The 274,524-nt window shown below is 48.9% G+C and overlaps 14 protein-coding genes and 1 long non-coding RNA gene across 36 annotated transcripts in view; 8 read left to right on the forward strand and 7 right to left on the reverse strand.

Moving 5' to 3' along the window:
* Nucleotides 1–16,582: 16,582 nt before the first annotated feature.
* IRF1 (interferon regulatory factor 1) lies at nt 16,583–25,205 on the reverse strand. Of its 6 annotated transcripts, none has more exons than XR_003988138.1 (11): nt 25,114–25,195; nt 24,102–24,193; nt 23,098–23,197; nt 22,065–22,241; nt 21,706–21,755; nt 21,425–21,563; nt 21,185–21,313; nt 20,075–20,121; nt 18,868–19,003; nt 17,149–17,627; nt 16,583–16,794 (listed from the first exon to the last, which is right to left on the reverse strand). XR_003988138.1 is itself a non-coding variant. In XM_008495510.2 (10 exons), exons 2-10 carry the CDS (start codon nt 24,186–24,188, stop codon nt 17,530–17,532), a joined length of 960 nt encoding a protein of 319 aa, XP_008493732.1. In that variant the 5' UTR covers nt 24,189–24,193; nt 25,114–25,205; the 3' UTR covers nt 16,583–17,529. The 6 variants fall into 6 exon arrangements, 3 of the variants coding, with proteins under 3 accessions (XP_008493732.1, XP_030315284.1, XP_030315283.1); XR_003988137.1 differs by having other exon boundaries at nt 16,583–16,884; nt 17,004–17,627; XR_003988136.1 differs by having other exon boundaries at nt 16,583–16,942; nt 17,004–17,627.
* A 22,086-nt stretch (nt 25,206–47,291) lies between these two features.
* Nucleotides 47,292–65,169, forward strand: RAD50 (RAD50 double strand break repair protein). The gene is made up of 26 exons (XM_030458985.1): nt 47,292–47,350; nt 48,367–48,563; nt 48,958–49,041; nt 49,290–49,441; nt 50,041–50,226; nt 50,369–50,573; nt 50,998–51,126; nt 51,545–51,710; nt 52,539–52,732; nt 53,030–53,236; nt 53,444–53,626; nt 53,812–53,969; nt 54,628–54,803; nt 55,595–55,832; nt 57,032–57,221; nt 57,463–57,589; nt 57,806–57,999; nt 58,342–58,452; nt 58,683–58,775; nt 58,868–58,981; nt 59,470–59,597; nt 60,377–60,601; nt 62,530–62,615; nt 63,071–63,213; nt 64,282–64,415; nt 64,715–65,169. Exons 2-26 carry the CDS (start codon nt 48,435–48,437, stop codon nt 64,899–64,901), a joined length of 3,939 nt encoding a protein of 1,312 aa, XP_030314845.1. The 5' UTR covers nt 47,292–47,350; nt 48,367–48,434; the 3' UTR covers nt 64,902–65,169.
* A 14,018-nt stretch (nt 65,170–79,187) lies between these two features.
* On the reverse strand, nt 79,188–96,596 carry KIF3A (kinesin family member 3A). 3 transcript variants are annotated; one of them, XM_030459196.1, is made up of 19 exons: nt 96,571–96,596; nt 94,950–95,232; nt 93,616–93,760; nt 93,184–93,268; nt 92,636–92,741; nt 92,139–92,278; nt 91,060–91,257; nt 90,251–90,425; nt 89,293–89,394; nt 87,720–87,791; nt 86,008–86,016; nt 84,341–84,497; nt 83,875–84,055; nt 83,554–83,664; nt 82,198–82,323; nt 80,685–80,738; nt 80,494–80,562; nt 80,209–80,333; nt 79,188–79,721 (listed from the first exon to the last, which is right to left on the reverse strand). In XM_030459196.1, exons 1-19 carry the CDS (start codon nt 96,574–96,576, stop codon nt 79,673–79,675), a joined length of 2,193 nt encoding a protein of 730 aa, XP_030315056.1. In that variant the 5' UTR covers nt 96,577–96,596; the 3' UTR covers nt 79,188–79,672. The 3 variants fall into 3 exon arrangements, with proteins under 3 accessions (XP_030315056.1, XP_030315054.1, XP_030315055.1); XM_030459194.1 differs by lacking the exon at nt 87,720–87,791; XM_030459195.1 differs by lacking the exons at nt 86,008–86,016; nt 87,720–87,791.
* A 337-nt stretch (nt 96,597–96,933) lies between these two features.
* On the forward strand, nt 96,934–98,818 carry LOC115599055. The gene is made up of 3 exons (XR_003988112.1): nt 96,934–97,164; nt 97,458–97,540; nt 97,842–98,818. It is a non-coding gene; the product is annotated as an uncharacterized LOC115599055 (long non-coding RNA).
* Nucleotides 98,819–99,012: 194 nt separating this feature from the next.
* SEPTIN8 (septin 8) lies at nt 99,013–128,335 on the reverse strand. Of its 3 annotated transcripts, none has more exons than XM_008495460.2 (10): nt 128,200–128,282; nt 116,610–116,724; nt 115,563–115,758; nt 114,656–114,842; nt 110,645–110,806; nt 110,049–110,145; nt 109,036–109,204; nt 108,673–108,805; nt 107,728–107,918; nt 99,013–99,175 (listed from the first exon to the last, which is right to left on the reverse strand). In XM_008495460.2, exons 1-10 carry the CDS (start codon nt 128,227–128,229, stop codon nt 99,013–99,015), a joined length of 1,443 nt encoding a protein of 480 aa, XP_008493682.1. In that variant the 5' UTR covers nt 128,230–128,282. The 3 variants fall into 3 exon arrangements, with proteins under 3 accessions (XP_008493682.1, XP_030314893.1, XP_008493683.1); XM_030459033.1 differs by lacking the exon at nt 99,013–99,175 and adding an exon at nt 103,826–106,346 and having other exon boundaries at nt 114,656–114,836; nt 128,200–128,335; XM_008495461.2 differs by lacking the exon at nt 99,013–99,175 and adding an exon at nt 105,698–106,346.
* On the forward strand, nt 128,276–136,501 carry SOWAHA (sosondowah ankyrin repeat domain family member A). The gene is given in 4 exon segments (XM_008495507.2): nt 128,276–128,427; nt 134,579–135,890; nt 135,893–136,193; nt 136,196–136,501. Coding segments are annotated over 4 exon segments (1,872 nt in total). The 3' UTR covers nt 136,303–136,501.
* Nucleotides 136,502–142,822: 6,321 nt separating this feature from the next.
* On the reverse strand, nt 142,823–168,986 carry SHROOM1 (shroom family member 1). 5 transcript variants are annotated; one of them, XM_030459128.1, is made up of 8 exons: nt 168,869–168,986; nt 164,586–164,676; nt 148,570–151,385; nt 147,625–147,695; nt 146,416–146,979; nt 145,890–146,040; nt 145,231–145,503; nt 142,823–143,612 (listed from the first exon to the last, which is right to left on the reverse strand). In XM_030459128.1, the coding sequence occupies exons 3-8, from the start codon at nt 151,276–151,278 to the stop codon at nt 143,358–143,360; spliced, it is 4,023 nt and encodes a 1,340-aa protein (XP_030314988.1). In that variant the 5' UTR covers nt 151,279–151,385; nt 164,586–164,676; nt 168,869–168,986; the 3' UTR covers nt 142,823–143,357. The 5 variants fall into 5 exon arrangements, with proteins under 5 accessions (XP_030314988.1, XP_030314989.1, XP_030314993.1 ...); XM_030459129.1 differs by having other exon boundaries at nt 168,865–168,986; XM_030459133.1 differs by lacking the exon at nt 164,586–164,676.
* Nucleotides 168,987–173,878: 4,892 nt separating this feature from the next.
* GDF9 (growth differentiation factor 9) lies at nt 173,879–175,381 on the forward strand. Its single transcript, XM_008495459.2, has 2 exons — nt 173,879–174,308; nt 174,426–175,381. Exons 1-2 carry the CDS (start codon nt 173,879–173,881, stop codon nt 175,379–175,381), a joined length of 1,386 nt encoding a protein of 461 aa, XP_008493681.1.
* Nucleotides 175,382–177,198: 1,817 nt separating this feature from the next.
* On the forward strand, nt 177,199–178,399 carry LOC103529941 (cytochrome b-c1 complex subunit 8). Its single transcript, XM_008495458.2, has 2 exons — nt 177,199–177,413; nt 178,170–178,399. The coding sequence occupies exons 1-2, from the start codon at nt 177,260–177,262 to the stop codon at nt 178,262–178,264; spliced, it is 249 nt and encodes an 82-aa protein (XP_008493680.1). The 5' UTR covers nt 177,199–177,259; the 3' UTR covers nt 178,265–178,399.
* A 4,452-nt stretch (nt 178,400–182,851) lies between these two features.
* LEAP2 (liver enriched antimicrobial peptide 2) lies at nt 182,852–184,600 on the forward strand. The gene is made up of 3 exons (XM_008495505.2): nt 182,852–182,997; nt 183,430–183,569; nt 184,315–184,600. The coding sequence occupies exons 1-3, from the start codon at nt 182,941–182,943 to the stop codon at nt 184,349–184,351; spliced, it is 234 nt and encodes a 77-aa protein (XP_008493727.1). The 5' UTR covers nt 182,852–182,940; the 3' UTR covers nt 184,352–184,600.
* A 456-nt stretch (nt 184,601–185,056) lies between these two features.
* AFF4 (AF4/FMR2 family member 4) lies at nt 185,057–229,477 on the reverse strand. 2 transcript variants are annotated; one of them, XM_030459334.1, is made up of 23 exons: nt 229,106–229,477; nt 214,274–214,400; nt 212,111–212,902; nt 210,975–211,019; nt 210,355–210,441; nt 205,802–205,838; nt 203,736–203,784; nt 202,797–202,817; nt 202,238–202,292; nt 201,313–201,350; nt 200,833–200,995; nt 199,411–200,328; nt 197,675–197,763; nt 195,846–196,083; nt 194,328–194,425; nt 193,647–193,710; nt 193,359–193,495; nt 192,874–192,945; nt 192,450–192,543; nt 191,819–191,862; nt 191,134–191,354; nt 190,452–190,566; nt 185,057–185,084 (listed from the first exon to the last, which is right to left on the reverse strand). In XM_030459334.1, the coding sequence occupies exons 2-23, from the start codon at nt 214,394–214,396 to the stop codon at nt 185,072–185,074; spliced, it is 3,513 nt and encodes a 1,170-aa protein (XP_030315194.1). In that variant the 5' UTR covers nt 214,397–214,400; nt 229,106–229,477; the 3' UTR covers nt 185,057–185,071. The 2 variants fall into 2 exon arrangements, with proteins under 2 accessions (XP_030315194.1, XP_030315195.1); XM_030459335.1 differs by lacking the exon at nt 185,057–185,084 and having other exon boundaries at nt 185,679–190,566.
* A 3,109-nt stretch (nt 229,478–232,586) lies between these two features.
* ZCCHC10 (zinc finger CCHC-type containing 10) lies at nt 232,587–239,906 on the reverse strand. 2 transcript variants are annotated; one of them, XM_030459177.1, is made up of 5 exons: nt 239,854–239,906; nt 238,283–238,358; nt 237,990–238,151; nt 235,132–235,173; nt 232,587–233,233 (listed from the first exon to the last, which is right to left on the reverse strand). In XM_030459177.1, exons 2-5 carry the CDS (start codon nt 238,321–238,323, stop codon nt 232,954–232,956), a joined length of 525 nt encoding a protein of 174 aa, XP_030315037.1. In that variant the 5' UTR covers nt 238,324–238,358; nt 239,854–239,906; the 3' UTR covers nt 232,587–232,953. The 2 variants fall into 2 exon arrangements, with proteins under 2 accessions (XP_030315037.1, XP_030315035.1); XM_030459175.1 differs by lacking the exon at nt 238,283–238,358 and having other exon boundaries at nt 239,854–239,900.
* Nucleotides 239,907–245,684: 5,778 nt separating this feature from the next.
* On the forward strand, nt 245,685–262,450 carry HSPA4 (heat shock protein family A (Hsp70) member 4). Of its 3 annotated transcripts, none has more exons than XM_030458830.1 (19): nt 245,685–246,182; nt 249,375–249,432; nt 251,009–251,149; nt 251,800–251,922; nt 252,323–252,422; nt 252,623–252,756; nt 254,050–254,294; nt 254,592–254,668; nt 254,942–255,093; nt 255,612–255,718; nt 256,025–256,158; nt 256,622–256,803; nt 257,243–257,332; nt 257,839–257,991; nt 258,474–258,599; nt 259,722–259,829; nt 260,070–260,189; nt 260,512–260,673; nt 261,382–262,450. In XM_030458830.1, the coding sequence occupies exons 1-19, from the start codon at nt 246,076–246,078 to the stop codon at nt 261,556–261,558; spliced, it is 2,496 nt and encodes an 831-aa protein (XP_030314690.1). In that variant the 5' UTR covers nt 245,685–246,075; the 3' UTR covers nt 261,559–262,450. The 3 variants fall into 3 exon arrangements, with proteins under 3 accessions (XP_030314690.1, XP_030314692.1, XP_030314691.1); XM_030458832.1 differs by having other exon boundaries at nt 251,073–251,149; XM_030458831.1 differs by lacking the exon at nt 251,009–251,149 and having other exon boundaries at nt 245,853–246,182.
* Nucleotides 262,451–263,181: 731 nt separating this feature from the next.
* Nucleotides 263,182–270,526, forward strand: RNF14 (ring finger protein 14). 4 transcript variants are annotated; one of them, XM_030458802.1, is made up of 9 exons: nt 263,182–263,297; nt 264,052–264,205; nt 264,676–264,838; nt 265,308–265,459; nt 265,802–266,299; nt 267,247–267,475; nt 268,297–268,469; nt 268,958–269,088; nt 269,827–270,526. In XM_030458802.1, the coding sequence occupies exons 3-9, from the start codon at nt 264,685–264,687 to the stop codon at nt 269,885–269,887; spliced, it is 1,398 nt and encodes a 465-aa protein (XP_030314662.1). In that variant the 5' UTR covers nt 263,182–263,297; nt 264,052–264,205; nt 264,676–264,684; the 3' UTR covers nt 269,888–270,526. The 4 variants fall into 4 exon arrangements, with proteins under 4 accessions (XP_030314662.1, XP_030314663.1, XP_030314664.1 ...); XM_030458803.1 differs by having other exon boundaries at nt 263,197–263,297; nt 264,010–264,205; XM_030458804.1 differs by lacking the exon at nt 264,052–264,205 and having other exon boundaries at nt 263,208–263,297.
* Nucleotides 270,527–271,867: 1,341 nt separating this feature from the next.
* Nucleotides 271,868–274,524, reverse strand: part of GNPDA1 (glucosamine-6-phosphate deaminase 1) — a 4,945-nt gene continuing 2,288 nt past the window's right edge. For both annotated transcript variants that reach the window (XM_030458807.1, XM_008495454.2), the window contains 3 exons: nt 274,153–274,337; nt 273,407–273,581; nt 271,868–272,927 (listed from right to left, as the gene is read on the reverse strand). In XM_030458807.1, the coding sequence (XP_030314667.1) occupies nt 272,830–272,927; nt 273,407–273,581; nt 274,153–274,337 (458 nt within the window). In that variant the 3' untranslated portion in view covers nt 271,868–272,829. The remainder of the gene's footprint in view (nt 272,928–273,406; nt 273,582–274,152; nt 274,338–274,524) is intronic.

Raw genomic sequence — 274,524 nt, forward strand, 5'->3', positions numbered from 1 at the left:
CTCGTTTGGTAGATAAAGTGGTGAGAAATCCTCCTCCATCCTTGCTACCTCTGTCCCCGGGGTCCCTGCACCCCCAGGCACTGAGTTTTCGGGTGCTGGGAGCTCCATCGCTGGAACTCGGACTTTGTGGTGTCAAATTCCAGGGGTTTTTGTTCCCTGTCTGTGCTCCCAGGGATTCTGGTGTCTCCCTCAGGGAGCAGTGAGCTGAGGCTGCTGCCCAGCCCTCGGGTGATGGGCTTGGAATTCCCAATCCCTTAGAGCTCTGCCAGCTGGAGTTGTTGGAGCTGGGAATGTCCCACCCTGGAAAAACCCTCGGTTTTTCCTTTCCTTTCCTTTCCTTTCCTTTCCTTTCCTTTCCTTTCCTTTCCTTTCCTTTCCTTTCCTTTCCTTTCCTTTCCTTTCCTTTCCTTTCCTTTCCCTTTTTCCCTTTTTCCCTTTTTCCCTTTTTCCCTTTTTCCCTTTTTCCCTTTTTCCCTTTTTCCCTTTTTCCCTTTTTCTTTCCCTTTTCCTTTCCTCCCTTGTTTATTCCAATCCAGCCAAGAGAGGGAGGAGGGAATTTCTGACCCTTGGCTCCCAGGTTCTTGCTGAGCTCCTCTCCAGAGCTATCTTCAGCTCCCAGGGCCCTTTTCTTATCTTGTCCTTATCTTTCCCTTTCCCTTTTCCAGCCAAGCCCCAGACCTGACAGTTTTCCCCACTCCCTTTTGCTGCTTCACCTTTTGCTGCCTCCCAACCCCCAGGTTTCTGCTTTTTTGCCCCCAAAATGCCCATTTTGGATGTCACCCTCTAGGTGGCTTTGCAAGGCACATCCCTCCTGGGCTCTCCAGGCAGGAGCAGGGCTTAGGAGGTGAAATCTTCCCAAGGATGCTCCAGGTTCTTTGTGCTGCAGGACCAGGAAGGTCTCCTGTCCCCTTGGTGCCACCTTCCTCAGAACCTCCAGGGCCCAAAAGAACCATTTGCCTGAGACCTCCTTGATCCCAGCATCTGGGGAAAAAAAGGGAAAAACCCAACTCCTGGGGTTCTTTAGGATTTCCTGGCCATTCCCCACTGAGCAGGAAGGAGGCTGAAGGGTGTCCTGGTGCCTCAGCTGCTCTGGAGCCCCACGTGGGGCTGGGGGAGCTGGGGCTGCTCTGGGCTGGGGGGTTCCCCACTGGGGGGATGTGATGAGCCCCCCTGCTTGTCCCCAGCCCCAGAGCTGTGGATGAAGGTGTTTTTGGGGTGAATCAGCTGGGAGGTGGGTGGGGGAGGTGGAGGGAGAGCTGCTGCTTCCCCTGGGGACTGCAGAGGGCAGTGGCAGCCCTGAGAAGGTTGGGTGGCCCTGGGTGCTGGTTGGAGGGGGGGGGAAATCTTCCTCAGAGCTGCTCCTGGGACTGTGCTGCTTGTGGGATGGGTTGGGAAAGAACTTCAAAACCATCACATCCAACCCTGCTGGTCCTGCATCCCTGGGCTTTGTCCTTCTGCTCAGAGGGCAGTGGTCCCTCTGGTGATGGGGGTGCTGCTGGGGGGTCCCTCTGGTGATGGGGGTGCTGCTGAGGGGTCCCTCTGGTGATGGGAATGCTGCTGGGGGTCCCTCTGGTGATGGGGATGCTGCTGGGGGGTCCCTCTGGTGATGGGGGTGCTGCTGGGGGTCACTGGTGTCCCTGGGGGACTTTGGGAGCCACCTGCAGTGCCCCCTCCCCTCCTCTCTTCTCTTTCCATCCCCCTGGGGGACTTCCAGAGCCATTTCCCATGGGAAGGGCTCCTTAAAATCCATCCAGGGAGGCCCCAAGGTCCTCAGGCCTTGGAGACACCCACCAGCCCCTGACACTTTAGGTCCCTTCCAAGCCAAATCTTTCCAGGACTTGGAGCTGAGGTCACTTGATGTCCCCTGGGGAGCAGGGAAGGGTGATGCCAGCTCCAGCCACCAGGCAGAGGTTTTTATTCCACGTGTTTTATTTCCCTGGGGCAAAGTTCCTCTGCCTGCTCCTTTCCTGGGCTCAGCTCCAGCAGGGGCTGGACCAGGGCTGCACCCTGAGGACCTGAAACAACATTTTGTGTGCCCAGGTAGGGCAGCAAGAAGAGATGAGAGAGAGCATCAGGGCTGGTTTATCCAGCCAAACCCTCAGGAGAAGCTGGAGCTGAGGCAGAGGAGCAGGACCATGGCTCAGGACCCATCCTGCTTCATTCCCCCTTTCCCCAAGGTGAGCAAGTTCTTGCATCTGGATCTTTTTTTTTTTTTTTTTTTTTTTTTTTGGCATCTTTCCTTGTCAGGGAAGAAGCTGGTGGCCAAAGAAAGAGGTGAGGAAGGGTGGGATGGGGGCTGCAGCCCCACTATGCAAAGCCCCTTCTGGAGAGGACCCAAAGAGCATTGGGTGACAGGGCTGCTCCTCCTGCATCCTCTGCCCCGGAGCTCCTGGTTAATAAAAACCCAGGAGATAACCAGCAGGAGATGATAACCAGCAGGAGATAACCAACCAGCAGCAACCCAGGAGGACCCTTCCCAGGTGAGGAGCTGCCTTGCAAAGAGGTTGAGGTGGAGTTGGCCCAAAGGTCCCATGCAGGGGGAAGCAGCTCCTGGGTCCTGTGATGGGCAGGGGATGCTCCTGCACCTCCCCCTGGATTATTTGGGGGGTCAAAAAGTGCCCTGCAAGGCACCTGCAAAGCTGCTACTGCTGGTTTGTGCCCTGCAGCTGGGACTGGTTGGACTGGTTTTGATGGGAAACCATTAGGAACTTCCCCCAGACCTTGCTTGTCCTTCTGCTCCCTGCAGCAAGGAAAAACCAAGCTGGGCTCTGGGGTTTATTCCCAACCTGGATGATGGGGTCAAGGGGAATGATCCACAGGACCTGGAGCCCCTGGTTTATTCCTCAGGACCCAAATCCCCTGGGGAGCTCTGGCCTTGGGGAGCATCCCCTGGGACCTCCAGGCACAATTTGAAGTCAACACTTTGGAGTTTCTCACCTGGGAAATTAATTTTTAATTTTTTTTTTAATTATTTATTATCCTTTGCAGAGGGGTTTGAGAGATGAACCAACCTTTCCCTGACCTCCCCTCCTTCCAAAGGGGTTGGAGCAAACCCCTGGTTGCACCCAGGAGCTCCCAGCTCCCAATCTCACCCCACAGCTTTCCAACTTCCCCTTTTTTTACTTTTTTTTTCCTTCAGAAGGAAAACATCCCCTAAGTGGTTTTGGTTTTTTTTTTTTTCCTTCCTGCTAAGCAAATAATTTAGATTTTTGAGACTTAGCCCATTTTAAATGAGGTTTTCAGCAGCTGGCTGGAGGCTCCAGCAGAGCCAGGCATGGGACCTTGCTGGGAGGAATTCCTTCCTTAGCTATTTGGGGTTTTTTTGGGGTGAATTTGCAGAGACTGGAGGCTGCTGTCTGCTTGTCAGCATAAAAAAAAAAATCCAGACAGTTTTAGACAACAAAAAAACCCCAACTATCTGTGCTGAAGTGCTGAGTTCCCCCTCCTGACCTCCTCTGTCCTGCTTTGTCTCAAACCAAGAGCACACATGGAGCAAGAGGTGAAAAAGGGTGAAAAAGCCTCCTCAGTGTTCAGCACCAGGAATTGCCTTTGGTTTAGCCACAAACCTGCTTGGGAATTTTGTTCCTTTTGCCTGGGAATCACAAAAGGGCAAAGAAATCAAAAATATCCCTGGTGGCTAATGTGATTTTTTTAGTTGAAGTCCCCCAGCTGGATCAGGGGTCATTTTGGGGTTGGATTCCTTCTCCCCCTTCCCCCTCTGCCCTGCTTCCCTTTCCAGGCCATTTGAGGGATTTTTTTGGTTGGTTAAAGGTTGTAATGTTGGCATGTTGGGTTTGGAGACAGCTTCCTGATGGGGTCTGGTTTCCTGCTGGGGTTTCTGAGGACAAAGGGAAGGGCAGGGACAGCCCTGGGCACCCAGGGAGTGGAAACTCTCCTTGGCTGGTCTTGGAAGGGAGGTTGGTCCTGGAAGGTTGGTCTTGGAAAGTTGGACTTGGAAAGTTGGTCTTGGAAGGTTGGTTGGTCCTGGAAGGAGGTTGGTGTTGGAAGGTTGGTCTTGGAAAGTTGGTTGGTCTTGGAAGTTTGGTCTTGCAAAATTGGTCTTGGAAGAGAGTTAGGCCTTGGAAGGATGGTTGGTCTTGGAAGGATGGTCTTAGAAGGATGGTCTTGGAAGGATGGTCTTGGAAAGTTGGTCTTGGAAGGGAGTTTGGTCTTGGAAGGAGGTTGGTCTTGAAAGGTTGGACTTGGAAAGTTGGTCTTGGAAGGTTGGTTGGTCTTGGAAAGACGTTGGTCTTGGAAGGTTGGTATTGGAAGGTTGGTCTTGGAAAGTTGGTCTTGGAAGGGAGTTTGGTCTTGGAAAGGAGTTTGCTCTTGGAAGGATGGTTGGTCTTGGAAAGTTGTTCCTGGAAGGAAAGTTGGCCTTGGAAAGGTGGTCTTGGAAGGTTGGTCTTGGAAGAGAGGTTGGTCTTGGAAGGAAGAGTCATCTTGGAAGGTTGGTTTTAGAAGGGAGTTTGGTCTTGGTTTTCCCTGCTGAGGAAATGGGGTAAGAAAAGATGGAAGGAGCTGTGTCCTGAGTTGGTTTTTATCTCTATCCCTGCAAATCTTCCCAGACCACAGGGATGAGAGAGGAATTAACCTGGAACTAAAGACCCTGGGAGTAAATCCTGGGCTTTAAAGGAGCAAACCCAGCCATGGTAAGGAGCACCCATGGGTGCTTCAAGCTGCCAGGAGTGTCCCTGGGGGCAGGGATGGGGTGGGAGGGCCCCAGCTGGGATGTGCTGAGCAAACCTTGAGTCATCAGGGCTGAAAAACCCCAGAAACCTGGGGTGAAACAGCAGCAGGGGGGAGGCTGAGGCTGGGGGAGGTTTTGGGGCCGGTTTGGATTAAATAAAAAACAAAACAACAAAAAAAACCCAAAGTGACTGATCCCAAACTGGAGTCCAAGTGCAGACTTCTCTCCTCCACCCCCTCCTTGCCAGCACAATTCCAAAACAAAACTTGGAATTGTCTGAGAGAAAGCTGAGCCATTGGAAATGAAAAGCATTGCTTGAGGGAACTTCCCAGGAAAGGAAACCAAAGCTGGAAGCAATCTGCTTCATCCAAATCCCAGTCAGGAGTTTTGTTTTTCCTTAAAAACAGAGAAAGAGAAGAAGAACTGCAGCCTGGTGGCAACCTGAACTTGTGTGCAGAGAGAGCTGCCTGGTGGGGAAATGTCCTGCCAGGAAATCCAGAACTCCAGAACTCCATCACTCCAGGCAGCCCCTGGGCTCTGGGGTTCTGTCCTGGCCAAACACTTCCCAGATTTCTCTGGATCATTTGGTTTAATTATAAAACTTCATTGGTTTAACTCATCCCCTGCCAGGCAGGGGGATGGGATATAGAGCTTTGGCACTGGGATCTCCAGCAGGGTCACAACAAACTGGGAAAACATCAAATCTGGTGAGTTTTGGTTCAATAAAACCAACAGGTTGGGGGAAAAATCTCAGTTCCTGCTCTGTAGGTGATGGGAGCAGGGAACAGAGAGAGGGGAAAAAGAAATAGTGGTGGTTTTCCTGATTCTGATCTGCTTCACACCTCCAGCATCTTCCTGCTGCTGTTCCTCTGGTGCCCTCCAGTAAATTATTGATTGGTTGCTGTGGATTAAATTCTCTGGAATTCCTTGGGTCGGGTGGCCTGGAGGTTTCCATGCTCTGGGATTTGCTTGTTTTCCTTGCTAGAATGATCAAACCTTGCTGAAGGGGGTGATCAGATATTCCTGAGCTGAAACTTCCTCCAGAAACTCCCAACTGGTGAGGCCAGGTGGGAAAAACTGGGATGGGTTTGACCAGGAGGAGCAGCAAAGGGCAATGAGCTGCTGCCCATCACCTCCAGAGGGGACAAAAAGGGGACAGGGAATTTCTGGGATAGGCTGGAAAATTCCTGAGGAGGTTGTGCTGAGCCTGGGAAGTGCCTGGGAAAAGGGGGGGATGGGAATTTCCTCCCTGCAGAAGTTGGAAGCTTTTGACATCCTTGAGAAACGGGAGCAAAGCCAGAAGGGAAGCAGGAAAAGGAGGTGCTGGGGCAGCACGTGGGGCTGTGGGCAGGATGCTCAGCACCACCACTTCCTCCACCTCCCCCTCAGCTCTGCAGCTCAGAACTTTGCCAAGATTTCAGCAGGATCAAGCCCAGGATCTGGAAAATCCTAAGAGATCCTTTGGGATCATCCAGCCCAACCATCACCTCCTGCTCGACCCCAAACCATGTCCCCCAAACCCCACCAGGAGGAGGGGAACCCAACCCCAGGGGTCAAGCTGGAAGGAAAGCCAAGGTTGACTTCAGGCCCTGATTTTTTGTCCTTTTTTGTCCAGGAATCCCCCAAATTTTTGTCCTTTTAGGTCTGAAGGGGCTGAGCTGGGTCTGCAGAGAGAGGTTTGGGTGGGATTGTAGTGAATAAGTGGGGTCCCCTCCTCTTCCCCCACCCCAAAGCAAGACAAGTGGGGCAAGTGATGGCTGCTGGGGGATGTAGGAAGAGTGAAAAACGGTGAGTTTAGAGTGAAAAATAAAATAAAATAATAAAAAAAAAGGTGCTTGGAGGAAGTGATGAAACAAAACCAAAAAAGAAAAAAAGAAATTCACCCCCAACATCTCTGTGAACTCGGTGGCTGAAAATAACTTAAAAAAACCCCAAAACCCCAAAAAGGTGATGAGCAAAGGTCCAGAGAGGCTTCTGCTGAAGATGAGGAGCAGGGGGGGTGAGGAAGGTGAGGACAGGTCCCCTGGGGAGGGCTGAGTTCTCAGATCACCCCTTGGAGCAGCAGCTTGGAGGTTTGGGTTTGGGTTCAGAAGGTGAATGTGGGGCCAAAGAACCCAAAAACCTGAGAAAAATAAAAAAAAAGAAGAAAAAAATCTAGTGAAGCAAACAAAAAACCTCCCCAGGAAATGTGGCCATGTGCCTGAGACTCAACCTTTTCAGATTCTGGGTGTTTTCATCTCCTCTCCTGCATCCCTGCAGGGTGTGAAGGATGCTGGGGGAGTTTTTCAGGTAGGAAGCTGGAAATCCCAATTTCCCCCCTTTTTTTTTTTTCACTCCCCCTTTCCAAAGGTTCCCAGGTTTCCCCTGAGCCCCATCCTGGGGTTCATCACCCACTGGGGTGTCCCCAACCTGGGGATCTCTCCCTTGGGAAGGGTCCCCTGGGAGATGCTCAGCTCCTGGCTGAAGGACCGAGTTACACCAAGGTGTAAATCAGTGGGGGGGGGGGGGCTGGGGGCTGGCTGAGGGTTTTGGCCCCAAAAATGAGGTCAGGAGGTGGAAAAAAAAATGACTTTGAAGCTTCCTGTGAGCTCAGGTGGAGAAAAAAAATGCAATAATTTGGCTGATTTCAAGGCTGGTGGGGCTGGTTGGGTTGTGGGGGGGTTTTGATCTAAACACAAGGAATAATAAGTTAATAAACACAAGTGAGAGGTTTTATTTTGTTTTGAGGTTTCTCTGGGGTGATCCAAGCAAAATCCCAAGTTGGAGGAAAGTCCCTTTGGATCTCAGTCCAGAGACAAGAGGTGATGGGAAAGCTCCAACCAGCTCAGGTTCCAGCATCTGCTTGGCCTCTGGGAGGCAAACCCTGCTCCATGATCCCATCCTTTCCTTCCTGCTCCATGATCCCATCCTTTCTCCTCCATGATCCCACCCTTTCTGCTCCATTATCCTATCCTTTCTGCTCCATGATCCCATCCTTCCTGCTCCATGAACCTGTCCTTTCCTTCCTGCTCCATGATCCCATCCTTTGTCCTCCATGATCCCAGCCTTCCTGCTCCATGATCCTGTCCTTCCTACTCCATGATCCCATCCTTTCCTTCCTGCTCCATGATCCCATCCTTTCTGCTCCATGATCCCAACCTTCCTGCTCCATGATCCCATCCTTCCTGCTCCATGAACCTGTCCTCTCCTTCCTGCTCCATGATCCCATCCTTCCTGCTCCATGATCCCATCCTTCCTGCTCCATGAACCTGTCCTCTCCTTCCTGCTCCATGATCCCATCCTTCCTGCTCCATGATCCCATCCTTTCTCCTCCATGATCCCAACCTTTCTGCTCCATGATCCCACCCTTCCTGCTCCATGATCCCAACCTTTCTGCTCCATTATCCCATCCTTCCTGCTCCATGATCCCACCCTTCCTGCTCCATGATCCCAACCTTTCTGCTCCATGATCCCATCCTTCCTGCTCCATGATCCCATCCTCCAGCTGAGACAGCCCCAAAATTTTATTTCTTTTATGTGCCAAGTGCTGGGATGGAGAATTGGGGCAACTTGGGGTTATTTTTTGGGAGCCCATGGCTTGGGTTTTTGCCATCCAGGTCTTTGCATCCCAACCTTCCCTCCACCTCCTGGCAGCTCTTCTCCAAAGGATCAGGTTTCCATGGGGTTTCCATGAGTTTTCCATGAGTTTTCCATGGGTTTTCCTTGACTTTTCCTTGACTTTTCCATGGGTTTTCCATGGGTTTCCATGGCTCCCTGCAGCAGAACTGAGCCATGTACCATGACTAAAGGAGGAGTCCCCATCCCATGGGAGGTTGAGCCAAGGATGGGGGGTTGGATCCTGGGGTTTTTTTTCCCCCTTTAGCAATTCCCTCATTTTAATCCCTGAATTCTCCTGGAGGTGATTAAAAACAAACAAAAAAAGGACAATATTGGGCCCTTTTTTCTGTAGTGATGGAGTGGTTTTCCCAGGGGGAAGAGGGATGGGGTTGGGATTTTGCTTCTTCCTTTTGGCCTCTCCTGGGCTCCCAGCTCTTTATTTTTAGGGCATTTCCCAAAGAATTGGATGAATTTCCAGGGAAGCAGCTTCTGGCTGCCCTCATGGCTCTGACCTTCCCAAGGGCATCTCTGGTTTCAGTGGGAAAAACTTCAAAAAAAAAAGGAAAAAAGGAAAAAAAAAAAAGGAAAAAAGGAAACTCCTCAGAGGTTCCTCTGCCTGACACAAAACAGAGCCCAAGGTGGGGACCAAACCCATCCCAGCTCCTCAGGAGCTCCCTGGATTCCTTGGAAATTTGCCTTTGGAATGGGTGGGAAATGCAGAGTTTCATTCCTCCAGGTCAGCAGCACCAAGATGGAAAGAGCTGCAAGGATTTCTTCACCATTTACCCTGCTGGGGTTCTCAGGTTTTGGGGTTTGTTTTTTTTTTTCTGCAGGTTTGAAAGAGAGTTTGATCTCCCTTCACTGAGGAGATATCATAAATATAATAGATATGATAAATATATAATAAATATAATAATAAATAATAATATAATAAATCTAATAAATCTGATCATAATAAAGAAATCTATTGCAATAAATATATTCTCCTAAATAAAAATATAAATAAATAATAATAAAATCTAATGCTGGACAATTTATTCTTGAGGAAGGGTTTGGTAAGTGGTGGTTGAGGTGAGGTGAGGTGAGGTGAGGGCATGCCCAGGGCATGGAGAGAGGGGGAAATACTTCATTTATTGGGGAGGGATGGGGGGGCTTGGATGTGATGCTCTGAGGGGTCTTTTTGCCAACCATGACAATCCTGTGACTGTTCCCAGCTCCTCCCAGTATCTCCCAGTCCTCCCAGCATTTCCCAGCATCTCCCAGCACCACCCAGTCCTCCCAGCATCTCCCAGCTCCTCCCAGTATCTCCCAGTCCTTCCAGTATCTCCCAGCATCTCCCAGTCCTCCCAGTATCTCCCAGTCCTTCCAGTATCTCCCAGCATCTCCCAGTCCTCCCAGCATCTCTCGGCTCCTCCCAGTATCTCCCAGTCCTCCCAGTCCTCCCAGCACCTCCCAGCACCTCCCAGCACCTCCCAGTATCTCCCAGTCCTTCCAGTATCTCCCCAGTATCTCCCAGCATCTCCCAGTCCTCCCAGTCCTCCCAGCATCTCCCAGTCCTCCCAGCATCTCCCAGCTCCTCCCAGTATCTCCCAGTCCTTCCAGTATCTCCCAGCATCTCCCAGCTCCTCCCAGTATCTCCCAGTCCTTCCAGTATCTCCCAGCATCTCCCAGTATCTCCCAGTCCTTCCAGTATCTCCCAGCATCTCCCAGTATCTCCCAGTATCTCCCAGCCCTGTGCTTTCCTCCTCACCCCCAGGAGGTGCCTGTATGGACCTGGCCCAACCCCTTCTCCTTTCCCAGCAGCAGTTTGGGCCTCACTTCCCCTTTCCCCACCTCACTTCTCCCCCTGTCCCTGCTGCCCCTCAGCCCAGGGCAGAATTTTGGTCACTCTGAAGGAAATCTCTTCATTCCCTTTACACATTTATCACCCTTTCTACAACTTCTTTACATTTTTTTCCCCCTCCTTGACCACCAAAGCAAGAGGGAGGTGTTGCCCCCATGGACAGACTATTTCCTCTTCCCTTCCCCTGCCTTTCCCCCTCCTCTTTATTTTTATTTTTTTTTTCCACCTTTCTCTTCCAACCACAATTCTGGGACCACTTTGAGCATCCCTGGACACCCCCCCCCCCAGCTCCAAAACTCCTCTTGGCAGCTCCCTCTGTGCAGGGCAAGGTGAGGATGGAAATTTGGGACCTCAGAGCACCCAGGGGACTGTCCCCAAAACCCCCAAAACCCCTTTGACCTTTGCAGCTTTTCCTTCCCAAGCCTGAAGGAAAAGGGAATAGTGAGGGGAGTTCCTGGGGGGGCATTTCTCTGCCTTGGGGTTGCCCCCAGCCTCTTCTTCTTCCCCTTCCTAAAGGGTTGTGTTCTCATTTGCATCCTGTAATTAGCAGCTGGAGCTCTTTAGGGGCTTTGCAGGGAGGGGATTTAGCAGGGATGGAGCCAGGGGGTTCAGTGGCACCTTGGGTCCTCCTCATCCCCTCCTTGGCTCCTCAGCTCCAGGTACTCTGAGCATGATTTGGATTTTTTTTTTCTGGCTTTTCCTAATTTTTAGAAGGTTCTGGGAGATGAAAATAGGGCTGGAATCTCCATGGGGGGAGGAGGAGGGGAAGTGCTCTGGTAGCCTGGGCTTGGAGAAGGAGCCCCCAGGTGAATTCAGGGGGATAAAAGTAATTCAGGGGGTTGAAAAATAAAGGCTGGGAAGCCCCAGGATCTGGGGGTGAACATCTCCTGGGGGTCCTGGTGCTTCTTTGACGTGCAGCTTGGTGGCTTCTTTGGAGTCTGGGGATTTTGGGGGGCATTTTGCACCTTTCTGCTGGAAACTGAGCTCCTTGCCAGCTCTGTTTCCAGCCCAGCACCTGGGATGCTCCTGGTGCTGCTGATTGTTGGTGGGAGCTTGGTGGATGCCAGGCAGCAGGAGATGCAAGCCCAGGAGGTTGATTCCTTCATCTGGTGCAGCTTGTGCTGGGATTTTGGGAGCCCAGCTGGCAGGGGAACACCAGGACAAGTGGTGGTGGCTTTGTCACCACTCCAGGTGGCACCAGGACCTTGCTGCAGGGTGGGGACAGGAGCTGCGTGCAGGGAAAAGGTTGCAAGCAGTGGTGGCAAGGCAGCTCATCCTGGTTACACCCCGGGGAAATAGATCCTCAAATAAATAAATAAAATCTCTCCTAAAAGCCCTGGAGGTTGGGACCAGGCCAGCCACGTCCACCCTCTGCTTCCTCCAGCAATCAACTTGGCGAAAACAAAGTTGTTCCTGCCTGGGCTTGGCTTCTCAATAAACTGTTTTGTTTTCTCTCCAAAGACTTTGGGGGGGGGGAGTGAAATCTTGACAGGATTTTGCTCCTGACAAACCCAACCCCCAGCTAACAGAGGAACCACCTCCTGGGCTCCTCTTCTCTCCCAGCCAACCTCCTGCTTCCCACTTGGAACCTGGGTCAGCATCCCCACCCTTCATCCTCCCTGCAGAATCCCACCCACTCCTTTGGTTGTGTGTGTCCCCCACCCCAGAAAAAGACAATATTATACTCCTCTTTGCTTGGAAAGGAGGAAAACCTCCATCCATCTGCTTGCTGATTGCTTGGAGCTCCTCAGACCAAGCCCCCCCCCTGCTCCTCTGGGTGAAACCTGCCTGGAACCACTCCCTGGCTTTGTGTTTTTAACCATTGCTCCATGCAAACAGAGGAAGCAAAGTCCTCCCCTTCCCCTCAGGGTGTTGCCAGGGCACTGCTTGAAGCTGAGTTCCTCTGGCAGGTTCCCCAGAGGCTGCTGTCCCTCTCTGCTCCCTGCAGACTGGATTCCTGATTCCTGGGAATCTCCTGAGAACTCTTCTCCAATTCCTGTTCCATCCCTGCCTTCATCCCGACTTTGTTGCCCACCAGAAGAGGTCATTGATGGACCCCCCCTGGCCCCACTCCAGGATGGTTTTGGGGGGGTGGGTGATGAGATCTGCCTCCCCCCCTTGGTCCTCCTCATCATCCTCCCTCCCTTTGGTCTTCATCATCATCATCATCATCATCATCATCATCCCCTGCCTTGGTTCTCCTCCTCATCATCCTCCCCGTTTTGTCCTCATCCTCCCCCTTTGGTCCTCTTCATTATCCTCTCCCCTCCCCTCCTTTGGTCTTCATCATCCTCATCCTCCTCCTTTTGGTCCTCCTCATCCTCCTCCCCATTTTGTCCTCCTCATCATCCTCCCCCCTTGGTTCTCCTCATCATCCTCCCCCTTTTTTTCCACCTCCTCATCCTCCCCATTTTGTCCTCATCCTCCCCCTTTGGTCCTCTTCATTATGCCCCCTCCCCCTTTGGTCTTCATCATCATCCTCATCCTCCCCCTTTTTTCCTTCTCCTCATCCTCCTCCCCATTTTGTCCTCATCCTCTCCTTTGGTCCTCATCACCCCCTGGTCCCGTGGCTCCAGCTTCTCCTGCCTGCATCCCTCCTCCTCGTTCCTCCAGGGCTTTGGAAGGGATTTCCTCCCTGTGGTCAGCAAGGCAGGGAGGGGAATAAGCAAAGATCCTCTTAATCCTGGGGTTTGACACCTCTGGTTCCATCCAGTTGGTGACCCGGGGTGTTTGCCAGCAGGATGAGCAGGTTCCCAGGATTTGAGGGATTTGTGGCTGCCTTGGGTTCCTGTGGCCTTGGACCCCCCAGCTGGGTGGCAGGGGCTGCCAGGCTCCTGGCTGAGCTTGGAAAAGGGTGATGGGACCCCCTGCCCCTCCTGGGTGCTGGGACAGGGTGGGCACCCCCAGCCCAGCTGGGCAGAATTTGTATCCTGAGGTTATCAGAGATAAGAGCAAAGGTTGGAGGGAAGGAGGGTGGGGAAAGCTGGAGCTGCAGGCACCTTGGTTATTGCCTTGTTTGTTTGGCTGGGGGGGAGGGACTGGGAGGGGAACAGGGAGAAAAATATGGAAGGAGATGGAAAAAGGGAGGGGAAAAGGAGCTGTGAAGTGGGGAAGAGGGAATGGGTGGGCTGAGGTACTGGGTGTAGCCTCATCCATCCAAATATGACACTCCTGCCTTTCTAGGGAAGCTTCTTCCTCATCTGAAGGCTGAATTTGGGGTTGTTCAGCCTGGAGGAGGCTCTGAGGTGACCTTAGAGCAACCTCTCAATGTCTGAAGGGGCTTCATGGGGGGAGGGCTTTGGACAGAGAGGGGTAGGGAGAGAAGGGAAATGGGTTAAAACTTGGAGAGGGGAGATTGAGGCTGGACATGAGGAAGAAATTCTTTAATTTGGGGGTGGTGAGACCCTGGAACAGCTTTCCCAGAGAAGCTGTGGCTGCTCCATCCCTGTCCCAGCCCAGGTTGGATGGGGCTTGGAGGTGTCCCTATCCATAGGCTTGGAACTGGGTCACCTACAGGTCCCTCCCAACCCAACCCGTTCTGCTCCCAAACTCTAAAGGAGATTTTTTCCCTTTTTCCCTGGGCTCTCGGGAGCCTCCGGGAGAGGTTTCTGTCCCGCAGGAGTTTGTGTGGAGGCTCCTGGGGTGCAGAGGGAGCAGGAAGGCTCCAGGTGAGCTGCAGGGAGGCTGGGCTGCTATCGGAGCTGTAAATTCCTAATTCCTACCTTTGGTCGGAAGCCCCGCAGAGGGAAATCGTCTGACTGCCTGGAAATGCCTCCGGCTATCGGGCAGCGATCAGCACGGCAAATAAAGGCGAAACCCTGATGGCAGGCACGGGCAAAGCTCACCTGAGATGTCACCTCCCTGGGCCACCAGGAGCCAAGGAGCCCCAGGGCTGAGCTGCTCCCAGGTCGCTCCTAACGAGCCATTAAATGATGCGCGATGTGCAGAGAGGTCCGCGGGGGAGGAGATTGGGCTCTTTAGTTCTGGCAGGGTGTTTGGAGAAAGGAAAAATTCTTTCTTTAAGGGTTTTGGGCAGGGAAAGGTGCGGCTCGCAGGTCCGGGGTGTCCTGGGCTCTGCAGCCCCAAAACTTTTGGGTGGCAGGACCAAGAGCATCCTGTATCCCTGGAGGAGCGGAGTGGTGCCCCAGTTGCTGCTGGGCTGCCCAGTTTGGGGTTGTGAGACTGTTCCATGGAATGATTTGGGTTGGAAGGGACCTCTAAAGGGGCCCAAGCAGGGAGCTGGGACATCCTCACCTCAGAACCTCGCCGAGACTTCTGGAGCCTGCGCTGTTGTTTCCTGGAGATTTGTCCCCTTTACATCCCCGAGCTCTGAATTTGCCTTTAAATGAAGGGAAGGTTTGCAGGGAAGCTGCAGCCCAGAGGGATTTGAGCATCCCCGACCTCCTGCATCCCGACCTCCTGCATCCCGACCTCCTGCATCCCTGTCCTCCTGCATCCCTGTCCTCCTGCATCCCTGTCCTCCTGCATCCCTGTCCTCCTGCATCCCTGACCTCCTGCATCCCAATGCCCGTTGCCCGGGGGGATTGCTCTCTCTTTTGTTGCCTGCAAACCTTCCTCGCCCTCAGCCAAGGTTCCCAGCACCAGAAAGAGCCGCTTTGCCCATAAAACTTTCCCTTTTATTGCTCTGTCTGGGGACAGAGGTGACCTGAGCTCCTGGGCTGGGCTGGATGGAGCTCTGTGCAGGGTGAAGGTGGGAACAGCTCTTATCCCAAGGCAGGAAATCCTTGCTGGGATTGTGAGGAGCTTGATTAGGACAAGAAGGATCCCAGGTTAAGGTTTTAAAGCTGCTTTAATAGCATAGCAATTTTTAATTTTTTTTTTTTCCTGTCCCAAAGAGTCAGAAGCAAAGAACAAAATACCTGGAACTTGGCAGCTCGGAAGTGACCAGACAGAAATTCCAGCCCATCATCAGATTTGGCCACTTTTCCCTGGCCAAACCCCTCAGGTCTGGCTGGGCAGGTTCTGCTCTTCTCCTGTCCTCAAATCTTCACCAAATTCTTCTCTAGGGAAAACCTGAAGCACTGGTTGGTTTTTTGGGTTTTTTTGTTTGTTTTTTGGTTTTTTTGGAGGTTGGTTTGGGTTTTATTTCGTACCTGAGCATAACCCTGCAAAACTTTTAATGCATGAATGGGTAAATTAACCTCTCACCTTATTTTTAGCACTGTCAGCATCACAGGAAGTTTCCTTTCTCTCCCCCACCCCACACGTACCCAACTGGCAGTGGTTTCTAACCCAACCCCACTTCCTCTGCTTGTGTCCCAGGCCCTTCCTGGGGGATGGCTTTGCTCATGCACAGAATGCTCCTGCCCTACAGCTGGGGGAGGCTTTGGGTGGGACTGTGGGGGTTTGGTTGGGTGTTGGGGTTTTGGGGGGGTTTTTTGGTAGCTGGGATAGGAGGCAGCCCATGGCTGGGGGGTCCTGGATGGATGGATGGATGGATGGATGGATGCTACAGACATCCATCCATCCATCCATCCATCCATCCATCCATCCATCCACCCAGTACGATCATGTCAGCCCCTGCCCCTTCCCTGGAAGTCTGGGAATCAGATTTCCAGGGGAAAGCCAGGGAAATGCTCCCCCAGGACCTGGGCACCTGCTTTCCCTGCAGGCAAATCCCAGCTCTGGAGCTGGATCTGAGCTTCTGGGAACTGAAGCTGAGGGTAACATCCCGAGCAGGGATGTGGTGAGAAGGGGTCTCAAAGCAACCCTGATCCCAAAGAAGGGATGGGTTGGGTTGGAAGGGACCTTCAGAGACATCAGCAGAGGCATCTTCAGCTGGATCAGGTTGCTCAAACTTTATCCAACCCCAACACTTCCAGGGATGGGGCATCCCTGGGGAGGAGAGATGATGGCAGGGATCAACCAACCCCCCCCTGTGAGCCTGGGCTTCCCATCCCAGGAAGGTTCCATCCAGCAGCTGCACTGGGAAGAGGAAGGGAGGTAGGAAACATGAGCAGACTCTGATAAAGTCCCTGGGCTTCCATGACTCATGGAAAAAAATCCCCTCTGTCTCCCCATCCCCATCTGCTTGGGTGTTTTGAAGGCGTCTGGAATGCTCTCCCAGGAGGAAAAGTAAACATGCCATCTATAAAACATCTTTATTAAAACAAATATACAGGCCTTTATATACAAAAATAAAATGTACATGAAAATAACTCTCTTACAACTTAGTGATTTGCTTCCTAGACACAAGCTCCAACCTCTCCCCAGCACCCTGGGCATCCCAGGAGAAGACTCCGAGGGATCTGGAAGGCTGAAGGAAAAGCTCTGCCCCTTTTTTTTTCTTTTTCAGTGCAAACCCAGGGTTTCATGCAGCAGCTTTTTGGGGCTGGGGGAATCAGTGTGGTGAGGAGCAGGCACCAGCCCTGGGGGTTTGGACTACACCAAAGCAAAGCCTAAAAGGGAATTTTCACATTTTTATTGGTCTAAACTTTACTGATGCAGGGGGGGAGGGGTGGGATCTGAAAGGTGAAGAATTGGGGTGGAGGAAATCAAAGCAGAAGTGGGGGCTCTTAGTGCAATCTCTGTTCTAAGTGTCAGGACAGTGGGCAAGGAGATGATGCACAGGGAAGCAGCACCCAAACCTGCCAGGGAAAACTGGGTGCTCATCCATCCTCATCCCACTGGGATGCTTGGTGACCTCTTCATCCCATCGGAAAAGTTGGTGACAATCTCCTCATCCCATTGGGATGGTTGGCAACCTCTTCATCCCATGGGAAGAGCTGGTGACCTCCTCATCCCACTGGGATGGTTGGTGACTTCCTCATCCCACTGGGATGCTTGGCAACCTCTTCATCCCATTGGAAGAGTTGGTGACAACCTCCTCATCCCACTGGGATGGTTGGCAACCTCTTCATCCCCTTGGAAGAGCTGGTGACCTCTTCATCCCCCAAGGATTGTTGGCAACCTCTTCATCCCATGGGAAGAGCTGGTGACCCCCTCATCCCATCAGAGCAGTTGGTGACCTCCTCATCCCACTGGGATGCTTGGCAACCTCTTCATCCCACTGGAAGAGCTGGTGACCTCCTCCTCATCCCACTGGGATGCTTGGTGACCTCTTCCTAGGACACATGGAAGCCAGAGCCGTGGCCAGAGCCCATGGCACGTGGGGGACAATGTCCCAGGACAAGTCTCACCCCCCAGGCAATCCCAGGGTGAGTTCTGCAGCTGAACATTCCCAGTGCCAGCAGTCCTGTTACATATCAAACATTTTTATGGATTTGTAATCTCTTCCTCGTGGAGTTTTCCCCTCTAACCTTCCCAGGCCTACAGGTGGAATGGCAAACAGAAGCTCCTTGCTTCACTCCAGTCAGTAACCAATGATTTTTCCCATGCTTCCCAAGGTTCCTGCCAGGAGCTGGGGGAAGCTGGAGCTCTAGAAACCACAGGAGATGGCTTGGATGCCAGGTCTGGCAGTGTCCAGCCAGAAGTCCAGGCTGCTCTTCTGATCCAAGAGCCTGAGCTCCAGCTCTCCTAGAGAAAAGAAAGCAGGAATGAGCCCTCAGCCTCCTGCAGCAAGAGCAGAGCAGTGGCTGGATGAATTTATACAGAAAAAGAGAATGAAATGGGAAGATTCCTGAGCTGGGATTTGGCTACAATATTCCCGACTCTCTCTGCTCAGCAGTCCCATTCCACTCGTTGCTCATGGAAGTTCTTCCAGAACCCTCAGACAGATCTGGGCCAGGCTTTTCCTGGAGGCATCTTTCTCACTTTCCTTTTGGTGCCAACAGGTTCCTGACACAGAGGGGATCCCAGAGATGGAGAGGCTGAGGAGCTGGGATTGGGATTGTCCTGCCTGGAGAGGAGAAGACTCCAAGGGGACCTCAGAGATGCCCCCAATTCCTGAAGGGAACCTCCAGGAAGGCTGCAGAGGGACTTTTCATAAGGAATATCCAGGGGAAATGGTTTTAAACTGGAAGAGAAGAGGTTTAGATCCACGTGTGTTTCTGGGGGCCTGAGAGCTCCAGGGAAAAGCTGGGGACTGGGAAAGAGGAGCATGAAGGGGATGCCAGGGATGGAGAGGCTGAGGAGCTGGGAGGGTTCAGCCTGGAGAAGACTCCAAGGGGACCTCAGAGCTGCCTCCCAATTCCTGAAGGGAACCTCCAGAAGGCTGCAGAAGGACTTTTCATAAGGAATATCCAGGGGAAATGGTTTTAAACTGGAGGAGAAGAGGTTTAGATCCACGTGTGTTTCTGGGGGCCTGAGAGCTCCAGGGAAAAGCTGGGAACTGGGAAAATGGGGCATGAAGGGGATGCCAGGGATGGAGAGGCTGAGGGGCTGGGATTGGGATTGTCCAGCCTGGAGAGGAGAAGACTCTAAAGGGACCTCAGAGCTGCCTCTCAGTTCCTGAAGGGAACCTCCTGAGGGACTTCTCATAAGGAGTATCCAGGGGAAATGGTTTTAAACTGGAGGAGAAGAGGTTTAGACTGGAACTTGGGAATAAATTCTTCATTAGAGGATGGGGAGAGTCTGGAATGGAGAAGTTGTGGCTGTGCCCTCCCTGGAGGTGTTCAGGGTGAGGCTGGATGAGGCTCTGAGCATCCTGGGCTGGATGAGATGCTCCCAAGGTCCCTCCCACCCTCAGCCTCCTCCCTCCCTTCCCCCTCTGCCATCCCAGAAGTTGGAGATGTGCAAATTCCCCCCCCCCCCCATGGGTTTTCCTCCTTCCCAAGGCGTTTCCTGGTCTGCCCCATCCCAGGGGTCAGAGAGGTACCTGAGGTGGGGTCCATGTCCCTGTCCTGCTCCAGGCTGCTGTAGGGGGTGCCCAGGCTCAGGGTCCCCGACTCGTTGGTGAGGAAACCTTTATCCCCCACACTGATGGTGTGCCAGTCCTGGCTGTGCTCCAGCAGCTGGGGAAAGAAGAAAGGAGGTGGTTCAGAAACCCTTCCTGCTTTCCTTGGGGCAGCATTTGAGCCCTTGCTCTTCAGTAGAGGACAGGTAAGCCAAAAAAAAAATAACAATTTATATATTATACTATATTATATAATATATTTTATATATTTTATTCTCTATTTTTCTATTTTTATATTATTTATATAATATATATAAAATAAAAATAATATAAAAGAAATATAATATAGAGTGTATAATACATTATTCTAAATATACATTATATATATTATATATATTATATATTATAAATATATTATATTATTATAAATATATTATATTATATATAATATATATTACATAATATATAATATTATATACATTGCTTTATATAATATTATATATAAAATACATATATAATATATATAATATTATACATAATATATATACATAATATATAATATATACATAATAGATAATATATAATAATTACATATAACATATAATAAATTATATACATTATATATTATGTGTTATATATTATATAACATCTAATAATTATATATAATATATAATAATATATTATAATTATAATATTTCTACTAATCTATTATATATTTATTTTATATTATTTTTAAATTATATTTATATATATATATACTCTCTCTATATTATGTATATTATTAAGGTTGGAAAAAGCCCTCAAGATGAAGTCCAAGCACCTCCTGAAGCACCTGAACACTCCTTGAACACCTTCAGGGATGGGGATTCCACCCTGAGCTGTGTTCCCTGCTCTGCAGTTTCCCAGCACTCTGCTCAGGCCCAGGAAAACAAAAAAAAATAAAAAAAAAAATTAAAAGTTGATGCCAAACCAGGAGGGCTGAAGCTCCTCTGGTGGCCAACTCCCCATCTTATCAGGAGTGCTCAGAAGGAGGGTTTTTAGTAGTTTAGTAGAGGTTTTTTTTAATTTTTTATGTTTTTCAGGTTTCCTCCCAGACGAGTGCTCCTGGAGCTGCTCAGGGAGCTCCTTCCCTTGGTGCCAGCAGCACCTCAGCCTGACCTGGCTGTGAGCAGGAGGGGTTGGGTTTTACCTTCAAAATCTCTGGGTTCATTTCCTCTTCGTCTTCGTCTGTGACTGCTTTGTAAGTACGTGAAAAAACACCAAAAAAAAGAGAAAAAAAAAAAAAAAAGAGCCCTAGATGTCAGCTTCTGGGCCACACAACCCACTTCACATCCTCTTGTCACACAACAACCCAAACCCTTGACTTCCCCCTCCCCTCCCCATGACACCCAGGAGGGATTTTTCCCTTGGAAACCCTTTCTTTGGGATGCTCCTTGGGATGTCCCTCCCAGGAGTCCCCAGAGCCAGGACCAGGGGCTGGGCAGGAGGATTTGCACCCAAAGCCAGGAGCTCTCTGAGACCCCCATCCCTGCAGGACCCAACCCCAACCTCCTCATCCCAACCCCAGCAGGATTCCCCAGCCCTGGAATCTCCTCTCTCTCCTCTCCAGCCCATCACAGAGCCAAGGAGGTCAGAGTTCTCCCTCTGCTCCATGATGGAGACTTTTGGAGCAACAACTTCTCCTCCAGCCAGGACACTTTGGTAGCTCCAGCCCCCCAAACCCAGCAGCTCCAGGTTGGTTGGTATTTTTTTTTTTTTTTCCTACAACAAATTCTTGTTTCTCCTGATACCTCCACCCAGTCTTCCACCACCTGCCTGACCTCCATCCCACCTCCATCCCACCTTCCTCCCACCTCCATCCCCCTTCCATCCTGCTCCCTGACCCCCTTCCTTCCATCATCCCACCTTCATCCCACCTTCATCCTGCTTCCTGGGCTTCAACCTTCCTTCATCCCACGTTCTTCCTGGCCTCCATCCCACCTCCATCCTGCTTCCTGGCCTCCATCCCACCTCCATCCCACCCTCATCCTTCTTCCTGGCCTTCAACCTTTCTTCATCCCACCTTCTTCCTGGCTTCCATCCCACCTCCCTCCCACCTCCATCCTGCTTCCTGACCTCCTTCCTTCCATCATCCCACCTTCATCCTTCTTCCTGGCCTTCAACCTTTCTTCATCCCACCTTCTTCCTGGTCTCCATCCCACCACCCATCCCACCTCCATCCCACCCTCTTCCTGGCCTCCCCCATCCCTCCAGAAGAGCAGTGAAAGCCCCAAGCCAGGAAGAAACCCCCAACCCTCACCTTCAGAGGAGGATGCCAGGGGGGACACCTGCAGTGGGTAGGGGTCCTTGGTGCTGTCAGCCAGGATCAGCTCCAGGGGGGGTCTCCAGTCCCCCAGTGAGGTGCTCACCTGGCACAGGGATGATGGCTCTGCAGGAGGCAGCAGAAGGGGTTGGCCCCAGGGGGACACAGCCACCTCCTTTTGCTCCCCAAAAGGCACCTTGGGGCTGTCTGGGAGGGAGCAGGAAGGGGGATGCTCACCCAAGGTGATGGATGTGCTGCTCTCCACCTCCACCTCCTGCCCTGGGTAAGTGGAAATGGTGTAATCACTGTGGTCATCTGGCAGGGCAGGGCTGGTCAGGCTTTCTGCTGCCTCCTCCAACCTCGTGTCCTCCTGCAACTGCCAAAAGAAGGGGGAAAGAGAGGCCTGAGAACCTTCCCCTGTGGTCTGATTTAAAAAAGAAAAAAAAATTAAAAAAAAAAAATAAATTGAAGCATGAAAACCACCGAAACCTTGAGCTCCTCCAGCTCCAGACACAAACCTTTCTCTTGCTCCTGTTTCTGGCTTCTCTTGAAGACTTTGACTTCCTTTCTGAGGAGAAAAAAATAAAGAGGAAGGTGAGGCAGGGCTGCCCCACTCTCCCCAGGACCCCTTGAAACCCAGAAATTGGGATAAAAAAAAAGAGGAAAACAACCAGGGCTGCTGATGGAATCCCTCTGGTTGGAAAAGCCCTTTTAAACCCCCCAACTCCAACCCTTCCCCCAAGGCCACCACCAAGCCCTGTCCCTCAGCATCACCTCTCCAGGGATGGGGAAAGAAATCTTTCCCATCCCAGAATTTGAGAGGGGTGGAAGGGACCCTCCTGGGAATCACCAAATCCAGAGGCTGCTGAGATTTTACCCTTTTTCTGGTCCTTGGTCAGGGGGGGCAGCATCCTGTAGACCCTGACAGCACTGGAGCCTTTGTAGATGCTTTTATCCTTCACCTCTTCAATGTCTGGCAGGGAATTCATGGCACAGCGGAAGTTTGCCTTCCAGGTTTTGGGGTCAGGGTCTTTCTCCCCTTCTTTGTATCTCCCTAGAAAGATGGGGGCAAAGTTGGGGTTTTTACCTCTCTGGTTCAAAGGAAAAGAAAACAGTAAGTTGGTTTTCTCTGATTTTTTTTTTTTTTCTCTCTGGTGGATACGCTGGGGGGTTGTGGAGCCACCTTGGGGTGGAAGTGAGGGAAAAAAGTTAAAAAAAAAAAAAAAAAAATGCTTTGCTTGAGATGTGGTTGGACCTGGCAGGCAGCCAAGCACGTGCTCAGTGTCCTGTCCCCCTGTGGGATGGGGGAAAAAATTGGGGGTGGGAAGGAGAAATAAATTAGAGGTGAAACTTGTGGGTTGGAAGAGATGAAGGTGTTGTATTCAGGTGTTAACATGGTATTAAGGTGTTGAGAGGGAAAAACAGTTCAGCAGGGCAGAAAAGGCAGAGGAAATAATCATAATAACAGTGCTAATAACCATATTATTAATAATAACCATATTGTTAATAATAACCATATTAATAACAACATTATTAATAACCATATTATTAATAACAATATTATTAATAATATTAATAATAACAGATTATCCCAACCAAATGATGCCCATTGCTTGCTCCCCCCCATCCCCAAGCAGCCACCACTGCTCCTCATTCCAACCTCCCCCCCTTTTAATGGGGATGTCCTGGGGTCCCCAACACCCCTTTGGGTCCCCTTCCCACCCCCCTGGGTGCCCCCACCCTGTCCCCGGCAGGGTAAAACCCTCAGGGTGCTGCCAGCTCCTCCTCACCCCCAAAGACAGCAAATCAGAGGGAAGGGATTGAAGTCTGGAGGAACAGGGAAGGGACTGAACTCTGGGCAGCAGAGGGGGGGGCAGGTAGCCATGTGGCTCCTGCTGGTAGCCACACACCTGTATGGATGGCCCAGCTCCGGAAAAGGCAGGCATCCTTCTCCATGTCCCAGCCATGCTTGGCTGCATGCTTCCAGGGGATTTGAAATATCATTTTATCCTGCAGCAGAAAGGGGAATTAAAATTAAAAAAAAAATAAAATAAAATAACTAAAAAGTGGCATCCCAAGTGGGAAAAAAACCCAAACCAACAAATAAATTAAAAAATAAAGTGGCATCCACTTGCAAACGATGGGTTTTGACCCAAATGCTCTCAGGAGCAGCTGGGAAATGTTCCAACCCCTCTGCCCCATCCCCTGTCCCTTGCTCAGAGCACACGAAAGGTTTTTTAGGAGCCCTGGAACTGGAAAAGCCACACGGTGGAGGAGAAGCAATCAATAGTGTCAACTTTATCCCCGAATCCCAAGCTAGCAGTGTGACATCAGCCAGGGTGTTTCCCAAGTTAGCCTTTGGTTGGGAATCTCTCTTGGAAGATCCTGCAGGAATCCTTAGGACAACTGTCCTGGCTTCATCTCAGGATGGAGAGGGAAGGTTCTGAGACCTGGGATCATCAGCCCAGAGGTGGCAGGATGGGCTGCAGGTCCTGGGCTGGGTCATCCCCACCAAAGGGAGGGAAAAAAAGGGATTTTTTTTCAGGCTAAATGATAAAACTGGGAGTCTAGGAGCAGGAGAGGAGGTGAGTGCAGGAGGTAAAAGAGCCCTTGGTGTTCTCTTGGTTCTCCAGCATCTTCAGGCTGCTTTTATTTCCATTTAGCATTTTGACTTAATTTAAAATTCATTATGATAATTTTTCCAGGAAAAAAAAATATCTATAAAATGGAAGGACTCCATTCTGTACCCTCCTGTTCTGGAGAGAAAACCAGTTGGGTTTTTAAGCACAATATCCAGGTTTTCTCTCCGTTTTCCTTTCTTTATGATCTTGACTCAGGCTCAGTGTCATCTAAAAATGGTTAAAGGTAGAGAAGTCATCATAATAATGATAATGATGTTAATAACCCCCCTCACCTTGTTAATCCATATCAGTCCTGGGATTTGGTTGGAATTAATCTGCATTTCCAGCCAGGGCCTCATCCTCATCCTTGACACGGGCATGGTGTCTGGGGGGGGGAAATAACAGCTCAGAAATAACAAATCCCCCTTTTCCCCACCATCCTGTGGGGTCACCCCCCCATCCTGTGGGGTCACCCCTCCCTCCCCAGCCCTGCCGGGCTCCCCTCACCCACTTTTCCCTTTTTTCCCCTCTTTTTCAGGCTCTCCCGGAGGAGGGAGGAGTCGGAGCCTCCGGGAGCACCAAAGCTGGAGGGGTGAAACCTGGAGAAGGATGAAGGTAGGGGGGGAAAGGGGTTTGGGGGGGCCTGGGGGACCACCCAGACCCCACAACCCTGGGGAGCATCCAGACCCCCTCTGGGGGACACCCCCTGCCCGCACCCCCCAGTTTCCCCGTGGGAACGGCTGCGGGACCCCTCTCTCCGCCTTCTTAGAAGTTTACTATTAATTAAATTCTGCTTGATTAGGGGGGGCAGAGCCCACCCTGCTGCAGGTGACCCCATGAGCAGCCCCCTGACCCAAACCCGCCCGGAGCCGAGCCCGGAGCTGGGCCCTCCCAGCCCTTCCTCTCCAGCAATAATTTCCTGTTCGCGGTGCTTTGGGGGGGTTTGGGTTTGGTGGTTTTTTTTGGGTTCAAGAGAGCCCCGAGGGTTCTGCAACAAACCGGTCCGAACTCTTAGCACTGACCCACCGGGAGGAGGTATGGACCGGGGGCAGCCCCTCGGAGGGTTCGGCCTTGGGGTTCGGAACCGCTGGCAGAGCGGAGTCTCCCGAACCCGGGCATACCCGGTCCTGGGGAGTGGGGCGGAACCGCCACCCACCGGGCCACGAACCCCGCTCCCCCCATCCCCTCCGCAACAGCGAAACCGAGCAGAACCGAACCCCCCCGGGCTTTGCTCCTTCCGGGGCAAAGCTGCGAGACGGCACCGAACCGAAGAGCTCAGGATGCGCCGCGAACCCCCCACCTCACCTGCCTGGCCGGGTTGTGCGGAGATGAAGCGGTAAGAGAGCCGAACGGAACGGACCGGACCGGACCGATCCTTCCCCTCTGCCCGCCGCCCCGCCTCTGCCGCCCGCTGGCCGCGCCCTCGGGTATAACGCGGCGGGGCCCGGGATTCCCCGCCGCCCCGAACCCAGCCCGGTTCCGTCCAATCCCCGTGGCCGCTGGGGGCGGACGCGCTCCCCATTGGCTGCCTCCCGCAGCATCACTTCGGGGAAATCACGCAGTTAGAGCAGCAGCCGCACGGGGGGAGCCGCGGGACCGCCCCGGGGAGGGACGCGGGATCCGGCCCGGTTCGGGCTGACACCTCCCCCCCCCCCCTTCATGGGATGGGAAGTGGGGTCCCTGCCCGACCTGACCCCCCCCAATGGATCCAGCCCCCATCCCATAGAGGATTTAGGTTCTGTCCCCCAGGAGGGGTCCAGCTCCTGTCCCACCAAGGATCCAGAGCCTGTTCCCTAGGAGGGATCCAGCCCCCATCCCAAGGATCCAGCCCCCATCCCACCAAGAATCCGGCTCCTGTTCCACTGAGGATCCAGCTCCTCTCCCACCAAGGATCCAGCCCCCATCCCACCAAGGATCCGGCTACTGTTCCCTAGGAGGGATCCAGCCCCCATCCCAAGGATCCAGCCCCTGTCCCACTGAGGATCCAGCTCCTGTTCCCTAGGAGGGATCCAGCCCCTGTGCCACCAAGGGATCTACCCCTCTTCCCTTCTAGGATCCAGGGGGATCCATCCCTTCTGTTTGGATTCCGTGTCAGCACTGCAGCCGGGACAGGCAGGGGCAGTGGGAGGAAACTCAGGAGAAAGGGGAATTTTGTGAAGGCTGCGAGCCGGGCTCCGTCACCTCCTCTGTGCTGCAGCTTCCAGGGGTTGCCCAGTACCAGCCCAGTTCCTCCCAGTGGCCACGAGCAGGGGCAGAGGAGCGTGGAGCCGCATTCCCGGGCTGGATGCTCCTGAAACGCAGGGATGACGGAGTCCCCACCTCGGGATGCTCCCCCCCAGCCTCAGCTCACCTGCCCGGGGGTCCCAGGGACCAGACACTGCCTGGACCTGCTCCGGAGATGGTTTGAAAGGCACGGGATCCCTGGAGCTGTACCGCGGGTTCTTTGCTGTTCTTACCCGGGATAAACCCCAGGTTTGGTCTCTGCCCCCTTTGCTGGGGGGAAAGGGAAGGGGAGGAGCCGCAGAGATGCTCTGCTCCCACCCTGCTCCCTCCTCAGGGCTCGGGCGGTGACAGTGACAGTGACAGCTCAGGTGGCACCAGGCAGGGCCACGCAGGCATTTTTCCCAAACCTGAGGGTGTGTTTTCCCCCCTGGCCTGGGCTGATCCCAAAGGAATGTGTGTGTGGGGACAGGGGGGTGCAGGCTCTGGCGTTCTGCCCTCTCCTGCCCCTTGAGGATGGAGAGGGAGGAAGGGAAAGGGTTGGGAGGAAGTTCCTGGAACCTCGGGGGTTTCTCCCCAGTCCATTGGAGCTGGGAGAGGGGGAGCTCAGGTTTGCATCCGTTGCCTTCAATCCAGCAGAACATTCGAGCATTTTTAGTTATTCCCTTCTGTAGTTCTTTCCAGATGGGTTTGGGGTCACCTGCAGCTGGAAGAGAGGTGGGAAGATGGATGGGCAGGGAGGTTCTCACACATCTTCTTCTTGTTCTTCCCACCAAGCTTAAGGAAAAGCCCAAACTTGCATCCCAGGCAGAGGGCAAAGGTTCAGTCCTCAGCCTAAGGAAACGTGAGTAGGAAGAGGTGACATAAAAGTGACCTGAAAAGAAAAAAAATAAAAAATAAAATAGGTGGTGGAAGGCATTTGAGGTTCCAGGCCAAATGTCATCTACAAATACAGACACAGCACCTCTTGTGCAACCTAAATATTGACCAAAAAGATAATTCTGTCAGTCCTTTCAAGCTCCAGCCTCCCGGGGATTGTTTTTACCCCCTCAGCCTGCTTTGAGCAAAGGGAATCCTGAGCTTCCTGCTCTGCCAGCCCAGGGGGCGGGCACAGAAAGGGTTTGTAAATACTTCAGATGACAACAAAGTGAACAGTGATGTGTTTGATGGGTGATTCCAGGCCTCTCCCACCCTCACTGGCTGGTTTTGGGTTTGGTGAATTGACACCAAAGAAATATACCCAGAGCAGAAACATCGGGGGGGGGGGGGGGGGGGGGGGGGGGAAGGTCTCCAGCCCTCCCTCTCCCTCCCCCTGCTTTCTCCCCATCCAAATCCTCCTCTGTGCCACTGAGTTGCCCTTTCTGGCCCTCTCCTGCCCCCTCCTTACTTTCTGGGTGACTTTGGGCTTTCAAAACCTTCCCCTTCCCAAGCCTGATCCTTCCTTTCATTTCCCCCCCTCCACCCGTAACCCAGCAGCTCCCTGAGTGGAGCAAAAATACTTTTTTTTTTTTACTTTTTTTTTAGTTCCTATTTAAACTTCACCCCCACTTCTCTGAAAGTATCAGCAAGGAATAACCCAACGTACCCTGACAAGTCAATAAATGGTTGGCCCATAAAACCCTTTCTGCTCCACCCTCTTTAGCACCCAGCAGGAACTTCCATGGATGATTCCAACATCTCGGATGCTCTGCAGAACTCTGGGCCTGCTCTGGCTTTGCTGCAGAGACCTCCTTGGCCCTTTGGCTCTGAACACCCTCTCACATTCCCCTTTTTTTTTACATTTCCTCCAGGATTTGTCACTTCTCTGGGTTTTATGGTCCACCAAAACACGGAGAAACAGGTGGCTGAAATCTTTTTATCACTTTGACTGGGAGCTCCCAGTTCTGGGATATTATTTCACAATATTTTTAATTCAACACCAGGTCAAGTCCCCAAATGATGCTCCAGCGAGTGGGATTCATCATTCTGTGCTGGGCACCTCCCTGGCTTGCTCAGCATCACCCCAAAACAAGAGGTTTTCAGGTTGACTCTAGGCCGAGGGATGCTCAAACCCCCCCAACCCTGGCTGTCTCCTTGGGGACAAAGTGGCACAGGTCTCCTCATCCTTTTTTTTTTTTTTGGGTTGGGGGTGGGGAAAGAGCTTGAGAATGATGGCAAATATTCATGGTAGGCTTGCTTTGAAGGTTTTGGGGTTTTTTTTCCCCTCTTCAAGGCTCTTGAATCCAATCAGGGGAAAAGGTAGAGGGGAATCCCTGCTCCAGGACTGGGGATATGGAGACATAGGGATATGGGGACATGGGAAGGGGGGGAGATTGAGATGTGGGGAGCTGAGATGAGGAGATAGGGACATGGGGAGGTGAGAACTTGGGGTTCATTACTTGGGGTAATGAAGAGATGGGACATGGAGGCATGGGGAGATGGGGAGGTGGGAGATGGTGACATGGGAGGTGGGAGATGGGGAAGTGGGGGAGATGGGGATGGGGGGAGATAAGAAGAGGGGGAGATTGGGATGTGGGGAGCTGAGATGAGTTATGGACATGGGGAGGTTAGAGCTTGGGGTAATGAAGAGATGGGACATGGAGGCATGGGGAAGTGGGGAGGTGGGAGATGGGAACTGGGGAGGTGGGGACAGGGGCTGCCACAAATCTGCCTCTGTCAGCCAGGCCTGGGGGGCAGCAGAGGCTGAGGTCTGCATGGCTGGGTGGTATTTGGGTGGTATTTGGGTGGGGGGAGTGCAGAAGCACAGGATGGAGCAGGAGGTGGTGGAGGGGAAGAGCAGGAGCCTGGTGAGAGGGAGCCTCTTATCTGCTTCCTGCAGGGTGACCCCCCCATCCCCCCAGCACCCACCAGTCCTCCCAGCCCCAGCTCTGCCAGGGTTTGTTCCTCCTTTCTACCTCTTAGAAGAGAAAATTGCCCTCAATGCAGGGCCCTGCTCTTTCTCTCCCCTTTTTTGCCTTCCTCCCCTCTGCCCACCCAGCTCAGAATCACGGAATCAGGGAATGAGTTGGGTTGGAAGAGACCTCAGGGATCACCCAGTTCCAAACTGGGCCATGGGCAGGGACACCTCCCCCAGCCCAGGCTGCTCCATTGGTATTTATTGGTATTTATTGGTATTTATTGATATTTATTGGTATTTATTGGCCATCAACCTTGATGCCACCTGGGCTGGGAGAGGGATGGAGCAGCCACAACTTCCTTGGCCAGCCTGAGCCAAATGATCTTCAAGTCATTTAACACTGAATAATTATCATTTAATCTTCAAATTAAAATATTTCTTCCTCATGCCCAACCTTAACCAATTCTTTGTTGTTTGCTCTGAATTTCTTTGGGGGGTGAGTGACCAAAGGGGGTGACCCCACAAATGGGGACCCAACAAGTGTCCCAGCACCCTGCCACGTCCTGGCCTGGAGGGGTGGAGATGGAATCCCATCCCTATGGAATCCCCAGCTCCCAAGCCTGCAGAGAGGGGAGGGAATGCAAAGGGAAAAGCAGAGGGTGGCAGAGGCAGCTCTGGAGCTCTTTCCATTTCTTATAAACTCCTCCCTTACAGAAAGGAAGTTTGGCTGCAGGGGAATGAATGTCAGCAATGTTGACACCCTGCCCAGCTGATGTGAGGTAATGCAGAGGGAGAGCTCTGACCCCAGGGCTCCAACAAATAAATCCTGGGATGGGCCCCTGCCTGTTTCCTGGAATTGGGAAAACCCAACCTGAGGACCCAGCACCAGCTCTCTGCTCCCCACTGCAGGCAAGGGAAGCCCCAGCCTGAGCCCTACTGAGCTCCTCAGCTTGGTTGGGGTGGGGGGTGGGGGAAAGAAAATAACAATAAATAATAATAATAATAACAGGAAATTCCCAGAATTTGACTCCTGCCCCTGGACTTTCCCTGCTCTTTGTTTTTCCCAGGACAGCAGAGCTCACCCCAGCTCTTTGCTGAGTCCCCAGGAGCTGCAGGCACCTGGCAGCCGGGCTGATGAGTTTGCTTAATTAATTAAGTAATTAACTAACTAGTTAGGTCAAAGAGGCAGCCTGAGCCTCCCTGAACAGGGGTCAGGAGCCCAGGAGGGCACCCACAGCCTCACCATCACCATCACCATCACCATCACCATCACCATCACCATCACCATCACCATCACCATCACCATCACCATCACCATCATCACCATCACCACCTGAGGTTGGAGTTCACATTCCTGAAGTGCAGCTGGGGTTGAGACAGTAGGAAAAATAATAATAATTAAAAAAAAAGGTAAGTTGTGTGTTGCTGGTTCCTTGTTTTATTTCTGAGGTCTGAAGGAGCCCAGGAGCCACCTGAGGAGGAGGAGGGAACCCCAAGGGTGCTGGGGGTGCCTCCTTGCTGGGAAGGTTTTCCCATTCCTGGTCTGAAAGGAGAAGGTGCCAAAGCTCCCAGTTACAGGAAAAAGGACACAAAACCCCATCACAGGCCGAGCTTGGGGGGCTGGGGTCACCCCCACCTCCTGCTGCACCCTGGGGTTGCCCCCCAGCTGGACCTGGTGGCCAGAGCATCCATCAGCATGGAGACGGGGAATTTGGGAGCTCTCTCCTACTTTTTTTCTCCCCTTCTGCCCCTTTTTCCCTTCCTCCAGCCTCCTCTAATTTTATTTATTTATTTATTTCTCTTTTTCTCCTCTCTTCTTTTTTCTTTCTCTTTTTTTCTTCTTTTTTTCTTTCTCTCTTTTCTCCTTTTCTTCTTTCTTCCTTTCTCCTTTTTTTCCCTTTTTTTCCCTTTTTTTTTCTTTTTTTTTTTTCCTTTTTTTTTCTTTTTTCCTTTTTTTTTCCCCTTTTTCCTTTTTTTTTCCCCTTTTTTTTTTCCTTTTTTTTTCCCTTTTTTCTTCCCTTTTTTTCCCTCCCTCCCCTCTCCATCCCTCCCCATCTCCTTTTATTCCCACTCCCAGTTTCGCTTTCCTCCAGCTCCGCCGACTCGAGGCGGTTCCGGGAATCGGCGGGGACGCGGGGGAGGAGGTGACACCGGGAGAGAGGGGAGGGGGTGGGACCCAACCGGACCGAACCCCGGTCCGGGGAGGGGGTGGGAGGTTGGGAATGAGGCCAGGGAGAGGCCGTGAGTCAGGAGCAGGAATGCGCCGGGACTTCCAGCTGCCCCGACGGGAAAACCCCCCCGGTCCGGGAAAACCCCCCGGGCACCTGAGTACTGGGGGTGTCACCTCCCTGGGGGGGTGACCCGGGGACAAGGGGGGATCCCGGCACCGCCTCCATCCCCGGGAGAGCCAAAAAAACCCCAAATAACCCCAAACAGCACGGACTGGGGTTGGGGGGGGTTGGAGGAGGGGGGTAAGGGGGGGGCAGCGGTCCCCAAGCGGGTGACAATCTGGGGGTGTCCCTGCTCCCCAGGTGGCCCCAGGGTCCTGCTGGGAAGTCCCGAAGTCCCATCGCTTCCTGATGGGGGGGGGACGCTTCCAGTTCAACCCCAAATGTCCCTTTTTTGGGGGGGGGCATTGATCCAGGACAGCCCAAGGGCGGGATCGGGGACATCGGGGACATCGCAGCCTGGGGTGGGGGAGGTGTTGGGGTCCGAGTTTTGGGGAGGGGGCGCCATGAGAAGGAGGAAACCTTTGGCTGGGATGTGGGACAGATCCCATGGAAAAGTCCCTGATGCCCCATGCCTGGGGGGGGACCCTCAGCATCCTCCCGCTCCTGATCCTGGGGAACATTCCCGGGGGTCCCGGAACGAGAAACCCTGGCTGGGCTTTTTTCTCCTCAAAAACCCCACGGAGGAGGAAGAGGAAGAGGAGGATGAGCGCGTTTTGCATTTTTTGGTCGCTTGTTGCCACCTGCAGGCAGGGAGTGGCCTTGCTCTTCTTCCTCCTCCTCCTCCTCCTCCTCCTTCTCCTCCTCCTCCTCCTCCTCCTCCTTCTCCTCCTCCTCTTCTCCTCCTCCTCCTCCTCCTCCTCCTTCTCCTCCTCCTCCTTCTCCTCCTCCTCTTCTCCTCCTCACCATCCTCCTCCTCCTCCTCCCTCTGCAGGCTGGGTTGCAAGATTAAAAAAAAATAATTAAAATGGAATAATATCTAATTTTCATACTTTTCTATACTAGAAGCATATATATTGATCTACTATAAATCTATCATTTTATATATGATAAAATTAAATACATTTAAAAAAAACTTAAAATATAGAAAATCTCTATAAAAATGAAAATACATTTTAAAAATGCCTGGGTGCTGATGTGAGCAGAGCAGGTGGAAGAGGAGCAGGAGTGCTGACAGCCTGAGCCCAAAACCCATTAAAAAAAATAATTAAAAGAAAACGAATGAAATGAAAGGCTCAGGAATGCTGCTCCATGTCCTGAACCCCACCAGCCTGGTGGAGGGCATTTTTTTGGGGTGTTCTGGGGGATCAGGACAGCTCCAGGGCTTTCCTCTCCAGCTGAAACCATTTCCTACCTTGGCAATATTTATTTGGGGATTTCTGTGGCATGTCTGAGGGGCCTCTGCCTTTTCTGCTTTTAGGGGAATTTATTTCACATGAAGAACCTCAGCAGTTGGGTTGTTTGGGGTTTTTTTCCCCTCTGCTTGCAGTATTTTTATCCCCACTGCTTGGAATCCCTTGGGCCAGGTTGTAAGATCAGGAGGGGGGATGCTTGCTGAGATGCAGGGGGAGAATTTGAATTATTTAAAACAAAAAATCAAAATAAGGAGAGAGAGCAGTGAAGGTTTCTGAGGTCTCCAGGGCCCAGCAGCCCAGGTTCTAGCAGGGGATAAAGGAAAATACAGTGGAAAACCAGCTGAGTGGGGTTTGATTTGTGCATCATCAGGATTGTAGTTCCCTCAGTTAGTGGGGAAAATATAATAATAATAATAATAATTATAGTAATAATAATAAATATAATAATAATATAGTAGTAATAATAACAGTAATATGATGATGATGATGACCATAGCAACTTTAATCATCAGTTTTTACCTCCTTCAAGGATCCAAATCCTTCAGATCTGCTCTTGGCCATCAGAGATTTGCCCAAAAACCTGGATTTGCTCAAAGGGGGAAAAGAAAAAACCTTGGAAGAAATTTCTAGGGAGAGAAAGGCTGAGACAAACGTTTCTCCACTTTATTAAAGACAGGCAAAATCCAGAATAAATATCCTCTCCAAAGCTCACACCTCTATCCAGTGCAGGAGGATCCAGCAGGGCCACTGGGATGTCAAAAATCAAATTAAATTTCAAATTAAAAAAAAAAAAATGTCAAAACCAACCCCAACCCAACCCATTTGACCCCTCATTTCAATTTCCAGCCATTCTGGGAGCTTTTTCAGGCTTTTTTGAGGCTTTTTGAGGCTTTTCTGAGGAAGGTTTTCAGCTTCTGTAGGAATATTGTTGCTTTCCTCCTTTCTGTGTCACACTGGCCCTGGAAAGGCAATTAAGAAAGGGGAAATATTTAATTGGTGGTGTTTAAAAAGTGATATTTGATGGGTCAGGAAGTAGTTTTGGGGGTGATGTGGTTGGTCACACAGAGGGATCTTGATTTTATAAAGATTTTAGAAGTCTTTATATTTATTTTAGGGCTGGGGCAAGCTGAAGGTCGGAGGAAAGGAAGGGGAAAAATGTGAGAAAACAGCAGGATTTCTTCAACACGAGGAAAATTCTTGTCTCTGGGCTGAGACCTGAGGCATGGCTGATATTTGATCAGATTGTCTCAGCTCTCTCTCTGTTAGGGAAGAAGTGAAGCTCCTACCCCCTCTGCCCGGCTCGGGGTGAGCGCTGGCTTCAGCCTTTCCAACTTCTGGAAGAAAAGAGCAAAGTTTTGGGTGGCTGGGTGAGTTCTCAGCTCTTCCACTCCTGCAAAGATTGTGCTGACACAGCTGGAATCCTAGAGATGGGAGAGAGAGAGAAAGAGCAAAACTGAGACAGAAGAATTTGTGACCATGGGTTGGAGTTAAATTCATCAAACCCCCAAACCCTGAGTCCCAGCCAGCTGCCTGGGTGGCAAAAAAAAAATAAAAAATAAAAAATAAAAGTTTGTTCCTGGCTTTTGGGGCTCAGAGCTGCAAATGTCAGAGGCAGATTCACTCTGAGCACATTTATTTACTCTGCAGATGGAAAGCTGGCAAGATGCTGGTTCCTGGGGATGGGGGAGCAGGCTGAGGGCTCCCATCTGCTGCAGGCAGAGAGGATTCTGCTGCCTGGCCCCTGAAAGTTGGGGTAGGGGATGATGCTTTCTGCCCCAGCAGCTCAAGCTGCCTGCACACCAGAGAGGAAAAGGACCTGAAACTCCTCCAGACTTGAATTTTAATTCTAAATTTAATTTTCATTTTTGAGAGGTGGGGGCAATGCTCATGCTCTCCTCTCCAGGTCCTTTTTTTTCCTTTCCTCTAGGAAGCAAGAGCTGGGGTTTGGCTCCTAAACCTGATGGTCTGGGCATGGGAGCCAAAAGGAGGAGCAGCTGGAAGGGAAGAGGGATGATGGAGGAGAAAAGAAGGAGAGGATGTGACCAGGAGCAGCTGGGAGTGTCCCGGGAGAGAAAAATGAGGGGAAATGGATGAAGAACTCCTGGAGGTGATGCAGGGAGCAGCTGAAAGCCAGCCTGATGCTCATGAAGTCCTTGACCAGCAGCCTGGCCTCCTCTTAATCATTGCCTAATGAGGAATATGATTTTTTTTCCCATCACTTTGCTTGGGAAGCTGCTCCAAACCTTCCCTGTCCACGGAAAACCGCAGCGGGGCCGGGAATGCTTCATCATCTCCGTGTGGGAAGTGCAGGTGAGAGCAGAGCAGAGCTGGGAACGGGGCTGGGAAGGGGGGGAAGAAGCTGCCAGCACCTGGCACTGCTCATTTTGGGGCTGTTTGCATCCTGAAAAACCTCAGTTTGGTCCCAGGCTGAGGTTTGGGGTGGGTTTGAGCTCTTCCAGAGCTCCAGGGTTTGAGCTCTGCTCCAGAGAGAAGTGGAGATTCCTCCCATCTCCTGCAGAAGGAATGGGATGGATTTGCCACCAGAATAAAATAAAAGAAAATTAAATTAAATTAAATTTAAAACCCCACATCCCCCCTCTCCTGGACTGGATGAAGAGCTGGGGTTGTGTCCCCCCAGCACCCCCCATCCTGGTGCTCAGCAGGAAAATAAAACCTCAGCATCTGGAAGTCAGCCCGGAAAGAAAAGAGATTTTACACCCAGGGGCTGCAAGGGAAATCCATTGGGAATGTGAAATCAAGTGGGAAATGCCAAAAGGAGAGTTGGAACTTCAGGGCAAGTTGATGGGCAGGGGGGAACTGACCCTGCCTGGGGGGGATGCAGCTCCTGAGCCCCTGGGCAAGGCCCAAAAAAGCCATTTCTAAAAGCTGATAAAAGGCAAAAAAACCTAGGAAGAAATCATTCTGCAGGCAGAGAAGCAAGAGATGGGAGTCTGAGGTTTTTATCTGCTCTTTGCTGGAAAAGCTGGTTCAGAAAAGCCTTCCCTGTGTGTGCTCAGCAGAGAGAGACAAAAACACAGGGAAAAAAAGATTTCTTCCTGGGCTCCTGTCCTCTGGCAGCTTCTTTTTGACTCCACACGTGGTTGGGTTTGGTATCACTTTATTTATATCATCCTAGAGATCATTTTATTTGTATTGCTGTATTTGAATAACATTTTGTCTAACATTTTTATATCACTGTATGTTTGCATAGGAAAATACCAATATACACTCAATATCTTGTTTTGTAGTAATAGGGAGTTTAGTAGGAAAACATAGTCAAGTTTTATGTATTTATTAATATTGCTATTGTGTATTTATTGATATTTTATATAATTTTATATCTTGCAGCAGCAGCTGATATCCCCAACAGCATTTTCTAGCAGAAAGCAGCCATATGCAAAGCCATCATTTGCCCTGAAACAGATTATTTCAGCAGAATAACCAAAACTACCCCGATTTGCCCCGACTAAACTTATTTTTCTGCTTCAAGAAAGGACTTTTACTTACATCTACGTTGCCTGGAGTTTCAATCCTCAGACTCTGAAAAAAGAGCAGATCCATTACACCTCCCCATCCACCCCGCATCCCTGACACACGTTTTGTGGCCTTTCCAGGGAGCAAAAAGATTCCAGAGGGAGGGAATTCCGTGGATGGCAGAGAAGGGGAAGCTGAACCGACCTGCCTGTCCTTGGCCATCACATCCTGGATTTGCTGGAGGGAGGAGAGGAGCTCAGCCAGAGGAGCAGCAGCTGAGATGCTCCCAGCCAGGAGGAGGAGGTAGAGCTGGGGCCTCATCCTCCTGAGGGGCTTCAGGAACCTGGAAATACTCCTGGCCCACCCAACCCTCTGCCATTTTATAGCTTTCCCTGCAAGGAAATCACTGTTTAGGTTGATTTTTTTTTTAAACTGATTAAAAAAAAAATAAATTAGAGGCCGTGTGTTGGGACTTGCTGGCAGAGAAAAGTTCCAGTGAATTTGGTGTTTAGGTCTCCTTACCCAATCAGCATTTCTAGAGAAGGAGGTAATAGTGACCCCAGGATGTGGCCTTTCCATTTGCTAGCCCAGAATGACCCAAAGCAGGAGGGAGCTCTTGGCATTTCCCTGGAAACCTCTCAGCTCCTGGTGGGACAGGGGAAGTGATGCCAGAACCACCAAAAGCCCAACTCCCACCTGGGGACCCTGGAAAGAGGGAAGGGCAGGGTTTGGTGGGAAGGGGTGGTCAAAAAACCCAACAAAGAGGTCAAAAAACCCAACAAAGGGGTCAAAAAACCCAACAAAGGGGTCAGAAAGGTTCTCCCAAGGTCAAAAAGGTTCCATCCTGAGGGATGGAGTGGGTGCTGGGTGGTCCCAGGATGGGGAGAGATAGGGGATGTGGGATCTGTGTTGTTCCAGCCCCCCAGGCCAGGGCTGGGGAGAGGATTTTGTCCCCCCGTGGCCAGGGGAAGGCCACCAGGTGGGTGTGGGGCTGTGGTCTTCATCCATTGAGGAAGCTGTGGCTAGTTAGTTGCCCCAAGTGGCCAGCTCAGTGACTCCTGTGTCCTCCTTCCCTGCCATCCTTTCCCATGGCTTTCCATGCCCATTTTCCAGCAGTTCCATCCCTTCCTTCCTGCCAGGATCCTGCCAGGGCAGTGGCTGTGGTGGCACTTGGTCCAGCCTTGTCCCTAGACCTGCTAGCCACACGGGGTGGCCAGGTAGCCCAGGGCCAGCTGAACCAGAGCCTCAGCATCCCAATACTTGGGAGCAGGGGAGGCAGAAGCCAGGGGTGGTCGTGTGGGTTGGCCCTAAGCTGCCAGCTGGGTGCTGCCCCCACTACCCCATCCCTCCCAGGAATAATTCCTTTTTTTCCTGCTTTTCTGGAGATCTTTCCCCCCAGGCAGGTCCAAGGAGCCTTCCAGGAGCCTGATCCTTGGCATCTCCCTGGAGATCCCACCCCCAGGATTGGGTTTGACCCCACCACTGGAGACCTCCATGGACAACTTGCATCCCAGCTTCTTCAGGTCCTCCAGGTTGGTTGGGAAATTCCTGTTTTCCCCCTTTTTCCTCAGCCCATGGTTGGTCCATCCCCTCCTGCAGAGGCTCCCAGCACAGACATCACATCTGTTTCCAGTTCTGCTCCTGGCCAGCACATCCACCTACAGCTTTTATGACCCAGACCTTTCCTTCTCCCCTTTCTCTTGGTATTTTTGGCCACTTCTGCAAGATCCCAGCAGTGTCCCATTCCTGGGGGAGTGTCATTTTTTATTTTGTTTTTTCCCCCCTCCACAAACTTTGGGTTTTTTTGTGACAAGCAGACAATTCCCAGTTCCCAAGAACTCCAAGCTATTTTTGGTGCCAGTAGCACACCCAGCTGACCTTTCAGCAGGGCTTAGGCCAGGATTCCTCCTCCACCACTGCCTGACCATTCTGTCTTCTTGTGCCATTTACCCAAATCATCAGAATTTGCAATGCAACAGGGTTGGGTTTTCCTCCTTTGTTTTCTTTTTTCCTCTTCTGCTTGAGACAGCAGAACTGCTCCAGTGTTGGCTTTTCTCTCCATGCTGCCTTGGTGTCCCTCTTCACATTTCCAACCTCCCCTTGCTTATTCTTCAGATGGTTTGGGTTGGTTTTGGGGTTTTTTTTTGGCAGGGCAAGGGAAGCAGCAAGTTCTGACCCCCCCCAGGGTGTAATTCAGTGCCTGGTGGGAAGCCTGGCAGTGCCCAGGGGTGGTGGGAAGGAGCACAGAGGAACTAGCAAGCTGTTACCTGCTGTGTCACCTCCACATCTTGCTTGTTTTGCTGGTCCCATGAGCTGGAAGCTGCAAGGCTTGGCAGCAGCTGCTGCTGCTCTTTCATCTCAATAAGGTTGGGATGCTCAGATGAGGGATCTTTGCCCTTCCAGTGGATGTGGTGCAGCAGCTCCTGCTCCTCTCAGGCTCCAGGAAAATGGAAATTGCTCTCAAAGCAGGGAGCAGACTGCTTTTCCTAAGGAAACCTTCTCCTGAAGGCAGCAGGGGATGCTGGAAGCCACCCGTGCTCCTCCAGCAGAGGAAATAGCCTTTTCTCATTTGCTGTCAGAAAATTAAAGATTCTGACATTTGTTGGAAGTGGGTGCAGCAGAGCACATCCCTGGATCTGCTCCTGATCTGTGTGCTTTTAGTTTCACCCCCATGGATTTATTCAGGCCTTGACATCCACTCTAATTCTTCTAGTACACAAACAGTAGAATTCATATGTTTAAATTGTTTTATTCACTATGCTTTTGAGCACGAGGCCTCTGAACAAATATAAAAGCTCTCTATAAATAAAATAAATATGCTAAAACCTGCAATGAGACATAAATATCTGATAATGCACCTATGGAACACTCATGTCAACGCTGTGCTGTCTCTCCAGCTTTGCAGTCTTCCATCAGGGCCAGCTCTAGTGTTGGGAAAAGACATCTCCACCTTGCAGGGTTGCCACCACCACCCTCCAGCAGAGCTCCTAACACTTCTCATGGAACTTTTGGAAAAATCTCCTGTAGGACTTCAGGGCGCTGCGCCGGGGCTTCCAGGCTGTGGGGCAGGAACCACCTTCCTCAGGTTTCTAAAATAGGAAAATGGGCTCATTCCCTGTGTTTTTAAAACAAGGGGGGCAGCCCCTTCAGAGGAATGTCACGTTTTTACCTGCCAAATCCCTAGAAATCCCTGATGAGGAACTTACTCTGGGTGCTTTCTTTAAAGCTGATGTTATGTGGCCCACGGTTTTCTCCATCAGAGAGATGCGGGTCCTGGTTTGCTCATCCTTGATGTGATCTTTCAGCCACTGCATGGCCTTGTTAAGGTGACAGGGAACATGGCTGCACTGAAAAAATATATATTTCAAACAGCAAAGTTACATTCTGCCAAATGAGTCCCATTTTACCTTCTGTTTAACTCAATAATTAACCCCGTGGACAGCAGAAACCAAAATTACCCATTGCCTGCTCTGTGGCAGTACAAGGAGGGAAGGGGCACTTGCCTCTCTTTTCTGGGATTGGAGAAAAAGTTGCAAAAGAAGTGTAAAAGTGCAATAAAACCCCTTGGGGCTGCAGTTTTGTCAAAATCAAACTGAGATTAGATCTGCTAGTTGCTTTTCACACCTACTGCCCCCCTGCAGAAGGACAGAAGCACCAGGCTCTTCTGCCTGGAAAGTGCTTATCTTCACCTTGAACTTCAAAGTTGCAAACTCTAAATATATTTTTTTGTTGTTGTTTTTTTTTTCCTCTGTAGAGAAGGCCTCCCAACAAGAGGCTGCCTCTCAGTTCTTTTTCATGAACCCTTTCTGTTTGTTTGCAGTTCACAGAGCCGGAGCAATGGGCAGACCACACGCTGCAAACCACTGATCATCAAAAGCTCTGTGTGTGTGTGTGATAAAACTTCTCGTGGCTGCAGATTGCTTCAACAAACTCCACTGTGCTCTGTAACACTCAGCTCCTCTGCTTGCCAGGAGGTAAGAGCAGCTCAGCTTTCCCACTACTAACCACACTCATCACCTCCTGCTCCGAACGGCAGCGGGGCACAGGCAGGGTCTGCACCTTGCAAAGTGATGTTAAGAACAGCCTCAGTATCAAGAGCTCTGCCAGAGCTCCTGAGCTTGCCCTCAGTAGCAAAACCAAGCCTCAGGGATCCTGGCCTCAGAATTAGTTTTTAATTTTCATAACTTTTTGCATACGAGGGACCCGATTGAATTTGAGGGAATTACTCCTGAAGGTATCCTGAGCACCTCTGTGTTCCCTTTAGGTGAGATTCAGCCTTTTGTAGCAGCTTAACTCTCACTTTCTCTCAAAATCTGCTACAAACCCTTTTAAAGGATTAACAACATTTAATATTAATAAAGAAGCTTTAAAAGTCTTACCCGAAACTTCTTAACAGGGACTGGGAGAAAGACCTAAAATATTGAGGAAAAAAAAAAAAGTGTTAGAAGGTATTTCTCTTCTAAGTGCCTGACACATTGTTAAGCATCTCTAACTACCTATCACCCTCATCAGGTTTTTTCTATTTCTGAACTTCCTTTGGGGAAACAATTGCAGCCCCAGCTTCTGAGAAGAGGTTGCCACGCAGTGCCTGCAGCACCCCGACTTTAACAAACAAAACACAGGACATGCAAACCAGAGCTGAAACTCAGCCCAGGCTCCACTTCAGAACTTCCACCCAAACGGCAGAAAACAAAGAAGACAAGACAATTACCCACCTTCTTGCTTGCCAGAGCCACCAGGTCCTTGAAGTTGTCTTGAAATTCTTCTGTGGCGCTGCCCGTTGAGCCAGAGAAGCAGCAAATCAAGAAGAAGAGAGAGAGTGACAGCATTTTCCCCCCCAGGAAAGCCAGGTTTGATTTATGCCTTTTTTAATACCACGTGCTGCCTATTTATACTCATGTGCCCCTTGAATATTAAATGGAAGGGAAAGTTTTCTCATCTAGGAAAAGGCATGAGAAGATGGGGTGAATTGTTCTGGGTGCTGTGGGATGCCTCAGTGGGGACAGGTTGGGGGTTTCCTTCCCTCTGACATCAAATAAGGGGAAAACACCTTTGCAGATAAGAGGTGCCACATTCTTACACGATACCAAAAACTCATCAGAGGAAATAGGAGCATCCTTGTACAACACACATCTCTGTGGTTCTGTTCTTTCACTTTGCACCACGTCATCAGATAGCTGGAGAGCTGCAAACCCTCAGTAGTTCTTACATGCCACTGGGTGATGGGACATCCACTGGTCAAGAGGGTTTTCTAAGCAAAAACTGCAGGTCTGGGTGCAGTAAAATAATAGGAAATTTCTTAGACACACACAGACCCTCAGAGCACCAAAGCACTTGGACTTCTTTAGCTTTCCTCTTGCCGCTCGCTGAAATTCAGCGTCTACTCCACAGCACGGGCTTAATTAGCAAGCACCAAAAGTTAATTAAAGCACAATAGGCATGAAAAGTAGAAATGGCATCAAGTAAGAACCTTGTTTCAATCTAAAGAAGTCCTTCAACGTTAGTGGAAAAACCCAATGGACTGAGAACCACCGAGGTGCCTACAAACGGTCAAACTACTTTCAGATGCCTGGCAAGGCACTTGTGAGAGGGGTAAGAGTCACCCTGTAAAAGGTTACAATTTTCCAGCAAAAATCAGAGAGGTCACTCAACAATGTGAGAAAAGTCATCTGGTTTTCCATAGTTATCTGCTTGAGGGTCACAGAAAGAAAGAAGACCTTGTAAGCAGCAAAGAACGACTTTCTCAGCACGTGATTGTACACACGGGTTGCTTTAGGGCTTGTTGAAGACACTGCTAACCTAACTTTTCAATACATCTTTTTAAAACTAAAACACCTATTCCTGGCCTAAAATTCAGCAAGAGAATTATTACTATAGATTAAAAAAACCCACAACAACCCAACATTTTAATCCTGACTGAAACAGCTGTTGGAAAAGCTTTGAACACGAGGGACATAGAGTTGTCAGAACACATCCAAAGGGGCCACCAGCTGAAACTGTGTGGATCCTGGAGGAATAATACAACATTTACCTGCATTCCTGGATGGAAATCAGCAGAGAAATCAGGCTACTTGGACAGCCAGGACGCTGAGTAAGGTGGGCTCTTGCCTGAGCTGGTAAGGCCACTCTTCCCTGGAGTCAGGAGGGATAAAAAGCATCTCTGGTCAACTTCAGATCTTCTGAAAGGTTCCCCTTTCCTTCAGTGTGGACAGAAGGCAAGCATTTTGCCATATTTCTCAAATAGTGGTAGTTTGACTAAAAATATAGCAGTATAGATCTTGGCATGTCTAGCATAGACTGTGTATTTTAGTACATTTAACATAATTAAAGGGGAAAGTGCTTCTTCTTTCTCTACTGGTCAATAATCTCATCTTTCCAGCATCTGAATCACCAAGAATGTCTCAGCCATTTTGGAAATCATGACAATTTTTTTCCCCCAGATCAACTGTACACCTGCCTTGGGAGAGAAAGAAGGTGCAAATGATTTTTAATACCAGGAAACTTCTGTCCATCATCCACGGAGAGAACCAGGGCAGTTCTTTGTCTCCCCACACAACAAGAGAGGCAGAATCTGAACAGAGGAGCTGTGACACTATGGGAGGTATGTGGGAGTGGAATGGAAAAACCTCTCTGAAGGCAACATAGGATAAGTGTCCCCCTGTGCACCCCACTGGGGCAGGAACAAGGAGATCAATATTTAAGGTTTATCCCCAGCTGAGTGCAAACATTTTGCCTGTCAGATTTTGCCTCGTTCCTTTTCCCGTAGGGCTGAGTGAAATCAGAACTGAGAGTTGATGGGAATTGGAAAAAAAAAAAAATTAAAATCAGGTAAGTGATGATATTGTAGTGGTTAGAAAAGCGTTAGGGGAGGATGGGCAGTTGGGGGGAAAATACTGACACGAGATTCTGTGAGATATGTGGTGTGGTGAGTGAAGAGACGAGGTGGACGGTGAAGAAATGAGAAGGACAAAATGATTTGGCTGGGGTAGCAGCTCTGGAGGAGCCAGCTGAGCATGGGGATTATTCCCCCAGGCCTGGCTCAACAGAGTTTGCAAGTCAGAGGAGGATAAAATCTACCCCTCCAACTCCCCATACAGTGATGCATTAAGTTGGACATAAAAAGCAACCTGGAGTGAAGGTTGCCTCTGCTGGGGGCTGGCCTTTTGAACAAGATTGGAAAGAAACATATGGTCAAGACAGAAATTATGATAATTCTATTAAAGGAATGGCAGAATAAGACAAAACTTAACCTTGACTGCTGTGGCTGGATCATGCCAGAGTGACCAGATATCCTTGTCTGAGGGGAGTTCATCCGAGAAGAAGACAGAGACCCTGGGTTTAGTAAAGCCCAGTGACAAACAAGAACATATTGGTTAATCTGGGGAAGATTAAGTAAGGCAGATGAGTAGTTTACTGGGCTAGGAGTCATGTTGAAATGGTAAACTATTAGGCAGAAGAAGTAAACTAATGAACATAGTCTCTGTCCCACTGTGATTAACAAGGTCACTGAGCAGCTGAGTAAAGAACTCAGACAGTGGGAGAGCCTGGCCTGATGATTCTGGGAAAAATGAAGGCTGAGAATGGGTGCAGTCTATAAAAGGGTCTGGGAGGTAAGAGCAGGAAGAAAAAATCTTGGATGCAGGACAATGTTGAGATAAATTCAAACAGGGAACACTCCAGCCACCAGATATTTGGGCTGGAAATACAAAAGCTTGTAACTGTGGGTTGTTCTTCTACCCAGTGTTCCAGCCAGCTTTATAAAGGATCATTAATCAGTTTCTAGAAGGGATGAAAGGAAAGGACACGTTGCAAGAGACTGGAAAGAGTGACTCAGGTTGTCCCTCCTGCTCCTCAGCCTCCCATGTTTATACTTTGATCCTCACAGATCTGGATGTGCCGCAAGGCCGACAGCTGTGCTGAGAGTCACCTGGAGGAGATCCAGCAAAAGTGAAGACATCGTTCCCTCTGAACAATCCCACAGTGAATAAACACTTCTTTAGAGAGCAGATTTCCCATTGGTAGGAAAGCAGAGTGTGTGTCAGAGAAGCAACACCCATAACTAAGTCTCTCCATCAATAACTTCTGGGGAATACCGCAGGGGTCGGACTGAGTGCAGAGCCCAACTGTGGTGTCTCCATCATCCAACAGCAATGGAAAACCATTCCCATGGAAAAGGCACCAGCAGCAGACTGGTGGGATTGTCTGGGCAACCTTGAGGAGGCAGCTACAGGGCAGGAGACACTGGATAAGTGGGGAATAATCTAGTATCACCTATATACAGCTGTACATACAGGAGCTGTACCTGCTTCTGAAAGGTAGGTATGACTTTGAGCTTGGACTTGGGCTATATTCTGCCTGCCTGCTGTGCCAGCAACATCTCTGTGAAGATAGATCTAGTATCTCAAACCTCTTCTGGTTTCAAGACCTGCAGTGGCCATAGCTCATGTTCTCTGATCGTTTTTCACCCTTGTAAAAAATAGAATTATAACCACGGAGAAAGCTAAAGTGAGAGCCTGGCCCTGCACTTTGTCATGGAGGAACTCCTGGGCTCCAGGAGTAGTATAAAAAAAGTCCTAGAGAAGGGAGGAAGGGGCAGCCTTCTGCCTTTTTTTGTCCTGGTTGGATTTGTTTCTAACTGGAAGATGAACAGGGACCACGGAGCAAAGAAGAAGAGTTGATTGTGGCAATGGATGTGGGAAGAGGAGTCTGTGGGCCCTAGAAAGAAAGGAGCAGCCAAAGGCAGAGATCCATTTCCCTGCCCCCAATCATCTGGAAGCTTCCTGCAGTCCTCAAAACTGCCTCAAAACTCTGGTATTCCTTTCCAGTCCCTTTGTAGACCTCAAAGCATCTACAAAGTGTTGAGTAGCTTCTGATCCAATGGCACTACCTCTGAGATGGCTGGAGTCCACAGACCATGTCACCTGGATCTGCTGTTGTGCAGCTCCTGACACACTCTGACATCCCTATAGCATTCTCTTAGGTGACTTCTTAATGTGTTTTTGGTGTGTGTGTGATCATTATTAGCAATGTTTTTCAATGACCTAAAATTGTGAGAGATCTGACTTCTCATTATGGAAACAACGTTCAGGTGCACGAGTCCAGGTTTGGCTTAGATTGTGGGATTTTCCTAGCAGCCAGGATTTTTCCTCAAATACTTTTCCAGGACAGACTGGAATGTTGAAAAAAAATTAATAAGATATGCTAAGATCATAAATGTCAGAAAATCAGCAGTGTTAAGGGTTGAAGTTTTCATGGGTACAGGAGAAAGGACAGATGATGATTGAGGACTTAACCAGAAGCAGATGAAGTTGTCTGGGTTCCAGGGCAAGTCGTTGTTTCCCCTTTCACTGTTTACCTCAGAGTAAGAAATAACTTACACATTCTGAAGTGATTTCAAGTTCTACTTCCTCAGTGTAAGTGAGGAACAACTCTTGCAGGAAGGTTGCTGTCATTTTATCCAGTCGTGGGCATCCATACTGCTACTTCTTTCCCTATTTTTCATATGGATTTGAAGGAAACTCTCCCCCTAAATTACATTTAAATGAAGGAACCCTAAAATCAGGTAAGTAACCACACTTTATCTTTTTCCTGCACCACATACAAGATCGAGGCGGAATTTCTGAAGTTGGTTTTCTAGATTTCTTACTAAGGAAGGTGAATTACCAGGTCACATCAGACTTGTCAAACCATTTCCTGACTTTCCTCTGTGGCTGCAAGAGGGGGAGGCAGCACACTGGCACTGCCAACAGCATCATGGTTGAACCACTGCTCACCCACAGCCCCCAAAATCTGGTGGAACTCCTCCAGCACGTACTTACTAACAGAGTTACTACCAGGGCTGGTGTTGCTACAGGTGGCTGGGGCAGCTCCGAGGATCCCTGATGGAATCACCACGGAATCTGCAGAGCTGGAAGGGACCTGTGAGCATCATCAAGTCCCAAATCTGGCTTGGTGTGGGACCCCAAGAATGACACCGTGGGTCTGAGTGTGTCTCAGGTGTTGGTGCTGGCTCTGATTCAGCACCACGTCACAGGCAGGATGAGAGGGACATCAAAGCAGCTTTGGAAAGGAAGCACCGAGCTGGATTGCTGGGGGGAGGTCTTTAAAAGCTGTTCAGCACCCCAACCAAACGCTCCCCCCACAACTTAAGGACCCCCAGGTCTGCTCTTCACCTCTTGAGACTGCTGGAAAAAAGGTCTTGGGGTTTTTTTTCTGCTCGATGACAGAGCTGGGAGGTTTCTCTTCAAACACCATGACCCCTCTGCCCCCAGAAGCTGGGACCAGCTGGAGTTTTGCACTGTCCCAGCACCAAGGGGGGCACCAGGCTGGAAACCCTCTATTAGAACCCTCTGGAATTATTATTTTCCAATTGTTTTGTCTTTGTAATAAAAGTGCTGATGGCTCTTCGGCATGGGCGGGTGTTGGGAATTGCTGGGTGTCACTGGTGGTCTCCTGGGATGGGGGGAAGAGGCTGGGGATAAGGAGAGGGTCCATGGGGATGAGGAGAGGAGCCATAGGGATGAGAGGGGAAGGAAGGGCCATGGGGATGAGGAAAGGGTTTTGGGAGAAAAGAGAGGGGATGAGGAGAGGGTCCATGGGGATGGGGAGAAGAGCTATAGGGTTAAGGGGAAGGGCCATGGGGATTAGGAGAGGGTTTGGGGAGAAAAGAGAGGGGATGAGGAGAGGGTCCATGGGGATGGGGAGAGGGGTTTGGGCGAAAAGAGAGGGGAGGTTGAGGAGAGGGTCCACAGGGATGAGGAGAAGGGCCATAGGGATGAGGAGAGGGGTTTGGGGGAGAAGAAAAAGAGGGGAGGATGAGGAAAGGGTCCATGGGGTTGAGGAGAAGAGCCATAGGGTTAAGGGGAAGGGCCATGGCGATTAGGAGAGGGTTTGGGGAGAAAAGAGAGGGGATGAGGAGACGGGTTTGGGAGTGGAGAAAAAGAGGGGAGGATGAGGAGAGGGTCCATGGGACGCCAAGAGAGGCCATGGGGATGAGGATATGGGTTTGGGGGACAAGGAGAAAGGCTGGAGGATGAGGAGAGGGGCTTGGGAGATGGTAAGAAGGGCCATGGGATGAGGAAATGGGCTTGGGGGATGCGGAGAGGGGCTGTAAGCTGAGGCCAGGAGGCTCTGGATGAGGAAGGAGGTTGCGGGGCAATGAGGAGAGCTGGAGCAGGGTCTGCTCATCGCTGCCCGCCTTCCCCGCTCCCCGGCACGTCCCGCGGCAGAAACGGAGAAGCGAAGGGCAGCGGCTGAAGGATCAGAAAGCGGCCACGGCCGAACACGACTCCGGGGCGGTCCCCGCTATCCCCGGGGCGGTTCGGGGCGGGTACCGGGGCGGAGCGGGTGCCGGTTCGGGGCGGGTACCGGGGCGGAGCGGCGGGCGCGGTGGCTGCCGGGGAGCGCGGGGTTGCGGCGGCGAACCGGAGGTGATGGGGCCGGGGAGAGGGGTGGCAGCGGGGTCGTGGGGGTGTAAGAAGGGCACCCCCGCCATCGCCTTTCCTTGGAAAATATCCACCCCCGGTGCTGCTGCGTGGGGCTCCGGGAGGGAAGTTCCCGCTGCATCCCCCGGTAGCTGCTGGGTGTTCCTAGGAAATGCCCCGGTCCTGGATGAGGAGAACTTTGAGGGAGGAAGGGGAGAACCCCAAGGGGAGAACCCTGAGGGGAGAAGGGGAGAAACTCGAGGGGAGAACCCCGATGGGCGAAGGGGAGAACCCTGAGGGGAGATGGGGAGAACCTGAGGGAAGGGGAGAACTTTGAGGGGAGAACCCTGAAGGGAGAAGGGGAGAACCCTAAAGGGAGATGGGGAGAACCCTGAGGGGAGAAGGGGAAATCCCTGAGGGGAAATGGGGAGCAGGGAACAGTCCTGAGGGGATGGGGAAGCCTGAGAGGAGTTGGGGTGAGCTCTGAGGGGTGCAGGGCAGAGGACGTCAAGCGAGGCTCGTTCAGCCGTGTCAAACAGATGAGAAACACACTCTGCTTCTTTCTGATGGTTTTCAGCATCCTGAGGGTGACCATCCAGCTCCCAGCCTTGCCTAAGACCTTGGAGCTGTTGGCTCTGAAGGCTCCGGGGGTGTTTTGTCCCTCCTGATGTCAGGAAGGTGTCCCTGGGGGTGTCAGTGTCAGCCTGGGGGTAGCAGGGGTGATGCTGGGGGTTGCAGTGGGTTTTGAAAAGGAATAATGTCATCTGTGGCTTTGTTTTTGGGGTGTTCACAAAGCACGTGTGTGGGTTTGGGGCTGGGGAATGAAATGTGTTTTTTCTTGCTTTTTTTTTATTTTGGTTTTGGTTTTGATTTAATGATAAGGAGCTGGAGTTGGTTTGCTTCTCCTTCAGGTGCTCTGTGCTACAACTGCAGGGCTTTTAGCTGTGCTTTTAAAGATGCTCCTCACTTCTTGGGCTTGTGCTGTCAGCTGTCAGTGACACCCTGTGAGTTTTGCCTTCTAGATTTCTCCCGAAGCTTTATTGATAACGTTTTGGCTTCCTGACCTTGGAAAAGGAGGAGTTGTGCAGAAATGTCTAAGATTGAGAAAATGAGTATCCTTGGAGTGAGGAGTTTTGGGGTGGAGGATAAAGACAAGCAGATCATCACTTTCTTCAGTCCATTAACTATTTTGGTGGGACCAAACGGTGCAGGAAAAACGGTAAGGCTTGCTCCATGAGGGATTTTTCACTGTAAAATAGCCCTGAAAGGCCTCAAAATATGGATCACGGCTGACAGAAAGGCATTAGTAGTATTGCAAAAAATTTGCTGTTTATTGTGAGTGTTGTGGGGTTTACCATTATTTCTCTGCTGGGTTTTCAGAGGGTATGTGCTGATTGGTATATGATGCAGGAAATGGATTCAGATCCTGTTTAAAACTGGTTCTGCAATGTACCACGACCTCATGATTCTCAAAAATAAGATTTTACATCTGATTTGTTTCTCCTTGCATATTTAACACCTTTCCAAATCCTTGGGCTGTTGCTGTGGTTTTGCCTGTAGTCCATCTTGTTTACTCTGAATGGACATAATAACTTTTGTTTCTGTTTTCTTAGACTATCATTGAATGTCTTAAATACATATCCACTGGAGATTTTCCTCCTGGCACCAAAGGAAACTCATTTGTTCACGATCCAAAGGTAAAAGTTGTTGTGTCTAGATTTAATGTTTGCTTATTCCTTAGCCAGATATTTAACTGCACACGGGGTTGTGATGAAAACAGGGATGCTGGAGATGCAGACAGAAATGAGCTGACCCTGTTTTCTCAGGACACACAGAGAGGTGGGGGAGATTAGAACATTACCCAGAGCTGGGAAGACACGAGCTTGTTTGGATGTTGAGAAGAATTTGCCTTATTCAGGTATTTTTTTTTTTATTTCTCCTAAAGGTTGCCAACGAAACAGATGTTAGAGCTCAGATTCGGTTGCAGTTCAGAGATGTAAATGGAGAGCTCCTTGCAGTCCAGAGATCCATGGTCTGTACCCAGAAAGGCAAGAAAACAGAATTTAAAACACTTGAAGGTGTCATTACAAGAACCAAGTAAGGTTTTTTCCTTGCTTTCTCTTGATTGTTTTGGGGCTTGTGCATTTTTATGTATAAGAGAAAACTTTATAGTGTATTCCTTGAAGTAGCTGCCACTGCTCTTAAGTGAAAGCTGGTATGTAGTTGACTTAGAAGTCCTAAACTTGATAGCCACTACTTTAAGAATGACTTATTCCTATTAATTTGCATTTATTTGAAAATTATGATGAGTGTGATGTGATTTGAAGGTAGCATTGTGTGGAGTACATAGGTTTCCCTTCCTTTAGCACCATTTTCAGTTTCAGATCACTCTTGGTGCATGTTTTACTCTGGTCTCTATTATTTAAGAAGTGCATTCACTTCATTCAGAGTCATTTTTTCTCCCTTTGGTGGTTCTGTGTAGATATAAAATCTTCAGCAATCTAAACTACAGCTATTTACAGTGCTAAATTAATGTGCTAAACGTGGCAATTACGTGATTTAAAAAATGCTACCCCTTAGGTTTTGAGCTGGTACCTTGCAGTGAGACTATTCTGTTAAAAATGCAGCTTTCTTTTCAAAAAGACTTTGCTGGTGACTTCTCCAGGGGTTTTGTTTCTCTGGGTTTTGTTTCACAGGCACGGGGAGAAGGTCAGCCTGAGCTCCAAGTGTGCAGAGATCGATCGGGAGATGATCAGTGCCCTCGGGGTATCCAAGTCAGTGCTTAACAATGTCATTTTCTGCCACCAAGAGGAATCCAACTGGCCACTCAGTGAAGGGAAGGCCCTGAAGCAGAAGTTTGATGAGATCTTCTCAGCCACGAGGTCTTTCTTTTTTTTACTGTAATTATATAAAGACTTATGTAAGAACTGTGCCTTCTCTCCAACAGAAGCATTGGTGAGGAGATCCAGGATACTGTTTCATACCTCAGGGTTGCTGATGGGCTCTGAAATTCTCTTTTGAAAGGTACATTAAAGCACTGGAAACTCTCCGTCAGGTACGGATGAAGCAAAGCCTGAAAGTCAAGGAGTGCCAGACAGAGCTGAAATACCTAAAACAGAATAAAGAGAAAGCACAGGAGATCCAGGATCAGCTGAGCAACAGGGAGGCTCAGCTGGCTGCTTCCAAGGAGAATGTTAAATCCATTGAGGGTCAGCTCGAGCCTCTGAAGGTAATCTGGATGACAGTGATGTTAAGGCTTTAATTCAAAGCAATACATAAGTACCAAAGGGCACAGAATGTGAAAATTGGATGGATTTCTTGATGAAAATCTTACAGTTTTACCTTGTGTCATCTAATCCTCTGCTCTGAAGCAGATCCAAGCCTGGCAGATGCTGGTCTAGGCTGTAAACAGTCTCTGGAGGTCAAGAACTCAGAAATTCCTGTAGCAGCATTGGGTAGCTCAGTTTAAAAATGGCTTTCTCACATGTAGCTGATAACTAAGCCTGTAACTAAACTAAAACTTAAACTCTCCCTGTTTAAAAAAAAAATCTAAAGCTGGAAGTTTGATATTTAGGCTGTGTTGTATAGAAAAAAATTGATCATGGGCTTGGTAAGCTGGTGGAATGTTTTACTGAGGGTTCCTTTCTTTGCAGAGCAATCTGGAAGCAGTTGAACTGAAACTCACCAAAGTGATGAGGTTGGACAATGAGGTGAAAGCCCTGGAGAGCAGGAGGAGGCAGATGGAGACAGATAATCAAGACTTGCAGCAGAAGATGGAAAAGGTTGCCTGTTAAATCCTGTGCTGCCATCCTTTCTGCTGAGGAGTCACTCTGCAGACTGGTTTTTATGTTATGCACCCCTGGAGCTTTGTTGTTTCTTGATCTTAAAATGCAAAATAATCATCAGTCCTCTGCTGTGATTGTGTCGAGGCCTTTAAAGCTATTTTGAGAAATGGCAAGACATCCTTTGGTGGTAAAAATTGAGCTGATTTGTGTTCATCAGCCTGAGAAAGAGGTTTTCCAGTTTTGCTGGTAGGATTTATAATTTTTCTCCGTGTTTGTCTTGGTGTAGAAATCCCCTGTGAGAGGGGTTTCTCTCTCACTTACTGCATTCTGGTAACAGCAATCCTTTTTTTTCCAAACATCATTAATTGCTGTGTAAATGTAGTTAACACAGAATGTTTTTGTGTTTGGTGCACAGGTTTTTCAAGGAACAGATGAACAGCTGAGGGATAGGTATGAGAACCACCAGAGGACAGTGAAGGAGAAGGAGAAGAGATTATCAGATTGTAAACGTGAATTAGACAGAGCCACTAAAGAGTGCCAGAGATTTAACAGTGAGAAATCAGAACTGCTTGTTGAACGAGGTATTTTAGACTTCAGCTCTGTATTTATCTTTTAACTGGAGATGGAACTGCTGGTGGGAATTGAAGGGGTTTGAGTGGGACAAAACCCCTACAATCATTCTGTGGTTCTACAGAAACGTGGCTGAGTTTGGGGTCAGCTGCACAGGGTGGTGTGAGACTCCCAGTCGTGTGCAGCCTTCTGTTTCTGATGTTCCCCTCTTGTTTGGAGCTGTAATTACAACCTGCAGTACCTTTATAATATAAAATATTATAAAAATACTCAAACTAGTTCATTTCTGGTGGTACAGAACAGGAGCAGCCTGGCAGCTTGCAACAGAGTTGTTTTCACTGCCTGAGCTTGTGCTTTCTTGAGGTGATAAAAGGTCTGCTGAGCAGATGGGATGGGATAAATGAGTTTTAATCAGGAAAAACGTGGCAGCTGAATGCTCAGCACTTGCAGTGTCTCAGGTGGGGCTGGGACAGAGGGCTGTAAAATCAGATTCTTTAAAGTCTTGTTTGTATTTTAAAGGACTTTAGGAATTTCAGTTGAAATACAGAATACCTCTTCCATAAAATGTGTTTGGGCTTTGGTTTATATTTACCAGAAGAAGACTTTTAGGAGGCTTTCTTCCAAATTCTTTATTTGCTTACTAAAACCTTAGTGACCTGTAATAACAAACTCTCAAGCTAAAGTTTGTTTTTTATTCTGGAGCTTTGCCTTTTTTTTAGAAACACTTCAGTTTCAAAGCCTTTAAGGAAAGAGTTGCAGCTGACTTTGAACTGTGAACCCCAAGTGTATCTTGCTACAGTTTTTGAGCCTCTCCCTGAGGTTTTTTTTTCCTTGTGCAGGTCGTCTACAGCTGCAAGCAGATCGACACCAGGAGCACATCACCTCCAGGGATGCTCTAATCCAGTCCCTGGCAGCACAGCTGGAGCTGGATGGTTTTGAGAGAGCACCTTTTACTGAAAGACACATTGCCAGTTTCCACAGGCTGCTGAAAGAGAAACAGGAGAGAGATGCAGAAGCTGCAAACCATTTAATGGTGAGAGTTTTGGGGGTTTGTAGGAGCCAAGCACTGAGGAACACTTAAGAGTGGGCAACTGGTTTAAAAATAAGGAGCTTTTCGTTGAGCTCACCTTCAAACTGGAGCTGCTGCCAGGGTGCAGCTGCACTGAAACATTTCAGCAGCAATTGTTTGACAATTTTCTAAGTATTCTGCTGTCTTCTGTTAGAGTGGTGAATATTTGCAAGGTAGGGTGAAGAAGTTTTATTTAAATGTTGTTTTGCTGTGGGGGAAATAGCAAGAAGCTGTAAATTTATTACTGGTGGCTTCTTCCAGAGAGATTTTGAACGCAAAGAAGCAATGAAACAGAAGGAGATAGATGAAATAAGAGACAAGAAAACAGGATTAGAAAGCACCATTGACCTGAAGTCAGGCATTCAAAGTAAGAAGCAAGAGGAGCTGAAGAATGTAAGACATGAACTGCAGCAGCTGGAGGGGTTTTCAGACAGAGTTCTGGAGCTGGAGCAAGAGATTGCCAAGACAGTAAGTTCTGTAACTGAAACATTTGTGCAAGTTTGAAACCAAAACTGAGCCAGAAAAATATGCCCTGTCATTCTCCTAACAGGTAATGACACTGCTGCCTGGCAGCTTGAGAGGTTTATTGCTGTTTCCTTTTAGTTAGAACTTTATTGGTTCTTTATTGAAGTGTTCTGAGCTTTTTATTTGATTTTTTTTTTTTTTTTGGTTTAGGAACATGAGCTGGAGAAGGCCAAGAGGAGCAGCAATGTAGAAGCACTGGAGCTGGAAGTGCAGACTTTGCAAACTGAGAAAATCAACCTGGACAAAGCTCTGAGGAAGCTGGATCAGGAGATGGAGCAGCTGAATCTCCACACCATGACAATTACCCAGATGGAGATGCTGAAGAAAGACAAAGTAATTTCTCTCTTCTCATCTCATTAGAAAAAGGGCAAGAAATGAACACAGTTCCTTCAAGTTATTTGTATTTTTGAGGTGTTTACTGGTGTTCTCTCTGACTTCAGAGGAGCTCCATGGACACACTGAGTGACAGAAACTTGGAGAGTGAAAAAAACCAATTAAAAATGTTTCATTTCCCCCAGGAAGGCAAAGAAGAGCAGATCAGGAAAGTAAAATCCAGACATTCTGAGGAACTGACATCACTGCTGGGATACTTCCCCAATAAAAACCAACTTGAAGACTGGCTTCATGGTAAAAACAGGAAGATTAATCAGACAAGGGATAATCTTGCTGACCTGAAGTAGGTATTGATTTAATTGGTTCTGTCTCCATAAATATTTATGTAATTTATTGATATGTTGGCAGGTTTAATAAGGAGTTCAAGTAAAAAAAGTCTGTTAAGCATGTTATTTATTTAGGTATCTGCACAAGCAGAGAAAACAAGTAGATAGCTAATTATGGTTTTGGAGCAGCCTTATATTAACCAGTTTGTTAGAAAGAGAAGGTCACATCAGCACACTGTGCTGTGATACACATTAAACTTCACCCAAAAAACAAAAAAAAAAGCCAATAATTTAAGAATATTGGTTAATTCAAAGTATGGAACAGTAGGAGAAGGATTCTGACATCCTTTGCTTGAGAGGTTCAATAATACCTCCTCAACAATAACTGCAGCAGGGGGAAAAAAGTTGATATTGTAATATTCTGGAGCTTTTTGTGTGGCTTTGTCTTTAGAAACTGATTTCTCATCATTAAGCCTCTAGAGGGACTAAAATGAAACACTTAATGCTGCTCTTAATTTAATAAAAGATATTGGATGCTATGGATTTTCTGAGCAGTCTTTAAGAGCTGGTGAGGGAGCTCTGCAAGGTCAGTTTCATGAGGAACATCCCACATTTTTTCCTTGAAACACTTGGAAATCCTCTGTAATAAAAGAGCTGCTGCATCTGCTGTTCCAGCAAACGCCTGGCCTCTGTGGAATATCACAAAACTTATGTCACCAACGAGCTGAGAAAGAAAGAAGAGCTGGTGTCACTGAATGAGGAAAAGCTCTCTGATGTCTGTGGGAGCCAGGATTTTGATGGTGATCTGAAGAGACTTCAGGATGACATTGAAAAAAGCTCCAAGCAGCGAGGTGAGTGATGTGCAGCTTCCTCTGAAACTCGTCCTGAAGCTGAGCCACAGGCCCCAAGGCAGGGATTTGCTTGCTCAGGGTGAGGAGTCCACCCAGAAACTGGCTGAAGGGAGATGGTTGCAGACTCTCACTATGGAAAAGCATTTTTTCCTTCTCTTCCCTATCATTTCTGTCCATCCTGACCTCCTCAAAGCTCAGGAGATGTTGGGATCTGCCAAGCACCTTCCCAGGTGGGAAGACAACCCCAGAGGCAGCTGTTGGGTGTGGGTTTGGGACCTCAGGGCCTCCTGTCCCATGGGAGAAAGTAATTTTGGGAAGAATTCCTTACTTCCAGGGTTCATTACAGAGGGATGAGCATGGTTTAGTAGAAGAGGATCATTCAGGTGGGAGAGAACTCAAGGAGATGATGAATTCAGAGCAGGTGCCTTTCAGTTTTCTGCCTTTCTGACCTTAGGGGTTGGGATTTTGCCTGGTTTATGGTCAGCACTTCCCTGCTTGGAGGATCTTAGGGTTGGAATTCTGTCTGGTTTATGGTCCACACTTCCCTGCTTGAGGGGATCTTAGGGGTTGGGATTCTGTCTGGTTTATGGTCAGCACTTCCCTGCTTGAGGGGATCTTAGGGGTTGGGATTCTGTCTGGTTTATGGTCAACACTTCCCTGCTTGAGAGGATCTTAGGGGTTGGGATTCTGTCTGCTTTATGGTCCACACTTCCCTGCTTGAGGTCAGATTATGCAGATTTTATGTTTTTTCCATAAAACCTTTTTTTTTTTTTTGGTTCCTTTGAAACCAGCTGTGCTTGCTGGAGCCACTGCAGTCTATTCCCAGTTCATCACCCAGCTGACAGAGGAGGAGCCCTCGTGCTGCCCAGTTTGCCAAAGGCTTTTCCAAACTGAGGCTGAGCTGCAGGATGTGATCAGTGACCTCCAGTCCAAGCTGCGCCTTGCTCCAGACAAACTGAAGTCAACAGAGGCTGAGCTGAAGAGAAAAGAGAAAAAAAGGGATGAGATGATGAGCCTGAAACCACTTCGGTGCTGTACTTCAGCTGGCTTGGCCCAAGCTGCTTCCTTCCAAATTCCTGGCCTGTTAATTAATAAAAATTAGGCAGACATCAACAATTAGTTCATTAATTCGAAAAATCTCATCAGTGAGATAAAGGTTTTGCTTGCATTTGCTCTCTGCTTTCAACTCTTTTATATCTGGGGGGTTTCTGGTCCTTTGAGGCTTTCTGTGAGAAGCAGAAAAAGCAGTTATATTCTTATTTTGCTGCTTGTTGCTGACACTGTACAGACGTGGTTCCTCTCCTTGGCTTTTGTTGTTGTGATTTTAAGTGGTCAGGCTCTTGCTACTGAAGTATTTTCATAAAGATGCCCCTGAAAAATGCCAAAATGGGAGTTGTTTGGACAGAATGGGAACTGAACCTCTATCAGCACTTTGTAATATCTTGATTTTTGTCTCCTTTAACACAAGCTTTTGTTCCTGGTATTTTTGGATGAATTACAATGCATTTGGTACATATTGTGTCCTAGAAAGACACTCTGGGTTTTATAGTGGATTCCCAAAGCCATTTATGCTTCCCTGAGGTCTGCTCATCTGCAACTCCATCATTGGGGAATGCATCTCTCTCTCAGACTGATAACCTTCCCTTTTCCTGTTGCCTCCTTCCAGAACATAACCAAACATCTCCAACCCTAAAGAGTGTCTGTCAGAGCTTTTTTTTTCCATTTCTTACTGAATTAAAGTGTTTAAACTCAGAGTCTGCAGGTGTCCTGGCAGTAGGGGAAATCTCAAAGTTGCAGAAAGCTGTTAGGGAGAAAATGTGGAGAATTGGGGCTTCCTTCACAAGAGGGCACTCTTGGACAGGGGATTTGGGCCCTCTCAGCACCACTTGGCTGCCATCAAGTTAAAAACCAGAAGAAATTTTATTTCCTTGTTTATTTCCTTGTTTGCTTCATCCCATTGTCTAAAATGAGGGATCTGTGTTTGGTATATAACCTGATGTAATTATTTAATTTGTCTTTAGATACTGATTTCTCCTCATTAAGCCTCTGGGGGGGATCAAAATGAAACACTTTATGCTGTTCTTAATTCAAGAAAAAAATATAGGAGCAAGGTTATTTTGGCTAAATTAACCCTTCCACTCCTAAACCCTGTCACAGGCTTTGTGGTCTTGAACTCGTGCCTGCAGCTTTGGACCAAGGAAATCTGACAGATTTCTGTTTTATTTAAGGGAAACTGTGGTGGAACTCCAAGACAGGGACATCCCAGACCTGAGGAACAAGATCCAGAATGCCAGCAGGGACTTGGCAGGCCTGAAGGGTGAGATAGAAGAGCAGGAATCACTCCTGCAGGCAGCTTTGTCTGAGGAGAAAGGTGCCAAGGCATGTTTGCAAGATATCACTCTAATGGAAAGGTACCAGGTAGGCTGGGCTTCATTTCTTTTAATATATAATATATTTAATATATTAAAATAATACAATATTTAATATATAAGCTGACACTTGCTTAAATATGTAATTATTCAGCAGTAGGACGAAACTTGGGGGTCTTCAGGCTTCTCAAGAAAAGTCAAAATACTTGAGAAGCCAGCATAGCACAGGTGATCTGGGTAATAATATGTCTTAAAACACAATAATAGTAGTGTTTTCCTCACACTTTCAGGCTGATATCAGGGATGTTGAACGAAAAATTGCTCAGCAGGAGGCTAAGCTGCTGGGGGTGGATTTAAGTAGGACTGTTCTACAAGTAAGCCATGAAAAACAAGAGAAAAAACACCTGTGGGATACAGGTAGGTCATGGAAAACTCTGCTATTTCATTGTTTTCCAGTGAAAAGGATGTTGGGAACATGCTGCCATGAAAACAGTAATTTCTCCTTGGTTAATATTCTGAAATAAGTGGATTTATTTTAAGTCCTTTTTTTTTTTGGTTCTCTGGGGTTGGAGCTGCCTGAGTTGAGACTTAAAAGTTTCCTAAGGAAAACACTGAGTTTGTTTTCACCTGCAGTTACTGGGAAAATTGAATTAAATCAAAAACTGAAGCAGGATCAGCAGAATCAGATCCAGCAGCTGAAGAGTTCACTCAATGAGCTGAAGGAGGAGAAGCTGCAGATTTCCAGCAGCATGCAGCGTCGCCAGCAGCTGGAGGAGCAGACAGTGGAATTAACCACAGAAGTTCTCTCCTTAAGCAGAGAGATCAAGGTAGGAAATACTATGAATTGTTAACTCAGTTTTGAGGTTAAAAAAAGGGGAAAAATACCCCCCCAGTCTTACTATGTTTAACATTGCCTGTAATCCTAGCAAATAAGGTGTAATTTAAAATGTTTTGTCCTGGTTTCTCACTGCTCATCTTTGGGAATTTCCAGAGCTTTATTAATTCATATTTTCACTTGTACTTTTTATCAACACACCCACTCAAAAAAAACCAAAGCAAACTTTTTTTTCTTTTACTTTTTTTTTTAATTTATTTTTTTACCACTGGAAAAATCATTGATCTTTAGCAGAATGGGAAAATAAAAGGGATTTTCTTCATCTGCTTCCTAGGAAGCAAAGGAGCAGGTATTTCCTTTGGATGCAACTTTAGAAAAACTGCAGCAGGAGAAGGAGGATCTAGTGACTAAAAAGGCTGCAAGCAACAAAGAAACACAAGACAAGGTTTGTTTGCTGTTGGCAGAGCTGGGGGGTAGGACTGGGTGGGAATTGTTTTGGTGGGAAGTCAGGGACATGGGATCACTTTTAGGGAAGAAAAGGAATTTAACCAATCAGGAGGTGAACTCAGCTGTAATTAACCTTTGACAAAAGCCTTGTCAAAAGGCTGCTAGGGACATTTGGCAATATTCAGTGGCACATGAGACTGCATTTCATTTGAAATACTTTCCCTGCAGATAAATGGCATAAAAGAGAAAGTTAAAGACATAAACAAGTATGTGAAAGAAATTGAAAACTATATTCAGCAAGGGAAAGAAGAGTATAAAAAGGTAAGCTAAAAAAAACCCCAAAACACAGTTAATCAAAAGCTGGCATTAAAAGCACTCCTGCCTTTCAACCTAAACCCATTTTATTCCTTCAGCAAAAGGAATCTGAGCTGGAGGAGGTGAATTCTCAGTTAGCCACCTGTGAGAGACAGAAGGAAAAGATAAGCAGAGAGATGGAAATGATTCGACAGGATATTGACACCCAAAAGGTAGAGGGGTTGTTTTACAGGGAATTATGTTTTGTGTGGCTGAGGGGATTTCTGGGTCTGGTTTAAATCTGCCTTGTAATGGTGCAGAGTTTGTCTCCTCCTGATTTGATTAGAAGAGCTGCTGTTCCTGCAGTAGGCTGGAAAAGGCTTGGGATTTGTGTATGCAGAAGTAGATGCATTTAAAAAAAAAAAATCTTTCATTTTTTGGCACAGCAGCCAGCACCTTCCAAAGTATTTTTGTGTGGCACTACCTGCCTTCCAAAGTAAGCTCCCAAGTTGGTTCCTCCAGGTTTGTTTTGTCATGTACTCCAAATTCTTGTGTGTATATTTCATTCTTTAGGATGTCTTAAAGACACTTCTTGTCCCACCAGGAGAAATGAAATGTGAAGAGGTTTGAGACATTAATCTTGGCACACAGGTTCACTCCTGTGTGTGCCTCTGTGCCAAGCCTGGGACCTGATGAATTTCCTTGCTCTCTGTGGGGACAGATACAGGAGAGGTGGCTGGAGGATAATCTCACACTGAGGAAAAGGAAGGAAGAGCTGAAAGGGGTGGAAGACAAAATCAAACACTTGCTGAAGGAAATGGGAGAGATGGAAGTTCCACAAATGAAAAAGTGAGTGCTTGCAGAACAGAGGAGTTCAGTGAAGGCCTGAGTGGCACAGTCACTGTTCTACTGGCTCCTGAACCACCTTTCTCCCCATTCACATTGACCATTTCCTCCTTCAGACTCCTCTTTGCATAAGATCCCCACGACAGCAATAAAAATGTGAATTTTTGTGGTGCTTTTAGCTAGAAGTACAGATCTCTGCATCCCCCTCTCCAATCTGATCCAGGTTTTACATGACTTCCACTCTTAGCTCCACATTTAAGAAATACTTCTTGTTTCTGGGTCAGAATGTTTACTTTTCATTATCAGCCTGCTTACTTAGTTCTCAGCAGCAAATTTTATCTTTGTTTCTGGAGTTTCTAAAGCAAACACTTCAAGGAATGAGGCCTGTGCTGGTTCTGATGTGTGAACCATTTTTCTAGAACCTTTTTCTAGCAGCATTTTTCTGGAGGTTACCCAACTAATGGCTCTGACTTTGCTCAGTCTCCTAATTTAATTCCACCCGTGAAATGGCTTCTTTTTCTGTTTCCACATGAAGCACTTCAGCATTTGAAGGTGTTAACTTGCCACTCCCACTCAGAATGTTGATTTGAATGTGTTTTTTAACAAACTTTGAAGTATTTTTATTCCAATACTGGTTCCATTTCAGTGACTGTAATCTGCACCGTCACGGACTTCATGGGTGAAAAAATAATGAGTGCTGTCTCTGAGAAACTCAGAGCCCTGGCTTAAAAACTGTGAGATGATAAATGCTCAGGATTTTTGTGTCGTTTGTGGCTTCACAGTGAAAGGAAAATCTTGGAGGAGAAGATTGAATCCCTGAAAAGAAACCACCACGTGGCACTCGGCCGGCAGCGGGGGTTTGAGGAAGAGATCCTTAGGTTTAAAAAGGAACTGAGGGACTCCCAGTTCAGAGATGCAGAAGAAAAATACAGGGAGATGATGATTGTGATGAGAACAACAGAGCTGGCCAACAAAGATCTGGACCTTTATTACAAGGCTCTTGATAAGTAAGTGTTGGGTGAGCAGTTCTGGAATGGTTTAGGTGGTGGGATTATTGTTGTTATTAATTACTGGTGTCCTTGCACTTTGGTGGGCAGTGGGGAAGGATCTTGGAATCAGTGGATGTTTGAGGAAATATGAAATAAAAAGGTAAATTAAATATTAGGAAAGGGAGAGAAGGAAAGAGAGAAAAAGAAAGAGAAGGAAAGAGAAAAGGAAAGAAAAGGAAAGAGAGAGAAGGAAAGAGGGAAGGAGAGAGAGAGAGAAGGAAAGAGAGAAGGAAAGAGAAGGAAAGAGAAAAGGAAAGAAAAGGAAAGAGCAAAGGAGAGAAGGAAAGAGAGAAAAGGAAAGAAAGAAAAGGAAAGAGAAGGAAAGAGCAAAGGAGAGAAGGAAAGAGAGAAAAGGAAAGAAAGAAAAGGAAAGAGCAAAGGAGAGAAGGAAAGAGAAAAGAAAGAAAAGGAAAGAGAAAAGGAAAGAGAGAAAAGGAAAGGGAGAGAAGGAAAAGAAGAAACAAACATTTTGGCCACTGTATGCATGCAAAATACACCCATGTCTTGGCCACAGTAGGGAATTTTGGTTCCCTGTAGTAAAAGGGGTCAAGGAGTGCTGGAAGAAGGAGCACAGTGTGGTTGAGGGTCAAGAGGAGAAAATAAAGAGATCAGAAACTTCCAAGTTAAGAAGACAGATCCCACTCATTCTTAAAGTCAGTGGCCTAGAGGAACCCTGTCACTGATGAAATAAATAAGTTTAATATTGGAATGGAAGCTAATCCAAAATTTAGTTGGTAAGAACTGTTCAGAGCATGTCTGGTTCTTCCCTGATGGCTTAAATGCAAATAGACTCCAAGGATTTCCCTTTTAGAAGTGAGAATCTCTTTGTGTGGTATCAGATCCTCTATTGTTTCTATTTAAGGCAAAACAGGAAACCAGGCTTGTAAATTTCAAGAAAAATAGACAAGGATCATTTATTGGTAATCTCTGCAAAATCAGTGAGACAAAATGCTAACTCTAATGGTCAGAGATTGAAACCTCTCTCTGGAGATGGCAAAACCAACACTTTGGGTGTTCTGGGCTATCTGTTGATCTTTATTGAGTTAATATTTAGAGGTTTGTGGTAAATATTGATGAGGAAGGCATTCTTTAGTTTAAGGCAGTGGTTGTGAACACTTTCATCTCTCATTAGGGCTGAGGCTTCAGTGTTCCCCAGAACAGGGGGGAATAATTCCTGGAAGAGAGGAAGCAGGAAAAGTACATGCAAAAGTTCCTCTAAAAAATTCTCTTTTATTTCCACCCCATTTTCTTGAAAGCAGACATGGTCATCAGCTGAGCAACCATTTCTGCCCTTCCAGAGGACTTTTTCTCTCTAAAAAGCCAGGTTAGAACTGTGCTTCCTGGAATGATTTCCTGAGGAATCACTTCTTCCTGAGCTGATGTAGGTCCATTAACCAGGGAAGTTCAACTTAGTCAGGCCACCCCATGGCACTCTTGGTGTCACTGAGAAAACAAACCTCCCAGAAATGATAAATCTCTTAAAAAAAAAAAGGTAAAGTTGGTTCTTCAGACTTTGTGGGAGTCAGATGACACAAGGGAGTGTGTCTTACCTGTAGGGAGTTACCCATGGAGCATTAACTACAATTACTACAAGTTTAATTAGTGTTTAATAACTCCCCTTACCTGTAGGGAGTTATGCATGGAGCATTAACTCTAATTACTGCATCCCAGAAATGGTGAATCTCTTAAAAAAAAGGCAAAGTTGGTTCTTGAGACTCTTTGTGGGAGTCAGATGACACAAGGGAGTGTGTCTTACCTGTAGGGAGTTATCCATGGAGCATTAACTCCAATTACTACAAGTTTATTAGTAGTATTTAGGGGATGGAAGCCCTAAAGCTCCAGGGCAGCACCTTTAACACCCTGCACTTTCTGTCACTGTTCTGCAGGGCAATAATGACATTTCACAGCATGAAGATGGAAGAGATCAATAAAATAATCCGTGACCTTTGGAGAAGCACCTACAGAGGGCAAGGTAGGAAATTCCCAGTTTTTCTCTGTTTCTGGTTTGGCCCTTGGGTACTGAGCACTGCTGGAAAGTGTTCCAAAGGTTGGGAATCCAGGATCTGAAAACAGTTGGCTCCATGCTAAAGGCTCCAGCTGCTGGCCACCACTCTGGGCTCCTTTGTTACACGTTAGGTAATTAAATTACTTAAATTAAGCCATTCACAGAATATTGAGGATCAGTCATTTTTAACAGGTATTTAGTTACAGGATCAATAAAGGGAATTTTCCCTTTTCTGTGGTTTCCTTGAGCTGGGGGAACTGCATGAGTTCATTCCTTCAGTTTTGGAAAAAGAAATGTCAGAGATTTGGGAGCTCTGGAGGAAAGTTCTGATGGTTACCTCATGTTCACCTGGGCTCCCCTGAATCCTGTGATGTTTTCAGAGGTTTTTAGCAATGCAAAAACTGTCTCCTTCCCTCTTCCAGACATTGAATACATAGAAATCCGTTCTGATGCAGATGAGAATGTCTCAGCCTCTGACAAGAGAAGAAGCTACAACTACAGAGTAGTGATGGTCAAGGGAGACACAGCCCTGGATATGCGGGGAAGATGCAGTGCTGGCCAAAAGGTAACAGCACTTCTTTTTACCAAAAAGATTCTGAAATGGAGTCAGGTGAGGGGGAGAGGCACTTTTTTCCTCAGGGTGCTTTGATCAGGTGGCTCCAGCTCCCATTCCCAACTCTGCCCAACTTCCCTGGTGGTTACAAACTGCTGATTCCCTCCCCCTCCAGAGCCATCCCCAGAGTTCCAGCAGAGTTCCTCTGGCATCCAGGCCTTTTCCAGGAGTGGATCAAAGGGACACCCTGTATTTTTAAGTGCTTACAGAAGGAAAATCACCATGAGCAGCTGAACACTGCCATGGCAGCTGCTGTCCAGCCAGTTCCCTGCAGAGTGGAGATGAAAATTTGTCCTAACCAGCAAAAATCGTGTCCCTGCAGCAGGCTGGGATGTTACATGAGAGCCCTATGTAAACGAGAGTGAAACTCCTTCACAGTTTCTTAGCTGATGTTCTGAGAAGTGTTTGCTGATGAGCTCTGCTGCCAGCAGCTCTGATCACTGGAAAGTCTTTTTGGCGGCGCAGTTTCCGTCGTGTGTGCACTGCCATTTTCACCAGCTCAGGAGATCTAATAATAGTGTGGCCCTCTGGGACTCTCCTGTGTCACAACAGTGACATGTCAGGTGCCAGTAAAGCCCTCTGCCTTCAGGGTTAGTGAAGTAGTCAGGGGGTGAGTAACTCAAACGGAGTGCTGCTCGTGCAAAATTGGGGCTGGAACAGAGCTTGGGGCAATGCAGTGTTGGGGCATTTTCACCTTGGGTTGGGATCCTTACTTGGGTTGGGATCCTTACTTGGGTTGGGATCCTTACTTCCAGTGTCTCCTGAATTTGAGGATTCCACTTCCCTGGGGTTTTTCCACCAGTACTCTGTAGGATGGATCTTTCAACCCAAAGGTGAACTTTTAATGTAGCTTTTCAGCTCCTGATGAGTTAGTGACCTTCTGTCAGCTGCCACCACATTGCTACATAAACTTCAGCCACAGTTTGTAATGGTGTTACAAGCAGCATGTTGCTTTTAGGTCCTCTGTGAAACAAAGAGTAAGATTTTGATGGGTTTTTGTTATTTTTTTTCCCCCTTTAGGTTCTTGCTTCTCTCATTATTCGCCTTGCTCTGGCAGAAACTTTCTGTCTCAACTGTGGCATCTTGGCACTGGATGAGCCCACCACCAACCTGGATCGAGAGAACATCGAGTCCCTTGCACATGCCCTGGTGGAGTGAGTGAAGCTGAGAGATGGATAATTCTCAAAGATGAATATTCCCTCTGGAATGCAAATATATGCAAATATTGTCCATCCAGTTTTGGGTTCCCTAAGCAGGAAAAACGTCTCTTAAACAACTGGGGGATTCTTTTTTTTAATGTGGGTGAAAAGAGGTGCTCATCTGCCTTGTGCTGCTTGCCTCTCTCTGTTCTTTGCTGGCCACAGCTGAGTGGTTTTGTCGGGTTCATTCCTGTCCCCCCAGGAGGTGATTTTTGGGGGGCCATGCCCTGAGTCCCCTCTCTCTCTCTCTGCAGGATCATCAAGAGCCGCTCGCAGCAGCGGAACTTCCAGCTTCTGGTGATCACCCATGATGAGGATTTTGTGGAGCTCCTGGGTCGGTCTGAGTATGTGGAAACCTTCTACAGGATAAAGAAGAACATTGACCAGTGCTCTGAGATCATGAAATGCAGTGTCAGGTCCCTAGGCTCCTATGTTCATTAGCATTTCCATTAATTCTGGTTAATTCCAGCCTGGCTGAGGGGACAGAGCTGGAAGTTCAGTCCCTTGGTGGCACACAGCTCTGCAGGTTTGTAACAATTCCAGCTAGAAACTGAAACTGAAGCCTTGAAAACTTCATTTCTTTCTTCCTATCCCTGGGCCTCCACTGGAGGATCAGCACGAGTTGGGAGGAATTTAAATGAATACAGCCAGTTCCCTTTTTTCAGATGTATTTTACCTTTTCCAAGTGAAAATAAAGTGGTGGTGATGCTCTGTGTGTGTGTCCTGGCAGGCAGAGCTTTGTGTGTGCTTTGGCAGAGCTGCAACCCTGGTGGGGATGGGACAGGGCTTGGAGGGAGCTGTGTCCCTCGGGGCCAAGCAGGTTTGTTACCTGCACAGAAGCCACAGGGAACTTCTCCTGCTTTCTCTACAAGGTGACCTAAGTCTGGCTGTTCAAAAGACAGAATCCTCACAAAGTAGCAGGGTTTTCTTCAGGAGGAAGTGAGTGAGCAGATGACAGAAGCATCTTTTACCCAAGTTCTCATTGCTCAGCATCCTTTACCTCTCTGTGTCATCTTCTGATTCCATCAGATACCATCAAGTTCTGTGAAAATGATACAGAACCTCCAGGAGGTAACTGGGGCTGCTGCTGAGTCACCTGCACCAGGCAGAGTTTTTCCTCCAGCTCTTTTCCAAGGGAATGGGGAATAACCAGGGAAGGGGGAATTTCCAAGTGCAGAGGAGCTGAATCCTCACCAGTCCTGAGGAGCCAGAGGTTCCCCAGCTTCTGAAGGCATCAAAGCCCTGAGCTCAGCACTTGAATTTCCACGTTTGCTGCAAGTCCCTGGACCCAGGCAGGGGGAAACCCCTGGGAGATGGGTGAGGGCTTGGGGCTTGCCAGGAATTCCAGGCTCTCCCCCTGAAAAAAAGGAATTTACACCAAGAAGCAGTTTACAGCAAGCTGGGGGGAGAGGAGGCAAAAGGAAAATGCTGCTCACAGGCATTACTTCTGCAGTTTTCAAGCAGAGGCTTCACTGACTCGAGTTCTACTTCCTGAAGGGGAATTTTGGGTGAAGATCTTATCAACAGCAAAAGAAGAAGCAAAAAAAAAAACCCCAAAAACCTGAATTTTCAGCTTTTCCTGTGCTTACCTGGTTGGTTCAGCATGACACACACATCCCAGCTCAGGAGGAAGCAACTCCCCAACCCTCAGCAATTCTCTGCTTTTCTCCCCTTCCCTTTTTCCCCCAAGAGAAAGCCAAACTCTGCAGCCCCTCTGGGAAGTCATTTGGGTGCATTTGGGGCTGAATCTCCAGCTGCCAAGTTGATCCTCACCCCACTCAGGGTGAAAAACGTGTTGCTTCATCCTGCAGGTGGAAGATTGGGGGTCAAGTACCCAGAGAACCACAGATTCCTGGTGGGCAAAGCCCTGCCTTGAAAATCAGGACTCATCAGCCCCTCCCTCAGCCATCCCATGGTTAAAGAGCCAAAAAAAAAAGCAAAATAATTTGCAATACCCTCACAGTGTGAGCACAGGGGGCTCAGGAGCCAAGAGCCAGGGGGGTGCCTGGGATGAGGAGTTCACAGCCCTGCAGGCACCTCCAAGAGCTGCCAGTGCCTCCCTTGGGAATGGTTGGGGCAGGTTAATGGTGAATTAATTAACAAATTAATGGTGAATTGACAAATTAATGGTGAATTAACAAGTTAATGGTGAATGAACGAATTAATGGTGAATTAAGAAGCTAATTAATGATGGTTAACAGGGGTGTCACAGCCCTTCCCAGGGGCTTGCAGCTGAAGGAGGCCTCCAGGAGGTGACCTCCCCACCACCTCCTTTTTTCCCTCCTTCATTAGGGATTTATTTGCACTTTTTTCTTTCCCTAGAAAGAACGAAAAAAAAGACAAATGGCCCTGAAGGCACCAGCTGGGGTTCCAGGTGGGATTAAATCAGCACTGGGAATCAAACACTTTGCTTTTTGGGTGCTTCCATCACTGTCACACAACCCCGAGACTGCTACAACCCCCCCCAAGTTACAACTCCAGAGAAGGTTCATTTTGGTCTTGGTTTGGGTTTTTTTTATTTCCTTAATCTGAATTAAAATAAACCCAAACCCCCTGACTTGGAGCACCCAGAACTTGCTGCTCCTCCCAGGAGCAACTGCTGCCTGAACTGCCCACTGTGCTGGAGGCAAAAAGCCCTAAAAAAAAATGGAAAATAAATTAAAAATTGAGAAGACAATTAAAACTACTTCATTAACCAGCCCAGTGAGTAAAAAGAAATTACCACTAGATAAGCAACTAAGCCCTGAGGAGATGTGGGCATCGTGCTGGTGTCTGCTGAGTGCAGACAATGCTGGCAAAAAAAAGAAAAAAAAAAAGCTCCAGAAGTTGACTGTCTCCATGCAACTTTGTCAGCATTTAAATGTCACCCTCGCTATCACTGCTCATCTATTTCAGTATGAATATTTGTTTACTAAACCCCCCTGCCCCGGGGCAGGCTGCCAGGAGCTGAGAAACCCTGGTGGGAAATGTGATGCACTTTGCAACTTCACCTCCAGCCTCCTCCCTGAAATCCCGGTTCTGTGGAAAAAAAAAAAAGGAAAAAAATAAAAAAGGAAAAACTCCCCAATTTGCTGTGGCTGGGACACCCCTGCCCCAGCTGAGAGGGACTCCAGCTCCAGGGGGTTGGTGCTGGCCCAGTAAAGGCTCTGGGACCCTCCCAGTTTGGCAGCTCCAGCACTGATTCCAGAGATACCTCATGTGCTGATGTGGCTGCTGACCCACATTTGGGGTGGGATTTTTTTGTTTTTTCCCCTTCGTGGTACCAAATGTTGTCTTGAACTTCTCCCCCACCTCCTCTGAAAGGGAGGAGCAGGCTGGGGGAGCCCCAAGGTGCTGCCCCATCCCTGGAAGTGTCCAAGGATGGGGTTTGGAGCATCCTGGGCTGTGGGAAGTGTCCCTGTCCATGGCAGGGTGGAACAAAATGATCTTTGGGATCCCAAACCAGGATAAATCCTGGGATAAATCGAGCCCTTCAAAAATGTCAGAAGAGCCCCAGGGGGGGTTGTATCTCCCCCCACTAAAGCACCCCCAGAAGGTTCTGGTGCTGAGCTCCACAGGATCAGCACATCCCAAACCATGGAGCATCCCCAGGGCTGGGGATGGTGCCTGGGTCTGAGCTGCCACAGCAGAACCTTCTCTGCACCTTCATTGCCAGACACCCCTGGGGTGCCCAGGGCTCCAACCTCCCTGTCCTGCTGCTCCCCACGGGGCTGGGATGGGGCTGAGCAACCAGCTGGGGCTTCAGGGCTGGGGAAAATAATATATATAAAATGAAAGAAAGGAAATGGAAAGGAAAAGGAAATAGGAAATGGAAAAGGAAAAAAAAAAGGAAAAAGGAAAAAGGGGAAGGGGAAGGGGAAGGGAAAAAGGGAAAGGGAAAGGGAAGGAAAGGAAAGGAAAGGGAAGGAAAGGAAAGGAAAGGAGGGAAGGGAAGGGAAGGGAAGGGAAGGGAAGGGAAGGGAAGGGAAGGGAAGGGAAGGGAAGGGAAGGGAAGGGAAGGGAAGGGAAGGGAAGGGAAGGGAAGGGAAGGAAAGGAAAGGAAAGGAAAGGAAAGGAAAGGAAAGGAAAGGAAAGGAAAGGAAAGGAAAGGAAAGGAAAGGAAAGGAAAGGAAAGGAAAGGAAAGGAAAGGAAAGGAAAGGAAAGGAAAGGAAAGGAAAGGAAAGGGAAAACCGAGAAGAAAAGAAAATATAAAATAAAAGCTGTGGTTTTGGAGACAGAAGAAAGCAAAATGTTTGCTTTGGGTTGTGCCCATCCCAAACCCTCCCCAAGGTGCTTGGGAATTGTTGCTGTTCTCCTCCTTTTCCCAGAGGAGCTGAGCAGCCCCTGGTCCTGCTGCTGGATCCTTCCAAAGAGTCCAGGGAGATGGGAAGGGAATGTTTGGAATGGGAAGGTCAGGCTGGGCAACACCTTGAGGGGAAAAAAAATAAATAAAACCCAACAGAGGTTGGAGTTGAAATGGTTTCCCATTTTCAAAGTGAATTTCATGATTTCCAGCAGGGGGTTGAGTCCCCTGATGGGGATGGGGGACAGGAGGGGGTTGTGGGACACCTTGGGTGGGGACAGGGACACCCAGAGCTGGTGGCACCAAGCTGGGCAGGGCAGGGGATGTGTCCCAGGGCTGAGCAGCTCCCCCAAAAACCCAAAATGCAAAAAACTCCCTTGAGCTGCTGCTTCCTTTCATGCAAGAGGATTCAGGGGTTTTTTTCTTTTTTTCTATTTTTTTTTCTTTTTTTGGGCTTTGCAGATGTTTAACAACATCTTGATAAAAAGTTCTGAGGTTTGGGTTTTTTTTTTTTTCCTTTCCCTTCAGCTCCAGCTTGGGCTACTTGAGCTGAGCTGAGCTGAGCTGGGGCTCCTTCCTGACAACCCCTTCAGCTGCTCCTCTCCTGCTGTCACCCCCAGGCTGGGACACTGTGGTCCCAGGGCCACCCTCAGGGATGAGATCCCCCCCACCAAGGGGAAAAATGGGAGATGGGTTGGGATGCCCTGGGAAGAAGTGGGGGGTACCAGGGGTGGTGGGGCTGGGGGGCACCTTCCAGTGGGGAAAAAAACCCCAAAAACCCCAAAAGTTTGCTCTGCTGTCACTTGGCCTCCTGGCTTTCTGAGCAGAGGGGTGACCCTGAGCCCCTGGAGGCTCCAACCAACCCTCCCAAAGTCCAGCAGAGATTTGCAGGGGTCACAGCATCCCCTGGGGGACATCCTCAGCCAGGGCACCCCCCCAGCCCAGACCTGGCTCTCCTCCCCATCCTGGGGACCAGGAAAGGCCCAGGAGATGCTGCCCTGGCTGTAAAACCATGGCTGGGCTTCACAGGAGCTTTTTGCTCCCCTTCCAGAGTCTCCCTGGGCAGCACCTTCCCAAAAAAGAGATCCTCACCCATCAGAGAGAAACTCAGCTTCTCCTGCTGGGCTCTCCATCAGTCCCTCAATCAATCCCTCAATCAATCAATCAATCAATCAGGGGATGCAGGGCAGATAAGGAGCCCTCATGGCAACTCCTCCTTGCACAACTTCCCCCCTGCTGCCCCAGCCCCACAGGAACACACCTATATTTGGGAGCCCATGGAGGTCCCCAGCCTCCTCCACCCTATAAAAACCCCGTGGGGTGCCCAGCAGCCCCAGAGAGGTCCTGGGCCAGGCAGAGGAGGAGGAGGAAGGGACAGGACAGGACAGGACAGGATGGTGGCCCAACTCCAGGTGGCTTTGGTTCTCCTCCCCCTGCTCCAGGTGGCTGCTCCAAGCCTCCTGCCCACAGCCTCTTCCAAAAGGAAACTCTCAGAGATCACCCGACAGATCCAGAAGCTCAACTCGGGAGCACAGGTAAGGAGCCTGCACCCTGAATCCTGCATCCCTGCACCCCTGCACCCAGCATCCTGCACCCTACACCCTGCACCCAGCATCCCTGCACCCAGCATCCTGCACCCTACGCCCTGCATCCTGCACCCAGCATCCCTGCGCCCATCATCCTGCATCCCTACATCCTACACCCTGCATCCCTGCACCCTGCATCCCTCACCCTACACCCAGCACCCTGCATCCCTGGATCCTCCACCCCTGGATCCTCCATCCCTCACCTAGCACCCTGCACCCAGCACCCTCCTGGATCTGCTCCTGGACCAGAGGAACATTACTGATGATGATGGGGATGATGGGGGGGATGATGATGGGGATAATGATGGGGGCGGTGGTGTCACCATCACTGCCACCAAAGGGAGTGGCACCCACCCAGGGCCCATTCCCCAGCAGCTCAGCCTCCTGCATCCCACCCCCAGCTCAGGGCTGAGCCCATTTCAGGTTGGATTTTGGGTGCCCAGAGGCTGCTGAGGGAAAAGTTTTCCACCCAAAGTTGGGCTTTTGGGCAAAACAATTCAAATCAAACTTCCCTGTCTCACGGGGTGACCAAGGTGGCCTGGCTGGGGTGGCCCTTACCCTGCAGTGGTCCCTAACCCCCAGGGCCCCCCCCCAGAGAGGTTTTTGTGGGTGCTGTGCCAAGCCAGGTCCCACTTTTCCAAGGGTTTGTTTGGGAGCAATGTGGGGAGCTCCTGGGGGTGCGTCCCTGCTGGAGAGGGAGCTGGAGCCCTGTGCTGGGGAGGGCTCAGCTCCTGGAGGAGAGGGTTGGGATGCTGGGGGTGAAGGGCTGGTGGGGATGCTCTGGTCCTGAGCCCTCTGCTTTGTGTCACCTCCCCAGGTCCCCTGCAATGACACCCGAGTGGCCAAGGTCCCCTTCAGGGATCCAAAGGTAAAAGGTGATGGGGAGGGGGAGGCAGGAAAAGTTTTTCTCACCCCCAGAAAGTCGGGGCAGAGCTTTGCTTCCACCCCCACCCAGAGTTGCTGCATCCCCAGCACCTCCCTCAGCACCCTGGGGCCACCCCTGGGGTTGGGGGGGGGATGAAAAGGGGGTTGGGAGCTGCTGGGAATTCTCCCAGCCAGGACTGGGGCAGCTGGAGAGGCAGCACAAGGCTGGACCAGCCCCTCCTTTCCCCCTCTGCCAGCTCCCAGAGCAGGAGCTGCTGTGCCAGGCTGCCACTGTCCTCACCAAGGTCACCAGGTGCTGGAGAACCTATGAGCCTCTTGTCACCAACCTCCAGAGCCTGCAGGGCAGGAGGGTGAGGACTGCAGCCCCCAAACAGCTCCCCAGCTCCTGACCCAGCCCTGTCCCCAGATGTGCCCATCTCCATCCCCAGATGTGCCCGTCTCCATCCCCAGATGTCCCCATCCCTTGATTCCCCTCACCCCCATCCCTGTCCCCAGATGTCCCCATCCCTATCCTCAGATGTCCCCATCCCTGTCCCTTGATGCCCCCCATCCCTGTCCCCAAATGTCCCCGTCCCTGTCCTCACATGCCCCCCATGCCCATCCCTTGATGTCCCTCATCCCCCTCTTCCATCTCCATCCCCAGATGTCTCCCATCCCTTGATTCCCCTCACCCCCATCCCTGTCCCCAGATGTCCCCCCCTCCCTATATTCAGATGTCCCCCATCTCCATCCCCAGATGTCCCCATCCCTGTCCCTTGATGCCCCCCACCCCTATCCCCAGATGTCCCTATCCCCAGATGTCCCGATTTCCATCCCCAGATGTCCCCATCCCTGTCCCCAGATGTCCCCATCCCTGCTCATGCTGCTCTCCCTGTCCCCTCCAACCAGTTCCCCCTTTTGCCCTCCCCCAGCGCTGCTCCTGTCCCAGGACACCCACATTTACCTCCGGAACTTCTTGCCAGGATTGGGGAATTTCACCCAGGGGGTGTACAGACGCCTGGTCACCTCCCCTGTCCCCTGAGGCCACCCCCACACCCCCCAGCCACCCCCTGCCCTCGGGGACCTTCCTGCTCTGCAGAGTGCTCCCTTTCCTCCTCATCATCCTCCTCCTTCCTCCCAAAGTGTCCCAGGAACCTCTCCAGGGCCATGGTGGGAAAAGTCCCCTTCCCTCCAGGTGTCTCCCAGCCTCCCCATCCCAGGGGCTCAGCCTCTCCAGGAGTGTTCCTGCCTGGATGCAGCTGCCCTGGGTGGCACTGGCTGGGATGGCACCCCCTGGGAGGGATGGGACAGGGAGGAGGGAGGGATGGGACCCCCTGGGATGGATGTCACCCCCTGGGATGGATGGGACAGCCAGGAGGGAGGGATGGGACCCCTAGGGATGGATGTCACCCCCTGGGATGGATGTCACCCCCTGGGAGGGATGGGACAGGGAGGAGGGAGGGATGGGACCCCCTGGGATGGATGTCACCCCCTGGGAGGGATGCAACCCCTGGGAGGGATGGGACAGCCAGGAGGGAGGGATGTCACCCCTAGGGATGGATGTCACCCCCTGGGATGGATGTCACCCCCTGGGATGGATGGGACAGCCAGGAGGGAGGGATGTCACCCCTAGGGATGGATGTCACCCCCTGGGAGGGATGGATGTGCCCCTTCCAAGGAGGGCTGTGACCCCCCCGGGATGGCTGTGACCCCCCCAGAGGAGCAGAGCATCCCTGCTGGACTGACTCACTCACCTCCTCCTGCAGCATCTCCCAACCCCCTCTCTGCTTCCTCTTCCTCCTCACCTGGGAGGTTTCCCCTTCAGCATCTTCTCTTCCTGAAGAGACCAAAATCTGGGCTGAAATGCTGCACTTTTGGCCAACCTGCTCCTCCAGGAACCCTCCCTGCCCAGGGCACCTCGAAGTTATTCCTTGTCCAGCCCAGCAGAGTCTGGGTTCTCCTTGGCATCTTCCTTCTACACTTCACCCATTATTATATTTTATTTAACATAACTTATTTTTATACTGCTCAAAGACCAAAAGTCTCTGGGCTGGCCAAAGCTTTGCTCTCCTTGGGCCCAAAAAAAACCAGAAAAAAAGGCAAAGCCAGGAGAGGGTTTTCCCTTTTTGGTTTTGTTTTTTACTCCTGTGGAACACGAATGATATCTGGAAATCCTGCTACCTCATTCCCAGGGATCTGGTCCTGCTTCCCCATCCCCCCCCCCCCCAAGAGCCCCGTGCTGGTCCCTAATTTATTTTTAATTCCCTTTTATTTAAAATCTTGGTGTTGTGACAGAGTTAATATATTCCATTTCTCCCAGCCCTGGGTGTCTTCCTTGTCTTTTGAGGGGGTTTCATTTCACTCCAAGGGGGCACTGGGGGGGCTGCAAAGTCTCTGAGGACTCAAAGCAATAAAAACTCCTGCCCCAAACCCCCCCTTGGTGCCCCCTGCTCTGGGCTCCTCTCACCCCCAGCAGGGGAGGAGGAGGGAAAAAAAAAAAAAAAATCAATATTTTGGGGGGTTCTGGACAGCCCAGACCCAAATCAAAGGGTTCTGCCCCCATTTCTGGGGTGCTGGAAAGGCAAAGGGGACACAAAGGATGCTCTGTAGGGCTGGGAAATAATGACAGGGGATGAAATGAAATGAGAGAGGGAAGAGGTGGCTGGATAAGGAGGAAAAAGGAAAAAAAATAAATAAAAAAGCCAAGATTTGGTCCTTTGGGGTCCTTGGAAGGTCAGGGGGAAACGTTTTGGGATAAGGAGGAGTTGGAGGGGAAGCTGTGTGGGAATCAACCCCAAACCCCCCCCCAGCTCCTGAGGGAAAGTTCCTAGGGAAAGGGGAGAAGAAGATTTGACTTTTTAAGGAATAAAAAAGAAAGGGAAAAAAAGGAAAAAAATTTTAAATAAGAAAAAAAAGGAAAAGAAAAAAGAAAGAGGAAAAAAAAAGAAAAAAGAAAAAAGAGAGAAAGGAAAAAAGAAAGGAAAAAAAGGAGAAAAAACAAAAAGAAAAAAAAAGGAAAAAAGAGAAAAGGAAAAAACAAGAAAAAAGAAAAGAAAAAGGAAAGAAGAAAGAAAAAAGAAGAGAAAAAGAAGAGAAAAACAAAAGAAAAAATAAAAGAAAAAAGAAGAGGATAAAGAAAAGGAAAAAAAGGATAGGAAAAAAAGAAAAAGAAAAGAAAAAGAGAAACAAAAAGAGAAAAGAAAAAAGAAAAAAGAAAAGAGAAACAAAAAGAAAAAAAAACAAAAGAAAAAAAAGGAAAAAAGAAAAAAAAAGAAAAGAAAAAAAAAAAAAAAAGAGGAAAAAAAGAGAAAAACAAAAAGAAAAAGACAAAAAGAAAAAAAAGAAAAGGAAAACCGAGCCCAAGCAGCTGTCCCCAGCAAGAGAAGCACCTTTGGAAAGTGCCAGTAAGGGGAAAAAAAAAAATATATATATACTAAAAAAGCAAGAGCCAAGCAAAATGCCAAGCAATCAACTTTTCCTGCGGGTTCAGCAACTTCAGGGCCACAAATCTCGGTGGCTGCTCCAGGAAAAAACCCCACAGAGCCCCAGGGGGAGCCCATGGGGGGGTGGGCAGGGGGCTCCTTCCCCCCCCCCAGCACCCTCCTCATCCTCCAGCAGAGCATCCGCCTGCTGAGCTCCTGCAGGACCCCCAGGTGGGTGCTGAGACCCCAAAAAAGGGGGGGGAAAAGGATGGGGGGGACAGAGAGAGGGTTGGGGCAGAGGATGCTGATGGTGCCTCCTCTCTGGGTCTTGCTGAAGGTTTCCTGGGCCAAGGTGAAGGGGACAGATGGTTTGGCAGGAGAAAAGGTAAGGAAAAAAAAAACATAAAAAAGAAATAATAATCCCAAATTAAAATGAATTCCTCCTCCTTTGGGAAAGCTGAGGAGGGATGGGATGGGATGGGATGGGATGGGATGGGATGGGATGGGATGGGATGGGATGGGAAAGGGGCAGGGGGAGGTTTGAAGCTTCTCCTGGAGGGGCAGAGCTGCTCCTGGGGGCAAAAAGAAATGAAACCCTCCAAAAATTAAACTCTCCAAAAATAGGACTGAGGTTTGGGGTGTTTGGGAAGGGAGGGAAGGGGGAACCTCCTTCCCCTTCGTTGTCACCTTTGTCACCTCCTTTCCCCCTTCCTTCCGTCCTTCCCCTTCTTCCCCTTCCCTCTTCCTTCCCCCTTCCCCTTTCCATTCCCTTCCTTTTCCCCTTCCCCTTTCCTTCCCTTCTCTTCCCCTTTCCTTCTCTTTCCCTTCCTTCCCTCTTCCCCCTTCCCTTTTTTCCCCTTCCCCCTTCCATTCCCCTTCCCCTTTCTCTTCCCCTGCTCCTTCCCCTCTTCCCCTTCACCTTTCCATTCCTCTACCCTTTCCCTTCCCCCTTCCCTTCCCTCTTCCACTTCCTTCCCCATTCCCCTTCTCTTCCCTTTCCCCCTTCCCTTCCCAATGTCCCCTTTGTCCCCTCCCTGCAGGTTCCCAGCAGGCAGCTCCCCCCTCTCCCACTTCCTTCAGGATTTCAGGAGACTCCTCCACCAAACAGTGAAAGAGCAGAGGCTGAAGTGAAGCCCACACTGTGCCTGGGGGTGGGGTTGTTGGGTTTGGGTTTGGTTTTCTTTTTAAGCTCTGGTGAAACTGTCAGTGGTTATTTATTATTTATCAGCATTCTTTAAATCAATCTGTTTGGGGATTAAAGGTGCTGGCACTGCCTGAAGGGGGCTGGGCCAGGAAGGGGAGAGGCAGAGAGGGGCAGGAGCTGAGGAATGGGGCAGATGGACACTGGGGAGAAGGGGACGGGGGGGGGAGAAGGGGACGGGGGGGGAGAAGGGGACGGGGGGGGAGAAGGGGATGGGGGGGAGAGAAGGGGATGGGGGGGAGAGAAGGGGATGGGGGGGGAGAAGGGGATGGGGGGGGGAGAAGGGATGGGGGGGGGAAGAAGGGAAATGGGGGGGGAAGAAGGGAAATGGGGGGGGAAGAAGGGAAATGGGGGGGGAAGAAGGGAAATGGGGGGGGAAGAAGGGGATGGGGGGGGGAGAAGGGGATGGGGGGGGGGGAGAAGGGGATGGGGGGGGGAAGAAGGGGATGGGGGGGGGGAGAAGGGGATGGGGGAGGAAGAAGGGGATGGGGGAGGAAGAAGGGGATGGGGGGAGGAAGAAGGGGATGGGGGGAGGAAGAAGGGGATGGGGGGGGAGAAGGGGATGGGGGGGGAGAAGGGGATAGGGGGAGAGAAGGGATGGGGGGGGAAGAAGGGGATGGGGGGAGGAAGAAGGGGATGGGGGGGGAAGAAGGGGATGGGGGGAGGAAGAAGGGGATGGGGGGGGAGAAGGGGATGGGGGGGGAGAAGGGGATAGGGGGGAGAGAAGGGGATGGGGGGGGGAGAAGGGGATGGGGCAGGGGATGGGAATTCTCTGTTCCTCCTGCTTGGGAAGCAGCAAGTGTGGGAAAGCAGGAGGCAGAGAGGCAGTGCTGACCCAGAGAGCTGAGCAGGGACAAGATCCTGAGGGACCCAGAGCTCTGGAGACAAAAAGGGCTTCAAAGACATCAAGTTAGAAATTGGTATTTTACTGTGTTTAAAACAAAAATAACCAAAAAGGAGTAACCCACCAGCTGAAGCTACAGAGCTGACTGACTGGTGGTGCTGGAGCTGCCAATCCATAGAATTTGTCCTGCTCTGGGATTCAGGATTCTTCCCAGGAGGAAGAGCCCAAGCAGCTGGGGAACAGAAGCAGAGCCAGAGGCAGCACCAGTCCTTCCAGTGGCTGAGGAGCTGCTCCTCCAGTGCTCGGGCTCAGCTCTGCCCTCCTCTTCCTCAAGGGCAGCTCAGAAGAGAGGAGCAAGAGGCTCCTCATCCCTCTGAGTTTCTCTGGAATGCTGGAAAACATCCCCTGGTCCTGTAACCTGCACCCCTGCCACAGGAGAGCTCAGCAGAGTCCCACAGCTGGGGGCATAAAGTCACCTGAGAACACACAGAGAGGTGGAACCAGGAATCTGAGTTTTATTCCATAGTCTGAACATGCTCCAGGGACACAATACTGATACACACAGTGCAAGGAGGAAGCCTGGCCATCAAATTAAGGAATAATCAGGAATAAAGAGTCAGAAAAGCAATAAATAGGGACACAAACGACACAAAGGGGTGAGCAGCTGCTCCTCTGCACAGGGCTGGCTAAGCAGGGCTGATGGGCAAGGTGACAACAGGACATGGGGCAGTGAAAGGCACTGAGGACCATCTGCCCTTCCTCTTCAGGGATCAGGAACCAGTTAACCTGAAATAATTCATCCACACAAGACTGGAACCACAAAAAGCATCAAAAAGTTGACTGGGAAGTGTTGTGGAATGAGGGGGGAATGAGGGGACTCTCCTGGCAGCAGGATGCAAAGCTGAGCACACAGAATCCACAGCTCCTGTGGGACTGTGGCTGCTGAGAAATGCTGACCTGGGATGAGGAGGGGTTAAAGCTCCTCAAGAAAACCCAAACCCCAAACTTTCTCCTGACTAAACCATGTCATGGACCCAGAAGCCATTCCCAGATTGCCCATGGGGTAAACCTGCAGGGCAGACTCCCTGCTTTGAAAGGAAAGTTGCCAGAACTTCCCCAAAAAAGGTGAAAGGAAACACAGCACCTTCCTGAGCACGAGAGGATTCCCCTTTATTTAAAGTCCTCTTGTAGGAATTTGTCCTCCAATCCCTCTAACAGGAGATTCCAACCTCTTCCTCCACGCTGCCACTTGTGAAGCTCTGCAAGCAATTCTCTAATAACTGTTTCTTCTTCCTGCTATCAATTTAGGTGACTTTCCCTTCCCCCAGAAACCAGCTGCCACGTCCTTGTAGGTCCCATTCCTGCACACCAGGTGTGAAAAGCAGGGAAAAGCTCAAAAAGTGGGGAGGAGCAGCCCTGGAAGTCCCTCCCCAGCAAAATGGGTCCAGTTTGCAGTGGCACAGCTCCTGTTAGGGGGTGACAGAGGAGATCCAAGGGCTCTCACCTTGAAACCCCTCCAAGCACCTGACCAGAAGAGGTTGGGAGTTGCAGATGTGGCACCTCAAGGACCTGTCTGGTCCTTCCTGACTCAGTTTCTCCAAATCACAGCCTCTAGGAACCACTGAGATCAGGGACAGCTGATGCCACCCCCTCTCTTGGGACCTCGCAGCTGATGGGTTCCAGCAGGAATTAGAGGAAAAAAGCCCAAGGAGTTGGATTCATCCTCCCCGTGCCCCAGGAGCAGTGTGTTAAAGTGATACGTGTCAGGTAGCAGCATAAATATAAAATAAATTTTAAAAAAAAAGAGCAGCCATGACAAAGAAATGGTGATCAGAGACCAGAATTTTTTTCCCCTCTCCATCAGAGCACAGCCAGAAAGCCAGGATGACACAGGGACACAAACAGCAGCAGCTACTGCAGGGATTGTTCTGAGAAAAATGGGCAATTTCTGCCTCTTTTAGCACAGAAAATCCAATTCACCCTTGGTTTAGAGCACTGGGCCAGTGTCTTTGCAGCCAGGGATGGGAAAACAGGGCCCCAGGCTGAAGCCAAGTCCTGGTGTTAAAGCACTCCCCTTAAATAATCTCTGCTTGTTACAAACCAATCCATACACTTAAAAAAACTCCAGCTCAGAAGCACTAAAAAGCAGCCAAAGCAATGCTGCAGCACAGCCTTGAAAAGGGGGGGAAAAAAACCCAACACCAACTCTCTTTGCTTTTCACCAAAAGCCTCAACCCCCCCAGTGCCACATCACAGGCAAAAAAAAAAATAAAAATAAAAGCACTAAGAGTTATTTTCTGTTGCACCTGAACCAAACATGGTCCCTTCAGAAGCCTCAAAGTGTTGTGCAGCCCCAAGGCAACAACTTCCCTGCTCTAGCAAGGCAGCAAAGGAAGGGGAAAGGACCCTGATGTGGCTGGTGTGCAACAAAAAAGCTTCCCAGGCACAGGGAGGAGGAGTTAAATAAGAGGTTAAATAAGAGGGTTTGATTAAATAAGAGGGTTTGGTTAAATAAGAGGGTTTGGTTAAATAAGAGGGTTTGGTTAAATAAGAGGGTTTGACACTCCTAAAAGTTTGCAGCAGCCACAGAGCAGTGGGATGGAGTGAGAGGTGGCCAGGGGTGTGCAGAGCAGGGCAGAAAGCAGAGGGAAATCAGGGTTTCCTCCCCTGTTTGGAGCAAACACAGCTAGCACTTCAAACAGACACCTAAAAACCTGATTTTTCACCCATTTCACCAAGGCTTGCCACCAACACCTTCACCACAGGGAACTTCACAGCCATCAGATGTACCACTTCCATCTTATGTTAATATAACATACAATGTACAGGCAACTAAGGAAAAAAAATACAGTATTTTTGTTTTTGTTGTTAAATAAAGCTCCATCCCAGCCAGGCATGGATTTTTTCCAGCCAGGTCAAGCTCTGCCATCTCTTGGATCCCATTTTCTGGCCCAATCTTAGAGACTCCTCCCAGATTATTTTTTTTTTATGGCCATTCTGAGCAGGTCACACCTACTGCAGCAGAGACTCAATGTCGGCTCCTGGCTTTGCTGAACGTTTTCTGTTTGGAGAACAGAAAGGAAAAGGGAAAAGAAACAAAAAACAGAACACCACACACACATCATTATGCTGTCTGGGACAGCCAGGGGTCAAGTCAAAACTACAACTGTTACTTTTCACAAGTATTTTGCCCAAAGCAACCAAAACAGCCAAGGAAAGCCAGGCAGAAGCCAGCACAACACTTTCCTGACACTGTGTGCAGGGTCAAGGGGGGGGAACTGAACCCCAGTGCTGCAAAAAGGGCAGCAGAAAAACACAGAAAATAAATAAAAGCCCCAGACAAACCTTTCTGGTTAGGATTTTAGTGTAGGCAAGAGCTTTCAGCTTGGTTTTGTCACACAGGGCAGCAGCAAAGCTGGATGCTGTGCCCAATTTGAGCATTCTGTCTTCTCATTAAGGAAATTTTTGAAGATTTCCAGCAAGCTTGCATGCACAAACTTCCCCTGGGTAAATCCCCCATGACCTAGAGAGACTCCAAAGCTCTTCACCTTCTCCCAGTCTTGGGCCTGGACCTTCCTTTGGAAGTTCTGGGCCTCTCCAGCTTCATCAGAGACTGCCTCAAGCTCTCCTCAGTGTAAGCTAAGTAAACGTGGGAAAGGTCCACTTCAAAGGGCTGGAAAAAGAAAAACCCCAAAAAACAACCCCAAAAAGACATCAGAACCATTTCCCACACTCCAAGGGTGCTTCTGTAACACTAGAAAGCCTCCTCATTCAGAAGGAAACCTCCAGTGGGCAGCAGCACTGAGCCCCATGCTCCAAAGTGAGTGACTCACATCTTTTTCTTTTTTATCCAAGACAGGTGTCTGCTTCCTCATGTTGTTTCCTGTGTATGCAACACACTTCTGAAAGGAAGGAAGGGGAAAAAACAAGGCTGTTAGTGTGTGCAGAGGGCAGAGGCAGCTTTATCAGTTTATTTCTGGGCTCTAAACTCCTCAAGAAGCTCCTGCTTGGTGTGCTGACCTACCAGCTGCCACTCTCCAATGTCTTCATTCCAGTGCACGTAGTTTTCAATCATTTCCTGGCAAGAAATCAGAGCAAGAATTGTTACAAAGCCACCAGAAAAACAATTGCTAATAAAGCCACCAGAAAAACAATTACTACAAATCCATCAGAACAATAATTACTACAAATCCATCACAACCATAATTACTACAAAGCCATCAGAACAAGACTTGTGCCAGACTTGCCCGATTTACCCTCCAAGGTGCATCTTCCCAACACACAGAGCAGAAAAGCTGCTCAAGAAGTGCTGACCACTTCAAGTCCTTGTTTGGTTCCAGCTCCTGCTCTAAAGCTCCATTTCCCCTCTGGAAGGAGGACAAAGCCATCCCAAACTCTCTGCTGGGAAGTCCCCACTAAAGCCAGAGGTTCCCACTGTGCCTGTGCCACCAGGACAGCAGCAAACTCAGACTGGAGAGTGGAAAAGATGGAAGGATTGAGGGAAAGAGGTTTGGTGTTTGGTGTTAAAGATCAGGGCTGAGCAGGAGGGCCATGAGGAAAAAGGGAGGAGTTGAGCCTTACCCCTTGGCATTAACATCAGCCATCTGCAAGGACAGCTGCAGCCACAGTGGGGGAAAAAACAAAAAAAAACCAAACAAAAAAAAGGTCTGGAACAGACCCAGAGGGTGAGCACACACTGAGCATGTTAAATGAGTATTAAAAAAGTATTAAAAAAAGTATTAAAAAAAGTATTAAAAAAAGTATTAAAAAAAGTATTAAAAAAAGTATTAAAAAAAGTATTAAAAAAAGTATTAAAAAAAGTATTAAAAAAAGTATTAAAAAAAGTATTAAAAAAAGTATTAAAAAAAGTATTAAAAAAAGTATTAAAAAAAGTATTAAAAAACCTACTAAAAAACCTACTAAAAAACCTACTAAAAAACCTACTAAAAAACCTACTAAAAAACCTACTAAAAAACCTACTAAAAAACCTACTAAAAAACCTACTAAAAAACCTACTAAAAAACCTACTAAAAAACCTACTAAAAAACCTACTAAAAAACCTACTAAAAAACCTACTAAAAAACCTACTAAAAACCTACTAAAAAACCCACTAAAAACCCACTAAAAAACCCACTAAAAAACCCACTAAAAACCCACTAAAAACCCACTAAAAAAACCTATTAAAACCTATTAAAAAACCTATTAAAAAACCTATTAAAAAACCTATTAAAAAACCTATTAAAAAACCTATTAAAAAACCTATTAAAAAACCTATTAAAAAACCTATTAAAAAAACTATTTACAACCTATTAAAATTATTAAAAATAATAATAATTATTAAAAATAATAAATAATAATTAAGTTAAAATTATTAAAAATAATAAATAATAATTAAGTTAAATAATTATTAAAAAAAACCAAACAGGAAATGACCCTGCAGGAGAACTGATCTGTCTCCATCCCTCTGCTTCCCACACCGATTCCAGAGGCATGGAACTGCAGCCCGGGGGTGTCTGGAGCTGCTGCTGTGCCCTCACCTGGTAGTCCTGGGGAATGAAGTTGTCGATGATGAGCATCTGGAGGCGCAGCTCCCGGCTCAGCTGCCGGATGTTCTCCAGCAAGCCCTCGATCTCCCTCTGGTGCTCCTGCTGCAGATCTGCCATCTGAGGAGAGAGACAGCCCCGAGGTCAGGGAGATCTGCTGCCCGGAGGGGGGGAGAGGGAGGGAACTCCTAGGAACTGCTGGGGATTTCCCTCGGGAAAAGAAACACCCCCAAAATAAAGAACACTGAAAAAAACAACCCTGGAAAATAAATAAACACCCCCCAAAAATAGGTAAAGCCCCCCCAAATAAACACCCTGAAAAATAAAGAACCCATGAAAAATAAACATCCTGGGGATAAAAACTGGAGGGGAAAAAAAACAAAAACGGGGAAAAAAAACAAGCCAGAAAAAAAAAAAAAGAAAAAAAAAAAAAAAAAAACAGGGGAAAAAAACAGGAGAAAAAAAACAGGAGAAAAAAAACAGGAGAAAAAAAACAGGAGAAAAAAAACAGGAGAAAAAAAACAGGAGAAAAAAAACAGGAGAAAAAAAACTGAAGAAAAAAAACTGAAGAAAAAAAACAGAAGAAAAAAAACTGGAAAAAAAAACTGGAAAAAAAAAACTGGAAAAAAAAAACTGGAAAAAAAAAACTGGAAAAAAAAAACTGGAAAAAAAAAACTGGAAAAAACACTGGAAAAAACACTGGAAAAAAACACTGGAAAAAAACTGGAAAAAAAAACTGGAAAAAAAAACTGGAAAAAAAACTGGAAAAAAACTGGAAAAAAACTGGAAAAAAAAAACCTGGAAAAAAAAACCTGGAAAAAAAAAACCTGGAAAAAAAAAAACCTGGAAAAAAACACCTTTCTGCACCAACCCAGAGCAGAGCAAAGAGAGTGCAAACAGCTCAGATCCCTGCAGAACTGCAAGGAAAAAAAGGAAATAAAACCTCTGCTTCCCCAGAGCTGGGATGGAGCAGGAAAACTCTGGGCAGGAGGTGCTGATCGAGGAGGGACAGGAGGGGGGAAAGGCCAGAGAGCACAGAGCAGAGGAGGAGCACAGGAGGAGAAACCACCTGGGGTTTGCTTCAGAAATAACCTGGTGGGGTTTTTTTCCTTGGGTTCTGGGTCTGTGTCTCACACCCACACCTCAGCTCTGCAACATCCTCCTGGGCAGCTCTGGCACCAGAATTAATTGGATTTTAGGATTTTGGATTTGGGGATTTTAATTAGATTAGAATCTAATTACAGCATCCAGACTGGTCAGAAAGCCATTTCTGGAGAGGTGGCACCTCTTCCAGCTCCAGGTTGTCCTTCCCAGCTCCAGTCCCTCCCAGGAGGGGCTCCAGGCACTGACCTCTGACTTGGCAGCCATCAGCATGGTCCAAACTTTCTTCAGCTTCTTGGTTTTGCCCTGTGCTTCCTCCTGGAGGCTGGTGTACTTCTCCTCGATGTCCAGACGTTCTTGCTGCAGTCACCACAGAGAGCCAGACATTAACACAACAAAAGGAACAGGAAGGGGACAAAGGACTTGGACCAAACATTGGTCCAGGGGCTGGAGGAGCAGCTCAGCCCCAAGGTGATGGCACTTGGGCCACCTGTGTGGGCTCTGAGGTGGCCCAGCTCCTGCAGTGCCCTGAGGACAGAGCCAGATGTCACCCCTGATGGTGTCACCCACCTCCTTCTCCTCCAGCTCCTTCCGAAGCTGCTCTGCTCTCTTCCTTCTTTCTTCCAGTTCCATGTTGGATTCTTCCAGGAGCTTCTCCTGTTCCTCTGCTTTTGCCAGCAAATCCACTCCTCCAACAATCACCTTCTTCTCCAGGGCAGAGAGTTTCTCCAGCAGGGACTGGTGCTCTTGTCTAGAGAGACAGACAAGTGACAAACTTCCTGCCCTAGAGTGCTCCCAGGGCAGCAGCTCCAGCTGAGTCTGACAGCCCAGACAGGATCCACAGGGCTGGAAAAACTTGTCCTGCTGCCAGGCTGGAGTTCCCTGAGCTCCCCTCTCCTGTCTCACAAGCACAACCAGCTCCAGCCTCTGCCAGGACACTCCTGTCCACATGGGGCAGGGCAATCCCAGCAGCTTTTCATAACCCCTGCTCCCAAAATGCCCCCAAAACCCCACAGAAACTGTTCAGAGTACTCACTGAGCTTTAAGCAAGTCTTTCTCCCTCTTCTCCAGTTCAGCTCTGGCTTTATTTCTTTCTTCTTCTTCCATATCAAGCTTTGTTTCAAGAGCTTTTCTCTCCTCCTCAATCTTTGCTTGCATCTCAATCATCTTATCAGGGGAAACTTTCTTTTTGCCTTTGGAAGAGAGAGGGAAATGAGGTGGTTCAGAGAAAAAATCAGACAGGACTTTCCCCAAGTTCAGATTCAACACTTGCATTTAAGAAAAATTCATTTAATTAGATTTAATTAGCTCTAAGCTGGGCACAACTCAGCCTTTCAAATCCCACCTCAACAATGACCAGTTCCTACTGAGCTGGATTGCTACAGATTTCCCAAAATCCCCCCGAAAAAAGGAAAAACCACCACCTGGAAAAGCACCACTGCCTGAAGAGAGGCCTGGGCTGGGAACTCAGCTGTTCCAGCTCTGCAGATGAGGCCAAATGGAGGAAAAAGACTGTTCTGAGCTGGAGGTACAAGAGCTGAACCACCAGGAGTTACATACCCAAATTTTAGATTAGCATCCCCACCACACCCCTCCTGCACTGATGGGGTTACCTGCTCCAAGGCAGCACATTAAGAACACAACACAATGAAAATACAGAGCAGGGGAACTCAGAACAGCCCTATGAAAAAAAAAAAACAAACCAAAACCCACAGATAATTGAACTTTTTGATGGGATTTGAGTGGCCACCCACAGGCTTTAAGGTACTGAGGTTTGTTGTCATTTATCAGTTGTGTCTTTACCATGCAACCCAGGTACACCCCAGAGAAGGTGAAGGAAGTGCTCAGAGCAACTTGGTGACCCCATCAGCCTGAAGGGTTGGTCCCAAACCCCTCTGGTTTGGAACAAACTGGGAGGCTGCTGCTGCTCTTGGAAGTCACTCTGCAAGTTTTGAGTCACTGTCATCCCAAGTGCCTCAGGCAGGAGAACACAGATCCTAGGAGGTTATTTGGATGTGAGCACCCAGGCTATGTGCAATTCCTCAAACCCACAAGTCTCCCATTTCCCTTGATTCACTAAAAGTGAATCATTTTCTTGTTTTCCTCTCCTCCAGACATAAAAATATATATATATACATATAATCCAGGTGCCAAGATACTAACAGAAGGCACTGTCTGTCCAGGGCCTGTTTATCACAGAGACAGAATGTACCCAGGCCAAATGTGCTCAAGAAATTTGTTGGTGAATAAAAGGCTTCCCTTCCCTTCCCTCTCCTTCCCTCCAGGCCTGATGGCATCCAGCTTGCTTGCTTTACACACAAGACCTCCAGCAGACAGAGAAAATGCTCTCTGCATTTGTAAATATGGCACACAAGAGGAGATGGGTGGCTCTGTGGCAAGGTGAGGACTAAAGCACTCCAGCAAGCAATGTCTTTTAGTTTCCAGCTGCTGAACTTATCCATCAGAACACAAGCACTTCTTTCTGGTGACAAAGTCTCTGACTCCTTAGTCTGAGCAAGAAGTTTTCTGAAAGTGCTCTACAGAGACCCCCATCCCAAGAGAGATGAGCCAGATAAAGGCTTCTTGCTGTGAATACACAGCCCTAAAGATTCTCAGAGCAAAAGGGGAACAGGGCCAAGCTGTCAGACACCTTCAGAAGCTCTGCAGCTGTATTAGAAGGAGGTGGAAATCATTATCACCAACCTGCTTGGTCTTGCATTAAGAGGAAGTAGAAAGCAAGTCGCAGAGAGGCAGCATATGCATGAAAAGAGGAAAGAAAAGGGTTAAGTTATTGCTTTGATCATTTTGGACAAAGAGCATCAGAACAAGCATTAAGTGTAAATCTTTCCAGAGCAGAAAACCCAGGATGGTCAATCCCCCCAAACCCCTCCAGTAGAGCAGACATCAATACATCATGATCTGATGCTCAAGCAGAGAGTTTCTGGACTTCAGAGAGCTTTGCATATCCAGGGAAATCAGCAGCTCACTCTTGCATTCTTCTGCCCATCCAGTGCAGTGCAGAACCTGAAGGGCCCATCACCAGCCTGCCACAAAGATCATGCCCTGAGAACAGTCAGTGGGGAGAGGTCTGCTTCAGGGAGAGACATCATGCTTCCCCCCCAAAAAAAAACCCAAAACCAACCAGCCAATTCTCTTCTGTTACCTGTAAAATATTAAGTCTACAGGAGACCCTTTGTAAATTTTAACCAAGTTTCCAAGCCAATTCTTTGCAAGATACAGGAGGGTTGCACACAGGGAGTCTCAGCACCAGATTTCTCTGTTTAATCCCATTATTTGTAGGTTAATTGGCAGCAACTGATGCTTCCACAGAGGTACAGAGCCAGGTTTGGTTATCCAAGCAAGCACAGCAAAAAAAAAACAACAAACAAAGGCAGGAGAGGAAAGGGATGATGAAAGACACCACATGCAAAAGGGCCACCTCTGAGGACAGTTAATATCCCAAACCACACAGAGCCACCCTCCTCCTCATCACCAAAAGCAAGTGCCCCAGCAGAGCTGTCTCCAAACCTGCAGGAGATGGCTGCATCCACCTGCTGCAGCTTGGTATTAACTGTCCTCAGCCATCCCAAATATTCAGGTTTCAAGCAAGCTTTGAAAGAGCAAGTCTGAAGCAAGCAGGTTTCCAAACCTACCACCCCAGGACTCCTGCCCAACGTGACCCTTCCTAACCTGCTGCCAGGCCCTGGGCTGGCACTCATCTCACTCTAAACGTTTGGTGATGAACTCTGCAGCAACAACCTGACCCCCCCTCACTGCTCCACCACATTCTCAATGCCCTGAGCCTCTGAACTAAGTCCCACAGTGACCCAGAACTTCCAAATCAAAGAGGGCAGTCAAAACTTCAACCAAGGACTTGGCTGGGGTTTGGCTTTTTAAGGATCTGCCAAAATGAAGCAAATCCCTCAAGTATTACTACATGTTCCTTGTAAATAATAAGCTTTGTGACTGCTCCATCCAGTTTCTCCACAACTAAATGTGAGCAGAGAGCTCAGTACAACACAGCACAACCCCCTCTCCCCTTATCAGTCCTTGTTAGCAACTCCCACAAAGTTTGCTGAGACTTTTCCCTGATATTCCAGAGGAAGCATTTAACACAGAAGCTGCAAAGTGGTTTGTTGGTTTTTTTTTAACCTGGTGTTTCTCAGGTGTCTTTAAGTCTTGGCCCAGGAGCTTTATAAATTGCTTCCTCTTCTCTCCCACCTGGCTGACATAGTGCACACTGACAACTGTTTGAAGCACAGAAACAGCAAAGGAAAAACATGCTTGGGCAGAGTCAAAAACTTTCAAGTTTCCTTATTCCAACAGACACAGCAGGGAAGAGTGCAGCAGTGCAGCATGGAGTGTGCAGATGATGGCAAGGCCAAAGCTGAAAGGACTTAAGAGCTCCCACTCACTAGTGAAGGACTTATCCAGAGGTTTCTCTATGACAGAGCATGTGGAGTCTGAACTACTGCTGCTGCTACTGCCTGGAAAACAGAAATGAGTCCCACAGAACAACCCAGAGAGGAAGAAACATGCAGATGGGCACAGTTAGTTCTGGAGGAGAGAAACCCAGAGGGGTCAGCAACCTGGTTCAGAAAAGGCCCCACTTCCCATCCAGAAGCATTTGGTAGGAGCCCTCCCCAGCCTCAGCTTGCAAAGCCACCACTTCCCAGCACAAAGGAACATGCTCAGAGGGACACTGGAGCTAAAACCCCTCTTTTCACCAGGCCTAACAGCTACAAACAACATGCCAAGGCAGCTGCCAGGTCAAGCAACACCAGCACAGGAGGCCAGCTCAGAGTGGAGGAGGCTGGGGGTATCTGCAGGAGGATCCAGGACTCCTTTCCAGGCTCATGGCCATGGCAAATCCACTTTTCCCTCTAAAAGGCAAAAATCAGCTTGCACAGGGGCAGTCACTGGGAGGACTCAGTCCTTATTCAGGGAGCTTCCCTGGAGTAGCCAGTTTGGAAGTTTAACTAAGCCAGTTGTTTGCCCTCTGCTCCTTTTTAAGTAACATTTTATAGGTGGCTTCCTCCTGGGAGGGGATTTGGTCAGGGCTCAGTCCTTGATTGAGACCTCCTTGCTTCAGGAAATGACAAATAGGTTAAAAACTGAGTTCTTACAACTAGGAAAGGCAAGATAAAGGTCATTTACGTCCCTGCTTGGACAGGTACCAAAATGAAGAGAGTGCAACTAAAGCAAGAATGCTGACAGGAACTTTCACAGAGGTGGGGGCTAGAAGGAAGTAGTGAAAGTGTGAAAATTCACTAGGGAGGCTGGAAACTGGGGTGGAGAACTTGGCTTGACTTCTCTGCTCCTCAGGAAGGAGTAGACAGGTTGTAAAGGCAGAGCATCCCCAGCACACAGTGAGCTGCAGCTGTAGGGTCAGCAACATCCCCTGGGGCTCAGATGTTACCCAGCAGCTTAACACTGCTGTGGGACAAAGGAAACTTCCCCATGGGAGTTCCAGAGTGCTCCCAAACAAGGATGAGGTTTCCTTCAGCTTGCACAGACACCCAAAGGTTCAAGTTTTACCCCTATCAACACAAAAAAACCAGGACACCAGAAAAGTCAGCTGCTGAGTACCCAGATGACAGAAGAATCCTCTGCCTAAACCTCAGCCCAAAGTCCCCTCCAACCATTCCCTCTGGTTAATAAAGCCCCCATCTGCCTACCACTGACCTTTGGGGTGTCTCCTTCCTCCCTTCCTCCCACCTCCCTGAGCAGGGGGAAGTTCCACACCACCAGGCACAAGCCATCCCCAGGGAGCCACCACAAGAGAGGACTGTCACCACCAGCAGGGTCACCCCAGTGGAAGCAGAGAGCAGGCAGGTTCAGAGCTGCACCCCAGAGCTTGGCTTCTAGGAGAGGCACTGGCAGGAGGGCAGCTCCACAGCTCCACTCTGGCTCTGGCCCCAGTTTGTGACTGGAGCTGCTGGGGAGGAGGAGTTGGGTGGCACTGACAGGAATCTCTTACTGCCTTACCCCGACGTTTCTTCCTCTTCTCTCCATCCTCTCCTATTTCCCCCTCCTCATCTTCCTCCTCCTCTTCAGAATCACTGCTCTCCGAGCCAGATATCTCTTCCCCTAGGAGAAAAAAAATTCCTTTTTGAAGTGGTTCCCTCCCCTTCCCCTCAGCTGCTGTGACAGAAGCCAGACCCAGCAGCAGGGAACTGCAGGGGTGAGGTCAGTGGGGATGGGAAAGCTCCAGTGGGTGCTTGTGGGAAACAAAGAATCCTGGCACTGCACCCCTCAGCCACCCAGGTTTTTCCAAGCAGGATTTGCCCAGATGTTCTCCTCCACCTCAAAAAGAGGAGGAAAGGGTCAAAGTTGACAGACTTGCTGTTTAATCTGACCCCTGGAGGTGCACAAGTGCTGATTGTTGTTGCCACTCCAAGCAGGATGCTCCCACGTTTGGAAATCAAACTGGATCAACCCCAACACCCTGGCAATGCAGCAAACACCATGCTCTTGGGTTTGGACCTCCATGTCCCAGATTTAAGAGACCATCCCCAGAGGGATGAAACAGCTACACCCAACCCTCAGGGGGCTCTGAAGGGGGCTCTTCCCTCTTCTTTCTGCTCCTCAAGAGGCCCCTTCCACGTAGTGTCACAAGGCCAGGAAGTCACAAGGCTTCAAGAAGTTTCTTGTTTCTCTACACACCCTTTGAAAGGTTCCAGCTCCACAAATGTGGTTGGTTTCTCTCCCAAAAAAAAACATCTCCTCCTCCTCCAACAGGGTAGGTGTTACCCACCCAGCTCAGTAGCCCAGGGCCACCACTCGCCCGGCCACCAGCGCCACCTGGTGGGCAGCGCCCATCCCGCGGGGCCGGGGGACAAGAAGGGGGACAAGAAGGGGGACAAGAAGGGGGACAAGAAGGGGGACAAGAAGGGGGACAAGAAGGGGGACAAGAAGGGGGACAGAGGGCCTGTCACTCACTCACCTTCCTCCAGTTTTTTCTTTAGCTCTTCGATTTCTTTCTGGAACTGCCTCAGCAAAGCATCCTTGGGGTCCTCGTTGATCCTGGCCTTGTTCTTGATGTTCTTGGCCCGGTTTGCATACCTGAGGGTGCTGATGGTCTCATCATAGTTGTAGTCTGCAGGGCCAATGTTGGCACACTAGGACACAGAGAGGAGCAAAGCACAGGAGCACGGGATCATTGGTGTAGGAAGGGACCTCTAAAAGTCATCAAATCCAAGCCCTGTGGCTGAGGGACAGTCAGAGCCCAGCACAGGGACTCACCCCCAGCTCTGCCACCCTCACACTGCTCCCCTTTTCCAAGCTGCTCCCACACCAAAGCTGCTTTGGGCTGCCCAAGTAAAATTTTATTTGATCTCAGACATTTGTGGGCATTCACACTGTCTTTAGGACCTCATCTGTACAGAGGAAGGAGGAAAGCTAAAAAAAAAAAAAAAAACAAACAGAAAATGTTCTGAAGTGCAAAGAGCTCTGAAATAAAGAGGTAAATGCCAGGCTGTTCTCCTGGCAAAGTCACAAATCTATCCAATAAATCTATAAATTTATCTATAGATTCAGCTTGAACACAAGAGGTAAACTTTTCTCCATGAGGACAATCAGGTGACACTTCCCAGGGGAAGTGGTGGTTTCCTCCACTTTGGAAAGCCTGAAGTCTCAGGGTGCTGAGACACCTCACATTATTCAGCACCACCACCAGAAGGGTTGGAGCAGATGACCCTGGAGGTCCTTCCCAAGCTGGCACCCTGTGATGTGATGAACCCCTGATCAGCTCACCATCATGGTCTTGGAGTTGCCCCCCAGGGAGTCCTGCAGGAGCCTGGTGAGTTTGGAGTTTCTGTAGGGGACGTGGGTGCTCTTGCCATCCACCAGGGCAGAGATGACATTCCCCAGGGTGGAGAGGGAGAGGTTGATCTTGGTGGCTTCCTTCAGGCGTTGCCCCGTGGCTCCTGTTTTTGCCTGCCTTTCAGAGCCCTGGGAAGGGAAAGCAGAAGTTACAGCAGGTCCCTGAAGCCACCTCCTTCCTCCAAGTAGGATCAGCAAACAGCTGAGCAGCTCAGCTGCTGGCAGAGAAGGGGCTCAAGTACCCCAGACATCACCCAAAGCAGAGAGATCTCCCTGAACCTCTCAGTGACAGCAATTCCAGGTTGCTCAAAGTAACACAGCTGGCAAAAGGGAGATTTTTTGGGTGCCCACAAACACAAATTCTGTGAGGAACAAGTCAGCAGTTATGAGGTGCCTCGGGGGGAGCTGCTGAACTCCAACATGTCACGGGAGAAAAGCAAGGCTGCAATTATTTGGAGGTTTCATAGAGGAATCTGAACACTTGTTGGGTGACAAGAGGTAACACACAGAGTGCCTCCAGTCTCCCCTTCCTTCCCTGCAGCTTCTCCAAGGAAAGATCAGAGGTTGGAAGGGACCTCAAGGATCACCTGGACCAACCCTTCTAATACCAGAGTTTATGTGAGATGCAAAAACTATGAAGATACTCCAGTGGGCTAGAGATGTGTTTGGCCAGCACAACGACATGGCTCAAAAATGAGTGAGGGAACCTGCAAGTGATGAACTGCATGGCCACAACCCTCAAAAAAACCCATAAAACAAACAAGAACACCCAAACCCACAACAAAATGGTGTTGCAAAGAGCCAGCTCTGCTGTCCAGAGAGCCCTTTCCAGTGCAGTTCATCCATTTAGTCATTGAGGGAGAAGACAGAGCCCTTTAGTAGCCCAGGTTACACACCAGGCTGAGGTGGGTGCTCCCCAAAAGCCAAGCATCCCCCAGCTCCAGCCAGGCCCCAGGGGCCAGCTGCTTTATTCCTGGGCTCAGTAGCCATGGCCAGTAGCCCCTACTCACAGCCAGGTCCACGAGGTGCAGCTTGCCCATGCGGACGTGCATGTTGCCATCCACCCCCTTCTCACTGCACTCGATGGTGATGGTGAAGATGGCGTGGGAACGGGAGCTGTGCTCGTTCATGTTGGTGGCACCCACAGAACCTGCCCCCAGAATCCATCAAAACAATAAAAAAATCAGTCAAAAAGTAAAATGAAAATAAATCAAAATCAATCAAATAAAATAAAAAGCCACCTCAGCTTCAGGAGGAAGCACCCACTCCCTCTTAACATTCTTCCAAAGAGGTTTAGCCCCAATTCTTCACCCAACCTGGTTTTTTTTTTTTCAGAAAAAGCCCTGAAAACAGCTGTATTGTGAGAAATCAGGGCACACCAAGCCCTGCCAAGAGCTCCAGTCAGAGCTGGAGGTCGTTCAGGAACTAATTCTGCCAGAAAACCTGAGCCACCTCCTCCACCTGTCCCTGAGGAGGGGACAGGACCCCCCTCAGCCAGGCTACGTACGGTTCTTGTGTCCCAGAGTCATGATCCTGTCCATGTCATCTGCATTGTTCACCACGTAGGCAGAAAGGTCTTTGATGTAAACCCCCACGTCAGGCCTCTCCTTAACCTAAGGGAGAAAGGGTTGGGAGGGATGGAGCATCCTCAGGAAACCCCCACAAGGAAATTCCAGAGGCACTGTACCAGATTTGCTCCCCCTGGTTCCAGCTCTGGCACTGGGAATCAGAGCAGACAAAGAATCAGGATTCCTCAGGGATAATTCCAGAGGTTTGCCCTCCTGGCAAAGAGGAACTTCAAACCTCAGCCTCCAGTTCCTAAAAAACAGCTGAGAGGCTGCTGGGTACCAGGAGTCAAAACTATCCTGGCTGGAACAGCCACTGAGCAGCTGGAAAAGCTCCAGGGATGGGAGCTGGGATATTTCCAGCTGCTCTATCTTAAGGAAACTGAGGAGCCCCAAACCTCCCCCTTCCCTTCCAAGTGCTCCTCTGCTCTGTAAAACAACCTTCCCTGTCTCCCAGAAAAAAAAATCCCAGAGGGAAGAGCAGGCTCACCTCTAATCTCTGGGTCTGGTCTTTTCCCAGCAGGTCCCTCACTTCCTCGTTGTAAATCTCCAGGTAAGAGACACGAACCAAAAACCTGGAGCCAAAGAGAGGGACTGGCTCAGCAAGTCCAAAAATAAAGCCCAGAGGGCACAGAAAACACAGGAAATTTAACATAATAATAAATAATAAATTAATCCTGCTGCCTCCACCAGAACTGCCACTGAGGCAGCTAGAGTTACCAATCCAGGCACCCAAACCAAAACCCAGGCACCAAAACCAAAGCCAGGCACCCAAAACCAAAACCCAGGCACCCAAACCAAAACCCAGGCACCCAAAACCAAAACCCAGGCACCCAAACCAAAACCCAGGCACCCAAAACCAAAACCCAGGCACCCAAAACCAAAACCCAGGCATATAAAAGGCAGGGGAGAAGCTGCTCACCTTGTGTCTCCCTCTGCCTTGGCAATGTGACCAAATATGTGGGCAAAGGAATTGGGAATGATGCCTCTGAGCTCAGGAACAGCTCGTACCCCTTCCATGGTGAAAGTTTTCCCTGTTCCAGTCTGCCCATATGCAAAAATAGTACCTGGAGGAGAAGAGGAGAGGTGGAAAACCTCTAAGAACAGCTTTACTTCACCCCTTCTCAGCCCCAGAGCACTGAGCACCTCTGGGTTTCTGAGGCTGGAGTTTCCCACTCTCTCCAGGAGCTGGAGAAGCACAGTGAGGAGGGCTGAGTCACTGCTTCCCTCACCTTGCAGGAAAAGTCAGCTTGTTTCATCTGTGCAGAGGGATTCATGGAGGGAGTGCTGCTCCACACACCAAGAGTAAAGGCAAGCCCAATTAGTAACACAGTTAATTAGAGGGAGATGACTGTACACCACCTGCAAACCACTGCTGGTGTTCTATGCCAGTGTGAGGCTTCTCCTGTGCAGCCCACAGCACCAGCCTGGTTCTGAACCAGCAGAAGCAGCTGCAATTGGACCAGGGAATCAGTCAGAATCCAGAAAACAACTGAAATCCCAGACTCTGCTACTCCAGACACACCCTGGTTCTGAAGCTGAGCCCAGCACTGCTTACAACTCCATTTTTCCAGAGTCAAACTCCCAGTACAGTTGGGAAAAGCAGAATTTTAACCAGCTGTTAGCACAGGAGCTCCTCAGGCATTTCACCAACCTTCCAAAAAAACTCTGTAAGCTCTTCTTGTTGTTGTTCACAGCACACTGTTAGGGAAAGCAGCTCTTTGCTTCCTGCCCAGCACCTGCCTCCCTTTGCAGCATCCATTTCCATGCATAACTGACACACAGACAAACCAGGGCCAGGTTCTTCACAGCTGCAGGAAGCAGGAGCCCAGCTGTGGGGCAGGGGGGCCCAGCTGTGGGGCAGGGCAGGGGCAGAAGTGCTGCCCCAGTCAGTTTAGCTTCAGCAGAGCTGAGGGGGTTAGAGGTGGAAGCCTGGCTGCATAGCTCACCTCCTTCCTGCAGGCCCATGGCAGTGAAATGGCACAGGGAGGAGCCTCAGAGTTCTGACAAGGAGATAAAAGTGTCCATCTTTTGCAGACAGAAAGACAGAGTAAGGACAGACAGGTAACTGACCTCACCTGGGGCTCCTTCCTCACCCATCCCCCCCAGTAACAACCCCAGAAGAACCACTGAGAACAGCCCAGTGAGAGGCTCAAACAGAAACAGCAGAGCTGGAGCCCTGAGGAGGGGAAACTCCCTTCAGGAAGGGACTCCAACACCAGAAGAACAGGAGATGGGATGCCCCACAGGACTCACCATTGTACCCTTCCAGCACTGAGTCAATGATAGGTCTGGCTGTTAAATTATAGACATCCAGCTGTTTGCTCTCTGGCCCAAACACTGTGTCAAAGGTAAATGTCTTTGGGGGCTCGTTGGAGGAGTCTGTCTTGTGAACAGTGATTGTTCCCCTCATCTCATCCACGCTGACTGCCATTTTGTAGCCCATTGTTTTCTCTCTTTCATTGAGAGGCCGGCACCGAACCACCACCTTGACATTGTCACAGCTCTCTGGCTTCTCCAGCTTCTCAGCCTTGTTGATCTGGAATTGTTGTTAAAAACAAAAGAAAAAACCCACAACTCACAGTGTTTTAACAGACCCAGGTCCTACAGCACAAACTCAAGTGCATACATACAGTCCCCGGGGACTTCAAACCAGAGCTGGTTTATAACTAAAGGAATAATGGTCAATTCTTTGCAAAAAAAATGATGGAGGAAAACTCAGGATCATCTCCTGGATCCTTCAGGAAGCAATTCCATGCTTGCAGGCAGCCTGGAAGCAGTTTGGTGGCAGCTGTACCCCCTTTCTCTGAGGGGAGCACTGGAAATGCTCTCACAGAAGCAGAAGAATCTCAGAGCTTGCAGATGACACAAGCAGAGCCCAGAGACCCCTCCCTGAAGGGAACCTGCTGCCAAGCCTCAGCAAACCTGCTGGATTTTAACAGTTTAGAAAAGTCAGTGCTGTGTGACAAAACCTCCCCAACTTCATTCTTCCTCAGATCAATCACAAATGGGAATTCTGAGGCACTGCTGACTAACCCGAGGTCATGGGCTGTTCCTGATTTAAAAAAACCCTAAACCCCAACTGATCCAGGAATGGCCAAGCCCTGGTGAGAAGCTTTTAGCTACAACCACAGGATGGTTGGGCTGGAAGGGACCTTTCAAGGCCGTTCAGCCCAACCCCTGCAATGAGCTCCTCAGCTCCATCCCTTTGCTCCAAGCCCCATCCAACCTCTCCCTGAAGGTTCCCAGGGATGTGGCTCCCAAAACCTCTCTGGGCAACCCGGGCCAGTGCCTCAGTGGACAGAAAACTCTGTTTTCTAACCTAAACTCCCCACCTTTCAGCTGGAAGCCATTACCCCTCATCCTACTCCAACAACCCAGCCCAAACCTTTGTCCCCATCTTTAGCAGCAACCTCGGGCACCAACAAACCCCCAAACCCCGTTCCCCATGGGTCTCATACGTGAGTTACCGACACCAGACCCGGTGAATCCCCCAGAGCCCCCCCGCTGCTCCCACCCCTTCCACCGCCTTCCCAAGGAGAAGCCCCGGGGCCCACCGGACCGAACCGGCTCGCTGCCCTGCGAAACACGGGAAGCCCAGAGGCCTTCCCCACCCCACCCACAGCCCAAGACGGGAAGGGGAGCGGCGGGGCCTGCGAAACCCCCCCCCCCCACACACGCACTCCCGAGGCTCCTGTCAGCCACGGCAGCACCGGGGCCGGGCCGTCACCCTCCAGCCGGCCAGCTCTCCCCCTCCTCCTCGAGCCTGGGTGCCGCCGCCCCTTCGGCAGCCACAAAGCCCCCCCAGAACCCCCCCCGCTGGCCTCCCGAAGCCCCGGGCGGCTCCGCCATCCCCTCCCTCCGCTCCGCTCCTCACCGGCATGGCGGCGGCGCGCGGGCACCGAGCGACAATGAGAGCCCCGCGCCTGCGCTCCGCCCCGCCCCGCGGCCCCAGCCAATCAGCGAGCGCTGCGGAGGAGGCGCAGCCAATGGGCGGGGAGAGCGAAGGAGGCAGCCGGCCCGCCCCTCGCCGCTATTGGTCACAAACCTCAGCCAATGGGAGCGGCGCGTTGGGCGGGGCGTTGCCATGGGAACGGCGCCGGGAGGCAGCCGGGGGGTGCGGGGAGATGGAGGCCTCGGGGGGACCGGGGATGCGGGGAATGGGATCGGGGGCTCCGGTGCTGGGGCTCAGAGACCCCCCTGGGGCTGGAGAGGCTCCGAGGGCACTGACAGAGCCCCGGGACTGACAGAGCCCCGGGGCTGACCCGGCTGCTGCGTTCTGAGAGGGCCCCGGGGTCCTGAGAGGCCTCTGGTGGCCCTGTCAGTGACAGGAAAATCCCTGTTCCCGCTTTTCCCAACATTTGGTGTGTTTCTCACTCCCCTCCCCCGTGTTCCTGCACACCCAAAATCCTGCTGCTGGCAGGTTGGGGGGGTGTTGTTCCTGGTTTTGCTCTGGAAAGCCAGGTCTGAGGTAACCAGAACCAAGCGAGGCTGGAAGTTTGTGGCTCTGGATTGTGGTTTTCCTCTGGGGATGTGGGTGATGGGAGCAGGAATGTGGAAAGGATGGATCTGAGGCTTCCAGGAGTCACCCAAGGGACAGCCAGGGCTGGGAATGAGAGGCCAGGGCTGAGCACCACTGGGCTGAGGCAGGAGAGGATATTATTAATGAGGGTATTTAAATATTTAAGTATAATACTAGGATAATATTAATAATAAGGATAATAAGGATAATATTAAGGATATTTTAAATATATTTTTTTTTAGGGATGTGTTTGCTCCTGGGCTGGTTGAGTTTCCTTCCCCTCTCCCTTAAACCTCTCTCCTCTCTTCAGAAGCCACAGCCACAGGTAAAATGAGTCAGATAAAATCAAGCAGCCCCATCTGACAGCACCCGGATCATCTCTCAGCAATCAAACTCCTCACAAACACCAGCCCAAAGCTTCTCAGAGCCTCTTCCTCCTCTGCCCTTCATTTGGGATCCCCCAAACCACCCTGCTTAGCACCTGGGGAGGTGCAGAAACCTGGCAGATCCCTTTGCAAGACAGAGGCACACAGACAGCACTGGGTAGGACTCTGGCATCTTTTTATTTCGTTGTTTTTTCATTTTTTTCCTTTTTTTTTTTTCCTTTTTTTCTGTTTTTTTTACAGGTGACCCCAGGGGCTCCTCAGTGCTGGGAACACTCCCCAGCTGGGATCTTACAGATGGGAAGAATTGGACTGGGAAAGCTCCAGTGGGATCTTTACAAGACTTGACACCAATGGGTTTCTCAAACACTACGTTTTGCAGGGTTTTGTCTTTTTTTTCTTTTTTTTTTTTTTCCCTTTAAGGAAACAATCAGACCCCAAACCACCAATGTGTGCACACAACCCCCACGTCCTCCTCAAGGTGCTTTGTCCTCAGCTCCCTGTAAGTCCTCTGAAGAACATCACAGGGCTTTATTTTTAATTTTTTTTTAATTCTCTACTATTTAAAACCTTTCTTTTTGCTCCCCCCCCCCAAAAAAAAACCAACTCCCCTCTTTCCAGGGTAACTAAAAAGGGAGGTTAAAAAGACTCTGGGAGCACACAGCTCCACACCCTTGGAGTTTCTTTAAATACACACTGCAAAAATATTTCTAACTCTTTCCCTTCTATTGATACTGTACATACAAAGCTGTCAGAGGTTTTTTTTTGCTACATTTCACTCACAGGTTTGCTGTTTTTTTGTCTCATCCCATTAATTCTTCACCCTCCTTTCAGACCACGAGCCCATCCCAACCTGGCACTTGGCTCCTTTTCCAGCTCTGTCTTCAAGAAAGGATTGTGTGCTAGTAAGGCAAAAACTCATGTGGCACAAACACATCCTGGATCCCTTTTTTTTTTTTATAATTATGTGCAAATAATAAGCCAGCTCAGGCTGCTGATTGTGAAAACTGCTTTTCTTAGGTGCTTCTTCCTCAGAAAACTCCGAGTGCACTCACTGGTACCTGAAGCTCCTGGCCCACAACCAGGAGAGCCCCAAAACTTCAGGAATCATTAGGAAACAGGGGAGCTTTTACATTCATTACAGACCCCAACAGTTCAATGGTTCAATGGCAAGTACAGACACAAAACCACACACTCACCAAAAAAAAAAATAAAATAAAATAAAGCAGGGAGGGAGGGGATCCCTTGAGGTTTGGGAGGAGAAGAAATCAGGCTGTCCTTCTGGTTGATAAGGAGAAAACATCCAAAGTTCACTGACCTCTGCTGGTTTATACATATATATATATATTTATATATATATACACCCTTTTCTCTTCTCTTCTCTGCAGTTCCATGCCCTGGTGATGCCCCAGCCTCAGATGAAGCCTTCTCTCCACGTGGCATTCTTCACCAAGCAGCTGCAGCACTGGATTGCTTGCCACCAACTGGTACAGCTCAGGGGCTCCACGTTGGCCTTGGTGATCATCACCTTGGAGCTGGAGAGACAAACTCCTGAGTGGTTTCCTGCCAGGACCGAGCTGGGAAAGAAAAATAAAATAAAATAAAATAAAATAAAAAAAGCACAGAGAGGAATCGACCCCATAGCTCCAGGACACCCAGGAATGGCTCAAAGGTGTGTGGGCAACTCACTGCAGAGGGGTTTAGAGGGACCTTTAGGGGTCCCTTCCAGCCCAGATCATTCCATGGTGACCAGCACTGCATTTTAGCAGCTTTCTGAGGAGCCTGTGTCCAGCCCTTGGGAAGAAAAGTGGGAATAAAACTGGAGGGGAGGGAGGTTCCCAGGTTGCTTGGCCCCAGACACATCCCCAGCCTCCCACTGGGACACAGCAAAAGCTTTTAAGTTTTTCCCAAGTTTTGCCCTTCTAAGGGCAGCTCCACTGCTGCAGGGTTCTAAGGACACCCGAGAGAGTGCTGGGGTCTTGGGTTTCTTTAGAGCTCTTCTCCAGCCCCAGAAAACACATGTCCCTTAGGAAACCAGACCCAGAAAGCTGAAGACCCAGCTTGTCACCAAACCATTTTGGGGTCTTGAGTGTCTCTGGGGTAACCCAGCTCCTCCTGACCCCCTGGGTGGGTGCCACCTCCTGCCCACCTCTTGTGTCCCAGGACAGGGATGTTCTGCACCAAGGTCAATCCTGTCCCTGCCCTCCCCCTGCTTACAGACTCACAGAAAAGGGACTGATTTACCAGAAACTCACCCCAAACCTCTGCATCTTTCAGGTGAACAGCACCAAACTCCTCCCCTGCAAAGAGCTTGCAGCCCCCCAGTGCTGATGGAGGGACTGGTGGAGAATGAAAGCCTTGGAAATGCAGAACCAGGAGCTGCCCCTGCCCAGGAGAGCTGGCAGAAGCTGCTGTGTTTTCCAGAGTACAAATACTTCTTTTTTTTTCCTTTTATGCCCTTCCCTAAAGCTCCAATCCTCAGCTTTTAGCATCACATCAATAAAGAGGAAGGGACTTGGTGGAGATCAGGGCTCTGAAGCCTGCAGGATGCTGCCAACTGCACCAGAGGGACCCAACCATCTCCCAGCTGATTTTTCCCAGGAAAAATCCCACTCAGACAGACTGAGCCTTTCACCCCCCTCACCCCACTGCTCTGCAGCTACCTGGCCCCATGGGGAGGCCCCAGGAGAAGCTTTCCAGGAAGGGAAAAGCCCTCACCAACCACCACCTCCTCTTTAGGGTTTGGGTTTTTTTGTTGTATTTTTAACAACAGGGCCAGAATTTTCAGGATTTTTATCCCCCTGTGAAGGTGTGACCCAACACCACCCCCCCTGCAAGTCCTGTTACAGGAGAGGAAAGGGTTTAGGGGGGAAAAAAGGGTTTGATTTTGGCAGAAAAGTGCCCTTAGAGCAAGGGCTGTGTTACCTCCTGGCAGGGCTCAGCAGCTCCCTCCTCTTCCTCAGCAGCCCCAATCCTATCACAGGGACCACACTGTGCTCATGGCAAACACAATTTAATCCAATCTGAGCAATTTGGGAAAAAAAGAAAAAAAACCCCAAACCAGCCCCACCCCACACCTAAACCCCCTTTGATTCCCAATTCACCTCCCCAGCTGGGAAGCTCATTGACAATTGCTGCACATGGGATGAAGGCTTTGCCAGAGGAATCAGATGGAGAACAACCAAAAGTTGCTCTTTTGCCTCCAAAACTTCCAGCTTTTTTTGCCTAAAGCTTTCAATCCAGAGCAGCAGGAAAAGGGGTTTGCAGGGCAGAGCAGGTGGGTACCATGCAGAGTCCTCCTCAGGTGGAGTTCAGCTCCAAGCTCCTGGGCTGCTCCTGATGATGATGCTGATGCTGATAATGATGCTGCTGATGCTGCTGATGCTGATGCTGCTGATGCACACATGGGATGGATGGGATGAGGATGGAATGAAGATCTTCCTGCTACAGGAGGCTCCAGACCTGCCCTGGCTGCCCAGGGTTGGGTCTTTTCTGTTACCAAGAGTTCCTTCCAAGTTCTGATGTTTACCAGAGTTTTCAGCAATTGTCCCCAACCCCCCAGCCTGGGGACATCCATCCTCCTGCCCCCCCTCCAGGGACTCTGGGGTGGGGATGGGCACATCCCAGCTCCTGTCCCACACCCAGACCTCGTCCCAGCACCCAGCACCAGGTGGAAGGGATGGGGGACAAACACCCACCAACCCCCCTCCTGCTATTCTGGGTTTCCAGACTGGTTTTCTGGCTGTCCCCATGGCCTCGGGGGGACTGGGGTTACTGGGGTGCCCAGGAGACATCCTGCTTCAAACTGGGAGAGACTGGGATAAGAGAGGAAAGGGGGTGAGTTTGGGCACAGCAGTTTGGTGTTGGGGGGCAGACACCCAGCACACAAAGGTGGTTTCAAGAGGTGTTGGTTAAAGCAGTCAGGTCTTTTTTGTTTGTTTTTTTTTTTTTATTATTCAACCCAACTTTGGTACAAGCAGAGGGTTCCTCAGGGGGCTTTACAGGTGGTTTGGGAGGTCAGAGCCTGGCTGCAGGCATCACACTTACTTTTTTATTTCCCTTTTTCCTTGAGCCAAGCATTGCTGGGACGGGAGGTCAGCCTGGCACAGAGACAGAACCCACAACCAGGAGCCCCAAGGCTCCAGCATTAAACCCTTTTTCCCCTCCCCAACCCCCCATTAACAATTAACCCTCAGTTGTCCTTAAAAATGCCTCCATTTTCCCCCACCACATCCCAGGAGGCTGTGGCAGAGCCTGGAGTAGCCCAGGGGGGTTGGGCAGGGAGCTGAAAGGCAACAAAACCCCAAAAAAATAGTTTGGGGAGGGGAAGGGTTGGTTATAAGACCTGTGAGTCGACAGGAAAAAATAAACAATAAAATTATTTCCAAGCCCTGTGAGAACCCAGCTGGGGGGTGAGGGATGTGAGGGATGTTAGGAGGTTCTGGGCTTCCATCCCAAAGGCAGAGGGAGCAGAAGAGCCAGGGCAAGGTCAGCCCCAAGCCCCCAAATCCCCCCCTAAGGCAGCCCAGCCCCTCACCTCTCTGCAAGGGGGAGCAGTGCTGGTTCCCAGCCCCAAAATGAGTGGTTTGGGTTAGTGGCAGCCATGCAGGAGGCTCAGTTAGGAATTTAGCTGCTGGCAAGGAGCTCAGGTGGGAACCTGGTCCAGGAACCTGGTCAGGAAAACTCCTTCCCCATCAAAAGATTCGGTGCCGCTCAGTCCTGGCTCTAGAACCTCTTCTGGGCAACACATTGCAAGCTTAAAGCACCAATTAATTTCTTCTGCAATGAGATGCTGGGGCCTTAATAAATCTTCTAATTAACAAATCTTGGTGGCGTTATGGAGCAGGCACTGGGAAGACTAAAAAAGCTACAGAGAGAACAGAAGAGAAGCAGAGTTGGAGTTGCAGTTCCTGACATGGAAAGGTGAAAGCAGAGACTGAGCCTGCACTGAAACCTTCACAACCTGATGGGAACCCAGCTCCTGGCTGGGCTGGGCAATGGGAGCCTGGATTTAAAGAGTTTTAAGGAGGAAGGAATGCTGAGAGGGAGGTGGGGACCAGCCCCAGCCCATCCCTCCCTGAGCATCCCTGAGCATCCCTCATCTCACTCATCTTCCCTGGGTTTGGGTTGTCTCCTGCTGGGATCACCCCCACGTCCTGAGGTTTGGGGTCCCCAGGCTTCAACCCTGGGAAATGCAGAACTTGGGACAGCCCCAGCCTGGCTGCTCTTCCCACACTTTGCATTCCCCATTCTCCTGGGAGCATCTCCAGGAGCTTTGCCCAAGTAGCAGCAAATGACCTGAACACCACTCCTGGGGAAAAAAAGATCCTTGTCCCTCTTTGTCCCCCTGAACCCCCAGGTCCCCACCTTTCCAGTGACCCCGCCTGCACTTCCCAAGTCACTTTCTGTGTCCCTGAATGGACCTTTCTCCTCTCTGCCCTCCTAGATTGGGCTCTAAAGACCTCAGGGATGGCACAGGCTGCAAAACATGTCACACAAACCCCGGGGCATCAACTCTGAAGCTCCCACTCAGGTTTTTCCTTCCAGAATTCCCCAGGCTCCAGCACCACAGCACCCAAAACAGCACCCAAAGCACCTGGACCCACAGCCCAGCCACCTCCTGAACCTTCCCAGAAAACCCCAGAACCTGCCAAGTGTCACCCACTGGGTTTTTGTCCTTGCACCTGGGACCAGTTCCATCCAGACCCCATAAATAAACCCAATAAACCCAAAGAAGCTCCAGGGACACCAAGAAGGAGCCTGCAGGGAAAGCTTCCAAAGAGCCCCAAAACCAGAGCTGTGCTCATATTTATTTTTTTTTTTCCAGGCTTGGTCTGAGCACCTGCTGTGCTCCTCCAGGAGATGCAAAGAGGTTTTGGGAGCTCCATCAGGGAGTTTTCACCCTCTGGATCTCCACTGCCTTCCCATCCCACCCCTACATCCTCTTTCTGGGCATCTTTAGTGCTGGTAGATCACCACATCCCACTCCCTTTGGGATGGCATTGGAATGAATGCCTTTGATTTTCTCCCCAGGTTACAGATGAGGTTGGTTCTTTTTTGGCATCCTGATTAGTTACTTGCTAATTAATCAGCTCATTTTCTTTCTGAGCACTCCCAACAGCCCCCAGACACCCCGTGAGCTTTCAGTCATCACACACCACGATTTCCATAGAGATCCAGAGGAGGAAACTGCTGCTAAATAAATGACACCACAAAAAAAACCTCAAAATACACGTGAGATTTAATGAAAGAAAAAAAAAATTACAAAGTGAGTGGAAGGATTTGAAAGTCAAAAAAAAAAAAAAAAAAGGAAACCAAAAAGAAATAATACAAAACAAACCCAACACATCTGGAAAATTAAATTAGAAAGCAGAGCACATACAGGAGATGGCAGCAAATGTTTAAATGATTTAAAAATGGATCATTTTTCCCAGTAATACAGAATACAGACCTTGTGGGGATAAATGTACAAACCAGCTGAAAGATGGGCAACTGAACAGCTTCTGCCAGCTTTCTGAAGGGTTTTTCTTTCACTTCCAGCCTACAAGCTGGAAATATTCAGGCTGGAGGAGGATTTAGCATCACCAGGCTTTTATAACTTAGTAAATAAAAAGAAATAAGGGAAAAAATCAAGTATTGGAGGGGAAAAAAAATCATTCTTTAGCCCCACTGGGGAGATGCTGCTGCTGCTACTGCTCTAAGGGGACTCTGAAGAGGAGGTCAATGTATGGATTAGAATCACAATTCAAATCTTGTTCCATCCATCCTGAATGTCTCCAGCAGGAAAAAAGCTGGACATTTGAAGGGGGTTTCCATGCTTTCATGGTGACCATCCTGACCTGTCACTAACCTGCTACTCTGGGAAAAACTAATTGATCTGTGATGAGCCAGAGGGGAATCAGCTGCTGGTGCAGCACGAGGTGGGGACTGGAAGAGCCACGTGTCTGCACACCCTCTGTCCCCAGCTTCATCCCAGCCTGGCCTTGAGAAGCAAACCAATGGTTTCTCATGAGCAAAAAAAATAATAATAATAAAAAGAAAAATCAATGCCAATCCTGCCCCTCCTTTTCAGGGGAGCTGAGAGGTCCTTGCACCAACACCGGGTTGGGTTTCGGCTCCGTTGCTCCAAGAACTCCACATCAACCTTCCCAGGGGTTGGTACTGAACCCCAAATCCCACCCAACCTGGGGGGCACAGCCTGGAAAATGGGAATGTTCAGCTTCCAGCAGGCTCCCAGTAAGGGAAGGGTTTTTTTTCCTCTCTGAAACCCATCCTGCCCATGGAGGTGCCCACGAGGTCTCCGTGAGCATCTTCCATGCACCCCTGGGATTTTCTGGATGCCCAATCCCAAAGGCCAAGAGCCATATGGAAAGTTTAACACCTGAGCATATTTTTTTAGGAGACATAAGCCAAAAAAAAAAAAGCTGTTTAATGCTAAAGAACCTGGCTGAGCAGTCCAGCAAAACTCTGCCCCCAAAGAGCAGGGGGGGTAAGTACTTGCTGAAACCATGGCTCAAAGACAAGTTTTGTAAAGACAAAAATAATAATAATAAACCATCAGAAATCCTGCAATATTAATAACAAAATAAAACACAGACACTCCCAACCAACACTTAGCCAGCCACTCTTTTTACCCCCTCTGCAGGGGTTAATATAATAAAAGCTTTGCCTTCTTTTTGCCTTTTACCTGACACCTGGAATTGGCTCCAAGTGTTTTCCCATGACACCAGAGCTACTAAGTCCCAGTTCAGTTCTCATCCTGCCTTATCACAAGGTGGTTTGAGTGGAAACCAAAAAAAATAATTAAAAAATAAGTTGATCCTAGTTATTCCTCTGAGCTTGGCTGCCCAGGAAAAGGAGGTGTGAGGAGAGTGAAATGGGCAGAAACAGAGCTCAGGATCAGGGAATTCTCCTGCTTAGGCACAGAATAAGTTTAAGGTGAAAGAGTAAAAGCAGAGATGATGGCTTAAATAGTGAAATACATTGGTACATGTGAGGAGTTCCACAGAGCCTGTAGTTCCACATTAGACAACAAAAAAAAACCTCTCTATAAACGTTCTACTTGAGCAGTAAAATCAAAACATTGTCCTCAGAACTTCATTAACCACTCTCCTCTCTCTTTATTTATATATATATATATATTATAAATGATGTAGAAAGTGTAACTCAGGATTAAAATATATAATTACTGGAATGAGGGTTACTCAGCCTAAGCCTCCCAGAGCTTTGTGGTTTCCAACCCCTTCTCCAAACTTCTTCACCTGGAGATTATTGTCAGAAAAAGAAACTTTCCAGCATCCTTCACACCACTCCACGCAGGGGGAAGGGAAGGGAGATGAACCTCAAGCACTTGCCTGAGCCAATTAAACCCCAAATCAACATTAAAAAAAATAAAAATCAAGGATTTAGCTGGGGGAGAAGATGAGTTTAGGCAAAGGGTTATGGTCACCTTACACACAGCTGCTCAGGGTTTAGGACCAAACATCTTCCTTGGGGGATTAGTTGGTTCTGTTTAACAAACTAGACATGGTAAGGTTACTTCTTGAAAAACCTCTTTACACTTTTTAACTTCTTTCAAACAAGTTCTGGGCAGGGAAGAGCGAGGAGTGCAACCACTGGAGATGCTCATTTTCACTTTGGTCCATTCACACAGTGTTAGGAGAAGGGTCACAGGGTGGGAAACTCAAGCAACTTAACACATGAAAAGCACCAAGTCCACTCTTGGCCTGCAAGTCTGTGTGTGATTAACTGGAAGAAACATAAAAATAAAGAAAAAAAAATAAAAATAAAAATAAAACACAAGCGTGAATTCCAGTTATGGGAAATGAAAAGGGAAGCAAAACGTGGCAAAAGGGGGTTAAAAACAAACAACACCACAAGAGGAAAATAAATTAAAAATAATAAAGAAAAAGGACAAACACTCTTCAGGCATCTGGAGCCCACATCACACCAGGAGCCAGGATGTGTCCCCAGGGTCACCTCTGCCACCCCGGGCTCCCCAGGCCCCTGGCTCCTTCCCAGGTGGAGAAGAACAAAGTCATGGAATCCTTTGGGTTGGGAGAGAAGCCACTGGGAAGGCTCAGGGGGAAACCACCTTCCTGCAATCATTTCATCAGAAATTTTGCCCCCTGCTTGAGCAGAACCCCCCAGACCCCACATTGGGAACCAGCTCAGAGCTTTGCAAATAAAGAAAAAAAAAACAACTCAAACAACCTCAAAACCCACTTCTTCTCCCTAATTTGTTCATTTTACCCCTTCTGGTGCTGCAACTCCTTGGAAAAGAGCCCTGGGGCCCCACGTGGGGCCCCACCCACAGGCTGTGGGTGCTTCTCAGCTCTTCAAACGCCCCCAAAATGCCTCCTCCTGACCACAGCTGGTTCCCCATCCTCATCCCCACCCAGAAGCACCAAACCATCTCCCTCTGCTCTTCTCTTCTCCTCCTGCTGGCATTGCCACCAGTCTGCTGAGGGGGGACACACAGAGCAGCTCCCACTCAGGCTCCTCCATGCAAGGGGAAGCACCCAGGAAAAGGGGGGGATGACAGAAAAGAGCTTCCAGGATTTCTCTGGCTTCTCCTGCTCCTGGAAGAGTGGCTGGGATGGCAGCAGGACCACCCTGCACATCCCTTCTTCAACCCTTTTATCCCATGTCCCTGCCCTCCCATGCCACAAGGAGGCAGCTGAAGGGCAGGATGGACAAGCCCTTGGATCCACACTCTTGCTGGATTTGGGAATATCAGCTAAGCTGCAGGAAGTGCCAATATTGCTCCAGCCAAAGCTCCTGGATCCTGTCTGATGGGGAGGAGATGGGGTTGACTTCTTGGGGAGCAGACAGCCAGGGAGCCCAGGGCAAACCCTGCAGCTCCTGTGGCCCTCAGAGCCTGGTCCCAAACAGCAAATCCCTGCTCCCAAACACCAAATCCCTGCTCCCAGATAGCAAATCCCTGCTCCCAAACACCAAATCCCTGCTCCCAAACAGCCATGGCCAGCAGAGCCCATCTCTCCTCCACCAGGAGCCATCAGGATTCCCAAACCCTCTCTCCTGGTTGCTGTCTGAGCAGCTGAGCAGCCAGGAAGGGTCCTGAGCAGGCAGCCAGAAGCACAGGAGAGCCTCAAGGTCAGGCACTTACTTTTTCCTGTCTTTGTCCTTCTTCAGGGGCTGCTGTGAGGTAGCCTGAAAGGAGTGGGACTGCAAGGTTTCCACGGCCACTTTCCTCCTGTTGAAGGCATTCATCTCCTCCTCCAGCTCCCTCCTCTTCTCCTCCACCTTCCTTTTCTCCTCCTGGTGTATCCTCTTCAAGTGCTCAAACTTCTCATGCAGCTGGGCAGGGAGAAGACCACAGACCCTCTGAACATCCCAGACCCCCTGAGCATCCCAGACCCCCAGGCTGCCCCTAATCCCCCCACCCCAGGGAGATGGAGCTGCTGGGGTAGGGCAGACAGGGTCCCTGAGCATGGAGCTTGGACAGGAGGAAGAAATTCTGCACCATGAGGATGCTGAGACCCCAACCCAGGTTTCCCAAAGGAGCTGTGGCTGCTCCATCCCTCTCCCAGCCCAGGCTGGATGGGGTTTGGAGCACCCTGGGGTGCTGGGAGGTGTCCCTGCCCATGGCCCAGGTTGGGCCTGGGTGATCTTTAAGCTCCCTTCCAACCCAAACTGCTCTGGGATCCTGTGACCTCTGCCTTTTCACCAAAAGCAGTGAGGTCAGGGTAAACCCAGCTCTGGCTGATGTCCCAGAGCAGCCAGGCAGGAGGCAGGAGCCCTGGGGAGAGCAGATGGAGGGGCTCAGCTCCCCCCTGCAGCCCTGCCATGGGGCTGGGGACATCAAAGCCACCCCTTCCTCACTGCTTTGGGTGCTTTGGGTGCTCCAGCTCCTGCCTCCCCAGGCAGGGTCTCCCCCCAGTGCCCAGGGGTCCCCCAGAGCTGAGCTGCAGCTGCTGGGGATGCTCAGCAAGGGGGGGCTGGGGCTTTGTGCTCTGCCTGCACATCCTCCCCAGGATCCCAACACCCCCCAGCCCCAGCTCCTGCTCTGCCTGGACTCTGGGCTCCTCTCAGGAGTTTTTGGCACACTCACCTCTCTCTCCTTCTCCTTCAGCTCTGCCTCTGTCTCCTTGACTTTGTTAACAAACATTTGTCTCATTTCTTCCTCTTTCCTCTGGAGCTCGCCCAAGAACTCTTTCCTTTTGGTTTCGTACGTTTCTTGGAGGCTGGGGAAGGAAGCAAAACAAAACCCAAACCACCAGGGAGTTAGGGATGGGGGAAAGCCATGCCTGGAGGTGCTGCTTAAGGACAGGGAAGGGAACACCAAAGCAGCTGCAGAGCTCAAACCCAGCATCTCATTTTCCAGGACAGACCCCACCGAGCACCCTCCCCATTTTTGGGATCTCCGGTACCAAACCCCTGCCCTAAAGTGATGGGAGGTGTGGAAGGTGCTGACCTGAAGGGCTGGCTGTCCGGGTCAGTGTCCTTGAAGCCCATCTCCTCCAGTTTGCACCTCCTGTAGAGCTCATAGTGACGGGTGTGGGTCTGCTCCCTCAGGTCCTCCATGTTCACCCGGATCAGCATCTCCCGCAGCTTCACGAAGTCACAGTGACTTTCATTCTCAACTGGGGGACACAAAACCAGCACTCAGCAAGCTGCAGAAGGGCTGGGAGGAGCACAGACACACACAGACACACTCCAGGGACTCCCTTCCCAAGGAGCTCTTCCTGGTGGTTACACAGCCCCATGGATTCCCCTCGACCAGTAGGTTCTGCTGGGAGGACTGGGAACTGATGGGGAGGACTGGCCAGCCCACAAAAGGCTCACAGGACATTCATAGAGTGGTCAGGGGTTGGGAAGGAGCTCTGGATCATCCAGTCCAACCCCTCTGCCACCCAGGAACACATCCAGGGGGGTTGGAAAGGGAGAAGGAGGCTCCACAACCTCTCTGGGCTCCCTCACCCTCACAGCCCAGAAATTTCTCCTCATGTTGAGGTTGAATTTCCCATGTTCTGGCTTCACCCCATTCTTCCTTGTCCTGGGCACCACTAAAAAAAGGTTGGCCTCATCCTCCTGACCCCTCAGGTATCCCTGGAGATGTTCAAGGTGAGGCTTGAGGAGGATCTAGGAGAGGGTATCCCTGTATCCCTGCTTTCTGCAGGGGTTGGACTGCACGGATGACCTTCAGAGGTCCCTTCCACCCCAAATTATCCAATGACTCTTTGATAAAATCCCCTCCCAGCCTTCTCTTCTCCAGGCTCTTCCTTCCCAACAACGATGCTCAGGTCCCTTTACCCCCTCACATCTCCCCATGGAACTCTTCCCAGCAGATCCCTGTCCCTCTGGAAGTGGGGAGCCCAACCTTGGCTCCAGTTTTCCAGGTCTGGAATACTCCTGCACCCACACTGGTTGGGAGGGCAGAGCAGGTCCCTGGCTGGGGAAGTTTTGGGGTGTGTGGGAGCTCCTTACCTTGCACCACTCCCCAGGGGTACTGCCGAGCCCTCACCAGTTTGTTCCCAACCTTCACCTCCTCTGTGCTGCCCACCACAGCAAAGGGCAAATGGGCCTGGAAAAGAACCAAAAGAACCAAAAGCCATGGGCTGAGTGCATGGGATGAACCCTCAGAGGTCTCCTCAGCACCACATCCCCCCCACCCAAGCACCCAAGCACAGCATCTGCCTCCCAAAGTCCTGCTTCCCCTTCCCACCCATTCCCAGTCCTCAGAGCAGGCTCTACAAGGAATCCCAGACTGGTTTGGGATGGAAGGGACCATCCCTGCAGTCCCGGGGCAGACAGAACAGATTCTGAAGAAAGGATTTTTTTCCAGAAACTCAACAGAACACCTGGTTTTGGTGAGCTGAGCTCCCCCAGCTGAACCCAGAGTCACAGATTTTGTCGATTCCGCACTCAACGGCCTCGGAGGGGATCCCCAGCTCAGCTTCCCAACCCATTCCCTGTCGGGACAATCCCCCACCGAATTTGCCTTTTCAAGACATTTTTGTGCCCTGATGTCCCCCTCAATGCCACTTGTCCCTGGTGGCCAGGGGACTGGCAGGGTCACCCACATTCATCACCGAGTTGATCTCTGCCACGGCTTCGTCGTCAGTGGGGAACTGGTAGATCTGCACCCCATTGCTGACCAGCTCACTCATGATCTTGATCTTAAACTTGTGCAGCTCACTCTTGGAGATGGTGTCTGCTTTGGCAATGATGGGGATGATGTTCACCTGGGGCAGGAAAAAAGGAAAAAGAAAAGCAGCAGGTGAGCAGCAGCTGCTCCTACCCAGGTCCTTCCCTTGCTGGATGCTCTGGGAGGTGCAGCTCAGCATCTCCTTGGGCTGCAAAACTTCCCCAAAGCAAAGAGGTTTGCAACAGATCCACCAGGAGGAGATCAAAGGCCCAGCTCTTTATGTATTTTGCTGCAGGGAGGGAGAGGCAGTGTCACTGTCACAGCTCGGGTGCTGTTTTAGGAGACAAGTGGAAGGATGAAAAGCTGCAGCAAACTGATGCTCAGCTGGGGGAGGAAAGGACCAGGACTCCTCAGACACCTCCACAGCAGCTCCAGGTCCTTCCCCAGGGCTCTCTGTCATCTCCAGGAAGATGACACCTGTGGGGACATGCTGTGTGGACCACAGGGACCACCTGGGGCAGGGTACCAGGAGTTTTGTTCTCCTCTGGTGTTGGTTTCACATCAGGCATCAGCAGCTGATCAGCCCCCAGGGCTCAAAGCCAGCAGCAGGCAGGGGGGGGAGGTTCTCCTCTGCCTGGATCAAGAGGCCCCATCCCACATCCTCCAGGAGGGATGGTGCTTTGCTATGACCCCTGGCAGCCTTTTGGTCCCCAGTGGGTGCCCAGCAAAACAAAGGAGCTGGCTTTCCCAGCTCAAGTCCTCTCTGTTTTTTCCATGCTTCTTGAGGGAGTTTTTGCCCCCTCCTCTGGCTGAGCACTCACTAAACACAAGGACATTTACTCACTCCAAAAGAAAAAAAATCCCCTTCATGTGCTCCTTGCAAAGTTATCTGAGAGGAAAAAAGTTCCTGCTTTTCCTCAGCCACTGCCCTGGCCTCCTTTACCAAGGACTTCAAACCCAGGACAAAGTCTGCTGCTGATTCCAGTCCTCAGGGGGTCAATGTCCTCATTCCAAAGGTACAAATGGCCCTGACCACAGCCTGGTTCCTCCCTGACCTGCTGAGAGCTGAGGATCCAGCATCCCCCACAGAAATGGGGTCAGCTCAGGACCCAGGGACCACCCCTGGAGCTCCATCACAACCAAGTCAGGTTTCTCTCTCCACTCTTTTACACAGATCACTTTTTACAGAAGTCACAGCTGGGAAAGGCTTCTAAGAACACCAAGTCCAACCATCAACCCAGAAAAAAAACAACCCTAAAGCATGTCCTGAAGTTGGGGTGCAGGCAAAAACCCCAGAGGAGCATTAACAATCTTATCCATGAGATATTTCTCTATTTAAAGAATTTAACAACTCTGTGTCCTCCCACTGACTGGGAGAGGGGTGCAGTGGCCCCTCAATTCTCAGTCCAGGGGCTGGAGGTCTTTGCTGGAGCTGGAATTCCAGCCAGAGGAATTCTGTGCTCTGGAGCAGCCACTGAGCTCACAACCCTCAGCTCCTCCCCAACCCATCCTGACCAAAAACTTCCTCATCCCCAGAAAGAACACTCCACAAGCACCTGCTGAGATCAGCCAGCTGGGGGGGAAAGAATTTGTTCAGCACCAGGCACTTGCAGCCTGGGAAAACACAGCTGGATTTTGTCCCCCATCTCCAAAGTGTTCCCCTGTTCAAAGCCCAGTGATGCCACCAGGAAAATCCCACAAGCAGCAAAGGGATAACCCAGCCCCAAGTGTCCCCACTGCCCAGGAGGTGTCAGCACCCCCAGGGCAAGCAATGAGCCCTGGCTGGTAGCCCCCTGGTAGCCCCCAGGGCCAAGAAGCTGAAGCCCCATGGGCAGCAGGCAGCTGTGTCCCCACTTCCCAGGGCAGGGCCTTGGTTTGGAAATCAATAAATCACCTTCCCAGCCAACACAGACAATGAATTTAACTTGATTTTTACCCTGCCACCAGCCACATCCCATCTTCCCATCACCAGCTGCTGGCTCTGCCTGTAACCAAACCCCTCAGAACAGCTGCCCATGAGCTCAGCCCCAGAGATCTGTGTGAGAGCACAATGGGAGGGTCTGTCCACTGACAGCTCAACCCAGAAGGGATTTTGTCAACTAAAAAGCAGGATTCATTGTTGTTGACGTGGGCACCCAGCTCCCAGCACCTGGTGCCACACCACAGCTGGGTAAAACCAAGGTGTCTCCTACAAAACCATCATTAAATCACTCCCAGGTAACACCTTTCAGCCCTCATACACCTTTCACCCTGTGGGCTCCCCTCCTCACCCATAAAACAGGGGTCACCAGCCAGGAAAAGCTTCTCAGGACGAGCTGCAGGGCCAGGTGGGCTCAGAGGGTCCCAGACAGGGGTCAGGGAATGTCACCTCTCTGCCCAGCCATGGGGACCCCTGGCTGGGACAGGCTGGAGCAGACACAAACCTGCCTGGGGTTTGGCGACATCCTGTGTGCCCTGGTCCCCAGGTGTGCTGGGAAGAGGGATGGGGCTGTCAGGCACGAATCTGGAAGTTTTGAGGTGACCCCAAAGCAGAAATGCAGCAAAAACCCCTCAGAAAATGTCAATGCCCTCTGCTTGCTCCTCCATGGCCACCACATCCCCACATCCAAGGAGTTCTCCTCCCTGGGGTAAGAAGGGAGCTGGAAGCAAAGGGATAAAACCCCTGCAGAGAGGGCAACTTCAGTGGAAGTTTGGGGCTATAAAAAGGTATAAAAAGTTCTCAGCTTTGCACACCCCCAAAGGGTTTATTCTGGTGCCACCCAAGGACCACAGAGGAGATGTGGGAAGCTGGGAAGGGAGAAGGAAAGGGAGAGGGAAAAGCTTTGTGGGCCCCCCAGCAGCACACCAAGGGGAACCCTGGAGAAGCTCAGCTCTGCTCCAAAGATGTTTCTGGGGAGCCAGCACGGTGCCCAAAGGGAAAGTTTTCTGGTTCCTGATGAAGTCACCTCCAGCAGCCACCCCAGTGACCCAAGAGCCCAGCTCTGGAGCAGAGCCAAGGAAAAGCAGCTCAGCATTCCCAGGATGGCCAGGGCCAAGAGCAGGGACCCTGCAAGGAGGAACCTTTCCAAGCAGGAAGGTCCCAGAGGAGCTACACGTGGCCAAGAGCCAGAGGAGAACACATCCATCCCAGCCCTGTCCTCCTGGGGACCCCCAGGCTCCTCTCCAGACCAAGCAGCAGCTGAAAGGCTGCTCTGAGAGATGGGAAGAAAAATAAAAAATAAATAAAGAAGAGCTGTTGGTGGCACCAGTGACCTCCTGCTGGTCCAGAAGTGTGTCAGGAGCTTCCTCCAAGCTGGGGGAACATCAGCAGGAGCTGCTGGAATAACCCACTGCCCCCTGAATGACCCATTTTTAGGATTCCTGTGACCTTCAGAGTCTCTCAGCACATTTACACTTTCAGAAAACAGCATGACCACCCGTGGCATCACCTGGCACTGTCACCAGTGACCACACCACACACCAGTGGGCAGACTCAGGGCTTCTTCCCAGCCCTTGCCCCCCCCTGTGCTATCCCCACCTTGGGAAGTCTCCAGGTCTGGTTGCTCTCAGCCCCTGCTGCCAGGGCAGGGCAAGCAGAGCTGGCTCCAAAGTTTCCACAAGAGCTGGAACCCAAGGAAAAGCTCCAGGAGAGGCAGCTGGTGGCTGGGATAAGCACGAGCTCAGCTGGGTATTGTGATTTTAGTCCATCTTAGTGATGGACGTTGTAGACTTGTAAAAGAAATGGGTTTTTCACCTGATATTTGTCAAAAAAAAGTGAGGGGAAAAAAAAAATCTCAACAACCCACTGAGGCAGACAACTTTTTTGTACCAGAGTCCTCAAACCAGCTCAGGAACCTTTCAAGGGAGGAGCCCAGAAGGGAGGAAACCTCCTGGATGCCAACGGAGATGGAGCAGCAGCATCAGGAGAGCCTGGGAGAAGGAGCAGGGCTGGTCCCCAAGCCCTTACCTTGCTGTCCAGCTTCTTCATGGTCACCAGGTCCAAGGATTTGAGGGAGTGTCCCGTGGGGGTGATGAAGTAGAGGCAGACGTGGATCCTGGTGTCGTGGTAGTTGAAGAGGGACCTGCGGATCTTCAGCTCCTCTTGCAGATAGTTTTCAAACTGTGTATCAATGTACTCCACGATGGGCCTGTAACTAAAACCAGACCCTAAGCAACCCGAACACCTGAGCCCTGACCCAAACGTTTGGAAGGGTTAAGGAGGTCTCCAAGATGTCCCCAGGGCAGCAGTTTTGCCTCCCACCAGGACCAGCGCTGGGGTTCCCACCCAGACCTCAGGTTCCTGGAGTCTCCTGGGGCTGAGGAGAGTGGAGTGTGGGCAGATGATCCCTGTGGAATCTCCTTCCCTGGAGACATTCCAACCCCCCTGGCCGTGTCCCTGTGTCACCTACTTGAGCTCATCCTGCTCTGGCAGGGGGGTTGGACTCGCTGAGCTCCCTTCTGAGCCCTAACTTTCTGGGATTCTGTGAGCTTTTCCCAGCTCTGAGGGCTGAGCCATCTGGCTCAGGAGCAAGGAAAAAACCTTGGAATCCCAGAAAGCCTTTACCTGGGGCTCCAGCAAGATGCCTGTGTGATTAAATGAGACAGGGCCAGAGACACCCAGAACAGCTAATTCCCAACCCTGTCCTTAGGACAGCTTGTTAAACACCGACATTCCTGGAGGACACCACTGGGAAGACCTCCTGTGACCTCCTTCTGCCTCCTCACCCAACTCCCTCTGCACTTTGTCTCCAAAGCCACCACGGGGGAGCAGAGCCTCCTCCTCCTCCTCCTCCTCCTCCTCCTCCTCCTCCTCCAGCTCTGCAGGCACTTCCCCTCCCAGAAAGATCCAAAAACCCGAGCAGATGGCACGGCACCTTTCATCCTTGTTGATCTGGTCCCCAAACCCCACAGCATCCACGATGGTCAGCTTCAGGTGGACGTTGCTCTCCTGCAGCTCGTAGGTGCGGGGCCGCAGGCGCACGGCGCTCTCGTAGTGACTGGCTTCCTCTGTCTCAAAAGTGGTGTTGAAGAGGGTGTTCATCAGGGTGGACTTCCCAATCCCAGTCTCACCTAGGAAGGAGAGGCCATCAGCTCGCTGCAGAGTGAAGGATTTGTCCCCGGGGGCTTCAGAGAGGAGGAATTTCAGAGCAGCACCAGGGCAAGGGTTGCTACGGGTGGCTCCTGGGCTGGGATGTCCTTGTCCTGAAGGTCATGGGGGTCTTTGGGGTTTTTTTTGCATGTTGCAAAGCCACCAGAGAGCAATTTGGTCTCATCTCCCCAGTGAAGACCACGCAGCAGAGCAAAACCCATCAGCAGAGCAAAAGCCAGCACCTTCCCCTCCTTCTGACCTGGCTGGGATCTGCACCCAGGAAGGACCCAAGGTGCCAGCAGCATCTGACTGCACCTCCTTGGCCACCCCCTTGGCTGAGAAGCTGCTCATGCCACCCCCAGGTTCATATCAATCAATAAATAAATCAATAAATAAAACAGATTCATATCAATAACATTAATATCCCAAGAATAATTTAACTGCCCTTAACCCTTCCCATTGCCAAGCTGGGGCAGGGGAGGAGATGAGCAACACCTCCTGGGGTGGAAATCCCTCTGGTTGGACTCCTGAAGCTCCTGCCCCAGCAGAGCCAAAGGCTCCCACCCCATCTCCCACCCCTCCACACCAAGGGCAGGGAACTGACATATTAAAGCTCTCCTCAAAATTCCTTTGGGCAAGGAGCCTCCAGAAGTCACTTGTGAAATTCACACCTTGGAAGCAGCCAGAGAGCTCGAGTTGAGTGGAATCATTATACTTTTTGGGGTGGTTTGTTTTTTTTTTTAAGAATGAAGCATCTCTGAGCTGCAGGACAGCCCAGGAGCCCCGGTGCCAAGGTCCCAGCTCATCCCAGTTTGCAGAGGAGGATGCTCACCCACACAGAGGATGTTGAAGCTGAAGCCTTGGGTGACAGACTTGCTGACCAGCTGGTCGGGGAGGCTGTCAAAGCCCACATGGCCCCCCAGGGAAAGGTTCCTCTTCTCTTCATTCTGGGCAGGAGGAGAAGGAAGGAGGTTAGCAGGGCTGGGGTCAGATGGAACCCCTGAGGCCAAGGGAAAACCAAAACCCCCTCACCCAGAGCCTGGGGTTGGCCATGTCCCAGAGCAAACCTTCTGAGAGCAACCAACCAGAGAAAAAAGAGGGAGGAACACTGATTTTTAGGGGAACAGGGGGAATTCAGCTGCCAGGTTACCAAGAAAACCCTGGCACCAGCTCCTCCAGGAGCCTGGCAGAGATCAGCAAAGGAATGCCCATCACTCTGTGCTTCATCCTCATCTTCATCCTCTAATTTTATTTTCCCAGCCCTCTGGCACTGAACTCAGCTCCACAGATTCTGCATTTTCCTCCCAAATGCTTGATTTTTTTTCAGTTCTTTTTTCTTTCCCTTTGCTCTGGCCACACAATGAGGTTCAGCTTGCTCAGGCATCCAGGGGTGCTGGTGGCAGGCAGGACCAGGACCCCTCTGGCTTTGCCATCTGCAGCCACAGAGTTTTCCCCTCTTTCTCTGCTGTTCCTGTTCCTGCCTCCCACGAATGCATTTTGCTCTTCCTTCTGTCCCCTCCCTCCCCCAGGGAGCTGGGCACCTGTAGGAAAAAAATGCTTAGAAAATGAGACAACCAACATCCCAGGAGCTCTGTGCCCCAGGGTCACACAGAAAGGGGTCAGAGCAGCTGTAAGGTCCAGAGGAGAGCTGACAAAAGGGTAATTTCTTTTTCTGCTGGCTGAGAACAGGGGAATTTGGCTTTGCACAAATATTTGGATGGATTTTGCCACCTCTCTACACCAGGCACCAGCTCAGGTTTGAAGGCAGGCAAGAGTTCAGGTGAATTAAAAAGAACCCCCAAGACAGGGAAACCTCTGAGTTAAACCTTCTGCCATTTGTCTGTCCTCATGTGGAGATCACAGAGGTTGGGAGGGACCTTGGGAGCATCCCCTCCAACCTCTCATCCAGCCCAGGATGCTCAGAGCCTCATCCAGCCTGGCCCTGAACACCTCCAGGGAGGGCACAGCCACAACTTCTCCATTCCAGACTCTCCCCATCCTCCTACTGAAGAATTTCTCCCCATGAGCCAGTCTAAACCTCTTCTTTAAAACCATTTAAAACCATTTCCCCTTCTCTTGTGGCTGGATATTCCTTATAAAAAGTCCCTTTCCAGCCTTCTGGAGGTTCCCTACAGGAACTGGAAGCCAATCCCACAAAAAGCCATTCCCAGTTTGATGGCTTTGTGCCTTTTCATTTGAAAGGAGAATAATAATAATAATAATAAACAAACAACAACAACAACAAACAGCCCCAAGCAAACAAAACCAGCACCCAGCAGCCTGGGATGACATTTGGGAAGGGAAATAACTCCAGGCTCTGAGGGCTGGGATTAGGCTGAGCATGCCCGAGGTTGGGAGGAGGTTTCCAGGCAACAGGCAGCATCACTGCTCAGGATTTCAAAATAGGCTGGAGCTCAGCAAGGCTGGATTTTAAAATAGGCTCCAGCCAGGCAAGGCTGCATTGAGAACTCAGTCATGCTGCAGGCAGAGGAAACCCAAAAGCCTTTTGCTCCTTTATTTTATTTTTTTTTTTGGCATTCGGTCGCTGCGGGAGAAGAACACACTTGTAGAAAAAAAGAAATAAAAAAACAACCTCTTCAAGGTGCCAAATCAACTTTGGTGAAATATTTGTCTGGGTGACCTTGAAGTGCAGAGTTTCCTTGGGGTTCTGGGAGCAATGATAATAATCTGGTTCCAGTCCAAGAGGCTGCTGATAGGGAAGCAGAGAGCGATTCGCTTGCAGCTGCCACTCAGCATCCAGAGGGGCTGTGCTGGGCTAGGGCAGACCACAGCAGCAAGCTGGGAAGCAGTAAGATTAAAAAAATAAAATAAAATAGAATAAAAAGAAAAGAAATTTTTAAAAAAAGCTCTCATCTTTTTTCTCTCCATTGAGTTTACAAATTCCAACAGCTTTGGGTGCACAACTGAGTCTTTCGGTCACTTGTGGGGCTTGGGGGAACTGGTTTGAGATTCCCAACCCAAAAAACTGTCCCCCTGTCCCTTCTGGGCTCCTCCAGGGTAGCTGAAGGCCAGCTGGATGTGCTTCACCCACCCAGCTCCTGAGGCACCCAAGGGATGTGGTGGATCCCCCCACTTTGGGAGATCTCAGCTCAGTGGGTGCTGGGACAGCTCATCCAAAACAAGAACATCAGAAGGGTTGGAGCAGATGATCCTTGAGGTCCCTCCCAAGCTGGGATTCTGGGATGACACCAAGGTCACCCTCAGCCCTGAATCCTCTCCAGCAGCAGCAGCAGCAGCAGCCAGGCTGGAAGGTTCAGCATCAAGAATCAATCCAGGAGAGAAAACACAGCAAGAAAGAGAGGCAGCAGCCACACAGGAACCTGGGCTGGGGGCTTGGGGGGTTTAATTTTTTTTTTTTTTTTAAATTTTTTTTTTTTTAACAAACCAAAGCCAAAAATTCCAGGGGAACATTTTCCACAGCTGGTGCCAGGCAGGTGAGGTGGCAGAGCTGGCTGGGATCCAGCCCCCTCCTTCCTGCCCCAATTCCTGCCAGATCCCAGCTGGGTCCCTCACCCCCCCCAAGCCTGCAGACACAACCCCCACATCCCTCCTGCTTCTCCCCAGCCCATGGCCTCATCCTGCAGCTGCAAAGAACCAACCTCAACCTTCCCTGGAGCCCACTCCATCATTTTCCAAGGGGATAATTAAAGAGTTTGCAGGGGGAACTCCCACCACCACCACCACTTCTGGGTCAGCAAAGGTCTCATCCTGTGATGGGCAGGTACCAGGCTTTTCCTTGGAGCCTTTGAAGCTCTCCCCTGCCTTGAAGCCAGGAGAGGAGGGGATCATTTGTACCTGTTATTTCATGGGGAGGAAAAGCTTCACCAAAAGGCTCATTGCAGGACTGGATAATTTTTCAAATCCAGAGTTTTTTCCAGCACCTCCCCAGAAGCTGTGGCTGGGCTGGGGGGCAACGGGTGCACAAGTGGCATCCGAGGGCACAGCCATGGGAACAGCAGCCTCAGGGACATTGATCCTTGGCTCTGCTGTCACAGCTCCACCAGAGGAGCAGCACAAAGCCAGAGCTGGCCCTGCCAGCCCAGATGGGGCTTTTCTCTCCAAGCTTTCTCCAAAAAAAAACCAACCCTCCAAACACTCAGCTCCCAACCTGCTGCAGGGCTGGGGACCAGGGATGCTCTGGGGACATCCCTGCAGCCACAGCACCCAAGGGACACGTCCCAGCAGTGACATTTCCATCCCTGTCCCTAAAGCCAGGGCCACAAACCCACTTCTGCAGCAGCTGAGATGATGCTCAGCCCTTTGTGGGAAGGGAGAGAGCAAAGGCAGAGAAACAAAACCAGAGATCCCAAATCCACCCTCCTGTGACAGGTTCTGGTTTTTCCTGCCCCAGACAGCCCCTGGATTTCTTTTCCTGAATGCAGAAGGTGAAAGGAGAAGGGTAAAGAAAAGTGTAACCAAGCACCACCACCTTAAATGGCAATATCTCCTTCTAAATGGGGATGTTTGTTTTCAGAGGGCAATAATTCTTCTCCAAATGGCAATATTTCTCTTTTCAAACTGCAATATTTCTTTTTTTTTTTTGAAACTGCAACGGTTTTAATTTATTTTTTTTTTAAGAACCTGGCAGGATGGGAATTGCAATGTAAATCCCAGGCCCTGCCCCAGCAGCCTCCTCAGTGCACAAGCAACTTGTGAACACTTTCTGTCCAAAAAATCCCACCCCCCAAAAATAACCATTGGTTGGGTTGATGCTCAAAACCATCCTGGTTGGAAAGGACCTCCAGGATCACTGAGTGAAGACATCCTGGATCACACCCCAAGCTTTGACCTTAAATACCACCAACTCCACCAGCACTTGGAAATCCATGCCCCAGAATGGGGGATTTCCCACTTCTTGCAGCCAGGGATGGTCCAGGAGAGGGGAAAAGCCTGGGATGGAGGCTGCCCAGAGGACTCAGAGCAGTGGAGGTGACCTCCTGGGTGCTGCCCTGGAGATGGTGGCACCCAAATGCCACCCCAAGGGGCTTGGCAAAGGGCAAGCACCCAGAGCTGAAGGTTTGCAGCATGAGCTCAGAATTCCAGCTTGAGGAGCACTTAATGACAGGCTGGAGGAAGAAGAAAGGAAGGGAAGAAAAAAAACCCCAAAGCAACCAACCCAAACCCAAAGCCTACAGAGATAATTTTAGATGTGGGGTTTGTGGTGGTTTTCCCACTTGTCTTTCAAAAACTGAGCTTCAGCTTTTCTGGACACATCTCAGATGCTGATGGTGATGCCAACTGTGTCCTTCCTGATATGGAAACCCTGAAGAATTCCAACTGGGAACTTCTCATCCATGCCCAACACTGCTTTTCCCCCCCCAGCAATGGGAGGACAAAGCCCCAGTGGCCTCTTCCAACACCATTTCCCCCAGCAAGCTCCCAGCTCCCAGCCCACCCTGCAGCCTCCCCCAGGAAAAAGAACCTCACACTGAAAAAAAACCAAAAAAAAAGCCCCAATTCCCAGCCCCCCCCCTTTAAACCACTCTCCTAAGAATGCCAGGAATTTTCCCAGACACTCAAGCCTTTATTCAGCTCCCTCCCTGCTCCCAGCTGCACTCCAGGCAGGCAAAAACATCTCTGAAGAAATCAGATCTGGAGCCACCAAGCAGAAAGTGCCAAAGGAAAATGAAAACCACTCTTCATGAGGGAATAAATTAAAAAAACCTCCAAAGCTGAGCTCCCCTCCTTTAGGGCTAAGCAGAGGTCTTGGTGGCCCAGGTGACACCTTTCCTGATGGCTTTGGGACCCATTTTTAAGAGGGGTTCATAAAGCTTGGGGGCACTCACTGCAGAGAGGGATGCTCAGCAGAAATTGTAAATAAAATAAAATAAAATAAAATAAAATAAAATAAAATAAACCAACACCAAAATCCCCCTGGTGCACAACGTGTCACAGTGTGCCCAGGGGGGCAACAGCAAACAGCTCAACTGCTCTGCTCCAGCAGCCTTTCCTCCTTTAAAAAAGCACAAAAAAACCCCCAAAACACCCTCAATGAGCCACAAAACATCAAAAAATAAAATAAAAATGAAGAGTCACTCATCTACAGAATGAAATGAAGAGGCAGAGGGTGACTTGCAGAGAGTAAAGCTCCTCCAAGATGATGCATCCCCCCCCTGTGAAGGTAACATCACTTCTTTTCTGGCTTCAATTCTTCTCTTCTTTTTTCTCCCCCAACAAAAAGCCAAATTCCCACAGGCTCCCTCCACTCAAGCTCTTACTTAGTGATGTCCCCATCACCTTCCCCAAGCCTCATGAATTAATTGAGGTCTTTCTTAACGAAGAGAGGCTTAAGCATGCATTTGGTCCCTGTCACAAGTCCTGGATGGGAGGTGACAAAGCAGCAGAACAGGATTTGCCAGGCAGGGAGCACACCAGGGTTCTGCAAACCCAACTTTGGAGAAGGAGGAAAACTGGTTAAAAGGGAGAAAAAAGAAAAAAAAACAACCAAAAAATGAGAGACATTTCCTCCAAAATGACCTTCAGGGATGAGAAAGTTCAGCTTCTCCTCAGCCTGAGAATTCCAACCCCCATGAGCTAATCAAACCCCAAACACAAGCAGAACTTTTTCCTCCCTTCTGTTCAAACAGAACCAGGGACACCCAGGAACCTTTCAGGCCACCTCGCTTGGTTTCTTCTCAAAATCCTTGACTTGGAGCATGCTGAGGCTTTTCCCTGAATCCAGTTTCACAATTAAGCCTGACAAGAAATTAATCCCCTTCCCAAGTTCCCCCAAGGCTTCCACCCCGTTGCCCCCAGGAGCAGGACCTCGTCCCTTCCCCACCATCCTCCCACCAGGACCAGGGGACATTGGTGACAAAGTGACAAAGCCAAGGGAGCAATGGGGCACCTGAACCCTCAGGAGTGGCATTAAAAAGGGCTGGGGGCAGCTGAAAAGGAATCTTAAAGGGGGGAAATCTGGAGCACTGAGCAAGCCCTGCTGGACATCATCGGTCACTGGGATGATTGGAGGGATCACTTCCCATCAACACAGCTCATTATTCCCACACATTTCCAGGATTTGTTGCCTGATGGCAGGAAACACTGGATGCTAGGGAAAAGTTCTGTACCATGAGGGTGGTGGCAAAACAGCACAGGTTGCCCTGGAGATGCTTGAGGAGGCTCTGAGCATCCTGAGCTGCGTGAGGGTCCCTCCCAACCCAAAGGATTTTAGGGTTATTCAGTCCCGTTTTAGACAATGGACAAAAGAGGGTTTTTTGGTCTCACCTTGCAGCAGAACTCTTGGTCACACACACCCCAGGAAAAGAGGTTTTACCCCCCCAGCACTCAGCTCCCAGGGCCAGTCCTAGTGCTCCTAAGCTGCCTGCTCTCGATCCTATTAAGACATCCCACCAGAAAGCCTCACAGGGCATTAGCACAGAACACCTCTAATCTGGAGACTGGTGGCAACAGGGGGAAAAAAAAAAAAGAAAATCTCTACCTGGAAAGTAAATAATAGACTGGGAAAAAAAAAAAAAAGAGAAATAAGCTGCTGGGAGGTGTCCCTGCCCATGGCTTACGTCAGACCTGGGTGAGCTCAAGGTTCCTTCCACCCCAAACCCCTGTCTGACCCCATGAAGCTGGTTCTGAGGCCACTCAAGCCAGGGTGCTCCATGGGGACCTCTGGAGAGCTCTCTGACATCCCTGGAATTTCAGCTCTGTGGGAGACCCAAAACTTTTTGGCTCCTCAAAGGAATCTGAAGATCCAAACAAAGTGGAACCTCCCCAGCCCTGGCCCAGCAGCACCCCGGGCTCTGGCTCAGAAACCTGAGCTCCTCACTCCCTGCTTTGCACTGAAAAATCTCTACTCTCAGCCCACTTTGGGGGGTGCCAATTCCCTGTCTGGCTCCACCATTTGCATCCCAAGGTGAGAAGTCAGCCCCTGGAGAGGCTCTGATGGGAAGCACACGGCAGGCACTGAGGAGAACCAGCACTTTGGGGATTTATTTTTTTTTTCCTTCCCAGCTGGAGCTGTTGGGAGACAGGAACCCAGTGCAAAGGAAGCACAAGACCCAAATCTGCATCATTCCCAAGGGCTGCAGCTCCCCCAGAACCAGCAGAGCAGCTTCTCAGGTTGGCAGCTTGAGATGTGCCCAGGACACGTTCTGCACAGTCCCAGTTCCTCCCAGTTCCACCCCTAGACAGTTGCCCCATGTGTCCACACCCTGAGCCTCTCCCTCCCTCCCTCCCTCCCAAATTCCTCCTCTTGGGATTGCACAACCCAGGAGAAGCCAACCCAGCACTGGGTCACCTCTCCCCTTCCCAAACTGGGAGAAAAGGGGGTAGGGGAAGGGGAAAAAGGGGGAAAAGGGGGAAAAAAGGGGGGAAAAGGAAAAGGAGAAGGAGGAGAAGGAGGAGAAGGAGGAGAAGGAGGAGAAGGAGGAGAAGGAGGAGAAGGAGGAGAAGGAGGAGAAGGAGGAGAAGGAGGAGAAGGAGGAGAAGGAGGAGAAGGAGGAGAAGGAGGAGAAGGAGGAGAAGGAAGGAGAAGGAGAAGGAGAAGGAGAAGGAGAAGGAGAAGGAGAAGGAGAAGGAGAAGGAGAAGGAGAAGGAGAAGGAGAAGGAGAAGAAGGAGAAGGAGAAGAAGGAGGAGGAGAAGAAGGAGAAGGAGGAGGAGAAGGAGAAGGAGAAGGAGAAGAAGGAGAAGGAGAAGAAGGAGAAGGAGAAGAAGGAGAAGGAGAAGGAGAAGGAGAAGGAGAAGGAGAAGGAGAAGGAGAAGGAGAAGGAAGAGAAGGAGAAGGAGGAAGAGGAAGAAGAGGGAGAAGGAGAGGGAGAGGGAGAAGGAGAAGGAGAAGGAGAAGGAGAAGGAGAAGGAGAAGGAGAAGGAGAAGGAGAAGGAGAAGGAGAAGGAGAAGGAGAAGGAAGGGGGGAAGATAGAGGGGGAAGGAAGGGGGGAAGATAGAGGGGGAAGAAGGAAGAAGGAAGGAGAGAAGGGAGAGGGGAAGAAGGGAGAGAAGGGGGAAGGAGAGGGGAGATGCTGCAGGGAGCCAAACATCCCATCCATGCCTGGGGAGGACAGGACAGTGGGGACAGTTGGTGACAGGGCTGCAGCTGGCGACAGCACAGGGATTCTGCTGGAGAAGATAATATTTAGGGAGCTTTTTGGCCCTTCCAGTGCTGCTGGAGCCACAGCTGCCACCCCTGAGCCCTGCCACAGCTCCTGAAAGGGATTTATTCTTCTGCAGGCATCAGTGGAGCTCCCAGGCTGAGGGCACCCAGGGCTCCAGCTCCCATCCCTCCCACGCAGAACACCACGTTGCATCCCTGCTGCAAGGGGGGAGAGACAGCCACATTCCCTGACAGCAAGGAAAAGACATTAAAAAAATTATTTTTAGTATTTTTTTAACCACCTTTTCCTGGGCAGTGTTTCTATTGCAAATAAAGCAATATTGCAATTAAATTAAAAAAAACCAAACTGTGCCAGGCTGTGGTTCAGAGCAGGCAGGAGCAGAGGAACAGCCTCCTGGGGAGGGGTGGCAGGGCTTGGAGAGGCAATTGGACTCCTCCAGTGGCAGAGTGGTTTTTCCCATCCTTCCTTCCCAAAAAAGAAAAAAATGAAATAAAGCATAAGCTGTGGGCAGAGAGCTGGCCAGGGCAGGGGGGGAAAGAAAGGGCTGCTCCTGCTGGGCTGGCTTCCTGGGGCATGTTACCAGCCTGGAGAAAAATCTGTCACTTCTGTTCCACCCTGCATGGGGGAATCACTTGAGGTTTTGAGGGTTTTTAGTGGTGGGTTTGGGGTTTTTTTTTGTGGGTTTTTTGGTTTGGTTTTTTTTTTCCCAGCTAAAGGTAAAAAAGAACTGAACGACAAAAACAGGCAAGGAAATTTAACTCCAGAATTTCCAAATGGTGCCACGAACTGGGCAAAAAGACACCAAAGCAGGGCAAGGGGAATGCCAGAACCCACACAAACCCCACTTCCCACTGGGACAGAGCCACAGGAGTGTTTTCCTTGAGAGTTTGATTTAAAAAAAATTATTTTTTTTTCCATTCCCATTGTAAAACGTGGTGGGTTTGTTTTGGGGTTTTTTTCTGGCAAGATCTAAGGAGGGGTTAATTTAAAGCAAAGCTACCAGCAGGCCAGCTCTCCATCACTGAGAGACAGGTGAGATCTCAGCACCAGCTCAGCCCCATCGTGGGAGCAACAAAGCTGCTGAGGTCAGAACCCCAGGAACTGCCCTGGCACCTCCAGGTCAGAAAATGGGTTCAGGAAAAGCATTTAGGAAGTTTTCTTGGGGTTATTTTGCCTTTTGAGACAGGAATGGAGCTGGGGGGATGGGTTTGCAAGAGCTTCTGAGCAGCAGAACTGTCTCACAGTCTCGGATCTCATCCCATTTATTCTCCCACGCATCCTCAGCCCCTTCTCTCTCCATCACTTCCCTTCCAGCTTTTCCAGCTTCCTCCAGAGCTTCAGCACTTCCCTGGCTTTTCCTCGTGCTGGTGCTCAGCCTGTTTCCCACTCCCCATCACCCCAACACCCTCACTCACTCTCCCAGCACACAGGTACCACGGGGGCCAGCTCAGCACCAGGACAGGAGCTCTGAGGACAAATTAAATAATTCCACAACCCACCCAAACTCTCCCAGCTTTCCTTCCACTCCAGTGGGAACCTGACTGTGCTGGAGACTGGACAAGGGGAGGTTTGAAAAGACATCACCAACCCTCAGGGTGTCACTGCCAGCTGGGCACTCAGAAATAGCTTCCCCATGACTAACAGGACCCATTGTGCACTCAAAAACCTCCTTCAGAGGTTTGTAACCTTTTTTTCAACACTACTTCCCACTGCAGATATGCACAGATGGTAAAAATAAACTGATTTATCATCACCTCTTCGTGGCAGTAAGGAGCTACACACCCAGCCAGACTTCATGCTGCTCAGGAAACTGAGGCACGGTGAGATAAAGTGGCACAAAAAAAAATAAAAAAAAAGAAAATAATAATAATAAAAAAATAATAAAAAAAAGAAAATAATAAAAAAAAAGGAAAATAGAGAAGCTCCTGAAGGTGCTTGGCTCTTTTTTTTTTTTTTTTTTTAATAGAAGTGACAGAGTGACATTCCATTTTTTCAACAGAGTGACAGATGTCACTGCACCAAGCATTCCAGTACCCACACCCTGACCTGTCAAGGTTTGGTTTCATTTTCTCCCGGGTTGGGCAATGCTTTAGGTTCCTGTAGCACCTCCTGAAAACCTCCACAGGCAGCAGCAGCCACACCAAACCAACGCTGGAAATACAGATACCTGCTACAAACGCAGAAGGAACTGCAGAGAGGCAGAGCTGGTGTTCCCATTCCCTGCCACTAAGGCTTTTCACCTCCATCACCCCTCCCCAGGCTCTGGAAGCATTTGCTTCCTTAAATCCATTTCCCTTCCCAATCCATTTCCCTGTCTGCAAGTTTTAAGCAAGTTCCAGCCTTGCAGATTCATTCTTGAGCTGGGAAAAGTTTTGGGATGGGATTCCAAGGCACGAAGCAGGGTTTCAGATTCTTGGCAGCAAGGAGCTGAGAGGGAAAACAGTAGCAGGGACTTGTTTGTGCTCCAGAGGCATGCCTAAAATCCAGACAAACCACCACGGCTCTTCCAGGTTCCTTTTAGCAGCCTCACACCAGGCATTCCTGAGCCGGGAAAAGCTCTGCTATTCCATGCGGTACCATGAAGGGCAGCAGGACGCAGCACCCGGCTGCTCCATCACGGCAGCCGCCTCCCAACAACAACATCACCACCACCCAAAAATAAAAAAATAATAATAAAAAAATAATTATCCAAGCCCGAGACAAAGAACAGTTTGGAAGGGACGGAGCTTTCCGCCGGCTTGAGTTCCGATCCAGTTACACAAGCTGCGAGCTCCATGTTTGCTTTAGGGATGCCTCATCCTCCCTCCCCGCAGTAATTCCACCCGCACACCGCAAACTTCCTCACTTTTTCGGAGCCTTTGGCTACCGCCGGGATGTAAACAAACTCTTCTTTCGGAACCTCTCACCCCCCTTTCTTCCCGCCCCTCTTCTCCCGGTACCGGATCCCCCCGTTCGGACGGTACCGGCACCGCGACGGACAGACAACCCGAACCTTTTTTCCTGACCGGTTTTAACCTCAGAACAAACCCCCCCAGGCCTCGGAACCTTCCAGCCCAGGGCAGGACCTTCCCGCAAGGACCCTCCCGGGCGTCACCCGGAGCCCCCTCCCCGCAGACCGGGGGGGCAGCGCCCGCCGCACCCCCTTTTGCTCCGACCCCAGCGTTTGGGGGGTTCGCTTGGGTTTTGGGTGGTTTGTTTGGGTTTTTTTTTTTCCCCTCCCAAGGCAGAAACCCCCAAGTTATTTTCCCCGAGGAGCCAAACGTCGGGACGCGGAGCCGGGGCTGCGTTGCCCTCACCTCGGGTCCCGTCCCGTCCCGTCCCCACCCCCGGTGCTCACCGAGAATCGCTCCAGGTCGGTGGCGGCCATGGCCGGGGCTGGAGCCGCTCTCCCCGCCGCCCCTGGATGCGGCTGAATGGATCCAATATGGCCACTTCCTGGAAAATCCTTCCCCTCCCCTCCGCAGGCACCGCCCGACGGCCCGACCCACCGCGGGGGGAACCGGGGGGGAACCGGGGGCACCGGCACCCAGGGGCGGCAGGAACGGGACGGGGCACAGGCAGAGCAGTAGGGGTCCAAGGAGGGTCCCGGGGGTCCCGAACCCCCCCCCCATATACACACACACCCGTGACAGGGTCCAGATGGGGGGCTGGGGGTGAGGGCATCACCCGGTGGCACTGTCAGCAGCTGAGGGGGGGGGAGCATCCTGAGCGGGACCCCGGGGGTGCGCACAGGGACAGGGGACACGTTCCCCATCCTGAGAAGCTCCCAAATGTTCAGCAGCCTGGGGAGTGATGGGTTAAAGGACAAGGGGACACGTCCCTCAACCCTAGAAAGCTCCCAAATGTTCAGCAGTCTGGGAGGTGATGGGTTAAGGGACAAAGGGACACGTCCCTCCACCCTGACAAACTCCTAAACATTCAGCACCCTGGGAAGTGATGGGTTAAGGGACAAGGGGACACAAGGGGACATTTCCCTTACCCCGTGAAGCTCCCAAGCACCTCGGGAGGTGATGGGGTGCCACTGTCACACACAGAGCCACCCCGAAGCTGCAGCCACGGCTCTGATGCTCCCGAGTTTATGATAAAGTTCCCACACAAGCCAATCCCATCACCAGCACCCTCATTTCTGTAACCCCACCTCTCTCCCCCCAAATCCATCCCTGCTTTACAAGCTGCTGTCAGCTGGGAGCAAAGTTTCTCTTGCTTTCTGGTGCCCTCTGGTGCAGCTCCCAGGACCAAGCCAGCAGAGCCACCTCTTGGGGCTGTCAGACACCTGGGTCACTAGAGCAGACCGACCCCCCCTGCCCTGCCTGATGCTTTTATTCTCCTCAGATTTCCCCCAGCTGCTGTGCCCGGGGCTTTTCTCCTCATCCTCCCTCTTGGATTTCCAGGGGGAGAGCTGAGATTGGGCAGAGAGATCAAATATTGAAATATTTCTCCCAGTGCTGGGGGAAGAACCCTGGGGGTCACTCTGAGCCCTTCCCAAGAAGAGCAAATCCTCCTGCAAATCCTCCTCCTGGTTATTCCCTTCCCAATAACCAGGAAACAGGGAGCTCCTGTGCTCGGGCCCTGGCAAGATAAGGAAAAGGAAAGATTCCAAACATCCCAGTTCCTTTTATTCAGCTCCCACAAAAAAAGCAGAGTCCCCAGAGAGCCCTAAAACAGGGCTGGAGTGCTGGAAGCCAGTGAGACCTCAGCTGGGAAGAGGAGATACAATTCCCTGTCTCCTCCCTTACCTGTCCTCTGGGATCCTAACAATGGGTTCTGGCTCCCATGGTGATGGAAATAAAGGATAAGGGATAAAGGATGAAGGATAAAGGATAAAGGATGAAGGATGAAGGATGAAGGATGAAGGACCTGGGCTCCAGCAGATGTGCAAGGTCCGGTGTCACAGCTCAGGTGATTCCCAGAACTCCTCTGGATCCAGCAGCAGGAACTCCAGGAAGGAGCCTCCACCCCTGCAGGGAACTGGGATCTGTTGGAAAAATAAAAAAATTTGAGAAATAAAATAAATTCAGTGCTGGCAACCAAAGGGAGGGGGCAAAGGTTGCTGAGTCCAAGGGGTGTGGGGTGAGGAAGAAGGTTGTGTCCTTGCATGAAGCTCATTTGAGGCATTTTTCCTGGGGAATTTTTCAAGCTTTTTGAAGCCTGCTCCCAGCAGAGCTGTTCTCCTGCCCTTCCCAAGTCCTGAATTAATTCTGTTATCCCTCCATTAGTTCCGACTACAGACAGGTGGCAAAATTGCTGCATTTCTCAGAAAAGGGCATTGCTGAACACCATCTGTTGAGTTATTTGCTTGGGTCACCAAAAACGACTAAAAAACGACCAAAAAAAACCCCACCAAACCAACCAACCAACCAACCACCCAAACCCTCCTTCCAGCCTCAGGCCCAGCTCGGTGTTCCTGCTGCCTGGAGCTGCCAGAACAGCAAAGTTTCAGCACCTAAAGCCAGGTTGCCCTCTGTCTGCAGCTTCCTGAACCTTTCATTCGTTGGAGATGTCAGCAGAGAGCAGGAATCCCTCTTTGCCATCTCCTTCCCTTGGCCCATTCCCAAAAGCTCTCCAGTCCTTTCCCCATCAGCAAAGAGGAGGAAGCTGAAATCTGGTGCACAGCTGCAAGGAGAGCAGCTGATGGAGAGGCAGAGCTCCCGTTCCAGGCTGCCTTTAAAAAATAAAAATTAAAAAAAAAAAAAGATTAAAAGGGTTAAAAATGTTTTTGGGGTGAAGGGGGGATGTTGTCTTGGGTTTGTTGTTGGTTTTGGGGTTTTTTTACAGGCAAGCTCTGGAGTCCTGGTTTAAGCCAATGTAAAACCCAACACAGATGGCTTTGTTCCAGGCACTTTGGGAGAAGTAATTGATTTCCACTCATTAAGAGCTCTTTTCCCTGCCTGTAAAGCACAGAATGTAACAACAGGAGGCTGCCAAAAGCTGATTCCCAGGCAAGGTGCTGGGTTCTGCCAGGTCTGGTGCAAAGGTTCATCGTGGCATAAATGCAATTCTGAGACCTTGGAAGGGATGAAGGGTTGGCCCTGCTCTCACCTGCCTCCAGACTGAGCTGTGATGCTGAGACCTTCTGCAGCTGGAGTCCTCTGTCCCTCAGCCACAGCCCCCTGGAAAACCTGGAAGTTATTTTTAAACACCTTGTTATTTCAGAAAGAGCCATTCCAGGAGCCACCCTGCTGATCCCAGGGGCTTCAGAGGCAGGGAAACTGCTTCAGGTGGAGAGAAATGGATTCCAGGGTTCCTTCCCTTGCTAAGGCATCCGTTGTTATGCAGATCACCCCCAGTGGCTCAGAAATTAAAGCAGAAGTCACAGAGAAGCTCCTGCAATGATTTGAATATTGTGGGATGTTGGTACCTGCACAATCCACAGTGAACTGAGGCTGAGATGTGGATTTTCCACAGGTAGAAAGCTGGAGCAGGGAATAAAGAAGATCTGGAGAGGCCCAAATGTGTCCCTGAAACCTCTTGAGAGCCTGGAATCTGGGGGGAGGAAGGAAAATGCAGAGGACGTTTGGGATGGGTCCTTGCATAATCTGTGCATAGCATTTCATCAATTAAATAAATACAAACCCTGAGACACGAGGAAAAGTGGATCTGAGTGGTTAAAAGAGTCCCAACCAGGTCCTTGAGCTACAGCTGAACCTTTGGTCCTTTCTGTGAAAATGCCTTTTAGCTGCAAATAATCTTCCCCCCCTTCCACTCCCTGCCCCTTCACAGACTTTTGCTCAATTGTTTATCTCTGGAAAGTTACTGCATTTCTCCATGGAACAAAGGAAGAGCTATTTTCCTCCACAATGCCTGCTCTTTGTTCCATAGGAACCTATCAGCAAGGAAAGGGGGAAAATCGTTGCCTTTGTCACCCTGTTCATTCTGGGAGCCCTGATTTATTTCATTTCAGTTCATTTATTTCATTTCATATTTATCTCATTTATTTCATTTCAGAGGCAAATGGGTTTTCCTGGAGGCCCAAATCCCATCTGCAGCCAACAGCACCCAAGCTTCTGCTGTCTGCCAAGCAGCCTGACACTGTTCCCCTTATTCCCTTTGAATTTCTCCCTTCCCTGTGGCTCGGGGGATACCAGGAGGGAAGGAGCAGCACCTGAAAGCCTCCTCCTGCAGTTCTGAAGTGGCTCTGGAAACCTCTTGGCTCTGACTTGATGCTTTCCTTGAGCTCTGCCCCTTGCTGCACTGTTAACATCCATAGCTTGGAAGTTCCTGAGACTTCTTCAGGGGAAGGAGAGCTCTCCTTTGCCCCACAGTTTATGATGTGGAGCCAGCAAACTCCAGTATTTGTGTTTAAAAATAGTAGTAGTAAATTAACTTACCCATGGGATTCTGTACGTTGCTTTGGTCCCAGCCAATAAATGAGAAATATCAAGACAGTTGCCTTGAAATCTCCTACGAGGCAGCCTACAGAATTCCCTAAATAGCCCCACAAAAACTACTTTTTTTTTCTAGGTGTTTGGTGACACAGAAAAAGAGGCAAAACTCGGCTGGTTTGAAGATGGAAATTTCAGGCGACTGGCAAGCAGAACACCCCCAGTGCTCTGAGGTTTCAGTATCTACAGTAACAAAATCCATTCAAACAGCTTAATTCCTCCTGCCTGGTGTTAAACTAACAGGAGCTCCCTGGGATCTGCTCCCCTGGTCCTTGGGAAGGAGCAATTGCAGATGTCCCCTCTCCTCCTTTCCCCTCTCCTCCTTTCTCTCCTCCTTTCCCCTCTCCTCTTCTCTCTCCTCCTTCCCCCTCTCCTCTTTCCTCTCCTCCTGGGGATGGGAGCTCCTGCTCTGCAGCCACAAAGGATGCCAGGACCTGCAGTGGGTGACAGTCTCAGCAAGACCCCTCCTTTGGGACCCCAACCCAGAGCAAACCCCTGGGTGGGACCTTGGCAGCCCCTGGGTGATGGGATCTTGGCAACCCTGATGTGCTTGAACCAATTCAAGGAGCAGAATCTCCCTCAACGTTTCTAAGGCACAAAAATACTTGTTTTTTTTTTTTAAAAAAGAGCCTATTTCCCTGAATTAATTCCCCTCCTCCTCTCACCCATTTGCAGTTTTAATCCTAGGGTGCAGCTGGAAGTTTGCAATGCAAAAAGCAGGGAGAGATTTTTTTTTTTTTTTTTTTTTTAATGCCTGCAATGGAAGGAAAAGAAACCAACGTGGGAAGGAAGGAACAGCAATTGCTGACTGGGTGCATGCTCATGATTAGCTCTGTGCTGCAGGAGATGGGAAGAAAGCAGTGGTAGGAGAGGAGAACATTGGGCACAAGTGGCTGCCCCAGCAGGACTCAGAGGTGTGGAGCTCCAGGAGGAGGAACACTGAATAGCCACAAGCAGCATGAAGATTACAGGTTCTTGTGGAAAGAACATTAGAGCAGCAAAATGGGGCTTTTTTGTTGGTTTTATTTTTTTTTTTTTTAGGAGCTGGTGCAGTGCCAGCTTGTTAGCAAGAGATAAAATAGATTTTTTTTTCTTTCTTTTTTTTCCTTTTTTTTTTTTTTTTTTTTTTTTTTTTTTTTCTCCAGAGCTTTTCACAAAGATGGAGAGAGAGACAGAAGGGGAAAGAATGCCAAAGGGAGTCTGGGAGAGATCTGTGGGAAGAGGCTCCTCCAGCATCAGAGGGGAGGTCAGCACCCAGGAGCAGGGAGAGCTCCTCCTCTTCCCTTCCACACGGGGACTTTGGCTCCTTCTCCCTTTTATTCAAGTTCTAAGGCAGTGAAAACAACCCCAATTCTATTTTCTCCTTCCATATCCACTCCTCTACAACCACTCACTTTTATCTCCCTGCAGACTCACTGCCTGTTCACTCCGTGTTCCCTCTCTTGCTGTTTTCCCAGACAAACTGTTCAGTCGTTCAGGAATCGATTTTGTGATCTCAGTTGCAACACTCGGTGGAGGAGAAAACAGGTTTGCAGGCTGAGCATCCTCCCTCTGGGAGGTCTCCAGTCCTACTCCTTCGCCTGGGGAAAGGCATTTGTCTGGGACTTAATTTGTTGGGGGTTTTTTGTTTTCTTTTGTTCCCTTGTAGAACAGAGAACAATAATAATGTTGAGTGCTTAAGCAGAAGTAATTGGTGTGGCAGCAGCACCAGCTCTATAAAGAGCTCTCTGTTTTCCAGGTGTGCCTGAATAGATGCAGGCACGTTGTGAGGATTCCATCCTTTAGACAGGTACAGATACACACCTGTGTACGTGGCAGAGGCACTACAGGTAAAAGACACCTTGAGAACCGAATCGTGGGGTCGTTTGGGTTGGAAAAGACCTTTAACATCCTCAAATCCAACGCTTAGCCCAGCACTGCCGAGCCGTGTCCTTCACCACCACACCTGCCCGGCTCTGAAATCCCTGCAGGGTATTTAAGGGATGCTGAGTGACACAAACACAACAGATCCAGCTCACGGACGGTTGAATGGGTCTCAAAAGTCTGACCCCATCCACCCCTTTTCTGACTTATTTGGAGGCTCTGACCCGGAGCGGCAGCTCCTGGGACACCTGAGGGGGACTGGGCAGAGACCCCTCCACGTCTTCCGTGCTACTGATACACACACACCCCAACAAAAAGATTATTTTTTTTTTAGGAAGAAAGAGGAACAAATGTCTGAGGAGTCCTCAGAGCCCGGAACGCTCCCGACCGCATCTCCTGGTCGGGAAACGCGGGTGGGTCCGGAGGCGGCTCCCGCATCACCTCATGGGACCCAAGGTCCGTCTGGGGCAGCCGGGACCGAGACCGTGACCGGAGCCGGACCTGCGGCTGGGGCTGGGATTGGGGCTGGGGCTCCCCCAGCACCGCCCCGCAGGAGGAGGAGGAGGAGGAGGAAAAGGAGGAGGAGGAGAAGGCAGCGGTGCCGGTGCGGCTCCCGCACCCTCCTGGGGAGGAGTCGCGGGGCGGAGCGGCCCCGATCACCTCAGGCGCGGGAGCGGCGGGCGGGGACGCGCTCGCAGGTGCGGATCGCGGCGGAACCGCTCGGGCTCGGGGCTCCCTGCGCCGACAGAGCTTCCATAGCTCCACCGACAGCTCCATCACCGCCTCCTCCTCCTCCTCCACCTGTGGGATGGCGGAGCTCGACATCAGCCCTGCGGCCGTGCTGGGTTTCCTGCGGGAGCGCGGCGGGCGGGCGCGGAACGCGGAGCTGCTGAGCACCTTCCGGGCGGTGCTGGAGGGCGGCGGGGACGCGGCGGCTCGGGCCGAGCGGCGGGAGCGCTTCAAGGATGCGGTGAACGCCGTGGCCGTGGTGAAGGAGCGCGACGGGGAGAAGTTCGTCGTCTTACGGCGGGAGCTGCGCAGTGCCCCGCGGCCGGGGGACGCGCTGGAACCGGGCGGCGATGGCGACCGACGCGCTCCCGGTGGCCACCTCTCGCCAGGGCCCCCCGAAGCTCTGCCGTCGCCCCCCGAGGCTCTACCGTCGCCCCCCGAGACGCTGCCGTCACCGCGGGCCGTCTCTGAGCTCCGTGGCCTCTTCCAGGGCGGTGGTGGAGGGGTTCCCCTGCCCGCCGGAGCCGGGGGGTCCCGTCGGGAGCCGCTGCCCAAGCCCTGCATGCTGCCGGTGCGCTGCGTGCCGCCCCCCACAGCCGCCGCCGCCTCCATCGCCCCGGGGCCTCCGGAAGAGCCGGGGTCCCCCTTGTCCCCCCCGTCGCTGGAGGAGGAGGTCGGGTCCCGCTCGCCCGGGCTGAGGCGGGTGCCCAAGAGTCATCGGTCGAGCGAGGAGGTGGCTGCGGTGCCCCTGGAGGAGGCCGAGCACCGGTGGCTGCTGATGGCGTCCGGGGGGCAGTGGACTCAGCAGCTCCACGGGCTGCTCCTGGGTGACTCCAGCTTGGCCACCCGCAGGGACTTCATCTCGGGCTTCACCGCCCTCCACTGGGCCGCCAAGAACGGCAACTGCGACATGGTGACCAATGTCATCCGAGCCGCCGAGAAGGGGGGGACCCGCGTCAACGTGGACGCCCGGTCCCACAGCGGGTACACGGCGCTCCACCTGGCTGCCATCCACGGGCAGGAGAAGGTCATCAACATGCTGGTCTACAGCTACCCACGCCAAAGACCGACCTGAGGGACTACAGCGGGAAGAAGCCACACCAGTACCTGAAGGAAGGGACCTCCTCGGCCGTCAGGAGGCTGCTGGGAGACCCCAACCTCCCCCAGGGCACGGAGCACTCGGCGCCCATCAAGAAGAGCACGAAGCTGGCGGCTTCCATCCTCAGCTCCACCAGCACCTTCCTGGGGGTCATCTCCGACGACATGGCTTTCTACGACCTCACCAAAGGCCTGAGGAAGCCCTCGTCCTTAAACAAGCTCCTGGCTGCCACCACGGGCCCCAGGAGGAAGCCCAAGACCAGGGGGGTTTCCCTTCCTATTCCTCCCTCTCAGAGGCGACCGAGGATGAGGAGGGGGAGGTGGTGGTGAAGCGCAGACCCGTGTCTGAGCTCTTCTTTGGCCATTGACCTCTGCCTTCTCGGGGCTGAAGTTGTTTAATGATGGACTCAGGGCCCAGGTTTTCTCCTGCAGGATTTCTTCTCTCCTTATCTGTCTCTTTGGATCTTTAACCAAGTCCCTGCTTAGGGCCTGGCTCCAAAGGTCACTGGATGAACCTCAGTCTGCTGAGGAGGAGGAGGAGGAAGAGGAGGAGCTGCCCCAGGAGTGCAGGGACTGCTGCAGGGATGGGGGCAGGCAGCAAACTTTATACTGCAGGGCTGGGAAACTGAAACCAGCTCTGGGGGAGCAGAGGGGTTAAAGTGCTTCAGGTTACAGCCTCTCCCTCAGCTGGGGAGGAAAAGCAAGGTAAAGGAGTGAAGACTTAACACTGTGAACAGCGAGCTGGCAGCTGGCTGCTTTAACGTGGCTTGGATTATTAGGGGGAAGATGCATAGTTTTCTATGATGTTTCTGATTATTTTGGTAACAGAAGAGGACTCTTTCTATTTACAAAGCACGCCTGCTTTTTCGAAACAAAGTTTCTCACTCTCAGAACTCCTAACCCAACAATCTCAATGGTTTCTTAGGGCGTTTTGTTAGTCAAACAGGTTGAAAAAAGCAAATAAAAAAAAAGCAGCCCTCAGCACTCAAGTCACCACGACCTCTCTACCTCAGTGTGAAGCTAGGTTGGTGTTTAATTATTTGGTTTTTCTCTTCCTGCTAAACTTTTTGACCAAGTGGAACTGACCACACGTCTGGATGAGACTGCCAGCAAGTTGAGTCCCTTCATCTGAATAAAAACCTTGTTGTTTGATAGTGAAAAACCGAGCTGAAAACCTGGGAATTGGATCTCTTTGGTTTTGACCTGTTGACAATAAATATTTCTAAATAATTGGGCTTGATGTTAGCATGACAATGTCTGCATGGCCTCTGAGAGCAGTGTTTATCTCAAGAGCATGAATCAGTGACCTAGAACTAACTCTGATTTTCTCTTAAGGACATAATTGTTCTTTATATAGAACTCCACGTGGCTCCAAAAAGCACGCAGACCACAGGTTAAGTAACACATCTGCAGCAAGGTTATGATTTTTTTTAATTACTGTTTGGCTAACCTGAAGAGGCAGAGCTAGGAACAGGAACTGTTTGTTTGACACTTGGGACCAAACCTAAAAGTGTGACTAAAACCCCCTGGAACTCAGAGGAGAGGAGGGGGATGGCAGCTCTGTGCCTGCTCTGCTCTTCAGCTCTTTGTTTGCTGAAACTCTTTGCATGCTTTGCCTTTCTTTCCAAGTCAGTGACTTCAGGAATGGTTGGGTTTGGGTTTTTTTTTTGTCAGCCTCGAGTGAAGCCTCATACTTCTAATTGGCTGTAAATGGCTTTTCCCAAGCAAGGAATGCTGTAGGACTGTGCTGGAGGTGCAGGCTCTGCCCTTTCCTCCTTCCAGGAGTTCTCCCTGGAGTCTGGGCCATCACCAGAGGGCCTGAGCCACCTGCTCTGGGAAGAGCCTGGATTATTCTGCCCAGACTGCTTCCTGTTGGACTAATGAAGTTGTTAAACACAGGTTAATGATCAAGCACCTCCTGGCTTCTGGGGCTGGAGGTAAAGGGTTAAAAAAACAAAATAAAATCCTCTTTGCTCCGTAGCTGTTGGTGTGACCATTGACCTGTGAGGTCATTGGAACCCTTGGGTTGTGTGCACAGCTCAGGGAGCTTCAGGAACCAAACCAAACAAACAAAGGTCTCTCTCTCTGCTTTAAGAAGTCTTTCCAAGCTCACTGACACTTTTTCCCCCCTCTATTTCCTGAAATGACAGAAGCAGAGGTGTGCTGAGGCTTCCTGTTGCTTCTGTGGGAACTGGAAACAGCCTCCAGTTTGACCCAGCCTTACTGGGAAGTCTGGCCACGCATTATGGATCTCAGGCTTGATCCCTGTTCAGTCCACACAGCTGAATTTTTTCCTGCTCATTCCAAGTAAAACCTGCTGGAGGTGGAGGCAAGGTTCCAGTGGTTTCTGGTTAAAAAAACAAAAAAAAACCAAGTGACCAACCTGCATGGTTACCACTTCACCCTCAGGAAGTAGGGAGAAGGTTTCCTTGCTCCTGTGTTGTTGTGTCAAAGGAAAAGCAGCAAGAAGGCACAGCTGAGATAAGACTTCATTGCAACACCTATCATCATCATCATCATCATCATCATCATCATCATCATCATCATCCAGGAAAATTCTCTGCTACTTCCTTGGAGGCATCCCCCATCCTCAGTTTTCCTGCTATAAAATGGAGACAATCACCCTGGTCACTTCTTTAAAGCAGACAATTAGTGCTGATATTTAAAATCAAGATAATTCATTTATTTTTAGGCCTGTAGGCAGCAGGAGCAGCATCATCCACACACACCCTGTGAACACCAAGCATGCAGCAAAGAGAAAAAACCAGCTTGGGATTCAGTTTAGCAGCCTCAGAGAGCAGCAAAGCTGCTGTTTGCCTGACCCTGGCTTCTTCTAAAGATGCTGACTTGGTTTGCCTGCTCCTCAGCATGTTTTGTTCTGAGGAAACCCCAGAAACCTGCACTGCAGAGGTTCACAAACCAGCTTCAGGCTTCCATCCTCTCTCAGGCTCCAACAGGTTTTGGGTTGTTTCCCTGAGTTGCTGCTGAGTGCTGGACAGCAAAACCTTTTCCAGAAAAAAAGAAAACCCCCAGGAAATGCTGCTTCTGTGCTGCCAGGTTCTCCAGTTTCACCAGAAACCCCCAGCCCCAGATTTCACTCCAACAGCCCCCAGGGAGCTGCAACCAGAAGCTGAAAGAAGGCAGAGGAGACCCCTGGAGACAAAGCCCAACTGCCCCCCTGCTCATCCCTGCTCCTCTCCAGCTTCCAGGAATGTGACCTACATTCCTGGGCTGCATTTGTCTCCTGCTTTGCATGGTCAGCTGAGCTAAATGGCACCAGGACAGTTTTTTGGCTCTTTCCAGTGATTGGTACTACACGTGGGAACCCCCAGATGAAGAGGGACTTGGCTGCCACGTCCCATGGCCAGGGACAGCACAGGGTTTGTTTGTTTGCTGCAGAGGGAGAGCAGGGACAGAGCAGGACAACCCAGCAGCTCTGCCAGGAGCATTCATTTCCCTCATTTCACTCTGAGGTTCATTTCCCTCATTTCTAAGGCAAACCATGAAGGCACAAGCCAAGCCCTTGGGCTGTGTGTGCCACCCTCAGCTCCTGGATGCTGAGTGATGGAGCCTGGTCACCTCCTGGCCCTCTCCAGCAGCCCATGAACCTCTTCTCTCCCTGAGAGAGGTGGTTTGGGATGTTCTTGTTCTTCCCTCCTGGGCTGAGGGCCATTAGGAAGACATTTGCCTCCCTCTGCACGTTTTCTCTGGATCAGGATTCTCACTTCCTTCTCTCCCCCTGGATTTATCCAGCAGATGACTCAGCTTGGAGGCTCCTGTGACATTTAAGAATCTCTCTGCTAACCTTTCCTGCCTCTCAGTGCTGCTTCTGGAGTACATTTGGTGAAACCCCAGAGGCTGCAGGATCCCTACAGCCTGATGATTCCTTCATGTGTACGTGGGCTCCCTCCAGGCACCGAGGAGCTTTGCAGTGCTGCCCTGGGTTTATTTGTGAAATTTTCTTCATTTGGTTGCCATGAACTCCCCAAAGCAGAGAGAAAAATCCTCCTGCTTATTAAACGCAGCTCTCACAAGCACCAAACAGATCTTTTGCAATCCTTTCACATCAGCCCCCACACCTCTCAGCTCCTTAATTCGCTCCACACGCACAAGTCCCACAGCACAATGCCCCAAGTGAAGATAAATCCATGCCCGGGTTCAAAAAAAAAAAAAAAATCAGCTAAAACCCCTTCAGTTTAGTGCCTGAGAGGCTGCATCAGCAGCTCCTGATCCAGCAGTGACTCCCACACATTGCAGTGGGTGTAAAATCAAGTTGCAAATGAGCTGTGCTGTCTGCCAGCCCTGTAGCTGCTGCCAAGGCACTGTCAGGGCAGGTGGGATGCAGGGGCTGCTCCCTGACCCCTTCCTCTGCCCCACACCTCTCCTGCTTCCCCAGCTCCTGCTTCCAGGCAGGCACTCAAAGGTCTCTTTCTTCTCCTGAAATCAGAGCCACCTCCTTTTGCTTAGCAGAACAGAAGCTGCTGCAGTTTTTTCCCCCCACACTGCTTGTGCCTGGGTGATCCCTGGACTCCCAACACCCTCCTTGCAGCCAGAGGGGATCCAGGCTCCCACACGTTGCCCATTTCACCTCCTTCCTTCTCCCTCAGCACTTTTCTTTTGCATTCCTTTGGCTGGATCTGCAGTGAATTCATCCAGACCCAGCTGATGGCAGGTGTGTGACAGCAGTCCTCTGGTGACAGGGGGGTCACATCACCTTCCCCCTGGGATGCAGAGGTGGTGCCAGGCTCACAGAGGAGGCTCCTGAGCAGTGGGGATCTCCTGCTGCTCTCCCCAGAGGCACCTGGGATCTCCTTCATTCCTTGCATTCCCCCAGCACACACACACAGACCTGGCTTCACCCAAGAACTGGCTCAGCAGGTCTGGGAGCTGGTGAGCAGCCAAACCCCTGAAGGCTACAGCTTTCCAGGGCTTGGGGCAGGAGCTGGGATGAAGATGAAGGCATTAGGGTCTGACACAACCCCACTGACACTGCCAGAGCAGTCACAGTGCCAGGCCAGAGGACTGGTGGCAATTCACAAGCACTGCATGGGGTTTCAGGGTTCCACAACCCATGGAGGTGGTGGTTGCCCCCTGCCTGATGCTCTCCTCTCCCCCCCCAGCAGCTCAGAAGAGCAGTGACCTCTCTAGAGGGACCTCCTGGCCAGCACATGGCACCTCAGGGCCACTCCAGGCTGCCAGGAGGAGATGCAAACCCATTCCTGAGAGCTGCAGGCAGTGGCTGAGCCTCTGAGCACCCCCAGAGCCTCTCACCAGCCTCAGAGGTACCCAGGCTGCCCCTCCGCTGCTAAAGAAGACCCCCTGTCACGGCCTTGGGGTGGGATCAGACTAAACCATTAATTTCACATCATTTGGTGCCACCCTTTGGCCTGGGCTCACATCCCAGTGGGAAGCCCCAGCACTGCCTGGAGCTTGGCAGTGTCAGTAACCAAGGATCAGCATCCAAATCCTGACCCACCTGAGGATCCAGACCTGCTGGTCAGTTGGCAAGGGGGTGTCTGCCTGGCAGCACAGAGGTTTCCATCTCACAGCTCCCTCCACTTTTCACTTTGCCTGGAATTCACTGTTTTAACAAAATAACAAGGAATAAGAGACGTGTGACATTTTGGAAAGCAAACTTCTTTGATACCTGTGGATACCTGTGGATGGCAGCCTGGTGGGAGCAGCAAACATCCCCCCCAGCACACAGAAGAGCAAAAAGGTAAAGAGAAACTAAACAGCACAGCCCCATCCTTTCCCCTAAAGGCCAGGATCAGCTTCAGAGCTATTTACACTGCACTGTGTGCTGTGTCTCCTGAAACACAAGCAGGCTCTGGGTTACTTCATGTGCAAACCTGGAGCTGAACACTGCCCAGGCTGATGCTGGAGACAAACAGGGAGCAGCTGAGGACCTCAGAACTTGGCAGATTATTTGAGTTTTATTTGAGTTCTAATTGCTCTTGTGGGACTCCCAGCCCTCTTCTCAGTTTGCTCCTTGTCCCCCCCTCCAGTGCCCTCTCTCAGCAGCCAGGACTGGGGGGAATTGTCCTTACCCAGCACTGCTCAGGCAGAACCCACCCAGAGGTCTCCTCTGCACACACTGACATTGCTTTATTAGTTCCTTCCTCTTGCCCAGGGGGTAAACTCAGAACCCAAGGTCAAACAACCCCAGAACTGTCAAATTAACCCCAGGATGATTCCCCAGCCTGGGTGCTTGTTGGGAGCCCAGGCAATCTCAGAGGAGCAGATGCCTCAGGAACAGGACACCTTCACCTCCTGATGCTCACTGGAGTTAGAACACCACCCCCCCAGTACAACATTTCAGAACACACCCCTAGTACAACATTTCCTCATTCCCAGGATCACAAAGCAATGAGAATCTGTTTTGCCTGGGGAAGGAACCTGCCTTGGATTATTACTCATGGTGTAGGTATGGAGCTCAGATGGAATATTCCTCTCACTGAATACTTGAAAACAAAGAGAAAAAAAAATAAAATTACAGATCAGATTTTAAATACAGCAACATCACTGGTTTGACTCACAACACACAAGAGTAATTTATATGATTTTTGCTGAGGGATTTATAAAAAGCCTCCTTGAAAAGGGAATCATCTCCCACCTACCTCACCCTGCAGCAGAGCTTCCCCCACGTTCAGGACTTCTTCTGTATGCTGACAGCTGGGAACTACCTAAAATCACCCCCTGCTTGACAAAAAAAACCACTTTGAAAGCACAGTGAGGTCTTTGCAAAGGATTCTGCAGGAATAAACTCTGAGTTGACCATTCCTACAAGTGGCCACTGAAGTCACCCTCACTGATTGCCCCTCTTTGCCAGGCTATGCCAACACAGCCCCCAGGTTTGCTGTCCTCACAAGAGCCACTACTGAACAGCTTCCTGGGATTCCACAGAGCCAGGAAAGATCCATGTATGGCAGCTGCCAAGAAAGGGAATCATTATTTTCTCCCATCCCAGTGTATTTTCAGTGCAGGAGTTTCCCCAGAACACTCCAGGTTTCCCCTGGCTTTGTGCAGCCTCCAGCTGAACACCCACATCCTTTTCCATTTCAAACACTCAGCCCACCCACAGGAGGCAAATATTTGTATGGTTCTTTTATTGGGATGATGTCAATCTGGAAACAGATGGACAGGAGACAAGAAGGGGGAATTCATGCCAAGCCAAGAGGAGGCAGAAATCCTGGCAGACATCTCCAAGCTGTGTGTGCTGCAGGATGCCCCCAGTTGGCCTGGCCAGAGGGGAAGGAATGTCCAAACCTCTGCTTGGAGCATCCTCAGAGCACCCAAGCACTTGGTCAATACTGTGGCATGTAAAGGATGGCAAGAATTCCCCCAGCTGAGTGTGTGTGGGGGGATCTCCAGTCCCCAGTTCCCACGTGTAGAAAGGAGCATCCCGTTTAGGGGGGGGCTGCTAGAGGGGGATGCTTTTTTCCAGGTTTTCTAATTGCTCTTTGAAAAATTTAATCTGCTCTTCCAGGTCCTTCTGCTCAATCAGCAAGGAGGTCTTGAGCTGAACAAAGTGCTGGTAGTCCTGGAGCTGCTGCTCAGTGAGGTACTTGGCCAGGATCCCAAAGACCACTCGTTCCCGACGATCCAGGTTTTCCTTCAGGTCCTTTGCATCCTCCCTCTGCCTGGACAGGAGCTTGTGCCTTTCATTCAGTGAGTGCTGAGAGGATGGGGAAAACAAAACAAAACAAAACAAAGCAGCATTGCTGTGAGAAGTCAGCATCCCTGGCAGGCTGTGGATCTTCCTTTGGAAGCCTCAACTGCTGGGGTTTAATTACTTCCTCTTGTGGCCTCTGGGTTCCACTGGAGTTTTTTTACTCACTCCTGTGGTTTGGAAGGTAAAGACACCCAGCAAACCCAGGGCTTGCTTCTTCTGTGCTGCTCTCAGGAAAAATATCAATATTCTCAACACCCTGGTCAGCTTGGAGCAGCCTGTATCCAGCTCCAGTCAGTGGGAAGCTCTTTCAGGAACACACCTTTGGGCTTTGTGGCTTTTTAACACCACGTTAGGAAGTGTTTCATGAAAAGTGTGACTTCCATTACACGCTGTATGTGATAAAGTGACTCTGATGCAGACAGTACCTGCTCCTCAGAGGTCTGTTTTAACAAACCCACAATTACCAAGCCTTGCCTGCTCTGCAGGATATTCCTAGCCTTTGGAATTTAGCTAATTCTCCTTTGGCTGGAATGGTTTGCACAGGGACAGCACCACTGGGAATCCTCCAGCCTCAGGACTGTGTCCATAATTACCAACACCCTAAAAATGGAGCCAAGGATCAAGAGCACTGATTATACCAGCACTGGGGCAACTGGAGGGACTGGGAGATGGTTGTCAGCAGGAGCAGCTTTTCCAAAACCTTGAAGAAATTATTTTAATGTATTTACTACCACGAGTAGCAATGTAACACTAAAGACACAGCAGCACACACACACCCCCTGCCAGCCACAAAGCCAAACTCAGTGTGAAATACTGCTCAGAATTATCCCTGTTTACATGCCTGACATTTGGGGAGGGGGCAGAGCCTGATTCTCCAGATGACACTGCACAGCAGGACTCTCTCAGTGCCCTGATCCAACAAATTTGTGTAGCCCTGGGTCAGGAGGAGCACAGCTCCAGGAAACCCCAACCTCAGCTTCTGGGCTCTCCAGAAGAGAGGGAACAGCAGGTATTGTAGGGATTAAAACACAACTTCCAGCAGTAAGGACAGCAGGAAAGCATTGTTCCTGCAGTAAGCTTGGCTTGTTTCCTCCAGGGAAAAAAGAGAGCTTGCAGACTTGAGAAGATTTCCTGGTGACATGAGACAATTCCTCATTTTCCAGCAAAACTGGCTGGAAGTGCAGGGAATTTTATCTCAAGTTCTCACCACGTCTGAAGGGGCTGCAGGAAAGCTGGGGTGGGCTTTTGATATGGGGGTGTAGGGAGAGGGAAAATGGTTTCAAACTGGAAGAGGGGAGATTTAGGTTGGACAGGGGGAAGAAATTCTTTAATTTGAGGGTGGTGAGACCCTGGAACAAGCTGGCCATGGAAGCTGTGGCTGCTCCATCCCTGTTCCAGCCCAGGTTAGATGGGGCTTGGAGCACCTGCTGGGAGGTGTCCTAGGTTGGAACTGGGTGATCCTGAAGGTCCCTTCCACCCCAAACCATTCCCTGATGGAATCACCACGCTTGGGATCCATCTCTAACTTCCAGCTCCCGAGTAGAGCTGCCAAGAGCCAGGAGGAAGCTGGTCACAGGAGTGACCAAACCAAGTGGAACCCCTTCCCCCACTTGCCCCTCACCTTCTCCTCAGCATCTGCATTCCCATCCATCCTCCTCATGGCATCCTGGACTCTGGCCAGGCGGCTGGAGAGGCAGAGCAGGAGGCTCAGCACCTTCTCCAGGTCCCCGATGAACATCAGGTAGCGCTGGCACTCGTTGGGTTTGCAGATGTCCTGCACCAGGGCTTCCAGCTCCTCCCCACGCCGGGCACACTCCTGGGCTTCCCCCAGCACCACTTCCCGTTCTTCCCACAGGTTCTGCAGCTTCCAACGGAGCCTGGAGATGAGTTCCAGCTGCCCAGGGAAGCAAAGGAGAGAAAGATGTTACTGCCAGAGAGATCCTGGAGCGTGGGGAGAGAGCTGGGGTTGTCTCCTCTTGGCTGTGACAAGTCTGGGGCTTTGGGAAGTATTTTAAGGTCTGGGAAATGGGGGAATAGGGGGGAGAAGAAGAGGGGGGAGAAGAAGAGGGGGAATTTAAATACCACCACTTATCATCAGTTCACCCATGTGCCAGGACTTTGCCAACTGGGAAAAAGAATTATTCCAAGCTGCCCGTGCAAGTTTACTGCTGGGGCAGAAGTGATTAATAAAACTGTCCACAGAAGTAGAGGTGACATCTTAATAAGAAGTTTTCTCTTGTGGTGAAGAGGCCATGGGGCCTCTGATGGGCATCCACCTACCTTCTTAGATGTGATGTCATCCAGGTCCTTTGTGCTGCCCCTGCTCCTGCTCAGGACCTGGTTTCCCTTCGAGGTGGGATCTCCACTCCTTTGCTTGGCATCATGCTCAGATTCAGGACATTCTTCTGTTGCATCTCTGCTGCTTTTCCTGCTGTTGGAACAGAAAAAAAAAACCCCAAACATTCACAACAAACAGAGTTTTGTTCTCAAACACTGTGCTCATGGTTTTACCCATCTGGGCTGAGCAGCATTCTCACAGCAGCAATTTTTCTGATTTTTTGGAAGACACAGAACAAAAGATTTGCAGCCCAGGTTTGTCACAGCTCCTTTCAGAAAGCATCACTGAGCTGCACTGCTCCTCTCACAGCCTCAGATGTTTCTTGACAGGGAGATCAGAAAGCTAAAACATTTTGCTAATGAAACAAAAATAAACCAGTGTGTTCAAGTCATCCTGCCAGCAGGAAATACAGGATATTCCTACACCAAAACACCTGTAGCCACCAGATAATTTCTTTTGTCTACTTACTCATTCTCCTGGGCATGCCTTCCATCTCCCTTTTTTCTGTGTGATTTATCCAGCATGGAAACATTCCCAGGAAACAGACCCTCCATCAAGTCCAGCACACTCTTCCTAACAGGATGAGCCATGAGAATGTCACCCAGGGAACTGTCTTGGGCAACAATCTCCATAGCAAGCTCCTGGCACCTCTGGTCCTCAGCAGATTGTGCTCTCCTGCTGGGCTGATCCCAATCCCTCCTGGGGAGAAGATCCCCTTGGCTGCTCTGCCTTGCAGCTGAACCTTTGGCTGTAGTTTTGTCCCCCTGGGGAGGCTGAGCCAGTGCTGGGGGGCAGGATGTGCCCTGTTCCCAGGGGGCTGCAGGTTCTCCAGGCTGCATCACGTCCTTGCCATCCAGAGACTTCCTCCTGCTTCCCTCCTCCATCCCAGCATCTCCCTTGGTTCCACTTCTTGGGGCAGGAACAGAGGTTTCAGGGTTTAGGTCCTCAGCCCCCTGACAATCTGCATCTCCAGGTATGGAATTGTCTTTGCATTCAGGATTCTTACATCCACCTTTCTCAGGGTCACAGGAACTGCAAGGAAAACAACAACATTGCCTTTTCTTCCAGACACTTGCTCCACACCAGAGATTTTCAGGCTGTTCAAGCAGGAATTGCAATTATCCTTCCAGCTTCCTCTTTTGAATAAAGTTCTTAAAACTCAGACCACACAATACTGATTCATTTTGCTTGGGAAAAATAAATAAATCAGAAAAGCATAGTTTATCATAAATTATGCTTTTTCACATGAAGTTCTTGTATTAATTTCCTTATTTGTATTAAGATTTTATGATTTTTCTGGAACTTAGGACCATGTTTGATTACTTAAAGATGAGTCCAAGTAAAAGCAGCCAACTGGGAGCACATTCCCAGCATCCAGGCTGTGGCAGGTGCTGTTTTTCCAGAGCTCAGAGGAGGGAGCTGTGGTCTCAGGGATGGGGAGGAGCTCCCCTGAGCAGAAATTCTTTTCCAAACAGCCCCAAAATGAAACCAGCAGAGGAGCAGATCAACATTCCCATCCCCACAAGGAACATCCCAAGGCACAAGGACAGAAGCAGCCAGACAGGGCTGGTTTGGGGATTCCCATCCCTTGGACACGAGTTCCAGGAGGGCAGAGCCACAAACCCAGGAATTACTGAGGCTGGAAAAGATCAGCAAGTCCAACCAGAACAGCCTTACCTGGGGGGACCCAGACAGCTCCCACGACTCTGAGACAGGGTCACTGCACCACCCACACCTCCTCCTGTGTCCTGGGAACAAAAAGAGCAGATTGGGACAAGCAGCATTTTCAGGAAGCTCTTTTCATTCCACTCTGGGGGCTGTGATCCCCCAGGATCTCTGAGTACCTCCACCAAGGTTTAACTTGAGTTTGCCTCTCTCTTTTTATTAAAGGAATTGTTTGTAAGCTCTTCCTTTTCTTCCACCTTTTCTTCCTAGAAACCCAAAGATCACCTAGCCACAAAATACCTATTTTCCTTGACTCTCCAACAGGCAGCACTGCTGGGAGTGTGTCAGCCCCTTCAGCTGGGTAATTTCAACACAATATTAGATTATTTGTTTTTCTGACTCTTTTATCATCATAATTCTCCTTGCCAACAAATCCTGACAGCTACTGTCCTTCCAATTCAGAGCCAAAATTGCTGGTGCCTTATGAGAAGCAGGAAACCCTCTGCCTCCCTGCCTTTACCCCTGGGTAACCAACACCCAGACCAAGGCTCAGCTTCAACTTAGTTCCCACCTTTCTGCAATCCCCTTGTCCCATTCAAGAACACCTTGTTTGCCTGCAATCCTCTGCTACAGAACTCTTCAGAGTCATCATTAATCACAAACATTTACCCTGTTAACACTGCAAGAACCTCACCCAAAGTCCCCCTGAATTATCTGCAGGACACTGCAGAGCTGAGCCTGGAATTTGCCTGCAGACAGCAACAGCTTCTCCTATGGATTAAGAAAATGATGTGGCTTCTCCTCTTCACCCTCTGCTAAAAAAAAATCATGAAGCCTGAATTCCTCCCTCGTGATGTTCAGCAGCTTTCCATCTGAATGCTCCCAGAGCTCTCTAAAGCAGACAGACACTTCTAAGTTGGACTTGAGCAATAATTACCATTTTAATACCATTCTTACCTGCGTGGAAGGGGGAGTGGATCTTGGTCTCTCCTGAGCTCTCCCAGATGCAGAAGCCCCACGTTTGCTGCTGCAGCTTCCCCCCACTTTTTGGGGAGCCAGGGATTGCTGCGAGCCCCCAGTCCCAGCAGCAGAGCTGGGGTCACTCCTGCTGCTCAGACCCTGGGGGGGAACAAATGCCAAGGGAGGAAAACCCTCTGGTGATGTTTCTTTAGAGGCAAGTGGGCAGAAAACCTCAGTGGTTTGCAGCTCCCTGCTCCTCTGGGGGTTGGAAGCCTTGCCAGGAGCCCATTTGGGATGGGACAGCCTCTTGTGCTGGGGGGGTTGGTGCAGAGGGAGGTGCTGAGAGCCTCCTGCTCTCTGGTTTCTCTTTCTTTCCATGTACTCCATCAGGGCACTTTGCTGGATCTGTTTCAGCTCTGTCCTGGAGATCCCTGAGCTGGAAAGTGCCCTCCCTCTGTTTTCCAGAGTCTTTCTCCTGGCTGCTGCTATATCCTGCTCACTGATTTCATCCCTGACTTGGCTCCAGGGCACTTCCTTGTCTGCCAGCTGGTTGAGCTTCTCAGGCTCAGAGTAACACAGCTTCTTCTGCTCCTTTGTCACCCTTTTCCTGCCCCCTATTCGACCTGCTTGTGGCCTCTTCACTTCTTCATCTCTGGGGAAGCTTTCCAAGGATGAGAGAGGAGAAGGGGAAGAAGGAAGAGGTCTGGCATCCTCCCCTGCACTGGAGAGGGAGAAGGACCTGAGGTGTTCAATTGAAGGCCTTTTGGAGGGCTTCTGTCTGAGTCTAACAGGCAAACTCATCTGTAAGTCTTTTCTCTTGAAGGAGGTTTCTCTCAGAACCTTTCTCTGAGCCACTTTCAGCTTCTCTCTGTAGTCATTCTTGAAGCTCTCATCCGTGGATGAAGCAGGACTTCCCGGGATGAGATCTCCAGGCAGGAGATCCCCAGCCCTGCAGTGCTGGTGCTGCTGGCTCCTCTGCAGCTGATGGTTTTCCCTCTGGATCTCCAGGCTCCGTGCTGAGGCAGGGGGGCTGCTGGCTGGGAATTCCTTTGGTGAGCTCCCCGAGTCCTCGCTGCGGGGGGTCAGCCTGCTGGGGTGCAGGATGGTGGTGGCTTTCCCCCCAGAAAGGTAGTAAAGCATGGGAGTTGTCTGCCTGCTTATTTGTTCACCAGCAAGATCACCCTGGAGTTGTTTCAGGAGCTGTTTGGAGAGCTCAGGTTGGTATTTTTGAGCAGGAGGTTCTGCTTCTCCTAAATGCCTGCTGGAGTCAGGACTGCTCTTACCAGCCTGGTTTTCTTTCTGGACTTTGGGTGAAAACTGAGATGTGGAATCCTCCTTTGGTCTGAAAACAGATTCAATTTGGGGAGTACTGTCACAGCACTGCTTCTTCCCCTGGGCTGAGCCCTCCCCGGGAGGCTGCTCCCCTTCTGCAGCATCCCAGCTGCAGGGCACTGCTGACCTCTGCATTTTGCTTTGCAGGTTCAGGAGGGGTTCCCCAAAATCCTTCCCAGCTTCTCCTTCAGAGTCACAGCACCCATTTTCCTCCCTACAACTGTTCAGCTTCCTGGGAGCATTTTTAATCAGAAGAGCACTCTCTGTACACTTTAAGTCACAACTGTCCTTAAATACATCTTGATCCAAGTCAGAATGAAGCTTGGCCCTGAGCAGGCACTGCTGGCTGGGCTCTGGCACGGGGCTTTGCAGGTCCATTTCTCTGGATTTTGGCTTCCATGCACTGCAGGGACAGGGTTTGTCTTCTCCTGCATCATTAACAGTGCCAGGGTTGGTACTCACTGGGTGACAGGACCTGGGGTTCATCTCTCCAGGAATTCTGTAAGTCTGAACCGAGTTATAAGCAGAAAGGACTTTAGGGACATTAGCCACAGAGTCAGTCTTTAAATACTCTTGGAAAATGACTGAAGAAGGTCTGCTGAAGATGTGGGGGTTACCCCTCTTTGCAGGCTGTTGGCATGGGCTCCACTCTCTGTTTTCCTCTGTCTTTAACCCCTGAAATTTGGCTACAGGTCCCTCAGTTGCAGAACCAGCAGAAGACAGAGCCTTGCTTTCCAGGGCATTTCTCCTAGCAGCCACTTTCCCCTGCTCAGTAAGGCCACCCCTGAGCTGACTCCAGGCTCCATCCCTCTCTGCCAGGTGATTTTCCTGCAGGCAGGGAGCTGTGGCTCCAGAGTTGGGTCTCCTTTTGGAGTTTTCAAGGTGTCTGGTGACTTTGTAGCTGTCAAGTCGGGTGGGAGGAGAAGGAGGAGGTGCAGCCAGAGGTCCCTGCAGTGGTCCCTGGCTGAGCATCCCTGGGGTAGGAGTGTGTCCACCATCCAGGCTGGTGCCCTGAGCACTGTCAGGGATGCTCGGGTCTGGGTGGAGGTACCTGAGGTCAGAGTTTGCTGCACTGAGGTTGTAAATGCCTCTTACATACTCTGAGTCCATGTAGGGTGCCTGCTCTGGAGGCACAGAGCAGTTCTCCCCGTGGCACGGGGGGCTGGGATACTCTGGAATGTTTGATCCCCCTGAGAAAGAGCTATAAGCAGAGTCTGCTCTTCTGGGGAGGTGTGAGAGATGATCTGTGCTGCTGCTCAGCTTCACTCCTGCCAGACCAGCACCACCATCAGAAGGCAGGGGCTCCACCAGCTCCCCAGCCCTGCCACCTTGCCTCTGAGTCCATCTTTCCATCCCCTTCCCAGACGAAGCCATGGTGAAGCATTTCCAGAAACCAAAGTCTGATCAAACGTCCACAATGGAGCTGTTGGAGAAGGACGTTTTTTTTTCTGGAGTCACATTCCTGTAACATCTAGAGGATCCTGAAAAAGAAAGAGAAACCTGTCAAGTGGGGAGATGCAGCTGGGGACATCCTGCACTGAGCTCGAGGTGAGGACCCAAAACTCCAGGGTTTAGAGTAGCTGGAAGTAAATTCCTGGCTCCAGTAATTATCAGGATCTTGGGATGATCATTTCCTCTATCACAGAGCAAACAAACCTGCAATAACAAGAGCTCTCCAAATGTCCATTAAATCTAAAAGACTACACAGACAAGGAGGAGATGCCCTCCCATTGTGACTGCAAAATATCAAGGCCCAGAATCCACACAACCTTCTGAATCTGCCTAGAAAGAAATCTGGGAAGTTAAAAATCCCAACCTTGATGCTGCCCAGTCCTGGAGGTGCTCAAATGCAAGAGCAGAGGTTCTGCTGTCAGTGCCAAATCAGGGACTTCAAAAGACAGCCAAGTTTTGGGGTTTTTTTTTCTGGCTGATGCTAAGAACTCCCCTGGCAAACCCCACTGCCATGCTCCTGGGTGCCACAAACCCCTAAAAAAAAGCCAGGCAGGTACCAGGCAGTGACCTCATTTAGTAATTCTCACTTCAGTGACTCCTGAAGACAGATTAGTCACTAAAAGCCACCAAGCACCCACTCTTGAAGCCCTTTGCTGCTCCATGGGATACATCTGAGGAGCTGCAAAGTCTTTCCAACTCCTACCAGAATATTACATGCCTGCTTTCTTCAAAAAGGCTGAACTCACCAGCCCTTTCATCTGCCATTCCCCATCCCACAAAGCTGGCAGAGCTGCTGGGTAAATGAAAAAAACCTTCCCATTCCTGCCCTGTTCCACAGACAGCCCTGGTATCATTCATTTGGAGCCAAAGGAAGAGCTGGGTGGGAGCCAAAACACACAAGTGAACTTCTAGAGGGAACTTGGACTGGTGGGGCACAGTAAATAAATTAACCAGAATCATTCCTGGGAAATGAAAACAGCAAAACACCCCACGGAGGGAATTTCTGAAGGGACATTTTCTTTTTTTTTTTTGGAATTTCAGCAAGAAACTGGCTCAAGGACACCTGGGGAAGTTAACTCCCTCTTTAGCCATGATGTAAAATGCAGCTGTGAAATTTAATTGTCTGTTCCTGAAGCAAAATGAAGCACCAGGGGCTGCTGATGAGATTTCCCTCCTCTCACCCAGAAAATAAAAGCCTCAGGTATCTGGTGAAAGGAAAACCTTGGATTTGGGGAAGCTGCAGAGACAGAAAAGCAGCTGAGAGAGGTTCCTAACACTAACTACAGAATCACAGTTGCTATCACATCCCAACAAATCTGAAACTCCAGAGCTGGGAGGGCTCTGGAGGGGCTTGGGAGGTGCTGAGGATCCAACCCCACAGGAGCCACATTCCACCAGGGAACCAGCAGAAAGATTCCTCAGTCATTATCCTCCTCTCTGGTTTTCTTTCACCCCCACTTGTGCTCCAGTGGAACTTCTCCAAGCAGCTCCATTACCCCCTGTGCCTATGGACAGAGAGAGCCAGGACTTTCTCTGGGATGTGCTGCCTCTGGTCCTCTGGGGTTAACAGAGCTCCCCTGAGTTTCAAGAACGTGGCTCTAACCTGTCACAGCTAAGCCCAGAGTTTCAGTCAGAGCCCTGCTCTGGTTTATGGACACTCTTCTGGCTTCCTACCTGGCTGCTTCCCAAGATCTCCTCTCTCCTGCTCCTTCAAGCAACTCGTTTCTGATGTACAGTCAGGCTGGCAAGAGACTGAAGGATTTTTGACTCAGGCTTTTGTGATGATACCAGAAATATAATTTCAGCAGCTCAGACAAGCAGGGGAAGAACATCTGACTTGGGGACAGCAGCAGCAAGCAGAGGGTCCCTGTTTCTCCCAGGTGCAGGAGGAGACTGCAGCTCCTCGGATATTCCCTCCTGCAGCACAGAGAAGTGCTGGGTAAGCCAGAGAATTCCCTCCCACCAGGTGCCCTCTGGTCCCCCCTCTTGCCATGGCTCACATTTACCATATCCATTTTGCTCAAGACCAAAATTCACACTTCCACATCCTTGAAGTGACCCAGAAAGCTCCAAGACCTGAAGTATGATGCTGTTCTCCAGCAACCTCTGCAAGAAAACTGAATAATAACAATCCTGAACCACAACACAGGGAAAAGCTGTCACCTTCCTCCTGGGGAAAACGTTTCCTAAATGTTTTCCTGGAAGCAGAACCATTGATCTCACTGAACTATGAGAACACTGCCCTCTCTTTCACGTGGAAAATGAAAACAAGAATGTACTTCAAACTCAGGTGACATGGACAATGATGTTATTGTTCTCCTCAGCTGGGAGGTGGTGGAATCCCCCACGGATCAGGCTGGCTCTGGGGGTTAGAAATGCTCTGGCCAACACAAGGTCCACATTCCAGCCAGGCTCCCAATGTTTGCCCTGTAAACTTCTGCAAGCCAAAGGAAAGATGGTCTGCATCCACCTTTCACCTAACAAGAACCCCAGAAGGTGAAGGGAAGAATATTAACATGCTTCAGGAAGAAATAAAGCCACAAAAATCCTGTTAGGATGCAAAGTTGGTTTGGTTTTTTAAAAAACATCCATTTATTTATTATATTTACTCCACAAAAGCCCCAGACAGGGCCCAGCTCTCTCTGCACATGCTGACAAGCTGGGGAGCTGAACAAAAGTGTGGAAGAGGAAGGAGGGGTCTGCAGGGAATGGGATTTGTCTGCTGCTTCCCAGCAGGCTGCTGGCTGGGGCAGAACAAAGCCCGGATGCCATGGGACACCGTGTACACCAGGGCTGAGATCCTCAGCTCTTCTGGCTCAAAACAAAGTGTTCCAAGTTTCCAAATAATTAAAAAAAAAAAAAAAGCAAACCAAATAGTAGTGGCAAGGCAATGCCAGGAAATCCCCACTGTTCAGCTCATGCTGTACATTTGCTGAGCTCAGGTATCACTCCTTGAGCTCAAACTTTCCCCCCCAGCATCCATCAGCTCCACTCCCTGTGGATTCAGGGCAGGTTTGGGTCCTGCTGAAGCCTCCAGCCCCTCACAGGCTGCTGGGCAAACACCAGGCACCACCTCAACCTCTTAATTCCAGGGAGAAGTGTGGGTTTTGTTGCACAACCTTGAATTCCTTGCAGCCAGCTTAGCAGGTGAAAGCCTCATGTTTCTGGCAAATCAACTCTGTACAGAGAAAAAGCAGCAACTCCAGGCTGCACCCAGTTAACCAGTTACCCATCTTTTCAGGGCAAGCTTTCTTCTACCTACAGTTGGTTCCTCTTTGACCCCATTTAGATTCTATTAATCGCTGCTAACTAATCCAGAACTCACCTGCAGCTCTGTGCAATGCTTTTCCCACCTGAAACACAGGGATTTTGCTTTACCAAGCCTCTGATTTATTCTCCACAACCCAGGAAAAACACCCCCTGGCACTGTCCCAGCCACACAGCCCCGTTGCATCCTTGGGCAGCTCCCTTTTCAGTTTTCCAACCCAACCTTTCCATCAGAGAAGGAAGAATGAGCATTTCCCTTAATAAAGACAACAGAGCTCAAGCCTTCCTTTGAAGCTGAGCTCTTGGTGGTGGTGGGTGAGGAATTTAACTTGTGGAAAAGCAGAGAGGATTCCTCCTCCAGGACTTTCTGGGGATGCAGGCAATCCCCTGGATTTCTGGATCCCTGCCCTTTTAAAACAAAAGGGCTCCATGGAAATCAAGGGAAGGGGACACACAGCTCCTGATCCCTCTCAAACCCAGCTCTTCTCTGAGCAAGGGGAACAAGAGGTGTGAGACAGGAGAGCAAAACCCCCCCCCCAAACCTGCTGGGATTATGTCATGGACATGTCTGTGAATGCCCTCATGGGCCTTATCAAAGGGCAAACACCTGATGTCAATATTAACCCAAATTCTTCAGATTCCAGTCAGTTGCAGAGTCTGCAGCACCTGACCCAGCTGGGTCACTGAGCATCAGATCACTCTGCTACCAAAACATCAGCTCAGAGCCTCTTGCTCTGGCAGGCAAACTGCCCAGGGCAGGTGGAGGGGCTGAAATCTTGGGGCAGGTGAGTAAAGAGTCTCTGGTTTCTCAGAAACCTTTGGTAGGGCACCAGGTTCCCACATCTCCATCCAGGACACAGCTCTGAGCTGAGCTCTGTGTTCCCAGGGGCTGCAGCTCTGACTGAGAAACAAGATGTCTGGAAATAAGAGCTGCTCTTTTGACCAGACTGGGAAATATTCAGAAATTCCAGACAAATGTCTGAGGTCTTCAGATTCCATCACCCTCACACGACTGTTGGAAGGGTGAGAGAAGCAGAAGCGTGGCTGGCTGAGCAGCTTTGTGCCCAGCACCCCTGCAAGCCACTGTTTCTCTCTTAGCCTTTTTCTTTTTTTTACTATTATTGTTTTTCTTATCTCTAATCACCAGTTTTATCCCCTAGGACTTTCAGCTTTAGCTTTCAAACAGGGGAGCATCAGAAAAGAACACACCAGGTGACATTAGCTCCTGGGGCCGAGTGGAAAATTCACATTCTGCTCCTCAGTATTTTTCCTGCAAAGGTCTCTGAAGACTCTAAAAATGAGATTTCTCCTTTCATGCCATTTCCAGAACTCTCCTGCAGGTAGCTGATGGCTGCCAAGGAGATCAGACATCAAAACCCAAGGACAAGCTTTCAAGTTGGGCTTTGAGAGGCCCAGAGGGAAACTCACCCTGGTACTGAGAGCCAGGGCAAGCCACAGCATCAGACATTCTCCACGTGGGATTTTGATGAGCTTTGTCTCACAGACACAGAAATCATTTCCACCACAGTCTGTGGAACACAAACACTCCCAGTAAAAACCAGAGATAGAGACTTAATGCTTCCTGGAGCTATGGAACTGTCTTGAGTGATTTAGAGAAGGATGGAAATTAACAAAAATGCATCCCAACACCCTTTTCTTTGGGGGGAGGATAAATCTTCCTTACCCAGCTATGCCAGGCTCTGTAGGGAAGAGATTCCTGCTGACCAGTGAGGGCTTGAGCCAGACCTGGCCCATCCTACACCTTCCCTGGAGTCACTTCCCAAGCAGTGATGTTCAGAGTTCCAGGAACGTGCACACTGGGATGATGGGAAGCTCTGGTCCAAATAAAATGTCTTTGGACCCAAGAACCATGGTCCAATCCTGACAAGGATTTAATGAGGAAGATCACAGCCCTGAGAGGGACCTTTCCTGAGCACCCACCAGAGTCTGAGCTTTTCATTAGAGCTCTCACCCCCCACATTCTTCCCCATTGTCCTGGAATTCCCTGAACTCTACTTATTAAAAAAAAAAATTCTCTTGGCTTCCACCATCATTACTCCCTAATCTGCTGAACACCAAACACTTCTTTTTGTTTCTTCCTCTAAAAGAACTCAACAAAAATGCTTTGTCCAGAAAACACAGCTTCATCCCAAATGCATACATCTCTTTCCCATTTCCCCCCTTCTCACTTCATCACAACCTTTCCCTTCCTTCTCTCCTTTTCCTTTCTTCTCCTCTTTCCTTTTCTTTTCTTTCTTTTATCTTTTCTTACCAAGTTCATTTGATGCCATAAATCCACCCTCCATACTGCCTTTCCAGGCTTATCAAAAGAGACTCAAACCCAGAGCATTAAAGAATTCCAGACTCTAAGGAATTCAGAATTTCAGAAAGAAAAACCACCCACAAACAGAGAAGCCACAAACTCCAGCAGAGCAGGGCACAGATGAGGCCCTGATGGACAAACCAACCAGCTTCAGCAGGGAGCAAGGAAAAAAAAGTCTGATTTCCAGGAGCAGTGGGAAGAGCAGCCTCAGAAGATCCTTTCTCATTTCTGCCCCACTGACTGCTTCCCAGCAAGAGCAGGGAAAAAGAAAAATCTCACAGTTTTAACACAGGACTCAGTGTAAAACAGCTTTTAAATTATGCCCATTATTAATGGTCTTTAATTAGAAAAAAGCCCACGTGCTTCTAGCAGGCAGCTCCATCAATAGCCACACATCCCAAACCAAAAGCATTCAGAATTTGCCTTTATTATTTGCTTTATTAGAGCCCTGGGAGAGCTAACTCTCACTCAGCCTTACGAGGGCTGCCTGGCTGGGAAAAGCCATGAAGTCATCTTATCTTTTGAAGTCCAGTGGTTTTCTGGCAGCCAAATCTGCTTCCTGCTGTTGGAACAGAAAACTCTTCTCAGGACTTTAATGGATGGCTCTGCCCAAGACAAAAAGAGGCTGCAGACTCCAATTTCCTGGTGCTCTAAGGATCTTTTCCACAGACAAAACACTGCCCTGAGAGCAGCCACTGCTGCTGTGGGTCCAGCTTTGGAGCAGGTCAGTGCAGAGGGGACAGGGCAGGGACAGCACCCAGCTCCCATCAGATGGGTGGTGGTACCCCAGGTGACACACCAGAGCATCCATGTCCACTCCAGGAGCAAGCCTGGTCCCTTAAACCTTACAGCACACTCACAATTTTAAGGATGCACTTTGGGGTATAAATCCAGTTCTGGATTCTATAAATCCAGTTCTTGTTCACTTATTTGGTTTAATCACAAATTTACCTATAAAAAATGTCACCTTGCCCACACAGAGATAGGGAGGGGAAGCCCTGAAGCCCAGGGTGCCTTCTACAACCTGAGGCTGCCTGGAACCCTAGGTTAAACATTTCAAAATGTGGCTTTAATATTTTCCAAGCTTTATCCTGCTCCTTCCTCTGTTTTCCTGCTGACTCCTACAGAAAGGAGCCTCGGGATGGGGGCAGATGGACTTTGGCAGCAGAAGCTCTGGAAAAAGCCCCAGAGCCAATTTAGTCCTTGATGGGAAGGAAGGACTGATAGGAAACACAATGCTTCAACACTTCTCCAGCAAGACTTTCTTCTCCTGCCACCTCCACCAGCTCACTCCTGGGTCTCTTCCTACCAGAGTTGCAGCAAACAGAAGATGAGCAGCGTGGGGTAACCAGAATGTCACTTCCCTTCTTGTCACATACACAGGCAGGGCAAATCCACAGACACATCCAGCAACTGCTGAATTCCAGAGACAACAAATCCCAGATACAGCCACCTACAACAGATCCACACACACCCTGACATGACATTTGGCTTCATTACCTCTAGAAGCCTGGAGTTCACAGGTAGCACAGCCAGCTCAGCTTTCCTACCCCCGATTTGCTCCTTAGAAAAGCCAAAGCTGATGCTTTGGTTCCACAGCCCAGCTCCCTCCACACAAAAGCTCTGAAAGTCAAGGCAAAAGAAATGGCAAAGATCAGAACCTGCAGCATCTCCAGGGACAGGGGGCTGGAGGCCACGTCCCCAGGCTCTCACCTGGCCCAGGTGTCACCAGGATGTCTCGGTGGCAGCGAGCAGCTCCACGCACGGCCCCAAAGCCACACGAGTGACTGTCACATGCAGCCCCTCTGCTGAAAACTGCCCTTTGCTTTGGGACTTGCTGCCCTGCACGGCGTTGCAGTGGAAAAAAAGGCAGAAAAGCAAACAGGAGGCTCAGTGCTTTCCTGACCTCAGCAGGCAATGATTAACCCCGCTGGGCAGCTGCCACAGCTCCCCCGTGGGCACAGCTGAAAAATTCCATGAAAATGTGGCTGAGGCCACAGTGGAGAGCAAAGGAGAGGCCCTGCCATGCATCCCACAGCGGTGGCATCACCAGAGGAGCATCTTGCACTCCACCAGCCCTGGTCCTTTGCTGTCCCCAGCCCGGGATCTGGAGCAATGGCCAAGAGCCCTTACTTTGGGACAGCCAATAAGTACTACTAGAGCAAAGCTAACTAAATCCAGCTGGAAGCAGTTAGATTCAACCCAACAAAGTAGCTAGGTTTGATTTGCTTTTAAAATTATGTATTACCTGCAGAGAGGGAGGGGGAAAAGGGCTGCACACTAAAAGGGAATGCAGGTTTTGTTTTGTGTGACTGCAGCAGCTCAAGCCTCTGCAATTGATTCCTTCCTGCCCCCAAACATCTGCAATAGTGCCTGATACACACAGTTTATAAAATCCTCCTCTCCTGAGATGAATTCCCTCGAGTTTCCAGCTGGGATTAAAAATTAAGCTGATTTTTATGCCCCTGTTTTTTTCTCCCAACTAAGCTGCCAACCGGGTAACACCCTGCAGACAGCTCTTGGGTTTGTTCTTATGCATCAAACCAGGGGAAAAGGGGGGAATTCCTCCCACATTTCCTATGAAAATAATCCACTCACTGGTGGCTACCTTCTGCTTTCAGGTGGTGGCAAGGACCACCAGTGGGACACAGCTCCAGCCTTTGGGTTTTGCCTGACACCCCCTCCCTCCCCAGCCGGGCGGTACCAAAGCTGCTGCAGAGAGTTCAGGATCTGTCCCTGGTTTATTGATCTGGGATGGCTTGGTTGGGAAAATCTCAATCCCACATCTCCTGCACATGAGGAGGACACAGGAATCTCTGGAATACAGACCAGTGCTGTCAATTTAACCCATGTTTGAGGTTTTTCTCTGAGCAACCATCCGGGCTCCTCCTCAAAACCCTGCACACACCCTGGACATCCCTGAGCCTCACTTTGATTTCCACCAGCAAACAGTGTGACCAGAAACTCCCAGATTATGGAGAAAGCTTCCTGGGAGGTTACTCAGTAACTAACTGGGTGTTTAGTCACTGCATTAAATGCTGTTTTCACAAAGCAATGCCAGGGGATCTGATGGATGCCAAGGAGTTCTACAACCAGAGACCAGGGGACCGTATGCAATGGTCCCAGAAATGAAGAAATAAAACCCCAAACAACTTGCCCTGCACGATGCCAGCTCAGAAGGAAAAATTCAAACCTGAGAGCAGAATTCAGAATCTGCTTCAGAGACGGGCTCAGTGCAGAGCTTTGCCACACAGCTCTGCCAGCTTTTGCCCCTGTGTTATGAGGAGGTTTTTTTTTTAAGGCATTTGAATGCACCAAGGGTAAGACAGAGGCTCTGTGCCTGCCTTCTGACTGCTCTGGACAAGAGCTGGACAGACATGGAAGTTCAGGTGCCCTTAAAAGAAGAGTCTCTTGGGTATAAACTGGGGATAACCACCCCTCTCCTTGCCTCACAGCTGTCAGGATAAATCCACTAAAAACTCTGAACCAAACACAACTTCCCTCCCCATCCGGGGGTGCTGAAAGCTTTGCAGGGTGGAGGTGTCAGCAACAGCTCAGAGCAAATTGCTTGAAACCCTGGAAAAAGAGTGCAAAGCCTGAGGAGAAGGAGGCTGTCAGCACAGGATTGTGTAACCTGGACCTCTAAGCCAGCAGCCTTTTTACCAGCAACTTGCAACAGAACACAAGGCTGGGCACCCAGTAACAGCATTCACTAATTATAAACTGATTACACATATAAATCACCCACCTCCAACTGCTCCTCCCAAGGTCTCAGCCTCGTAAAGAAGTTCTGAAATGTTGTAGATGGCCCCCAGCTCCACTGATCCCTTCTCACAATGGCAAATTGTTCTGAGCCTGGATGGATGGATGGATGGATGGATGGATGGATGGATGGATGGATGGATGGATGGATGGGCTGCTGAAACCACAAGCACCAGGCAGAGCTCAGGAGGAGAAGGGTTGGGGCTCCTCCAGGGCCACAGCTGGCACAGCCAACCCATATTTTCCCAGAATTATGGATTGAGCCCCCCCTGCCCCCTTTGCAGAAGTGCTGGGGATCTGGGCTGAATCATTCCCCCCCCTAAATGCTCAGATTCAGCCCCAGAGGCACCCCTGGGAGATGGGGTTAACCACAGCCCTGCCCTGAAATGTGTGGGAGAAAATGTTTAATAGGGATTGAATGGGATGTGGAGAGACCCCAGGAGAGAGGATTTACAGCTGCTCCTGGCAATTAAAGCTAAAATGTGTTAGAAGTGGAGAATCTGAGAGAAGCAAGGCAGAAACCTCACCCTGTGGCAGGCACCAGCTGGGTGCTCAGCACCTCCAGCAACTGAAGGCTTCTTGGGGGATCTGTAAGCCATGAAAAAGCATGTTTGGGATTGTTATCTACAAACTGACAGGGTAACAGTAATAATAACCAGGGCCAGGAGCAAAAACAATCAAAGGATTTTTGTAAAAACAACAGAGCTGAGGTTCATTTTATCTGCCCTGGGCTTCCCAAATGTTTGGAGTGTGTCTATGTTAGGTTCTCAGACTCTTCTTCACAACCAGAAACATTGATAAACTCTGATTTCTTAAGTGAGAGCTCAGGCTTTCAGGGAATCCTCAACTTTTACAGCTAATGCTTTCAGAAAGGCAGAAAACCTCCTGATAAAGGAGGAGGTGGTTGCCATCCCTATGCCTTGCCTTTCCCAACACCGTCAGAGTTACAGCACAAAATCACTTGGAAGCAGAAAAGCAACAATCAGGCCCAAATTTGCCTCTTATTGCTGCTTGACAGAACTTCTGCTTGACCTGCACATCACCAGGATGTGCCCTGTGTGCAGGCAAGGGACCCAGAACTCTGGAAACCCTGCAGAAAACACCAGTGATGGACAAGAGCCCAGGGAATTGCCTGCTCACCACCAGCTCCCATTCTGCCACTGCTCATTTCCTACTGCACAGCAGTTCCCACATCCCAGAAACCTTCACAGAGGTAGCAGAGAGGCAGAATATTATATTATATTATTATAATGACTCCCCATGGCTGGGACAGTCTTCTTTCATACAGCCTCAAACACCCCAAATTGGTCCCTGGGTGCTCAGTCCCCAGGGGCAGAAGGATGAAATACAAACCAGAAGCAGTGCTGGAACAGGGCTGGAGCAGCCACAGCTTCTCTGGGCAGCCTGGACCATGCCCAAATTATAGAATTTCTTCCTAATGTCCAACCTAAATCTCCCCTCTCCCAGTTTAAAGCCATTCCCCCACATCCTACCACTCCATGGCTTTGTCCAAAGTCCCTCCCCAGCCTCAGGGCAGAATCTGCTCAAACCATTTAAATGGGAACACAGCAGAGTCCTGGTCACTGTCACCTCACCCTTCTCTGCCCCTTCTTTTCCTTCCCATCCCAACCCTGGCCCTGCTGCAGCTCCTGTGCTTGCTGGACTCTGCTAACCCAGCAGAATTTGTTCAGGGTGTTTATTCAGTTTTTTTGCTGGTTTCTTGGGCTGAGGAAGGAACTGGGTGAACATCAAGGTGATGCCAGAGGAGGGGAGCAGGGTGCTGGGCAGGACAGCAGCACAGAACCAGCCCAGCAGCTCAGCCTGGGACACAGATTCATCCCCAGGCACTTGGTGCTCAGCATTGGAGCTGTGCTGAGCTTCCTTCCATCTAAAGAGGAGTGAAACCCAACAAGCATTGTGTGCTGAGCTTCCTTCCATCTAAAGAGGAGTGAAACCCAGCAGGCATTGGGGTCTCTCCCTCCATTCTGGGACCACCTGAGCTAAGAGCAGAGGCTGGACCCAAGCTAGAGACGTGTGTCCTGCCCTCAGCCAGCAAACTGAGGGTTTCCAGAAATCCCCAAATCAGTGATTTGATTCCACCCAAATCAGTGGCAAAACTCTCTGTATGTTGGCTAAATGAAAGGGCATTAAAAAACAAAACTAACAAAACCAACCAAGCCAAGGCATTCTGATCCAGGAATGTCTCTCACACCAGGAGCTTTGCACTTCCTTTTTTCACAGATAAACCTAAAACTCGACTTTAATTGAGACTTCTTGCTGCACTTTAAAAAGATGCTCAAGAACCACCCGTGTAGCAAAGCACTAGGGAGTGGTGCAGGAGGCTAATGAACAACTCCCAGGAACAGGGAGCTATTTTTTCCTCTTTTAAGTGGTGTAACATCTGTGAGAAGTGAGGAGAGAGGGACAGGCTGGTTCCTGGGGGAAAAGGGGGAGCAGAAATGCCAGCTGCTGCCTGCTTGTGCCACCAGGTATCTGTCCTCTCCCTCTGCCCTTCAAAAAATAAAGAACTAAGGAGGGTTCCTGGCCCAGGCAGGGGCAGAATCTCTGCTTGGCCTCGCAGCTCTGGAGCACAATGAGCTCTTTGTGCTGGGGAAGCCAAATAAATAACGTGGCCATTGGATGGCATCAAGAAAAGGAGCCTTAGGCCATGAAGTTCCCAATAAGCCCAGGGCCAGCAAGGGAAGGTGTGGGCTCTGCCAGCTTGGTCAGCAGAAGGTTTTTTGAAGGCAAAAACTCCACCAAGCTAAGGGAGAAAAGGTCCAGGAATTGAGTAGAGGACTGATAAAAGGGGATTCTTTCTCCTGGGCTTTTGCAGACTGCAGGGAAGTCTGTGACTCTGTCAAACCAGCAGCATCTCTCATCTCAATGTCTCTTGAATGTAGCTTGGGAAAAGGAAAAACATAAATAAAGCAGCCTGTCTCTCAGCACACCTTGAGCAATGATATTTTCACAAGTAAAAGCAATATTATTCTAACAATCAAGCACTTAAAAAGAGTTCCAGAGCTCTCAGGAATCACACAGCTTCACATCTGCTAAGCACCCAAGCAGCCAGCAGTTTGGAAATGCCACTTAAGCACCTAAATTCTGGAGTCCTCCCTGAGTTCAGGAGGCACTGGGATGACAGGCTCAAAGCCAAGGCCATTTTACATGCAAGATTAATAATTTACAAAACACACATTTTCTTTTCTCTGACCCTTTTTGGCTGATAAGGACCTTATTCTGCAAGCTCTGCTCAATGGGAAATTCCCAACACCTTCTGCGAGGGCTTTCCCTATGGAAAACAACTCAGGAACCCATTTCAAGATGATTTTCATGTGGTGAAGTTGCAAGAAGTTATTAACAGAAGCACAGAGGGTGTCTGTCCTGGAGCTGCAGTGAGTCTCTGCTCTTTTAATCTGATTTTATCTATTAAAAGCAGCAATTTTCCCAGGTACACACATTACATTCTGTCCTGCTCAGGTATCTCCTGCCTGACAATTTGCTACCAAACCTCACAGACCTGGAAAGGGCTCCTTTTTTAATATAAGCAAACCCTTCTTGTTTTACCAGTCTGTTTGACAGAAATCAGTGCATAACTCCTGTTATTCTCAGTCCCCCTTCCCAGTCCCTGAAGCTAGCAGCCCGTGTGGCAACGGGGAGAGGTGCAGAAAAATCCGTGATCCAAGAAATAATCTTGGAAATTAGAAATAAGCTGTAAACCAGGAATGCTGCACCAAGAATGAAGTCCCAAAGAGAGAGCTCATTTCATCCTGGGGATGAAAAGCAGAGAGGTTTGGGTATTCCAGCAGGGTCCTGTGTGTCCCAGCATCACTTTCCATCTCCTGAGCATCCCTTCACCTCTCCTGTGGGTACTTACAGCAGTTGTTTATCCATTCCACTGGAATATTCCATCTAGAGCCCTCCATGGGGTTTGGATCTTCTTTAGACTGTCAGGTGAAGTGTTCCACCTGTAACAGAACAAGCCTCAGGATAATGCAATGTCTTCTGAAGGTTCAAATAAAAATGTGACAACTCTTTACTCACAGCAGCTCTGGGCCTCTGGAGTTCAGAGCCTGACAAGGAGCAGCTATTGCTCCAAACATCAGTGATGATTTACCTGGGGAATGCTCATCACCTAAATTTGGGGCTGAGTTCAAATCCCTGCACAACCACTGCATGAGTTCAGGAGAGCTTTGCTGGGTTAAAAGTTCCATGCAGCTCACCAGGCTATTCTGGAACTTGCTTTTGGAAGTGCAGCAGCATCCCCATCACCCTCATTTCCCTGCTGCTTGGATGAGAAACAGGGGGAAGAAAATTCAGAGAAGCTTTGGAAACAGGTGGAATATAATAAAAGAAAAAGCAAACAGAGGCTGGACTGGTAGAGCAGAGGGAAAATGATGAGAAATAAGGTTGTCCTAGCAAGGAGGCTTGAGATAGGAGCACCAAAAAAAAAAAAACCCACAAATGCTGATTTGGAGACAAAGATCAGGGAACTGTTTGAACAGAGATTGGGGTTTGGAAGAGCTTCAAGGAAGAGCTTCAGCCCAGACAGAGGCAGCAAGAGCCAGCACTGGATCAGGGAAAACAGAGCTTAGGAAGTGGAATAAATTACAGATCCTTGGATAGTCTGACAGGCAGCACTGCAGGACACTTAAGGGGCTGGTTCAAGAGCTTCAGGACTCCTCCTGTTCCTCTCTGGGGCCTGATGGAAGCTGGCCAGGTCACAGGAGACAGGAAAAAAAGGCAAATAAAACACCTGCCAAAAGAGTGAGCTGGAAAGAATGGAGAGGAAGGAGAGAGAAAGCATCTGGAGGGCTTAACTTTGAGCTGACCTTGTCTATTGCTGACAGCTCCCTGGTTTGAAGCAGATTATGACAATCATCCCATTATTCACATCCATCCACTCCAGACACTTTCTGCACCTCATTCCTTGTGTGATTTTTATTTTTTTTTCCCCCAAGCTCCAGCACTTACTTGCAGAGAGGAGTTTGCAAGCATTGCCTCTTCACTCACCTTCTGTCATTCCTCATCTGCCAGTGCTCCCAGTGCTCCCAGTGCCAGCTGGGACAAGTTTTGGGGTTATAACTTGGGATATCCCCAGTGAGCTCAGTCACTTGAACAAGCCTGAGAGAGGCAGCTCAGGTTTCCCCTTCCCCAACACCTCCCTGAAGCATCTGCTCCCCCTGGCAGCAGGGCAGGACCTGCCTCTCCTTACAGAACCAGGGAGCAAGTTGAGGCACAGAGTTCATTTGCACACAAAACGATCCCAAACCTCATTCCCAGACTCCCAGTCTGGGGCACAAAATGGAAATGTTGTGTCACTGCTGCCCCTGCACAGGGATGGACCTGGGGACCCTTTTCCAAACACCTGGAGAATCCCAGGAACATGACCCAACCCCCCCTGGGTCAGCAGCCTTGGAGTAACCGAGGTGTAACTGATCCTCACACCTCAGCACTGGGGTATCGATTCCTTTGGAATCCCCCCAGAATCCAACCTAAGGGAATGGGCAGGAAATAAGCCAGGCATGCAGCCTTCCACACACACCTGAGCTAAATGCATCCCAGGTGGGTGAAGTGTGCAGGGGAAAAAAAAAGAGGGGGGAAAAAAAAAGAGGGGGAAAAAAAAAAAAAAAGAGGGGAAAAAAAAAAAAAGAGGGGGGAAAAAAAAAAGAGGGGAAAAAAAAAAAAAGAGGGGAAAAAAAAAAAAGAGGGGGAAAAAAAAAAGAGGGGGAAAAAAAAAAGAGGGAAAAAAAAAGAGGGGAAAAAAAAGAGGGGAAAAAAAAGAGGGGAAAAAAAAAGAGGGGAAAAAAAAAAAAAAAGAGGGGAAAAAAAAAAAGAGGGGGGAAAAAAAAAAGAGGGGGGGGGGAAAAGAGGGGGGGGAAAAAAGAGGGGGGGAAAAAAAGAGGGGGAAAGGTCCCTGGAAGAGCAGGAGGGTGGCAGCCTGGGAGTGCAGAGTGATAAACAAGGAACCCCAGAGCATTCTGCAGGATACCTGCTGTAACACTGAGCTGGTATTATCCCAGTACCAAAAGGATGAAAACCCAGGGAAGGGAAATCAGAAGGAATTTTTCAAAGAATCAAGTGGAGGAGATGTATTCAAGTTTGACACCAATGCCATTTCTAACAGGGGTTTTTTCCATTGCAAATAACTTCTAAGGGAATTAAAACTCCATTTGAATAACTAACACCAAGAAAGCATTACAGACAAAGAGGAACTCCTCACTAATCACAGCTCTTTCCCCCTCCTCTCCCCTTTGCTCTTTGTTCCCTCTGTATTAATATAACATGCATATAACATTATGCTAAAAGAACACCCAGAGAGCTCCTGTTCCCCTCCTGTGCCTGCCCTGCCCTCCAATTATTTCACAGATCCATCCTCTCTGTCTCCTCTCATCCCAAGCCACAGGTTCAAGGCAGCACTTGATGCTTTGGGACTGGCAGAGTCAGCCCAGCCACAACTGGAGGGTCTTGGGGGTTCCAGAATGGTGAGGAGAGAATCTGCAGGCATCAGTGGGACTGCACAAAATAAAAGAAAAATTGGGGAAAAAAAAACAAATCAAAGGAAGTGCATTGTGCAGACTTATTAATTGGCCAGACTTGGGAAGGTTTTCAGAGGGAACACCAAAAAGCACATCCCTGATGCAAATTCATGCAAGCCAAAATTAATTTCCCTTCTTCAAAGCGTGGGAAACAAGGCTGTTCAGTGCCAGGTCAGAAGCACTGAAAACAGGCAAGATATTTTCCTTTCCCCACCCCACCCCCCCCATAAGCTTCTTTTTAGAAATACAGGACTCATTTTGCCCCCGTTTCCCTCCAGATTCTGGGCAAAGCAAGCAGCCAGAATACAAGTTCTCAGATAATAAACTGGGAATAAAGTGAAATAAAGACTGGCAAAGAAAGAACAAGGAAATGAGGGTGTTAGAATTGGAATTACCAAGCACCTGGCAGCACCTGCAGCCTCCTGGCCTGGGGGGAGGCTCAGCATCCCCAGCCCCTCTCCAGCTCCATCCTCAAGGTTCTGCTGGATGCTTGGCTGTGCTTTCCAGGGCTCCCCTGCTAACCCCTCTGCATGTTTGGACATCTTAGCACTAAATAAAGGCCGAACAAGAGACAGCACCAGTGTGCAAAACCCATAAATAAACATCTCCATGTTTCCACACCTTTTGGAAGTGGCTGGAAACCCTGCAGCAGCTGGAGGCACTTTGTCACCTCCCCTAACGCTGCAGCCCGGCTCCCTCTGATCCCAACCCCCCCATCCCAAGCTGCTTTTCAAGTTTTAACTCTCAGATTTTCTCTTTCATTTTCCCTTTCATATCCGGAGGGGTTTCTGCTTTTCCAGCACTTCACTTGGCGGATTTTCTGCCGAGCACCGAACGCTCAAGGAGTTAAAAGTTCGGGATTCTTCTGCACCGAAACATCTCCCCTCGCTACCTGGCGCTGCTTTTTCTGGCCATTAAATGCTGCTAAGGGGACCCTTCCAGTAAAGAATCCTATGAACAAGCCTCTGCACAGCAGGAAAAGGGTCCAGGCGATTCCTACCCCTGGGATTTTTGCAGGGAATAATTATGTAGTTCAGGTTTTTAAGTTAATAGAAAGATGAAAGCCCCTCCTGCTGCAGGCAGCAGAAATAAACCACGTTGTTACCCACCCAAACTGCTTTAGCGCTGCAATCCCACGGACTCCGAGCTATGAATTGTGCTTTCTGCAGCCTTTTGGACCACGGAAAATCCCGTCAGGTCAGATAAAACCATTCTGAAAACCTCGTGTTCTTCGCAGACAGAGCACAGGATCTGGCACAAGCTCAGCAGCCCAGGAAACCCAACCAAACCCAACCGAACCGAACCGCCTGGACCACTTTCTCACTTTCTTTGGGTCCCCTCGAGCACGGGAGAAAAAAACCCAAAAAACCCACAAAACCCAAAACCTGCTCTGGGAGGTCCCGAACACCTCCAGCACTGTTCGAAGCATCGCTCGCCCCCTTCTCCTCCCCTTTTCTCCCCAGAATTCCCAACCCAGCCGCCCCCTCCCCTTCCCACAGGCGGATCTGTTCCAGGCTGGTGCCCGCCGTCCCCCTCATTAGCAGCAATCACTTTAATTGCTCCATTTTAATTGCTCCAAGCCACCCCCCAGCATCCCTCCCCATCCCTCCGCTTTACCTACCCCCGGCCCCGCTTCACCGGGCTCGGACATGGAGCAAACAAACTCTGCCGGCTCCTTCTCCTCCTGGAAGCTTGGGAAGGGCTCCGGGAAGCTCGGGAAAGGCTCCAGGAAGCTCGGGGGGAGGTTTGGAGAGGGCCCTGCCCAGGGGCAGGCTCGGAGGTGGGGTCAGGGTAATGAACCTGGAGCTGGCCCCGCAGCTCTGCCCCATCCATCACCCCCTGGACTCCCCCCCTTCACCCCGCTGCACATAAGTGGGGGCTTTGGGGGGAAAAAAGGGGGCTCCTTGCCAGCCAGGTCTGCAAGGGGGATCCCTCAGGGTGGAAAAAGACCCCCGGGGTTGTCGGTCCCAAGCGCGAAGCCCGCAGAGGATCCGCGGGTGAAGGGGGAGAGGCTGGCGGAGAGGAGAGGATGATGCTGGGATTGGCTTTCCTGCTATTTAAAAAGAGTTTCAGGATAACTTTTAGAGTTTTCTCACTCCGGGTCACATCAGGACACGCGTCTTAACCGCATCCGATAGGGAATTAAACAAGACCCCGATGAAACACCGAATAATTTCCCTACCTTAGAGCCAGGACCTCATCCTACAGCGGAGAGGCTGCAGGCAGTGCCGGGATTCCCCTTGGATTTAGGAGCAATAAAAAAAGCAAAGATCACATCTGGCAGTGAGCAGTTTATCTGTCTCGGGGGAGGGGTGAGGTAAGAGCAGCAAGCTCTTCGTTTTCCACAACTTTGACTCTTCGGGGCTCCCTTTGCTGCTAGACAGGAGCTTGGCAGGCAGGAAGGTTCTCCAGGAAAAAAAAAAAAAGAGAGAAGAACAAGCTCAGCAGCCCCAGCCCTCCACACCATTCCAGCCAAGCCACAGAGGAATATCCAACGTCAAACCCTCCTTTCCTACCTTTTCCAATATTTTGCTCTGGAAAAAAAGGGAAGGGAGGTGATTCCTGAAGTCCTGGTTGAAGGAACGAAGAGCAAGGAGAGGAAAAAACCCAAACAAACCCCCAGTGACCTCCACTCACTCATTTATATTTTTTTACTGATTCTTTCTAGATACCTAAACTCAACCTAACCCTAGTGCTGGATAAATTCACATTATTCTTGCATTAAGCTACCAATAAGATGCTCTCAAGAGCAGCAGCTCAGCACCTCCAAGCTTCTCCATGCCCAACACCACTCCCTGGGCTGCCCCCCAGCTTTCTATGGAGTGAAAGTTCTTCAGCTCCCAAACCAGGTGGAAACTATTCCACCAACACAGGAGGAAAAAGCAAACCCCAGCCCTGGGTTTTGAGTTAAAGGTATTCTGGAACTTGACCCAGAATCCCCATGTTATGTATATGTATATTTTATGTACAGCTCCTCCCTCTAATAGGACCCGAGTGTGCAAACCAAGGGCAGTTCTGCTCATTAACTTCACCAGTCTTATTTCAATAAAAAATTAACCAGATTAAAGGGCTGTCTCATCCAGGTTCCACCTGGGCAGTCATAAATGGGCACAAATGCTTCTCTAAAGTGGCTTTTCAAAGACACTGTCCCAGGTGTCACTGCCAAACCTTCCCTGTCCCACTCCTGCTCCCTGCCCCTGAGATGCCACAAAGCCCAGAGATTCCAGCAAATGGAGATGTCCCTGTGCTGAAGGAAGGGGACACCTTCCCTCCAGCAGCCTTGCTCCTGTCTGCAGCTGTTGTTTCTGTTCAGAGAATGAGCTCCCTCATTATTATTTTAAAGACTATCTGATTACCAGGAGGAGTTTTCCAGGGGGTATTTGCTCAGGAGGTGTCACTGAGTATCTGCATTCCTCCCTGATGTATCAACCAGTTGTAAACCAAACCCTTGACAGAGAAGAGCCCTAAGCAAGCTCTCCAGAAGCATGTCAGGAAAAGTGGAGAGGGCTGACAAAGATTCCACACCAACCCCCAAGTGGCCACCAGCAGGCAAGGAGGAAAGGGAAACCTGGGCTGCTTCTCATGGCTGGGTGAGGCTGTGGGGTTGCTCTTTACTCACCTGTTAAATTCTCAAACAAAAGCTTCCTGCTGTCCCTGCTGCAAACAACAAGGCTCTCATAATCGTCTTTAAATCCCTAAACCTCTGCTGACAAAGACAAGGCAACTGTTCACCAGCTAAGTCCATTCTCTCAGCCTATATTTAGATTACAAACTCTCTGGGCAGTTTAGGCTGTATTTTACTCAGCACATAGGGAAAAGGGCTCGTGGTCCATTAGGGAAATTTCTACAGAAAAAAAAAAAACAAACCACAAAGTGATGGTAAATGAAAACATAAATAAAACCCCAGTGATACTGCACAGGGTAGTAGGAGAAATAATCTGCAAGAAAAAAATGGAAATCCTAAACTACCCATCAGTGCCCCAGCTTCTGTCTGTGTCTAAGGATGCTTCAGGCCTTTCCCAAGCTCTTCAGAAGGCTGACCTTCCAGCTAGGACAGTGTCTTCCCTGGGACAATTACAGATGTGAGAAAGGATGGGAAAAACCTCCTCCACTGGGCCTGAGAAAAGCAGCCCAAATGGAAGGTGTGGGTGCAGGCAGAAGGCAGGGAGGCAAAGGGATCAGTTCAAGGGATTGCTGATGTTAATGCCAAGAGGTAAAACTGGACTGAGCTGAGCAGAGGCTGCAACCACCAGTGCTCCAAAAATCTCCTTTTCACCATAGTCATAGAGTCAGTGGTATGTTGGGTTCTAGCTCTGGTTCTGTCCATGGCAACAACTTGTGTGTTTATGGTTCTTTAAAATAATCTGTCTGATCCTTTGGGTTTATGGCAGGAAGAGCTGAAACAGAAGGAACAGGAAGCATTTCTTCTTTCCCAGTCGCTGGAAATGGCTGCAGCTCCCATCTGGGGAGCAGCCACTCAGCTGGTGCCCTGCCTGGGCAGTCAGCTCAGTTTCTGCACCATGATTAATGGGCCCTGCAGAGAGCACCTGATACTTCTTGGATTTCAAAGTCCACTGGATCGGCTCTGCCAGCCAAAATGGAAACACTTTGTTTATTGGGGCACAGCAGCTCTACCTGTGATTAATGCCTTTGCTCCCTTGGGGAAACAAACAAAAACCTCATTAGGCAGCTACAGGGCAAAGCTGCACATTCTTCAGCTCTGCTTTGGAGGAGTTTAAAGATTGTTATTAGTCTGGGGTGGTGCAGACCAGGCACTCGCTTGGTGTTTGTTTCCTAGGGAAAAAAAAGGAAAATACAGTTTCTGCTGTAACAACCTAGTGATTAATAACAGAGGGAATAAAGTATTTGCAATATATGAAACAGGAGGCTACCAGGCAGCCCCATAACAGGCTGAATTTCAAAGGGACACCATCAAACTTATCCCTTTGGACACTGTGTTTTACTAAGCACACCTTTAACACCTAAGTGCTTGCACACTTGTATTTCCAGCTACCTCTGAGTGTAGGTGTGCCAGAGCCTGCACTCAAACTCAGCTGGGATTTGTAACCCCAAGCAAACCTGTGCAGGCCTGGAGAAGCCCAGCAAAAAGTCCCACTTGGGATGATAAACTGGCTTTGGCTTTCAGGGAGCTCTCTCCATCCTCTTTTGTTCCCTCTCCCAGCTCCTGACTCCCCTGCAGGGCTCCAGCTCAGTCATCTGCTCAGGGGAATGGGTTTCAGAGGTAAAAATCCCTGGTGACACAAAGTCCAGTTTTATTGGAGGCCACTGCAGAGCAAAGGAAGGCCACTTGACCAGAAGCTGCTCCAGAACTGCCTGAACTTATAAATACACCCAGGGGAAGACCCTAAGGCTTCAGTTCTGTGAAGAATCCCTGGCTTCCTCTGCTTGGATTTCCAACAGGACAGCTTAGAAAAGGGTTTGAGTTTTACAGCCAGGCCCTTGGACTGTGCTAAAGAGGGGGATGCAGCTGGGCAGGGCTAGGGTTAAATCTGCAGTGCAAAAAAATCTCCTCTCCTCTTACCTGCTTCATGATTTTCTTCAGCCTACTTCAGTCCCATTTTCCAAAGCTATGGGTTGGTTGCCCTCTGCACTGGTGGAGTGTCAATCTAAAAATAGGCAAAATTATTCTGTCCCACAGCATACAGTCTGATACTTAAGGACTTGCTACACCTTCAGCATCCACAAGTACCACTCCTGTCTTGTTGAGCCCTGAATTGTTGCAGACAGGCTCAGTTCTTCCCAGCTTGTCCTGTGTTTTCAGGAAGGCAAAGCAAATACTCCATTTTTCTTGGATTATTTTCCCACCATTGCAGCTCCCTGGCTGGGCACACCACCAGACTGCATCACAACTCCCATGAAAACAGATTCCTCCCACCCTGTATTTTCTTAATTAAATAAACTAAGCCCATCCCTCCAGTTATGCTCAGCTACATAAGATTATGAATATTCCTGAAACAACCAGGATTACACTGGAGTCTTTTGGAACACAGATATCTCATTCTGGCTGGCAAAGCATTCTCTTTTTATTATTCTTTTTTGGCTGCCTTTCCTCAGACTGGAGGTAAAGATGTGCTGGAATGAAAAGAAACCTGATGGTACCAGGGCCTCAGCTACTTCCCTCTCCAGTGGATGGTGTTACTGACTACACAGAAGTGAAGAAGGGAGAAATAAATTAACAGAAAATAAAAGGGGGGTTTCTTTTGGTTTTATTGGTTTACTATTGCTAGGAGCAATCATATTCAGCTTTATTTAGCTGTGCAAACAGGCGTGGATGTAGCCAGACCTCCCTTGCCTCCCCAGCTCCCTCTGGAGGGCAGCACTCGCTCTTGGGTTGCAGTTTTACCATGTGAAAAAGGTTAAGAATGAGGCTCTTATTTCTAATTTGCTTTAATAGGCTGAAGCCCAAAGGCAAACCAGCCTGTGGGTTGGAGGAGCCAGCTGCAGATCTTTCTCTTTGGCTTTTAATCAGAAAAAAAACCTCCTTCCCACCCCCATTCCCCAGCTGCAACATATATAAGGGATTAGGCTCAGGGACTCTTTTTTTTTTTTTTTTCTTGAATATTTTAGGGGAGGCATTTGGGGGGGAGGGGGCCCTGCATCCCTCAAGAGGATGGAGAGTACCTGGAGGATCTGTGTCTGTGTCTATTGCTGTCTCCACTGGTTTTCTTCTAACATCCAGTGTTCCCCCCACTCCAGGGCTCATCCCAGCTCTGCCAAGACCTCAGGGTTTTTGGGGGCCCCTAAGGGCACAGCCAGTGACCTCAACCCCTTGCTGCAGCTGCCCAGAAGTGTCAGGGGTGGCTATGCCCTCCTGCCTCCCCTTCTCAAGGTGCTGTCTGACCGGGGCCAGCAGAGCTGGGCAAGTGAGAGCCCCAGGCTGCAGCCAGACTCCAGAGCCCTTCGGTACATGAAGAGGTTGTATAAGATGTCTGCTACCAAGGAGGGGATCCCAAAGGCTAACAAAAGCCACCTCTATAACACAGTCCGGCTTTTCACCCCCTGTTTGGAATGTGAGCACCCCCCCAGGGACCTCAGGAAAGGTAGGTGTGGGGTGGCCTCTGCTGAAAAGCTCAAAGGGTTTGGGTTTGGTTTTTTGTTTTCAATTTACTCTGTGCTCAGAGCATACAAAAAAAAGAGGATTTTGTTTCCTTTCTCAGGAGACGTTCACTCGGTGGATTTACTCTTCAACCTGGATCGTGTCACTGCCCTGGAGCACTTACTCAAGTCTGTCCTGCTCTATTCCTTTGACACCTCCATCCCCGTTTCTTCCTCCATCAGGTGCCTGTGTCGTTTGGCTGTGAAGGAGCAGGGTTCCTCCAGCCAGGTCTGTCCCAGCCTCTCTCACTCTCCAGCTTTCAGCCTGCACTTTGAAGCCAGGAAACGCCGGTGGCTGGAGATGGACGTCACCTCTTTCCTCCAGCCCCTGATTGCCACCCACAGGAGGAACATCCACATGGCCCTGAACTTCACCTGTCTGCTGGGTGACCCACAGCACAGCACCAAACTGGTGACCCCCCTCAACACAGCACTGGTCCCCCCTTCCCTTCTCCTTTACCTGAATGACACCAGCGAGCAGGCACATCACAGGTGGAACTCCCTGGGGCACAGGAGGACAAACCCAGCCTGGCCCCGGCCAGGGGACAGCCCACGCCTGGATCCCACGGGTGACCAAGGACACGAGGATTCACAGGGCAAAAGGGCTTCTCGGCGGCGAAGAGAGGAGCACCCAAAAGGAGCCCCGTCAGCAACCCCACCTTACAACCTCAGCCAGTATTTCAAGCAGTTCGTTTTCCCCCAAAACGAGTGCGAGCTGCACAGCTTCCGCCTCAGCTTCAGCCAGCTGAAATGGGACAAGTGGATCATCGCACCCCACAGGTACAGCCCCCAGTACTGCAAAGGGGACTGCCCCAGGGTGGTGGGGCACCGCTACGGCTCCCCGGTCCACACCATGGTGCAGAACATCATCTACGAGAAGCTGGACCCCTCTGTCCCCAAGCCCTCCTGTGTCCCCGCAGAGTACAGCCCACTCAGCGTCCTCACCATCGAGCCCGACGGCTCCATCGTCTACAAAGAGTATGAAGATATGATTGCCACCAAGTGCACCTGTAGGTAGTGGCTGCTTTTAAGGATGTTTTTTTTTTTGGGTGTTTTGGGTTTTTTTGCATTCTCCAACCCAATCAACAGAACTAGCATCGGGGTGGCCCCCCAAAACCACGCGGGGTTAGCGGGAGGTGTTGGCGTCACAGAAATATTGTTTGGGGTTTGTTTTTTTTTTAAAAATGTAATTCACTTGGCTTTTCTAGGGTGTGAAATGAAATGTAAATAGTAGCTTTTTATTGGAATGATTTTGCATTTAAGGCGTGGAAAGAGGTTTCAACTACCAGGTGTCTGTTTTAAGCTGTTTTGTTATAGATTTAAAAGGAGAAATAAATGCCTGTCATGTGCACCGCTTCCACTCAGCGCCTGCTGGTCTTACTCTAAAGGAATCTTCTCTGTGACATCTCCAGCCGAGAGTCTGGGAAGAGACATTTTTAATGATAAAATTACTTTCTCTGATCTTTGTTTCTTTCCCTACCACCTTTCCAGTTCCTCCAAGCAAGAAGCCAACCCTTTGTCAGGGTAAAAAGGAACAAGGTTGCCTCTTGCTTTTCTTTTGTCTCAAGCTTCCTAAAAAACACTTGGCTTTTAGAAGCCTGTTTTAAATTTATTTATTTGAATGCCCTTAAGCTGGCTCAGTAGTCTGAGAACGTGGGGCTAGTCTCACCTCCCCTCACAGTAAAACTGTACTTTACAGTTCTTCATTTCATACACACATTCGAGCAAAGTCTTCACTATAATCAATTTATTTTCTCCTCAATTTTTCCAGACCCAAGAACTTTTGAAACACTTTTGAAAGAACTTTGAAAAACTTTGTAAAAAATGCTGAAGACCCAAATTGTGATTTTTTTATGATGATCACATTAAAAACCAAACAGTTTTGATGGGGATTTTATTTTTCTCTCTCCTAGAAGGATATAGAGCAGCACCATCTTCTCAAACCTTTAGTGCATTGATACAGAAATGCCATTCACCATCTAACCAGCCCCCAGCCTCAGATACAACACAAAATAGCACTCTTTGTCCCCTACTGAAGATATATTTGATATAAAGCTCCCTTCTAACCCCAACCATTCCATCATCACCTCCTACACCATCACCTCTGCTAATCCCGCTCAAACACTGGGAACACAGCTTCCCAGAGACACCAAGGAGGAAAACAGAAGTGAATTCTTTCTTCAGCACAAATGCAAAAAAGCCTTTTTAAGACAAAGTGCTGGTGTCGGCCACAGAAACAGCATTTTTGGGTCAGCTTTAGTGCATAACCTCGGTAAGGGCTGAGATCAGGTCCTGCAGGGCTGATGCTGCTGCAGGATCCAGCCCTGACAGGGATGGGCTCTCACCACCCTCACAGTGAAGAATTCCTTCCTCAAGGTAAAGAATTTCTTCCTCAAGATGAAGGATTTCTTCCTCAAGATGAAGGATTTCTTCCTCACATCTCACCGAAATCTCCCGAATCCCTGAAATCCCTGGAAAGCGCTCGAAGGTTTCCTCGGAGCCATCTCCTGAACAACCCCGAATCTCTCAGAGATGCTGCAGCCCCTCTGATCACCTTCTTCGGACGTCTTTTGAGCTCGGGGGAAATTAAATAACTGCAAAACCTGCGATTTATATGGATGCATTATTTGTTTTTACACAGGGAGGGAGGGAGCGACCCTGTGGGGAAGGGATGTGACAGGGAGAGAGCAGCGTGAGGGGGAAGCGCCATCACCCCCTGAGGTGGTGAGGAAGGGACTTTACTCAGAGAGCGAAAAAACCATCAAATTACGAGAAAAAAAAAAAAAATTAAAGAAAAAAAGCCGCCGGCTGCCCCGGAAAGGGAAGCGGCATCTTGGATGCCGCTTCCCTTTCCGGGGCTGTCGGCGGCAGCGGCGTTGGTGAAGAAGGTGACACCATGGGGATTCATTTCGGTAACCTGGCTCGGGTCCGCCATGTCATCACCTACAGCCTCTCCCCCTTCGAACAACGAGCTGTGCCCAACATCTTCTCCCAGGGGCTGCCCAACGTCGGGCGGCGGTTCGCCTCCCAGGTCTTCAAGGTGGTGCCCCGTAAGTATGGCCCCAGGGGATGGTGAGGGAGTTCGGAGGGGATCCTGAGAGGATTCTGGGGAGACACTGAGGGAATCCTGAGGTGATTCTGAGGGGATGCTGAGGGAATTCCAAGAGGAATCTCAGGGGATCCTAAGGAGACCCTGAGAGGATCCTGAGGGAATTCCAAGAGGATTCTGAGGGCATCCTGTGGGGATTCTGAGTGGATTCTGGGGAGACACTGAGGGAATCCTGAGGTGATTCTAACAGGATCCTGAGGAGATGCTGAGGGAATTCCAAGAGGATCCTGAGGAGATGCTGAGGGAATTCCAAGAGGAATCTCAGGGGATCCTGAGGAGACCCTGAGAGCATCCCGAGGGAATTCCAAGAGGATTCTGAGGGCATCCTGTGGGGATTCTGAGTGGATTCTGAGAGAATTCTCAGGGGATGCTGAGAGAATGCCAAATGGATCTTGAGAGGATTCCAAGAGGGTTCTGAGGAGAGTCTGAGAGGATCCTGAGGGAATTCCAAGAGGATTCTGAGGGGCTTCTGAGAGGATCCTGAGGGGATTCCAGGAGGATTCTCAGGGGATCCCGAGGGGGTTCCAAGTGGATCCTGACAAGACCCTAAAGGGATTCTGAGAGGATCCTGGGGGTGTTTTATTCTCGCACCCCTTCATCACCAAAGGGAAAGGGATTTGGTGGCTTTGTTTAACTCTTTTCTGTGGGAGGAGGAGCTTTGCAGTGCAGTTTGTGAGTATTCCAAGTTGTTTTCCAGCTTTCGTGGCAGCCTACCTCCTGTATTCCTGGGGGACACAGGAGTTTGAGAGGCTGAAGAGGAAGAACCCCGCTGACTATGAAAACGACCAGTGATCCAGTGAAGGAGTGATTGTTACCTGAGAGCATCACCCGTGTCCCTCCGTTCCACAGTTCTCTGTCCACATGACTCAAAGTGTATTAAAACGGGGAGATAAGTCTTGACTAAATAAACTTTAACTTTGCCCCGTGGCTTTGTGTGAAATCTCTGTCTTGAGACATTTCAGGGGAGCAGCAGCAAATCTCTGCCTGGTTCCCTCTGTACAATCAGGCTGAAGTTCTGTGACCTCAGACTCTGAGATGTTGCAGCATATCCAGCCTTTTTTTGGACTCACGTTTCTCTGAACTGTTTCCCAGTGGCTCTGGTGTCACCAGGGCTGAGGTGGTTTGAAATAACAGCTCATTCCTGCCATTATCTACCTGCTTCTTTTCCCTTTAACCGTGAGATCTGTGAAAAACAAATAACCCCCTGGTCTGGTGTTGCCCAAGAGCTGTGTGAGCTGGCTGACAGCTTGGGACAGAGCGTGGACTCTGCCCCCAGCCCAGAGGCTCTCCCCGTGCAGCAGATGTGGGCTAACAGGAACAAGCTGCACCAGGAAAAGCTGTGTCTCTCTCTAAATCTCCCTTTTAGAGAGGGCATTAGACAAGTTAATGCCTAATTATTTTGAATTTTTTCTTCTTTCTTTGAAGCAGCACGGTTGCTTAGTGTCTAAAATGAAAAAAAAAAAAAGTAACAGAAATTCTAGCTATTCACATTTATCACAGGTTTGAAAGGCTTTGCCTAAATCTATTAAAATCACTTAGCATTTAACTACAATTAAATAAACATGAGTTGTTAATAAGTTTCCTTGATGCAGATACTTTAAAAACTTGTATCTGTTAATGCTATAATAACCTACTTATGCTTTCTAACTAATCTTTGGAAGATTATTCCATGTGACTGTGATTTTCTGTTACTTCTCAGCTTATCTCTATAAAGCTTGTCATAAAAGGGTGAAAGGAATATTTTAGAATTATTTCTACACTTTAATCTCCATTATTTGCAATGCTCTCTCTAAAAGGGAGAAGGATGGAGCAGGAGCCCTGGGTGCTGCAGGGTTTCAGGATGTGGCTGGACCTGGTGCCAGATAATCTCATCTGGGTGCCCGTCCTCTGGGATTTTCCCAGGTCCTTTCTAACCCAGCCTGTGATCCTAATTAATGATACTTATTGATGTTACTCTAACGAGACTTATTCATGTTACTCAGGTGCTTAACTGCAATTCTGAGTAGTGTTAATGGGTGGGTTTGAGGGAAGGAGATCTTCTAACGCCTGAAGATGATGTAAAACTGAACACTATCAGTAAAGTTCCTTCTGGCTGTGACAAGGAAACCCACCCTGCGGCTCCGAGTGTCGACAGCAGCTTTGCTGTTCCCAGCCCGGGACATCTGGCTGGCTCCTCTAGCCTTGATTTCCCCTTTTAGTCTCCAGCTGACCGTCTGAAGGTCACGGCCTGGGTGAAGCAGCACGTGTCTGTCCCTGACATGCTGTTCCTGCAGCTGGCACGGGGACTTTCCCTGCTCGGGAGGACAGGAGGGACAATTCCCCCTGATTTTCTGAATATCCTCAGTTTAGGAAGGATATCCAGGTGCTGGAGCAGGTCCAAAGGAGGCAACCAGGCTGGTGAAGGGATCCAGCACAAGTCCTATGAGGAGAGGCCGAGGGAGTTGGGGGTGTTGAGGCTGGAGAAGAGGAGGCTCAGGGGAGACCTCATCACTCTCTGCAACTCCCTGAAAGGAGGTTGGAGCCAGGGGGGGTTGGGCTCTTTTCCCAGGCAACTCTCAGCAAGACAAGAGGGCAGGGTCTCAAGGGGAGGTTTAGGTTGGAAATTGGAACAAATTTCTTTCTGGAGAGGGTGATCAGGCATTGGAATGGGCTGCCCAGGGAAGTAGTGGATCCTCTGTGTCTGGAGATATTTAAAAAGAGACTGGATGTGGCACTCAGTGCCATGGTCTAGCAACCGCAATGGTGGTTCAAGGGTTGGACTCGATGATCTCTGAGGTCCCTTCCAACCCAGCCAATTCTATGATTCCTCTGGCTGCTCAGGGCTGTGGCAGGACACAGCTGCTGCAGCTCTCACCTCCCAAGTTTTCAGAGCCAAACACTTCGTTCCCCTGGGGTTCAGGGGCTGTTCCTGCAGCTCCAAGGTTGGGATGAAGAGGAGGAACACAAGTTCCTCCTGCTGGAAGTCGTGCTGAAAATAACCTGTGGTTAAATTTAACTCTGCACCTCAGCTCTCTGGTATTTTCTAGGCAACTCCAGCAAGCAAGGAGCACCCAACTGCTGCGACTCTGGGTGCTGGCAAAGACATCCAGGGGCAGCCTTCACCCCAAACTTCACTGTGGTTTTGCTGGTGCAGCCTGAACCACAGCACCTTGTGAGCTTTTAGGGTGGTGGCTTCAGGAAATGCTCCTTTTTCTGCTGCATTTAACCCCAGTGCCTGCCGGGGGGGAGCAGTTCCCCTGGGGCTGTCTCCCCAGGTCTCTGTTTGCAGACAGCTGACCCGTCTGAACCAGAACTCTGTCAACAACACCTTCACCCCAGCCCCAGCCCCTGACCCACACCCACCACCAGCTCAGCAATGTCACCCTCTGCTCCACCACCACCCTCTTGCCATCTGTCCCCACCCAGCCCCTTACCACCAGCAATGGCTCCCTGGCTGTCAGCATCTGAGCAAAGTGTTGGAAAATTCCTCATTCTTTTCTCCTTTTGGTAAAGAAATAGAGCAATGCTCTGTGGCTTTTTTTTTTTTTTTTTTTTTTTTTTGGTGTTTTTATAACCTGCATCTTTGCTGAGGTGTTTTACTGGTGTGCTGGAAGTGCCTATGTGGAAAGCAACTGTTTCAGGTTTTCTTCTTCTTCTTTTCCACGTTTTCCTGCACAGGTTCCTGCCTGGAAGTGGTAAGAGCACAGAGCAGTTTTGATGCATCCTCTCACCTAGCCAAAAAGCAGCTGAGAAAGGACAATTAGCAGAGGGCAGTGCTGTCTGACTCATTGCAGAGCCTGTGCAAGACTACTACTGCTGCCTCTTGTTTTCCTTCCTCTGCTCTATGGTGGAAACAGCAGAAATTATACTTCAGAGGCACATAAAGAAAGGGCTTAATGGGAAAAACGATGGAGAAATTCACAGTAAAAGAAACTGCTCAGATCAGCAACTCCACGTGCCATGATTTACTGTCCTGTTGCCTTCCTCCCTAAGACCCAGGAAGGTGAAATAACAAAGGGTTTGGCTCCCTCCTCCCAGGAAAAGAGGGCAGAGAGAGGGGTGTAAGAGGAATCTTAGGACAGGAACACAGTACCCAGAAGTGGTTGGGGACAATGTGCAGGGAAGGGTTTGTATTTCACCCTGGGGAAGTTTGGGCTAAGGCTGATCACCTGTAGCCAGGAAACCTGACCAGGGCATTATCTGAATCTAAATAACTGCCCTTCCACGCTGGCACTTATGTCTCCACATTAAGCAATCCCCAAAAATGGCAGCCTGGGACATCCAGATGGGGGTTTATAATCCAGCTAAAACACAGCTTGGTGTTTCATCTGGTACCATCCTCCTGGAAGTAACCTAAACCCTACAGCCTGGGCCCCAGGCAGCTGCTGTTCCACATCTGGTACTCTGCAACCTCAAAACTCCTTTTCCAGGATGCCCCAGAGCTCACAGAGGAGGAGGGAGTACAAGGAGTACCAGCAAGGTCCCATCCAGACTGGGGAGAGATGCTTCTCCCACTTGTCCCAGTGGTTTGGAAGCCCTTGGGAGGATTACAGAGAAGCTGAGAGAGCTCTTCTTAAACATTTTTTCCCTCCTTGCTGTTGCAATCTCATTTCAAAGTGGAAAAATTAAGGTTCCTCTTCAGTAGAAATCACCCACCACACCAGTGGGAACCATTGGCACCTTTTACCAGGCTGGTGGGGAGTGAGGAAGGCAAAGGGCAGCAAACAGCTCAGCTGCAGAACCCCCAGGCTTGGCCCAAGGAGCAACTGGGCTCCAGGAAAGCCTCAGAGCTGGAGCAGGCTCTGGGATTCACTGTCCAGGGAACATCATCCTTAGTGCCACGTGAGGATCCTTGACAGAAGAGGCCTCTTACTCCTCGTGCATGACATACTACTGAGGTGCCAAGAGCCACCTGAAAAGCCCCACATCTGCTTTTTTTAAGTGCAGTAACTTCCTCCTGATGCTTTTTTGTGCCACGGATGAGGAGCAGAATCCCAAGTGTGTTTTTTCTGCTCCACAAGCCAATACCTCCCCCCTGCTGACAACCCCAGAGCTGGGCACAGAGTGAACACCACAGGAGTTAAATAAGGTTATGCCTTTTGATCTTTACCATAATGCTTTGGCCCAGGCACCCGTGTGCTTGCAAATACACCCCGGGGTGCTGGTAACACGTTGGGTAGGTTTTAAAAAAGGAAGAGTTGGCAGAGGTGGGAAGCTGAGCAGACAAAGTACAAGTGGAAGGAGAGTCAATCATTAGCCAGGCAGACAGGCCTTGAACCAGATCGCTTCAGCAGACGCTTAGTAATTCCCTCTTGCTCCAAAATGAACTTTGTTCCTGTAATGACTGACAGCTGATGTAATGATAAGAGAATGAAGTCTATAAAAATCTGGCTGAAGCCTGGGAAGTTCTATTTGGGGCTCTTCCTCCTCCTCCTCCTCCTGCACACAAGGCTGGTCCTGCGGCCCCGCTGACGGCTGACCCTGGGAAGATGCACTGGTGGAGAATGCTGACAATCTTTTTGCTCTGCTCACTGCTGCTCAGCCAGGTAAAGAGAGACAATGATTTAAAGTGGTCCTTCAAATGGTCAGGTAGTTAATCAAACCTGTTGTGATTTGCATGAGTAACTGGCAGGAGTGAGAGGTGAACAGTAGAGCTCTTTGAGAGGATTCAACAGCATAAAAAATGAGTAAGTGACTACAGGGTTACTCTGAGATGCAGCTTAGGAAGTCATTCTGCCTTCTCTCCTGAGAGAGAAGGTTAAAAAAAACTTGAATTTGAATAAAAAGTGAATTTTTCATGCTTCTTAACTCTTTGGGGCTGGCATGCAAGCAATGATCCTTGCACAGAACATCATCTGAAAAGGAGAAAGACTTCGAGTTCTCCAGTTTAAATTAAGACTGGAGACCCCAGCATCAGACTGACCAGCTGCTTACAGCTCCTGCACGTTGTGACCCTCACACTCCCACCTCTGTTCCAGACACACTCTGCTTCCTTGCACCACCAGCAAGCCCAGCAAATGAGACAGAGGAGGATGACCCCCTTCTGGAGAGGGGTCTCCCTGCGACCCATCGGAGCCTCCTGCAGGGATAACACTGAGTGCATCACAATGCTCTGCAGGTAAACTCAGCCTCCTGGGTCAGGAGGTTCCTTCAGGTTGTATTAAGGAGAGGAAGTTTCCACTTATTCTCATCCAAATGAGACGTGGAGTTATTTCTGTGCATTAAAAAAAAAAAACCCAACCAAAAAAAGGCACGAGGATGGGGCAATAGATTTGAGAAGCTCTGTGGTAAGCAGTGCAAACAGAGCAGAGTCCAGGTGTCCTTGGTGACAAGCCTGAGCCCTTTCACTGCAACCACAAATAACCTGTCTTCTCAAAAAAGAACACAGGATTCTAGGCAGCTTTTATGTAACCACTTCAAATCGATCATTCTTGCAGCCAGTGCTGTTCAAGGATATAGCAATTAAAAGCAGAATCTTACTCTAAATCAGCTTCAGGTGATGACTTAAACTCATAGTTTAAAAGACAACTAAAATATCAACAGCCACTTGGTTCTCATGAGCACCAGACAAGAGCTAACTGTCCAACTAAATATAGTTAAATTAGTTAAATTTACTACTTAGTGACCAAAAGCTGATTTTGGGTGGCACACACAGCACAGACACCAGAAAGCAGGGACAGGGTAGAACACAGAGGGAAGGGCTTGATTCCCCTACAACTGTTAAGTGGGACCGGGGCACAGTGTTAAGGCTCAGCTTGGCAGGCTGCTGGGCCACCTCATTTTAACCCTTTTTTAACCCAGAAAGCTTGGACACTGCAAGGAGGGACCCGAGGCAATGCTGAGTTTGGTTTTTTTTTCCCCAGGAAGAACCGCTGCTTCCTCAGGACAGCCTCCGAGTGACCCATCCTGCTGGAGACCCCCTTGTCACAGCTGACCCTGCTCTACTTGTGAAATATTTATTGACTGCTCCACAGGTAGGGCAGTGACCCGAGCCAGAAGTGTACTTAACATTTCTGTCACACTGGGTGACATTTCTGGGTGACAAAAAGGACACCAAGGAGCTCGAGAGCCGTTTCCCAGCCCAGGCTGTACCTCTGCAGCTCAACCCTTCAGGAACTCTCTGGCCAACCTCAATAAAAGGACCCTGCAGCTCCTGCTCACTTTGGGGTTATTTTTGTTTGTTTTGTAACAGTTATTTTTTAAGGTGTGAATTAAATTTTATACTGGGCAAAGCACCTTGGTTTTCCTTGTGTCCTGTGAGCAGTGTGGGGGCAGGGGGTGATCCCAGGAGGGGGAGTGCTGATTTCCCATTATTTCCCACTGGACTTTGGACATTTCTCCTTCAGCCTGGCCAAGTGCACAGAGTACCTGATGCCTCCATCCCCTGCCAGCCTCCACAGCTCAGATTATCAGCACCCAAAGAGGGAGCAAACAGACTGATAACACTGACAGCATTTTCCATATCCCAAATATATCCAGTGATAACTGGAGGTAAAAGTATTTACTTTTAATTATTTCTCATCAAACTGACTTAAATAAATGTCCTGGACTGACCTTTGCCACTGAAGCATCTCCTGTTTTAAAATTAATCCATCAAAATCCAACTGGAGAGGCTGCATGTCAGCCTGGAGGGCTGCAAGAAAGCACTTTTGATTAGACAATTATTATCAACAGGTTCAGGATCAAAATAAATGCCATTTGCCTTCGTCCTAGACCAACACTGCCTTTGGTATAGAATCAAAAATGAAAATTCTGCTTAAAATTGCAGCAGCAGGGAGAAGAAAGCCCACAGCAACAGATCCAAGCACAGTGGCTTGAAGTTTAATACAGAAAATCTATTTGATATTTATTAAACTTAGTTTCTCCAGTTACAGTTTTGCATTGTACAAAGCATTTTAATGACACAGTAGTTAAAAAGATCTTTACAAATTGAAATGTGATACCCTTTTCTCCAAATATTTTAATTGCCATAAATTTGTTTAAAAATACACATTAAACGCATGTTTCAGACACTAAACTTCCTATAATCTCAATACCACAAAATACATAGAATATACTATACAGATGTGGAAAAAAATCTAGTTAGTATATAATACTTTGCTCACCATTAACAGCTTTATTACATGAAATGCACATACTGACTTAGAAATCCTAATTTCGAGCCCCAAAGTACCCTTTGAAATTTCAAATGTATTGCAACAAATAAAATCACAGTTTGTGTGTTTCCTTTGTTTGTTTCTTTCTTATTTTTTTTCTTTAGGTTTTGGTTGAAGACAGATGCCTAAATATTTCTGATAGAAACAAAATGTAACACATGGACTTGTCGTGTACAAAGCATAAAACAGAGACATCCCATCAGTTACTAACAGTACCTTTCTGTAGGATTAATAAGGGCTTCGTTTATAAGTGACAGGTTTAAAGTTACCTTCCCCCACCCACCAGCCCTCCCCCAAAAGAAAAAAAAACCCTTCTTCACCAAATAATCATTTCAAATAAGATAAAGGATTATTATTTCTTTTTTTTTGTTTTACTTTTTTTTTTTTTTAATAAATATATAAGCACTTTATCCTCCATATACAAAATTTCTTAAAACAATTTAAAAGGGGGTTGGTAGGGGGGGGTGGGAAGGGACCAGATACAAATCTCAGGAACTGTGCTTGCAAAAAAATCACACCTGGTCCTTTAGAGTTGAGTTTCCAAGAGGTGTAATGTCCCCAAAGAACTGCTGCAGGAATCCTGTGGCACCCAACCACCCCACCAACCAGCAGGGCTGCAGAGAAAAAACAAGGATGGAGATGCTCCCACTCTGTTGCCAGAGGGAATTAAGAAAGGGGGGAAGCATTTCAGGCAAAACCAACCCCAGTGACCCTGTGCTGTGCCAGCTGGACACGGGCAGGTGGAGGAGGTGGCTCCAGAACCCTGGAGCTGGACCCAGCTCAGCATTCCCTGATTGAGTGTAGGTAATTTTCCTGCTTGGGAAATCTGTCTCCTGGACTAGGTCTGGATTTGTCCGAGTTGGCCAGCAAAGGCTCTGGATTCCCTTTCCAGGAGAACGGGTCCAGAACTCTGGTTTGGGAACGTGGGGTTTGCCCTAACACTGATTCACCAACCGGAGTCGTTTAAACCCTGATCAAAAAAACCCTTGTCAGAAACCTGGGAATGTGGAAGCTGTTTGCTCCCCAGTGGGTAATTCAAACTGGACTTGCTCAGGCCCTTTTTGTCTCTGCCTCAGTAGAAACTCTGCAGTGACAGCAAAAATCTGTTAGGTCAATGAAATCCTCAAAACAGCAAAGGTAGCCTCTATCTCTCTCTCTCTCTCCTTTCCAGCTCTTTGCCACAAACTACATCATTATCTGCCTACAGCTTTATTTTACTTGCCCCAGGCAAGTGCTACATTAGTTCCATAAAGTTCTGACTCTCTGGATGTTGGGGCCATTCATAAATACATTTCAGGGCATTATTTTTATTTTTTTTCCTCTTTTTTGTCATCACAGCAATCAAGCCTCAGCAATCTAAAGGAATATACATTGCACTCCTGTATAATATGCAAGATTTCTCACCACTAAGATGGTGATTCAGCACTCAATAAATAATATATCAATATAGTCAGTTGCACCATAATCTAAAAACAAGTATAACATATACTTTGGACAGACTGAGTTCATATATATATATACATATATATTAAAAGACACATACAATACAAATTGCATACTGCCATCGAAAGCCAAGAAGAGCCACCCAGATGCTCTGCTTTATGGCTAATAGTTTCAAATCAAAACAAAAAAAACTCTCAGGCTGTTTTTACTCTGGTGTCCTGAAGATTTTGTTCAGAATTCTAGAAAAGGGTTGCACCTTATCACCGAGGAACCTGCAAGTCTGACAGCCAATTCAAATGGTGCTGATAAGCTGAGCAAGCCTAGTCTGATTAAGCCATTTTTAAAGGTTTACCAACTGGGACCGTGTTCAGTGAGGGAATTAAAACGAGGGCATTGATATGTATTTAATATGCAATCCTCTAGAGAACCTTTTAGGGAGGCAGGAGCTGGGGATTCCCTCCTAGGGAATGCCAGGGATGGGTTGGGGCCGTGCCCCACGCTCTGGGGGAGGGCTGGAAGCCTCTTAACATCATTGCATTTTTCTTCAGCTACGAAAACTGACAGAATAGGTAGGTTTTCTCTTGGAAGCAATGGTAAATCCCAACTGAAGATATGCTTCTGGACTTGGGAAATCTGGGAGTTCCCTGTCTGACACAGCCACAGATGCATAAGGCATTTCTCAGTTCCATGAACAAGACCACTGCACATCTCCCGTACGGACAGAAGACCTGGGACAGCACTCTGGAAGAAATCTGACTACAAGTAAGTACACTGTTGAAGGTGGGACACTTCCAACCAGTTCAGGTCCACATTTTGACACAATGCAAAAAAAAAAAAGTCCTCTAGCCATTCAAAGCCAGTGGTTTTAAGATCTAGGGACGGCGATACATTTATTTTATTATTTTTTTTTTTAAGAGACCAATTCAGCGCGACACCGAAAGGTATTTGTGGGACTCTAGTTAAGGAGAGGAAAAAAGAAAAAAAAAAAGCAATTCCCAGAGATGAGACCATTCCTGCTAAGAGTAATGGCAACTGTGCACAGAGGAGCAAGCCAAAAAACAGCCATGCTGGCTAGTGCAGGGCTACACAACAAATCAACTGTGAATGCAACGTCTACAAAGGTCTTGTTGTTTATATAGCGTCACGAGTGTGCTAGGCACTTTAGAGTATTAAAGGAAAAAGAGTTGACAGTGTCCCATGAACCAAGATGTGGAGTGGGAGGGTACAGAGTTCTGTCTCCAACAGCAAACAGGAAGAGAAAGGTGACCTTGCACAGTGATTCAATAAAAAGGATGCTCCAACAGACCCGAGAACTCGGCTGCCGTGGCAAACAAAGCCCCAGGTCTGTTACCCATGATCAACTCGTACGTAGCAAAGCTTTTCTGGAAGTACAAAAAGAGGCTGGGACGCAAAGGAAGCTCTACGAATATGCAGCTACCTTTTAGTAGGTTACTAATTCTGCAAAACTTCTAAACTCTTAAAGCCCATAGGACATACTGCAGTACTAAGTAGCGTAGAATTCGATTCCTTCTCTCGAGGTTGCCGTGATTTTGGCACTTAACTACAACTACACACACACAAAAAAATTTAGTGCAATCATTTTCCTGAACATGCACGTTCGTATCTGGTACAGAATCAAGGGTCAGAACGGGAGAGAGAAAAAAAAAAACAAAGCAGCATTCCACCATCTCACTCCAAAGGATTCAGAGTTTGACTCTTCAGAAGGAGACCACCGCAAGGAGAAGTCAGGCCGCGGGACAGACACTACGACTTTGCAAAAAGGAAATGGAATTTTACCCAAGTACTGCAGAAGACCACTGCATACAGTATCCCTGGTCCTTGCTGTAAAACATCTTGTAAACAGTTCATAAAATCTTCATCTAAAAGTAAGGCATAAGGCACACCAGACATGGTAGGGGCACTAAGCAATACTGAAAGCAGTAGCGGTTGAAACCTCGACTCGGACAAGCACCTTCTGGGGAAAGGTACTTTGGTTTGCTCTGGTTGAGAGCGCTCAGCTGCAACTCCATAAACCATCCCTGTTGCAGCAAGCTGCTCCCTTTGCAAGTGAGTATTATGCTCCATCAAATGTTAACGGGACCTTCATTAACACGGGGTAAATACACGAGTTTTAACTCCATTCTGCATCAAAACGGGCGATTTCCCTGTACTCGCGGGCGTGCTCCCGCCCCACGGTGGCTGGTGCACTGTCATCCTGTAGTGTCCGTCACCTATCAGACCCTAAAAGGAAAACAAAACATGGATCTCCGTTTCTACTAAAGATTCCTGGGGTTTCAGTCGATGGAAAGAGATGCAAATGACAGTTCTGGTAGGCAGGAACTTAAAACTCTCGTTGGGTTGGTTCTGAACCGCAACGCTCACCGGGTTTTCCCAAGTGTCAGAAAAAAGAAAAAAAAAATGACAAGCAAGGAACCAAAACATGATTTTCAATGAAGATACATTAAAAAAAAAAAAAGATTGTCCATTTCAGAAACTTTTCCTGTATGCATCACAGCCATCAGACTGAAGTTCATTCCTACACCGTTACTTCGCTCTCAGGTTAAATGCAATCACTGTAATGTTTTGTGATCGTTATAGTGTTAATTCCATGGTTGGAGGCTGCCTTGGAGGACAATCCAAGCCAGATCCAGCTAAATACTTTTCCATATAAATTTCTTTATAATTCATTTAAATGAAGCATCTTAATAAGTAGAAGAATATCTGGAACTTTTTCTATTTAGTACAAATTCTGCAATAATAAATCTGTAGTTGTCATTTATTATTAGTCGACTCATTAGGCATGAAAAGCATGGTGTCCCTACACGTTAGAACCTATCAACCCTAGTTTCCTTTCACAGGCTCTACCACCACAAGACATTACAGAGTAACAAAGCTCACAAAGTATTTAAATAAAGTGTCTATGTTTAATTTTTTTTTCTAAGTACTCGAAAGGGTAAATTTTGGGAAGAAATAGCTAAAAACTGCCCCAAACCGGGCTTTTCAGAATTAAAATTAAAAAAAAAAAAAAAATTAAAATAAATAGGATTTAAAACTGACTATGCATTATGACTGGAATTCCAATGATCTATCCAGGACAGATCAGCAAAAACTACATATTTCTATGTAGCAAATTTTAAAATATTTAAATAACTTAAAACGGGAATACTGAAGCGAAGTCCTTTTAAACCAGATGACGGGGAGAGGAGGGGGGGGGGAGGGTTAAAAGACAAAAATAAAACCACCACAAACGAGGATGGGAGAGGTGTGAAAGCATTCCTTGCTCTTAGTGTCAACTAAGCAATGTGTTATGGCAGTCTTCCTTATTGACATGACACAGTGTTGTGGAGAGAGCTCAAGGGGCAGCCAGACAAACGCCCCCCGCCTGCCGCTCCCGAGCTCACTTGGCGTCCAGGCGCAACCAATGCAGTCCCTGGCGGGTGTAACGCACGAGGTCTGCCATGATGCTCGAGTTAAAAATCAGAGGGCCCATCACTTTATCCAGTTCAGCAAAGAACTCTGAAGGAACAGAAACACGAGTTAAACCAGGGGGATGCTTCCCCACGGGAATCGGTACACCCGGCGACCTCCCCCCACCCCGGCTTCTCAGCGCGCGGCTTTTCTGCAGTCGGAAAAGAAAGATGAGTGGATGATGGGAGGAGGGGAAATAAAGGGAGAAGGTCCCCTCTAACCAGCTCTGTTACTCTTTTGCAGGACTGGTTGCTAAGAATCAGCAGGATATGGTTAAACTCTGCTCTAAATTCCTTCCCCTTCAAGCGTGCATTTCGCATAAGACTTTCACTGATGGAACCCCCCCAAATTCCTCTGCCTATACATCACATTTTATAGGAAATACAACAGATATTTTTTTTTTTTAAACACTAAGCTACTAGGAAACACCTCCAACACTAACTTGGCAACCAAGACCACCAGCCCAGGGGATGACTGCAACTCCACCTTATTTTGCAGAGGATCTGGCTAAGCATCCTGCGCACCAGCAATGGCCACGCCAAAACCTAAAGCCCACGAGTGTTTCAGCACACTCTGGCACATCCCAGGGCATAATCCACCCGTGCCACCACTCACCTTTCTGTTCTTTAGACAGCTGTTCAGCTTGGTCCCAAATTTCAGTGGCATAGAGGAAGTTGGATGTAACCTGGACGTAGCTGGCTGCCATCTGATGGATCCTCTGGGGGATCGTCACCGAAGACCCACTCCCTGAAGGGTTGGCTGCCCCAGAAGAGTAATTTCCTGAATTCCCTGGAGACAGCTTTGGAGAGACTGGAGAGGGCATACCCACAGGCTTGCTGCTTAGTCAGAGAAAAAGATTACATTGTAAAATCCATAAAAATAAGCAAATAACTTCAGGCAGCTCACACTGCCCTCTAAGAGCCCTCGTCCTACAGGATGCTCAGAACATCCCCTTTTTACACACCCTACAACAACCTGCTGGTAACAACTCTGAAGGATCCTCCAATGTTTTAGCTTCACAGCCAAAACCTCACCTCCAAAGCTCCTCATCTCTTAATTCAACACAATCATTGTCTAAAGAATCAGAACTTTAAGAGTCACAACAAGCTTTTCAGCTCAACTACACTGCCACAGTCCTGCACCTGCAGGTAGCAGGGTGCAAATCTGAAATGCCCTCCTGGGAAACCTACACCCTTAGAACCATCCCCACAACACCTGAAGGAGTGAGAAGCACCTCAGGCACAGGGTTTGGGTAGAAAACTAGCTAAAAGATGTACAGGTAACAGCTTTTACTACTTACCTTCCCATACCAGGTGACGGTGCTTGAGAATTATTATAGGAATTCTGTTGGGGAAAAAGGACATTTGTGACCTGATTTTTTTCCTGGTTATTTAATTGGTTGTCTCAAATAATTAATTTTTATCATTTTTCTTTTAATAACCCAAATTCTAAATGATATGACAGTAAATTCAAATCTGAGAAAACTTTCTGGATCAGATTCCACTGCATTTTGGGGTTTTCAGCCCATTAACAGAAAGAGATCTGTTATTACTGGCACTGAACAACTAAAGATGTCCCAAAATTGTGAAAAGTCTCACAAGTGACAAGCCTGATCCCTTTCAGTACTGAGAGCTGGAAGTTTCAGAGGAACCCAGTGACATCAGCTACACATCCCCAAGTGAGCCTTAGAAAATCTCAGTCTAGATGAAGGACTGAGTGACACAACAGAAGCACTGGAACTGCTTCTCCCACCTGCAACATTTGGCTTCAAACAAACCCTGAGCTCCCTTAAGCTTCCAAGGTCCAGATTTAACCAGGGTCTATTCCAAGTTCACCTACAGCAGGCTGAATATCGGGTTCAGGAGCTTTAATTTCAGAGCTTTAGTTTGATTAGGTTTAAATATTCTAAGCAAAACAACAGATGCAGTTACCTTCAGATGTTCAGTCAGAGTTTTAGAGTATTTCAATGCACTTTCCTTCTTCAGCTTGAAAAGCCTTAGGTAGAGCAGAGATTGACACCGAAGACTGCCCAAAGACACAACAACACCACAGTTACACTTCATGGCCAGTTCACCACAACTCAGACAACTTCTAAAAACACAGCTACTGGATTTGTAAGTTCTCCCAGCAAAAGCCAGCCCTCAAGTTGTAACTCAACCAAAAAAAAAAAAAAAATCCATAACCACCTTTAAGAGCTGGAGGAAACAGCCCGTGCAGGAATCACCATTAATCTTTATGTACAGCCAAGTGGAAAACTCATATATTTGGATCAGAAATCCCTCAGAACTCAGGTTAATGCAGCATAAAACACTGGAAATCAGTAAGTGCACTGTGTGAAGTTGGGAATACACATACCAAAGCACTGCCAGCCTTTTATCTGCAGCTGTAGCATCTGGTGCCAAGTAATTCTTCAGTTTCATAGTGTATCTACAAAGACATCAAGTAAAAAACGCAAAATACAGGTTAATGGTGTCCTTTATCGATCACTAAACTCTGATGTTCTTATGATTTTCCAGTCTCAACCAGCTGAGGAGCCTCTCTCACACCTTAACTAACTGCTGGCCAGGGAGTAATTGGAATAATTTTGCTTCTCATGCTTTATGTATTGTGGAGAGATCTCAAGAGCCTTGGCAGAAAGCACCTCAAGCCTCGTGGGAACACTTGAAGGCTCAGGAACTGGCACAAACTGGTAAGTGATCCACTTTTAATGGGGTATGAGAAGAGATCTCAAAAGTTGGTGGCAATACTTGAGTAAATCTAGAAGCTCTGCTCCCCAAGCTCTGCTCCCCAAGGCCTCTTCCCCACCCACTTGACCCCTGGAGCTGCTCTGCAGTGCTTACTTGATTAATTCCACAGTTTCTGAATACATAGGGAACGGGGACTTGGATTCCTGAGCATTTTTCTCCAATGCATTCCCACACTCAATGAAGGACACCACAGCATCCAGGTAGTACACAGCCTTCTCAAACCTGTCAGACTGAGGAGAGGGGGAGAAAAAAAACTTTTCAGGACAAAACAAGAGAGGATACAAGAAAGTTCCAAAGCAGCAGGGCAGCAAAATGGCAAAAGCAGGAAACACACCCCAGTACAATGTGCACACACCAGGTAAGTACTGGGCACTGACTTACCAATGCATCTGCATTGTGTTTTAACTTCTTTGCTTCTTGCAAATAATGATCAGCTGAGTAAGTCCTGCAACAGAGGACAGAAATTTAGGGACTTGGCCCCCACCCACGTTGCATTTCCTTTTTACAACTGAGGTGTCTTAAAACTTCTGGAGTGAGTGAAAAGAAAACCAGACATGCTGCAAGAAATGCTGAGACTGGGACACCTAAGGTCTGCACAGGACTGTAAAATACCTGCTCTATTTTCAAGATACTTTCTATTATCCCACAAGATTGTTTCTGCTCTCAGGGATCTGGGATTTCCCAAACCAAGGCTCCTCTAAGCTGTCAATGCCCTCAGCTCCTGACTCTGGGGGCCCAGAGCTCTGCTGAGCAGGGGGCAGGCAGAGAGGTAGCAGCAGGTGGAAAGGACCTGTCAGCATTTAAAAACAGAACAGCCCTGAGCTATTTAAGTCTCCTGCTGGTCCTTTTATGCTGGGCAGGAATGCAGAGGGCAGGCTACAGTTCCTCCTGAAGGACTGAGCTCTCTGCCAAGCACAGGAACAACACACACAGCTCTCCAGAGCTTGAACTTAAAACAACTTTTGTGAAGCAAAAGGATAACTCTCCTCCACGGGGAGCTGGCTACTGCTTCAAGATTCCCAGCCCCACAAAGGGAAAGGCACTTTTTGCTTTTTTTCTTACCTATCATCAAAAACAAGTTTTGCTCTCCTTGACTTTGAACCTTCTGCAGAGGGAGCAGAGGCAGGAGGGCAGCTTGAGGAATTGTTCAGAATCTTTTCCTGAAAGGGAAATGGATGCAAAATGATGCATTTACTAAGAACTGTTAACTTTGCCTTCAAGATAATCACTGGTGTATAAATTTCTCCCCTGACTCCACGTGCAGTGCCTGTGGCTGTTCCAGCAGCCCAGCTTCCATCAGGCTTTCAGCTCATGCTGGCACAGGCTGGCATCAACCTCCTCACTCTGAGCCACCAGATCCCTCTCCATCAGAGGAAGGAAAGCAGCCAAGGCTTTCCAGACACACCTGTGCCCACTAAATCCCTCCCTCCATCTCTCCTGTCACTGTTTTTGAGTCCTGTTTTCCCACCCTAACAAAGAGGTGATTGTATCTTTGTGAGGTTTCATTTCTTTCATCAATGCAGTCTGCTGGATTTATTTGCCTTGGGGAGAAGAAATCTGTATTGTGGATGGACAAGCATTGTGCCCAGGGAGAACAGTTTGGTGTCTCCACAACACACCCTCCTTGCTCTCCTAACCTACACGTGGCTCAGCAGGAGACTCCAGGGACACTGGAAACATCCTGTGAGTCACCAGCACACCCAGCAGGGATCAGCTCCCCAGCCTCAGACATGATTTGCACTTCTCATGCCCAAAGGCCAATTCTGCAGCCCTAACTCATAACCTGCATTTATCAGGTTCCTGCTCCTCAGAGGGACCGAGGAGTTGCACCTGGATGTGCAGAGCCACGTGTTACCTCCCTGCCACTGCTGCTCCCCTCCTCCTCCCATCAATTATCCCTCCTGGACATTTTTAGACCTTGCTTCTAAGCCTCTCACAGGCTGAAAATTCAACTACTGAGGTTTAGCAGTTGCTTAAACTAAAAGTGAAAAAGCACATTAAGATGTAGTGACCTCAGGTTTTTTTTTAATTCCACCCTCTATAAACTTTCCTCAACTCAAACTCTTAAAAACATTTTCTGCACCACCTTTACAACCATATTTTCTCTACTCCAGCCATGGGGAATTCTGTACATTCCTGAGTTGAAGTTCAAATAAATCTTTCTGGGGTTCCACAATGTCATAAAATGAGAGCTCCTACTCTGCATCTTAGCCCAGGGTGTGGACCCAGCTCCTGCTCTCCTTAAAAACCCAGACAAGATCTTGAGTGAAGTCACTGTCCCATTTACTGTTGTGTAGAGAGCTTTCCAGAGGTATTTATTAACAAACAATAAATAATCAGCAACAGTAACCAGGTGACCAAACATATTTCCCTCATTAACAGAAGAACTTGGTAGGAGTAAGCATTCCATGATCACTCCCAAGTTCTTTTCTAATTTACAGCCTCCCAAGGTATTTCCACACCAGGACATGAAACAATGCTTATCTAAAACTAATTCTATTTTAACAAATTATTGTTAAAAATCACACCCAGCTGCAAAGCAACCAAACAGGCTGAGAGCATTTAGAGTAAGCCCTTTACCTTGGCTTCTTTAGCACTGCCTGAACCCTTCCCCTCTGTCTTCTTCTGCTTTGAGGAGGAGCTGCTCTTACTGCCACCACTGCTCTCCTTGCTGAGGTTGCTGCTGGACTTTAAGGATGATGACTGACTGACTGTCCTCTTCCTGGATCCATGTTCTTGCTTGGAATCTTTCTGCAGGACTGGGGCAGCAGGAGAGGGCAGTAAATCCTTCTCTTTAACAGCACTTGGCTTTGAAGACCTGGACAAAATGAACACATTCAGGTTTGGGTTCTTTTTCCTTAAAAACCCAACACAAATGAAGTAAAAAACCAGAAACCCAACACCACACAATTTTTCATTTTAAATTTTGTGAAATCTTCAATTTTTTTTTTTTAAAACCAAACAAGATTTTTGTTGTTAGACCCAGCAAAGCAGATATGGAGGAAAAGAAAGGGAGCAACGAGGTTCCTGTGAAGCCAGACTGAACTCGTTCTCACCATTTGCTTTGTTCTGACCTGAAAACCCAGCAGACAAGTTCCAACCATAAAACCACATCCCTACAACACTTCTTAAAACAAACAAAAAAAAAAACCCAAGAAAAACCCCCAGCAACCCAACAAACCACCCTAAATACTGAGAATGTAAGAAACTGCACCAGCCAGCCTCACAGTCAGAAAAAAGATGGTCCAGATAAATGGTCTCTGAGGTTCATGATACTGGAAAACTTTTTCACCTGATCTTCCTGAACACCTTGGCTGCTGCTGGCTATTCCTGCCTTCCCCTAATAATAAATTCTATAGATTATTTTTTATGTAGTCACCTGATTTCATTTAATTAAACAGCCTTCAGGTATCCACGCTGGCAATCAAACAAGAATCAGAAATAAGAGGTTCAAAAAAGCAAAACCAAGCTGGAAATGCACCCACTCATTCTACAGCTGTTTCCTACCAAGACACTGCTCAGTTCAGCCTGGGCAAACAAGATTTCTAGCAGCTGATATGCTGCAGCTTCTCACAGATTTGTAATTTGGCAATTACTCACTACACAGAAACATTTTCCATGACACAGTTTACACCAGTTCTCAGTTGCTTGAACTGAAATAGCTGAGTTTGAAAAGGCAGTGGAAAAAGCTTTACTTTTTCCCTCTGGATTAATACTGATCAAGGAATAAATCAAAGAAAAGCACAACAGTTATTGCAAGAATGGAAAATCATAGAAAAAACAAGCAAAAGAATATTAAAAAAGATCCTTCCTATAAAAAAAGATCATCTGTTTCCTAATTCTGTATTACTTTTGTGTCACTCCCAGTTTCCCTAGCTACCCAGATGATCCTTGAGATCCCCCCCAACCCCACCAAGCAAATGTGATCCTAAATCCCTGGATGCAAATCTCACTGCCCTCAGCTTCCCAGGCAGTGCCAGTTAAGTGATTTATTCACAATTTACAAGCTTGCTAACTGCACAATTACCAGAGTGGGTTCATTAAAAAACAAACAAACAAACAACACAGATTTTGCAAGATCAAAACCCCAGATGCACAGCTGATTTCTAAACCCAAACCAGAGGCAAAAATGGGAAGGATCCATTCCTTAACACACCCAACCCTTCACACCCCTTCCTTCTGTCAAATCACACAACTGCCCCTGGCCAGTGCTTTTGGAAATTAATTTCCACCAGCTACTAGCAGAAATTCTTAAGCAAATCCATCTGAAGGGTAAGAAACCATGACATTTTACCCACTGATGAATAATAGGAAACACTTTGCTGGGGAGATGAGGGAGGAAGACAGGCATCCATCTTCTCCCTGATCACCCTGAGCCTTCAGTGCTGCCAGCACCCCAAGATACTCACTCCCTGCTGCTGGAAGTCTTGTGTCCTGATGGAGTTTTTTCTTCCAGTTTGGTTTTCTTGCTTTCACTGGCTCTGCTTTCATCCTCATTCTGAATAAAGCAAACAAGAAACACATCCAGGCAAACGTCCACCTTTATGGCTTCATGGAGGGTGGCAAAGTTTCACATGAAGACACTTAATTCAGCTGATGTTTTGCAGTGCACAGCATCAGAAACCTACAGGGCACAAAATTATTGTGCCCTCCAGCATCTGAGCTGGAGATATCAGCAGACCCTGGCACTGGAACATCATGAAAAACAAAACCTGGGTTCTAAATGACCAACCTGCACACAGCTAAGCTGTTCATTATCACCATGAAATACCAGGAAAATCTGCCAGAGGCTTTCCTGACAGAACAAGGGACAGATTTTGTGTCTTATGAATGCCAGAGAAGGGTACAAGTCCTGCAGTCTATCACAGTAAGCTCAGAAATTCTGATATAAGTTGGATCCCCCAAGTCAAAGGGTCCTGAAGGTGAATTTCTAAGCTGCCTTCATACTGGAAGTATCAAGACAGTGAATAAAATGGGAACCAGGGCCTCACAGAATAAGTCATCTGGTGACATAACCCAGATTCAAACCCAAAAAAGTTTCATTTCTGTTAGGCTGCTGCTGCTGCAGCCCTGAGCCTTGTGATCAAGGAAATACAGGAGCACATAAAGTGTGGAAAGCAAGCAGTGAAAGCTGGGGACAGAGCACTCACAAAGCCAAAAACTGGGGGAAAAGGGTGGGGTTTAGATATAAAAGCACAGCTCTTTAATGCTGTGACTCCAGTGGGGACTGCGAGGCACAAGAGACACAGGAGCCACTGGAATCTCAGTGCTCTCCCATCAACAGCAACACTTGCAAAAAATAATCTGTGGCAGTTCTGGTCAAAGTTGTTCCAATTTTACATCAAACCTCACACTTTCTCACTTCTTTTCCTTCTCCAGAGGATCCTGCAAACAGTGCAGGAGAAACCTGTGTGTGCAGTTACACATCAGGTCTCCCAGGCAGCACTGGTTTCAGTAAAGGACCAAGTTTGCTTTGGTTGCTCAGGAGGAAAACTGTTTTAACTGGAATTCTCTCTCTCATCTGGAGAGACAAATGCCCCTCTGGATGATATCCTATAACCCTTTCATTCCACATGTCAGCAAAGTCTTACAACCACTGCCAAACCCCTGTCAAAATGGCATTTTCAGAACAAAATCCAGAGCCATTTCTGAACCAGAGCTTCACAGTTCTCACTTCAGGGAAACAAAAAACTTCTAAAAACCTCTTTGCTCCCTTAGTCCATCCTTAAGGCACAAGTTTCCTTGTCACACATGTTTGGAGGCTTCTCAAAGCAGTTTAAAACTATGCCCCCAACTCCTTCTTCCTATTCTTCCCCCATTCAAGACTACTGCACTTCTATTCAGCTCCCCCCCTGACTCCTGCCCATTCCCACTTTGTATTTAAAGCTGAAAAGATGAAATGTTTTGGGGTGTTTTGTGGTTTTTTTTGGAAAGGCTTAAATATCCTGAGCTCCTCCAGATGCAGCTGTGTCCCTTCCCCTCTTCACTCCAAAATAACATCCCCACAGTCTCAGGGTTGATCAGTGCACCCTGCACAAAATGCCAGCCCAAACCCCCTCCTCATCCACACCCCGAGGTGTGATTTGGGTTGCTGGGCCACCAGCAGGGGCTGAGATAAGAGGCTCAGACTCTTTAAAATCATCACCTGCTTGTGTTTCCTTTTGCCCTTCGTAGAGCTTTTGTCAGATGGCTGCTTCTGGGAGTCTCTCATGTGCTTCTCTGGCACGTTTTTCTTGTCCACTTTGGGTGCATCAGCATCCTTGTAAGGCTTCCCTGGTATTCTTGATAAGAGGCTCAGGTCAATCTTCACAATAAGTGGGTACCTTTCATCAGGATCACTGAGTGGGGAAAGAAGCTCTTTCTCTTCCATAGGAGAGAACATTCTTTGCCGAAAAAAGCTTTCATCCTCCTCCATGAAAGATTTCACAGGAGTCCTATTGCTCTCAGAGTATTTGGGTGTTTGTGATGAGGGAGGCAGGCTCTCGTTTTCATCGGAATCAGAGGATGAGGTATCTGTTTCTATGAATTCCCTGGATTTCTGGGCAGATTTGCTGGAAGCTTTGTATTTCTTTTTCTCCGTCGTCGGCCGAGGGGAAGATTTGGGCTCTTTCTTTATGTTGGGTTTTCTGGAGCCTTTTGTGGCTGCCTTGTGCCTGTTGGAAGGAATGCTTGTGGCCATATCCACTGGGGTTTCACTCTCGATTTTCAGGCCCCCTCTGGGCTCCTCAATAGATGTTTTCTCTGCTTTCTTGGGCTGCTTTTTACCTACAGTCCTCCTCTGGGTTGAGCTGTCACTCTGGGCAGGGGATTTCTGCCTGCCCCGACTGCTTTCTGAGCCCTTCTGGGTGGGTTTGGAATCTCGTCCCGGAGTGGAAGAAATGGAATCCTTGGATCCACCCTGATCTGTGTACCCACCCCCTGCCCCCTGATCCCGTCCCTCTTTTTTGTAGCCTTGGGAAGATGGGATATTGCTGTCCACGGAAGAAGCTGGTGAGACTTTGTGGGAATTCACTTTGTTCAACCAGTTGTCCAGTTGCCACTTGTTTGTTGGTGGTGGCTCTGGCTAAAAACAAATTAAAATGAAAACACTTTAGATAAATTTTTTTCCCCCCACAGGACAGCTGAACTATGCTACAGGCCAAAGCAAGAGGTACACACACACACACACAGAAAAGGGGTAAATAATTAAATGCAGGTAGATGAATAGAGGTCCAAGCACCATTTTCCCTTCACTTGGAGCAGCTGCTCTCCACAGGAAAGCATGCCTGCCACAGCTCTCCTGACTAAAAGGTTTTTAAGCCATTATATCTAATTTCTGCACTCCAGTAAGTAATTGGTGGTGAAAATCACCTCAAACAACATCAAATGTGTGCTTATGTGAAGGATGGCTACCACATCCAGTCACAGGTGCTTCAGCAGAAGAATATTCCATCTGGGAAGTGATCCCATGTTTGTCGGGGTTTTTTTCCGAACAGTTTTAACTTTTATTATTTTATTTGTCCTGGTTTTAAAACTGAGGATTAATGCCAAGCTAAGGAAGGCAGCTCAGCTCTGTGTCCAGACCCACCTCAGGGGATGCACTCTGGGATGGTTCATTGGCTTCACTGTCACTGGAACTGCTTTCACTTTCAGAGTCAGATCCCGAGCTGCTCTCGGACCCACTGTGGCTGCTCGAGTCATCCCTCGAGTTATCTGCCCCTTCACTGTTATGCTGGGAAGGTTCAGAATTACTGAAAAGAAAAAAAAAAAGATAAATAAACAATCACTACTCAAGGCACAAATAGAGAGTATAAAATCAGTCTTTCAATCAGGTAAAAATTCAACACTTGGTTCACCCTGGAAACAGCCGTCGCCTTTCCCCCTTCCCCAGGTGGTTACAACAATTTGCAAGATAGATGCTAGTTAATGATGGATTCAGCTCTAATTGCCTCTTTCCTTTACAATCAGACAAAAGACAAATGTGAATTTTAGAAATGAGATCAAATCAGGAGTGCTGACTGGAGTGATCATCCCCACTCCCGTGCTGCCAGCTCCCAGGAATGCCTACCTGCCAGGTGTGCTCCTTGGCACCGTCTTATCACAGTCCTGCAATTAAAGAAAAAGAACATGAAGCTTCTGGAAGTTACTTCAGGATTGTCTACACAATTAAACTGCAAAGCATCAATTCCAAGCCCTTCACTTTTTTTAATTATCTAGCCTGAACAGCATCTTCATTCCGTGCTCGCAGCAGTTTGCGTGTGGCTGCCTTTTCCTTGGACAGAAATGTAAATAAATCAGGATTTTGTCCAAGCTTTCACCACAAACCCATTATCTCAGAGTCCTATGTACTCTCCTACAGTTCTGAGTCCCTGTTTTCCCACTCTCCAGTGGTTCCATCCTTCCCAACGTTATTCCTGAGGAGGGCAGAGTTAGGAGCCAACCAACTGCAGCTGCTCCCTCCAAGGTTGCCACGTGAAGAAAATCAAGTACTAGAACTGGGAATGGGGAGAAAAGAGGCACCACTGCTGGGAAGCACAAATCCTACAGGTATTTCCATTTCACCTTTCCAATTGTCATTTCTGGCAGAAACTGCAGAGCATTAATATTGAAAAAAAAAATAATAAAGAGATTTTTTGATAACAAAGGTGCTGCTATGATCCCCAGTATCAGGTACAATATCCCTTATCACCCCAATCCCCTAAATGACAGGGGAAGGGTTTTATCTTTAAATGGTTTTAGAGCCTTTACAGATGTTTTAAAGTACACATTACCATTTACCCTCAGAAAAAGACCATGAGAAATGGGTAAAACAAGATTTTCTACATGAACACCTACTGCTCCCCAAGCCAGGGAACTTCCCCTAGGTTTACATTTAGGAATCCCTGAGGTTTGCCTAAAAACGTGCCATTTAATTTGTTTCTTTGCTGCTCACTCTGCACACTGCTGAAGTTCCCACTTCTGGATTTCTGATTTTTTTTTTTTTCCCAACATACCTGCTCTCCATCACTGTCTTCACTACTGCTGAGTTTTAAGTCATCTTTCAACATACTAAGGAAAAAGGGAGAAAGTGAGACAAGTTTTTCCACGTACTTTAATTACTTTCCAAGCATTCTTCCACATTTCAACACGCTATTGTTTAGACTGGGGAGCAGGCTGCGTGGGTGAATGCCACAAGATACCAGGCTACCATTTAATGAGGAGTTAAGTCATTCTTCAGAGCAGAATCAAGATTCCAGCACTTTGATTCCTCAGTCCAATCTGTTCCACTCAGAAAGGACATTTGACACATTTTACTAAGGCCCAAAAATACTGATTTAAATGGAATCAAGCAAGCCAACAGCAGTGGCTGCTTCCTGTCTCGTGGCATCAGTGCCACGGCTCTCAGCCATAATTATTTCATCCTTATTCAAAGCCATAATTATTTATGGGAGTCATACACACACACACACACACTGCTTCACAACACTGGGAAGATGAGAACACACTGAAACAACAGCAGAATGCAGGAGACCCCTGCAAAGTGCCTTTGGGTACAAAAGGAAAATGTCTTACTCTGTCTGGTTCGGTTCACATCTGGAAAAAAAAAAAGAAGAAAGGGTTAAAAGTCTGAATATTCCTGAGCTTCCCAGTACAGCTGTTCTACTGACAAGCTAAAAGGAAACATCACCCTCTAGGATCTGGTTCCTCAAGTATCTGTCATTGTTATCCTTCTACAAAAGATGCATTTATCTCCTTTTGGATGGTTTTTCTCGCCACCTTTTTTTTATTATTATTTATTTCAAACTCTATTGTCACAGTAAAGATGTTCTCAGCTTTCTTCCCATGCAACACATGTCCAGTGCTACCTCTGACTGAGATGTTCTCCCACTGCCCAGCTTGGGAAGTTCCACACTTCTCTCTAAGAGGTCTGCACAGCTCTGAGAAGGGCCAAACCCAGCAGTGAACTTCCATCCCTACCACTCACTGAACAGGCTGCATTTCAGCATCACCCTGAACAACAGTTTAGGAATTTTAGGTTTTAGGAAACCAACTGTAAAAATTAAAAAGGGTGGGGTTTTTTTTGCTTTATTCCCTTCCCATGGATCACATGCTTTTTTCCTCTTGCTAATGCCCAGACCAGCAGCAGAACCAGACCTCACCTTGTGGCTGCATCACAGCAGATGTTGACTCATTAAACCTGCAATCAGCACCCGTGCCTTTATTCCCATATTTGATTGGAAACAAGCTTTTGACAGCATCTAATTGACTTTCAGGTCTGAGAAAGGCAGACTACAGCCTTTGCTAGAATATTCCAGCTGCTCCAATATGCCACATTTTCTCTACTGTCCCAGGAAAAAAAAAAACCATGTCCCCTTTATCTGCCAGCCAAGCAGAAGGATGCTGAAGAGCCTGTTCAAAACCTGACACGTTGTAGTAAAATAAACAGCTCTTTTCCAAGCTTCTTAAGGTTCAATGGTTGTTGGAGAAACCTTTTTTTCAACAGCCACTTACGATTTGGATTGGTGACCATTGGATGTTTTTGCTGAAGGATTGTATCGTTCTAGAAGAAGAAGAAAAGAAAAAAAATTCACTGTTGAAAATTCAGCCAGCAAAGTAAATCACTGCCCTGTGGCCAGCAGCACACAGCCTTGGATAAACCAAGGAGAGCTGAGCAGAGAGGAGAAAGGAACTCACTGATCCCAGGTACAACCTCCCCCAGACTGGAGAAGTGAGTGGATGAATACAGAAAACACTGAACACAGCAAATAATTCCATCAAGAAAACACAGAAATTATTTCAATCCTTGCTGTCTGGATCAATACACACTTAATGTGTTATTAATGGTGTGAAAAACTGTTCTGCTTCTGTCAGGATTCATCTCCTGCCTCCTACACCCAGGATACAGAGCAGACTGGCAAGATCTGACCTGTTGCAGCATCCCTACATGCCTCTTGAGCTGAACCAATCTTTAGACCCAGGAATCAAACCCAGAAACCAAACCTTACAATAGGAACACGTTGATATAATCTGCTTTTCATTTTTTGGGGGGAGGGGATGTGTGTCTCCTTCCCTTTTCTATAATTCTGGCAAACTGCTAAGTGTAGCTCAAGAGAAACAAGAAGTGAGGCTGTTAAAAGCTGCCCAGAAAACTCAAGCAGGAGTTCAAAGTTGTCTCTGTGTTCTGAGTAACCTTGCCTCTCCATTTACACACCTGAAGATCACCTGGGTCTGTGGCTGAGCATTAAGTTTTAATTTGTTTCCTTAATTCCCCACAGAATCAGGTGTTTACAGTAAGCTGCTTCTGAGCATCTAAGAATAAACCATTCTTCTTTTACTCTTTAAGATGCTTAATCAGTGGGAATGGAAAGCCTTTTGGGGAGGTAACAGCACAAATCTACATCAATTCCACCTGGTCTGTTACCTGGGTTAGGTTATTCCAGGGATATCCAAAGCAATATGGTTAAATGGAAATAAAAGCTGCTTTTGTCCAAAATCTGAAAATGCAGCCTGTATTCAGGAATGTTCCTGAACAAATTACCAGAGGAGCTTTTAATCTGGTCTCTCTCGAGTTTAAAATGCCAAAGTGAACCCAACAGTGCATTGGTGAGGCCGCACCTGGAGTATTGTGTCCAGTTCTGGGCCCCTCAGTTCAAGAAGGACAGGGAAGTGCTTGAAAGAGTCCAGCGCAGAGCTACTAAGATGATGAAGGGAGTGGAACATCTCCCTTATGAGGAAAGGCTGAGGGAGCTGGGTCTCTTTAGTTTGGAGAAAAGGAGACTGAGGGGTGACCTCATCAATGTTTTCAAATATGTAAGGGGTGAGTGTCAGGGAGATGGAGTTAGGCTCTTCTCAGTGGTGACCAGTGATAGGACAAGGGGTAATGGGTGTAAATTGGAGCACAGGAGGTTCAAGTTGAATATCCGGAAACATTTTTTTCCTGTAAGGGTGACAGAGCCCTGGAACAGGCTGCCCAGGGGGGTCGTGGAGTCTCCTTCACTGGAGACATTCAAAACCCACCTGGACACGTTCCTATGCGAGGTACTCTAGGTGGCCCTGCTCTGGCAGGGGGGGTTGGACTAGATGATCTTTCGAGGTCCCTTCTAACCCCTAGGATTCTATGATTCTATGATTCTAACAGTGCTGCTGCTACTGAAGCACAGACATAAGCACTATTCTGGTTTCTAGGATGTCCCCCAGCAGGGAGCTGGGCTTTTTATAGGGTGCTGTGGTGCAGCACTCAGCTATTTTCAATTAGCTCAACCAAGGAGCCTTTTTTTTAAATACTGGAAAAGATGGCAAATTAAAAATACTTTCTTTTTCTTTTTTTTTTCCTAGAGGATAGTAACAACCTTCACAGCTCAGTCTCAACTTTCAAGGTCTCAACAGGAAATGCAAAAGAAAATCAAGCAATTGTTTTACAGGTTAAAACCTGAGAAAGCAGAGAAATCTTAACTTAGACTCCATCCTGTAACCAGCCTGGCAAATCTCATTCTCTATAAAAAAATGTGACATGCTAAGAATACCAAATCACAGCAAAAAAAAAAAGAAAGACATTACAGGAAGTTTAATATACTTACTCTGCTCCCCAGTGCCAAAACTGGACTGCTGAGACTCCTAAGGGAACAAAAGATCACAAGTGGTTTTCTCACTGGGAATCTGAACATCTCAAACCCCACGCTGTCATCAAGAAAACTCTTCCCATTCAAAGGAGGGCACCTAACCTCAAATAGGGAAAAAACCCAACAGCTTCCTGCTCCTCTCCTTAGCTGGGCTCTCCCACCTGCTGAAACCCCCAAATCCCTGCATGTCTGGCACAAACCCCCTGTCAGGTATGTTTAGTATGGAGAGGAACCACTCAGTAATTCTTTTATTACCTCTTTAAACACAGACAAGTTTTGCTGTTAATTTGATGTGTTTTATTCCAATCCATTTCTCTGCTTATTTTCCCCCCCCCCAGACATCCACACTGGGGGATAAACCAGGAATGACAACCCTGCTACACCAAAAACCTCTTTGCCACAAAGGAGACCAAGAAAACAAAGCTTAAAATCTGCAGAGCTCTGCCCAAAAATCCCTTCTTGCAACAGCTCCCTGCAAGTCCCTGGTGAAACCCAGAGTTCCTCCCCCCTAAGGCCAGGTCTGGTGTCACCACTTGTACAAAAGCCAAGAAAGAATCCCTTGGGACTTCCCTGGTACAAACCAAAGCTGGTACCCATCAATCAAACCCTGAAAAATGAAGCTCAGCAAATTTAAGCACTTTGGGATTAACCATTCCAAAAAAACCCCAATTCTGTCTCCCCAAACACAGTAATTATAATTTTATTTAAAAAGAAAACCCCACACACACCCCCCCACTGCAACACTGCTTTAACAAACAAACATGCAGATGCTACTGAAAAGATACTTCTAGGCTAAAGTGCCATTTAAAATAGGACCTTCCTGACCTTGTTTGAAAATGAGGACAAATGCTGGCCCCATAAATAAAAATTGAAAGTGTTTAACTCAATTCATGAGGTTTATACACCCACGTTTTCCTTAAATGCTCTGGCAATGAAACCCAGGTTGGTTGGTGCAGGCTTCCCACACAGCAGTTATATTCACAAAAACTTCATTTTTTCAAGCACACAAAAAGCTTTACATAGCAAAGCACTCCCAGGTATTGCTTATTTCCCTTAACTGTTTATTTCAAAGGTGAAAGCAGCTGCAATAATGCATTGAGCAAGTGGTTTTGATGGGGAACTCTCCTCGTAAGGCATTTCAAATGCCTCTCATCCTGACTAAGTGAAAGAAGGGATGGGATGATTAAAATAAAATTAACCTGTGTTTAAAGTGAAGATGAAGTTGGAGAGGAGCCTTCACCACAAAGCAGCAGCCATACTTCCTCCCAAATAAAACCTGATTTTTATCATTCACAGGTAAAAGGAGTACAAGTGTGATTCCCTGACTGCCTTTTTCCACTCTCAGCTTAGAGGCTGACAAACCACACGCCAAAAAAAAGAAGTTAAGGCCTCCCAGGAATCACATCCTACTTCTCCAGAGCCCAGGATGAGGAACAGGGACTTTCTCTTCCCAAAACACCCATCACAAACCCTGCAGAAAGCACCTGCCTGGCTCCACTCAGCTCCTCATTTCCAAGGCACAGTGCAGCCTTTCAGCTACCTGCACTTTAATGAGGTGTTATGTTTAAATGTGCAACTTTTTCCAGCTCTCTTGCCATCTGTTTTGTCTTTGAACAGCTACTCCCTTAAGTAACTCAGAGGTTAAAGGAAAAAGCTGCACTTCCAGCTCCCAAGTTATTTATAGCAGTATCTTCCAAAGGTCTGCTGCAGAAAAAGGGCATTAAAAACCAACCTGAAGGAAGGAAACCCTTTTAACCAAAGCGTAGCAGACTGCTGAGGTTAGACAGTGAAGACACCTCAGCAGGAAACAACACTGCAGATCTTGTTTTATTTCTCCAAAGAAGGTTTCTGCCTAAGAAGGGAGCCAGGAACGTGGCTGCTGCCTTCTTGGGAGCTCCTGAACAAACCTGGATGCAGAACCCACCTCTGCAGAGAGGCCTGAAGGTCACTGCCAAAGCCCCTACCCTGCTCTGAAACCAAAAACTTCCACCCCCTGAGGAGCAGCTGGGTTTTTAATATATTTTACAAACACAGCAGCATTTTTGGAGTCTTTGACTGCGAGCCCAGGGCTTAAAAAGAAAGTTGGAGAGGATAAAATTATAGTGTTAGGTCACTGGATAACATTATTATCAAGACTCAGGAACCTGCATTTTTTTCATAGCATCCATAAAACTTTCCCTGACCTATTTTCATGAAGTTCTGTCTCCTGATTCAAAGACTTCCTGATAATTACTGGATGTATTTATAGTAAATGCAGAGAGGCCCCGCTCAGGAGCCTGGCTTCCTTCGAGCTACTCACTATCAAGCCATAGGGAAAATCATCCCTTAAAAAAAAAAAATAAATAAGATTGACTGATCCAAAGTGAGCTTAATTTCATGTGTGCAGGCAAAACACAGCAAACTTCTGCTCTCAGGAGGAATGGTGTGGAACTCTGCAGCATCTGCTTGGAGAGAAACTGAGCACAGTACTAAAGAGCTCGAGCTCTCCTCTAACACTGCTCCTGTTTTGTTTGCTTTTCTGAATCCTGCTCTGGGTCCAGACTGCACAGGCCTACAGCTTGCTAACTCACTGGAATTCTGAGAAGCTCCTGCTGCCAAGAATGACAGAGGGGAGAAGGCAGAGGAAATTACAGGCTTTGGATGTGGAGAGAGAAGTCGACAAAGTTCCACGGCTTGGATGCTCAGCCACGAAATGAAAAAGCTGGCAGCAAGTCAAAAGGCTCAGAGCAGCCATAAATGGAATTTTTTGCAAACTGGGTGAAAGAAACACAAGCCAGGTCGATAGGTTCAAAAAAATAACAAAAAAAACCCCACAACCCAACCCCCAAGCTAACTTTTCTGTTCAAACAGCAACAAGACTCTGCCATCTCCCGTGGTTCCCTCTGCCAGGACACACAGATCTCTGCACACCTTTTGAATTCCCAACCTGAGGCAAATGCCAGAGAAATACAGGGGAAAAAAAAATCCAAAAACCAGGTCCAACAATCCCATAACCCAGTGTGCAAAGGAGATACGTGTCCTCAGAGGCTCAGGAGGCAATATTGAGAGCAGTGGACTAAGTACCCTTGTTGATGAGGAAACGTGGGGCATTTCTTGCACAACTATAAAAGGTAAGAATTATTTCCAAGTTCACAGTTCTATACAACGTAGGAAATAAACCCTGATTAAAGGTGATACAGGCAAAATTAATACTGATCTAGCCATAGCTCTGGAGATCCAGCCAGGACCAGAGCTTGGCCTGGGTAACTTCCCCAATCTGAAGGACTTGCATGGATGTGCACCTTCCAACATGGGAAACTGGGGCCAAAAGATGTCAAAGCACTGACAGCAAACAACCTGTTCAGATTATGCAAGAGACCTCAGTGAGAAAATCTTCTTGCAGTACCTCACTGCTCTGTTTTGGGGAGCAATTTGGATCAAAGAGGAAACTGGGAGCAGTGATGCTGTAAAACAGCAGCCTGGTGAGGAAAAGTGTGGTCTTGGTTATTTTGCAGGTAGTTTTTAGAAAGAGGAAGAGAATTAATTCCTTTGCTCTGAAATGAGGCCACACGAGGCACCCAAATCCATTTCAGAGAGATGTTAAGTCTGGAGAGGAAAAAAAATAAAAATTCACCCTGTCAAGGTAAATCTTTTACTGGTAATCAGCAAGATACAGGAAACAAACCAAGAATCCAAACTGAGTCAGCTATGGGAGGCTGAAGCTGCTGCCTGCAGCCATTCACCCTGCCTACCCATCCCTTCCAGATCCTGCAGATTGCAGAGCTGCAGCTCAAGGCAAACCAGGGCCAGTTTCCCCTCCAACCCTGCAGCTGGGGCTGCAGAGCCACAACTTCCTCAGAGGTGAAGCAGGGCTAGAAACACACCCCGTGCTCTCAGCAGCAGCAAAGAGAGACTGGTTTCTCTTCAGAATTAATAGTTTGGAAGTCCTGGGTAGCTATCAAGCCCCTGGGAGGTCAGGAAGAGGCCAGAGAGCTGAAAAAATCCTCTAGCAAAATAACTCTTCTTAAAAAGGGGTTTATTGTTTTGCTCTAGAAAATGTAAGATCTAATGGAACTCCTAATGGCCTCCAAAAGTGCAAGGAAAAATCAGTTTATGGAGAAAAGTACATTTAAATTTCTCAGCATTTGCCAGCCAGTCTCCACTGCTCTCCTGATGGAGGCAACTACACTTGCCTGCTCCTCCACAGAACAACACAAAGTGTTTCCCCAGTAGTGAAAAGGCCTCAGTGGCATTTTCAAGCTTCAGAAGGGTCCTGAAGAAGGTCTGAACTTATGAAACAAAAACTTAGAAGTAAAAGTAAAGCTATATTACAGACATCTTAGACTGCTGTGTGTAAACTAGAGGAAGAACATTCTTCCCAAGTCTGCTGCTGACAAACGTTATTGTGCAGCAAGATGAAGAGACACAAAGCACTGGGACAGACCCAGAGCTGAGTTTCAGAGTTCCAAAATCCCTCATCTTTAATAGCAGTTACTTTTCAACAGCACTCAGTGTTTGAATAGAGGACTGACCTTTGTTGGAAAAGGGAATTTGGATGGTTCAGTTTTGCATGGTGTATGAATAGCAGTCAGAGGAGGAGGCCAAGAATGGGTCATCTCCTACAACCAAACAAAAAAAGGAAAGCCATTAACAAAATTAAAGCACAGATTTTAAGTTACAATCTTGAATCAAATTCTAACCCTGTCTCTCTCCATTTCCAGTTCATTGTCCACACTTGGCCAAGCTTTATATTCAAATCTGAATTTCCCAAATGTGCAACAAAGATTTGGCACATAAACTAAATCTTAAACTGCTACCCATGAGAACAGACAATTAAGGAATTAACAAAGGCATGAATCAATAAAACTGCTTGGCCTGGATATAAACTGCAGCAGAAGTCACACAGGTAGGACACAGGGGGAGAAAAAAAAGATTCCTAGGAGAGGGAGGGCTCTGAAGCTTGAGGAAAAAGGGGAAGAATCTGCAGTCAGATTCTACCTGCTCAGAGCAGTGACTGAAGAGCCCTCCCTGGCTCAACTTGCAGCCAGTTCAATGGGAAAGGCACCAACCACCTGCAGAGCACTTCCCACCTCTGTGACCACGTTTGTGTTTTCAACAAGTGAAGTGAGGAGTGAGAAAATGGAGAACTTACTTTTAGAATTTCATCCACACAGCTCACGTCCCCAGATGCTGATGCCTACAAACCAAAACTCAGGATTAACATCTCCTACAGCAAATATTCCTTAAAAGATCCCAGGGGCCCAGGAACAGTTAAAAAAACCCTGCAATCCTTATCATGATTCATGTAGCCTCTGTAAAGACACAAACAGGCCTTGCTAATTCTTTCCAGCAAGATTAATTTTAAGATCAGCTGGATCCATATCCTGATGCCATGAGTCACATCCAGTTATGAAAAGCAAATACATGAGATCTATGAAGCTGCCACCATCACCTCTGACTTCTCACTTGACAGTTCAGGTGCTCCCAGGCAGTCAGGGATATTACAAATTTCCAGAGAGAGGAAAGAGAACTGTAGCCTTCCATCATGTCCTGGGAGAAGCCACTGGACAATCTCTCAACTCAAAAGCCCAACTGTGAGTGTAAGGAAATGTGAATTTCCTTACCTGTGTCCTGGCTCTTATCTTGCCATTCCTGGAAATCCCAGGAACAAATGCTTCTCCCTAGCTACCAGAATTCAAGCAGTTACACAGGAGGTGCAATGGCATTTTATTATTAAGGCACTCTCCTTCTAAGTCAGCTGCAGTCAGAGGCAAGGACTGAACCAAAGTACTGAAAGTTCTGAAGGTTGTTCCTGGTATCTTGTATTCAGCATCCCTGTACAATTTGGTGTGCTGTAGGATTAGCTGATTTTCCCTAGGTGAAGGTATAATAATCACATCCAGCAACTGCTACACACTTCAAAAGAAAACTGATATATGCAGATGGCATCACTGCTCTAAGACAACATGGCTCTGGGTAATGGCAACACAGGTACCCAGCTTGTCAAAATATTTGTGAATATCCTGCTATTTCACTAACTTCTGAGTACAAAAATACTCTCTGAAAATGAGCCTCTGGGTTAAGGTATGCTTTCTGAATACCTCATGGCTTTTATTAAATAAAATCTCAGCATCCACAGGGAAGCAGCAGAACGCAAAAAATAATTCTTTTTGTACCTTCCCCATTTCAAATACAATTCCTCATTGCACCACCTGAATTTTGGTTGTGTGGAACCCACATCCCAAGGGGACTGAGGCTGGAGGAGCCAGGAATCAGAGAGCTACTTACATCTAGGGGCTGAGAAGGGATTTTCAGCTTGGTTAGGTGTGCTTTGCTGTTGGGCTTCAGCTCGTTGACACCGCTGCTGTGAGTCTGACTGCTGTAGTGTTCAGAGGATAACTTTGGTTCCATGGATTCCTGCCCATCCATTGGCCTCACGTAGGCAGTGGGTTTCTGGAGCATTGAACTGGACTTGGACATGAGGGAAGGTGGGAAAGACTGGGTAGAGTGTTGTCCACTTGAAAAGGAGGGGACCCGGGAGGGAGAGTCCCAGTTGGCATCGGGATCCCGGGGAGATTTGGAACGCTGATGTTCTTTGCTGTGGTGATCATTTCCATGAGACCTCGAGTGGCTGGAAGTCAAGGAAGAAACCCCAGGTGGTTTTCCAGGGCTGGAAGAACGGGCTTTGGAGTGTTCTGACCCATGTTGGCTTTTTTTACGACTGCTGCCACCGCCGTAGGAGTCGCGGTCGTGCCTCTGGCCACCACTGCCACCAGTGGTGCCACTGCCACGCTGGCTGCTGTGCCCACTCTGCAAGCCTGAGGCCCGTTTCTGAGACTGGGAGGAAGTGCCGGGTGCTGGTCCTACAGGAGTCCATTTGCTGCTCTGGTGGGAGCCAGGGTTATGTCTCTGATCACCAAAGAAACTTTGGTTCGATTTTTCATCTGGCGTCGAGGGTACGGTTGGTTTGGGGATGCCAACGAGCTTCTGTAGTGATCTGTCTCCTATGAGATCCTTCATTTCATCATAATTACCAAGCATGCTCTGAATACGACTAGAGAGTTTGTCTTCTTTGCTGGTCTGTGAAAAGAAGGGGGGGAAAAAAAAATATAATGCCTTAAAAGGAAAAAAAAATAAATAAATCGCAACTTTTAGTTCATCAAAACGCCAGTTCCTGCAGTTGGTCTGATTTTGTCCATGTCTTTTGGGCAAATGGCTCCAATTCCCAGTTTTAAAGCAGTAAATCAAGCCCCCAGAGCATAAGGAAAAAGCTAAATTTCAGCAGGAGGAACAGCTGAAACAGCACTAATCCCTGCCTTGAATAATGCATGGGTGAGCTGGGTGCAACTTTAAAAGTGCAGTAAATACCCTCTGCCTGAAGGACTTTTCCTCTGCTACAGAATGCACCAGTCCTAAAAAGTTTTAATTAACAGCACAGTAAAAGCAGCTCAGCCTCAGCCTTGCATGCGATTTTTAATTGGTATTTATACAGCATAATTCTGGCTGCCAAGAAGGTTCTGTGTAAGAACGGGCTCTTTCCTACAGAACCAGTTTGTTTTCACATCAAGCAGACTCTGCTGTTACCCACGCATCCCAGGCAGCTTTAGTTGACTTCGTAGGTGTGGGATTTGGTTTTCAGGCACAGTAGAGTGATGGGAGGATAGGAATAAAAATAAATATGTAAATAACATTCTGAAAATCTCCCAACGTTCCTCCTGCAGGAGGGCACTTTCCAGTCACAAAGTTTTGCTTCTTGCAAACCACCTGAAATTGAAGTCAGGGAACAGGTTTGCTTCCAAAGTCAGTTTTAAGCTACATACTGAGAATTTGAAATGGTACTTTATTGTTTTAGTTATCCCAGATTTAGGTTATTTTTCCAGTTCTGTTCAGCAAATCAAAGCCAGAGGGAAACCCAACAGAGGTTTAAAGCTGAACGAGATCATAAACAGAGTCAACCCCTTCAAAACAACCTGAAAAAAAAAAATCAGGTAGAACCAACTGGCATGCTAATTAAAGCTGACAATTCTCTCATATCAGGCAGTTCAGCATGTAAAATGAACACCCTAAAAACCCTCTGTGAATTTACCCAGCTCTGGATTGTACTGATCAAAGGTCAGGCAGTTCAGCAACAAGCTCAAGCACCCAAAACAAGCAACCTGACAGGACACAATGGATGGCTTCATTCCTTTGAGGCAATGTAGCAAAAGCTGAAGAAAATAAATTAAAAAAAAAAAAAGGATGGTTTTATCCCTGGAAAGCAAGCCCCAACCTTCCTAAGGATTTCCCTTAAAAATTGGGAATTGCCCATCCTTGTTTTCAGGCCCTGCTTAAAGGCTCGACTGAGGCACGAGCTGCGTATCCAAACAGAAGGCACAAAAATGAAGCTAAAACACCAACTGGCATACAGCTTCTGCAATAAAAACCGTGTTTGTAAGGACTGCACAAACTCACAACTTTGTATGGTTCAGCAAAGAGAGGGGAGTTGGGTGGAAAGGCTTCTTCACCCTGCTGGATCTCTTGATTCCGCCTTTCCCTTTCTTTCATACGCAGCACATTCCGCTCCTCACGGTTCATGTTGCTGCAAACAAACAAACAAAAAACACAATTTCTGATCAGAGAGGGAAAGGAGGAGGGAACAGGAACACACCAACCCTGTCCCTCTACCTGTTTCCCTGCAGGAATGACCTCAGTGAAGGAGCCCTTGATGAGTGCAGCTCCTCAGCACTGAAATGCTGGTTTTCCGACTGAAGCCACCTCACACCTACAAGTGCTGTAACCCCCAACAGCCCCTACACAGGGTCAGGTTAGGCAGAAATAAAAGAAAAAAAATATGGAAAAAAAAAAGAAATCCACCAAGTCCTGAGTCCAACAACTATTTCAAACCATTTCACTGAATCGTTCACCTATTTCAGCCCTGAACTATTCCAGCCCACACTGTACATCTCCCACTATTTTCTAAAATACTTTTTTTCCTCCCAAATATTCTGCAACTTTACTTTCTTTCCCCTCACCCATTCAGTGCCTGATTTCTGCAGATTTGGTTTTATTTTTGCTGCTGCCATACCTTTCCTGGCAGCCACTCTCCCACATGTTCTAACCCCAAGCTTTGATGTTGTTTCCAGGACTCTTTTCCTCCCTGATTCCCCAAAGACATTTCTACTCCAGGCAGTCATTTCAGTGAAGTTCTGGCAATATTGCACCTCTTCCCTCAGCCCATGCAGAGTTCTGCTGCAAAAATCCACATTAAAAAGCTGCCAGTCCCTCCTCTGAGAAATTCTAGTTTGCACTTTGGTCTTGCTGCTTCAATTACCAGAAACACATCAGAGTTATTGCAACACACACACAAGAACACTGGAAAATGTTAGTTTTAAGTTTGATAAATGTTGGGACTCAGAGGAGTAAAGAAAAGATAATAATAAGGAATAATAAGGTGGTACTGACACTTTTGACATGTTCAAGACTTCAGGTGGGAAAAGGATAAATGTATAATAAGGATGGCAGGTGCTTCCAGGAAGGAAACAGATTTCTTCCACACAATTTGCAGTCTTAAATGAAAATGCTGTCTGCTCAGAAAACCATTATTTCATGGTTTTCAACAGCTGCCTGATTATTTAATATATAAATAAAATCTTAGCCCCAGCATGACTCTGAAAGCTACACCAAGCCCACTACTCCAATCTACACAAGACCTCCATCTGTCACTCTGTTTTTAATATATTAGTCCTTCACCTAAATGGCATTTTAGCCTCTTACTCCAATTTCTTACTCATTTGGCTTCCTTTAGGCTGCTACTCTGAAGAGAGTGAAAGCAAAGAGGGTGCCAAATCCAGAGAAACCCACAGTGTAAGTCTCAGTCTCTTCAGGGTGATGTTTCCTCTGCATTGTAAAGAAAGTCAAATCATTAGAATAATCCAACTTGACTGATGCTGATACCAAGCCCAGGGATCCAATAATTGTAAGATTACAAGTGAAAAATCCCTTTTTTCTCAGTTATCCTGTAATCAGCTGAACTGATGTGGGTGCACGTGAACACCACAGCTGCCTACCCAGAGAGGGGGCATGTGGAGGGAACCCTGTGTGTGTAAATATATATGGATATTAAAAACATCCATTTAAAAGACTCCAATCAACACAGAATTTCACATCTCCATTTCACAAACAGGGGGTTAAATACTAAAAAAAGGCTGTTACTGTTTTTCACCGACCAGCATCACCTTTCACAACTGCCCTGACCTTTAGTGGAACTCTTGGGATTGAGGAAAAAAATCCCAACATTTGTGCCAACATTACAGCAAAGATCCACCTGGGATGAGAGCTGGAGGAAAAGCAGAGCTGCTCAGGCTGTACCTGGAAACTCAGCCACCAGGAAAAGATTCCTCCCCCAGCTTTTGGAGTGTTGCAAGTGATAAGCATCTTCCTGGGGAGTCATTTTGATTGCAGAAGGATTAGGTTTAGGTTTTTGAAATTCTTTTACATCTTTTATTAGAGTCAATAGTTTGAATGGGATTCAAGTTAGACTTGTTTGTATCTAATCTCCTGAATCTCCCCACTGAGCTATTTTAAGTGCCTGCAATGGGTATTAAGCTATTAAAATCACACTGGCATTAAATGTGTAAATAAGTGAAGATAGTGGGGCTTCCTCTACTCTCTCCTTCAGACAACTTCCTGCTCTAATCCCTGGCTCCCACAGCCATGAGAAGTGACAAGAGGAATCTGCTGGTGTTCAGGAAAGAGCAGCTCAGAGGGGCTCTGGAAAAGGGACACCTCTGGAATCAACCCTGCCAGGACAGGAAGCTGCAAAACAAAACTTTCAGAGCCCTTGCAAACAGAACAAACCTTTGAACTTCCACTGCCAGGGCCCAATTTTTACCCCATTTGCTGCTCCTCAGGTGTTGGGTTTGGTTTTTTGCCCAAGTCGGAGCAGAGCCCAGGGATATCTCACACTGGGATGGGAAGCTCTGCTCCATCCCCTTCCTCCCATGCTGACTCAGGTGGGAAGGATCCCACCCCATCACCATTCCCAGGAGGCCTGGAAGTGGAGGATGAAGAACTCACTGACTGGGACCTGCTGCAGGCAGGAGCATCCCACTGTAATTCCCCTTTTCCCAGGAGCCAAAACCTGAGCTCCTGGGATGAGCAGAGCCAGGATGAGGGAGACAAAACCATCACCCCACAGGAGGGACCAAAGTCCCCTTGATTTCCACACCTGGAGATGGATGAACAAGTCCCAGTATTACAAGAAATTTCCAACCAAGCCTATAGCAGAGAATTCCCATTTTTAGGAAGTCTCCTTCCACACAGTGCCAGCCCCAGCTGTGCACTTGGCCCCACAGCATCCCTATCCCTATCTACTGACTGCCCAGATCTCAAACCTCTCCTCCAGTCCCACACAAAAGGAAGGAAAAAATCCAAAACAGAAGCTGGTAGAACCTTCTGCTGCCAGTCCCCTGTGCACATCCTGTGAGCACTGCAAACTCCTGACCCAGACACCCTGAGCAGGGAGCCAGCCAAGAGCCAGCCAAACCACCTACCCCAGAGACAGAATTCCCATCCAACACCCTCCCTAAATCCTCTTTGGTATTTCTGCTCATCCTTAAGCCACGCAGGGCACGGATTTGGGGAGAGGGGGCTCCAGCAATCCTCATCCTGGATTTACAACCAGAGTGATGCTACGGACACCTTGTGCCCCCAGCCTCCTCCTGTTCCACCCCTCACCTGGGGGGCAGAGGGACAGACCCCAGGCACACCACTTGTACACGTTTTCAGTTTTAAAACAAACAAACAAACAAAAAAACTCCACAAGACCAAGACCTCAACACAGCCCAAGTTTTCCTGGCAAAGCTGATAAAGGGCAGAGGACCTTGGCCCATCCCCAGGTACAGGTGTAGGAGCAGCAGCTCCTCCTCACCCCTCCTGACCTCCACCAGGTGCTCCAGAAATCCCTCCCCAGCTTCCCCAGCAGCAGAATTCCCAGGAAAAACCATCAAAGGTGAAGGGCTGTCCCCAGAACCCCCCACACCTCCAGAAATGCTCCAAAGCCACCACTTTTCAACCAGATCTTCAAAGCACCCTGACACCTCTGAGCCATCCTCATCTAACTCAAGGGCTCTCTGCTATCTGGGTTGTTTTCCCAAGCAAGAGAAAGCAAATAGATCATTTATCCAGTGCTGGGGGATTGGCTGCACTGAAAAACAACTTTTGTTTGAAAACATGTGGCCAGGAAGGATAAACAGACTTCAGGGAGGACACACAATATCTACAGCTCTGGGCAGGCACACCCACCCCCTGGAAACACAGGCAACAGTTTTTATTTTAGCTTAAACATAGTTCTAAGAGAATAAAAAAAAGAATTAATTTTTTTTTAATTTAAAAATTTAAAAAATTAAAAGGAAAAAGTGAAGCTGGAAATCCTGCTTGTCATAAGGAGTTATGTTTTGAGAAGGCATTTAAAAGTACCAGAAACTGCCTTAATCCTGCATCCAACTCCCTCTCAAAGACACCTGCCACTTATTTCAGAGTTATGTTCTTACTTGAACCATGAACAGCAAGGAGCACCCAAGGAGCTGGCACAACAGTCGTGGCCTTGCTACTACTCCTGTCACTACAATCCCATCCTCAGTCCCCAGATGCCACTCTGACAGCTTTTTACACAAATGTGCTCACAGAAGAGCTGTTAAAAGAGGGAGAATTAAAAAATAACTCCCTGCAACAACAGAATTGACAAAAACTCAGCAAGACACACAAAAAGGGCCCATGCTCTGCTGTCACCAGGATCTATTTACTGAGTCAATGTGTAGTCTTAACTTCTAGCTTGCTATGTTGTAGGAAAAGGGAAAAAAATGCAGAAAAAATGAAAACATTTCCTACTGAAATGGCTTTGCACAAGGAAAAAACCAACAAGTGCTAACCCCATGCTGCTCCAGGTAAAGCTTAAAGTTTTTAACCCCAAGGTTGCAAACCCAGAAGCAACACCACCAAAGTCACCTTGACAGAGTTTTAAAAGCCTGAAATAAGGAACCAAACTAAAACAAGAGCTTACAGAGCACTCAGATAATATTCCTGGGTGTCAAGGAGCAGGGAAAACACCTTTCCCAAGGGACAAGGCAGTTGGGTTGTGCCTTCCCCTCTCACTTTGGACACAAAGGCTGCAGTTTTCCCCCAGCTCCTGGGAAGGTTGTGGCTTGCTCTGTGCCAAGGGAGGGGTTTTGAGTTTGGGATGGTTCCAACTGCAAAGAATTATCTGTTCCACCAAGGAAATGGTTGGGTTCTACCAGCAGAACTCATCAGTGATCACCCAGCATCCATCCCCTGCATCCTGGGCAGGCTCACCCAGCCAGGTGCTACAGATGAACCTCAGCCATCATCTCACTTGGGGATTCTGATGGAAAAAAATTCCCATTAAAATACCCCAATGGATATTTGGAGTCCATTTGATGGGAATGGGCTCTGTGATAGCTCTAGGAAAGGGCTCTTCCCAAGGTTTCCTTCAGGAGATCCAACCTGGAAGTGGGCAGAAACACAGCTGGATGGCCAGCAGGACACAAACACCAACCAGTGATTCACCCTTTCTGTAAACACAAATGTTCCTCCTTCCTAGAATATAAACAGAAATGTTTCTATCCCACCCTTCACCCCAGGGATTCCTTCTCCACATTCCCCAGGGGGATCATAGAGCAGTGGAAGAGTTGGACCTGAGCACCTCTGGACATTGAGTGAGGGGGTAGAGCCCAAAAAAACCCAGAGAAAAAAGAAAAAAAAAAGAGTTGGCCTGGGTCAGGTTAATGTTTGATGAGAGTTCCCAGGGAGGGCAGAGCAGCACTTTGCTGTAGGCATTCCTGCTTCCAGCTCAGCTCCCAAACAGGGCAGAAATCCCCAAGCAGGAGCTCTCTGCCCAGACTTGTGGCAGCTTCTCCCACCGAAGAGCAGAAATCCTTCATCACTGTTAGGTGAGGAAGAACTCACCAAGGGTTCTGTAGGAGCACGTTGGGAATTCCAGCATCTCCAGCAGGTAAGCACATCCTGCTCCTTGCCTGGGGCTGCCAGATTTCCCCCTTTATTCCCCAGAGGCAGCAGCTTCTCCTGGAGAAGCCACCAGCCAGCACTGATGGATTGAAGAACTCCAGAGATCATCTGTAACTCAACATTCCTACTGGGAAAGCACCTGGGGATCCTGCAGGACTGGAGAGGCTCTCTGAGCAGCTCATTAAACAAGGTCAGGTGAGAAATGGGATTCTTATTCATCACACACAAGACTCAGCTCATGGAAGCAAGGACCACGTTGGCCAAGATAAAGGTAATGCTGAACGACTGGGTTTTGGAGGCCAAACTGAGGAGGGAAAAACCTTAAAGCTTGAAAAAACTTCACTTGAAGAAACTTAAAACCTGAAAAAACTTAAAACTCCACCTGCAACACAGCTCATCCAAACCCAAGCTTTCTCTCCATTTCTAAAACATGACTGAATTCAGCCCAAAATTGATCACATCCCAGAAGGATGTGCAAGACTGGTTTGGGGGATTTTACTCCAGGGATCTTCAGAGATCTCTGTACAGTGCAGAGCTTGCAGGACATCCCCTTCAGTCCCTCTTTTTTTGTCCTGTCTTGTCAAAACGAGCAGAAAAATCGGGAGGTCCAAGGAGTGGTGGCACAACCAGCAGAGGAAGGGTCACCCCCCTGGGGAGGGACACTCACTGGGACATCACTGACATTTTCTGCACCTTCCACACTGCCCAGGAGGACAAAACAGCCTCAATGTCCTTGTGTTACCAAGGGCCAAGCTTGAGCCAGGAGCAGCAAACTCATTTCTGCTGTGAAATGAAGCAGAATTTCCACGTTGCCTTCCCAGGTTGGGGCAGTTCTGTTCCCTTCACCCTGAGACACCAAATCCACTTCCAGGGATCTGAAGCCTTCTTCACCAAGCTCCATCTGGAGCCCTGACATCCTCAGGATGGACTGGATGCTCTTGGATGAAGGGCTCTTCCACCCTAAACACTGGAATTCTGTGATTCAGAAGATACCAGAAGCAGCAGAGCACAGAGAGACCTCAGCCCAGCTCTGCCACCCCTGGGGAACACAAACTTTTTTTTCATTTTTTTTTTTTTAAACCCACTTCATCCTCCCCCTTCCTTGGGAGATGCTGTCCTGGGCCTCCTGCAAAGCTGGAGCATCAGGAGCAGAAGATTTTGACAGGCAACCTTTTCATGTCCACACAGGCTAACCAAAGAATATTCTGTTTCCCAACAATATTCTGCAGTTTAATTGTGCAGAAACTTAATAACCAAGTTCCTGTGCCTACATGTTCTTCTATTTAAACTCTGAAGCCAAGACAATTGGTGTTTAAATTTTATTAAGCAATAGTTGTTCAGACATCCATCATTAATCTGGCTATTACGGCCCTGACTTCCTCACATCTATTTATTTTCATAAAAGGCATCATGACATTTGAGTGTTATGAACTCTATGGCAAGGATTAAGAAAGGATTCACTGCACAGAAATCCTCTGATAAATACACTCTGAATAAGAGTTGAAACAACAGCCCATGTTTTAATGAGGTGCCATCAAAACTGAAACAGCAAAAAGGGGGAAAAAAAACCCCAAGCCACACTCATTTCAAGGCTCACATCCTAAGAGAACTACATGAAAAGCACAGAAAGAGAGAAGTTTCCCATGGATTACCCAGGTTTAAGAGCCATTTCCTCCAGCTTGCTGCAAGACCTCTCACAAGACACTTATCTTGGACTCCCTGTCTAACCCAGGTTCAGACTCAGAACATCAGATGGGGATAATAAATTCTGCTATTAAAAATCTGCTATTTAAAATAAAATCTGCTATTTAAAAAAATTTGCTATTAAAAAAAAAAAATTCTGCTATAAACCCAGTTGGGTTTTCTGTGACTGCTCCCAGGGGTAAGGTCCCTTCCAGATGACACCCACAGCATCCCTTCCCCTGGCTCAGCTGATTTTATAACCACAGCTTTTATTTGCAACACAAGGAGCAGTAATTAATATTCCAGTAATAAATATTCCATTAACACATCCCCTGCTCAGCTCCAGAGGGGATGTCTCCAATTTAAGAGTCCAGCAGGGGTGTGGTTCCAGGTCCAGGTCCAGATCCCACCCTGGGCTTCTGCTCCTGCCCTGCAGCACTTCCCTGCTGGGATTTACTCCTTTAGGGAATATTTCCTGAATTGGGGAAATCTGTGCAGGTTCAAAACTGGTTTTTAGAACATAGCAGCATTAGAGAGCAGGGGGTAAACAACCTGTTTAAAACCAAATAAAAAAAAAACCCAAAAAACCCCAAAAAACAGCCAAACAAAAGAAACCCAAATCCAGGAAAGACTCCTTGATTTTTTTATTTTTTTTCCCATTATCAGCAAGGTAAGGACAGGAGCAGAAGGATCCTGGAGACCACATCAGAGCCACTGAGTGAGGGAATTTCACCATTTTGTGCTTTAATTCCCTGCAGAAGAGCCAAAGGGAGTGGAGGGGAAGGAGCAAGAAGCCAACTGAGTCCATGCAAATGAATCTCCTTGCAGGGATGGCTGGAGCTCACACAGCACCCAGGGTATTTCCAGGATTTCTCTGCATTTTCAGATCTGGGAGGGTTCATCTTGAAATCCACAATTTTGTGGATTTTTAACCCTGATTCTCAGTTTCCAGCCCTGACTTGCAGGCACAACGTTTGCCAAATCCATCACCAGCTCCCACCTGTCTCAGAACTGCCATTAACCCAGGAGTGACAGGGCAGCTCTGGGAGACCTGATAACATTTAGAAATAAAGTTGTAAGTGCACGAAGATGATGGAAAACCCTTTGGAAAGAACCCACCAGAGGTGTTTTTTTTGACAAGGCTTTTTCCAAAGCTGTGGCTTTCCTGCTGAATTTCAGTTTTCTTCTCTAGATAGTTCTGGTCCTTTCCTCTCACTTCAGGGTGCTTTTTTTTCTGCATTTATTAAATAAAAACAACACAAAACACACCAAGCAAACAAAACAAATCAACCCAAACTAGCTGAGCCAATTTGGTACATGAAGAGGACACCATGAAAATGTCTTTAGGTATCTACTCCCCATGGATCCTGCTTCACCTGGCCATAAAGAAGGCAAATTTCTACTTAAATAGAGGGAACCAGAAAATAAAATGAAGAAAAGTCCTTTTTTAGAAGGTTACTAATGACTAAAAAATTTAAGACTACTTGTTAAAACTCTCCCCTAGTAAAACATACTCCTGGCAATTACTAAGAAGTCACAGTCCAAACTTCTTGGGTTGTTGGTTTTTTGGTTCTTTTTTTTCCCCTCATTAACTGTAATTAGTGCAGAGATTTCAGCAGAAGAAATGGTTGCTCCAGGAGAAATCTTTTCACCCTTTATCTTTCCAAGCCTATCTACACCAGAGTTTTCACCGTGTTAGAACAAGGTTTGAGTGCTGCTAACTGATCCCATCAGCATCACAAGGACAGAATCCACAGTAGTGGTGCCCAACCCCACTGAAACCCAGGGAAAACCATCCCTGGAAGAGGCACAGTGCCCGTGCTGGGAGCCCCTGCCACAGAAATCACAGGAAAACTGGAAGGTTTGACTCCAAACACACAGACACCAAACTACCAGTCAGGTTTTTTCTACACAGGACCACCCAGCACATCAAAACCCAGGCATGAGATAGGCAAAGTATCAGACTGGTTTATCTCATCTTAATGCTTCAGGGCCCTTGAAGTTACAAGGGGAAGATAATAATAATAATAATAATAAGAGTTCTTTGTAAAAATCCAGCCTTTTGCAATCACAGCAACTTCCATGAGGTAACTCTTCTTATTTATGCCAAAGCACAGCACAACTTGCTAAATTCAGTGTACAACGTGTTCCTCCACGAAGCCCTTTAACCTCTTGCTCCAGATTCAAGTTTGGTTTTTTTTCCTGAATTTTTCATCTTCATGGCTCAAGTTCTCAGATTTGGCCTAGGAACAAGCAACTTTGGAATTATCTATAAAGAAGGAAATACTTATGCTAATAGTAATGGAACACTGGAAAATGAGATGGGCAGATTTGATTTTCTTTTTTTTTTTTTTTTTTCCCCCAGAAACTCTGGTTACTCCTCTGCCCACAAAACACAGAACAAGACAGAAACTAAATTTCCATTTTGATGTGGCTTTTTTTTGCTTTGGCTTTCCCCTCCCCTATAGGAAAAACACTCCCCAAGTTGCTCTGCAGCCCAAGTGCACTGAGAGAGAGAACTGTGGACTCTTATCTCCCCACCCTACCCACTTTAATATTAGATTTGTGCACATCAAAGCCTCATTAAAACCATTTATGCACTTCCACCACCAAAATCTTTTTAGCATCTCCTGGAAATTAAATTCAACGCAGAAAGATTAAAATAAAAGTGCATGTGAGCACACAGAGGTGTGCAGCTCTGCACAGCTGCTGAGCTTTTGTGTCAGCACACATGGAAACACACATCAGCAGGAACCAAAATTATTGAGGAAAGTACCTGAGAGGGAGCAATTTGCCTTAGAAACTGTGCTAAGGACAAGTGTGAAGAGTATTTCCTGCCTGGAGAGTATTTTTTGGAACTGATCACTGCTTGAAACACAATTTCCCCAATGTCTGGTTCTAAAAATGAAGGAGAAATGCAAGAAATAGCAATAAATGTAAATAAAATGCTGTGTGATGCAACTGGAGTGACACCAAGTGCTCAGCTCCGCTCCCAGGAGACCCCAGACTCACAGCACACCAAAACCTGGGGGTCTTCTCATTTGAACACCCCATGCAGGAAAACTCTGAGCTTTCAGAGCACTGAGTTTAGGGATCCCCTTTGGTTTGAGACGTTCCCTGACACCATTTCCAACCCGGGGAGTCTCAGCCATGTTCAGGGCTCCCTTCTGTCCCTCCACAAAAAACCCACAAGACTTCAAAGCTGAGTTTTGAGCCCAATCCAAAAACTGCTCTTGGAAACTGCAGATAAGGGGGGGGAAGGAAAATAAACCCAGTGCTAAAACTGGAGAGAACCCAGCTACCACCCCAGCCTCCTGTCTCCTATTTCTGCCCCTTTATTCCCCCAGTGCTGTGCTGGGAATAACCAGCAAGAGGGAAAGTGCTGTAGGGAGAGATCTGGAAAGATCAAACTGAGTCTGATGCCAGTTTTAGGAAAAGGAGACTCTGCATTTGTTTAATTAAAAAAGAAGGACAGCAACAGGTTGAAATAAATTGTCTGGAAATGCAATGAATAAAAGGTGAAAGGGTAGCAGGAGAGGTCAGTGACAGGGGCTCTGGGGAGGGATTTTTGGGACTGGGCTCCCTGTAAGAAGCCCAGGAAAAAAATATGTTTCATAAGGAGCTGCTGACAGAAGAAAATGAGCTCAAGATTCAGGGCAAGAACTTCTCTTATTCAGTGTTTGCTCAGTGCTGTGCAGAAGGAGGTTTGGTTTGTTGGTGCTACTGGCAGGTAATAAACCAGGATTTACCCTCATCAGCAAGAATTAGTGAATCAAGGAAGAACAAGAGACATGGCAACATCAACAACTACCAGGTAATGCACTCAGGGAGAAAAAATACAGCTCACTACATCAGGAGGAAAAAAAAAAATAAAAGAAAAAAAGAGGTTGGGAACAGAAAGCTGGAGAAAGAAACTTGGAAAGCAGTAAAAACCTGAGAGGCTGGGAGATGGCAGACACCAAACCAGACACGAGTGCATGAGGCAAACAATATCCCAGCTACAGGGAAAATGGAATTTTGGAGGCCTGGAGCTGGCAGAGAGCCAGGGAAGGAAGTGGAGCTGTGAGCTGAGTTAGGCACCTCCACAGCTCCCTGAGCCACCAGGAGCTCTGCAAAATGGGAAAGCTCAAGAGGAATCTCTGCAGCTGCACCAAGGAACTGGAAAGAGAAGCAGTCTGATTCCCCAGAAGAGAGGAAAATACAGAGTGAGAGGAGATCTTTAAAAACTTCAGGCTCTTAGGGGAAGAGCTTTGTGGCAGGAAGGAGCAGGAGCCTCTGCAGTGCCATTTCAGAAGCTGGAGAGCATCTCCCTGCTCCTCAGTGACTGCAGAGAGGGAAAAATCCTCTGAGAGGAGAGCAATTGCCAGGTCAGTTCCTTCCATCTTAACTTCTGCAACTCCAGGAACCCAGTTTCTTCTTTTCTTCTTTTTACACAGCTAGCAATGTATTTTCCCCACACCTCACCCTCCCCTATCTGAGTGGAACCTGCTACGTTTCCTGACTCATTTCCAGACACTCCCTCTTCATGCTGGGGCCTCTCCACCTCCCCACAGTTTGGGGCATGATTTTGCTGAGGCAAAAGTGGCCTCAGCATGGATTCTGGATACAAACTCCCAGAGTCAGGCTCAGACTGAATGCCAAGAGAGGGGGACCCCAGCTGAGCCACTTCTGAGCCTGTCCTGGAGGTAACTGGGAGACTGCAAGGCAAGGTGTCTGTGGAACAAACCACACGTGAGTAACAATCTGAAATTATGTGGCCAAGAACAATTAACTGCAGAAGAAAAGAAACCTCAAAGTCACAAAAAGTGACTTTGTCTCCCAAGACTATTTTTACACCCTGGGACAGGTGGAGCCCCAAGTCAGACACACTCAGAGAGTCACTTTCCTCCCAGCTCTCCTCACGCTGGCTGCTGGCAGGAGCAGACCTGGCTCACACTCCTTCCATGTGCCCAGCAAAGGGCAAAACCTGCCTGGAGCAGAGGCCCTGGATTCATGGCTCAGCTCCCCAGATGCCTCAGCCAGGGGGGGGAATCTCTGCCTCAACACTTCCACCCCCAACCCTGCAGATTTCTGTTGACCCCGAGCAAAGAGAAAGAGCAGCCCTGACCAAAAGGCTCCCAGGAGCTGGGAGGGAAGCAGGGGGACAGCAGCACCAGGGATGGGCACTCAGGACAAGCCCCAGCAGCACTGGGAAGACAAGAGAGGGGACACAAGAGCAGCAGTGCCACCATCACTGGGTCACTGAGTCCCCTCCCTGCCAGCACAGCACTCACCTCTGCCTTTAGCAGGAGCTAAAGTGGGGGGAAAAAACTCCCCAAAGTGCAGCTGAACACCCTTGCCAGCAGCTGTGAGGCAGGAAAGGAAGAAGGAACAGACTTGTGCCAAGTTTTTATCTCCCAGCTGTAATGTCAGGAGAGGTTCTGGGCTGCAGCTCTTTATCCACCCGACCTGGAGGGTGCAAAGTGTGTGGCTGTGCAGACACAACCAGGTGGCATCTGCTCATGAACATGGAACAGCATTCCAGCTTGCTAAGAAGACAACCTAGAAACCCCAGTAATGAAGTTTTATCACCTTAGATCAAGGGGAGATAATAATTCTAACTGGGAAGAATGCAAGGCACACAAATAGCAACTGGTTTGTTGTTTTTTTTTTTCTTTTTGTTTGCTTTTGGTTGCTGCCTGCCTCCTGGCACAGAAACCTACCCCAGGGGCTCAGCTTCTCTCTCTCAGTTCTCAAGACAGGGGAGAAACGTTGGGAAATGGAAAAGTGCACAGAGGTTTGAAGGAAATATGAGGGAGCTGGGACAGAGCTGGAGTGTCCTGCACACTTTGGGTTAAAAGTGTTGGACAGAGGGGAGCTCAGTCCTGGCACAAAGCTCAGAATCTCAGAATGATCCAGGCTGGAAGGGACCTCAGAGATCACCAACTCCAACCCCTGATCCACTCCCCCCCTGGTTCCCAACCCACTCAGTGCCACATCCAGGCTCTGCTTAAAAACCTCCAGGGATGGAGAATCCCTGAGCAGCCCATCCCAGTGTCTGATCACCCTCTCTGGAAAGATTTTTTTCCTAATATCCACCCTGACCCTCCCCTTAACCCCAAACCCTCTTGTCTGCCTGAGAGCTGCCTGGGAGCAGAGCCCGACCCCCCCCCCGGCTCCAACCTCCTTGACATGGTTTGGAAATCCTAGAAAATCACAGGGATACCTGACTCGAAGTCAAGGCCTGAAGGATGCCAAGGGGTGGGTGACACTTTGTGACTGCACTGCCACCATCCCCAGCACCCGTGGGACACCCACCCACGGCAGGCTGGGTGACTCAGAGTGGCTCTGACACCTCTGAGGCAGAGGACAGGACACAGCAAGGTTTTCTGCCATCAGAGGAGATAACAGAACGACAAACCAAGGCTCCAACCACTCCTCCAAAGCCCTTCCCCGGCCCCTGTTTCACAAGAACACCCCCGGGGCTACAAACCCCCCGGTGCCAAGGTTCAGAGGGAAGTGTTGGGGAAGTTTCCAAAGGAATTCAGGGTGCTGGGAATGTCCCCGGGAGGAGAAGGTGGGGAAGCAAAGGGGAGCAGGTGACAAAGGGAAGGAAAAAAAAATTAAAAAAAAAGGGAAAAAAGCCCCGAATCGGTTAAACTGAGAGCCGAGGGCTGCTGAGTAAGTGCGTGTGCAGCTGAGGCAGAGGCCGTGGGAGGGCTGACATCAGTGGAAAGACGGGAACGTGGGACCCCGTCACACTTTTCAGCAGGAAACCATCAAACCAGAGCCTAAAAAGCCGAGGGGAACGGCGGGGGAAAGGGAGGGACCCGAACCGAACCTGCCCGGCATCACCTCCTGGGATGGGGCTGAGCGCCCTCAGCTCTCCCCACCCCAAAAAAAAACAAAAAAAAAGGAAGTTTAACCACTTTCTCGTTTCCAGAAGTTGGATAAATGACACAGCAACCGAGTTTCATCTCGCACCTCTCCGCACTTTCTGGCTTTGTTACGTTTGTTGGGGAAAAAAAAAACAAAAAAACTAAAAAATAATAATAATAAAAAAAAAGGGAAAATTCGGGTTGCTGCCGCTTTCCATCCCGCTCACCCCGGGGAGCACCCTGGGGTCCCTTCTCCTCACCTGGGCAGCACCCCACGAAGCCATTTCCCACGGGGACCCCCCCAGCACCCCCCTTTCCTCCTCCTCCTCCTCCTCCATCCATCCCGGAGCGGCTCCGGGCCTGATCGGCGGAGCCAAGGGGAAGGAACAAAGCCCCTGACGTCAATTCCTGGAAAAGGGAGGATTAAACCCCACAGCCACGCACCGGGGCTGCTCAGCACCCACCCAGCACCCCGGGGGCACCCACACCCGCTCCTCCTCACCGGGACCCCCCCGCCTGCGGGAACCGGGAGGGCCGGGAAAGCTCCCCCGGGATGAGCCGGGCAGGACGGATGGATGGATGGATGGATGGGGGGCTGGGGGGGGGTCTGGTGGCGGTTCCCGGGATCCCGCACGGAGCAGGGGGAGTGTCCCGGTGTCAGACCCCCCCTCCCGTCCCCTCCCGTCCCGTCCCAATGCCCGCACCCCCGCGGTTCTCTCACCTCCGTTCGCCGCTCCGCTAGGCCCGGACCATTTCCTGGCAGCCGCCACCGGCCCGCCGGGCGGGGAGGGAGCTGAACCAGAAGTCCCGAGGGAGCGGGAAGGCCGCCGAGTCACCCAGCAGCCCGGGGAGCGCAGAGCCAGGCCCGGACACACCGGGAAGGGTTGGGGGGGGGGGGGGAGGGGTACGGAGAGGAGCGGCTCAGAGGCGGGAGGAGGAGGAGGAGGAAGAACCAGCAGCGACGAGGGCTCGCCAGAAATCCCGCCGCTCCATGGCGGGGCCCGCGGTGTCGGGGAGGGGCCGGTAACGTCGTGGCGGGCAGCCCCGCGGCCCTTCAGCCGGGTCCGGCCTGGCTGGGCCCGGTGGGGCGGGCGGCGGCTCCTCCCGCAGCGGCCACCGCGACTCCCGGCACCACCCGCGCGCGCCCGCCCCGCCGCCGCTCACGTGACACCGCCCCCTCCCCCCACCCCCTGCGGCCGGGAGGGGGCGGGGCTAGAGGAACGAGGGGCGGGTTCTGAATGAAAGGGGGCGGGGTTTGAGTGGGACGGGGCGTGGTGTGAGGGAAAGGGGGCGGTGTTTGAATGAAAATGGGCGTGGCTTGACTGAAAGAGGGCGTCGATTGAATGGAATGGGGCGTGGTTTGTGTGGAAGGGGCGGGGCCTCGCGCCCCCTAGCGGCGGGAGAGGGGAAGGGCAGCGCGGGGTTCCCGCACCCCCCCCGCACCCCAACTCACGGGATCGGGCCCGGAATTGGGGTTTGGGGGGATCTGTCCCAAAAACAGCACCCAGGAAACCCCCCCGCACCGCAGGGACAGGGACAGGGCAAGGGAGGAGGAATCCCGGAGTGAGAGAGATCCCCGGCCTGCTGCAGAGAGGTGGAGGCGGGGATGTGGGGATGGGGAGAAACGGGGGGAAGGCTGAAGGGGAAAGGGTCTTGGAGTGCTGGGGGGCTGAGTCTGGAAAAGGGAATCTAGAGGCAAAATAAAAAGAAAATAAACTAAAGAAAACTAATTAAAAATAAAATTAACAAAAATTAAGAAGCAAATAAAAAACCTAAATATAACTTAAAAAATAAAACGTTAAATTATAAAAACTAAATATACATTTAAATACCAAATTTAAGAAAAACCAAATTAAAAAAACAAATAAAAAAGAAATAAAAAAGAAATAAAAAAGAAATAAAAAAGAAATAAAAAAGAAATAAAAAAGAAATAAAAAAGAAATAAAAAAGAAATAAAAAGAAATAAAAAAGAAATAAAAAGAAATAAAAAACAAATAAAAACAAATAAAAACAAATAAAAACAAATAAAAACAAATAAAAAACAAATAAAAACAAATAAAAAACAAATAAAAAACAAATAAAAAACAAATAAAAAACAAATAACAAATAAAAAACAAATAAAAAACAAATAAAAAACAAATAAAAACAAAAAAAACAAATAAAAACAAAAAACAAATAAAAAACAAATAAAAACCAAATAAAAACCAAATAAAAACCAAATAAAAACCAAATAAAAACCAAATAAAAACCAAATAAAAACCAAATAAAAACCAAATTAAAAACAAATTAAAAAACAAATTAAAAACAAATTAAAAACAAATTAAAAACAAATTAAAAACAAATTAAAAAACAAATTAAAAAACAAATTAAAAAAAAAATTTAAATAAATTCTAAAAAATATCTTACCAAAAAACCAAATAAAAACCAAATAAAAACCAAATAAAAACCAAATAAAAACCAAATAAAAACCAAATAAAAACCAAATAAAAACCAAATAAAAACCAAATAAAAACCAAATAAAAACCAAAATTTAAAAACAAATTAAAAAAACAAATTAAAATATTTAAATACAAAATAAAAAAATGTATAAATTAAAAAACCAATTCAAACCCCAGATGTCAAGCCCCATCCCGGTGGTTTCAGGGGATGTCCCAGGAGGCTCCATCCCCCCCTCTCCCTCTCCCTCCCAATCCCATCCCAGCTCAGCTCTTTTCCTTCCTTCTCCCAAGGAATTCACTCCAGGACCCGTTTCTGGCATTTTATTGACAGTTCTGCAGGACAGAGCCCCAAACCCGGGGAATTCCCAACATTCAGTCAGTTTATTCCAAGGGAATTCCACCCACTGCTCTGCCCAGAGCAATATAAAAAATAGTTTCATTCTTTATTTTCCCTAAACAGAACATTTTAAGAACTTTCCCCCCAAAAGAGGAGTCAGGAATTCAGGAGATTCCTCACAAATCCACATCCCAATTCCAGCTGCTCCAAATCCACCCCAAATCCTCCAGTTTTGGGTCTGCAAAACGATTTTCCTTTTTTTTTCTTTTTTTTTTTTTTTTGGTTTCTGGTGGGGTTTTTTTATTGTTTTTTTTTCTTTCATGGCTTTTTTTTTGTTTTTTTCTGTTTTTTTGCACTTGTTTCTCCCCTGCCAGATTTCCACAGACATTTTCCACACTTTTCCATGAAACCCCTGGATTGCTCACCCTGCAGTGCCCCCCAGCACAGCCTGGGCAGGTGCCACCACACAACACATTTTTTTTTCCCAAAAAAGAGCAGAAAAGGGAAAACCCTTCCCTTGGGGCAAGTTGTTTTTTTTCCTTACTGAGCCCCCAGGGCAAGCAGCCTTTTTCCCCCCTTTTCTCCTGGAAAACAGGGTTTGTTGGTGAGCCTTGGCTTTCCTGACCATTTGCTGCATGGAAAGGGAAGGGAGTTCTGGGGAAAAAAAAGCAAAAAAAAGCAAAAAACCCAAAAAAAAACCCAAAAAAACCCCCACCCACTGGAGCCCTTCTCTCACCAGGATGATTTACAAAAGAAGGCACCAAGATGGAACTCCTCAGCAGCTCAGAATTCTGGATTTCTTCCCATTTCCTGCTCCTCCTCTGCTGTGTCCCAGGAGCTGCAGACACAGGGAGGCTCCAGGGGACTGGAGCCAGGACAGGGCAGCAACTGGAAACGACTTCATTGGGGTTTTGATTCTGTTTTACCTCTCAACTCTAAGACTTGAGCAGGAAGGCTCAGGAAAAGCCAGTAAAAACAAAACAAACAAACAAAAAAACCAAAAAACACAAAACAAACAAACAAAACCCAAAAAGAACCCCAAAAGAAAATAACAAAAGCCCAAACAAAAAACCCAACCCCCCCAAAACACCTCCCCAAAAAGAGCCCCCCAAAAAAAAAAAACCAAAAAAAAAAAAAGAACAAAAAAAACCCCCCAAAAACCCCAAAAAACCCAAAAAAAAAAAAAAAAAAACAAACCCCCCCCCAAAAAACCACAAAAACCCCAAAAAACAAAAAAACCAAAAAACAAAAAAAAAACAAAACCCCCCCCCAAAAAAACAAAAAACCACAAAAAAAAACCCCAAAAAACAAAACCAACAAAAACCAAAAAAAGCCCAAAACAAACAAAAAAAATCCCCAAAAAACAAAACCCCCAAACCAAACAAACCAACCAACCCCAAAACCCCCTCAGCAGCTCAGCATCCTGTGACCCCCCCATGCCCCATGTGCACCCTGGTGCACTCAGCTCCCCGCACTCAGCTCTGGGGGCAGCAGGGTCCAACTTCTGCTTTTTGGGGTCAAACTCCCTAAATCCAGTGCAGGTGCCAGGGGTGGGGGCTCAGCAGGCCCTGAGCACCCAGCTGGCTGTCCCTCCCCTCACAGAACCCCTGCAGGTTATTTCTCTAAAACTTCCCCCAAACGGCTCAGCCACAAGAAATGCTCTTTTAGGAACTCCCCCCCCCCCGTGCCACCCCCCAGCTCTCGTGTCCCGGGAACAACCCAGGGATGTTTAGGGGGAGCAGTGGTGAGGGGTTTGGGGTGTGGGGCTGAGCAGCAGTCCCTGCCTGCACCCCACTATTTCTTCTTCTTCTTCTTGGGGGGCTCATCCTCAGCGCTGCCGTCGGTGCTGTCTGTGCTGTCTGTGCTGCTGGAGTCTGAGGAGGAGGAGGAGGAAGAAGGGCTGGAGGAAGGGGAGGAGCTGGAGGAGGAGCTGGAGTCGGTGTCACTGTCATCTGAGGACGAGGAGGAGGAGGATGTGGAGGAGGAAGAGGAGGAGGAGTCCTCAGTGTCAGATGAGGAGGCACTGTCTGAGCTGGAGCTGCTGCTGCTGCTGGAGCTGCTGACACTTTTGGATCTGAAAGGAAATAAATAAAATGAAATAAATAAAATTTAAAAGTAGTGGATTCTCCATAACTGGAGATATTTAAACAGAGCCTGGATGTGGCACTGAGTGCCATGGGCTGGGAACCACGGGGGGAGTGGATCAAGGGTTGGGCTTGATGATCTCTGAGGTCCCTTCCAACCCAGATGATTAAGATTTGATCCTAAGGCTGATCCTAAGGCTGATCCTAAGGCTGATCCTAAGGCTGATCCTAAGGCTGATCCTAAGGCTGATCCTAAGGCTGACTCTGTGTCCTGGGGGCAGCAACCCGAGCTCAGGTGCCCAGCACTTCCCTCACTCCCCAGACAGATTTTGGGGAAGTTTGTGGACATCCCAGCAGGGATTTCACCACCGTTCCAGGTGAGTCCCAGTCCCCTGTCACAGCTCGGTGCTTGCTCTCAGGTGCAGCCTCCAACCAGCCCCAGAGAATGGCAGGATTATGAACACAGCAGATTTCTCTCTCCTCTGCTTTTTGTTTGGTTCTTTTCTTGTTTTTTTCCCATTTTTAGCCCTCACTGAGCCTGTCTGCAAGATCAAGGCCCCTGACTGAGGCAACACGAATTCCAAGAAAGCACAGTTCCATCCTCCCCTGGATTTTTCTCCAAAACGAGTGGAAAAGTCCAAACTCCCCCTGCTCCCTGCCAAGTCACCCACAGAGCATGCAGAGTGCAGCACTCTGTTCTCCACCACCTCTCCCTCAGACATTTTGTCCTTTTTCATTTCCAGGTTGATTTTAAGCCAAATCATCTCCACTTTGGGGCACTGAATTTCACAGGTTGAGGTGCGGCCAAACCTGGAGTGGGCTTTTAATTAATAATTTAAGGGTGGTGGATGGGAAGAGTGAGCAGCCAGGAGACAGCTCTGTGTCACCTGAGGTCACAAGATTGTACAACAGCTGCTTTGCCTGTTCCTGTTTTTCTGGTTCAGCCTGTAGCTCACTTATTACTGTTTATATCAAAACAAACAGGCACTGTGTAAAAGGTCAGTGCTGCCAGGACCCAACTTTTGCATTTCCCTTGGATTATTTTCTTTTTTAATCTGCTGGGTTCAATGGCAACTTCCCCCCCCCCTTTTCCTGAATTTGCTGCAGTTCATTCTTCCTGGGTCCTAACAAAAATATAAACAGCAAAATGCCTGGAATGGGATTTATGTTTGTGGGCTTGGTGCCCACATAAGAACAGGGTAACAATTCAAACCTGGAAGAGCTTTTAAAATAAAAATCACCCAACCCCTCTTCTCCCCCAGAAATCCTTTTATTCTTTTCATTTTCACATTGGATCAGAGCTCAAATACTCTGAAAATCCTTCAGCCCAGACAAAGATTGGATATTTGGACAATGTTGGGAAAAGAGAAAGAGCTTTTGGCTCAAATTAGAACCTGGGGGAGGTTTATTTTCTGGGGTTTGTTCTCATTTTGGATTGGGGGTTTTTTGTTTGGGTCTGGGAGGGGTTAGATCCCTTATTTCAATCTCCAGACAAAGCTCAAAGGCAGCTGAGAGAAGAAGGGAAAGGGGACAAGGAAAGGAAGAGCAGGATGGGGAGTGGAGTGATTCCAGGCCAGAGAACAGTGTGCTAGGGTTGCACAATTGTTTAAAATTCACTGGCTTGACTTGGAGGTAAATACAGGAAGGTTTTTATTATCAAAGCAAGGTCATGTGGAGATGGGACAGCCAGCAGGGAGGAAAGCAGGGAACAAAGTGTTTGGAGTTTTGGACAGGGAGGTGTAGAAATTCTCCAGCTGTCTGTCACCCCAAGAGGCTAAAACCAGTGAAATTTGGGTTTCTTGCATTGTCATTTCCCACACACCCTTCCCAAAGTGCCTGCTCCTCCCAAACCACACACTCCAGCAGCTCCCAGCCCTTCCCCACATACCTTTTCTTCTTGGGCTTCTTTTCTGCTGTACTTTCCCCAGTGCTAATGAAAGGAGGGAAAGAACAATGGCTGTGATTAATGCAGTAAGAAAATTAAATAAAGAGCAGCACGGGGGAGCAGCCAAGTGGCATCCCAGTGGCAGAGCTGCCCTGCCCAGCTGGGATCTGGCATCCATTTCCAGTCACTGTCAGAAACAGAAAAGCAACAACACCAAGAAATCAAGGGGGAAAAAGCATCAATTCACCTCTGATTCACCTCAAAGTTTGCTTTGCTCTGTTTTCCACTCTTCACACACCAAGAGTCTGCAGTGGGCCAGGCAGAGGAGGAAAGGATACAAAGCAACTTCTGTGCAACCCTTTTTAGCAACAACTGAACTGACTGACTCAAAAAGCAGAATACTGAGTTAGTCTGAAGCTTTCACCACGTCTTCCTCTCCAGGACAAAAGGACACAACCCCATCTCTTTACACTGATGCTTTCCAGGTATTTGTCTGGAAATTCCCCTGGATTCATCCCCTCAAAGCTTCAGTGGGCAGTGACACAGAGGAAGGTTGCTGCTAACAAAATACTGATTTGTTTTTGTTTTTTCTAAACAGTCTTCAGGTCTGAATGAAATAAAATGGAGTCAGCTGTCCCAGCCACCTGCTCTTCTCCATCCCTGGCAGATATCCAGCATGCAATAATTCCACCTGGATGGAAAGAGCTGGAACAGTCCCTCCAGACACACTCCCACCACTCCAGGTGGGTCCCAGTTTGCTGCTCTCTCATTAACCAGGAGATTTTTTCCCCTCAGCTGAACTCTGTTATCTCAGGCACCCAGAGACAAAAAGCTGCAAATATCCAGAATTTAGAGATTAGCAGCTTGTGCTGATAAAAACTCCAGGAAAAGGCAGAAGGGAGGGAATGTGAAGTGCATGTTCTGCCCCTCAGGAGGAGTCCTCAGGGCCATGGAGGGAAAGGGAAGATTCATTGATTTTCAGCACTGCTGAATGCTGGGTTTGGGTTATGAAGGCCCCAGGATTATGAGGAGGGACTGAGAGGAGTCCCTGAGCACACAGAGGAGATTCCAGAAAACGGGAGAGAATTCAGCAGCTTCAGCACGGATCTGTGCCTCCCTCTAGTGTTGAAGGGAAGGATCAGGATGGGATCCTCTGGAATGTCCCCACCCAGAGGGCTCAGTCCCCTGCAGAGCACACAGGGCACAGGGTCCCTCAGGCCACAGTTTCCCTGGGGCACCAAACTGGCTTCAGAACCATCACTGAGAGTCAGGATCCCTGGAAACACCCCCAAGAAGTGGGGATTTCCTCACCCTTCCTCCCCTCCCAACTCCTGCTCCAACTTCACTGACACCTCTGGAATGTCCAGAGTCATGGGCAAACAGAAGGATCCTGGAACAGCTGCTGGAGTTGAGCTGAGGCTGAAAAACCTTCTGTGTTCTTGGCAGAAAGTAAATATTAACTTTATCAGCCTCTGCTTGCCTCCTGGTTAATGATTCATCTCAAAGATGAGGACAGGAATGGAGGGAAGCAGGAGACCCAACTTCCCTGGGGACAAGAAGGAACCTTCCAAAGCCACCTGGGCAGAGAGGGGAGGTCTGACCTTGCTGCCAGGGGGCTCCTGACACCAGGGAAAAGTCTCATCCCAAGGAGCTGGCACAGGGAAGGAGCTCCAGGAGCTCAGGGATAGAAAAGCAGCAGGAAACCAGCACTAAAAACTGCTCCCACCTCAGGGTTCCTCTGCCTGCCTTTTATCAGGGGACTTCTCACCCCTGCTCTGAGGGTGAGAAGCTCAAAAAAACCCCAAAACAAACCCAAAACCCCTCTGACATCCACTGGACGGAGCTCTGCCTTTTATCTCTGTAAAATTAACTCCATGGCTGAGGCACAGAATTCACCAGAACCAGGGCAGGAAAGGAGCCAAACAATCCCCTGAGGCTGAAACTCAAGTTTTGTCTCCAAAATCAGGAGAATTCTCCCAGACTTTTTCTCCAAAGGGAGCAACTTCCAGAGCCCAAGCCCTGACCCACAACACAGAGGGTTTACAACTGCTCCAGGGCTACTCCAGGGAGCAGAATTTCCTTCCAATCCCCCCCTGCTGTGTCCCCCTGGCTGGCAGAGGGTCTGCCTGGCACTGCAGGGGTTCAGAGCCTCAGCATCACCTCTCTCTCTCTCTCTCCACAGCTCTCCACACATTTTCCTTCCCTCTGGAAAGAGCCAAAGGTCTGGATCCTCTCCAACTGCTCCCATCCTGGGTTGTTAAACCAGTTATTAAACTGGGGGGGGAGCAGCAAAACCTCTGAGCACAATGGGGAGGAACTGGCAGGAATGCAGAGTTCTGCTCAGATTTCTGTTTGGCTGCAGAGGCCAAAAAAAAAAAAACCAAAACCAAAAAGGGGGAAAATGGGGCAGCCCAGGGAGAAGTTTTCCCCTTTTTTTTTTGCCACCTCTTTAACCCTTCCAGCTCAGACTGAGCTGTGCTGGCCCAGGTCCAGTGCCAGGGGGGAGCCAGGAGCAGGGCACAGATCCCAACCTCAGGAGCAGAGCTGTTCCCAGTCCCAGCACAGGAACACTGGGAGCCCAGCAACAAGGAATTCAGGGAAGTTTCCCACTATGGAAATGGCTCCAACTCTTTCCACTTCAGCTTCATGCACTTTTTTTAATGCTTCAGGCTGGCCCAAAAGTGTGTATTTCAGCCCAGAAGGTGTTCATGAAACTAAAATATAACATTTCTCCTCATCAAACAAGCTTCCCAGAGCCCAGATGGGAAGAGGAGAGCAAGCAGCCAGGACACCACCTTTCCCACCCCAAAATACATTTTTTTTTTGTTTTAATCTACACATTTCCCTTCTGGCAGCCTTACCTTTGTTGCAGCAAGAGCTGTTTTTCTTTTTCTTTCAGGATTTTTGCCAGCTGAGCTGTCCTGGAGGGTCTGTGCAGGTATTTCCCCTTCCCTTTACACTCATAAGTCCAGTGCCCAAACTCCAAACACTTCTGGCACCTCACGTGCTGCTTGTTTGCCTCCCTGGGGAAGAGCAGAACAACTTCAGTGCCTGACTCCAACTCTGCCCTGAAATATTCCTCCTTCTTTCCCTCAGAGAGAGCCCTGAGAGTCTCTGTAGCTCTGGTTAAAGCAGAGCCTCAGGGGTGTTTTACCTGTCAGGATGAGAACTGGAGCAGAGCTGAGGCAAAGACATTTCCACTTAATAAACCAGGAGCACACCAACTATTTCTGCAAGAGAACAAACCCAAACTTTCCCTCTTCAACCCTTTTGCTGGGCTGAGCTGACACCAGGAGGCTCCTCAGCTCTGCCTCAGTTTCCCCTCTCAGATTCCACCCTTCCCAGCTGAACCCTGAGCCCATTTGCTGTCAGAGATGGATCCCAGCACCACACAGAAAGTTTATTATTTTATTTTCAGGGAGGAAATCCCTGCCCAGGTTTTTTTTTAGCTCTTCCCCCACTCTTACTCTGAGAATTTCCAGCAGCTCCTTGGCTCCCTGCTCACCCCCTCCTCCTCCTTTACAAACACTTTGCTCCAGGTGGGAACCAGAAGAGCCAGGAGGGGAATCAGGACCCTGGAACTCATTTCCAACTTCTCCCAAGTTTCTCCAAACAGCAAAAAAATCACTATTTTTTTTCCCAGCCACTCTCTTTCCAGCCTGAACTCTCAGGAGGCTCCTGGACTCTGCATTTAGAGGGCCAGAGCAGCAGTCAGCAGTTTTAAATAATAATAATAAAGAATAAACCAAAAGGTTTTGGGGGGTTTGCTTTGCCCTGGGCTTCTGGCTCTGCCCCCAGAGTTACACAAGAGCAGAATGAGGGGAACCCCTCCTCCTCCATCAACCTACAACCCCCCAGAATAACATTTCTCTGCCTCCAGCTGTCTCTGCAGGCACAGCCTGGGAGCTCAAAGCCTCACTGAGACAACTCAGAATTCCCAGGATTTCTTGTGCTGCTCACTTGAGCATTTCCTGCAAACCAGAATGAGAAAACCAAAGCAGTGTAAGTCATTAGCAGGAGAGGAAACTCTGCTTAGTGGTGAAAAGGGAAGAGAATGTAAATGCTCCCCAGCCCTCCAGCCCAGCTCTGTGAGCAGAGCAAACAAACACCAAGAAACAGAATTATTCTCAGGAAATTAACAGCCAAAGGCAACAGGAGGAGAGGAGGAGAGGGGAAGGCAGGACCTTGCTGTGCTCCAGGGGATCCCCTCAGACCCCTCCCAACTCAAACGTTTCCTTTTCCCCATTCCCGTGCTGGGCAATGAATCCCTTGGGAATGGGGAAACCACCCCAATGCCTCAGCAACAGGTGAGGACAAAACACTCCAGTTCTTTCCTTCTTCATCTACAGCTCTGCAAAGACATCACGACACCACCCCAGGACTTATTTCTGGTTTTCAACCTGCCCTGAAGCCCAGCGAACACCTCCCCCCCCAGCCCCCCGAGAGCCCGGGCAGGAGGAGCCTGAACCCCCCAGCCCTGGGGGAACCCTTCCCCTCCTCTTCCTCACCCCCTTCTCCTCCCCTCAGACCGCCCCCTCCCAGCCCCTGCAGGACTCGGGAAGGCAGACGGGGGGGGGGGTTCTGTGCCCTCCGGGGCCGCTCCCCCCCCTCAGCCCCGCAGCGCCCGGGCCCTCCCGCTCCCCGCGCCCCTTTCCCCGCAGCCTCAGGGGGGTGCGGGCTGGGAAGAGCCCCGAGCCCGCCCTGCTCCGCTCCCGCCGCACTCACGCCTGCCTGCGGGCGATCAGCCGGTGCATGGGAGTCGCCATCTTAACGGCCCGCACCGGAAGTGACGCGTGGCGCCGCGGTGTATGCCGGGAGGAGGCGCACACCACCCCTTTCCCTCCCGTTGGCTGACGGAGAGGCTACCACAGAGGACGGGTCCTCCAGCGGCCAGAGAGGACGCGCCGGGAGGGACGAGCTGCCCGCTCGTCTCGCCTCCTCCCGCGTTGCCATGGCACCCGGCGGCCCCGGGCCCTCTCAAGGCCTCTGCGGGGCTCCCGGGGCCTCCGCTCCCCCTCGTCCCAGCCCTGCGCTGCCCACCCCCCCCAGACACCTCCCCCAGGGCTCCTCCAGCACCCCCGCGGGCCTCGGGGTCCCCTCAGGGCGCTGGGTTCCCGGAGGAGCCTCCCCAGGCGTCCCGCCGCCAGGCCGCGGCCTCCCGGCCTGTCAGGGCTGCGGCCTTCTGGGTTCCAAACTCGGCTTGTTTTGCTTTCCCTCGGCTTTTTTTCTTTCCCTCGGATGTGTTTGAAACACCTGAAGGCAGCAGAGGGACGGCCCGTGTCAGAGCAGCCATCTGGTGAGGGCTTTGGGGGGGGTGGCTGAGCCAGGCCTGGGCTCTGCTGGGGGGTGACAGGGAAAGAAATCTGGGGGTACTGATTCTGATTCTGGTCTGGTAACCCCCAGTGAGGGCCTGAGGAGACTGAGTGGGTTCACCCCATGCCTCCTGTACTGAACTGCCCTGCAGAAATCTCCAGGAATCATCAGGCAGGTTCCTTCTCCCACTCCAGTCAGGCCTGTGCTCTCCCAGCTGTGCCAGAAGGTTTTTTGGCTGCCACATCATCTCCTTGCAGGCTCTGACGTGGGAGGAGAGGTCCAGGGATAGAAAAAATAAATAAAAAAACAACAGAGAGGAGCATTGCCTTGAGGTTTCTGACAGCACATCCCTGGGGAAGCTTTGGCAGCAGCCTGGATTCAGGGAGGCAAAAAAAAGTGTCCTGATGGTTATCAGAGATGATGGGATCAGCTTTAAGGTGACAGCTTCAATATCCTGGCAAGAGTCCTCAAGGAAACTGGGTAATGCTGGGAGTGCTTCCTACCCAGCCCTTTCCAGCCTCAGCCCAGAGCAATCCTGTCACTGGGGGGCAAGAGATGGGACATGTAGTGAAAGAGATGAATTGTTGCTGGGGTTTAGTGGCTGAGAATCAGCTCTGAGGCTCTTCAGAACGTGCTGCTTGGGAGTTAGTGGGGTTGTTCCATAAAATAAAAATAAATGTCTGGAGTTCAGGAAGGTAAGAGTGAGAACTGGGGGATTTTGAGCCAGTCAGAGAGACAGAAATATTCCTGTCAGACAGAACTGAGCAGTAACTGAGTCTCAGGCAGGAGAGACCAGAGCTTCCTGCTGGGTGTCACACCAGCTTTGTCACCACAGGGCTGGGGACACCAGTGAAATGTCCCCCTGGGAAGGGGAGGTGCTGAGGGGTCTGCTGGACACAGAACAACTCCAGGAGCTGCCAGGTGAGGAAATGCTGAGTTTCCTGGCAGTTCCTCTCTCTAAACTCTGTAACATGGAGCCTGAGTGGCTCCTTCCCCCTGGTTCTGCCACTTCCTGAGGTGTGGTGCCTGCTGGGCTGGCATTTTGCCCTCAGTGTTGGGATTTTGAGGTCAGGATCTCACTTCCAACAGGGAGAGCAATTTTCCTTCCCAGCTTCCTTGGAGAACAGCTCCAAAGGGAAGTCACTCACACTGTTATCCCATACTGAAAAAAAATACAAATTAGAACACAACTCAGACTGGACACAGAAATTATTATTATTATTATTATTATTATTATTATTATTATTATTATTATTATTATCCAAGTAATTATTATTATCCAAATAATTATTATTATCCAAACCAAACATTCCACACTGGGCACCAAATCCTTTTTACTCCCTGTGAGCATCTTCTGCACCAGGGGCAGCACCAAGGGAGAGACAGAAACAGAGAAGGAGAAAACTGGAGGCTGGAAAAAAGGAGATCTCAGTGCTAAGGCAGAGATTTGGGTCAGTCCTGCCTCCACCCAGCTGGGAAATGCAGATTTACACCCAGGGGGTGGCAGACAGGAGCTGCCCAGCTCCCCTGGGGGCTCTGTCACTGCTGCTGCTGACACAAACCAGCTGGGAATGGGGCTGGGGTGTTCCTGGGGTGTTCCCAAGAACACTGGGGACACAACCTGAGACCCCAGGAGTTCTTCTGTTCTGTTTTCCTTGACTCAGAGCAAGAAGTAAAACCCTGACACTGCCTGTGGGATGGGATGTCTGCAGGGAACAAAGCAATCTCACCCAAACAGGGTTTGTTTAATTAATCCTGCTGTGATTGGGGTTCTGAGCCAAGCAGAGGAGGTTTTCTCACAGCTTTCCTACCATTCCCAAGCTGGAGCTGGACTAAAGGGATCAGAGAGAGCACCACAAGCTCCACATCTTGCAGTTCTGTTACTCTGGCTGACAATTTCCCAAACAAGAATTTCCCCCTCTCCCCCTCCTGTCCTTTCCTTCAGCACAAGCTGTGGGTGCAAGCTGCCTGGTGAGAAAAGGGTCTTTTCTGGCAGAGTCACCAAAAATGATTTGTTTCAGCTCCTAAATGGGTAAAGCCAGATCTGACAGGAGAAAAGTCCTTGTGTGAGGTACAAAGTGGTGCCAGGCTGGATGTCAGGCTGTTCTCCTGCAACCCTTGCAGATATTCAATGTTTATACCAGTAACTAGGAGCAGACTCTGGCTCTGGGTATCCAAATAACAGTCTGCACATAAACAGGGAGAGGACAGAAACCAGACCAGGAGAGGCTCTGAGCCTCAGAGCAGAGCAGCTGGTGTAAAAACACCCTGAAAGGGACAAAGCCCCCCCAGAATCTCTGTGGGTGCCCAACCACAGCTCCTATAAAAAGCAAAAATCAGAAAAACTGGGTTTGTTGTGAGTGCTTTGGGATGAAGTTTCTCCATGAGCTGTGATGCTGAGGTGAACACCTGGGCAGAGGGGGGGACATCAGGGGGTGTTGCTGTGGGACTGTGGTGTCTGTCTGCCTGTACCCTCCCTCAGTGACTGTTCCTTTGCCTGTTCCCTGCTCCAGCCTCCAACCCTCATCCCTGTTTTTAGCTGGTGTCACCATCCCTCTGTGTCACCAGGTGCCCAGGCTCTCCCTGGGGAGCATGGCAGGGATGTCACCCGTGGAGGTGGGGTGTGGGAGGTGACACCACTGAACGTGTCACTGGAATGCATCCCAGGGACTCAGAAGTTCCCAGGGTTTTTCTTTCCACGGGCAGGCAGAGGAGGGGCTGAGGGAAGGGGTGAGGGAAGGGGGGGAGCAGGGCAGGCACCAAAGGTGTGAGCTGGGAGGCTGAGGAGGGGTTGTGGGTGGGAGGATGGAAAGCAGGAGGTGAGCAGGCTTTAGTAGAGGCCCTGCTTCATATCTTTTCCTTGATCAATGCATTAAAAATGTGCCTGCTCTGCTTGCAGCTCTGCTCAGTGCTTCCCAGGCCAGTGGGGGGGCTGAGACCCTCAGGAAATCCTCTCTGAACAATCCTCTCACGTTTTGCTGCCACACTGCCTGGCCCAGCGTGCTGAGGAGTCTCAGACACCTTCAAAATCTCTCCCTGCATGCCCTGAGGCACCACTTCCAACCTCAGGGAGGATGTGCAAGGCTATGAACTATGTAACCATGATGAAACTGAAATACACAACATCCAGGGGCAAATAATCACTCCAGGTAACATTTGGATATTCCTCAGTTGCTATGGCAACCATCACTCTCCAATATTGCTTTTCCTGTAACTATTTTTTTTCTCTTTTTCTACTTCCATGTGTTTCTCTGGGTAATTTTCAGCTGGTTGGTTTGGGTTTTGCTTGGGGGGCAACTGTCCAACTCTGATGGTTTCATTTGTAATCAGATGAAATCCATTTACCTTTCAAGTTTGATGTGAAACTGTGGGAACCAGAATGAGAGGGAAGTTTATCTTTCCAACACGGATTTCACTGCAAATCCTTGACAGAAATGGTGAAGATGGCTCCAGAGCAGCCTTTGGTAGCCCAGAGAGGTGTAGGATGCCCTGAGAATGGTGTCAGATGGGGTATGATTCAATCAGAGCCCAGGACAATCCTCTGGACACCCTCTGAGGAGGTTGCAAAGCCCATTTCTGTTGGCCTCTCCCAGAATAGCACTATGAACCATACATTAGGTGACACTAGTGGCTATTTACAGCAGCCCAAAGAATAGCCTGTGACAGAGAGCAGCCAGGACTTTATTTTAAGCCCATATTAATTTTCCTGTCTGGCTGCCATTAATGAAGTGCAGGACGTGCCACTGTAAACACTGGGGAGATGCTGGGTGGGCACCCCTGGGGCAAGAGAAAAACCTGTGGCAAAAGGAACAGCAGCCAGAAACATTCAGACATTCACCATATTCACTACAGGAGGAGGAATAAATGCCATAAAAGCATAGATAAAATTAAAAAAAGCTGAGGTGTAGGAATACTTACCATGCCTTCAGAAGCTGAGCAAATTCATAGGTGCAGAAGCTGAGGTACCCCCAGTGGAGCTTTGTGGTTTCATTTGTTGTTTCATTCTTTCTGCTGCAAATCAGTCTTCACCAGGGAAGAAAGGAGAAAGCCTCATTAATTAAAGAATATATATTACAAGAGTTCAGGATAAGCAGTGAGCCTGTCAGCTGTCATCAGATCCTAATTATTCATTAGAAACATTTATTACATCTTTTGCACACTGAAGTCTCACTTTTCCACATGAAAAACCATGCAGAAAACAGAGGAGAACGGGGAGAATCACAGACTCTGTCCCACCTCAGGTGACTGCATAACAAGACTTCATTTTTTGCACTGATTTATTAATTTTTCACCCAACCAGGAGGTTTTCTGCAGCCACCAGAACCATCAGTCCGGGTCGGTGGGTGCTGTGTCTCCCACCTTCCCTCCTGTCCCCATGGGGTCCAGCCCATGTCCACGCGTCATCAGACAGGTGGCTCTGACCACGCTCATCCCAGGGAATGAAAGTGACAAAAAAATAAATTAAAATAATAAATAATAGCAGGAAAGGAGCTGATTTCTCCCCACCCTTCATCCGCGCCGCCATACAGCATCCTCCCTGCAGAGCTGCAGGCTGCTCTCCCTCCTTGGCACCTCGTTTAGCAGTCAAGGACATCTGAGGTGAAAACATTTGATCATTATTCATAAACATTTCTTAATTATTCATCAGCACCGTGATGCAATTCCCAGACCACCAGAGCCTGCCAGAACCCTGTCACCCCCACTGCCAGGAATCACAAACTCGTGTAGCTGGGGCTGCTTCCCAGACCCTTCCTGCCTGGAATATTGGATTTCTCTACCACGTTTTTTCTGGGTCATTAAAACAAGGAGCAGTGATGTCAGTGGAAACACGGTGCTGATCCCTACCTTACAGGGATGTTATTTTAGGCACCTTTTTTTTCTGGCAATTCTCTCCCCCCCCCCCCTTTTCCATTTGGGTTTCACCTCAGGCTCAAGCCCTGGAGAGAAATAAATAGATATAAAATCGTTATTCACCATATTCGCTGGATTTAAAGCAATTTTAGTGGTAGCAATAAAAACAACAGTTTGAGGATTACAGGCTCGCAAACAGCGCGGGGGAAGGCGGAGAGTGGGGGGGTCCCCGCGTTGGCTTCGCCACCGCGGGGACCCCCCCACCCTCCGCCTTCCCCTTTGTCGCCTCATCCCTTGTCGCCTCCCCCTCAGCACTATCGTCTCGCGCCTGCGTAGTCGCGATAGTGGGGGGGGAAAAACCTCGCGAGAACATTCCCCTTCCCTCCCTTTTTTTCCTCCTCCTCCTCCTCCCCCCCCTTCCTCAGAGCCCTCGGAGCTCGGCGGCCTCACGGGATCTTTCGAGAAGTCCTCATCCTTCCCCTCCCCCTTTCCCTCCCTTTTTTTCCCCCCCTTTCCCTCCCCCCTTTTCCCCTCAGGAAGGCGGCCCAAACCCGCTCCCTTCTCCCCCTTTTCCCCCCCTTTTTCCCCTCAGGATCGCGGCCCAAACCCGCTCCCTTCTCCCCCCTTTTCCCCCTCAGGAACGCGGCTCAATCCCGCGCCCTTTTCCCCTCAGGAGGCGGCGGAGCGCAGCCCAACCCCGCGCCCTTCTTTCCCCCTTTCCCCCTTCCCCTTTTAACCTCTCCCTTCCCCTTTTACCCCTCGTAAACCTCTCCCGGCGCCGAAATGTCGGTGGTCGGCATCGATTTAGGGTTTCAGAGCTGTTACGTGGCTGTAGCCCGAGCCGGAGGGATCGAGACCATCGCCAACGAGTACAGCGATCGCAGCACACCGTGAGTCGGGGGGAATGGGGGGGGAAAGCGAGGGATGGGCCCGGTTCGGACCCGGTTCGGTTCGGGTTGGTTAATTGGCAAATAAAGAACCCCCAATGCGGGGTTGAAGTGTTGGGTCTGGACCCTCCTGGGTTGGAGCAGCTTGAGGCGGGGGGTTATTGTTATCATCAGGATAGTAGGAATGAATAAAATAAGGGATAAAATAAATAGCAATAAATAAAATAAATTAAAATAAGGGAGCGGGAAGGTGTAAGAAGAAGCAGCCGGGCCGTGGTTTGAAGTTCCCTGATCCAGTGAGGATGCTGAGACCTCGATCCAGGCTTCCCAGAGGAGCTGTGGCTGCTCCATCCCTCTCCCTGCCCAGGTTGGAGCAGCCTGGGCTGGGGGAGATGTCCCCATCCATAGAGTTGGAACTGGGTGATCCTTGGGGTCCTTTCCACCCTCAAAACATTCCATGTTTTTCTCCTGCAGTCCAAGCCCTCGGTGCAGGTGAATCCTGAGCTGGTGCTGAGCCCCTTGGCCTGATGCTGCCTCAGCTTAGAAAGCTCCTTAGCAGCCTCCCTTCAGCCTCTGTGTCTTTGTAAACCAAAAAACCCAACCCCAAACTCCCCCCCAAGCCCCCTAAAACCACACAAAAACCCCAGAATCCTTTTTGAGTCCTCATTTATTTTTTTTTTTAAAGTCTCCCATCGAGCCTGGGTTGCTGAGGTGTGGGATGGGGCAGTGGGATGTGAATGAGCAGCAGAGCCTGGGGCATCTCCTGTCCCTGGCAGAGGGATTTGCTGCCCAACTTGATCTCCAAGCACATTACTCCTCTCCCAAGTCTGTTGCCACTCGGCTTATATAAATAGGTCTCCCAAGACATTTCTCCAGGGAAGTATGTGCTGTTTATTTTTAATGAGGAAGATGCTGGGAAGGAGGGGGGGAGCTGGGATAAAGTTCTTTTAAGAATGAGTTGTTAATTAAAAAAAAAAAGTGGAAAAGGAGCTGCCCCCACATCAAACCTGGAAGGGAGCTGTTTGGGAAGCTGTCTTAAAAGTGTTTCTACAGCTTGCTAAATGTAGAATAGCTTTATTTTTTAATTTAAAAGAAATAGGTGCCCTGGGAAGACAATTTTTTCTTTTTTTCTTTACTTTCAGACCCCCCCTTTCCTCTTGAAAAAGGCCAGAAGCATACAATGACCTTGCTTCTCATTTGGCAGTACCTCAGCTCTGTGTGCCTGTTATGAATAAATGGACATTTGTAATGCTGTGCATGTGCTGGAGCAAGGGCTGCTCCTGAATGTTCACAATAATAGGGAAGCCTAAACATCAGATGTACTAGGAAAGTATTTAATGGGAAGTATTTCAAAGCAGTCTTCCAATAACACCAAGGTTCTGACCCTCAGGGAATGGAGGCTCTGCTTTAAATCATGTTTGAGATATGAGCACAAATCTCCCTTATTGAAGGGGACAAGCTATACCCAGTGCCTGACACAAAGCATCTGTCAGGAAATAATTCAGTTATGAAAGGCTGAAGTGAAACTGGGGGAAAAAAAAAAAAAGCATAATGAAAATGGCAGCTTTTTCTGCAGGATTTCATCTCCAAGTGCTGCTTTCAGGGACTGCAGAAAACCAGTCTGTAAAGAAACATATTTTTTTAAAAGAATTTCTTCATGACTTTTAAGTGTCTGCCTGGCACTGAAAGTCAGATGGGAAATCTCTGTGCTCAGCGTTTGTTGATGGAGGTGTTGTGATGGGTTTCCTCAGGAAGCAGCTCATGCTCAGGGTTAAACACGTTATTTTTATGATGTTACCCAGGTTTTGGGTAGGATTAGTAAATAGGTGTTAATGTAATGCTTTGTGTTAGTAAAATAAAGCCTTTTGAACACAGCACTTGGGTGGTACAGGTGACATAAAGCCCAAAGCTCTGCTGGAGTTGCTCCATGAGGCCTCCCCTGACCTACTCAGTGCTTATGTGTTGCTGCCCTGAAAGGCTGTGGTTAATAATTCAACTTCCAGTAAATCATAGACTGTTTTATAATTTGTATTTAGTGAGTTAACCCTGGTTAAATCCTTCCTTCCTTCCCTCCTGACATCCAGGAGCTCTGCTCTCTGCTGGCTCCCTGCAGGGCTAACTGGGGAGAAGGGTTGGGAGCAGAGCCATCCCATCAGTCCTGGAGAAATTCTGGGGGTCCTGGAGACTTTTCTGGGGTCCTGGAGAAAAGCAACAATTAATATTCCTGCCTTAATTCCTTCCTGGAGACCAGAGCCAATTAACAACTTCCTGCTCAGGGCTCATTAGGTTTTTAGCTCTTTGCTCTGCAGCTCCTGTTCCCTTCGCATGAGCCTTAGGGCTCTGCAGAGCACAGAACTTCCTCCCTCTTTGCTCCTGAATCTTTTGTTCCCAGTAATAAGGTTCCTTCAGAAATGTCAGTTCTGGTGCAGGAGCTGCTTCAGGGTGGCTCCTGTTTGATTTGGTTTTGATAAATTGGATGAAGATAAAAACTCAGTGCAATTATCTCACTCCAGTCCTGGTGTGGAACAGCTCCTGTTAGAGCAGTTCCAGACCTCAGACTAGAGATTGTTCCAGAAAAGGGGATTATTTTTTTTTAATTATTATTTTTCAGAACTTTAAGCTGTCACAGAGTAGTTTAAAGTAAAACATGACTTTTTTTTTTTTTTTTTTCTTCTGTAATCTACTTTATTTCAGTGAGTGCAGATGGAGCTCACAAAGATCAAACCTTTCCTTCCAGGTTTTGCCTTTGAAGGGTTTGCTTTAAAACAGAAAAGCTACCTAGGAATCATTTCCATAATACCTCTTTTACCTCCTGTATTCCTCCTGAATGCTTCCTGTATTATTAATGAACTGCTTCTCTCTGAGGGGCTCAGGTATCAGGGTAATTATTGAGAGAAAAGGGGTCTTTTTCTTACCCAGGTGCAGAACCTGAAGCAGCAGGAGGGAACATGGGTTTGGTGCAGTGGGGACACTGCTGCTTTATCTCTATTTAGAGTTCAAAATTAGAGTTTAACCAAATTAGAGTTTCTTTCCAGAATTCACAGAATATTTCATGTATTTCAGTGACTGACCAGCTTTTTTAGGGCTCCAAAGACTGGTTTAATTACCTCTACCCAAATTAATATTATCAGCAGAGATTGGCAGTGCAGTTCTACCTCAGAGTTACTAAACTGAGCCCTTTCTCCTCCTTTTTAGATCATGCATCTCCTTTGGGCCCAAGAATCGCTCCATTGGGGCTGCAGCTAAAAGCCAGGTGAGCACCAAAGCAGGCTGGGGAAAAAAGCACCTTCAGTAGCTGCTTTTGTGGGTCTTTTATCAGGGAAAATGAGAGATTTTGGAGCTGGCTTCCTGGTGGTGGCTCTGGTGAGCAGCTGGGCTTAGCTCAGAACTTGGTCATCTTGGGGAGAAGGCTCAGGGTTGGTGGCTGAGAATAATGAATTGTGCCCAAAAATAATCTTTGCCTCTTCAGAAATGCTGGTAAATACTGATTTTTCTTGGTTAGATTGCAGGTGTAAGTTCTAAAGCCAAGCAGGAGTGGTTTGTCCTACCTGAGCTTGCTCCAGGTTGTGTTCTCTTCTAGTTCTGTGGCCAGATTCTATAGAAAAATTCCACCAAGTGCATAATTTGGGCAGAAAGAGGATGTTTTGGGGTGTCAACACATACTGCTTTCTTGCCTTACAACCTGACTGCCTCTCCTGGGTGTTGTTGCTTGGACTTTGGAGTTGCTGTTGGTGTAGGCAGGTAAAGGTGAGCTCAGGACTGACAAGAAGTGGTGCTGGTTTGGATCCTGCTGTGTCACTCCTTGTGTTGCTGTGAGGCCCCTAGAAAATAGGATTTTCTTTTTTTTAAGCCCTCTACAGGAAGTGGCTATTCAAAGACTTGGGTTTTCTTAGCCTAAAATACCCAGAGATGTCTGAAGAGTCATTATCTGGAGTACACAAATGACTTGGTACAACCAAGAAGAGAAGAGCTGCACTCAAACTAAACACAGATGTTGTTTCTGGTGTTGAGTGTCAGCTTAGCTTAAAAAATTCATGGCACAGAGACCCAGCAGAGATGAGCTGTGTCCTCCAGAAATCAAACTGACAGAAAATCACACCCAGGTTATTTAGGAAACAGGAACTTGACTGAAACTGCAGCCCAGGTAAATGCTGTGGGGTACAGTGCTTGTCTGCTGTGCCAGTCCTCTGCTTTTCTCAGTGTGTGTCTTGGTCTCATCTAAATGACAGAGCTAACCAAGTATAATTCCAGTATCTGAAAAGAAAGCACAGTGGTTTTTCAGGTTTTTTTCCCCACATTTGCACTCATCTCTGCTCTTAATAAAAGGCAACCTACATTTTGATCAGTTAAATCAAGTTGGCAGCATCCTCTTGGGGCCCTCCTGACTTGTGAAGCTTCGTGGTGAGGTCCTTGAGGTGTTTAGTGAGAATATCTGTGTGTTGGCTGCCACGTGGGTGTGATGATCCTGGAGTTTGGGTCTTGGTGTTATGGGGAAATTCCTGGCAGAGGGACAGTGGAGAGGGAGGGGGATAGGAAACAGGGAAATGGGAAAGACATTTGACTAATTATTTTTGTTTTGTTTTTAAGAGTATCCTAAAGATGCTCTCAGAGAATTAAATGACTTTCAAATTGATTTTTAATAAATCTTGGCTCAGTTTCCTAGCATACAAATCCCTGTCTGCTCCCTGAGAGTCCCTGACCTGGTACTCCTGAGGCACAAGTGACAAAAATACTCCTGTCAGGAGAAGCATGAGAACAAACCCCTTGTCTTCTGTTTGAGATTCAGGTGTTCCCCTGACACCTTGTATTAAAGATTTCTTTTCCTCTAGGTTATTTCAAATGCAAAGAATACAGTACAAAGTTTTAAAAGGTTTCATGGTCGTGCATTCTCAGATCCCTTTGTTCAAGCTGAAAAAGCAAGCCTTGCCTATGAACTTGTCCAGCTGCCAACAGGCTCAACTGGCATCAAGGTGAGTCTGGCATGTCTGAGGAGCAGCCAGGGGAGGAAACTGATCAAATTTCCTTTTATCTCTTTATTTGGAGCCTGCTTGCTGTGGTTTCTGTTCCCTTCAGCAGGGGATAAAGCAGTAAGGCTGCAGGTGAGCTCTCCAGGTGGTTTTACAGCTACACAGTTTTCTCTGCCTGGCAAAGCCAGTTCCCCACAAGCTGCTGGAGCAGTGCTTGCTTTCCTTTGCTCCATGGTGAATCTGGGAGACCAACCTGCTTGTTATCTGCTCTCCTGATAGAGCTGCAAGGGTGCAAGATGTCAGCTTAGCATTCCAGGGGATAAAAACTTGTCTCTTCCAACACTGGCTGAACTGGCTTGGGTTTTAGCAGTGACTGATGAACTTGCTCCAGAGCAGGAGGGAGGAAAGCATCCTGGGCATTGCCTAGCAACTGAGATTCCAGCAGGAAATCTCTGTGTGCAGAGAGCTTTGTGTTTGGGAATTCTTCAGTGTGCAGTCCCAGCTCCTGCCCCCAAGCTGAGCTCTCAGAAGAGGTTGTCTGGGTTTTTAAGCTTGCTTTTAGTGAAGGCTGCTTGCTGCAGGTGTTCCTGGTGTGTGGTTGTGGTGCCTGGGTTCCTGCTGTAGTGTAACATGTCCCCAATCTTTATTTGAAGGCCATGTACATGGAAGAGGAAAGAAACTTTACAATTGAGCAGGTGACAGGGATGCTGCTCACCAAACTCAAAGAGACTGCTGAGAATGCACTCAAGAAGCCTGTGGTTGACTGTGTTGTTTCTGTGAGTATCTGGCAGCAGGGAAGATACCAAACCTGCATGTTTGGGTGGTGTCACAACCTGGAAACAAAGATTGCAGCATTAAACTGCCCATTAAACTTGGATATTCAGGTGTTTGCCTTCTCTGTTTAAATCCAAGTCTTGCACCTCTCCTTCCAAACTACTGCTGGTAAAATGACTCAAATTCCTGCTAATTAGCAGTGTAAATGATGTTCCTAAGCTCCTAAAATGAGTGGCAAAGGTTCACAAGTAACAAAAAGGTGGGGTTTTATTTTTTTAATTGCAACTGACATGCACCCTGATTTGAAAGCCACCTCAGCTGTTCTCTGCTGAGTCCCTCCACACGTTTTTGTGACTCTTTGCTCTTCCAAAGGGGAACCTGAGCTCTCTGATCCTCTTGCAGGTCCCCTGTTTCTACACAGATGCAGAAAGGAGGTCTGTGATGGATGCTACCCAGATTGCTGGGCTCAACTGTCTGAGGCTGATCAATGAAACCACTGCAGGTATTCCCCTCTGCCTCACCTCACCTCCCAGCTCTGCTCCATCACCCTCCTGAATCCCTGCTGCTTTTGTAGGGGTCAGATGAGCTGTCTGATCATCAGCTTCTGCAGCTTGAGCAGTCAGAGGAAGTGCTAATGTTGTTTTATTTCTTCAGGAATGACAAACCTAAATGTCCTCTCTCTTGACTCTCCTTCCTGTGCAGTTGCCCTTGCCTATGGAATCTATAAGCAAGACCTTCCTGCCTTGGAGGAGAAGCCCCGGAACGTTGTGTTTGTGGACATGGGGCACTCTGCCTATCAGGTTTCTGTCTGTGCATTCAACAAAGGGAAGCTGAAGGTCAGCAGCTTGTTATGCTTCCATTTTCATTACCAGCAGAAATGTTCACCAGTCCCTGGGGTGGCCTCTGAGAGGCTGAGAGCCTGGCTGGAGTTAGGGCAGGGGACTGGAGAGCTTCTGAGGAAGCAAAGTTGCCTTAATCAGCAGACTTTGGAAAAGAATTAAAACACCTGGAATAAATGGTCTGTTCAGAAATGATCATACTGACTGCTGCTTCCAGAGGGTGCTCTGGTTCAGTCAGGAGATGCAGCATTAACACAGGAGTTCCTGGGATGCTGTGAGTGACAAACACCACGTGCAGGTTGCCAAAGCATTCCTGTTTTCCAGCAAATGCCATCATTTCCCACTTGTCTCTTTTAAGATTGCCACCTGGATTTTAACAGTTCCAATAACTTAGCTGCAGAACCCAACACCACTTGTGAAGCATGGGGTGGGGAAGTGAAGGCAAGAGTTCTGAGAACATCAGTTTTCCTGGAGTTCTCTTGGTTCTTGTGAGGAAATGGCACCCACCTTTTTTTCTTTTCTCTTGATTTCTCTCAATTCTTCTGTGGTTTCCAAGTTTGAAGGGATGCTTTGGAGTATGGAAGGGAGAGCTGGACAGCCAGGCAGGTAAAGCACAGCAGGGACCAGGCTGGAGGAGTTTAGGGAATATTTTTAATGCTTTTATGAGTTTCTGTTCCTAAAAGCAAATAAATAAAGGTGTTGAAAAAACCAGAATCAGCTGAGGTGGCTGGGCTGCAGAGCATCAAAAAGTGAATGGCTGTTTGTCAGAGGAGTTCATAACATTTCTTCTCTGCATGTTTTATTTTTAGCTTGGTGTAGTCATGTTCCAGCCTTAGGAGGCATCAAATATTAAAGTGGGGAATGATTCATGCTGACAGTGGCTGAGCAGGGCTTGGAAACTCTGCTTACAGTACAGGTGACTGGACAGATTGTCTTCCTGAGCCTTGCCCTCTCTTCCTAAAGTTCTTTTTAAAGCTGTTGCAGAAAGGCTGAGTGCCCAGGGCAGCTTTTTAGCATCTGGGAGAGCAGATGTTTTGTCTTTCTGTTGGTTTTTTTCTCCTCCTGTCTGTGTGTGCTGCAGTTCCTGTGAGATTTACCATTCCCAAGGAGGTTTGATGTTTGTGCAGCTGCCAGGATGTGTCCCTGGTAATGGTGGTTCTCTCCCCAGCAGCATTTTGAATCTCTAATGTCAGCTTGACATTAATTGCTAATTAACTTCACTGAAGCAATGACAAACTCTGCTCTCACTGGAGTTCCATTTTTTTTTGGTTGGTTTGTTTGTTTTTTCAGGTTCTTGCCACATCATTTGATCCAACACTGGGAGGCAGGAAGTTTGATGAGGTGCTGGTGGAATATTTTTGTGAAGAATTTGGCAAGAAGTACAAACTGGACATCAAGTCCAAGATCAGGGCCCTGCTGAGGCTCTACCAGGAGTGTGAAAAACTGAAGAAACTGATGAGTGCAAATGCCTCTGATCTGCCAATGAACATTGAGTGCTTCATGAATGACATTGATGTCTCTGGGACAATGAACAGGTAACACCTGCTTACAGAGCTCAGACTGCCCCTGGGCTGCTTCCCTCAAGAAAAGAAGAACAAAATGCTGTTTTTTGGAGCTGGTGGGAAGTGTCAGAGCAGGGTGGTTGCTGCTCAGAGAGTGCTCAGTGGGTCAGGAATGTTGGATTACTGGAACCAAGTTTGGGAGAAAATACCAAATAAGAGCCAGGCTGCAGCATGTGGTTAAAAGCTTCATCCTTCAGCTCTGGCACCCTGTTGTGTTTGCAGTATTAACCCCTGGTTTGCTACAGCTTGGTCTCTGACTTCTTCCCACAGGAGCAAATTCCTGGAGATGTGTGAAGGGCTCCTGGGCAGAGTTGAACCTCCCCTCCGCAGCGTGCTGGAGCAGGCCAGTGAGTGTGGGCATGGGGGAGAGGCAGTCCTGAGGACAATCCCACTGCTCAGAATGACCTGGTGCAGCCAGGCACTTCTTCCTGAGCTTTTAAACCTTTTCACACAAGCTAAAATGTGAAATTCTTGCTGCTCAGAGCCATCCTGAGCTTGGAACAATGCTTGGTCTAGTGAAAACCTTGTAGTTTCACAGTGCCAGGATATTCCTGTAACCCAGAAGCATTTGATGTGTAAAAACTGGTGTCCTGACTCTGTTTTTTTTTTGTTTTTTCCAGAGCTGAAGAAGGAGGATATTTATGCAGTGGAGATAGTTGGTGGCACCACGAGGATCCCTGCTGTAAAAGAGAAGATCAGTAAATTCTTTGGCAAAGAAGTCAGCACAACTCTGAATGCAGATGAGGCTGTTGCACGAGGCTGTGCACTGCAGGTAACAAGGGCTGTGTGGTGCTGGCTGGGAGTATTCTGACTGAGCTCTGTGAATGTTTGAGCCAGAGTGCACTGGAAACACAGCAGATTCTTCCTGTGTGCTGGGGAATAGAGTTGAAGAAGCTTCAGGAAAGGGTTTGGAAGAATGGCTGCACTGAGTGAGCCCTTTGTGCTCTTGCTGAAGCCCCTCTCAGTGGATCAGTGCAGGTTGCTCAGTGAAACATCTCCCCTGCTTCTGCTCTGCCTGGGAGCTGGGAAAGCTCTGGTGCTGATGTTTCCCCCTCCAGACTCCTCTCAGGGCCCAGGTTTAACAAGGAAAAGCCTTTTTGGAGCACTCCTGCTGTGAAAACTGTTAAATAATGAAGCAAGGAGACACAGGAGCTCCCAGGGCTTGCTGTGCAGATCCCAAGCCCAGGAGGATTATCCTGGGATAAATAACTGTACAGATGAAGCATGAGGAGCTGCTTGCTGAATTCACTTTTCTCCTGAAGTCTGACTGTGGCTCTTGTGCTCTTGCAGTGTGCAATTCTGTCCCCAGCCTTCAAAGTGAGAGAGTTCTCCATCACAGATCTGATTCTCTACCCCATTTCCTTAAGATGGAATTCACCAGCAGAGGATGGGCTAAGGTAAAAAGGAAAGTTTTCACCTTCTTGCATGAGGACAAGCAGCTTAAAAAGAGCCAACTGATGGCAAGCTGGAGAAAATGACACTTTGAAAGCAATTAACATCCTAATTGTGATGCTTTTTCTGAAGTTCATGGGGGTAGAAAACAAAGAAAGATGGATGGTGCTTTAGCACTTCCTCTGTGGCTCTTACTTTAACTTAAAAGGTTAGGAGACTTGTTTTTCTGTCACTTAAAGCTGCAAGAGTGCCCAGAGAGCTTCTCACTTCAGCATTATCCCTCACACTGAACAAGTTGTTTGCTGTTACAGTGACTGTGAGGTCTTCCCCAAGAACCATCCTGCTCCCTTTTCCAAGGTGCTCACGTTCTACAGGAAGGAGCCCTTCACCCTTGAGGCATATTACAGTTCTCCCAAGGAGCTGCCTTACCCTGATCCTGCTATAGGTAAAGCCCCTTCTCTACCTTTAAACTTCAATGAGCATCTTTGTGTGTGCTTTGGGACTCCTTTTCTCCAGTTATGTTGTCTGGAAAGTGCCACCTCCTCAGAATGCTGTGGGGATGGGTTTCTGGAGTCATGGATCTGCAGTGACATGAGGGGTGTGCCATGAAGTTTATGGACAAGTAAAGAATTAATTAAAATCTTTTAATACTGGAGCAAACCTGGCAGGGCCATGCTCTGAACTGTGCCATCTTCTGAGCTGATCCATGTAGCACCAGCTTTGGCAGCTGGAGGGCTTGTAGGAGCTGTGTATCCCAGCAGTGCTGACTAAAAACCTGAATTGTTTGTCTTTGATATCTCTGAGTGCTTTGCAGGGATCTGCTGTCAGCAAGTCAGGTTCTGGTGAAGTTAATCAAAGGGTGTTGGTTTGTTTGTTTGCTTGTTTGTTTTCTCTCTGGGGTTGCTCAGCTCAGTTCCTGGTGCAGAAGGTCACACCTCAGACTGATGGATCCAGCTCAAAGGTGAAGGTCAAAGTCAGAGTAAACATCCACGGGATCTTCAGTGTTTCAAGTGCATCTTTAGTGGAGGTTCATAAGTCTGAGGAGAATGAGGAGCCAATGGAAACAGATCAGCATGGGAAAGAGGAAGAGGTAATGGACTTCAGTGCTGGTTCCTGCTTAGAAAAATGGTTTTGTGATGAAGCACACTCAGCCCCTGAGTTCTGGGAGGGTTTAAAGGCAAAGATTTAGTAGATGTTTTTAAATTGAATTAGGAAGATGTGGTTAAGTACAGACTGAGGTGAATTTCTTAATCATGGTAGGAGGGAGCTTAAAGATTTAGTAGAGGTGTTCAGCAATTAAATTAGGAAGATGTGATTAAGGACAGGCTGAGGTGAATTTATTAATCATGCAAGCAGGGAGCTGTTACTTAAGCAAAGACTGGAAGCTTCTTTATACCTTGAGACTGCTTCAGTTCTCTTTCTGTTGCCCAAAGAAGTTGAGGTTCAAGTGAAGTGCTGAGCACAGGAATGGAGGCAGGGATCTGCATGTGTTGTTTGTGTGTCAAACTGGATCTCTTGGTGAATTCCAGAAGATGCAGGTGGACCAGGAGGAGCACCAAAAGGCTGAAGAGCAGCAGCAGCCCCAGCCTGACAGCAAAGCAGAGTCTGAAGAAATGGAGGTAACAAAAACATCTGCCTGAAACTTCTCTTTTCTGCCAGGGGAATTCAGGTAGGGGTGAGCCCAGCTGCTGCCTTTGTCCTGGCTCTGGAAATTAAGCTTTTATTTGAGTATATTGGGAGCTCCTATTGTGAGGAGAGCTTTTGAAGGACAGACATGAATAATTGCAGAGCTGTCAGGTGACCTGGTGCTGATGAAATGAGGGAACTCTCCTGCTGATGGAAGGAATAATCAGTTGGTTTTCAGTAACTTACCCCATAAAACACTTTTCTGGTATTTTAACACTTTACACCCCAACCTCTGGGCCCCAAAAAGGTCAGGTCAGGAGTTGGATTTTCTTTGACTTCATCCCCTGAAGTGTCAGAGTGAGGGGCAGTGCAGTTCTGAGGTTGAGGTGCTCTAACTCAGTGCTTTTTCTGTTATTCTCAGTCTTGTTTTCTCAGCTTGAGCTGACTGGTGATGCTGGTTTCACCTGGCATTGGGTTGTTTGGTTTTCTTTTCTTGCAGACTTCTCAGGCTGACTCCAAAGACAAGAAAGTGGATCAGCCACCTCAAGCCAAGAAGGCCAAAGTCAAGACCACCACAGTGGACCTGCCCATTGAGAACCAGCTGGTGTGGCAGATAGGGAGGGATATGCTGAACCTGTTCATTGAGAATGAGGTAAACTCCTACCTGAGCAGGAGGGAAAAAGCCCTGCTTGGCCTCCAGAAATTCTGCTGTTCATTAAAGGTGATCAAGAAATGGTGAAAATAAAAAAAAAGTGAGGTTTTCTGAGCTGAGCTGCAGTGCCCCAGGTCTGTTGTTGCTCTTCAGCAGAGCTCTCCTGCTGGACAGGCACTTCCCAGGGTGGGGTTTTGGTTATTTTATCTTTTCCAAAGTCAGCTGCAGTTGCAAAGTGCTCCTTGGCTGCTGCCACTGGGGTGAAGGTTTCTGAAGTGGAACAAGATCATTCTGTCCTGGATTCCCCCCAAACTGAAATCAGTTTTTATTCATGTTGACAAGAGCTGTGTCAGGTCTGTGGCCTGACCTGAGCCTTTGCTAACAAGGGGTTTCCTGGCAATAGGTGAATTAACTGCTAAATGTATCAGGCACCATGTAAACTGCAGCTTTTTAGCCAACTAATCTTGACCATGTGTTCCCAGGGTAAAATGATCATGCAGGATAAGCTGGAGAAAGAGAGGAATGATGCCAAGAATGCAGTGGAAGAATATGTGTATGATATGAGAGACAAACTCTGTGGCATTTATGAGAAGTTTGTGGGTGAAGAGGTGAGCAGCTCTGCCTGGGTTGTGTTCCCAGTTTATTCTGTTGCAGTGAACAGTTGTGTTTTCCTGCCCTGTCTCATGCACTGTGTTTGCTTAGACTGGGTTTTCAGGCTTGAAATATTGAGAAGTACATTTTATTTTATTTTATTTTATTTTATTTTATTTTATTTTATTTTATTTTATTTTATTTTATTTTATTTTATTTTATTTTATTTTATTTATTTTATTTTATTTATTTATTTTATTTTATTTTATTTTATTTTATTTTATTTTATTTTATTTTATTTTATTTTATTTTATTTTATTTTATTTTATTTTAACCTTTCTGGCTCTGAAGAGAACCTTTTCAGTGTGGCCTGAGTCCAAGCAGATGCTCCCCAGGATGTATTTATTGCATGTTGGTTTCCAGAGCAGTTGCAATTAAGATGCTTTTGCTTTCAGACTGAGGAGCAGGGACATTTGTACAATCATTTTAAGGCCACCTGTTCAGTTTTGGCTGTTTTGTCAATCTTTAGAATTAGTTTAAGATTATAAAAAAAAAGAATTCAGTGAAAGCTTAACCCTCCCTAGAGGTGGGATTAATGTGGGAGCTGTGTCTGAGCAGGGCACCTGGAAATCCCTTGGTCTTGCTAATTAGCTTTCCCTGGTGCACTAAATGAGCTTGGGGTGTAATTAATACAATTGTGAGGTGACTGCATGAGTCAGGTGAATGACTCCAAACTCTTGACCAGTTCTCCACTGGTTATGGTGGGAGAGTTGCCAGGATGCTGCCTGCAGCAGAGCTCAGCTGGGGGCACCTGGGGTAAGGAGAAGTCTCTTGCTCTGTGGTCAGAAATGCTCCTACAGGGATGATCCAAATGTGAAAAGGGAGAAGAAGGGGGAAAAAAAAAAGGAGTAAATATCTTATGTGTCAGTGCTGCTCTGAACTCTGGGTGTCAGTGCTCTGGTCCTGCTCTCTACCCCAAAGCCACACTGAAGAGTATGTTACTCTGAAAGAGGGCAAAGAGTTTCAGGCAGGATTCCAGGGATACAGCCCTTCCAGAAAGGTCCCAGCTGTCTGGGAATCCCACCTGCTGCCTGACCCCAGCATCTCACCCTCCTCTTCCCTCTCACTTGGTGCTTCAGGATCGAAACAGCTTCACCCTGAAGCTGGAGGACACAGAGAACTGGCTTTATGAAGATGGGGAAGACCAACCCAAGCAGATCTACATTGATAAACTGACAGAGCTGAAGGTGAGTGGGAGCTGCTGAGCCTGGGGAGCTGCCAGGGCTCAGAGAGCTCAGCCCTGCTTACAGACTCCATGGCCTGGGGAGCTCCAGTGGATCCCACACCCCCAGGACTGAGGGAATGGGGAGTGTCAGGGAGAGCAGGAGCTCCCAGGAGCTCAGAAGAGCTGAGGTGCCCTGTAAGGTGTCAGAGGACCTGACTGAGGTGCTGCTTGGCTCCTGATGCCTCTGGGATTTTTGTTGCAGGCTCTGGGTCAACCTATTCAAGCAAGATTTCAGGAATCAGAGGAAAGACCAAAAGCATTTGAGGACTTGGGGAAGCAAATTCAGCAGTACATGAAAGCTGTCCAGGCATTCAAAGCAAAGGTATTTCCATTTCCACACTGGATCTATCAGATGCAGGGCTGTGGCACAGACCTCCTGCTGAGCTCTTGATGTCTGCTGCGTTTTCAGCTTCAGAGGCTGCTGAGATTTTCACCAGGTGTTGGTTTCCTGGTGGGAGGGAAGTGCCAGCAATAGGAGAATTTCAGCTCTTTGGTCAGAGCTGTGGCTCAGCAGCTTAATTACTCTGCTAATGAGGAGGGCTGCCTGGTCCTCCTGACAGTTTGCTGCTCAGAGTTTGAGATGAACCCCCAAGTCGTGTTCTGAGGCAGTGTGTGCAGAGCTGGTGTTGGTTTGGGTGTTTCAGGATGAGCAGTATGACCACCTGGATGAGGCAGAGGTGGCAAAAGTGGAGAAGAGTGCAAATGAAGCAATGGAGTGGATGAACAATAAACTGAATCTCCAGAACAAGAGAAGCCTCACTCTGGACCCCGTTGTGAAAGCTAAAGACATCCAAGCTAAAACTAAAGTAAGTTTTTTCCTACATGATTCACTCCTGGTCGAGTTGTTTGTGGTCAGAGGAAAACTCTGAGGTGAGAAATCTGTAACAGGAGGAGAGTGGTTGGGTGTTTGTCTGTCAGACTTGGGGCTGGGGGGTGGGAAACATCAGTCCTCAGCTTGAACACCCCCCTGGTGCTGCCTGAGGTTGATTGGAGCAGGAGGTTCAAGCACAGGAGGAGGTAGAGAGAGCATCTGGGGATCATGGGGTTTGGTTTGGGCTGGGAAAGATCTCTGAGGTCCTGCCTTGGGATCAGGGGATTGTTTTGCTTGGAAAGGAGCTCTGAGGTGGTCCTGGGACCATGGGATTGTTTTGGTTCGGTTGGAAAAGAGCTCTGAGGTGATGGGATCACAGGATTGTTTTGGTTTGGCTGTAGAAATCCTCTGAGGTGATGGACTCCAACTCTTCACCCACTGCCACAGCCATCACCACACCCTGCCCCTCAGCTCACAGATCCCCCATGGGTCTCAGACCATCCCAACCACCTCTGGTGCCCCCTGAGGCCCCTTCCTCTTGTCCTGGCACTGGGGAGAGGAGACCAACCCCCTCCTCACTGCCCCTCCGTTCAGGGAGGTGCAGACTGAGCAGTTCTCCCCTCAGGCCACACACCCAGAACTTCTCCAGACCCTTCTTCTCCTCCCTGCTCTTCTAACAGAGTTTCTTCCCCCTGTTTCCCAGGAGCTGACAGGTATCTGCAACCCCATTGTCACAAAACCCAAACCCAGAGTGGAGCTCCCCAAGGAGGAGCAGAAAGCAGCTGAACCCAACGGACCAGTGGAGGGCCAGGGAGAGGCCCCCGAGGCTGCTGAGCCCCCTGCCCCTGAGAAGAAGCTCCCTGAGATGGACATTGACTGAATTCCAGCACTTGTTTATATTAATTATTATTATTATTAATTATTATTATTGCAAACTTACAATAAAGCTTTAAGTTGTCAGCTTCGTACGTTCTGAATCCCACCTGGAGCCCCCCCAGCGTTTTTGGGGCATTTCTGGAGAGGTTTGGTGAGTGCCTGGGGTCAGAACACGGGGGCAGCTTCACTCCTCCCACCAGCAGCCACAATTTTCCTGCTGTTCAGACTGAATTGACCATTTCTGGGTGTTCTCACCAGGCCTGCAGGAACACCCAGAAGCAGCTGCTCCATGTTCCATGCCCAGGGGGAGTCTGACTTCAGGGGAGCAGCCTCTGGGAGCTGTTTGCTCCCTGTCTGTCCCCTTTCAGTGCCCCTCACCCCCTTTTCCCTCTGCTCCCCTCCTCCAGCTTTAGCTCCTGCCCTGGTTTGCACTTCCCCAGCTCCCCCTCACACCAGGTTTGCTGGGGTCCTGTTTTGGGGTGTGTGGGACAGGAGCTGAGCCCCAGGTGCCCCAGAGCTCTGTTCCTGACCACCCCCTGCCTGCCCAGAGCCTGGGGGGTTCCTCTCTCTCTGCTTCAAGCAGCAGCTCCCAGAAAATGAGGAGGATTTGGTATTTCAGCTGCAATTCTGACTTTTTAACTCTTCCTGCAGGGGCTTTGCTTGCTGCTACGAGGCCTTCATTGGAATGCTTGGGGTTTGGCTGGGGTTTTTTTTCTGTTTTTCCCCAGAAAAAGAAACACTTGACTGATTTGGCTATTTTTATTATTTCTCTGAGCTTTATACAATGATTTGTCACTGAACTTGCAGCCCTGACTTTGTCTGTGTTAAAAACCCAAAGCTGAGCCCCTGCTGCCCCTCAGACATTGCAAGAAATAAATGCACTGGATTCTACTGGATCACCGGGTTCTGGTGCTGATTGGGAGGGGGAGAAGGGGGGGGCTGGGAGGGATGGGATGGGGGGAGGTCTCTTAATTGCAGACCATGTTAATCATGGAATGGTTTGGGCTGGAAGTGACCTTTGGGATCACCCAGTCCCAACCTGGGCCATGGTCAGGGACACCTCCCCCAGCCCAGGCTGCTCCAAGCCCCATCCGAGCTGGGCTGGGAGAGGGATGGAGCAGCCACAGCTCCTCTGTGGAGCCCCCTCCATGACACCCCCCTGATGAACCCCCCCGGATAAACACCCCCCGCAGGAACCCCCCAGAAGAACCCTTCCCGAAGGAACCTCCCGATGAGCCCCCCAAAGGAACCCCCTGATGACCCCCCCCTGATAACTGCTCCTTCCCTGATGAACCCCCCCGGAGGAACCCCCCAAAGAAGGGCTCTCTGGGGGTCTTTCTGGAGGGCTTATTGCGTGGTTTTCTGGGGGGTCTCTGAGTTTCTTTGGGGGGGGTTTCTGGGGGCTTTACCCTCCATCAGTCCTCCCGGAAGACCTCCCCGATGGTCACCCCCCTCATTCAACCCCCCCCGAAAGAACCCCCCCAAGGAAGCCTCCGATGACCCCCCTGGAGGAACCCCCCCATATGAAGCCCCCCGGAGGAGCCCCCAAACCCCCCCTGAGCCCCCCCCAAGACCCCCCCCCCACTCCCTGCCCTCCTGTTGTTCCTCCCGCCCGCTGGGGGCGCTGTCGCCGCAGTTGGGAGCGGTGGGGCCGGGGCTCCCTTGGCCTCCGGGCCCGTTCCGGGTTCTTGCCCCGCTCCGTCCCGCCGGGTCCCAGCGGTACCGGGCCGGTACCGGGATCAGGTAACGCCGGGGACGGGAGGCGGCCCGGAGCCCCCAGAGGGATGTGGTGGGGTAGGGGGTGTCGGGGCAGAGCCCTTCGGTGAGGGGATGGGTCTGGGGGTTACAGCCCTGAGCCTGACCCCGGGTTTGGGGCTTTTCTCGGTAAATCGTGATTTATTTCCGGGGTTTTTCGGGTATTTTGGTTTTTCTGCTGGTTGGGAAGGGCCGGGAATCGTGTTCTGCATGGGGGCTGCAGCAGCATTAGGGGGGATCTCTGGGGGGGGGGGGGGGTCTGGGTGTTTTTATGGGGGGTTTCTGGGGTTTTTGGGGTCTTTCTGGGCTTTTTCTGGGGGCTTATTGGGGGGTTTCTGGGGGGTCTCGGGGGGGTTTCTGGGCTTTTTATGAGGGTTTTCTGGGGGCTTTTTCTGGGGGGGTTTCTAGGCTTTTTCTGGGGGGCTTACTGGGTTTTCTGGGCTTTTTCTGGGGGGCTTCTGGAGGGGTTTTCTGGGGGGTCTCTGGGGGTTTTCTGTGTTTTTTTATGGGGGTTTTCTGGGGTCTTTACCCAGCTCCGGGCTCAGCCCCATTGGCAGCTCCCAGACAGCACCCACCGTCTGCCGCTAAATAATAATAATAATAATAATAATAATAATAATAATAACAACAACAAATCAGCAAACCGACCCGAGGAGGAGGAGCTCAGCTCGTTCTGATCCCCTCTGTCTGCTCCCTGCAGGACCCCGATCCCTCTGAGCCCTTTCTGTGTCTCTGGCTGCAGGGGATCCCGGGGATGGAATTCCAGGTGCTTCGGGGAGGAGAAACTCGGAGTTTTTCCACGCCTTGAGCTGGATCCTCCCAGGGAATGTTCCGGGGCTCTCTCCAGCCTCTCCCCAGCCCTTGCAGCTTCCCCTCTGCCCGGTCGTCAGGAAAAGGTAACCCCTAAAAGAGGCTTTCTGACCCCAAACGGGTGTAGGAGTGCCCTGGGGGGGATCTGAAGCTTCTGATTGATTCCTGCCAGAATTCCGATCAGAAATAAGGCTTTTTGGTTCCTAGCAGTGGCTGAGACCTGTTCCTGCTCCTTTTTCCTTGTTTTTCAGCCTGTTTCCCCCCTCAGACACTCTCAGCAGGTCCCTCTCTCACTCACACTGCAGTTTTACCCCCTCGGGGTGTTCTTCAGCCACTTAAAACTTTGCTTTTTGGCTTTTCACTTCTCTTTTAAGGTGTTCTCTGTAAAATGAAATCTATCCAGCTCTCCCTGACCCGTCAGAAACTTTAATTACCTTTTACCTGGCCTTTAGATCACTGCTGGGGGGTTTAAACCTTACTGTAGTGGTCTGAAGCAGGTGCCCCTAATTAATGACCTGAGCAGGAGGTGTTAACGAGGCTGATGTTGGCTCCCCAGACAATTTAAATGTCTTCAGAAGACAGAGAAGCTCAGGAGGATGAGCTGCTGGCTCTGGCAAGCATCTATGATGAGGAGGAGTTCAAGAGAGCAGAGTCAGCCCAAGGAGGAGAAACAAGAATTTGTCTGGAGTTGCCCCAAAACTTCAAAATCTTTGTGAGTGGTGAGTGGAGACTTTTGTGCTATCCCAGAATTAGGGTTTTTTTACCAAGGTGTTTTCCTGGCTGAGCCTGTGCTGGTGGCATTGCTGGGGCTGGGTCTGAGGAGGTGATTCCATCCCCAGCCAGAGATTTCCTTCAGCTTCAGGCTCAGAGGTGAGTGGAATTTGGGGTAATTTAAGTTAATCCCAAATTAAGTTTGGAATAATTAAATTTCCTGCTGGTTTTTTCCCCCCCTGAGTGTCTTTCCAGGTTCTTGCTTTGTGCAGTGTTCCCCAGTAGTGGGGTTTTACTGATTTAACCCCATAAACCCAAACCCAGAGGATTTTACTCCCTGGAGAAGTTGATTTAGGGTCAAATAAAAAAAAAAAAAACAAAGGAAACCCAGAAGTTTATCAGATGCCAGGAGGTCTGCTGGGTGCTGTCATGAAGAGGTTGTTCATTTTCTTCTTGTTTCTCAAACTCTGTTTCCAGGCAGTGCCACAGAAAGCCCCCAGAGCAGCAGCTTTGAGTGCACAGTTTGCTTCCTGCCCCCCCTGGTGCTGCATTTTGAGCTCCCTCCAGACTACCCCTCCACCTCCCCACCCAGCTTCACCCTCAGTGGGAAATGGCTCTCCCAAGCCCAGGTTTGCAGAAGACTTAAAAACCTTTTCACAGAGCTTTTGGGGTTTAGCATTTGGGATCATCATCATCATCACCCTCTGGGGGGTGGAATTAAGGCACAAGTGGCTGCATTGCTCTTCCAGCTGGCTGGTCTTCTGGGGGATGAGATTTGCCTCTCTGGGCAGCATTTTTCAGTGTGTTTTATGGCTAAATAAAAGATTTATTTAGATTTAATGGATTTAATTGTAAAGATTCAATTCCAGAGCCTGAAATCCAAATGTGCACTGAGGGAGAGGAGCTGTGAGCTGTTCAGAACTTCCTGAAATCTGGAATTATTGGGGTTTTTTTTCTGTTTTCTTTCCCAGCTGAGTGCTCTTTGCAAGCACTTGGACAACGTCTGGGAGGAGAATCGAGGCTGCGTGGTCCTCTTTGCCTGGATGCAGTTCCTGAAGGAAGAAACTCTGAGTTACCTGAATATTTCCTCCCCTTATGAGCTGAAAATGTGCCAGGCAGGGGGTGGGCAGAGCAGGGCTCCTGAGAAGGACTCTGGTGGTGCAGCTGCAGCTGGAGAAGCCCTGGATGCAAGGGCTGTGCAGGATGTGGAGTCCCTGTCGAGCCTGATCAGGGAAATCCTGGACTTTGACCAGGCTCAGAGGAGGAAGTGCTTCAACAGCAAGATGTACCTGTGCAGGATCTGCTTCTCTGAGAAGCTGGGCACTGAGTGCATGTACTTCACTGAGTGCAGCCACGTCTACTGCAGAGCCTGCCTCAAGGACTACTTTGAAATACAGATCAGGGATGGGCAGGTCCATTGCCTCAACTGCCCTGAGCCCAAGTGTTCTGCTCCTGCTACTCCTGGCCAGGTAAGGACTGGGCAGAGTTCTGCTCCTTCACACAGCTCAGGGGGTGGCTTTCCAGGTGACCATGGGGACAGTTCTGTGCCTCTGTGTGGCTGAGTGGGGACAGAGGCAGAGCTGGGTCTCTTGGCACATCTCTTGCCCACTCTGTCAGTGCTGGCACTGAACTCATGTCCCACTGCATGCTCCTCATTTGTGATGAAAACAGCACCCCCAGGAGTGATGCCATGAACTTCTGGAGAATGTAAACTGGAGTGTAGGGGCTTTTTCCTGGAATCATAGAGGGGCTGAGCTTGGGAGGGACCTTGGGAGCATCTCATCCAGCCCAGGATGCTCAGAGCCTCATCCAGCCTCACCCTGAACACCTCCAGGGAGGGCACAGCCACAACTTCTCCATTCCAGACTCTCCCCATCCTCTAATGAAGAATTTATTCCCAAGATCCAGTCTAAACCTCTTCTCCTCCAGTTTAAAACCATTTCCCCTTGTCCTGTGACTGGATACTCCTTATGAAAAGTCCTTCTGCAGCCTTCTGGAGGTTCCCTTCAGGAACTGGAAGGCAGCTCTGAGGTCCCTTTAGAGTCTTCTCCTCTCCAGGACGAACATTCCCAGCTCCTCAGCCTCTCCATCCCTGGCATCCCCTTCATGCTCCTCTTTCCCAGTTCCCAGCTTTTCCCTGGAGCTCTCAGGCCCCCAGAAACACACGTGGATCTAAACCTCTTCTCTTCCAGTTTAAAACCATTTCCCCTGGATACTCCTTATGAAAAGTCCCTCTGGAGGTTCCCTTCAGGAACTGGGGGCAGCTCTGAGCTCTCCAGGCTGAACCCTCTCAGCTCCTCAGCCTCTCCATCCCCGATATCCCCTTCGTGCCCCATTTTCCCAGTCCCCAGCTTTTCCCTGGAGCTCTCAGACCCCCCGAAACACACGTGGCTCTTTTTTTTGCCCTTTTCCTCAGGTGAAGGAGCTGGTTGGGGAGCAGCTCTTTGCCCGTTACGACCGGCTGCTGCTGCAGTCCAGCCTGGACCTGATGGCAGACGTGGTGTACTGCCCGCGGCCCCGCTGCCAGACCCCGGTGATGCAGGAGCCAGGCTGCACCATGGCCATCTGCTCCTGCTGCAACTATGCCTTCTGCACCCTCTGCAGAATGACCTACCACGGCGTGTCCCCATGTAAAGTCACTGCAGGTGAGGCTCTGCCTTCCAGAAAGGGAGCAGGAACTCTTCCAAGGGAAGCTGGGAGGTGGGAGTGATGCTCAGGAGGGTCCCGAGAGGGCAGAGGGGTTTGGGGTGGGTGCTGGGAATTCAAAAGTTGCCCCTTGAGGACACTCCAGAGTCCCTAAGATGCTGAGTGCCACGTGCTGAGAGTCCACGGGAAGAATAATTTTGGTTTTTACCCTGTTTTTTTTACCCTTTCCTGGGAATCCATTGCAGAGTTGAAGTTGGAATGGGGCAGGATCTTCTCTGGCCTCAAAATCCATGAAACAAAAAGGCTCTAGTCCAGAAGGAAAACCATCAACTAATCCTTTTTTTTTTTTTTATATGAAGAGTTAGTACAAAATAAATCACTTCATCTGAGAAGACAAAGTAATTTTCAGTATCTTGAAAAATTCAAGTTAATCTCAACCAAGTCCCCTCCAAAAGTGTTCCAAGATCTGACTGAGACTTTGCAGCCTCCCCCATCCAAGTGAGAGCTCCATCCAAGCTTCCCTCAAGTGCATGCTCAGAAAAAACCTTTCCATTCTTCAGTTCATGTTTTAGATTTGCTGTCATTTCATCTCTTTTACAGTGCAAACCTCTTGAATGTTGAGGTAGAGGGGTTTTAATCTTCTCATCTTCTGGGTAATGTTTTAACTAACTAAATAATGATGTTGGGTTTTTTGAAAAGAGTTCCTTGGAGAACAGTGAGTGCTGCTCTCAGCTGGGCTGCTTTAGAGGAGGTATGGAACACATTAAACAGGTATTACAGAAGTTGGTTCAGGTTTTCCTTGCTTTCTGTTGTTCTCCAGAGAAACTGATGGATCTACGGAACGAGTACCTGGAAGCAGATGAGGCAACCAAGAGGTTCCTGGAACAACGCTACGGGAAACGAGTGATTCAGAAAGCCCTGGAGGAGATGGAGAGTAAGGAATGGCTGGAAAAGAATTCCAAGTCTTGTCCTTGCTGTGGCACTCCCATAGAGGTAAGGGCAGGTCAGAACTAACAAAAACCAGGGTGAATTAAGTCAGTTCTGGAACAGAGATGGATTTGTAGCCTCCAAGCCCACCCCAGGAGGTAAATTTCTAGGGAATGGGAAAGCAACATTCCAGTTGTTGTGGAGAAAAGGAGGTGATGGTTCTGGAGCTCAGAGGTTTGAGTAAAGGAGTGGTGGTGTTCAGACTCCAGTGCTAAAAGGATCCAGGGTGGGTATGGATCCATGTGGATCCCTTTGTTTGGATCCCTTCAGGCCATTGGGGAATAAAACCAATTTCAGGGAAGTTCTGATTCCCAGTGTTCCAGCCAGTTCCAGTCCTGGGAGTCCAGCTCCTGGTTCTTCTGAAAGAAAGTCAAGAAATCTTGCAGCAAGGTGCTGGTTAGCTGTGGTCCTGAGGGACTGACCTGGCATGGTTTTGTTGCTATTTCTTGTTTATTTGTGATTTCTTGCCATTTCTTGTTCCCTTCCCCTGGCAGAAGCTGGATGGGTGTAACAAAATGACCTGTACAGGCTGCATGCAGTATTTCTGCTGGCTCTGCATGGGTTCTCTCTCCAGGGTGAACCCCTACAGGCACTTCAGTGACCCAGCCTCCCCCTGCTTCAACAGGTAACACATTTACAAATATTTCTCCACTGTTTTTTTCTTTTTTCTGCTTTTTTCTTGCACTCTCTCCCAGGTTATTGTTCCCTTGAACACTACTGGAGCTGTAAAGCTGGAGCAGCAGTTTCCTCTCTCCAGTGTTTAAGCTTTACAGGGACCTGACACTAACAATAAAATCAGGAGCCATCTGGGACATGGTTTTGCTCGTTAAGAACTTTTGGTTTAAACCCCAGGAAACACATTCTGGGCCTGTCCCTGTGCTGCACAGAAAGGGATCAAAATCCCTTCAATCCTTCACTCAGTTGTAACAGATGTGGCTGACAGGTTTTTGATTTTTTTTCCTCATTCTTGGCCTTTCTTTTTCACCATTCCCTCTCCTCCCAACCATAATTCTGTCACTTCCTCCCCTGTTTTCCTGTTTTTCATGTTCCTTTTTCACTGAGTTCAGTTTAACCTCTCCCTAAGATCACCTATTTTGTAAAAAGAAAACCAAAACAACTTTTTCTTCCCTTTTGTCCCTCTCTGCCCCTGCCTAGAAATCCTGTCAGCCCTGTTGCTGTCACATCCAGTCAGTATTTCTGTTAATTCTGAGGACTGCAGTGCAGCTGGTCTGTGATGCTGACAAAAACACAGTGAAACTTGCTGCTTTTGGCCACATTTAGATTGATGTTGGGGTTGGGTTTTCTTCCTTTAATATATTCCACCTTTATTACATCCTGATGTACATAACTGCCTGCCCTGCAGGTTGTTTCAAGCCCTGCACGCTGATGGGGAGTTCCAGGAAGCTGAAGATGAAGACTTCTGACTTTTCCCTAGCAACAAAAGGCTGAACAAACCAGAGGCAGATGCTTTCCATTTCTGTGTCAAGTTGGTTTGCTTTTCACTTCCATTTTCTGGTAAAAGAGTGGTAACTCCCTTGCCCTGCAGGATCCTGACACTTCAGAGCCTGTTGCCAAAACCAGAGGAGAACTTTTCACCCATCCTGGGGTCAGGGTCACCATGGAAAGCCCTAAAAATGACACTGATTGTTGAGGAGGAGTACAAGCTGTTGGAAAGAAGTTGGAAAGGTACTGGAAAAATACATCCTGAGAGCTGCCCCTTTTCCTAAAGCACAGGAACAAAGCTCAAGCCCCAGTCAGGAAACCATCTGGGGGGGTTCCCTTGAGGGAGAACCAGTTCCTAGGAATTGAAATGAGTTGGAGTCCTCTCAGTGTTGCTCTTGTGTCCCCTCAGGTTTCCTCTCCTCATCCTGAGAGTGAGGAGCTCTGAGGCCAGGAACAGAGCACGTGGCCAAGTGAGAGGCTGCAAAGTCTCAGTCAGATCTTGGAACACTTTTGGAGGGGACTTGGTTGAGATTAACTTGAATTTTTCAGGATACTGAAAATTACTTTGTCTTCTCAGATGATGAAGTGATTAATTTTTTACTAACTCTTCATATAAAAAACCAATTGATTAGTTGATGGTTTTCCTTCTGGACTAGAGCCTTTTTTTTTCCCATTTTTGCACTTCAGAATGTTGCAGAAACCAAATTGTTTCCCCTAAAAGCTCAGTAAGGAGATTGGTGAGCACAGAAGTAATTACTGGAGGGAACCAGTGATTTTTGTAGATTTTTCCTCTTGCAGAATGGTCTAAAAATCTATTATTAAATTCAAACTGCATGTGCTGTGGTTAAAACCAAGAGCAGGGTCTGGATGGATAGCTCAGGAGCTGGAAGACTCTCCAGGTGAATGCCTCTCACTCAGTTTTGACTGACAGTAAATAAATTTATTGTGGGATATCTGGGCAAAACGAGTGCTGATTGTGTCATTCCTTTGGCAGAGGGTGGAGTCTGTACTCCTGGAGTTGGCAGGGATTAAAAAGATGAGATGGTGAGCAGGGGTCTCTTGCTGTGGTTTAGGCTGTAGGATGGTGTGTTGGGAAAGCTGATGTTGTCTCTGGGTTTAAACTGTGATTTCCTGCACCTTTCACATGCACTAAATTCACTTTAAGGCAGTCAATGCAGTTGTCTCCTGGGTTGTCTTCATTGTGACACTGGGGTGGCAGCAGAGGTCAGGGGGACAGAGCCCTGGGGTGGCCCAGGGTGGGTTTGTGTCTGCAGAGAGCTCTGCCTTTTCCTGGGAGAAAGGTCCAAGCCCTGGCTGGAGAGGAGGTGGCTGGGAGGGAGCAGCTCCCTCTGAATGCTTTCAGGAGCTTTTGGGGAGGGGGTTTCTTCCTCAGCTGGCTCCCTGGGCAGGGGGGAGCAGCAGTTCCTTCTGCCCTGTTTTCCTGCCTGGATGGGGGAGGTGTTTGTAGGACAACCAGGGGTGCTGCAAAGGGGGAAGAGCTAAAAGCAGAAGGTGGCTGAGGGCAGAGAGCAGGGCAGGCACAGAGCTGCTTCCCCAGCTTTCCCCTCCCCTTCCCTGTTCCTGTGCTTGCACTGATCCCCTGCAGACATTCTGTGGTACTGAGCAGAGAGCTGTGACCTCCTCTTGTACATTTTTTTTTTAAAGATCTCCACTTTTTGCTAGGGAACAGCTGCTGCCTGGCAGGACAGAGCCAGAGCAGGTGCTTGGTGGGAAGCTGCCAGCAGACCCTGGAGAAGGCAGGCAGCTCCTGGCAGCAGGGAGCAGCAGTTGCTGCTTTCACCAAACTGCTTTGGTTCCAGGTGCCAAGAGAAATCCTGTGCAGGCTGAGAGGCCTTGGCCATGCTCTGAAGGTCGTGGGTTTCTCTTCAGAATGGCATCAGGAGTCCTGCTCAGCCCCATCAGCTGCCCCAGGTTTCACAAGCACTCAGCAGCAGAGACAGTTAGGAAAAAATTAAGACATTTACTGTAGGAAGTTACAGTGCAGAGCAAGAACTTACAGAATTTCTGCATAAAGAAAATGAATTCTCCCCAGGCTCTCTTGCCCCTCGTGTGAGTGTCTGACAGGAAACCCAGGAATCAGGTTTTGGGATTGCCAAAAGGTTGCTGTGGGGCTTCTGCAGTAACCCACAGGCCAGAGGGAAGGGTTTCTTGGGAGGCTCATTTGGCATTTCCTTGGAGCAACAGAAAGCTCTGGAAGTGGGGAGAGAGTGAGAAGTCCCTGCTCCAGGCTCTGCCCTGACACAAACTGAGCAGCAGGGAGAGAAACCATTTCTGCTTCATGGGAACAGCTCCAGCCCCTGGAGTACATCATCAGGCACAGAAAATCCCAGCCTGACATGGAACTGTGAGGCTGCTTGTGGGACAACACATAAACCCCCACAGGTGTGTAAACTAAAGATAAACTGCAGGATTCAGTGCAGCTTTCCCTTCTCCAGGCTGAACAACCCCAGTTCCCATTTAAAATTCCTATAAAGTCAGAGTGTTTGGTGGAGGGGGAGTGACACCCAAGGTATTTGTCCTAACTGCAGGGAACAGATCCCAAAGGGAGCACCCATGTGCTTTCTGCAGCACTGCAGTCCCAGCTATCTTCACAGTGCAATTTTGGGGCCCTCACCCCACACTAATTAATTACAGTGGCTTCCTAGATGAAACAACTCATTTTCTGTTGACTTTACCTTCAGGGGAAGTGAGTGGCAGCAGCTTGTGGAGCAGGGTGTCTGATCCCATCTTCATTTGGTTCATTAAGGCAGGTGTTGGGCATCTGTCCTCTTAATGAAGTGAGCACACAATCAGTTTGCTAATTTAAGAACAATTATGCCAGGGCTTTCTGCAGCAGTTCCCTTTGTTTCCACAGCTGGTTTTCAGCAGAAGAGCTGGTTCAGCACTCCTCTGAGCAGGGGCATTAATCACTGTATGGCTTCTTAGCTTGGCTTTGCTCTGCTCCCATCTCCTTCATGCTGTACAAGGGTTCCACAAGCTTGTTGTGAACCAGCATTAAACCTGATGCAGCCAGGAAAAAGATGATTTCAGGAGGCAAACTAAAGGAACACCCGTTCATAACTCAGTAATAACTGAGGCATCACTGGGGTTCTTTGTCTTTCAGGTAAACATTTGGACTTTTGCTATCACTGTACATCTCAGCTGTGGCATTTCAGGACCATACTGTAGTGAAACGAGGCAACCAGGTGCTACTAATTGCCAGGGAGTGGCATGAGCTTGTGTCAAGCCCACCTGTGCCTGATTAGGATGGGCCCCCACTGCCATGAGCAGGATTAGGGGGCCAATAAACCCTAATTAGGCACAGGTGGGCTTGACACAAGCTCATTCCACTCCCTGGCAATCAGTGGCACCTGGTTGCCTCATTTCACTACACCATATTCCTCGAGGAGCTGATTCAACAGAAACATCAGATGCAAAGCCTGGCTTGTGCCACTGCAAACCTGGAGTACCACAGCTGCTTGGGCTGCCCAAGCACTCACCTTTGAAGTACTTGACTGTCTTGACCTTGAGCTCCAGCGTGGCATCCTCATCACACACAAACACAGTGTTGGGGTGCTGCTGGAAAGCAGACACTGTCCACATGTGGTTGACACCCTCCTCGATGGCTTTGTAGAGAGCAAAGGCTTTGTGGGCTCCTGTGATAAGGATCATCACCTGGACACAGGGGACAGAGGAAGGCAGTGAGGGGCTGGCAGGCAGAGAGCACCCCCACACCCTGCTGATCCCTGGAGGGGGTCCCTGTCCCTCATTCCCCCCAAGGCACTGCTCTGCACCCTGTATTCTGTTGGCCCTGCCTGCATTTTGTCAGCCTGAGGAGTCACTGCAGTGCTCTGGGCACCTGGAGCTGCCCTGCTAAGCACCTACAACTGAGAGGGAAGTTTCAGGCAAGGGATGAGCTCAGCTAAAAGCCACCCCACACACCAAGCCCACGGGGGCTTCTTGCCTTCATTTCCCCAGCTCAGTTTCTCCACCCCAAATTCTTCCTGTGGTTCACAGCTCCCCTGCACCCCAAATTTTTCCTGTGGCTCACAGCTCCACTGCATGCTTACAGGAATGTGTCAGTAGAGCAAAAAACCAGAACCAGAGCCCTCCAGGCACTGGGCTGCCTGTGTCAGGAAAAGCAGGAGCTCTCCAGGCCAGCAGGGTGCAATGCTGCTCACAGATCACCCGGGCTGCTCCAGGAAGCTCTGCTGAAGCTGCTGAGTGCTCTCACTTCCCTCCTAACCTCTCTGGCATCCATGACAGTGCCCACTCCCACTGTCAGAGCCATGGTGGGGACTCTGGAGAGGTCACCATCAAAGAACCTGGCATTAGCCAGGATTGTGTCCATAGCCAAGGTCTTGACTCGTGTTCTGGACACCAGGCTGGATCCAGGCTCGTTGAAGGCAATGTGACCATCAGGGCCAATCCCTGTGACAGAGGGGGACAAGAGGTCAGTGGCTGCAGGGCTGGCTGCAGGAGGCAGAGCCAGAGGCACTCTCAGATTCCAGAGGGAGATACAGATCAGAGAAGAACACATGTGCAATCCTTCTGCTCAAGCTCTAACTTGTTTCTGAGAGGAAGGTCAGCAAAAGCCTGCTCTGAAACCCACAGGGAC

This window comes from Calypte anna, chromosome 13 (genome assembly GCF_003957555.1).
Source record: "Calypte anna isolate BGI_N300 chromosome 13, bCalAnn1_v1.p, whole genome shotgun sequence".
NCBI classification, from domain to species: domain Eukaryota; kingdom Metazoa; phylum Chordata; class Aves; order Apodiformes; family Trochilidae; genus Calypte; species Calypte anna.

Excerpts from the sequence above, each read along its gene's own strand:
- IRF1 (XM_030459423.1), bottom strand. The coding sequence starts at position 24,188 with ATGCCCGTGTCAAGGATGAGGATGAGGCCCTGGCTGGAAATGCAGATT. Across the intron at positions 21,314-21,424 it reads CAGCACATCCATCACCTTGG|AGCCATCATCCCTGTGCCAG; the intron begins GTGAGCATCCCC and ends TGCCTCCTGCAG. Across the intron at positions 20,122-21,184 it reads CCTGGCATCCTCCTCTGAAG|CAGTCACAGACGAAGACGAA; the intron begins GTGAGGGTTGGG and ends GTACTTACAAAG.
- HSPA4 (XM_030458830.1), top strand. The coding sequence starts at position 246,076 with ATGTCGGTGGTCGGCATCGATTTAGGGTTTCAGAGCTGTTACGTGGCT. Across the intron at positions 254,669-254,941 it reads CAGCGTGCTGGAGCAGGCCA|AGCTGAAGAAGGAGGATATT; the intron begins GTGAGTGTGGGC and ends TGTTTTTTCCAG. Across the intron at positions 259,830-260,069 it reads ATAAACTGACAGAGCTGAAG|GCTCTGGGTCAACCTATTCA; the intron begins GTGAGTGGGAGC and ends TTTTTGTTGCAG.
- RNF14 (XM_030458802.1), top strand. The coding sequence starts at position 264,685 with ATGTCTTCAGAAGACAGAGAAGCTCAGGAGGATGAGCTGCTGGCTCTG. Across the intron at positions 266,300-267,246 it reads CTCCTGCTACTCCTGGCCAG|GTGAAGGAGCTGGTTGGGGA; the intron begins GTAAGGACTGGG and ends CCTTTTCCTCAG. Across the intron at positions 269,089-269,826 it reads GCCTCCCCCTGCTTCAACAG|GTTGTTTCAAGCCCTGCACG; the intron begins GTAACACATTTA and ends CCTGCCCTGCAG.
- GDF9 (XM_008495459.2), top strand. The coding sequence starts at position 173,879 with ATGGAGAGTACCTGGAGGATCTGTGTCTGTGTCTATTGCTGTCTCCAC. Across the intron at positions 174,309-174,425 it reads CCCCAGGGACCTCAGGAAAG|GAGACGTTCACTCGGTGGAT; the intron begins GTAGGTGTGGGG and ends TTCCTTTCTCAG.
- SHROOM1 (XM_030459133.1), bottom strand. The coding sequence starts at position 151,278 with ATGGCTTCGTCTGGGAAGGGGATGGAAAGATGGACTCAGAGGCAAGGT. Across the intron at positions 146,980-147,624 it reads AGCTGTCTGGGTCCCCCCAG|TTCCTGTGACCCTGAGAAAG; the intron begins GTAAGGCTGTTC and ends TTTTCCTTGCAG. Across the intron at positions 145,504-145,889 it reads ATGACATCACATCTAAGAAG|CTGGAACTCATCTCCAGGCT; the intron begins GTAGGTGGATGC and ends TTCCCTGGGCAG.
- AFF4 (XM_030459334.1), bottom strand. The coding sequence starts at position 214,396 with ATGAACCGTGAGGAGCGGAATGTGCTGCGTATGAAAGAAAGGGAAAGG. Across the intron at positions 212,903-214,273 it reads TTGCTGAACCATACAAAGTT|ACCAGCAAAGAAGACAAACT; the intron begins GTGAGTTTGTGC and ends TTCTTTTCACAG. Across the intron at positions 191,863-192,449 it reads CTCTGACTGAACATCTGAAG|AATTCCTATAATAATTCTCA; the intron begins GTAACTGCATCT and ends TTTCCCCAACAG.
- SEPTIN8 (XM_008495460.2), bottom strand. The coding sequence starts at position 128,229 with ATGGCCGCCACCGACCTGGAGCGATTCTCG. Across the intron at positions 110,146-110,644 it reads AGATCAACTCGGTGATGAAT|GCCCATTTGCCCTTTGCTGT; the intron begins GTGGGTGACCCT and ends GTTCTTTTCCAG. Across the intron at positions 109,205-110,048 it reads CCCCTGGGGAGTGGTGCAAG|TTGAGAATGAAAGTCACTGT; the intron begins GTAAGGAGCTCC and ends TGTGTCCCCCAG.
- RAD50 (XM_030458985.1), top strand. The coding sequence starts at position 48,435 with ATGTCTAAGATTGAGAAAATGAGTATCCTTGGAGTGAGGAGTTTTGGG. Across the intron at positions 52,733-53,029 it reads AAGCTGCAAACCATTTAATG|AGAGATTTTGAACGCAAAGA; the intron begins GTGAGAGTTTTG and ends GGCTTCTTCCAG. Across the intron at positions 53,970-54,627 it reads GATAATCTTGCTGACCTGAA|CAAACGCCTGGCCTCTGTGG; the intron begins GTAGGTATTGAT and ends CTGCTGTTCCAG.
- LOC103529941 (XM_008495458.2), top strand. The coding sequence starts at position 177,260 with ATGGGGATTCATTTCGGTAACCTGGCTCGGGTCCGCCATGTCATCACC. Across the intron at positions 177,414-178,169 it reads GGTCTTCAAGGTGGTGCCCC|CTTTCGTGGCAGCCTACCTC; the intron begins GTAAGTATGGCC and ends GTTGTTTTCCAG.
- LEAP2 (XM_008495505.2), top strand. The coding sequence starts at position 182,941 with ATGCACTGGTGGAGAATGCTGACAATCTTTTTGCTCTGCTCACTGCTG. Across the intron at positions 182,998-183,429 it reads GCTCACTGCTGCTCAGCCAG|ACACACTCTGCTTCCTTGCA; the intron begins GTAAAGAGAGAC and ends CCTCTGTTCCAG. Across the intron at positions 183,570-184,314 it reads TGCATCACAATGCTCTGCAG|GAAGAACCGCTGCTTCCTCA; the intron begins GTAAACTCAGCC and ends TTTTTTCCCCAG.
- ZCCHC10 (XM_030459177.1), bottom strand. The coding sequence starts at position 238,323 with ATGTCTTTGCCTCAGCTCTGCTCCAGTTCTCATCCTGACAG. Across the intron at positions 235,174-237,989 it reads CAGCTCTTGCTGCAACAAAG|CACTGGGGAAAGTACAGCAG; the intron begins GTAAGGCTGCCA and ends TCCTTTCATTAG. Across the intron at positions 233,234-235,131 it reads AAGAAGCCCAAGAAGAAAAG|ATCCAAAAGTGTCAGCAGCT; the intron begins GTATGTGGGGAA and ends ATTTCCTTTCAG.
- KIF3A (XM_030459196.1), bottom strand. Across the intron at positions 80,563-80,684 it reads ACATTGGAGAGTGGCAGCTG|AAGTGTGTTGCATACACAGG; the intron begins GTAGGTCAGCAC and ends CCTTCCTTTCAG. Across the intron at positions 80,334-80,493 it reads TGGATAAAAAAGAAAAAGAT|CCCTTTGAAGTGGACCTTTC; the intron begins GTGAGTCACTCA and ends TTCTTTTTCCAG.